The sequence below is a fragment of the Corvus moneduloides genome, chromosome 9 (genome assembly GCF_009650955.1).
Source record: "Corvus moneduloides isolate bCorMon1 chromosome 9, bCorMon1.pri, whole genome shotgun sequence".
NCBI lineage: Eukaryota > Metazoa > Chordata > Aves > Passeriformes > Corvidae > Corvus > Corvus moneduloides.
In genome coordinates this window covers 3991697-4228402 of record NC_045484.1, presented here as the reverse complement: position 1 = coordinate 4228402, position 236706 = coordinate 3991697, and the positions used below count along the sequence as shown (strand labels likewise).

Below are 236706 nucleotides of genomic sequence, written 5' to 3'. Positions count from 1 at the left end.
TTTCCCAGGCAAATGATTTTTCATCATAATGTCTTGAATTCTTCCATACCAACACAGTGATAAAATGGGCTGCATTAATTGTGTTAAGTACTGTGTTGAAATCAGTACTGAGACTTCCGACTTCAGTGAATGGGCACATTGAGGACATGTGCACTTCTGAATGATTCCAACATCCCGTGACATCCTTTGTCTTCCAGAATACACTGAAAAAGGAAACTAAAACTGGTTTTTGTGTTACATGAAGGAGCAAATTGTTCATTTAAACACAGAACAGGAGTTACATCTACCTATCAGGTTATCTATAATCTGAAAAACTACTTAAATAATCATGATCACAGAAACATGGTTCAGAGCTGGTTCTCTACCTGGAGGCAAATAAAAAATGGAGTACCACAGATATCTGTTCTGCTTAACATCTTTATCAGAGTCCTGGCGGAAGATATGAAGAAAAGCCTCATCATCTTTGCAAACGGCATTGAACTGAGGGCAGAGCTGCCATGGGAGCCAGCTACCCGGCCTGGAGGGGTGGGCTGAGGTGAAGCTTAAAGTGAGCTCAGGGCAAAGCCAAGCCCCTGGGAAAACCTGCCAGAGACCCAGCCTGAGTCTGCCTGCCTGGGCACAGCTCCAGAAAGGGACCAGGCTGGGGCACCAAGCGAGGGAGCCCACAGTGCCCTGGCAGCACCCTGGGCAGCACCAGTAGGGGCAGGGCCAGCACATCGGGGGTACCTGCTCTGCTCAGCACCCAGGAGATCACATCCCAAATCTGTGCCAGGCTTGGGGCTCCTGGTACAGGAAAGGCTAAACTGAAGGGAGTTCAGTGGAGAACACCAAGGTGCTCAGGGCTGGGACACTTGCTCTGTCAGAAGCTGAGGAGAGGGAGGTTGCTCAGCCTGGAGAAGAGTCCACTTTGGGGGGAAGGTCACAGCAGCCTCCAGTACCTGTGAGGGGGTTATTGGGAAGTTGGAGTTCCTCACTGTAGTGCAGAGTGGGAGGAGCAGAACTTACACCTGAGAGGATCAGGCTGGATACAAGGAGTGACTTTTCCTGCATGAGGAAGATCAAACCTTGGAGGTTGTGTAATCTCCCGCCTTTGACATTTCCAAGACCTGCATGGTTTAACCTCAGAGCTGACCTTGAATGGGAGCCTGGACCAGAGACATACTGAGATCCCTTCCAACCTGAATGCTCCTATGAAAATTACAAATTGGAAGGATCTCTGGAGGTCATCAGGAGATATGAGCTAAAATTCAGCTGAGTTCTTAGTACCTGCAAGCATGGAGACTCCACAACCTCTCCAGGTGACTTGTGCCACTGTTTGACTACTCTCAAGAGTGACAAGACACTGCAAGTAATTGGGATTTGACACTTTCTTCATGTCTTTAAACAAAAGTTATGGTAATAAAGGTCAAAGTGAGGTCAGTATGGATAGGTGGAATGATAGCATCAATATAGATAATGTGGCACAAAACTCCAAGATACTATTAAGAATTGAAATAAGATTAAAAAATTTGCATATTGTAATATTGTCTTTGATCTGATAAATTGTCCATCTCTCACATGTTATCATAGTACCTGATCTTGTTTTCTGTCTGTTCCTTTCCACTATCCCATGGTTATACAAAGCAGTCACAGGATGGATTCATGGTGGATCTGCAGCTCGGGGAGCAGCCAGGAGTGAGGAGAGTGCAAGGCTCGAGTGGTGCAGCTGCAGTGCTGGTACTTGAGCTGTGTTGGAGCTGATACTCATTTATTGGGGATGGGGGAGCTTAGATTGTCTGACAGTGCTACACCACTCGAGGACACTGTCTCTGAGTGCCAGCACTGTTTGGCTGCGCTTCAGAAGCATTTTACCTTGAAAGTGGTGTGTACATCTGGAATATTGCACTTCCCACTTGCATTGCACTGAACATTTCTCTCATGTGACTGACACATCGTTTAACAAATCATTATATGGTATCTGGGGAAAAGCAGGTCAGTGGAATCGCAGAGATTGATGATCATTTCCAAAATCTTCATTAATCCTTTCCTTTGAAGTAAAAATATTCCAAATGGCAGTAAATGTCCTTACAGCATTTTGGCACCAGCAGCCAGTCTGGGGTGTCTTGACATTCATTGCTGCATAGGAATAGACAGGGGTGGATAATCTGGAGCAGTGGGTTACAGTTCCACAGGGACTACAAATAAGAAAGCAAAACAATGGCTTTCCATGAGAGCCTGGTAGGACCCTGTTGGGAATTTTTCTATAAATAGTGCCTTATTTCTCTCAATCATCTCTACAAAAATATTGAATCCACCAGGGCTGGCATATAAAATCCTGATCTGGTGAGAACTATAAATGATGATGATAAATATAGATGCCCTGGAGCCAGGCTGAAAGAGCTGGGGGTGTTCACCCAGAGAAGAGAGGGCTTCAGGGAGACCTCAGAGCCCTTTGCAGTGCCTAAGAGGGCTCCAGGAGAGCTGGAGAGGGACTTGGGACAAGGGATGGAGGGACAGGACACAGGGAATGGCTTCCCACTGCCAGAGAGCAGGGATGAATGGGATATTGGGAAGGAATTGTTCCCCATGAGGGAGGTGAGGCCCTGGCACAGGTTGCCCAAGGAAGATGTGGCTGCCCCTGGATCCCTGGAAGTGTCCAAGGCCAGACTGGATGGGGTTTGGAGCAAGCTGGCCTAGTGGAAGGTGTCCCTGCCCATGGCAGGGGTGGAACAAGATGGGCTTTCAGGTTCCTTTCAACCCAAGCCAGTCTGGGATTCTGTGATAAATGCTGTTTCTTTCTAGCAAGGGACATAATCAGTAATTAGGGTTATTTAGGGTGGTCACTGCTCTGTGGGACTGAGAGGTGCTGTGTTGTGACAGTTCTGCACGTTTTGAGTAACTGTGAGAGTCCCAGCAGGAGGAAAGGGGAGCACCAGCCCTTTGGCAGTTGCTGTCTGTGTTCACGATTTAGCAGCAGTGCTGCCTGTTAGGAAAAGCAAGCAAGGTGTGAAGGGAGAGTCGATATCCTCTAGGAGACCAACTACTGTAACTGGAGAATAATAGCCAAAGGTTGGGTAAGCCGCACTCTTCTGGAGGTGTGATGAGGCAGCTCTGCTCATGGCTTTTAGCTCCCTAAAGGCATTAATTGGCAAGAGGTGCTCCAGATTGAGCAATTTTGATTCAGATTGGACAGTTTACACCTGTAAACAATACCTGGGTGATGCTAAAGGCCTGCAAAAGGCCGGGGAATAAGGGGGAGTGAGTCAATGGGTTGGTGTGTGCATCAGGGTTAGGAGTTGCTGCTGGAAGCTTCTCAGACAATGTGGGAATCCCTTGCTAACAGAGTCACCCTGAGGGAGCCTGGAGTTTGTATCTGTCTAGACTTTTGCCCACTAAACTTAATACCCAAATCTATGGAAATTGGCTGTTGAGACTCAATGGAAATTCAGGTGTTTTTTCCTTTTCTTTAAGAAGCTGGAGACAGTGAATTTTCCTTCACACTGTTATTGCAAATCATAATTAATAATGAATAATTAATGGGGAGTTGGAACCAGATGATCCCCAAGGTCCCCTTTTCATCCTTAGGTTCTATGAATTAGTCCATCTGTGTGTAACCGCAACTAAATTCTCAAGCTGCCTGCAGAAATCCTTGAACCGGGTGTGTTTACCAACCACTCTGAAAATACCTGTCCCTTTTATTCTCTTGAGTAATTTAACCAAACTAACAGGTTTTTGCCCATTGTAGCCCGGCAGGTTTTTTAACGCACTATGCTGAGCAGATTTCACAGTGAAGATGTTATGAAACAAATGGAGAAAGACCAGTTAAATGCAAGGCCTCCTTTCTTTTGGCTGATTAATATAGTTGAGATTTAGGACTCACCTTTGCAGGAACACTCAAGCAATAATCTAAATTAACTAAAAATGTGATTTTAACATGTATTAATCAAACTGTATTAAGCCTCTGGGTTATTAAGCATAATCAGAATTAATCTGGCTTTAATTTGATATAGCTGACTTAGTTTCCAGTCAAATTAAAGTTACTTGACCCCTGAATTTCTATAAGGAGGTGCTCAAAACATTTTCTCTGTTGTCTTGAAGATCCTGCTTTTCTAGGACAGTGAACAATTACCACTATTCTTGCTCTGAAGATACTTATAGTCTCTTGTGCTGGTTTTGGCCAGGGCAGAGTTAATTTTCTTCCCAGTGGCTGGTATAGGGCTGTGTTTTGGACAACTCTGATTTATTTCTCCTGAGCCACTTGGCAATGTCTCCAGCATCCCTTGGTTCACAGCTTCCTACCAACGTGATCTAATTAATGCTGCTGCAGTTGGCTTCCGACAAACAGCCTTATCAGGGCTGTCCTCAAGGTGCAGGATGCGCTCAAGGTACGGCTGACGGGTGAACCTCACAACTTCCACATTCCCAAAGAGTTTGGATAGTCATCACAAAGTCTGGATGTTTATCTGAACCGTATTCAAGCCATTTCAGCCCCCTTGGGTCTGCAGATTTAGGTTAGAAATCTTTGACGTAAGACTCTTGGTATTTCCTGCTCCTGACAGGGCCAGATATGCTCAAGTGTCCCTTTGAGGTGACATTTGTCTCCTGTTTTCACTGCTGCTGTGGGGTTATCAGGTCATCCATTCTTGGATTCGGGTGCAGGAAGAGACTTAAACATGTTCTTGGTCTCAAGTATAAAGCAAAACAACAAAGCCTAGAAAATGGGCTTTAAAGGGATGAGATGGACAATGGGAAAATTTATCAGAGACAGCGAGAGATTGTGACAGCAGGGGTGCAGGGGCTGCTGTGGGAGGACAGACATCTGCAGACCATGGGCCTTTGACTGCTTTGTGGGACAAAAGGAAAGTTGCTTATGAAAGGTAAGATAAATGAAAAGATGAATTAAGAACATAAATGAACAGGAGAAAGTGCCTTCATGTTCAATTTAGGGTTACATTAAGTTTTGCCAAGACAGAAGGAACACAATGTACATGAAGGAGTGGAAATATAAAAGAATCCATCCGGCTTTGTTGAAGATCAGGAAGAAAGAAATCCCAACTTACAGCACAAAACACAGGAGCTCTAAGGCTACTTATTACCCTCTTTTTCCTCTCAAAGAGTTTGTCACTTAATCAGGCCTCAGTATTCAGGCTTGGGGGTACTGGGAATATGTTTTCTGCAATTTCTGAAATCACAGACCTACATCTTACGGCAGGATTTATGTAGGAATCAGCCTAGGATCAAACTGCTGAGGAGCCACTAGGTCAAGCATGTCTAATCATCCCCCAAGGATCTAGGAAGAGCCTTGAGCAAGGACACTGGCAGGAATTCCTAGTGCAACCATCCTGCCTGAGGCTTGGGGAAAGAAAGATGCAGTTGTAGGGCAAAATCTTAATTTTAGCTCAATTGACAACAACAAGAAAAGACATTTCCTTTGTAAATCTAATAAAAATGTTAAAAACCAAGCTAACTATTGAAGAAGCAGCTGAAATTTGCCTTTGAACTAGAACAGCTTTCATGTAAAGGCAACTTAAGTCTTCTGTGTGATAAAGTAAATAACTTTTAACCAAATATATATTATTTTAATCTTAGTCCTTGAAGTTAAAAAGTTAACTTTCTCTGTGATTTCCCTATTTGTGACAGCCCCTGGCTGTGTTTTTACTGTCGTAGCAGCTTCTAGCAGACTGCATGTCTCTCACATTCACTACAAAGTAAACAGGATTTTTTTCCAAGGGTAGCTGGCTGGGCTGCAGTGGAAGAATGCAAGTTATTCATAAGTTCTGGTAGGCTCATTTCTGCTTAATGTGGTCTGTTTTTATTGTAGATTTTATGAAGAAAAAAAAAAAAGTTGTGAAATTCTTTTAATCCTCTGGGATTGTTTTCTTCAAATGTGTGGGAAATAGCCTCCACCCCAAGCCCCAGCACAGAGTTATGTTGCTGTTTGTCCTGAAAATGTTCACCTTTTCCCACCTTGAGGCCTGACAGGCTGCCAGAAGATTCCCAAGATGCAGCCAGCACATGCTGTGCTATTTTGAGGACAGAATTGCTGCTGCTGACAGGGACCCATCAGTGTTCTGGTGAAGGGCTGTGGGAGTGTGGACAGCATCAGCCACCCTGCACACCCCCCTTCCCAGGCACAGGTGGCAGCAGCAGTAGGAAGGGGCTTCCTTCTGCCTGGATAACCCTGGCAGGAAAGGGAGAAAAGGCCTTGAGGAGTTCAGGCAGATTCAGTACTGAGGAGACACAGCAGGGCCAAGTGAATTTTGCTCAGTGCCATGGCACTGGCAGGTCCCAGGTGCCCATCCAGCAAAACTGGGCTTTCCCTGCTCTTGCCTGGATTGGTCTGTGGGTTTCCTTTGTGGTACTTTCAGCTGGAGCAAGCTGGGACCTGTGGGAGTACATGGGATCACTCCTGTCTAAGGAGAGAGCTGGGGGCCTGTGCCAGCAGTGGAAAAGCTGGGAAGCTGGAGGTGAGGTTGTCACAAGGACAAAAGTATATGAATTGTCCAAGCGTAAGGTGGAAACTGCATGGAGGCTTCCAAGCAGTAATGAGGTTCTAAGAAGATTTCCTGGGAGGAGGAGGAGGGAACTTGGTGCATTATATCATAATGGTACAGAAACACTGATTGTGCCAGCTGGAGACTAAATTTGATGAACAGGGAGGTCCATTTCCAGCTTAACTTCCTCTTAATTTCCTTCTATAGTTGCAGGAACACAGCTATAGAACTAGAGTGTAACTGAGGAGGAGCAGCACTTCATTGACTCTGTGAAATGGGTGGGTTGTTAAGCCAAGTGAAAGTGTTATCATGCCTCTAACCTCCATCCAGGATAAATCAGCTGTTGTAACTGGAAACAGCACCACACTCAACGTGGTTTGCATGTTAATGGGTGAAAATTCAGGACAATATTTCATTAAATCAAATAATAAATTAAGTATTTCACTTTAAAATTGATAATGTTTCTGTAATACCTTTTAATTCAACATTTCAGGCTGCTTTACCATCCAAACTGACTTAAATATTGCAAGACTCAGAATGTAAATTGTATTTTATCTGGGTTTGTGTATGGGGAGTGCAGAAAAAGGGGTGATTTTTCCCAGATCACTCCAGGAGAGCTGTGTGAGACGCAGAACCTTGTAACACAGGATTTTTAGGTGGGAGACACCCTATGGAAGCTGCGTGCAGGGAATGAAGAGCATTGGACATGGCATGTGGTTGGTGAGGGCCTGCTGAGGAGCCTCTTGGGATGTATGTGGCTCATGTGACAGCAGCTGGGCAGAAAATGGTTTTATCTGCCCTCTGGTTAGAGTTGAGCAGACAGGTTAACTCAGCCCAATTTGTTCCAATCCCTCTCTCCCCAGTCTCTGTTTTTCCTTTGACTGTTCCGTGCCCACCTTTTGTTTCCACTCTGGTCAGAGAGGATGCTTTAATTTCACATGAAAGAGCAGATTGATGTGTGACGCCAGGGATTTACCCAACATTGCTGGCATACTCAGCTCTGCGTTTTGGCTGCCTGTATGTATTTGGAAATCAGAGTATTAAAAAGAAAGGGGAGACTATTCCTCATAACGCTGAACTTTATGTGGCTCTTCTGCATGTTTAGAGCACTGTCCAGATGTCATCTAAATAATCTCATGATCTCCAGGGAACGGGAACGTAAACAAGAGCTATCTCCTTCCCTGACACTGAAGTGAACTGCTCAAGGCCAGCTGTGGGAGAGGCTCCCCTTCCCTTCCCACTGCCTTCCTTCTGAAATCCTGGGTACAAATCCCTCTCTTCAGGTTTGGGATGGATGAGAAAGGAAGGGACGCTTGGGGAGAAGGCAGGGGGCAACAGCCCAGAGATGAGAGTTACCTGTGGGTCAGTGTATGAGATTAAATGTTATAATGCACAGCAACCACTGCTAATTCATGCCAAGCAAGCCTCATTTTTATGCCTTTCTTGATCAAGAGGTGAGTTGTAAAGAAATCCCTTTCCCTTTCACCATTCCCTGGAAGAGTTCAGGAAACGAGTAGATGTGGCACTTCATGATATGGTTTAGTGAGCACTGTGGGATTTGAAGGATGCACTTGATGATCTTGGGGGTCTTTTCCAACCTTTGTGGTTCTGTGAAACCAAGGCATTATTTTTCAATCTTACTGCAACTGCTGTATCCCACAGAACTGATAGGATTCCTCCTACCAGCAAACTTTGAGAAGGCTGTACTTACTGACTTCTCTTGTTTGCCCCTCAGTTTAACATCTGTGTGTGGAAATGGGAAATAGTGTACCTGGAGTGCAGAATTTGCCTGTGAGGAGGGTCCTGAGCCTGCCTTGGAAGTCACACTCCATCATTTCTGCTCCTAGGGCACTGACTCATCAGCTCCTGCGCCAGGGAACAGTGGAGATCCTGCCTTTGGCACCATGATTTTTGTGCCAGAAAGCTTTATCCAAAGGTGTTCACAGGTCAGGCAATTTTTTTATTCCTCCCTTTCACTTTACGAAGAACAGCAGGTGGGCAGAACTACTTCTACATGGAAGATGTTCCATTTATAATATCCTTGAGAACAAAATTATTGTTGAGGCAGGATATACCAAAGACATTTTAATTATGAATGGAATAGATTTCTTTCCTTCTTGTTAAAATGGAGATTTCTGATACTATATCTTGATAAAAACCATTTCTAATAAAGTCAGTAATGGAATACAATGTGGTAAGTGTGTGCCACCTGGTGAGAGCATAACTCAAGCAGCTTGGCTAGTAGAAATGTTTTTTTCCAACCTATGCATTTGATGTAGAATCAACCTGTTGAATTCTGAAGTTCAATCAGGCATGAACTTTCAGGTGAATTTGGACTGGAGTCCTGAAGCAGCTGGCTGGGAAGCTCACCAAGCATTACAGACAGCTCCACTGTCATAGTCTGCTTTTGGCCCTCTCCCTTTTGTGTGCCCCAGCCAGGACTCTTTGCTGATCCTGGCTTGTCTATAAGCCTTGGGAGGTGTTGATGTTTGTTCAGTGCTATGGTTTCTCTATGACGTTCTCTGAAAGGTTTGTACAGGTTTTTTTTCATTCTTTCTTGGCTTATTTGCCTTTTCCTCTCCCAGAGATGTTCACACTTTTTCCCTCCTACTAAAACTGAACTACTAGTCCAATACAGGGTATATTTAAGCCTTGCTGCTGCTTGGATAGAGCCCATCTCATTTTTCTTTGAGAAAGATTAAAAATTAATTTTAATTATTCAAAAGTCACTGGATTGCCTCTCTTTAAATCCACATTACTCTCCCTTTCTCTCTGCTTCTCTTCCTCTCCCCATGACTTTCTTTTCAAAGCACAATAAATACTTTTCCTGGGTGTTTTCATTCTCCTGTAAAATTCACTAATGAATCCTTTGTCTAAGTATTAGCCTGATCTTTCAAGCAATAAATGGGAACAGAAAAAACTGACAAAGCCAGAGCTCAGGTTTCTGTATTTCATATGAAATATGAAATAACATCATCTTTAAAGCAAGGTTTTCCTGCAGCTGCTTTGTCACTCCTTTAGGTGTTGCTTGTGAGCTCTTTGAAACCCCAGCCTTGCATTATGCTGTTGGCAGAGGTGGGTCTCTCCAGAGGGAGGTGTAATGTAATAAAAAAATGAGGTATTGGTTCATTTTTAATCATTTAAACCACCTCAAAACCTTAGTGGATGCTGATGGTCTGGTCATTTGGGCAGGGGAAATTTCCAGCTCTTCCGCTGCCTTGTGTCCCTCCCTTCACAGCGCCCAGGGTAAATACGTTGCCCACTCATGAGGATTTTAAACTGTAAGACTTGATGAAGTAATCCTTTCCTTACCAGATGGATACTCTAACAGGGTCCTGTTATACAGATGGCACACTGCTGTCATAGCTACAGAATTTCTAATCACAGCAAGAATTAAAGTAAGATTTTTAAAAAGTGGCTCCTTCCAGAAACCTCCAAAAGGGCCTCACACTCAGCACATTGGCTCTCAAAACCAGTGCCTGGCACTTGATCAGTTTTACAATAAAACAATAACCATGGAACCCACTTTCCCTTTAGGAAGTTTTTTAAAAGAAATTACTTATTTTCATCCCTAGAAAGCACATTTTTCCTGTATGAAGTAGGGGAAATGGAGCTTCTCTTAAATAAAAACATCATCTGTGTGCTTGATGTTCTGGTGTAAATGTTTGAGAAGGGAGGCCTTCCAGTGCCTGAGGGGAGCCTACAGGAATGATGGAGAGGGACTTTGGACAAAGGCCTGGAGGGACAGGACAAGGGGGAATGGCAGCTTTAGGCTACCAGAGGCAGGGTTAGATGGGATATTGGAAACAAATTCTTCCCTGTGAGACCTGGCACAGGTTGCCCAGAGAAGCTGTGGCTGCCCACAGCATGTAGAATTTAGTCACCTAAGCCTCCAACAATTATCCAAAGCAAATTACAAAACATTTCATGTGGCCTTCAATCATGTTAGAGTTTGCAATGACACAAAATAACACAAAACCCCACTTGAGAGTGGCATAAACACAGTTGTGGAGTTTCTCAGAGTGATTTTCCCCAAAAGATAGACACAATAGAAGATAGTGGTGTTTGTTTTCCAGCAGTTTTTGCACAGTTGCCGAATGTTTCATTCCCTGTTTCCCTGGGTATGCCATGGAGGAGCAGTTCCCAGAGAGAGTTCAGTTCCTGTTTGGCCTCTGTTTCATTAATATTTGTGTACACAAACACACTGACACACCAGACAATGCTCTCCCTGCAGAGCACTCACACACATCCCTGTTGCCAGGGCATTGTTTTCTACATGGCAGGAAACTATTCCATAAGTTACTTTGCAGTTATCCGGCAAGAAGTGAAGAGTTATAGATTCCTCTGCTTCCAACCTCATCCCTAGGTGGAGTCAGGGAGATATTTCTGACCTGTTTAGTTGGACAAATTCATCACTGGGCATGGGGATGGGGGGGGATTGGACTCTGGTGCAAACATTCTCTGTTAGGACTGAGGGCTGACCTGTTGCCATGTTTTGACAGCCTGCATTCCCTCCTCTTACCACCTCCTCACCTGGGGAAGAGCTGGAAGCACAGCAGCCAGGTTCCCCTCTGGCTTCCTCCCAGTGGTGGAAGTACAGCTTTTCACGGGCCAGTAAAGGGAAAGGTCCTACCTTTTAGCAGGAGCTCTGGAGCCATTAAAGCAGGGGAAAGAAATGGCACTAAATTGAGTCCATCTTCCTACAAGACTAAGCTAAATTATTCAAATATCATTGAACCTCAGGCAAAATAACTCCAACAGCAGTGTGAGTCTGAAAGGAAGGCAAGGCACAAACAGAAACTGGAGAGAGGAAATGTCTCTGTTAATCCCCCAACCATTTTGTGCTCACTGTTTCTTGTCTCGCATTTTAGTGACTTAGCACAAGTGGGGAGAAAATATATATGAGGCATGTTGATGCTCATGGAAAGCAGAGCTGTGTCTTCTCTGTATACAGAGCTCACGATGGAGATATGAATGAGAAATTTATCTCTTTCTGGAATGCAAAGGATTTAGTGAACTTTGGGAACATTCCCAGTTCTTTCTCTTCCTTAATACTTGTAATGCAGCTTTGAATATAGAAGTGCAGATAATCTGTATTAGCTGCTGGTGATGGGTTCTTTGTTTTCAAAATAATTTGAATTTCATTGACCTTCTCTTTGTTTAAGCAAGAACTATTTGCTACTTCACAACATTTCCCGATGTGCAGCATTTTTCAGTGGACAGAAAACTCTTTACTGCTGGAAAGAGATACCAACTAAATTCTGACCTTAGCAGCTTGAGTGATGTAGGCAGGCTGGGAAGGGAACATCCCCAGGGAGGGCTTGGGGAAACATTCTGCCTGCAGATGAGCAGAGATGGCAGGAACACTTCTAAGGAAGCAAAGCAGGAGCAAAGCTGCTCCGCTAATGGAATAACATTAACATTTCCTGGAAAGCTGCAGGACTCTCTGTGCCCTGGGAGGGTTTGTCCCTATCCCCCTTCTTGCCCTCCACATCAGCAGCCATCCCAAAGTTTTCCCGACTGTTGAGGCAGGTGCCTGTATAAGAGGAGGAGTGGGCCGAGGAGCAGGGAATTGGAGGTACAGGTTCTGTTTTAACAATGAACTGCAAATTGTGACTCCTGCAAGCCCTTTGGCTGCATTTTTTGTTCAGTATCTTCATGGAAAAAATTAGATCCCTAAATGAAAAATGTTCCATCATAGATAAAAGTTCTGGAAAGAGAGAGACAATGGAGACTATTTTAATCTAAAAGTACGATCTGAAAGCAGTGAAGCAATAAATTAAATGACCAGTGCACCTTAATCCAAGCCGATTAACAAGCCTATTTAATGAAGTGCCTATTATTCATTATTATTTTCATTATTATTTAACCACCTTTGAAAGGTAATTGGAACACCTCTGCTGGTAAATTACACCTGAACCCATACACTAAAAATGGACTTCTTGCTAGAAAGCAGCCTAATTCCAACGCAAGAACCCAAAACCACACAGCTCACAGAGCTTAGTGCTGTGTCTGGGGACTGGCAGAGTACAAACATCCTTGGGACTGGACTTTTGGGCTGTTTGCAAAAAGTCTGGATTTCCACAACGTAATATCCACTGGCAATATGAAGTGGGAAAACAAACTATGCTATTCAACAGGGAATGAATTAATCACAGCTAAAATAGAAAAGTTGAAGGTGTTCCCAGAGAAAGTTGAGTTTGGCATTGGGCAAAAATATAGGAAAAAGGCCTGGGAGCAGGAGAGAGGTGGGATTTTGCACAAATTACCTTTTTCTGTTCTGAGTACTGGAATAATCTAAGAATAAAGGAATAATTGTCATTGAATTCCAGAATAATTTAGACTGGAAGGGACCTCTGGAGACCATCGAGTTCCAACCTCCTGCTCAAGGAAGATTTAGTTAGGTCTGGTTCTTCCAGGCCTTGTCCAGTCTCAGTCTGATTATCTGAAGTGTCCACACTCTGGACATTTCTGACAAGCTTCATGGTGAAATAACAGTACAGAACTGGTACATAACTGGAATTTTCCATGTCCCACTTGTGTCTGTGCCTCTTGCCTATCACTGTGGACTTCCAAGAAAGTCTGGCTTGATCCTCTCTACACTTTCCCCTGAGGTGGTTGTAGATCTCCCCTTTGTCCTCTCCAAACAAATCTAATAGTTTCCACCTCTCCCTCCAGTGTCCTGGGTTCTGGCAGGGGAAGGTGCTGCCTGGAGACTCAGTGCTGAGTCACTTCATTGGCATTTGCTCAGAGATATAGGACTCTAGACTTTGGTTTTGAGGTACCTTGAAAATGCTGATTACATTTGAAGTGGTTTTGGTCATCTCCAGCAAAGCAACCTGGGTCACAAAGGAGTTAAACATCTTGCCCAGGGGCCAGGGCTGAGGCCAGGATGCAAAAATCCTGAATTTCAGCCTCTGCCCTGTAGTCTGTCCTAGGAAAATCAAAGTGGTGACTGGTTTTTACAGTGTGGACCAGTGTTTAGGTCTGTCCTTAACAAAAAGAAAACTCTGTAAATTGGTAAAGTTAACAGTAAATCACATGCTAATGCTTTGCAAAGAAAATAATCTTCCTTAAGCAAAGTTGCAAAGGTACCTTTGTAACTCCAACATGTCCTTTGGCTGGAGCAGCTGGATGCTCCTGCCTTGGCACAGCAGCAATGTGTCTGTCCTTGGCCAGTGGGCAGATCTGCCAGGGTGTGTGATGAACTTTTGTCACAAGATGAGAGACACAAAAATCAAAAGCTTTATAGGCTTAACAGCCTCTCTGGGTATTGAAATGGGAGGAGTGATAGAGCAGAGGAACAAAAGGCAGCTCTGATGGAATTACTAAGGTTGGATCTATGGCGTTACTCAGCACTGGGGTTAAAGCACAGCATATGGGTATGAACAGCTGCTTTCAGATGTGTGAGATTTGGGTTGCATTGGGGAGATATCTGTTACTAAAGAATGAAGTTCTACAGTTGTCATTATCCACACTGAATAGCTGGTCCCAGTGGTGTTTATGGCAGGCCTCTTGCCAGGTTATTTAACTCTTGCAGTGGGCAACTTCAAGGTAGCTCCTAAAAAAAATTGCTGTCTATTGTAATGGAGAATAAAAGCATTTCTTTGGCAAAGGGAAAGCTGTTTTACTCTGTGCCCCTTGTATTTAACCCGAGAAATTAATGATGAGAGACCAAGTGTTCCTGCTTCTTTCATGAAGCTGAAAATGCCTGACATGTTCTAACTGGCAGAACCTAGAAAGGGAGAATAGAGAACAAAAATTCAGTTATTTTTTGCTGGTTTTTGTGGCTTAGTGTCTGTGCCAGGGAAACTCCTACCTGGATGTAGTCTCCTGGCCTTGGTTCTGAAGGGGTGGGGGCTATCTTCTCCTGGCCTCTCATGTGCACTGGGTAAAGCCTCTGCTGTAGGAATTCTCCTCTTGCTGGAATGCCTGAAGTTCACAGGCTTCAGCTGTGTGTTTGTGCCTTGCCTTCCAGTCCAGCTGTCCAGAATATGGGACACTTGTCTTAGCAGGTTATATGGAATTGTTTTGAAAGGCATTTCACAGGGGATGAAACAAATCTGAAGCTTGGGTACTGTGCTAATATTCATAATCCATGAGTCAGAAAGGATTCAAATGTCCCTTTCTGTTTTAGTCATAAACATATCCATATCCACATCCATATCCATGCCAGCTCACTTTTAAGTGGATCCTTTCTTGACTGCCTTCATTATCCATCAGTATTCTTCATATCCTGTACCCTACAGAAGGATTTCTCTCCTTCAGTCCAGTACTTCTGCACCTGGCAGTATGTGAGAGCAAACGGTAGATTTTCTGTTGTTCAGATTCACCTGTTTCTTACAAGTTAGGGCATAAACTTCCCAAAATTATTCCAGAAATTACCTGCAGAGCTAAAAAGTCCATCTGCCCACTGAGTGACCAGCTCAGTCAAGTTCAGTACCTGTTTGTACTTAACTGGGACCAGCTGGTTGGCTTCCTGCATATTTAGGTTGGATCGTTCAGGTTTTTTTACTAATTTTTTACTAATTTTTTCAGTGTAAACAAGCTGACTTCTTTTATGATCTTTCTTGAGGCTTTTTCTGGTCTTCCTTTCATCTGGAAAATTTTAGAAGTTTATATGATCAAAATGATATACAAATAAAATCTCACATTGTCAGTTACTAATATTAATACTTCCACAGTCTTAATGGAAAGCTGCTACCAACATGCCAACGTTTGGATTTGCATGTGTATTTTTCAGAGCAGCACATTAGCAACTTACAGACATATTTTGTTTTTCCAAATTAACAGAAATAATTATATTTTTTTAGTTTTAAAATTTATTTATTATTTCCAGCTGGAAATTTTGTAACTGCCCCCCAAGAGTGTGTGCATGACTTTGTATTGGGAAATCTCATTTAATTTCTACTATAATATCCTGAGCAATCCAGTTCTTTCTGGAAATACTGTGATCCTCCCCAGTCCTAGAAATTTACTGCACCTTTGCTCTGCCTATGTCATCACTCTATTGCAAACTGAGGCAAAATCTGCATTTGTTCTTGGGGGCTATACCTATATATCTGTATGTCTGTATATCTGCATATCTATTTATATATGTGTTTATCACATTTAACCTCAGTTCTATCCTTGCAGAATGATAGAGATTCTCAATCTTTTAGAAAGAATTACTTAACCTGTTTGGGGAAACCCCAAACATATGAATGCACTTTATGCTGCATTTTTGCATTTACAACCAGCTAAAAATTAGCTTGAATGGTTCTGTTTTCTTTTCCTCTGCAATGCTTGTTAGTTTGCTTACAAGCGTGGGAGTGTACCTGTGAGTTTGTATTCCTGTGTAGTCATTTGGAGATTACTTGCTGGCATCCTGGGGACCACTAATGGACAGTGATAGAACAGGTCTGTGTTTCCTTTAGCCAATATTTTCACTGGTTGATTTTTATGCCTTTTAATTTAAAATCTTTCATTTTCACTTCACTTGTAAAGTGTGACTCAACCTCACGTAAGCAATTTGTATTTTGCCATGCCTCTGGCCTCTGAGGTGTTTATTATTCCCATTCCTTTTCTTTTCTGCTTCCAGCCAATATAATGCATTTTGCTCCTTTGATTAAATAAACCCTGAGTCTTGTACATATCAAAGCTCCTCACCTTATCAGTTCCTGATTTCAATATGTGCTGTGAACATGAACAAGATATTGAGCAAGATCCCTGTGTGCTTAGAATACCAAAGTATCTTGTACACAAAGCTGATGGTAAAGGGAGAGGAACTGGTTGTGTGCAAACCTCTGCCCTGCTGCTGGTGCAAGACAGGCTCTTCTGGGACAAGGCTGGTCTTTGGTTTATTAAATAACTACACCCAGCATGGTTTATTAAATATGTACACCTTGCTTAGCACAGACACCCACTGGCCTGCTGGCACAAGCAGCTTGTGGACACTTGTATTCCCTTATGAACACTTTACCTGTTCATTTCTGTTCATAAATGGATTTCATGGATTCCTTTTCTGCTTGTTCATGAAGGAGTCATGGAACAGTCCTTGCTCTCTATAGCAAGTAGGTCAGGATTTGTGCATTCAGGAATATGGGTGTAATGGAACTTCTGGGAAGAGCCTGATCCTTTGCAATGGTTATACTGATCACATAGCAATGTAGAACAGTTAAGTAGAAAAGTTAATGCAACAAATCTGGCCATGACTTGCTTTTCCTACTGACATCATGTTTTTGCGTTGAATTTTAAGTGAAAATACTATTTTCATATCCCTGTCTAGGCCTGCACTTCACTGAAGGTCAGTGAATACAAAGCTGACCCATAAGGATGAATATTTTTTGTTGGAAAACACTTAAACTAGTCATAAATCTAAACTAGTTTCTGTAAGGAGCTGAGTAACTGTTTCAAGCATATCTTCTTATCAGAATACTCAGCATTACAGAAAGGTTTGTGCCTCTAAATGACACAGGAGATTTTCTCTCAATTATATGTGTATTACTATAATACTAGGTCAAGGCTTTAAATATTAAACTGTACTCTCAAAACTGCTCTTCATCAGCATACTTGTATTGATTAAGAAATGGACATTCCAGGCTTTGACTTACCTGCTCAGGGAATCAAAGGCAGTGAAAGGAAATGAACTTTCTCTATTGCCCTCTGCTGCAGGTGCCTTCAGGAGGAGCTGGAAGGACCGTCTTGGAGAGCAAGTGGCTGCATTTGCATCCCATGATTTATCAGCTGGAAGTACACAGGAAACAAGTAAGTCATTGATACGTTAAAACTGTTTTAAATTTGCTTTTTTGCATTTCTTTCTTTTCTGTTGGCCTGGCTTTTTTTGGAAGCATATGAATGCTCCCAAGGTGGGAGGTCTTCACAGTTTGGACTCTTTTTTATTTATGAAAGTTTTTATTGTTATGTGATCAGCTAAATCTGAGATGTGGAACTAGTTATAAAACATAAAGAGACTTGGGAAGTCTGTAAGTGTTTGCCCAGCCATTGCCAGGGGGGTTAAATAGCAGCAGATGGTGGTGGGGGTTAGTCAGGAGGGCCAGTAGGTTGTTCCCAAAAGAATGGGGCACGGAGATTGACTTTATGGATGTGATGGCCCTGAAGAAGTCACAGCAGGATTTCTGGGGGTTGTAGCATAAATAATAATCTTTTGTGCATTACACATACCATATATTTTATAGCCTTTGGAGGAGTTGCCTATTTTGTTTGCCAATTTGTCAACCACTTTGTATTGAAAGAGATTATTCCTCCTGAAGGAGACTTTCTGTGTTTAATCAGATTATGGCACAAAGATCTTTAGTCCTTTCCAGCATTTGGGAAAAAAAACCTATTTGCCACTACATTTATATACTTAATTCTCAAGTCTGCATTAGATCCATGGCCTGTTATTTCCTATATATAGACTATTTATAATCCCAGTTAGGGATATTACAGCTGCTTCAATGCCAAAGCAAAAAAATCAAACACAAGAGTATTAAATCTAGTTTTCTGCCCTTCATGTAAAACTCTTCTGCTTAAGACAAAAATGCAATGTAATTCAAACTACAGGCAAAAATGTGGGGGAAGTTTGAAACAATTCAGGCTGGCTCAGCTGTTTCTAATTTAACCAATAACCTGAAATTCCTCAGAACTATAGGTTTTTACCTTTTAAAATGGGGAAAACACTAATGGTTTGAAGGTTTGCCATATACTTGAAATGTTTAAAAGGGTAAAAAGGTGACCCAGAACGTTTGTGGACTGTTTGCTTGGTGTCAGTTCTGGTAAGAGTCCCAGGGCAGGCAGCTCTAGACCAAGGGAGCGCAGAGCATCAGCAAAGTTACAGGCTAAAGATGGAGTTGATGCAGTCAGGGGTTTCATGGAATGTAGGCTTTTGTTAATGGCCTGAAGCTGAAGCAGGGCAGGTTTAAAGCAGCTATTAGGAAACAATTCTTGGCTGGTGAGGATAGTGGGACACTGGTGCAAGTTGCCCAGAGAAGCTGTGGCTGCCCCTGGATCCCTGGAAGTGTCCAAGGCCAGGTTGGATGGGGCGTGGAGCAACCTGCGCTAGTGGAAGGTGTCCCTGCCCATGGCAGGGGTTGGGACTGGATGGGCTTTGAAGTCACTTCCAACCCAAACCATTTTATCATTCTATGCCTTCATAAGTAAAGCTTTCAGCCCCAAGACATCAATCTCTGTCTAACAATCTCTGGAAAAAAGTGCAAATGTGTCCATCCACACAGCTGTGTTTGTGAGCACAAATGCACTGTTCTGCCCTGCCGGTGCGATGGTTGTGGCACCGTTCTGACCGGGGGTCACTGCCCGGCCCTGCGGGTCACGGTGTCCCCGCTGTGCCGCCGCCCGCGTGCTGTGTGCAGCCCCCGGGGCAACCGGGCCGTCTCCCCTGACACCGCCGGCCCGATGTCCCCCTCACACCGCCGGGCCAGCCCCAGGCTCTACGGGCAGGGGAATGGCCTTTTGGGGCTAATTGCTGTAATTGGACTAAGCGTTGTAAAGGCCTCCACCTCGTGGCTATGCAGTGCAATGAGCCGGCAGCACCAGATACGGCTGGAATTTAATTTAAAAGTCAGGCTGGACGCTTTGCACGTTTTGCTTACTTCCCTAAAGAACCTTTTGGAAATCTTAAAACCGTGTGAGAGGAATGTGAGGGATGGTGTTAAAGCAGCGGTGTCCTGGGCTGTCCTTTGACCCGGTCAAAGAGTCACAGAATATCCTGAGCAGGAAGGGACCCACAGGGACCATCCAGCCCAACCCCTGGCCCTGCACAGACACCCCAACAATCCCACCCTGTGCATCCCTGGGAGCGGTGTCCAAACGCTCCTGGAGCTCTGGCAGCCTCGGGGCTGTGCCCATTCCCTGGGGAGCCTGGGCAGTGCCCCAGCACCCTCTGGGGGAAGAACCTTTCCCTGATCTCCAGCCTGACCCTGCCTTGGCCGAGCTCCAGCCATTCCCTGGGTCCTGTCCCTGGTCACAGGGAGCAGAGATCGGAGCTGTCCCTGCGCTGTCCCTCGGGAAGAGCTGCAGCCGTCCCCTGGTGAGCTCTGCCCTCAGTCTCCTCCAGCTGAACAAGCCAAGTGCCCTCAGTTGCTCCTTGTATAGCCCCTCCAGACTCTTCACCATCTTCATGTCCCTCCTCTGGATGTTTCCCAAGGAAGTTGAAAAGAGAAAGAGGAGGATGCTGCTTGTATTCCTTTCCATGTTACATACACTCTGTTTAAGCTCTAGCAGACCTTAAGCAGACACCAGTCTGGGCGGGCCATGCCCATGTGCTGTGTGATGCTGTGTCTGTACCCCATAAGGCAACTCATAAGTGCAGATCAGGACTGGATCAGGCTGTGGAACAGGTGGCTCTCCGGTCGGGTAAGTGGAAAAGCAGCTGAAATACCTCAGATGGCAGCAACTTTTGACTAGATATGGCTGGCCAAGTTTAGAAGTTTTAGAATACAATAGAGTATTTCAGATGGAAGGGACCACAAGAATCATCAGCCCAACTGCCTGAGCACCTCAGGGCTGACCAGAAACTACAGCGTGTTGTGAAGGGCATTGTCCAACTATCTCTTGAACACTGACAGGCCTGGGGCATCCACCAGCTCTCTGGGAAGCCTGTTCCAGTGTCTGACTACCTGCTCAGTACAGAAATGCTTCCTAATATCCAGTCTGAACTGCCCCTGGCACAGCTTTGAACCATTCCTACCCATCCTGACCCTGGATCACAGGGAGAAGAGCTCAGCACCTCTCTTTCCACATTCCCCCTCAGGTTGCTCCTCAACCTCCTTCTCTCCAAACTAGACAAGCTCAGAGCTCTCAGCTGCCTCTCCCAGGACCTGCCCTCAGCCCTGTCACCCCCCTCTGGACACATCCAAGGACCTTCACATCCTTCCGCAGTGTTAGGGCCAGCTCTGCACACGGGGCTCCAGGTGAGCTCATGCTGAGCCCAGCAGGACCATCCCCTCTCTGGATCAGAGCTCCATGCTCTGTGTGATGCCCCCAGGATGGGATTTGCCCTCTGCTCTTCTCCTCAGTACTTTAGTGAGATTCTGGCCACCTCATGTGACACAGAGAGCAGCCTCAGGCAGAGAATGGTTGAATTCCTGCTTCCTTTCCCAACCCTGCTCAGCCCGACCTTCTGAGGCAGAGATGGTGGGCCCCAAATGTGCTGTTCCTAAGAGGGACAAACACAATGGTGCTGCACTAGGCTACCCCTTGTAAATGTAATTTGTTCTTTCCTTCTCACATCCTCCATCTCTGGCCCCTGCCTCCAAGGAAATATGAGCTGCTTCTCCAGGACTGTACACAGCTGTGGTTTAAACAGTGCTGTTTGATCCTGAAGGTTGGTATTCTGCAGAGATTAGAGATCTCTGTTTGATCATGAGAGCTGGGGTTCTGCTGAGGTTTGTACTAATCCTCATTCCCCACTTAATAAGGTCTTTGAATATATTCTGAAAAGAGAGTTTTGTTTAAAAAGTAAAATAAAATTGATCTTTGGAAGTCCCAGCTACCCATGTCACATGAATATTCTCCACTCGTATGCTTTTTCCTGCTCTCTGAAAGAAAAACCACAAGCTCCATCAAGACTCTAAGTGGATTTAACAAGATCAAACCCAAACAGATCCTCTTTCTTTTCCAGGTCAATTTTAAAAGAATGTGACAAATCTAAATTCTATAATTACTAATGTTAATTGAAAATAAACAGTGGACCACTTCTTGATTTTATCCATCCTTCAGCAGGTCGAAGTATTTGTTTCAATATTGCCTTTCTCCCAAATCCAGTGAGAATGTAAACAACTTAGATATTGAACTATTTTCATTTTTTTGTACAGATAACTCATTTTTCTTTCCAAATTCTTTCTCAATTGCCCTGGTCTGAAGACAGTAAAAGCCCATTCTTAACCCACCGTTCCCATTTCAAAGCTCAGGAGAATTCCCAGCAGTTTAATAACTGAGTTTTGCCTTTGGGTTTATGCAGACGCTGCTTTGTTCCAGCCCACAAGCTCTAGGAAATGTCTCTGCCCGAGATAGCAAATCTAATCTCTGCCTTTGTTACCATGGCCTGGCACCGGGAGATAAGCTTTCATCGAAAGCAGAGCTATGGGGGCAACAGTGGGGGCAGCAGCTTCTGCTTGATTAATAAAAATGAATAATTAAGAGAGCCAGTAATCATTACATTTGAAACTGGAATAGTGGGTAACAGGTTATTCTGAGCCCAGAAGGGGAACCAAGGGAGGTGGGATGGGGCCCTGAGCAAACCGGTTCAGTAAGTGGCATCCCTGCCCATGGCAGGGAGTGGAAAGAGATGATCTTTAAGGTCCCTTCCAATCCAAACCATTCTGGATACTGTGAAATAACACAAATACTTGTGAAGAGGGCAATTGTTTTACCTCTAGAGCTCTGTACATCCAAACTCCATTCAATATACAGAGAAACCAGCTCTAAGCACTAAACCAAAAGTTTTAGTGGTACCACTGCAGTTTCTATCTGATGTCTTGTCCTGAAAGCAAAATCTTACTGCCTGCCTTTTTCTGAAGGCTGTTTTGTTAGTTAAATAGTTAAAAATCATACAGTCCCAGAATGGTTTGGGTTGGAAGGGACTTCAAAGCCTATCCAGTCCCATCCCCTATCCCACCTTCCACTGTCCCAGGTTGCTCCAAGACCTGTCCAACCTGGCCTTGGACACTTCCAGGGATCCAGGGGCAGCCACAGCTTCTCTGGGCACCCTGTGCCAGGGCCCTCACCACCCTCCCAGGGAAGAGTTTCTGCTGAATATCCCATCTAAACCTACTCTCTTTCAGCTCAAAGCCATTTCCCCTTGTCCTGTCACTCCATGCCCTTGTACAGAGACATTCCCCAGCTTTCTTGTAGGCCCCTTCTGCAGAACAACTGTGGCATCAGTGAAATAAAACTCCTCTGTTTAAAACCAATTACTGAAACCTTATAATATTTTATTTTGCAAGAGGTTGCAAACCTTCTGCTTCCAGATGGGTTGTTTTTTTTTAATTGAATACCCTCAAGAACAGTCCCTTGATGAGACCATCTACAGTAGAGCTTCTAAAATACATTTGGGACATTGCTTACTAACACTTACTGATCTGCAAAGAAGGTCCATCCCCTGCTCCTTGGGTTCCTGAGCCTATGCTGGGAAAGTCACACTGATCATCATAGAGTGGCACTACCAGAAAAGGTTAGTTGGATGCTGAATATTGCAGTTCTCTCTGTTCATTCTGGTTTTGAGGAGAGGACTTAGAAATACTTTAACCAGAACAAAAAATACAACAATAAAAACTCTGTAACTGCAAGCAACAGCAACTAAATGACTGTAACAAGCATCCCAAGAAGTCTGCAGAGATGCTTTGATCACAAGAACATTCCCAAACCCTGCAATACTGCCACTGGTATTAGTAAGCAAGAATAAATTTCATCTTGGCATTCAAGAAGTGTAACAGAAAAAAAATGATGCATTACCTTCCTGTAAATGATTTTATTGTACACACTGAAGTTTGTATTTTAAGTTATTAAAGTGTGAGGATCTTAAAAATCTTTACAGCAGCTCAGGAAGGCTGGGCAAAGACAATATGTGTTTTTGCAGCCACTTGAGATCTTCCGTGCCTGACAGACATGGAAAGGGCACTTTCCCTCACCTTCTGCTCATCTACGAGCCATGGAAAGGAGAGGTCTCTCTATATTTTACTGACTATTCTAAAACTCATGAAAATTAGTTTATTGCTGTTGTTACATGTTAATTAGTGGGCACAGACAGGCGTAGAAAGGAGTAAATGCAGAGCTTTGCCACCAGACTCATGGGCTTCAGCAGCAGTCCTGCTAGTCTAGGCCCTGCATTTTTGGAATACATGCCAATATACATGACGCCCTAATCATTGGATTCAGAAAATCTCCCAATGGAAATGAAGTACACAGATAGGAGAAATGGGAAAGTTGATCAGGCTGCCTGTGTCTGGAGTGTGGCCTCTCATACTGCAGGAGCAGCTTATTCTGGGTCTGAGCACATTGCCTGGATAAACACAAATGGTCTGATCCAGAGATGGCTGGAAGTGAAGGAGCCCATTCACCTCAGAGAGCTGCAGTTCAGGCCGGGAATGTGTTATTGTTTGTATTTAACTGGAATCAACATTGTTTCTGACACCTTTCTGCATAACAGACAACCTTTTGCTTAGACCCAGGAGCCTGAAGGCAGGAGATATATCTACCCAAGACTGGAGCATTGAAATAGGAATCTGACTTCTTAAGTGTAGCTGTGATCATTCCTTACAGGAACTGTCCCTGTGCATAGGCCAGCCGCTGCAGTTGCAGGAACAATTCGTTTTCCCAGCTCAGCTTATGTCAGTTACTCGGGATGTGAATTTACCAAGATTCACTGTGGTTCTTCAGAAAGGGCTTGGCATTGAGTTACATGAAGTGAGGGAAATCACTTCATGCTCACTCTTTTGGAGCAGAGACAAACCACACGCAGTGACCAGAGGGTCACTTGATGCTCCACTGCGCTGGAGCAGAATGGGCTTGCTTGTCTCACATGCCGCTGTGGCTTGGCTCCAAACCAAGTTTCTCTCTTGCAAGTCAGGCTTTCTAAGAGAAGGTCAGGCTTTCTAAGAGAATTTCAGCCTTTCACCAGGGCACTGGAAAAGCTCACTTTAGACTGAGGTCTTAGAGCAGTGACAGGAACCAGCGCTGTGCTAGGAGTATGACCAAGGGATTTGGTGACCACAGGGGAATGACCTCTGTTGCTTACAGCTGGCTTTATCCCACACTGCTGTTGCATCAACCTCCTGAGGTCCATTCAGGACCTCATTTGACACTCACTAGAGCTGCAGACAAGCCGGTTGGCTTTGGTACGTGTGTTATAAGGTAAAGCTGAACAGCCTGCCAGGGCTGTGCAGACCAGCTGCAGCCATAGCTGTGGGTATTTGTGCAAACAATTAGAGGTTTTCAAGTCTCAGAAAATGAGCTTGAAATCCTGGCAGCATAGACCTGTGGCTCCTGGTCTCCAGTTTTCATAGCCGCAGCCTGGGTGTTGCCACCAGCACCAGGCTCAGAGCACCAGCACCTCACCCAGCCCCATCTCAGAGCCCTGCTCAGCGCTGGGTTCTCTATCTGTGACCAAAGAGCCGCCACAATCAGAGCAGTGTCGATTCACCCATGCTGACACAGGAGTTTGGTCCCAAGTAGTGCCAGGGGATGTTCAGGCTTGATATTAGGGAAAATTCTTTCATGTAAAGGGTAGTGAAGCACTGGCACGGGCTGCCCAGGGCAGTGCTGGAGTCACCATTCCGGCAGGTGTTCAAAAACTGAGCAGACATAGCACTTTGTGATATAGTTTATAGGGCATGGTGGGATTTGGTCAAAGGTTGGACTTGATGATCTTGGAAGTCTTTTCCAATATTCATGATTCTGTGATTCCTTCCATCTTCGATGCAGAGTTTCTGGTAGCGCTGGTTTCTACTTTGGGCGCCATTTGGCTCCCTGCATTGTGCTTTGCAAAACCAGTGCAGAGAAGGGTATGGATGGTCTTGTCTAGGGCAGTGAGTGCTCTTGGAAACAACAGAGTTCTTTTGGTGGAAACCAACAAAATCACCCCAGAGCAGATGTTTTATCTGGAAAATTTCAAATCTGACCACGAGTCTAACAAAAACATAAGGTCCTGAAAGCAGGTTTGGAATAGAAACTGCCAGGTAACCTGATGCCAAATAATGAATTAGCCATTTCTGTCTGTCATGTGGGTGTGCATTAACAACTATGTTTTGTAAAGGGAAACCTTTTTTATCGCCCTTCCCTCTAAAAGGCTTTTTATTCCTATTATGAATAAAGACTCAAGTCCACTCTTATTGAACTCATCCCTTTAATCCTATCAAAATGCTATGCCTGACAGAAGGTTTACATTTCACAATAGAAGGAGAAACAGACAATTATGAAAAAAATTATATGCAAAACATTCCAAGTTTTAAGAACACCCCTGTTATGCCAAGAAGAGTGTGACTGTGGAGAATACAGTCCATGCTGGTAGTAAAACTAGCTCTCCACTACCTAAAGGTCTTGGTAACTTGGTAACTTGGTAACTTGGTAACTACTGGGGAGGTGCTAACTTACAGTCTGGCAGGATTTTAAAGGATGCTTTGGTCTTTTTGGCTTGAATGTAAAAACTGAAACTGCAGACTAAAAAAATAACTCAAAAATTATGAACTCATAAATTGGGTGAACTTGGTTTCTTCAAATGCCGGGAAAACACACCTCACATGCCCGAAGATATTTAGTGCTCTGTGGCTGAAGAAATCGAAAGCAGGATTTTTAATGAGGTGAGAAATATTTAAATTAGCCAAGTTGACACACACACAAAAATATAATATTGAGATTGGAACTGTGAGCTAACACTTTAATGGGGATGAGGATAGGTGGGGAGAGAAGTGCCAAGCAATTTTCATCAGAGTCTCAGCCTGTACAGACAGGTGCCTGGAATCTGGACATATGTTTGTTTTAAAACAAAATACTTTTCTGACAGGCTTAAACAGAGCAAAGCTACAACTCTGGAGAGCTAAACATTTATTTTCTTCTTTGCTATGCAAATGGCACAAACACCAAAGTCATTCCCATTCCTGGAAGGGTTCAAGGCCAGGCTGGACAAGGCTTGGAGCAACCTGGGCTAGAGGAAGGTGTCCCAGCTCATGGCAGGGGGTGGAATGGGATGGGCTTTAAGATCCCTTCCAACCCAAACTTTTCTAGGATTCTATGGTTTGCTGTTCCATGAAGTAGTTTTATTTCATGATTTATGATGAAGGATGCCTAGATCTCTTTCACTTCAGCTTCATCAGAACACACCCACAGGACAGCTCTATCTAATTTCTGTCATGGGGTGTTGATTTGATGTTGAACCCTAACTCACTCCTCCTGAGAAATTAAAAGTAGAAGAGTTCATTCCATGGCATGAGGTGCAGTAATTAAGCTCATCTGTCAACTGCATTCCAGAGGATAGCTCCCAGTATGAGAGGAATGGGATGCTTTGTGATGTTATCTATGGTTTGAGTGTCTGTCATTGACTCCAAAACAAGCTTTAGTCTGTAGAGCCAAGCGGCAAAGCAGCTGTCCTTTGTAACAGGATTATGATACTTGAAGTAATTTCTTCTTCTGTCAGAACCGTTTCTGGGTGTCAGACAGGAAATATTGCTGCTTGCCTGGCAGATAAGGGATTGCAGAGCTATGTTCTGGACTAATTCTGTTAGCACTGCATCAAATATCTAACCTCCTTCTGCAGTGTATAGGGCTTGCTTTAGTAATAAAATAATTGAGAATAGTTCTGCAAATCCAAAGTTGTTGTTACATGTTATAGACTGTAATGTGATGGAACTTTTGTAGATTTTTCTGAATGTCAAAGTTCATTTTAAGTAATTCAGAACTATTAAGGGGACAACATAAAGGTATTACATGCTAGATTTTCTCTGGTCAAATTATTAAACAAATCTATCATTAGACCAGTTTTGAAAAAAAATACTCCAAGTAAATATATTTTCCCGCCAAATAAAAAGTACTCTTGCTTTTTGAATTCTCCTATCACTAGAATCTCTCTGTGCAACTTCATTTACTTCCCAGAAAACCTTCCCTGTAGAAAAGACTTGTGTAAATATTATGTACAAAACATTTGGACATAGGGATGGGTCTCTGTGTATCTGTGGTGTTCAGCTGCTATTTTAAGGTCTTTTTCAACCTCACGTGTAAAGAGCAATTTCATCTTATATTCTCTAACTTTATTAAAAATAAGGGTAAAAATCCATCCTTTCCGTAATCCCTTCTCACAACATTTCGTTGTGATGTACCAGCAGAGGGAGATCATGTCCTTGCTTTCCTAACACAGCCTGGTTGCCTAATTGTAAATGTATTGATAACCCTGTCATGGCCAATAGAATAATAGAAATTCTCCAGAATACAGTCCTTGTCAAGGATAAAATCTTAATACTCCTTTTTCTTATTTTTTTTTTTTTCAAAAGATTGCTATATGCAACAGGCAATTACTCCAGTGGTGAAAGCAGTTCACAATGTAGTAATTTAATCTGTTTTCATAGAATCATGCAATTGTTTAGGTTGGAAAAGCCATCCAAGACCACTGAGTCCAGTTCCCCACCACTGACCCATGTCCACAAGTGCCACATCCTCACATTATTTGAACACCTCCAGGGATGGGGACTCCACCACTGCCTGGGCAATCTGTTCCAATGCCTGAACACTCTTTCCATGAAGAAATTTTTCAAAATATCTCCAATCTAAATTTCCCCTGGTGCATCTTGAGGCCATTTCCTCTCATCCTTGTTTTGTTACATCTATACAATTAGTTCTCTATAAATATAATTTGATGTAAAGTCCACGCGTGCAATTTAATGCATATATATGGGGATTTCTTGGAGAAATCAAATGGGAGATCTTCATGGACTGGAAAAGGAGATTCAGGTGTTTAGGCTGGATGTGGACATCTATGGTCAGTGGAGATATCGACATTTTAGGGGCAATGAACCCCACACTGCCTCATGCACTGTATTTAATAAACAACCACAACTAAGGAGAGCATGGTGACAAGGCTGTAGGTAAAAATAGCTTGGAATCATGGATAATTACCATGAATTCCCCGTGTGCAGAATTAAAACATTTAAATACAGGATTTATTGGACCTGATCTTGAAAAATTACCTTTATGGCATGGTCCTTCTTTTGCTTTCAGTGTGTGATAATGTTGCCAGTGTTTTCATGAAGAAATACATTACTTTTCTCATTAGATATTTAATATCTTGAAATCTCCATCCACCAGTTTATCTTCTTTTTTGTTTTTCCAAGTAAGCAGCAGAGCAGGTCCTGGCTTGGTCCTGGTCTTGCACCATAATTGTATTAATGAAGGCAGCAAGTCTGCTTCTGAGCAGAAAACAAAACTTTTTTTTTCTGTTCAGAAACAAAACTTTTGACCCCTGACTTCTATGTCATGATCACAGGATGGCCTGTTTTATAAAACAAATGTTTTATAACCAAAAGCAAAGTGATTTCATCTTGCAGATGAGAGATGATTCAGTGCTGCAGCAGGGTGAAATGGTCTCTTGGCTCAGGCACAGGGTTTGCTAAACAAACTACTCCAGTTGCTACAGCTACTTACGCCTGTGTCTCACTCTTTCACTGGGATGTGAGAGTTTGAAATGTGTTGAACTGTGAATCAAACTGACATTAATATTTAAGCAAACTTCTGTGAAACAGAAAGAAGATTCAAAATGGCAGAAGTATCTCTGTAGGACTTCTAGATTCGTCACAATGTAGAAAACAGCATGTTAAAATGTCTCATTTTTACAACTTTTACATGAAAAGCTATCTGTCATCAGAAATGTTTGTAGAACACAGGGAATTGCTACCATTCACCTGTCTCCCCTAATTCTGCTGCAAAGCATTAATTGGCACAGCCATAAAATATTAGAGCAGACTGAGTCTAAAAAGGAAGCAGGAACCATAAAATACAGGATGGCCAGAATTCAGCCAGACACTATAGGTGTGAACATTTCAAAACAGATTTCAGTTCCCATCTTATCTCTTTATAGCTGTAGGGTAGGAGCAGGGAACATAGCCTGTAGCTTGGTTTCAGACTCGGACCTTTCGGGAAAGTGGAGATCAGAAACTTGCAGTTCTTCAGCATCTGGATTATGTAATAAAAATATTCATTCCTACACAGATAGTCATGCTAGAATCCAAGGGTTTGTGTCCTTAACTAGAGCAGTTTTTTTCTAGTCATGTGGATTCTGGAGAAAACTCACAATGTATGACCCTTCTGAAGAGTCAGAAGGCAGAAGTCGAACAAAAGTTACATACATCCCATTTTTATATTAAATCACAGTTTTTGTATTGTTGGCAAAGGTAAGGTACCTCACAGGGAACTGTGAATCCTCTGTGACTGAAAGGCCTTGAGATTGTTCAGTATGGAGGCTCTCTGGTTCTGTCTGCAGGACAGCTTTTAACCATCTCCATTGAAATGCCTTGGTCACAGAACGGAGAGTTGAGTACTAAAAACACACTGTCCACATGTGAAAGCAGCTGCACAGCTGAAAACCACAGGGCACAGGCTGGAAAAGGGTCAGGAGTTATTTGATCCCTTCAGAGTCTGAACCCTCATCATATCATGGCATTCACATTACAAAATCTCCCCCAGAAGTTGTGCAGGTCTTTTCATGGTCTCTGTAGATGAATATGAAGATTATAACAATATAACCACAGATTAATCTATCAGTCCTTTCTCTTTTCTGCACCTTGCTTATCTTTCCTTGCAGATCTGTTAGCAGCAGCTGCAGTGAGCTGCATTACCTGCTTCCAGGCTCCTCGGCATACCTGCTAATTCCTGTTGTAGCATTCCTGTCCTGGGATGGCACTTTAATCCTGTCCTTCCCAAAAGCAGCATAGGTTCTGCCTGCATGCAACAATTTGAGATAAAAAAGGTTATTTCTAATTTTAGAGCAATGAATTCGCACCTCTTAAATGCAGGACCAGAGTGTCTGCATACATAAAATACAAAGACAGGACTTAGCCTTTGCTGGCTAAGAAAACAGTGTTAGTGAACTGGAGAGAACTCACTCTGCAATACGCACACTTCTCACAGGGAGAGCCAAAGCCACCTACCCAAAACAAACAGCAACTGTTCCCTCCTTTTCCACAATTAATCAAGTTCAAACAAAGAAAAGAAGAAAAGGAGGGATGGGACTTTTAGGAGGAGTGGGAGTAAAAGCTTTAAATGCATATGGAGTTCCAGAGGAAACAAAATATTGTCAAATGTCTGTGACAAGAGGGCCCAGAGTATCTGGGATACGTGCAGAACTTGCTGGTCAGGAGAGAGGTGTCGTGAGAAAGAGCTCTGGTGGATGCAGCCTGCTGCGAGTGGTCCATGGGATCCCAGGAGGAGCATCTGTTTTGGGACCAGCAGTTGCTCTGTAATTAGAGAGTAGCATCAGCTTTAAAAACAATAATTTTGATGTTCTCCTTCAGATGGAAACTTGGGTTTTTGAAGTGGAGTCTTGTTTATTATAAATGAGGATGAAACAGGCAGCTCTTTCCTCATTAGCAGCCCCTGGACAGTAACAATTTTTAGCTGCAAATTACAAAATGGGGCAGATTCAGACAGAAGCACAAAGGGTGAAAAGTATTTCCTTCCCAATTTTCTAAACTAGTATACGAGTTTTATTCACTTTAACTGAGATGAGCTAGAAAAAGGAATTAAACAACTTAACTCTTTACTCCACCTCAGCTAATACTTTACAACTGTCCAGGATAAATACATAGGGAAAGACTCATGGACTGTTTGGGTTGGAAGGGACCTCCAAAGGTCAGCTGGCCCACACTTTGCCCACACTCGGTGTGACAGTACAGGAGTGTGGTGGGAAGGTCTTAACACCCTATTAAGACCACATCCGTTGGATTCTTCCATGCTACTAAATTGCATAAAGAAAATGTTAAATTCCAGCCCCAAAACAGGCACAAAAAGATGATCAAGGTGAAGTCAGAAACACTCAGAATTACGAAGTAAGAATACAACTGAAATATCTGTGTGTACAAAGGAGACTCCAGTGGACCTTGTGAGGGTGGCACCCGCTATGGTAGAGCCAGGGCTGCTCCCTCTGGGGTTCCTTGACCCTGCTCCCCTCCATGCCCTGCCCACAGCCCCCCACCCTGATAATCCCCAGGTGTTCCTGCCACGGAGCACTCCCACAGTGCCACGGCCTGACCTTGGAGTGCCTGTGCTTAGCTCTCATTCTGGCATCATGTCAAAACCTTACTGTAGAGCATGTCAGAAGGAACACAGGGATTTTTTTTCCAATAGATGAATCTTTGGCAAACTATGAAAATAATTTCATTGGAGAAGAAGAAAAAAAGTTGTTCCTCTAGCTACAGGGCTTTCTTTCTGCAAATTTCAAAGGCCTGCTGTGAATAATAGTGTCAGAGCTTCCAAGCTGCAAGGCTATTTTATAGTGGAAAGTGTGAGGCAACCAAAATAAATATCAGTTTCCACTGTTACAAAATAAAGATTTTATTTTATGTTGTACCTTAAAAGCCATATTCAAGGACATGTTTTTTGGGACACAGAAGTAGGTACCCCAGAGGGTTATTTTTTCATACAGGCACTGGGTTTTTTCTTTCTTGTTCACAGCAATTTGGGAAATAATTTGAGACAGAAAGAACATGACAGCTTTCTTTATGATGAAAAACATAACAGGAATTTGTCTTCCTAAAGGACTGAAGGCAATCCTTAAATCTAAATGCTGCCAGTCCTTAGGATGTTGGAAATACATATTCCTATGCAGTGGTGTGAGTGCATCTCTCCTTAGACGATTTGAGAGTATTTTTGACAAACCTGGTCCTAGTTTTCTGCTAGCAGAGTTACAGATGAGGCAAGTTTTCCATGGTTTGGTGTTTTATTGCGAATGCTTTGCACAGCTCTGGTTATGTGCTTCCTTCTCATGACATCAGTGCTGAGGGGAGAAAGAATGTAAACATCTGTTTTTTATAATTCAATTCCAGGCTTATAACTTGATTAGGATAAGCAATGTTTCTACATGATTTATTTTCCAGTCACAACAATGTGCAGTTTTAGCAGCAGTTTGAAAATTAGTAAAATAAGGATGGAAACTAATGAGGTAAATCCTGCTTCACAGTCTACCTTTCTGAACTGCACTGAACACTGTGCAAAGGCTTGGGATTTCCCTCCCACTTGGTGTTTAAAATGATGTCCTGTTGCTCCCCGCAGTGCAGGATGCAGCCCATGGAAAGGAGGCTTACATAGCAGCACTGAGGTGAACTGGAGCAAAGGGAATTTGGCTCCTGGCTCTGTACGGAGCCCTTCTGTGTGGCATTGGGTCAGGACTGAGTTTTCCACAGATGCCTGCTGGGACATTGCTGCATCCCTAAACAACTAAGAAGGAGTTTAGTATCTTCCATCGCCTGAGCAGGGTTAAAACTCCACTCTAGTAGCTTACTTTCCTTTGTTTTCCAGGCTTTTTCTTGCACCAGGAACTGCCAGTGCCTGGAGCCATGGTCCTGGTCACAGTCTGGAGTCTTTCCTACTCCCTTTAAACTATTGAATTTAAGGATATGTTCATGCGCACTGAGGAGGGCTTCAGTAGTAGTTGTGGATGTGTAACTGAAGCCAAAGGACAGCCAGGGCAGCAGTGCATGTCAGAGTGATTTCAGTCTTGTATCACGTTTCCAGTAATAAAACACTAAAAATTACAGAATCCCAGAATGGTTTGGGTTGGAAGAGACCATAAACCTCATCCAGTCCCATCCCCTGCCATGGGCAGGAACACCTTCCACTAGCCCAGCTTGCTCCAAGACCTGTCCAACCTGGCCTTGGACGCTTCCAGGGATCCAGGGGCAGCCACAGCTTCTCTGGCACCCTGTGCCAGGGCCTCACCACCCTCACAGGGAACAATTTCTTCCCAATATCCCACTCTTAACCCTGCTCTTTTGGGATGAGCTCGAGCCGGCACTGCCACCCTCACCTGCGGCATATGCGGGCACAGACCCCGGGCCGTGAGGGACAGGTCCTGCTGGGGGGGCTGGCCGGGCTGGGGCCGGGAGGACCTCCGGTGAGGGAGAGACCCGAAGTGAGGGCAGAGACCCCGAGGTGAGGGAGTGACCCCAAAGTGAGGGAGGGACCCCCAGGTGAAGGCATGGATGCTGAGGTGAGGGCGGGACCCCCGGGTGAGGGAGGGACGGACTCCAGGTGAGGGCGGGATCCCGGGCTGAGGTCGGCGAGTCCGAAGTGAGGGAGAGACCCTGAGGTGAGGGCGGAACCCCGGGGTGACGGAGGGACCCCCTGGTGAGGGCGGAGACCCTGAGGTAAGGACGGCGACCCGGAACTGCGGGGGGAACCCCAGGTGAGGGAGGGACCCCGACATGAGGGCAGGGGCCACAGCGGGCCACGGGAGGCGGGACCGAGGCGGGCGCCGCCTCAATCCGCAGCCGGTGCTCCTGGGGCGCCGGCCGCAACTCCATCCCCAGCGCTGGCCGGCAGCAGCAGCCCCGCAGCACGGCCGAGGCTCAGCCCTGTCCCTCGGGGCGGCGCTGCCCCAGCCCTGGAAAGGCGGAGCGGGGCCGCAGCCGCGCGCAGACAAAAGCGGCGGCGCTTCCTGCGCCGCGCCTGAGGGGAGCGGGCGGTGGGCGACGGGCTCCGCTCTCCCCGCTCGGTCTTTGCTCCCCTCGATCTGTCCCTGCTCTTCCCGGTTTATCCCCGCGCTCTCCCCGGTCCGTCCCGGTTTATCTCCGTGCTCTACCCGGTCCGACCCGGGTCTGTCCCCGCGCTCTCCGTGGTCCGTCCCGGTCTGTCCGCGCGTTTTCCGCCTTCTGTCCCTGGTCCCCCGGCCCGACTGTTCCCGGTGGCTTTCCCGGCCGCCGCGGGTGCCGGCGCGATGGCTGTCGGTGGGAGCCCCGGGGCGCTGGGCACGGTGCTGCTGCTGCTGCTGCTCGCCCTGAGCGCCCGCGCCGTGTCCGAGCCCGAGGCGGTGCCCGAGGGAGCCTCCACTCTGGCTTTCGTCTTCGATGTGACCGGCTCTATGTACGACGACCTGGTGCAAGTTATCGAGGGCGCATCCAAGATCCTGGAGACATCGCTGAAGAGACCCAAGCGGCCGCTGTACAACTTCGCGCTGGTGCCGTTCCACGACCCAGGTAGGGCATTCCCCCCGGGGAGCTGAGCGGGACCCGGGCCGGGGCGGGCAGGAGCTGGGAAAGGCCTCAGGGAGCTTCCGAGGGCTGGCAAAAGATAGGGTTTCCTGCGCTTGTAGAGACTGGAGCCTAAGTATTCCTGTCCCATCCTAGTCCTTCTTGCCGCACGCGTTTCTCTGCCAAGGGCGAGTAACACTTTGTGACCCCCCACCTCCCTATCTCTCTACAAAGCTTCCCAAAGCCTTCAGTATAGACTGGAGTGGGCTCTAAGTGCGCTATGTGCACCAAAGAGTAGTTTAGGGGATTAAATACTCCCCTTAGTTGTTCTGATACGAGCTGAAGGAGCTTCAGTGAACTGCACGTGGAGTAGTAACATTGCTACTGAGTTTTTTTTGAATGCCCTTCTATGGGAGCGCACTTAAGATCATGCATAATGCAGTTGCACTTTTCCTCCTGTCTTATTGTCTCGTGTTTACATTCAGAAACTTGCAGTAAATGATTCAGAAGCTTTACATGGTGTGTTTTTTTGGTTTGGGGTCTTACTTCTTTCCCTCATCTTACCTTTTTTCCCCCCTTCTGCTGTACATCGTGCATTCCTCTCTTTCAGCATCTGTTTTTTGTTCCCTTCCTATCAATTTTCTCTGGCTTTCTTCCTCTTTCCTTGTCAAATTCTTCTGTTGACTTGAAGAGGAAATAGGAACAGGATGCCCCAGGCTGGTGATGTGTGCTGTACTGTGCAGTAAAAACCTCTCTTTAAAAAAAAAAAAAAAAAAAAAGAATCAGAAAGTGGGAAAAAGTGCTTGAAAATTACCTTTTGGCTCTAGTTTCCATGGAGTATCTCAGAATATGATATTCCCAAACTCAATTCTTAAGAGTTCCATTTTTGCAGGGATGTCAGCAAAAAAAATGGACATCCTTTCTATTTCCCCCCAGATACTTCTGCTTACAAGATATGTGTTTGCTATTGGTATAAATACCTTAAACCAAAAGCTTAGAAAATTAGAGGGAAACTTTTCTTTGCAAATGTTTCTGCTTTGCCATCTCTAAGCTTGTATAGGTTCTCTTTTTTTTTTCTTACAAAGAGTTCTTCATTGTGATACCAGTGTGTTCTATCACAAAAAGGTCCTTACTGTTTCCATGTTTGGTGTCATTTTCCTTTTGTTTTCCCTTCCTTCCCGCCCCCCCCCCCCTTTTTTTTTTTGGTTATTTTGTGGAACAAGCTTATATGGGACTTAAAAAGCATCATGCCACAGAAATAAACAAGAAGGGAAAGATTTGGGTCAAGTGTAGAACCTAGAACTCTTTTATAGCCTTCTGGAAAATCAAGTGGATAGATCTCTTTGGAGCTCTTTTTCCACGAAGTGGCCAGAGGATCAAGAGGACTGGTTGGGAGTGTTTTGGTTTGATTTTCTCTCGATGATAGCACATCTTCACTTCAGTGAGAAGAAAGGGATTCAGTCTAGGAGTTGATAGTTCTCTTTTTCAGAACGATCGGGTAACTATTCCAACCACAAGAGCAAGAAGATCTTGTGTGATGCACTTTTAGTTTACAGGTTTGTGTGGTGGTCCTTTGTTCTTGTGCATCCTCAGTAGAAAGAAGTCCCAGCTTTCTCTCACGGGTAGTCCTGTGCTTAGTTTCCATCACAAACCACTTTCACGTCCTCTGTTTCAATAGCTCCTGTTTTCTTTCTTGTCGCTTACGTTTTCATTCAGTTTTTCTTCTGCACATTTTCACCTCTTCAGTCCTTTTTTCCATCCTGCTCATGTTCTTGCTTCCCCTGCCTCTCCAGATTCTTTGCTTGTGTTCCAGACTGACTCCTTTGACCACACTTTGGTGTACCACCCCTCTTTGCTCTGTACAAACCTCACCAGCAGCAAATCCACTTCCACCTTCCTGGGCTTGAGTCACATTTTCCCATTCACTGACTCCTTGCTTCCTTGCCTCCTCCCCCATTCCCTCTCTTTCCACAGGAGATCCCTTTCCTTGGCAAATGTTAGACTTCATTCAGTGGAGTGACTGTAACTTAAACCTGCAGAGAGCTGACCTGTACAGCACAGAGCTGCTGGCAAACGTGCCTCAGAGTATCCTGTTACACCTCTCTGTGTGGAAGTCCAACTTCCCTGAGGGGGCCTTACTTCTTAGCGTGATGGATAGATAACTTGTGAGGGCAGGGAGCTCTTTCAAAGTGGAGGATGGACAATTTTCAACTTCATTTTGTCCTAGTTTCTGAAAACTATTTCTTTGGTCTTTCTTAGGGTTAGAAAGACACACCACAGGCCAATGTCTTGAATTTTATGGATGTGTAAGGTCCAGATGACTGCTGGTCATCTGTATCTTACATCTGATGATGACCAAGCTGAGGCACTTGAAAAGAAAATGCAAGAAATGTTATTGTGACCACTTCAACCTCGTTTTTTTTTGTTGAATCTATAGAGAAGTAACTTTACTCAAAAATCTCATAAAAATATTGCTTGGCAAGTATTTCACGGCATCCAATTCATTTACCTAGTGTTTTTCTTTCTGAAGGTTGCTCAGCTGAATTAATGAATATGAAGCTATTTTTTTTTCACAAGTTGTGTTGTTATTCACTCAATTTTTTTTTCCAAAAAAAAAAAGCGTTTTATGTAGCTGCCTCACAGGCAAATTTTCTGGATGTTTTGGTGAGGTGCTGTGGTCCCTGGGGCAGATGGGACTCTACAAGGTGTACAAATACAGTTGGGGCTCAGGTCCAAGGAGCTTCTCTTTGTATAAAGGTGCCCTGATGCAGATACACTGTTAATAGGTAATTGCAATTTATATTGGGTGTGGATTTGGTTTCGAACTCCAGTGTTTTCCTAGTTTATGTTGCAGAGTGCACTTGACATCCCACAGGGTACAGCTGAATTATAAATAACTTGGTATAAATGTAGTCTAGCAGAATATGGGAGGATTTTTAAATAACTCAAAGTGCTGCATATTAGTGCTGCATTGAGGCACTGGTGCTTGTCCAGGGAACGGAATGGAGCTGGGCAAGGGGCTGGAGGACCAGGAGTGGCTGAGGGAGCTGGGAAAGGGGCTCAGCCTGGAGCAAAGGAGGCTCAGGGGGGACCTTGTGGCTCTGCACAACTCCCTGACAGGAGGGGGCAGCCGGGGGGGGTCGGCCTCTGCTCCCAGGGAACAGCGACAGGAGGAGAGGGAACGGCCTCAGGCTGGGCCAGGGGAGGCTCAGGTTGGACATTAGGGAAGTCTTTCCACAGAAGGGGCTCTAAAGCATTCACACAGACTTCCCCGGGCAGTGGTGGAGTCCCCATCCCTGGAGGTGTTCAAAAACCATGTGCGTGTGGCACTTGGGAACAAGGTTTAGTGGTGGTGGTGCAGGATTGATGGTTGGATTTGGTGATGTAAAAGATCTTTTCCAGCCGGAATGATTCTGTGATTCCTTGATTGTGATGTGCCAATGCACTGTGGTGTGTAATGGTAGATTTAAATGTAGTGTTTTCCCTACTGCAGTGGCATTTTGATAAAACAGGAATACTAGTATATTTTTAGTATCAAACCTGAGGCTTTTGGCCCAGAATTATGGCCTACAGAAAAATTTGTCATGGGTTTCACATTCCTATACCATGTACCATCTGGTGGGATGCAGAGAGTCCAATTTTGGAAAAACCTTTTGTTTTGGATTCTACTTTGTGAGTAAGTATGTGCAATGCTTTAACAGATTACAGGGAATTTTTTTGTTGTGGATTTTCAATGCCTAAATGTGATCACAGAAGTTTCGTAGATGGTGAAAAGGGCTGTTGACTAAGAAATCTCTTGCCAGACTTGTGTTCAATGGAAAAACTGGTGTGGGGGGTGGAAAATTGTCCCAAATTTAAGAAGAGTTGGCACAAGAAAATTTTGAACTGGAGCTAAAGCTGAAGATCAGCAAATGCTTTTGTAGTTGCGTGTTGTGGGTCCTGATGTCCTACGAACTCCCATTTTATCCTGTGGAAATGGGACTGGACTTGGAATGTCTTTATTTAACATCCGTGGCCAGCTTTGCTATTTTTTCTTTATGCCATTAAGGAATTTTGGAATGGAAAATAAGCCTGAGAGGACGAATTCATCCCTAGTATTTTTCTGTAAAGCTAATGGAATTATACAAGTCATAACTCACTCTGTGTGATTTAATCAAGCATTCCTTTAGTGTGAATGGCTATTCTATAGACCAAACTCCAGTAATTAATTAAGACAAAAATGAAGGGAATATGTAACCTCTGGACTTCTTAGGGCAGAGGATGCTGTTTGCCTGTTCATACTCTGCATGTCTACAGAAGTCTGAGCATCTTCTGACCCTTTCCTTATAAATCAAATAGAAAACACTGTGTGAGAAAAGGGGCAACATTATTAATGTGTAATTCAGATGGGAAAATAGTATTGAACTTAAGTCACATAGTAAGTGTGTAGGAGAACTAGGAATACAATTTTTTTTCCTTGATCCTACTCCTCTTTCTTGAGAGAGTAAAGCTCTTTTCTATCTTGAAGTGAAGTTATACACATAGTTAAGCACAAAGTTAGGTTTAACTGGAGTCTTCTTTCTTTAACAGACTGGCAGCGCTGTGTCTGTAACATGGTTAGGCTGCTGAGCCACATTCTAGCTTGGATCAAGTTCAGGAGGTCATATGAAAAGGCTGGGAACTTTGGGTTTTGCAGGTTTGATAGTTTTTTTTAGAAGTTATAATGAAGAAGTAATGTTTTTTCCAGAGGAGGAATTCTGTGAAATTAAAATTAGGCTATTAATGGAGTTAAAGTTTTTCATACTTCCTGACAGAAAAAGTACTGTGGTTATGCAGATGGATAATGATGGGAGAGGGGAAGGCACTCCTGTGTCCTTGCTGTACCCACAGCTGGATGGTATCACAGATGGTATAATGGATGGTGTCACTGCCTCTTCCTCTCACTTCCAACTCTCCTGATAGCCTTTCTCCCACGTGCTGCCCGTTGTTTTCAGCATTCCTTTGGGGGGGGGGAAGAAGTGCTTCAAGATTTGGTATTAGTTTTACTAAAGAACGGGAACATGGCTGTGGACAAACACTACTGTGGCAGTGGCTTTCAAAGCAGGGAGAACAAGTTTAAGGGACATGTGGTATTCTGTACTGGTATCTGAGTTTGCCCACACCATAGAAGTGGTGCTTGTACAGGGGATGGGGGCAGCATGAGAAAAGTTTGGTGTCAGAGAAGCTGTGACTGCCGCTGGATCCCTGGAGGTGTCCAAGGCCAGGTTGGATGGGGCTTGGAGCCACCTGTGGTAGTGGAAGGTGTCCCTACCCATGGCAGGGGTGAACCTGGATGGGCATTAAGATTCCTTCCAATACAAACCAGCCTGTGATTCTATGATTGTAATGAAAAGGGAGACAGCTGAAAGAGGGAAAGGAATACAACTCTGTGTTCCTGTCCACATTCCGGGGGTCTCCTTACTTTCCTTAGTAGGTAAAATTACTTAAAATGTTTGAAAACTGTCTATTGTTTGAGCTAGACAAATTATTAGGTTGCCCAGAAGAAATAAACTGCTTGCCAGTGAAGTTTCTGAGGGCAAATGTTTTGTGAAAACTGGGTACGTATCAAAATCCCATAGTTTTTACAGGATAGATAGAGAAGAATTGCCTCAATTCTCTTTGGTAAGAGTAAGGTCAGAGGCCAAGAACATTATGCTCTCCATTTAATTCAAGTAGTTGTCTTATTTGAGAGTTGAGTGGCTTTTATATTGCTACCAAAATCAAAAGTGGAAAAAAAGGTGCTAATTTAGGAAGTCTCATCTCCGTGTTCTTCTGATGGATCACAGAAAACCAGGTTAAAACTTTAACAGCCAATCTGTCAGAGCAGTGCTTTTTGGTGGCCTCAAATTTGTGAACATCCCATCTTAACAACTCAAGCATGTGTAAGGATTTGGGGTTTTTTGAGGCTGGTTTATTTTGGACTTAGATACATAGTGACAGCAATGATGAGTGCACGTCCAAATTTTTTCCTTGATGTTTTAGGAGACGGAGAGTAAGGATACAACTGTTCAGTGCTGTCTTGGTATGTCTGAGGGCAAATGAAAAGCAGACCTGGGCATAATAGACCTGGTGACAATTTCAATGGGAAATACTGCTTCCCTATAACTCAAAGCTCAGCTCTGTGTTGTTACTACTACTAAGTGTTATTGTTGCTGTCACCAGATGAGTGGCTGTCACCAACACTGTATAAGTGAACATGTCTGGGCTGGTAAGGAGGAAGTCTGAAGCACCTACAGACATTTTCCATCTCTGAGGCTTCTGGGATAACTGTACTGACCATATCGGAAATGAGTGTTTGAAACCTTATTGTCACCCTTAACAGAGACATTGTGATATCTATAAAATGAATTCCCTGTGATTGCATGGATGTTTTCTTGTTCCTCTAGAGGGATTTGTCTGGGGTCCCTCTAAAAGTAGCTGTTTGTACAGATTACAGAAGACAGTAAGTATTGCCAGTGCCAGAAGCTCCAAAATCTGTGAGGCAGCCAAAATGTTGTGACATGATCCAAAAGCCTGTTAGAGCATCACTTACAACTTATTTTTCTGCTGTCTTAACTCTGCATGTCCAGCCCAGAAGGTGTGCACAAGGGTAAATTTCTGCTCTGATTCTTGAATTCTTCTGGCAAGGAAAAGGATTATTCTCCCTGTTTTTGTTTGAAGATACAGTAGAGATTCTTTTCCATGGGAAAAAAATGATAATGCCTCAAATACATAATTCTTTTCTGCTTTGAATTACAAATTGTTTTTCATGTTACATTTGAAATTGTTGCCTACAGAACTTAGAAGCTACTTGTTCTATTTTGCTTTGTTCTCCTCAGCTCCAAGTGGTTGTAATTCCAAGGAAACCTCTGCAGCTCATTAGCAATGTATTGCAGTGTTATTCTGTCCCTATAATTACTACTGATGTCGTTTATCAGGTGAGCCTTGCTGTTAGCAGTGTGCATCTTTTCCCTAGAGCTTCTGGAGTTTGTATAGAGGATACTTCACCTGTTGTGTCCCAGGTAGAAGTCACAGTGCCCTTGCAAACTCAACTTTTAGGTACGTGACAATTCACAGAGAGATCTTCTCCCAGTTTCTTAACCACTTTCAAACAAAGAAACTTTCCCATTCCCCTTTGTCTCTTCTTTCCTGCACTCTGAATTTATTTCCCAGGAGTTAGAGCAGCTTGTGTTTCACACAATCACATGGAGAAGCCCAGTTAATCCTATTCACGGCAGTAATTGTTTAACACAAGGCTACACCAGCTACGGGTCTTGATGGGAGCTCTGTGGTATGGAAAGAAAAGAGCAATTTCTGCTGCCACATGCATCTCCTGGATTGGTTTAAATGCACACAAATCAAATTCCTACTGTTGTATAAAAAGCAGATATTTGATGCAGATCCTCAAGTGTTTTTAAGCTATGAATAAGCTGTCCCTCCCTGAGACTGATATAGTGTCCCTTTTTCATCTGGAGAAAACAATTGTTTTCTGAGAATGCATGGTAATGAAGTGAATAAAGAGCCATGAATATTGTATACATCTTTATCTCACTTTAACTGAGGCAATAGTGTTCATTGTAAATGGAATTGTCACAGAAATATGGGAGGAAAGTTGACAAGGAGGCCAGTCAGAGTATTTGCCTCTTGAAATGCCAAGCTTGCTCTTTTCAAGTGCCAGTCCTAGAGGAAAACTAGGAAAAAAATGTGTTTGTGGTGGGGAATTAGTATCACAGAAATGTTAAGAGAGGTTAATTGTTAAGAGGTCAGATGAGACCTCTAAGATCTTAGAGTCCAACCCTTAATCCAGCACTACCATTTTCACCACTGAAGCATGTCCCCAGGTGCCATATTGACATGTCTTTTGGACACCTGCTGGAATGGTGACTCCTCCACTGCCCTGGGAAGCCTGTTCCAGTGCCTCACCACCTGTTTGGTGAAGACATTTTTCCCAATATTCAATCTTAACCTCCCCAAGAGCAACTTGAGGCGTTTTCCTCTCATCCTGTCCCTTGATCTCTGGGAGCAGAGCCCAACTCCCCCTGGCTGCCCCCTCCTGTCAGGGAGTTGTGCAGAGTCACAAGGTCCCCCCTGAGCCTCCTTTTCTCCAGGCTGAGCCCCTTTCCCAGCTCCCTCAGCCACTCCTGGGGCTCCAGCCCCTTGCCCAGCTCCGTTCCCTTCTCTGGACGTGAATTAATAGTGAATGCCTTTGCTGAAGAGAGTGAAGTTGAGTTCTCAGGGGAGAATGAAGGAAAAGAACCACCCAAGACCTGAAAACTGGTGAAACTGAGACTCTGATCCTTAATCCTTGCTCTGTGTGCTGCACTGCTGTCCAGCAGTACTGACTTGATTAGCATCAGGCATGAGGCAATGCCCAGGTGCCTTTTGAAAGCTCAGTATTGTGGATGCAGAAGTGGGCTGTGTGTTACCTGCAGAGGGTGAACAGTACCTGTCCTGCAAAGGGGGCATGGAGTGATGGGATTCCCTGTGCTGGTACAAGTTGTGGTTGAGCTTCTCTTAAACAATGGGAAGCAAAAGGAGTCTGTATTTGGTTGGTGATTTCTTCAATGCCTCATGCAGTGTTCGTTCTGCATCCTGCTGGACCAACTTGTTAGAAACCTTAGAGCTATTTCCGCTGTACTGTGAAAACAGGGAACGGTCATGACCCAAAGGCTGCCAGAGCTCCAGGAGCTTTTGGACAATGCTCTCAGGCCCAGGATGGGATTGTTGGGGTGTCCTGTGTGGGGCCAGGAGTTGAACTGGATGATCTTTGTGGATCCCTACCAACTCAGGATATTCTGTGATTGTATGATTTGGGGTCTCTGTCATCTTTTTTCTGACTATCCATTGTGTATCAGAGGCTGCTTGGAATTTATACTAGTGTGGATTTCACTCAGTCAGTGGAGGATCTGGATAAACCAGATTAAGGACTATGGAAAAGCAGCAGATATTTCATTTAGTTAATGGACTTTGAATATGGCTTAAAGCATGACAGGAGGAACCCTTTAGTCAGAGAGCCCTCAGATGCCAGTTGGTATGTATTTTCCAGTCAGTGATTTGATTGTTGTCATATGCTGTGGCTTTGGTTTTGAAGGAGACGCATCAGAGGAGATATTGAGAACACATGTTTTTCAGTTTGCAAATGGCAAAACAGTTTCTCTGTTGAAAGAGAGTGATGGCATTGCTTGATCAGCTCACTATGCCTTGGTAATCAGCAGTTTTGTTAGAAGAAATAGGATTTAATGAAATGTGCTCTGGGCTGGCTGCTTTTTGTACGTCATTGCTCCAGCCAGGGAGAATGTTTTACCCCTCACTTAACACTGTTGAACATAATGTGTTTTTTATAACTGTTGCTGGTGTTTAGGATTTCCTTTTTGAGGTGTGCTGCTCTGAGATCAGATTTACGAGATCCTTCAGTAATGCCGGCAGTGAATTCATGCTGTGCAGTTGTTGTTGGGTGAACTCTGGGTCCAAGATTTGCATTTTGCAAAGGGGTAGTTCGCGGTGTTGCATTTTTAAGGGGGATCATAGTGGTTTAGGTCAGGCATATCCCCTTGTGGTCTATGGTTAAACTCCTTTTGTTGCCTTTTGAAGAACATGTGCAACCTAGTCTTTGGTAACTGGTTTTGCCAGAGGAGAAGCACAATGACTTCATGTTCCTGAAGCATTTGGATGGAGTCATGTTGTCAAGGTGCATGAAGCCATGGCACTGAGGACAGGATTAATCCCATTTCACTTCAGGCTTTTAAGTGAGGGAGGTGACCTGAGAGGCTGGTGGCCCAAAGGCTCTTTCTGTAAATCACAAAATGAAACTGGGACCCTTAAAGAGCATTAATCCCCTGCAAATTTTTAAATACTCTTTGGAGATCTCATTTGCTTTCACTGGATGTAGGGGAAGCAAAGGTTAGTTCAGTCAAAGCCCTGAATTTAGAATGTATGAAGTTAATTGAGAGGCTTTCTGACATTGTGCACTGGGCTGACTGTCCACATAATAGTCCCTGAAGTTTGTTTCACACCTAGGTTTTCATCCTACCACATGGATAAGCTCTCAGGGGTGAATAAGTTATTCCCACACAGTGATTCCCTGGCTCCCATCAGCAGCTGAAGAAGGTGCCTGGTTGGGCAGCCCCAGCACACCCTGAGGGCTCCTGTGAACCTGCTTTGCCAAGGGCCTTGGGGAATGTCTGATCATGGGGCTACTCAGCAGCTCGTGCACCTCCTTTGCCCTCTCCACAGATTATTGGCAGGGTTTGAACCTTGGGTGTTCAGAGACCCCTTCTGTGTCAGCTAAAGAAGTAACACTGGCAGCTCCAAGGCCAATAGTCCCGTGGGACAATCCTCAAGCCGGGGCTGGGATGTGCCTTGTGCTGTGTCCTGCGAATGTAAACAGGCTGTGTGTGTTCATGCAGCGACGTTAATGGACTGTTCTCTATCCCTGCGCTCCTCCATCTTGATTTGCTTTGGCACCTTTGGTACTCTTCACTCTGTGCACTTTGCCAAGTCATAGCCCTTCTCCTAAAACATTCCTAGCCACAGATTTCAGTCTGCAAGGCATTACGGGTAAGATACATGCATTTTTGCAAATGACATATTCCCAGACAGTGAGCCAGCACGCGGCAAACATTGCAAACAACCAGAGAGAACTGAAAGGGGTGAATTTATTTTCAGTGATGTGCCCCTATTAGCAGGCTCATCCATTCTCTCTGGAATAGTGGCTTCCTTACCATTTGCTCTTGGGAATACGCCAGTAAGGGTGTGATACAGATACAATGAATGAATATTATACAACTTTAAAAGCCAATTTCATGTAGCCTGATACATAGTAGAGCCAAATTCCCAATATCAACTTTATAAGATAAATTACAACCAGCAGAACTTGCTCAGCAATGAGAGGTAACCAAAGCAGAACGGGACCCCAGTTCTCAGCCTGGAAAAATGCTGCTGAAGTGGAGTGAGTGGGGGTGGGTTTGCAGCATGGAATGGAAATGAAGGAATGTCTTGTGTTGCTGTAGTCCCTGCTAAACGTCTGGGCTGTTTGCTTGGGATAGCAGCTCTGAGCTGTGACTGTAGGTTACTGCTGGACTCCTGCCAGCTTGTTTAAATTAGATTCCTACCCTGGGGGCTGGGGTGGTCAGCAGGAAGCCATTGTAATTTTCATGCCTTGGACACCAGTGTATTTTCATGAGCTGAAGTGAAGTGTCTCTGGGGATGCTGAATATCTCTGAAACATTTCCTGAGTTCTCTTAAGCTCTGCAATGGTATGTCCGAGTCTGTTTTCCAAAGGATGGAGCTTTTTGTTTAGTTAGTGAGGTCTTAGTTCACTGGAGTAGTATGCTTTTACTGTTGGAACTTACTGAGAAACAAGAAGAGGAGGAAAGCTGTGAAGAAAAAATGAAGGGCTCTGTCTTAGGACAGCCAGGAGAACTGTAATTTCTTTTATGCCCCCATATTAATTTGTATTCTGTTTACTAAAATCTTCATGAGATTGTGACTTCAAGCTACTGTGTCAGAGCCAGGTTTTTGGGCTGTGAATAGGGGAAATGTTTGGACAAGCACATGGTTGTAGGTAAAAGAGCAGTAGCTGAAGCACCCAGGCAGAGAACCTGTGATTCTGCCCATCTTTGGGCAGATCCTTCCCTGTATTCTGTTACTTACACCAACACAATAGTGGTGTAATTTTAATTAGAGATCTTTAGCATCCCTGTGCACACTAATGGCTGTCATGTACCAGAGTCTGAGTACCAGAAGTACAAAAAGAACCCAGAGTGTGGCATGGGCCAGGCCAAGTCCCTGGTGATGCCATGGTACTTTGTTGAAATAAGACATGGTGTGCAGTGGTTGGTGTAACATTCTGGCTGCTCTCCTACAGCATTTGGAGAACATTACAAGGTGCTTAGGCAGTGGTGCTTGGCCAGGATTGTTTACTCCTGATTTAACAACACACTGCTTAAACCCCTTACATCTTAGTGTATTAGGACATTTCAGAGGTCTCTGTGGTTGGCTTTTTTTTTTTTTTTTTTTTTTTTTTGTGTCTTGGGTTTATTGTTTGTTTTGTTCTGGTTATGTCTTTCCGTTTTTAAATTTTACGTAAGCTGAATCAAAGCACAGGGAATTCATGTGACCTACCCCTGAGTCACAGTTCTCTGTGTTAACCACAAACCCACAAATCACATTTTCTCCATGCAATGTTTATTCCTTCTTTTCATTTCTTTCCTAGTCTGTCTGACTCCTCATCTTTTTATCTTCTTTGTCTACGCATTTAGCCCATCCTTTCCTCAAAATTTCCATTGACCTTTTTCCCTCAGAGGTCCAGTGTCCCTTCTCAGCTTTCCCCTTCTATATCTCAAGATTTCTTGGCAGTCTGGAGTAGCTTTTGCATATACACACTGGACCCTGGTGGTGAAATGTGCTGGTGCTAAAGACAATATATTCTTGCTCTGAAAGAGATGCTGTGTTACCCACAAAAAGGTTTGTGCAAGAGAACACAGAATCATGAAATGGGTTGGGTTATAAGGGACTTCAAAGACCACCTAGTTCCAGCTCTCTGCCGTGAGCAGGGACACTCTGCACTAGTTCAGATTGCTCGAAGCCCCCCCTTATTCTGTCACTCCAAGCCCTTGTCCCAAGTCCCTCTCCAGCTCTCCTGGAGCCCCTTTAGGTCCTGGAAGGGGCTCTAAGGTCTCCCTGGAACCTCGTCTTCCCCAGGTGAACACCCCCAGTTCTCCCAGCCTGACTCCAGAGCAGAAGGGTTCCAGCCCTGGGAGCATCTCCATGGCCTCCTCTGGACTCTCTCCAGCAGGTCCATGTATTTCTGTGCTGAGGGTAGAGTCTCACCAGAGCAGAGTCGAGGGGAGAATCCCCTCTCTCGACCTGCTGGGTGATGTTTGCCTCAGCCTGAATGAGGCTGATAGCAAGGACACATCTTGTACCCACTTCCCATGTTGGCCATGGAAGTGAATATGTTTGTAGAGTTTGTTCTGGGTCGAAATTGGGCCATCTGATCTTGATACTTTGTTCTCTGAAATTGTGCTGAATCTGTTGAATTACACTTTCTTAAAGTTGTAACTGTAGTGAACAAAAGAGTTATTCTTCTGCACTTTGTTCTGCTTCCGTCTTCTTTAAAGTCATGGCTTTTTCTGATCCCCAGCCATGAGTGCTGCTTGGCAATCCCAGATTCATTCCCAAAGAGTCCAGGTTAGCAGAGGCTGCAGAAGTTCTTTAGTTTGGGAGCTTGGTTAGAGTGCATGAGCCACCCTGGGACTGAGCAGAGAAGGTGATGGCTTGGCTTGTGTTGTGGTGGTTCTGGCCTGCAGGGCTGGCAGTGGACTCAGCTGGCAGAGCTGCGGTGGGCAGGGAGAGAGCATCCCTAGTGGTAGTGAAGGAAAAATTGAGATACATGGGCTCTGTGTGTGAGGAGAATCTGGATAGTCTCTGTGAATGCTGACAGTGGGGGAAAAATGTGGCTGGTTTGTGTGTCAAGCTTTGTTCTCAATATTCCTGCTGTGGCTTATGCTTAGGGTGTGAAAAGTGGGGATCATGTCATTGCTGTATAATGTTGGCCCTTTCTCTGCCTTCTAAAGTTGATTTGAATGTCATTTTGTTACCCAAATGAGCCATGGTATAGGGAGATGAAAATAATGACTGTTGGCTAAATGGCATTTTGAAGAATTGGCAATTTTACCACATCAAGCAAATCTTTTAATGCCTTGGTGGTTCGGCACAGCCACTGATATTATGCATACCCATGGCTGGGACTTTGTTTAGAGGGAAGGGACAGAAATACTCCCCAGTCTAGAGGTTTAGGGTACGGTATGGGGCTGGAGCTGCAGCTTAGCAAATGGTTAGAGTCTGAATTCCTTTCTGGAAAGGACACAAGGGAAGCAACTGAAGAGATGCTGTTGCATTCCTGCTTTGTGGGGATGAGTCTTGGTTGATCTCAAACTGTCCTTTTTATAAAGCAAGCAATAAGAAAAGCCCTGAATAAGTGAAGCATGTTTTGAATTAACTCATTAATTTGCATAAATCTTGCTTAGAGGTAGATTTGAAGTACATAAAACCTTTCACTCTGTAGAGAATTTTGGCTGTGGGTATTTATGGGATGACTCAAGCCCATCTCACCTTGTGTTGTAGCTACGTAGCATTAAACACTTAGTTACTTGCAATGAAATGTCCCATTGTGTAGATATAAAAGCCTTTTTTCCCAGTTTGATATTCTGTCTCTGATCAGGTTTTGATCTCAGTTAACATGGAGTAAATCCAGAGTAATTCCATTACAGTCAGTGATGTTAGTTTGGATTTACACCAGTATAACTGAGCTCAGAGTCTGGCTTTGGTTGTCTGCCATCTTAATTTGCTAAATATTACATCCTTCCCAAATATCCTTTCTCATCTCGTCTTCAGACCTTGCTGGCTCCTCCTACTTTACCAAATTCCAAGAGTAACAACATAGGTGAAGTTTACTTGATGAAAGATTATTTAAGCAGGGTCTGGTTTTTATTAGCTCAGCTGGTTTTCATTTTTTCAGCCCTGTTTGAAGTCTGACTGTGCTCAGGCTGGGATCTAGATCCATCCTGCTTTTCCTACTTGACTCAATTTTGTCCATTAGAAGTGCGGTGTTTTAAATTACAGGGTGCTCCCCGACATTATCGTTCAGTAAGAATTATGTGTCTCAGTGATGTTTCAAAGCAATTTTTAACTCCAGAGATTGGAAAAAAGAGTGCCTTAAGGCATTACTGCTAATCAGCAACATAAAGTGTCTGGAAGGGCTCAGTAAATGTGAGATGTGACTTCGGAGAATGAAATGAATTATATTTTTCCTGGTTTTATTGATAGTTCCTTTGTAGACGTGTACACTGAACTTTCTTACAGAGTATTTTAATTTGCCATGTGTGAGAGACATCTGGAATTTCATCTAGGCTATTCGGTTAGTTAAATTTGGTTTATTATTCAGGTTTGCAGTTCGGACAGTTTTATCTGTGTTTATGTAGTTTAGCTGGACACTGGGGTCTTGGGCCTCATAATCATTCCAGAAATTAATCCGTAACATTTGTCTTAACGTTTTTACAGTTGGGCTTATGCTGGTACAGTATTGCTACATTCATGTGATGATAAATAATCCTGCCCAGGATATCCAGCCCCAGCTCTAGGGATAAAGAAGGGATAGGACACGGGAAATGTCACCTCCTTCAGGTCAGAGACCTCAGGCACAAACTCTGTAATTAAGCAAAATGCTTTGGAATGTTTTTATATATATTCTGTTGATTTTGATACCCTTTTCACATATCCTTGAGTGTTTTCCTGAGTGAGGCCTGAAGATTTGCCTCTGGCAGCAAAGGGGATGTTTGGCAGAACTGGTGATTTAAACCTGAGCCATCCTGCCTTAATCATTCAGATACCATTTTGTACTGCAGACACCTGGACAAGAGCTTCAAGAGAGGCTGGACCACTATCCATGTCTGTACCTGAATGGCTTCTGAATTCCATGAAATGGCAATCTTCACTGTGACTTTTCCAGTGGACAGCTGGTACAAAAAATGGTGCCTTGAATGGTGCCCAACAAGCTGTTGTGTAAAGAATTAGTGATGCCCTCACAATCTTTGTTCCTTGGCATTCATGTTCAGGAAAATTACCTTGACTCTCAATGTGTGCAGGAATTCCTTGTTGGTTTGTGACATATTTAAGGCCCCGGAGGCTGGGCCAGGGAGAGTGTGCAGCTGGAGCACTGAGCAGCACAGCAGGGCAAAGACAGGACCAGTCTCCAAGGGCAGGATTGAAGACCGGCTGGGAGAGCTGGGGGTGTTCACCTGGAGAAGAGAGGTTTCTGGAGAGACCTGAGAGCCCCTTCCAGTGCCTAAAGGGGTCCAAGAGAGCTGGAGAGGGAGTTGGGACAAGGGCCTGGAGGGACAGGACCCAAGGAATGGCTTCCCACTGCCAGAGGACAGGGTTAAATGGGATACTGGGGAGAAATTGTTCCCTGTGAGGGAGGTGAGGCCCTGGCACAGTTTCCCAGAGAAGCTGCGGCTGCCCCTGGATCCCTGGAAGTATCCAAGGCCAGGCTGGAGGGGCTTGGAACACCCTAGTGGAAGGTGTCCCTGCCCACGGCTGGGTGGAAGGAGATGAGCTTTAAGGTCCCTTCCAAGCCCAAACCATTCCATGATTCCATGCCATTCACTGGTGGCATCGTCAGTGACTGTACTTGGCTGCAGCAGCTCAGGAATTAGCGCTCGCCCTTCGCTCGTATTGACTCATGAGGGGAGTGGTGACCTGACCACTTCAAATATCCAGTGTGAGCTGTCAGACTGTATTTGCAAGGACCTGCACGTACATAGAGTGGGTTTTCTTCCAGACACAATGCAGACCCTGAGAAAATATGCTTTAGATTGACCTACACAAACAGTGCACATCAGGTGGTAACCCTGATTTTTGGAGCTTGATAGCTTTATGGTCACAAATCCAAATTCCCCAGAGAAGATATCTTTGTGCTCTGTGTTGCATAAACAGGCTGAACAGTTTAAAACAATCATCAGTTGAAAACAATCATCATGGTAAATGCTTCTGTTTTTAAACTGTAATCATTCTTTTAGAGTAACTATGGTAATTATTTAGCGATCGATTATTTCATTTCCATGTGAGACTTCCATGTTTTTCTAGTTTTCAGCTGAGTACATTTCAGTCTATTTGGACTAGGCCAGATGGAAGGTGAAACTGGGAAATACAAGGTTCAAGACAAATGAGTTAGTCTAAATTAATTTCTGTCTAAACATAAATAGTGGCATTATTTCAAACAAATTTTACAAGATGAGTGAACGGAAAACAAGGTTTTGCCTAATGTATTCCTGTTTAGCTGATTAGGGCAAAAAAGTTAATGTTTTCATCCTCTTTCCCTCCTCCCTCCCTGCTCACATCTGCTTTTTTAGTTAGTTTGGAGCGTGCTTGCATTTTTACACTAGTAAAACTCACTGGAATTTTATAACCCACAGATAGTATTTAATGTTTCCCTCTCTTCCACAGCTTCCTAAAAACTACTGAGCACTGAAACCTGCATCAAGAGCAGAAATATTCTCATGCCTTTTTTTTTTTTTTTTCTTCTTCCAAAGCCATGGAACAGCTTTCCTCTAGCTGCTGAGCTCCCGTTGTGCTGAGGCGTCCCGGCTCTCCCATGGGCTGTGCCGTGTCTGTGGGTCAGTGCCGGGGCACTGGGCCTGTGTGGGGAGGTGATAGAGATCTGCACGGCTGGGATTCAGTTGCTGGGCAGACAAGGCTGGGCAAAGCTGCTTGGATTAGCAGCTCCCCAGTTAAGCTTTTGTGGATCTTGCTGTAATGAGCTGCCCAGAGTTCTTGCTTGCATAGAAGAGTTGGCAAAAGGCATTGTGGTTGTAAGGGAGCTGCTGGTGCGCAGGGAACAAATGCCATTTGTGGGACTCACCAGTGGCATCTGGGCATGGCTGCGGGCCAAGTGCCAGGCCAGGCCCTGTGACACACATGTACCTGTGCTGTTTTTGTTAACTGGGCAGCCTGGTCTAGTGGAAGGTGTCTCTGCCCTGGGCAGGGGGTTGGAACGAGGTGATCTTTAAGGTCCTTTCCAAACCAAAGCATTCCACAATGTTCACTGGTGACATCCTCAGTTACTGTGCTTGGCTGCCAGCTGCAGCGACTCAAATTTGCCCTTGAAATTAGTTTTTTGTAAAACACTTCCAGAGGCTTAACTTTGAATTTGTCCTGAGCCAAACCCATAGGGAGTAAAGACATGGCACTGTGGTACTGGTGGTGGTCAGCGAAGGCTCTTGCCCTACCTGCTCACGGGGTGGGACGGGGTAACAGCTACAGCTGAAAGCCTGGCTGGTATTTTGCTGTGGAGTCCAAAGTGCTGATGGTCTCTTTGGCTTTAATCCATGCAATTTATCAAATCCTTCTGTTTGCATCTTTTCTATGCAGACATCAGAAATGTCGTAGAATTATAGGCTCATAGATTCCCAGAACAGTTAGTGTTGGAAGGGACCTTAAAGCCCATCTCATTCCACTCCCTGCCATGGGCAGGGACACCTTCCACTATCCCAAGTTGCTCCAGGCCTCATCCAGCCTGGCCTTGGACTTCCAGGAATGGGGCAGCCACAGCCTCTCAGGGCACGTCCTTCAGCTTGCTAGGGCAGCTCATCTGCTTTGAAAACTTCTCATACCCTTGAGGGTTTAGGTAGACTCTGAAGGATGATGAAAGGGCCTGATGAGCTTTTAGGATTCTGAGTCCTGCATGGATGCAGGTCATACTGAGACAGTGACGTGCTCTGAGTTCTGGCTGAGCTGCTGGTGATGAACCCCCAGAGCTGCTGTTTCACAGCTGGAAAAGCAACCTGAAACTCTTCCTGAACAAGTGCATGGCTCTTCCAGCTTTGGGCCTCTTTTGGTCTTTTCTCAGTTGACATTTAAAGCTATATTATTATATAGGACAGGAGGAAACAGCCTCAAGTTGCTTCAGGGGAGCTTTAAATTGATATTAAGAAAATTTCTTCCCTCAAAGGGTTGACAAGCATTGGAACAGGCTGCCCAGGGAAGTGTCACCATCCTTGGAGGGATTTAAGAGCCGTGTGGATGTGTCACTTGTGGATGTGGTTGGTGGTGGCCTTGGCAGTGCTGGGGAAATGGTTTGACTCAATGATCTTAGAGGGCTTTTCCATCCTAAATGATTCCATGATTCTCTATTATAAGGTGTTTTGCTATCTGACTGAGATGTCTATTTTATATGATGACAAATGACTGTGGGCAGAAATTATGCTTAGAAATGGATTGGGGGATTGTTTACATACCACAGAGTTTATGTAAGTCAGTGAATGTGCAGATTCCCTTTCCAAAGTGACAAGTAAACATGTGTGTCTTGTAGCCAGAGCCTCAGCAGCACTGAGTGGGAGACTTCTGTGCAACAGGATTCATTTAACAAATAGTCATTCTCAGGGGTTGTGTGACTACTGTGGGGACAAGTTCTGGTTTTTGGTTCTCCCAGCAGATTAAAACCATGAAGTGAGAACAGTGCTGCAGAGGGGGGAGAAGAGCCTCTGTGCTGCTGTGTAGATGGCTCCCAGCAGCCCAGCTTCGGGGGGCTGCAGCCTGTCTCAGGGAGGAGAGCTACCAGGGAGCCCTGTGTGCGCTGCTGGGCTGGGCTCAGAGCTGGGAAGAACCAGAGGCAAGGCATTCCCACTGCTGTGGCCCATGGAAGGCAAGGAGACACATGAGACCACTGTCACCACCGAGCTATTCTGGCAGTTTGGAGACACTGCTCAGCCTGGCCCGACTCCTTTCCCCTTCTCCCAGGTTGCGGTGAGCATTCCAGTTTCTCAGCCTTGGTTCTTTAGACTTCTGCAAGAAGTTTATCCCTTACTTGAATGATTTCTGCTTAAAAATGTTTTTCTTGGTGCCTTTTAGAAAATGACACAATTACAAATGATACAGGCAAAAGTGAAGTGATGGGAGAGAGCTGCTTCCAGCTGACTCACCAGTTACCAAAGTAAACAGTGCTCTAATGAAGCTTTTGAGAGGCTTATCTGGCCATGAAAAACTTGCTGTATCTTTCTTTTCAAATTGGCATTTCAATCCAAACCACATATTCTTAAAAATATAACTAAAATGTTTCAGTATCCTCTTCTGCCTGGGTTGGCTCTGTCAGATAAGCTATTTTGCAGTCTTATTTTCTACATCTCTTTCCCACTGCCTTCTTATACAATAGAGTCCTGCAACAGCCCCGGTTAGAAGGGACCTCGAAAAAATCATCTGGTCCAACTTCTCAAACAGAGCCTCATCAGGAGTAAGAAATATGTCTGATAGGTAGAAATAGAAAGCGAATTATTTAGTCTTCACTGTTTGAATTAGTAGTAGATTTTTAAAAGGACCAAAAAGTTCACCTTAACCTGGAACACCAGTAACAGCCCTTCTTTGAACATCCTTAAATGGATGTTTTAACTTCACCTAATCGATGCCTCTTTATTCATGGTGGTATTTGAGGCATCACTGGACCCTTGTTAGAGCCCTTGGGATAATATTCCCAACTGGATATTGTTGGAGTGAATAATTGGTGTATACAGACAGTGTTATCTGCTGTAACATTCCAAGTTCTGTCAGCTGCACATGGATTAGTTCTGTGAAGTGGAGACTTAGCTGGAATGATGCAGAGATTGAATTTACAGTTGTAATGCCTGAAAGGGCATGGTTGGGGTTTCTAACGGTTTTACACTGGTAATCCTTTAGCAATTCACATTATAGTGGGATACTTGGAGGGGAGCTGGAGCACATTCTAACTGAAATCAATAAAAACTCTGTCAATTACTTGAAAAGAAGGCAGGTGCATTTTTAGGAGTAAAAAGGAAAAAGTATTTTAGGTACAGAGTAACCTCATGCAGAATATCTGAATTTTGTACTGAATGTGACACTTCCTTCTCCCAGCAGCTGGCCTCAGATTACTTGATTTTTGTTATGTTTGGAAATCTGCATTCTCAAAGGATGGCAGCTGGATAGATCCTAAAGCCTTTTATAGTATTGAAATGATGATGTTCATGCACATGTATGTATGTGTGTAGGCACACACAGGTCATCTCCTAGAACCTTGGTTTTATTCTCCTGGAATTTTCAAAATGAAACTTTTTTCTTTCTTCCTTGTGTTCTATTGAGAGACAGGTAGCTTTGTATGAAAACTGAGGAGACTATTTAGTAGTGTTTGAATTATGCAAGTGTAGGTACGTCTGTGGTTAGTGTCTCACTATCTTTTCCCTCTGTTTAGTGCTAATTGAATAATTATGTGGTTTGCTGATACTTCACTGAACAAAATTTAATTCATGTTTCAAGGATTGTGTCTGGCATCGGAAGGAATTTTAGCTCAGTCTTTACTTTTTTGTGTTTCTTTTAGGGAAAAACACCTAAAACTTACCACGCTTGTTTGAGCTTCATATCCAACAGTGGTGTTTTGTCCCAGGCCATGTAACTCCCTCCAGCCAAAGAAACCTCCAGAGATCCATTTGAACCTAATACACCATAGTGCATCTATGATTAGACGGAGAGCTCCCGAGGGGATCAGAGGGGTGGAACACCTCTGCTATGGGGAAAGGCTGAGAGCATTGGGATTGGTCAGGCTGGAGATGAGAAGCTTTGGGGTGACCTAATTGTGGCCTTGCAGTACCTGAGGGGAGCCTACAGGAAAGATGGAGAGAGACTGTTTACAAGGGATGGAGGGACAGGACAAAAGGGAATGGCCCCTTCCCAGAGGGCAGGGTTGATTAAATGTTAGGAAGGAATTGTTCCCTGTGAGGGTGGGCAGGCCCTGGCACAGGGTGCCCAGAGAAGCTGTGGCTGCTCCTGGATCCCTGGAAGTGTCCAAGGCCAGGTTGGACAGGTCTTGGAGGAACCTGAGATAGTGGAAGGTGTCCCTGCCCAAGGGATGGAACTAGATGAACTTTAAGATCCCTTCCCACCTAAGCCTATGATTCTATGATGATTTAAAATAAAATTATCTTTTATCACATGAGAGCAAACCCACAACATAAGCTTGTTACAGAGCAGGATAGGGTTAATACAGGAACATACTGTGGGAAGTCCTTGTGTTCCCATGGTCTCTTGGAAGTTTTAAGCACTGATGGATTAGTGCCATGGTCTCCATAAAGCTTGTTAGGTGAATGGCTTCTTGAAGAAAACACTAGCTGCTGCTTTATTAATAACTGGGGGGTATTTATCCCTGGTAAGTACCATTCCTGCCTTGGGACTTCGGTGTGTGTTACATAATGGGGATGTAGAATGTTTCTCCTCATCCCAGACTGAGCAGTACTGGGTTATCCTGCTCCCAGGATGCTCAGGTTGCTGGTGGTGACTTTATTTGTGTACAGGGTCTGCTTTTGTGTAGCTGTGGGCGCTGAGTGCATTAGTAATTCCATATCCTTTGGGAAAGCAATGCAGCTGCACTTTCAGCAGGAAAGAGCCAGTTGCTTTTTCAGTTTGCTGATGTCTCAAGATCAAAAAGCTGACTTGGCTTCAGTAAGGTAGCTCTCTCTAAGTATCTCCCAAATCTCTTTGATTATAATCTTCCAAGCAGCAGAAGCTTTTAATTAGCCATTGTAATTGAATTCATCTATCCCAAAAATAAAAGAAGCTGTGACTTTTTTTGCCAGTCAGCCTCTGGACCCCTCTTATGGTGAGGTACATTTGGGGACATGGTGGGAGCCCGAGTTCCATGAAGAAGGAGAAGGAGCTTTACGGATGAGGCTGTGGTACCCTGCAGTGCAAGGAGGCTCCTGATGGTGGAGCTCAGATATTCCCGGCCAGCAGCGGTGTGGGCAGCAGCTCAAAATCAATCATGCTAGATGTCACAGTAAATAAGTTCGTTTTGTAATGCAATATTAAGTATAAATTGTGAATTAAAAATTGGGTTTTAAATCTTTCCTAATTTGACTTCAGCATGGTAATTAATCACAAAGCAGCACTGTGAAATGGGTAGTATTCATTCCTGCCCAATTCCTCAGTGCACGTTCCTTATCCAGTGCCGTTACAAGTGTAGAAGGAGCAGTGCCAAAATACACAGACCCAGAGATGAGACAGAAATAGACCTGGACTGAACTGGAGTTCAGTCTGGAGAAAGAATTTAAAGAGCATTATGAACTGAGTTTTACTCTGTTCAGCCTGTTGTTAACAAGGGGAAATAAACACAAACAGAAAGTGAGCTGATGACCTTCTCAGATGTTCAGTGGGAGCTGGGAGCGTGGGCCAGCCCCGGGATCCGGCGCTGCTCCCAGGCTGGACAGTAAGGAAGCTGTGGCTGCAGTCCTTATCAGCTGTTTGTCCTTTACTGTAGGCTGAGCAGAGCAAATTGCTCAAAGCCTTTTCCCCTTTTGTCTGCTGGTGCCTTTTGTTGTTGGAAAAGCAAAGCAGCCCCACGATGCCTGCAATAGTGGCAGTGCTGGACGGGCAAGCACAAACCCCAAAGCTCTGGGCCCACAGGAGATGCAGGAGAGCGTAGACTGCAGTCCTGGATGTACTCAGTGCTGGGATGGAGCTCAAGCTCAAGGCTTGGATGTCAGGGACCACCTAGTTGTAAGAGCTTCCCATAATCTCTGTGGCTCGCTCAGGCCTTGGCCTCTCTCAGGGCCTGTCAGCCAAGTTGCCAGCCATGGCTGTGTGTTGGGAGTTGGGCAATCATCCACGGAGGGCTGGCCAGAGGCAGCAGAGTCAGCTCAGACACAGTGCTGTGGCCCTACTGGGAACAGACCTCCGGTGCTATGCAAAAGACTGGGGCAGGGAGGAGGAAGGTGGGGCTGCTCCAGATTTCAGCATTCATTATGTTTGCTTGTCCCCAGAAAGGAAAAAAAACCTTGCTTTGTGCCTTCTTTCTGGGACATTTAATAGCCACTAAAGTCATTACTTTAAATTTGAACCACATGGACTCAAGTTTTCTGGTCTCTTTGCCCATAGTTGTGCACCAGCAATAGACAAAACCTTCTGGCCTTGCAATGGAGCTAGAGGAGATGTTCAGGTGGCTTACTTCCTCAGAACAATAATCAACCTGTGTTTCTAGTTAATTCAAGCTTGCTTTTTCTCATTTCCAGCCTAAGGGAGTAGTTTTTTTAATCAGGATTCCATGGTTAGTGTGATGTACCACCCATGCACAGGGCTTGAGGATCTCCAAGACTGTTTTGTGCATCACCCATTTAAGAGAGCATTTGTAGCAAACATGGGTTTATTTTAACTGTCTCTGGGTAGAGGAGGTTGCTCTGCACGCCCTGTGGTTTGTGAGTTCTCAGAAGGTGGAGTTAACAGTGTGCTGGCTGTTACTGTGCTGGGCAAATCTGTCCCTGATTTTTATTGTTTCTTACTGCGTGTGATTAGTAACTTTTAGACAACTGCACTTGAGGCCCATAAGCTAAACTTAGTGCTTGTTGCAACAGACAAAAGATGAGAATATTAGATTTTATCCACTGTGGGTCTCCAAGTGAGCTTTTCTTTTCCAAGAAATGAAGCATTTATAATGCTTCTTTTTTGTCATTGTTAGTTTCCTTTAAAAAAAAAAAAAAGTCATGAGCTCATAACTGTTACAACAATGGGAAATAGCAACACAAACGTGGCACTTACTGAGGCACATTGTTAGTAAAGCTTGTGTTAGATATTTGGTCACTGAATTTCAGCCAGGCTTTGGCCACTGTCCTGAGGTGAAGAGTTTGATGCATGAGGGTGGTGGCCCTTGCCATCTGTGAGGATGGAGCTTTATCAGCTCCACTGGCACTGGATTGGGCTGTGTAGCAGGGCTCTGCAATTCCCAGGATAATCTATCCGGTTTGTCTGTGAAGAGCCAACTCATGAAAAACTGGGTGAGAAACTGTGAGCAGTCTGACTCCTTCCTGTCTGCTGTTAGACTTAATAGTCATAAGTCATGAGGCTGAAAAACCATTTAAAAAATAAAAACAATGAGTGTGTTAAGGAAACGTGAGCTTGCTGGGCTGGTTTGGCTCCTTTCTCTCTGGTTAAGAATCTGGCAAAAGTTGCTAACTGCAGTTTTTGGGCTCTTCAAAAAATTAATTACAGCCAGGTTAGAATCTGAAAGCAGCTGACTCATGAGGGAATATCATTTAGGGAGAAACTTTAAATAACTTATTACATGTTCTAGTGCTAAGGATCTTGGCTTACTCAGCACTCCCTGAATCCACTGGGAGGGTCTTTCCAGTGGGACGTGTGTTAGCCACGGGGGGCTCATGACTGTAGGCAGCATCTCCAGTGCTGTCTGTGCTCCTGGAAGAATTCATCAAGGTGTTTATCCACACAGCTCCCATCATCTGAATGGGAGCTGAGGGTACCCTTCACTTCAGAGGATGAAGCACAAGGCTTTAAGTTTGGTCTTTCTTTACTAGGTGGGGGTTAGTGATATTTTTCTAGTTTATATTTTCATAGTCAGCTGCTTGGTTTGGTAGTCTACAGCAGAAATTTGCAATCCGTTAAAATGGAGCAGCATTTTTTTAGGTGCATTAAAACATAATGCTATAAAACAGCTTCTGATCCTGTGTGCATGTATTTGTCAGCTGTGTGAGGAACAAAACTATTGACTATCATTTGAGATGGCAGTTACAAGTGGTTTTCTTTTATGTAGTCTCACCTCTGTGTTGACCCTCCCTCAAGGGGAAGGAGACCTCTGTGAAGCACTTCCAGTGGCAGCTCGTGAGGGATCTGAGTGGGAAGAGCGTGCAGGACCCAATTTGCTGTTGGGAAATTGCAGGTTTCTGCTTCTGTGCCCTCAGGATGGACAGCTGGCTGGAGCCTGGCTGGGAGTAGCTCTACCAATGTTCTTATTCTCTTAACTCTTGGCGGTGGCTGCTTCTAAAGGCATTCAGAGGAACTGTAAGCAGAGCTTTGCAATGGATTGGATGCAGTTCTTGTCTTTCTCTGAGAAGAGCGTTAAATCAGATAAACCTCGGTATTCAGCACCCTTAGTAAATGGCTCTTAGGGGATAATTGTACACCAGCTTCTTTTGGCAGGGATCTTGCTTTAGGCATTTCAGCTGTCCTATCTGATTATTCCTAATCCTTCAGCATCTCTTCATTTGTGGTGAAAATTATTGGATATGCATGTACACACACACACATATATATAAATGAGTAGGTGAGGATTTATATATATGGATATGTGAAACTCATATTAGTCCTCTGATCTCAAAAACTGTCTGAATTGGCATAGCCCAGTGCTAGACTTGTCAGTCCACTCATAAATAAAAAAGAATGTGGAAGATAATTGTCACCCAGGCTTTTACTGTGTGTACTGTGTAATGAAGAGATAATTAAATATACTAATAACTATAATACTAGTTTTTATTAGTATATAATTAATGTAGTTGTATAATATAACATATAGTGTAATTATTATGGTATTATTATATATAATATAATAATAATTATTGTTGTTATTGGGATATTAGAGATTTGTCACTATTCTGTGGTAGGTTTGGGGTTTTTTCTTTTTCTATTTTTCTTTTTCATTTTTCACCTTTGCACAGCTCCCTCTGGGTGACCAGGAAAGTTTTGGAGTAGTGAGCAATGGAGAGACCCCCACAACAAACCAGTCCCAAATATTTCCACATGGGTCCCTAAGTCATAGTTTTGAAATCTATATTTCCTTGGAAGTATTCAGTGGTGTGGAGGCTTTTTGGGGGGATATCTTCGCTTTATTTATTTAGTAAGTTGGTTTTAATCCTGGATATGGCTTTGCATTAGCAAAACATCCTTGTTGTGAATTAGAAGAAGGAATTCTGTGGGTGAGAGCACTCCACAAGGTTTAGCATCTCTGCCAAAATTCCTTCAGCTACCAAGTATCATTTAGAGCTTTTTTATTCCTTCTGGAACAAACAAATCCAGTGTTCTGAGTTGATGAGAGGTAGGCAAATGGCTTCCATATTCCTTTGCTAGATCTCCTGAAGCACCCAGCTGTCCAAAGCAGACATTTGGTGCAGATATGTTCTGTGGTCAGGACTCTGTAGGGGAGTGCCAAATTTGCAATCACCATCAGCGGTAATTATGTGTGATTGTGTGTCATGGGGAAATCTGTGGTTTTCCCAATGTGCTTGCTGCTCAGCTTAATGCTCACATAAACACGTGGCCATTTGAGGTGTGGCAGAAAGCCATGGAAAAACAGCAGGGCCTTTTGGAATGGCCAGTTTCTCAGGTTGCTGTGGGCTTTTCTCCTTATTTACCAATGAGGTGGTTTTTACAAGACTTGCCCCAGAAAGGAAGTATCAAAATCCTTGATCTCTGTGTTATTCAGTTTTACGTTGTCGTAGTTGTTTAATTGCTTAGGTACAAGCTCAGATACCACGGTGGCTACATTGAGTTTTGTGATTTCAGTTTTGGAAGTCCAGGCTTTGCTCAGGGATGTGCAGCCATTCCTTTAAAACATTTCCTTTCCGCTGTTACTGGTTTGTGTGTCTGCAGCATTTGATTCTTGGATTCCTGAGTCAGTCTGGAAGAGCTGACATTTACGCTGTACTTGTGAGGCCTGAGGGTTGAGTTGGTGCCTCACAAAGACTCGCTGCCATTCTGGGGCTGTGTCAGCTTTTCCATGTTTGCACAGCTCCCTCTGGGTGACCAGGAAAGTTTTGGAGTAGTGAGCAGTGGAGAGACCCCTACAAGAAACCAGTCCCAAATATTCCCATATTGGTCCCTAAAAATCGATTCAGATTGCAGCACGAGAATGGAAAACCATACCTCCTCATCCCTGGAAGTGTCCAAGGCCAGGCTGGATGAGGCTTGGAGCAGCCTGGGCTAGTGGAAGGTGTTCCTGCCCATGGCAGAGGGTGGAACTGGATGGGCTTTTCCCTTCCAACCCAAACCACCCTGTGATTCTGTATTCTGTTAGAGTGTTCCATGTGTCAAGCTTTACCTAAAGAACTAATGAAGCTAAAAAATGTATGCTTTTCTTCTGCTTGGTGTGTTTACAGAGTGTAGTTTCTGAGTAAATATTCTGTGTTTGGAGTGATAGGTTTAAACTATGCTTGGTAAGTAAATTTAAAGCACTTCTCATAATGCCCTCTCACTTTTTAATATTCTGGACACTTTGAAGGCCTGTGTTTACCTGTGTTGGTGAAACAGCCTTACTTGGGCTGCACTTGGAGGTCACAGAATGAGGATGAAAGAAACTAAAGCTGGCTAAGGCTATTAAAGCTTTTCTGACAGGCAGGTCACATAAGCTGGTGACACAACAGCATGTGAAGGACAGCTGCTGAGTTTTTTTGGGACAAGCTGGTAAGTGTTCAGGTGGTGAGGAAGAGCCCCATCACCATTCAGACGTGGCCTTAGTTGTGGAATCAGCTGGGGACATCTGCCCCTGCACGGCTCCTGCGGGGTTCTCTGCTCTGTCCTGCCCACAGCACTTGATGCTGACTGTGCCACACTGTGTTTCTGACTCGTGGCCCGAGTGCCGTTTCCCAGCTGAGCTCTTTGTTGAGCTCTCAGCAGAGGGCGGCCGCAGCCGTGCTCCTGCAGGAAGCTGGCCGGGCTGCGCTTGGCATCGGCGCTGCTGGAGCCAGCCTGTGCTGCCTGCAGAGGAACGAGGCCAAGTTCTCTGCCCGTCTGACCTGATGGGCTGTTTTAGCTTAGCCGAAGGAGTGTTGCTTTTCAGATCTTTATTTTATAGGGTAAGAAAGCCTTTCCAAAGGATTTACTGCCCTAGACTGAAACACTGAATCCCTCAGTGGGATGGGAATAATGGAGCTAATGGGGTTACTGTATGGATAAACCCCAGTCAGTGCTTTAGAACAGTGCTTGGCAAGGGGGAGCTTGGAAGCAAAACAATTTGGAGGTAGCTTTATTGCAGGTGTTTGCTTTAAAGGACACCCAAAGGAGAATGGTGCCAGGTGGAGTGGGAGGAGTGGGAGCACAGCGGGATGAGGTATGTGAAGGAACAGTGAGTCCTTATAATGGCTCTTTTAATGATAGTGCAGCATTTTAGTACATGGCATTCACAGATAAATGACTCACAGCCATACAAAAAACCCCTAAGGACAGTTTAATAGTCTAGGAAAGATTTTGTGTGATCTCATGGGTGACTTTGAAACAAATTAAACCTAAAGACACTCATAAATAGAGCCTGCCCAGCAAATACTGGTGTGATTAGAGTAGACCTTAGCGATGGCTGTTGTAACTCCAGTGAAATAAAACTTTGGACTGTTTAAGAAAGAAAACTGTCTGTATTATATGGAAGATAAGTGCATATTAACTTTTATAGAGCTTGGAAAGTGTTGTGAGGTCTGCTGAGGCAGCATTTCCCTGTGAGCTGCAGCTGTATTAAATTGGCACTGCTGCAGTTTCATGCTTGGCTTTTACCCTGACAGCAGAATTGTGCCCCATTTGGTCTGTTGGGACTCAGCTGATCTCTTTGAGTGCTTTGGAGCACTCAACTGGTAGAAATCTCTTCATTTTTGTGTGTGAGTGTGTTTATTTATTGATTTTTGGCAGAGCATTCTGACTGCTCTCGCTGAGCTGGGCGAGTGCCCACGGCCAAGGCAGCAATGCCTGCCCGGGCCAGGCAAAGAATGAAGGGCACCGGTGCCAAGGCAGATTGAGGTGAGCAGGCAGGAAATCACGGCACAGGAACCAGCTGGCTGGAATCACATTTGATACCAATCAGGAAGGCAGCTGTGTGAGAGGCAGAGGGACAGCTCTGTGGGACTGAGAAATGCTCACATATGGGCTGCTGTTACATACCCCAGGCAATTTCACTTGGACATCCTGCCCTTCCTCAGTAGACAAAGACATGGCAAATGCCATGAATAAAGCTGTTTCTTTCTGCTTTCGTTCTTTCTGGCAGCTCCTGCTAGATGGGCTGGGATTGGGGATAGGGCTCACACTGGGATTTTTCCAGAGATATGGGGTTTTTTTCAGGGAAGAGTTCTGGCACATATCTTTTTTTCTCTTTCTTTTTTTTTACATGAGTAAAATTGCAAAGCCACATATGTGTGTTCTGTCCAGAGAGGCCTCTTCATGTTTACCTAGAAACACAAAATCATGGCATGCTTTGGGTTGGAAGGGACCTTAAAGCCCATCCAGTGCCTACCCCTGCCATGGGCAGGGACACCTTCCACTAGCGCAGGTTGCTCCAAGCCCCATCCAACCTGGCCTTGGACACTTCCAGGATCCAGCTTCTCTGGGCACCCTGTGCCAGGGCCTGCCCGCCCTCACAGGGAAGAATTGCTTCCCCAGTATCTGATCTCCTTAAGTTTGAAGCCGTTCCCCCTTGTCCTGTCTCTCCAGGCCCTTGTCCAATGTCCCTCTCCAACTCCCTTGGAGCCCCTTTAGGCTCTGGAAGGCTGCTATAAGGTTTTCCCAAAGTCTCTTTTTCTCCAGTCTGAAGAGCCTCTTTCTGGAAAAATACATTATTTCTTGGTCCAGCAACATTTGTTCTGGGAATTTTTGTTCGCTTTTTATTACTAAGAACAATTAAATGTTTGATCAAAATCAAAGGTGAAAGGCTTTATGTGCCTATAAATGTTTAAGACACAGAGATTGGTAATACTGGAATGATATTAAAGTTACCAGATTTGAAATCATAGGTTTCAGTACTGGGGATATCATTCCCTACTATTTCTTTCTGTTTGATGCTTTTAGTTTCATTTTTTTACTACCATATGTCTTTTGATAACTCTGTGTTTTCTTCATGTTTCATTCTAGAAATTGGTCCAGTGACAATAACCACAGATCCCAAGAAATTTCAGTTTGAACTTAGGGAACTTTATGTTCAGGTGAGTAACTTGTTTCTTACGTGGTTCTAGCAAAGACTGTTTCCTCATGCTAATCTTTCCTCTTGTGCTGATATTCCTGCTGCAAGCATTCATGAGGAGGTAGATCACTTACCTCTGTCATTTTGCCTGCACAAACTGTCATCTTCCTGCTCATTCTAATTTGGGATTATGCTTCATTCCATTGTTTTAGTTTACATCGTGTGGAGATACGGTTCGATGACACAAGAAGGAATAGTTAGGTAATGTTAACATTTAGTTGGCATTTTCATTAGTCCTGCCACTTGTCCACAGACACTTTTATGGACTTTTACTGTGTTCTGGAAATTATATTCCATGAACACCATTCAAACAAGAGGACTGTAAGACCCGTCAGGTTTTCCATAGGCACTGCCTTCCCTGCCGTGCATTACTTGGCACTTACTGATTCAAAGGCTTCTTAGAATCACAGAATATCCTGAGCTGGAAGGGACCCACAGGGACCATCCAGCCCAACCCCTGGCCCTGCACAAAAACCCCAACAATCCCAGCTTGTGCATCCCTGGGAGCGGTGTCCAAACGCTCCTGGAGCTCTGGCAGCCTTGGGGCCGTGCCCATTCCCTGGGGAGCCTGGGCAGTGCCCCAGCACCCTCTGGGGGAAGAACATTTCCCTGATCTCCAGCCTGACCCTCCCTGACACAGCTCCAGCTGCTCCCTCAGGTAATGTAAAGAAAGGCGGAGGTATGGGAATGGAGTTATCCTTACTGACAGAACATATGTTGCTATTGTCTTATCTTTAACCAAGGAAAATGCTTCTGACCTGTGGTGAACCTTGCTGGAGTCAGTAGTGCCAGACAGGCTCTCCCTCAGAAACTGGCACATGGTATAATCCATGTAAGAACAGATTGCTTGAAGATTACTTTAAAAGTTGGCAGAAGGTTTGAAATCAAGAGAAAACAATAGCTATTGCAGTTTTCTCCTTCATGGGGAAATTTAAACTTCAAAACTCCATCCAGTTTTCATGTTTTGTTTCCTCCATAGTTATACTGGACGGTAATTGCAGCTGTTTCTAAAAGGTGGGTGATTTAGGCGAAGCTTTTGGGAATTTCAAACTCTTCATTTCTAATCAAGTTGTTTAAAAGTTTCTGTCTAGTGAATTTTAGATTTCTTTCTTTAATGCTGGCTGATCGCATATTTCATAATTACTTTCAAGATGTGCTCATTCTGCTGTATGAAGGCTGACACTGACTTGTATTCATCCATTGTATTGGTGAAGGGCCAAAATAGAAATCAAAAAATGATTAGAACAGGACCAATAGGTCATCTTGCAGTAGAGAAAATGTGAACACTTTCTACAGGTTTGTTACCAGTATTTTTCCAAAAAGACTGAGAAAAGATGCAAGAGTGAATGTTGTGGAGGTAGAGGAACTTTTGAGCTGGGTTCATTTTGAGAAAGGGCATGGACTAAATATTCTCATTAATGAATAAAGCTAAAATGAAGGTGAAGAGAAATTATTTCAAAGCGTCTGACATATAAAACATATTATATCAAAATATGCTCAACTTGCCCTCCCTAAATGTCAGGGTAAGCCCAGCTCTTGTTTTCCATTCATGTCATAGAATAGTTGGAGGGTCACTTGGCTGGCATTTGACATCGGGTAGAAGTTGGACTGTGTACATTTCACTGCAGAAACTGGGCCCTGTTCTTTTTACATTCAGAGTGATAAAGGACATACTGCTTGGATATAGGATCAGCTTAGGAGGTATCACCTATATTTCATCAGTAATTAACTGTGAATCATTCTTGTGGACAGCGTGATAAGAACGTGAACTTGGGCAGCAATGACTCCTTAATGTCTTTTTTTTTTTTTTTTTTTTGGGTTTTTTTTTTTTTTTTTTTTAAGGAGATTTTTTTGTGTGTTTCTGTGGGCCTGTTTAAACTGGAGGGAAAATGAATCTTCCTGAGCTTGACTCACCTCAGCTTTTCCAGCTACCAACTAGGTAGCTGTATTTAATTTATTTAATTTCAATTTGGAGAGGAAGGTAGGAAATACTGAATGGAAATTTTTCTACTTTTTTTCTTTGAGTAAAGGCAATACTAAATGTTAAATGTTAGGAAGCAATTCTGCCTGTGAGGGGGGGGGAGGCCCTGGCACAGGGTGCCCAGAGAAGCTGTGGCTGCCCCTGGATCCCTGGAAGTGTCCAAGGCCAGGTTGGATGGGGCTTGGAGCAACCTGGGATAGTGGAAGGTGTCCCTGCCCATGGCAGAGGTTGGCACTGGATGAACTTTAAGGTCCTTCCAATCCAAACCATTTCATGATGATGATGTTTTGTTGTTCTACCAGCTGCCTTTTAAGAATATTATTCTACATTATGGGAATAAAAAAGTCCATGCTTGTTCTCAGAACAACCATTTAGATCAGTAGTGCTTTTCATGTTCTATGCAGAAAACAGATGCTGCCATATAGAATATTATGAGATGATAATCAAGTAGACTTGAAGTGGGAATAGAAATTTTCCTGTTCCAAGTAGGTGTCTGTAGAAATTAGCTATTATTTTGACTTTGCCCACAAGTTAAAGCTTTATGTGGAAGAGTCTTCTGCTGAAAGAACTTGGATATACTGATGTGTCCCACTGGACTGTATAGACATTGCCAAGATAAAGTTCTGTGTGTCAAAAATCTTCTTGGAGAGTTCTCTCTTGCATTTTAGGCTGTCTGGAGCCTACCACCTGCTTTTCCCATAAAAGTAAGGCTACATTTAGGAGAACTGACTTTGGAAAAGAACAATGGTTCTTATATGACTTACAGAAAGAACAGTGACCATGTGCTTGTTCTTTAGCATAGGTGAGAAACTTATTGATATTCTTGCTTTGAAATTGGATTAAGGATACTGATAGATTAAATTTGTTCCCAACATGAACATTTCACTGAGGACAAACATAATTCTTGAGTATGAAGGACTGCTCTCTTTTTGCCTTCTTCTTTCTCAGCATGTGTAGATTTGTATATACATATGTGTGAAGGCATGTTGATTGTAAAAATAAAAGAAATAAATTTTATATTTAACATTGAATGTGCAGAGATCTGTTGTAGATGATGGGGCAGGTTTTACAGTTTGTATCAGCTCTTTGGAAAGTTCTGTCTTCAATATGCCAAGTTAATTTTTATGTAAGTTAGTGAGCTTTTATTTAAACAGTATTTCTCCTGAATTCTTAATTTAGGGAGAGGAACTAATCCCTTCCTCTAAAGATAAAATCATACTTGGAAGCATTTTGATTGAACACAGGTTCTGAAAAACCTCCAGCTCTGCAGCTGCTGCAATGCAGAGCTGTGGGAGCACAGCACCTGTGCCCTCTGCTGAGCTCCCTATCCCAGGGTGGAGTCCAGGACAGGATTTTGCTGCTCTGGTGTCCAGAGATGCTCCTGGAGCTCGGCACTGCCTGCCTGGGATCATTTCCCATCTGTCTGTGCCCCTGACCTCCCGTGACTGCTGTGTGCTACCAGAGCAGAGGAGTTGTCAGCCAGGAACAGAGCATGTGAGTGTGGGAAACGGGGCTGTCACAAGAGCTGAGCACAACATGGATGAGAGTGAGCATGACACCAGCCAACGTCAGGGCTCTTCTTTTCACTTTATTTTCTCTTTGGAATTGTTGCAGTTGCTGCTTGTGAGTGTGTGACAATACTCTGCAGAAACCATAAAATCCTTAGGGTGGAAAAGGTGAATAAATGATCAGAGGCTGAGGAAGCATCTGTCTTGAAAGTCCCAAAAGAAAGTAACTTATTTGGTATGTTTTCTTCCGTAAAAAAAAAAAAAAAAAGTTATGTTTTCTTTCTACTTGTGAATAGGGTGGTGGAGACTGTCCAGAGATGAGCATTGGGGCAATAAAGATTGCTCTAGAAATTTCCCTGCCTGGCTCTTTCATCTATGTATTTACTGATGCCCGATCCAAGGATTACAGACTGACCCATGAAGTGCTTCAACTCATCCAACAGAAACAGTCACAGGTAACGAGGGGATTTGCATTTCCCAGCTGGGTTGTGTGTTTAATGCTCTGCTTTGCTCAATGACAAAGGATAGAATTCTCCTGTGTGACACTCGGTGAAGTCTTTTTACAGAAGGGACCATAATACTGCATTCTAAGGATTTTTAAAATTTTTGTAGAGTTAACTGATCTGGTTAAGGAAAAACTGAGTGGAATATTCCTTTTATTATTGTGAATTAAATAATGCAACTGAATCTTCTACCAGTAGATGTGGTTTTGGCCAGCTTATCACTTATGTGGATTTTTTAATGTTGTTCTAAAAGAAGTATTGTGTAAATAACAGGGCTGATTGATTTTTAAAGGGATTTTTGTCTGTTCCTTTTCTTCTGCTTTGATTTTTCCGTCAGTACTGAGTGCAATGACTCTATCCATGCAAAGTAACAAACCCATCCCAAGAGACGTATTCTTCTGTTGTCTTGCCTTAATGCTGCCTTGGCAATGCTTTCCTCACCTGTGCACATGTGCCCAATGATTTACTGATTTTTCTTTAATCCAGGTGGTATTTGTGCTGACTGGAGACTGTGATGACAGGGATCATATCGGTTACAAGGTCTATGAAGAAATTGCCTCAACAAGTTCTGGTCAAGTTTTTCACTTGGACAAAAAACAAGTTAATGAGGTAACTTTGCTTGAGTTTTGCAGTAGATAAAGAAAACAAGGCAAGAGTTATACTCTAAATCTTTAAAGGGACCTGATGGTGGGTTAGGGAGCAGAAGGGGGAACTTCTAAATGTTCTGCTTTTAGTATGTGGACTCTATTCCAGCTTTCCCTCCCTTCCTTTCTCCATCTTCTATATCAGGATGCAATTCTGTGACTTTTGTTGACATTAGGGAAGTGTGAAGGGCCGCATCTCACCAGAACCTCCCCAGCTTCCCTCTGCCTGTGCCAGAAGGCTTCCAGGAGAAGAGCTTTTAAAAAAAGAGCAGTTCTGGGCTCTGCGTAGCCCTGTGGCCTTTCTGCTCAGAACAAGAGCCCAGTATCAGCTTTAAATGAGCGTTTGGTGAGCTGCTACTTAGCCTGGACAAAAATGTTCCCCACATAGGATAGATAGTGTGAACTCTCAGGTTTCCATTGTTCACAGAGTCATGGAAGTAACTTTTTAATTGAGGTTATCATTGCAATACTTTTGCCACCTCTGCTGCCCTCCTGGTAGCTGTGGCTCCTCACTCACAGCCATGAACGACTATTTCCTTTGGGAATGCCGGTGAGTCTCAGACAGAAATGAAACTGCAGAAGCGCGTGAGAAAACAGTTTGGAGAGAGGTGAAATCACATGGTATTTATCTGGAGAGCTGGAGTTGTTTATAAATGTTGTAAACATTCCCCTTTGAATCCCCAGTATAGCAATAACTAGCTGAGGTTTTAAAATAAAAATTTACTCTAGTTTGTTCCTTCTTTCTGTCCTAAAATTTGGACAATGATAAATGTTGGACATAAATTGCATTTTTCTACAGCTGTTGCTTATAAAAATTGAAGTTCTCATTGGGAATGATAGAAGCTGTTGCCAGTGATGTGAAGGTGATCTTTTCAAAAGGAGCAACTTCCCAGAAGATTTATCCTCCAAAAGTTGGGTTAAAATTTGGAGGAAGAGAAATTACCTGCTTGTTCTGTGCAGATCCCGGCTTGCATTTTTCTATTATGTATGAAGGGTAAAACTTCTCTGTGACACTCCATGAAACCCCTTTGTACAGAAGGGATCATCATGAAATGAGATGGTCTTTAAGGGCCCTTCCAACCCAACCCATTCTGTGACCCTCTGATACTGCCAGTGGGAAATGCTCTTTGCCAGGAGGGAGTTTTAGGATAAAGTTTTGGTTTGATTGTTGTGATTTTGTTTTCTCCTGCCTTTGGGAGGTAGAAGTGAGCAAAGAAAACCGTTTGTAGGTTCTAGGCAGCACCATGTTCTGGAGTGGAGCTGGCACAAGCTGCTCTCCTGGCTGCCTGCTGCTGCTTTCTGAACTTGGCACTTCCCTGTTTCTAAGAACGCCATCTTCTGCCAGAAAGGATAGACTGTCTTGGAATTTTGGGTAAGGTTTTAAGCAGGGGGTTTCAGTAGCCACTTTCACCCCCTCCCAGCTTTATCTCAACATTTCTTTTGAGTAAATAATCCTAAAATTGTAGAGTCATAAAATGACTCCTGGGTTGCAAGATATCTTGAAGATCATCTCATTCCCCATCCCCTGCCATGGGCAGGGGCACATTCCACTATCCCAGGTTGCTCCAAGCCCCATCCAACCTGGCCTTGGACACTTCCAGGGATGGGGAAGCCACAGCCTCTCTGGTCAGCCTGTACCAGGGCCTCACCTCTGCACAAGAGCCAAGGGCGAAATCAGTAGGTGATATTTTTGCAGGGTTTTTCTGAGAGGGAGGGAAAAATACAGCCTGTGGCCACTGGAAAGAGATGCTTAAGCAGTGTGAGAGATTGCCTAAGGTGGAAAAAAACCAAACCCTAAATCACTTTCAGAAGTCTTCCACAATAACTGCTGAACAATTTGTGTTAAAACCGAGCCCAAAAGACTCTGCAATTTTAGTGATTATTGACCTTACATAAATCTGTGTCTGGGCCAAGTGACTATGAAAATGAGTTGACCAATTTGCTGCCATCCCCGATAAAACCTTCTCTGCGGTTTCAGTTCTGGATCAGCATTGATTCCAAGAAGCATTTCCACCAGTGGGTGGATGCCAACAAACAGGACATCTCGAAGAGATCTGATCAGCTGTTTATGGGATAGCCCTCAGGCAGGATTCAGCAGCAATCAAACAATCACACTTGCCCTCCTTTTTCTCTGAGGAGTCAATGATGTGTAAAGAATGCAGTTTATAAATGCTGAAGCACACTCACCCTTGTGGGCCCAGAGACAGCCAGTGCTGGATTGGGGATTAGGGAACAGCTACAAAGTCCCTGCCGAGTACCCTGCCAAATCAATGGCTTGTTTTGTTAAAACATTTTGATTATTCTACCCCCCAAAAACCCAAACAAAGCTATTTTTAGTGTATAAAGTTTCAAACTATACCTCTTGTTCTTGCCCTTTGAGCATTAAGTGCAGAATGAAGCAATATTCTAAGCTAGATATAAGGAAACACAGCAAGACAGTACTTGATACACATCCAGTGCTTGTGTACGGGCAACACTGAAAATTTCGTGCCTTTTTTTTACTTGTGAAAAACATCTTTTGATTTCAAATACTACAATTAACTTGCACAAAATTATTGGTGCTTGACAAAGTTGTGTTGGGTTCAGTCCAGCAAAGCATGAAATGCATAAGTATCTCCACTTACCTGCTGAAGGTAGCTCATCTAAGAGTCTGGGGTGAAGGTCCTATTTTTACAAACTCACTGTGATTACTGTGCATTAGATAAATGAGAGCATTTATGTAGTTAGGGTATCAAGTCCCCATCCCTGGGAGTGTTCAAGGCCTGTGTTGGGGCTCTGAACAACCTGGACTAGTGAAGGTGTTCCTGCCTATGGCAGGGGTGTGAGACAAGATGGGTTTTAATGTACCTTCCAACACAAACCATTATAAGGTTGTAATATTCTGAAACTTTGTCCCCAGTGTCTTGGAAAGCCTTTATCAAAGTGCTTTATCAAAGCACTGAAGTCCTGGTTTTGAAATGTGTTTCTTTAGGGTGAGATTTCTCTGGTTGCTTTTGTAGACTCAGGGCTTAATTTGCAACAATTGCTTGAAATTTAAATGAATCTCAGAATATCCTGAGCTGGAGGGGAGCTGCAAGGATTGAGTCCAACCCCTGGCCCTGCACAGGCACCCCAACAGTCCCACCCTGTGCATCCCTGGGAGCGGTGTCCAAACACTCCTGGAGCTCTGGCAGCCTTGGGGCTGTGCCCATTCCCTGGAGAGCCTGGTCAGTGCCCCAGCACCCTCTGGGGGAAGAACCTTTTCCTTGATCTCCAGCCTGACCCTCCCTGACCCAGCTCCAGCTGCTCCCTCAGGTTCTATTCTCACGGCATCGAGAATATGCATCAAACATGAGTTAAATTCCCTGTTAGGAGCAGATTCTCTATTTTCATAACTGTGTCCAATTTCCAGAAGGTACTAATTTTGACTTGAACTGAAGTTACATTACACCACACCTAATTACCCTACTGTAAGGAAATTCCTCTAAAGGGTTGTGATGCCCACAGGTTTGTACTGATGCCAGAGTGGGTGTTGAGATGAACTGTGATGATCAGCAGAGTGTGAATGTGGTGCTGTGGAAAATAGTGGAGATTTATTAGTCACTGGCAGTTCAGGTTATGTCTCCAGGTCATTTTGATTGATTGTGGCAAAAATGAGTCATTCCTGTGTCTGATGAACTGGACTGATCAGTGTGGATAGAGCTGGGAGTTCACGAGGACTGAGCTGGTGAGTGGTCTTTTTCCATTTCTTTTAGTGTTGGAGCACTTGATTTTTCTTATTCTGACCTTTCTGTAAGAAGGGAAAATTATCCTTAGACTCCTTAAAAATACATCTTTCTTCCTGATTTTTAAAATAAGTAGAATTGGATCTTCCGTATACAGAACATTGATGGGAGGAGAACTGAGAATGATGTAGAGGCACAGCTTTGACTTTGATGGAAGAAGGGGGTGTTGTTGAGTGACTTGAAAGCTGGATGAACCTATATGGGGAAAAAAAGAGAGTTTGGGATTGGGTGAGAAGCCTGTGGATGAACGTGATGCAGTGGATGAGACGACATTGAGGGGGGACTGAAGACAAGACTGGTGGCAGAACATTTAGAGGGGATGGTGCAAAAGGGGTTGTTGTGGGGAAGGTGCTGAAGGGTATTGTCTGTAAGATCACAGGGAAAGGGTCTGGTGGTGTTCACTCAAGAGTGCTCTGCTGTGAACAGAGGTCCCTAAAACCCACTGGAGAGCATCCCATTTCTGCTGGCTCTTAGTCCTCCCAGGGGATGGCAACCCAAGGGTTACGCCAGCACAGCTCAGGTTGGTGTTACAGGTCCCTGCTGTGTGTGACCAGTGTGTATTTGGATGATGCTGCAGAGAAAGCAATTTGAAATCTTGTTTCGCTCAGTTAAAGATGTAAAAGGCCCCTTCACGCCTTTTCAAGGATACAATGCAGGTGACAAAGTCAAAAGTTCAAAACTGCAGTTTAAAATGAAGGTTTCTTGCACATCCCTGTCTCTTGCCTTCTGTTCTCCCTCGTCCCAGGCAGTCATTATCCATTTTCATAGAAAAAGGAGGAGTGGTTTCATGGGAAAGGCAGCTGAATGCTTCTATTCTGAAGATACATAATGTATAGTGAATGCCAAACAAAGCAGGGAAAAACAAATAGTTACAGCTGGTCTTTCTCTGGTTTCTATGGAATTTGGAATCTCTGGAAAAAATAAACCATGATCATGTATCTAAGGTCTGTCATAAAGCAACTGCAGAACGGCTTTTGAAAGGCAGTTGAAAGCAGGCAGGCTTAGTTCTTGTGGTTCCTAACTTTGAAGAGCTTGAGATCCAACACCAGAACTTCAGTCGTGTGGTTTTCATACATGTTATAGTTACATATATAATTTATGTTTTATTTTTACAGTATTATTTTCTCATGCACTGTCTCAGTTACATTTTTTGATGTGCATTTAAAAACATTACTAGAATATTTTTCCTCTTTGGGTATAAGTATGAACCCAAATTTACTCAAGCAATGAAACAGTTAACCTGAAATCCTGTTGCTTTGACTGCTTGAGAAATGTTCTTGAGTCCCAGAATAAACAAATGGGAATAGAGACCATGCTCCACAGATTTTCCAGGTTTCAGTATGCATTCCAAGAAACGACCTGACAGCAGGGCAGGTTGCAAGAGCAAATTTTCCGGGGAAATGTTATAAATCATTGCTGTATTTGCCCTTCCCCCTCTAATAATATTCGTCACGTCACATTTTGGCAGAACAACAAAAGCTGCTGTTGTTTGGGGGGCTTTCTGTAAAGGTCCCAGAGGAGAAAAAACCTACTTCCAAACCAGTGTTACAGCAGTATTGCAAACCTCTTTGGAATGACAGGGTTGGGAAATGGATCTCCCAGAATTGCCTATTGAACTTATACAAGCAAGCTGCTGCCAGACTGCAGACAGCTGGGTCACTCTGTTCCTTCCATTTTCAGTTTTGATCTTGAAAAACTCAGAAACTGAAGTTCCTATGGGTTCATTGAATTTTACAATCCATTTAAAAACTTACCTGTGGAGGTGAGATCCTAGAATTAAATGGGAACTTTGCCATATACGTCATACAAAAAAGTGTCATGCTCATCTCACTCTGAGTAGAACATTGAAATTCCTTTGGAAGCATATTTGGACCCAGATGTGTAATTTGTAAAGTAGAACCTAAATGAGTTGGATCTTTTTGAAGCCTTGTGATTCCTGTTCCAGGCTTGTCTAAAGCAAACACAAGTTGCTCCCTAGCTGGTGTCACCAGCTGTTGCACAAACCCCAGTTCTCTCTTGGGCCACGTTACTGCAGGGCTTTGAGCAGCACAGGCAATTTTACTGTGATTTTTTGGGTATGTTCTTTTGCAAACATGCCCAAGCACCTCACTCATGCACACCCTTGGGGAGGGGACACCTGGTCAGTACGGTCTCACCCTGTGCTGGGAGCACTCAGCACGACTCAGGTGGGGCATTCCTTAGAGTGGAGGGGGAATCATTGATGAAAACCTGCCTCCACCATTTCAAATGTGTTTTCAATGACACCCTTCACTTATTTAAACTTATTTCATCTTAGCACAAAGGTTGCTGGGCATTAATACTGTAACGTATGAGAACAAGTACACTGGAATCTAGTTTCTATCACAAAGTCATCTCACACACAAACCTATAGCATATTTCCATTTTTTCATGGATAAAGTAGGTAAGTTATGCCCAATGAACCAGGGGAATGAGGTTCTTTTGAGCAGTGTGTTGAATTGGGTCCTAGGTTGAAGGACTTGCCCCAGAGACCCCCAGTACTGATGGGTAACACATCCAGGTTAGTTTATTGTTGGTTTCCAAGTTTTGAACTGACATAATCAGAAGATGGTTCTCCTTTACAAGATGTTTCTCAATGCCACTGTAGTCAACTGCAACTTAAGATCACGGTTCAGTATTACTGAGAGTCACATTCACAGTGTTATACAAAGCCAATATTGCTTCAGTAGGATTTTAAAAATATGCTGCAGCTCTGTGATGTACAGAGGTGATGCAAAATCATATAGTTTGACAAACCAGGTATGTTTCTGGGGAGGTTGGATTGGTTGTGATGGGTTTCTCTTGGCTGATTGTCGAGCTCCCTCTCAGCCACTTACCCCATGCAGAGGAGGAATGGGTTGAGGAAGCTTCTGGGTTGAGATAAAAACAGGGAAATCACCAGTTGTTGTTGAGGGCAAGACTAAGTTGACTTAAGGGAAATTAATTTGTTGCCAATTAAAATAGATATTTAATTATTCCTTCAGGCAGTGGGAAGCAAAGACAAATAGGAACACCTTTGCCTCCACTTGCCCACCTCAACTTCTCCCCCAGTTCCTCCTCCCTTCTCCAGTGCCACCAGGAATTGTGGTCAGTACACAAGGGTTTCTCTTGGCTGCTCTTCCTCCTCACACCTTTCCTCTCCTTCACTGTGGTCTCTCCCATGGGCTGCTGTCCTGTCCCTGGCGTGGGAGCCTCCATGTCCTGCAGGGACATACTTTCCAAAGCCGTGTTCCCCTCTAGTCCCACCTCTGTGCTGTGCCTAACAGTAATTTGTATTAGGTGTTTTAGGGGAAAAAAACCCTGGAAAAGTCCACAGATAGCAATTACTTGGTACATCTGGATGAGGAAATTTTCCTTGTTGCTTCATGCAACTCAAACTTGATGACTAGAAATGTCCATAGGTTTGTATCCCTAATTCCTTTTTAAAGGACCTGTGGTTGTTGTGTAGAGATGTATCCAGGTGTGCTAGTGTACTCCTTTAAACACCATGCTGACCATGGCTTTGCCAGTGTCTTCTGTCAAAATTTCATTTCCTTTAAGTATTCACATTTTAAAAATAAATTAATATGGAATCTCTACCGTAGAGACAAGCATTTTATCAGAAACTGTTTCAACAGCCAGTACTGCTGACAGTATAGTAACAACTGTTCTTTTCTCTTCTAGGTGTTAAAATGGGTTGAAGAAGCAGTTCAAGCCTCCAAAGTGCATCTCTTGTCTACAGACCATCTGTCCATGGCTGTAAATACTTGGCAGATCCCTTTTGATCCCAGTCTGAAGGAAGTTACCGTGTCCTTGAGTGGTCCTTCACCAGCAATTGAGATTCATAATCCTTTAGGTGAAGTACTTTATACTTTCTTTTGTGATAGTGAAAAACAAGAAGGAAAAATCTCTTCTGATATTTCATTTTTTCCCCCAATATTCTATGTTTTTTTTTCACTTGGAGGATGCTGGAAAACTTCCTTATTCTGTCCACTTCATCTCACCTCCATCTTCTTTGTTACTGTTTGTCCTTGCATTCCGAATTGCTGGGCACTTTTGCCTTTCATCTCTTTATGTATTCCCTGAACCATCATTTAAGGGTTGTACACGATGGTTTTATGTGAGGAGAGTTCAACCATGGTCTGGCTTTTTTGAGCTGTGAGAACATTCAGAACCAAACCTGTCTCCTCCGCCCATCTCCAGCTGAGCAGTGTGCGATGGGAAATGCCATGACAGGTTTGGAGCTAATTTGTAATTGAAGCTATTTTAAACAAATCTATTGTCTATTACTATGTTGATGCCTTAGGAACTTGGAACAGCACTCCAGAAATAAATTCAAATAATATTTTGTATTCTCTGAATGCCTTTTGCCTGAGGATGTAGCTTAAGTTTTAATATCTTGGAAATATTTTATGCCCAGGATGGGTTCCCTGCAATGTGGTCTGGTCTGTCCTGCACTGAGGCATTCTTGTTTACAGGAAAGAGATTTGCTCAGTGTCTGTATTCCGGCCATGCCAACACACAGTCCTGGGTGCAAGTGTCAGGCTTTGCTGAAGCTGTGACCCCTTTCTCATAGATCAGCTCCATGCATCTAAATCCACGGGGTTTCACTGCAATTACTCAAGGCACGTCTAATAGGTTTTGAAAATGGGCACTGGGACATCCCAGTCTCCACTTCCTCTTTCCCTTTAGTGCTGTGAAAGAGCCAGCTGAGTTTTAGGGCTGATGGTTCTTCAGGGTCAGCCTTGAGGACGCAAAATCCCTCTCTAGAGACCCAATTCCTGCACACAACCGCCCACATATAAATGAAAGTTTTCAGTATTCTGTCAAAGAATTATAGAGAATTTTGGCTGTTGTAAATGTCATTGACTGCTAAGTAGTAAGTCAAGTATCAGAAATACATTGGTACAAAACAACAACATTGTATTTACTCTCTGGTTTTTTTAAGCAATACTGTGTTTACTCCATCCTGTATTTACTTCCTGTTTCTGTTTTTTCAGGCAAGCAGCTCAGTAAGGGATCAGGACTGAACGAATTGCTAAATATCCACAACTCTGCGAAGGTAGTAAATGTCAAAGATCCAGAGCCTGGAACATGGACAATCAAGGTAAAGTTATTGCAGAACCCATGTATGATTGTCCTGTAGCATATAAGGGGGTTGTATAATGATTTACTATGTTATTTATCATAGATACTCACAGCTGTTTTACTGTGTTACAGTAAATGTCCTGTGATCTTGTATTTAATATTGTTGTATACCTCTTTATGTAGGTAAAGCTGTATGATCTCAGCTTTCCTAAATAGATGTGGAAACAAGCCTACTGGTGTGGATCCCTTCTGACTGAACTGTTCTATGGTAGCAGTGTAAATACTCTACAGTCATTTTTGGAGGGGAAGGCACCCGGGTGAGGCACTTTATAGGCAATGCTGAATGGATCCTGCTGTGCATTGTCCCTACCCTAAGCACAGAGGTGTTTTGAAAAGGATCATTAATTCACATACATCCCTGGGGGAAGCTGTTGATCCTGCTGCAGAACTGCAGCTACAAAAGCATGTTGAGCTCAGCAGCTCAGGGGAGAATTGTTTGAATGTCTGCCTAGGACGGGGGGCTTATCAAAAAGAGGGACAGGGACTTTTTATATGGGCAGATAGTGATGGGACAAGAGGGAAAGGTTTTAAACTGCCAGAGGGCAGGGCTGGATGGGGCTCGTGGGAAGGAATTGTTCCCTGTGAGGGTGGGGAGGCCCTGGCACAGGGTGCCAAGAGAAGCTGTGGCTGCCCCTGAAGTGTCCAAGGCCAGGCTGGACAGGGCTTGGAGCAACCTGGGATAGTGGAAGGTGTCCCTGCCCATGGCAGGGGTTGGCACTGGGTGACCTTTTAATGTTCCTTCCAATTCCATGATCCTATCACCAAAAGTGCTGAAAACTCCAGTACAGAGACAACCTGGTAGGCTGTTAAAAATGAAAAAGAAAAAGGTTTGGGTCCTGCTGGATATGGTAACATGAGCCCCACTGGGTCCTGAGACCTTTTCCTACAGTCAGTGCCTTAGGATTCACTTCTGTCACTTGTTGGAGACTTTTAGGGTGAGGGATCAGTGCAGCAAACATGCAGTGCCCTGCAGCCCAGAGGGACAGTGCAGGAAGAGCCCTGTGTGCTCCTGGCTGTGTGATGTGAGCTGAGCCACTGGTGTGGGCCAGCACCTGAGTGCTGGGCTGCAGGAACTGCTGGGGAGGAGAGCCAACAGTCCCCCATGCCCAGGCTGCCACTGGTGGCATGCACTCCTGGCAGCAGGACAGCAGCCCTGCCAAGCCATCAGGCTGCTCCTGCAGGCAGGGCCTGAGAGTTTTTGGGGGGTTGGGAGGGTTTTTTGGCTTTTTTTCTAAGCTCAGAATAATGCTGTCTTCAGCTCTATCGAGAGCATGAGTAACACATTCAAATTGATGTATTTAAAAATGAAGAGCATCTCTTGAATATGTAGTTGAAATATTTTAATCTAACTTTTATGAGCAAGCCAGGTCATGCATTTCTTCATGATACCTGTATTTTGGGCAGTTTTTTGATGTTGTTTGCAAGACAGGAAAGCATCTGTCACAAATCCGTATTTGCTCTTTTGATGATACTCATCCAGCCTGGGAGGGGAAACACTAATGTACAGTCTCTGTAATCCATGTTCAACTAGAAATAATGAGAAGAGACCTAAAGATAACAGTTGGAAAGCAGTCCTGTGTGATAAGGCTAATTCCTGGTGTTTGCCTAGAGACCCCCAGATCCTAGACACGACAGTGAGAGATGTATTTATTTATATTAGGAAATGGTAAAATTTTATAAGGTTATTTTGGCCTTAAAACTCACAAATATCCAAAGGTCTGAGTACTTCATAAAGAGAAATGATTTCCCGGTATATTTTTCTGTGGATTGTTTACTTGGCTTTAGTCACTGGCTTGGCTTATTTAACACAAAGATTTTATGACTTAAGCTTTGTGAAAATTTTATTCACACCATAAGCTCCTTATACAGATGCACCAAGCTATAAAAACAGAACTTTATCACTGAGTTTGTCTAATGAAATTTTAACTGCCAATTAAGGCTTGATACCTTGAGTTGTTTGACACAATTAAATATTTCTTTGTATTGTTAACAGCTGGCTTATGTAAAAAAGGCTTTAGTGGTGCTATTTCTGGAGTGAAAGGTTAACCAAATAGAAGGAAATATGTTGTTTTAATCAGATAGGCATCGATTTGTCATGGTGTCTAATGCCTGTCCCAAGGCTGTTAGTTATAAGAAACAACTGTTTAATTTGATACTCTCATGCAGCGGTGGCAGAGGGGTTCTCTGGAGTAACCTCTCTTCCAGAGGGCTGCAGGAATTTGAGAATGGACCAGGTAAAACTCCAGGGAAAGTTCAGTGGAACCTTCCAGACACTGGAAGAGTGTGGAAGTAGGTGAGGAGGAAAAGCCATGGGTTCCTCTGCACCTTTGGGAAGTAGCAGTTGACCTTTCTTTCTCTGCATAGAAACATAGGAAGTAACTTATAATTACTTTATCTTCTTTAAGATGAAAGACCAAAGCAGCTGTACTCTCCAGAACCTGAAGCTCAGGCTGTTCAAGGGTGATGGATGGGTGGGGGTGGTTCTGATTTGTTTTTTGGTGGTTGAAGCAGAATGACAAGGTGAGGGTACAAAGGTACAGACCAGAGGGGAGAGGTACCTGTGCACCCTCTGCTTTCCAGCTGTGCCTTTGGCTGGGGAAGAGAAGCACTTTTAATGCATAGATTTTTCTGTTGAGTTCTGATTCACTCACCATTTTCTAGTAGAATTTGTAACAGTAAGGTCCTAACTGCCAGATCACTGCCTTTGCAGGCACTAGCACGTGGCAAGGAGTTGTTGATTTGTTGGTGTTGTGATTTACTTCCAGGACAAACTGGCTCTCTTTGCTGACACGACAATTTTAGGGCCCAGGAGGTGTAAGCAAAGCTTTACTCAAGGTGCTTTTCCTTAGAACTTTAGCCATGAGGCTCCTCTATGTGCTGCTGTTAGCCATGCTGGAGTCTGTCCCTGAGCTCAGTGGCTGGCTCACACTCTGTGCGGTCCCTGCACTGCTGATTCCACGTGCTGGCTGTTTTGCAGACCTCGAGCAGCGGGAGGCACTCTGTGCGCATCACGGGGCTCAGCACCATCGACTTCCGAGCTAGCTTCTCCAGGAAGCCCACCTTAGACTTTAAAAAAGCATCCAGCAGGCCAGTGCAAGGTTTGTTTCCACTTTAGTCCATGTTAAATAGCTTCTAGCCTCCAAAATTGAGTAGAGCTCTATGATGAGCTTTGTGGTAACTCTGGGGATGCTGTGGGTTGGTTCCTGGGGGGGCTTTGTATCTGTGTGACATAAATATAAATATTTTTAACTATGCTTCAAAATTGCAGTGCTGTTTCTGTTATTTTTGGAGCATCAGAAAAAGGCCTTAGCCCTGGAGCATGGTGAGGAGTTAATAAGGAAGCTGCTATTTCAGAAACACCTTTTGGAAATCAGTAATTTAAACTCTCCCCAGCTGGGTCTACTCACAGCTAATAAGCAGAACACAGCTCAGCACAATTTAGCCTTTCCCTACTCAGTAGGTAAGGGCTGGAGCTGAATGCTGCATTCATGGGGTAGTGAGCCATGCAGATGGAATTTAATCTTTCATGTTTTAATTATCTGTTTTCTTTAGCACTTAAAATAGTGTGGTTTTGTTTTTCTAGGGATTCCTACCTTCGTGCTGCTGAATACCACAGGGATCCTGCTTCCAGCTAGAGTAGACCGACTGGAACTTCTGAGTATTACAGGGGAACTCCTTAAGACCTTGCCTGTGAAATACTATCCTGATAGAAAGCCCTATGGACTATGGAATATTTCTGACTTCATTCCACCAGATGAAGCTTTTTTTGTTAAAATAACAGGCTATGACAAGGATGGTTATCTTTTTCAGAGAGTTTCAAGTGTTTCGTTTTCCAGTATTATTCCTGGTAAGAGGCTTTAACTTGAATTGACTGTGCATTTGTCTCATCTGAATCAATTAAAATTGAGATCTTGTATGCTTTTGTAACTTATGCAAGTACTTCCTGTGCTGTTTCCTTCCAAAGTTCTGTCTCTAGTTCATGATGGTCAATACCTACTAAGTGGAGCTTTATCAGAAATTTAGCTTCCTTTTAATAAAAGGAAAGGATAAGATGTGTGTTAGTAGCTGTTAATATACTTTCTGGGGAATGTTTCCTTTCTTCAGATGCCCCCAAAGTTACAATGCCCATGAAGACTCCAGGATATTATTTACAGCCAGGCTCTGTTCCTTGCCATGTTGAAAGCCTTATACCTTTTACTCAGCGTTTTACTAAAGATGGCGTAAAACTGGGAGTAGATCAGTTCTTCAAGTAAGTAGTGACCTTTTTTCACAATGGTGCTTTATTTCCTGTTTATAGCTCATGATTTCTGTTATTATTTACTGCTATGTGCTGCCTACATCTTGCTACTTCCAGTCTGTTATTTTTGGTGCTATTCATAAGAGAGGCTGTATTTTATGGAGATATTGATAACATATATAGATATATCTATATGATATACTGAGGAGGGTGTACACTCTGTACATGTGATGGGATTTATAAGGTTCTGGCCAAAATTCCCCTCAGCTGTGTACTCTGAAATTATGATAAACTAAAAGTCTAGAAGGCAAATGGTTTTAATTTATGTTGTTAAAAATTACGCAAAATTGGTAACTAGCTTTGTTTATGAAATGCACCCCTCACTCTGGCCCCAGGGATACATAGAGGATGGGGCATACATTAATTTGTTTGATTTTTAATGCCTTTCCTGGATGCCCTAGAAGTATGTCCTATGACCTGCCCTAGAAACTTTCATCTTCAGAAAATCTCTCAAAATAGGAAAATTTATGTGGGATATACCAGAAGGCTCTTCACATTTCTGTATAGAAAAAGAATTGTGTGCCCTTTCTGTGTAGGGTGAGAAAAGAATAATTTAAAAAAAGGTAAATTAGTTAAAATACTCATAAAGTGCCCCTTTTAATTCTGTTTGTCAAAATCAAAAGGGAAGTGTATACTAGTAAACAGTGTCAGCAGCCTCCTGTGCAGCCCAAAGCACCCCAGGAGCAGACTGAAGACTGAACTCTGCATTCCCCAGCAGGTACAGCATACCCAAGTGACTGCATCCTGCAGCTCCCTTGTGCACTGCTGGCAGTGTGAAGTGCTGCAGCTTTGGTGTGGTTTGGTTTTTAATGAGGTGCCACTGAGACATTGTCAGCCCCAGCACAGCACCTACTTGGGCTGCTGTGTAATGTTTTCCATCCCTTAGGTATCAAACCCCACGCTTCTCCTTGTTCTTCACACATCCAGCACCGCTGATTTCGGCTGCATTTTTCTTTTTCCTGTTACAGAGCAGATGAATGAACTCATCATCCAAGTTAATTTAACAAAACATGTCTCAAGCCAGATATTGTTGGTCACTGTTAAATAGGATCTAATTCAGCTTGGCTTGTTTGCCTCTTATTTGTAGTGTAGTTCCAGGCAGGGTTTGTCCAGCTTAGTAGTTCAGTGCAGGTTTGAGGTCTAGTATTCCTCTGCACTGAATGAGTTTTGTTTTGGTGTTGAGATGTCTTTACTCAACTGTTTTAATATTTATTTCAAAACCTAAATGGTTTATGAGTTGAATATCATATTTCTATTGTGACAGTTGTCTATGTGAAAATACCCTTAGAATACTACAGGTTCGGGGTTCCTGAGGAGAAGAGACTTTGAAATTCAAATATTGTTTTTACTTTGGTTCCAGAGGTACTATCAGCTGCAATAATAATTCCTAATTTTAAAAGAGTAACATGTTAGGGAAAAGAAATTTTTGTAGAATGGTAACAGCTTTTTTCCTACCTTTCTGCATCCTATAGTAGTGTAGTAAGAAAATTTGGATTTTGCTTAATATCCCAGTGCATTTTTGACCAGTCTGATACAGCAGGACAAGAGAAGTAGTTGAGCACCTCATTCCAGTGGGGAATCAGTGGGAATGGAGCACTAAAGTGTCTTTACAATCCATTCTGTACTATAAATAGCTGATCCCACCAATCCTGCAGGGATTAGAATTAGCAAAAATAAGACATGAAATTCTGACAAGAAAGGCAATTCCTGTAGTTAATCAAAATAACAATCATGATAATTTAAAAAATCATTCATAATCCACTGATGTTTGTGGTTGGTATTCAAGTCCAGTAAACCATGCAGAATATATCCCTCCAAACCATGTGCTAAAAAGTGAAGTTATAGGTTTCATTTCTCCCTGTGAGCCACAGTGAGGTGCTGGTGAGTTCCCAGCTGGTTCTTGAGCGGGGTGGTGGGGAGTGTCCAGGAGGTGAGGTCAGATACAACCCGAGCACCACCGTGAGGTCTGCAGTGACTGAGAACCAGGGGGTCATCTGGGCTTTGGAGTTTCAATGATTATAGTTCCCCAGGTGCCCAGACAAAGAGCCCAATCAGCAGATTGCATGTGCAGTAGAATGAATTTGGTAGGTAATGGTGGTGCTGGAAGGTGCTGAGTTATCCCATGACACGTGCTGTGACTTGTGTGCAGTTACACCTCCTTACCCAGTGCCCACATGTGCAGCAGATGCCCCAAGCTGTGTGTTAGTCCTTGGTGCCAGTGTTGGTTTGATTTTTAAATTTTTTTTTTGATAGCCCACCACAGGTCTTTGTTTTGCCGAGCTGTTCCACCCCTGGACATGTTTCCCTTTGTGCTTCTGTTCTCAAGGCTTCCATGTTTGACATCTGGTGTATAGCACGAGTCAAGAAGGAAGCAGAACAGGATTCCCTAACCTCAGTTTTAACATACTTTCCATGAAATAGTGTGGCTGTTGTCAGGGCAGACATAAAAGCCACACTGGTCGTAATCCATAGTCGAAAGGTAGAAAGATTTTTTTATTTTCTCTACTGCTTTTCTTATACCTCTTCACAATAGCTGTGGCCTAATTTAAGATTGGCTGCTTAGCAAACAATGACAAGGCTGTCTAACAAACAGTGACCATTCAGACCATAAAACAGTCAGCTATACAAGCAAAAGTATAGTTGCTACATATTATCCACAAGTTCTTCCTTGTACACTCTTAATGTCCCATAACAAGAACATCCTCCTTTTGTGTCCAGAACATCTTCTCTTATTGATTATCTTCTTGGCCTTCTCTGTGGGTTTTACTGAAGCTGCAGAATTTCACTGTAATATTCTCACGGGTAAATTCTGACTGGTTTCAGGTCTGACTCTGTGAGACTGTCAGTCTGGCTGTCAATCTCCTCAGATCCCCCTCTTTGTTTTTGTATTACAAAGGCAGTGGTTATTGACTTTTGCAGGGCCCTTTGCAAAAAAGGCAAATAGACATGGCACCATGAGCAGGATGCAAAAAAATAACCAATAGGATCAGGTATCAGATTTTGAGCAGATTTTTTGACCCATCTTGCAATTTGCCAATTGCCAAACAAACTATTGAGCCAATCAGATTCTGATTCTTCACACAATTTTGACACACTTGTTTGTAATTCCTTAATGTGGGCATGAATAGATTTTGAATGATCAGACAAATTCATACAACACATTTCATCAAAATCTTCACATCTATGTCTATGTGCTAGCAACAGAGTATCAATAGCAGCTCTATTTTGCAGTGTAGCGTGCCTTACTGAACCAACATCTGTTAATAATCTGGCTAAAGCAAGCGAAGTGGCGTTAGCTTGCCAAGCTAACCAACATCCTAACTTGTTTAACAGTCCCAATGCTTTAGCAGCTGTTACATGTGGAGAAAAGAAGGAAACAGCCCATCGAGTACCTGATGGCCAAAATTTGGTGTTGTCATCGCAATCAGGGGCAAACGCATGGATTCTACATTTTCCCCTCCGTGGTTTATGCTGTAAAATCATAGATGTGTTAGGTGTTAACAGTGAGAATCATCCTAAGCTGCAAGGACCTCCCTTGATGTGTGATGGAATCACAGCCCATGTTCAGTCTCCGCAAATAAAAAGCACCCCTGGTGGCAAAGCTAGAGGAACAGTAGTAGAGTGTGAAATATGTGGTGAAGTATAATTGCACCAGGCACTTTCATTTGCGAATATGGGTTGGTTAGGAGAAACATCCCATACTTTGGACTGATCAGATCCCGAGTAATTAAACTTAACACAAAGGTCCATTTTCACGGATCCTAAAAGCTCTATCTCTTGCGGCTCAAGAGTTGCACGGGGAAGGTATGAAACCCATTGATCCCAAGCATCAGCGTGATTGCGTGATTGTAAAAGCTTGCTAACTGTCCTAGGCTTTGGCCAGTCATCTATCGGCAAGCCAACAAGGCAGGTAGGAGAAGGATTGTCAGGAGTAGCAGTGGCTAAGCACAGAGTATCTTGCCCCGTCGCATTGGCTAGGGTAACCCACACATTGGTTCTCGGCTGACTAACAGGCCAAGCAGAAATAGCAGGCACTAAGCTCAGCAAAACTGACAAGTACCATATTGGCACCTGCGTTTTTCTGTTATCATTGCCATTTGCGCTCCAGTACATCTCAATGCAAGCCAATACCCCTTGATCACAAGGATATACAGTGCGATTCAGTCCTCCTTGGTCACCTGTGCTAGACGCTTTCTCTGGTCAGAGGTAGCTCAAACTATGCTGCCAAGGTCATCCCTGTGTTGCTGTTATCCTCAGGATTTGGCCGAACAGGCGGTGGGATATTCTGCCGCAAATCAGGACGCACACACCTTGCTGGGACCCACCGTGGTCCAGTATCTGTGGAAACACAAGCGTATCCACGTCCCCAAGTGACAAGGTCCCAGGGGCCTTCCCACTCACTGGTAAGCAAATTCCTTACCCATACTTTAGCTCGAGGCAAATGTGTTTCACTGGTGCACTGCAAGGAATAAAACTGATTTAAAATTGAGGGATTGTTTGAATGAGCCAGTATGGTCAAGTGATTTATGGTATATACAGCTTTCAAAAGTCTGGACTGTGGGGTTTCCCCTTGCATTCTCCCTTTTTGTTTTTCTAAAACAGTTTTAAGTGTGTGATGAGCACGTTCAACGGCAGCCTGACCAGTGGGAGAATGAGGAATACCAAATTTGTGAGAGATGCCTCACAGACATAAAAAATTCCTAACTTTCTGAGAGGCGTAGGCTGGCCCATTGTCAGTTTTCACACAGGCAGGTATGCCTAAAGCAGCCAAGGCTTGCTGCCAGTGCAAAATTACATCATGGGCCTTTTCTCCAGCATGGGCAGAAGCCCATATAACAGAAGAAAGGGTGTCAATGGATACATGTACATATTTAAAACGACCAAAATCTGAAATGTGTGTAACAACAGTCTGCCAAAGCTGTAGGGCCAAAAGACCACGGGGATTTACTCCAAAGGGTAAAGGTCCATTAAAGTTATGACAATCTGGGCAAGCACTAACAATAGCGCGAGCTTCTGTAGGTGTTAGCGAAAACTGTTTATACAATGTGCGCGCATTTTGATGAAAAAAGGCATGAGATGCTTTAGCCTGGGCTAGTTTATCTGTCTGAGGAACTGCCCAAACAGGATTAGCTAATGCATCAGCATGAGCATTACCTTCTGCAAGAAATCCTGGTAGGTTTGTATGGCTTTTAATACGCAAAACATAAAAAGGATACATGCGTTGCAAAACAGCTGTCCATAAAGCCTTTAACAAAAGAAACAAATCAGCATTGTTAACTTCTTTTAAAAGGGAACAATTTACTCGTTGTACAGCATCTGCAACATAAGCTGAGTCAACAATTAGGTTAAAAGGGTCATTAAAAAGATGAAAGGCCACAGTAAGTGCTTTTAATTCAACCAATTTTGCGGATCCAGTACCCTGACCCTGCAAAGTCTGCCATCCCTCCTCATTTTTCCAGGTGACAGTTGCTGTTCCTGTTTTTCCTGACCCATCTGTAAATACTGTAGGCCCATCTACAGGAGTACGACTTAATTTAGGTTTTGCTGATAATGGGGTGGTATTCAGTGATTGTAGTAACTTATGACTGGGAAAATGGTAATCAATTTGTTCTGTGCAGCTCTGCAGCGCGCTCTGCAGTGCAGAACTATTGGCCAAGGACCACTCAAAATAATCTTGCTGAATAGGAATAGTAAATTCAGCAGGATCTTTGGCAGCAATTTGCAGGCATCAGTATCTACACTTAATAATTAACTGAGCAATAAATTAAAAAATTTTAGTGACTGTTTTTTTAGGTTTGTGAGATAAAAACATCCATTCTAGAATACGCAATGGGTCAGGGGACCAATGATCAGACCATCGTGCAATAATATCTGTTGGATGAAATTCTGGAATTACAACAAAAACAATGATATAAATGTCAGGGTCCACACGGTACACATGGTGATTGGAAATAGTTTGTTGCACCTTATCTAAGGCTTGTTGAGCTTCAGGGATAATCTTGGTGAGTTTAAATCTGAGTCTCCGGCTAATATATTAAACAAAGGAGAAAGTTGTGCAGTGGTGAGTCTTAAATAGGGACACAGCCAATTAATGGTTCCTAACAATTTCTGTGCATCATTTAGAGTGTGCACTGTAGTGTCAAATTGAGCAGTTTGAGGGCATATGGTACGTTCAGGTATTTTTAATCCCAAATATTTGCAGGGTGCTTCTGTTTGGATTTTTTTCAGGTGCAATCTGCAATCCATATTTGTGCAGAGCCTTTAAAAGCTCTGGCTGTATGTTTTGCAAATCCTGTTTGCAAGGAGATGCTATCAATATGTCATCCATATAGTGGTAGCAATAACTGTTAGGGAATTGTTCTCTAATAGGCGATAGAGCTTGGGCCACATACATTTGACAAATAGTTGGACTGTTTTTCATACCTTGTGGTAAAACTTTCCATTGATATCATTTTACAGGTGCAGCACTGTTAACAGCTGGTACTGAAAATGCAAATTTTGGTCTATCATCAGGATGTAAGGGAATTGTAAAGAAGCAATCTTTCAAATCAACAACTAAAATGTCCCATGTTGCAGGAATCATAGTAGGAGATGGCATGCCTGGTTGCAGTGCACCCATACTTTCCATGACTGCATTAATGCGTCTCAGATCATGCACCAATCTCCATTTGCCTGATTTCTTTTGAATCTCAAATACAGGAGTATTCCAAGGGCTGACAGATCGCTCTATGTGCCCTTGCGATACCTGCTCATCAACTAAATTTTTTGGGGTGGCGAGTTTCTGTTGTGTTAGAGGCCACTGTCCTTGCTGCACGTGATGGTCAGTTAACCATCGTAGAGGTGTTACTGGCTGGCAACCGCCCTTCTGCACAATGACCCCTATTAAAAATTGGTGCCAATTGCAACTCTCCAAGTGGCTAAAACATCACGTCCCCATAAATTTAGAGGCTCAGCAGTCGCATGTGGGCCAACTGTAGCAAACTGGTTGTCTGGACTTTTTATGAGCACAAAATATGTACTTAAATAACTTTGTGTCATTCCCCCAAGACCCACAATTGAATTTCCCACTGCAGTGACCGGCCAGGAGTTTGGCCAGTCGTGATGTGAAATCACTGTGACATCTGCTCCCATATCAATCAACCCTTTGCTCTTAACAGTCTGTGGCTGTGGCCCCTTCAGTGTTAGCTCGCAAATCAGTTGTGGTCTCTGCTCGGAAAGTTGTTGAGTCCAAAAAACCTGAGGCATGCCGGTAGAACCAAAGCCTTGGTCCCCTCTCTCTTTAAGTCTGGTCCTGGGAACACAAGACTTGAAAGGTACAAGTTGAGCAATTCGAGTATGAGCAGGTATGACTGCAGAAGGAGTGGGTGTAGAAACCATTGCACATATTTGTCCTGTAAAGTCTGCATCAATTACTCCTGGATGCACAAAAATCCCTTGCAAAGTAGCACTGGATCTTCCTATTAGCAAAGCACCTAAATTTTGTCTTACAGGGCCATGTGCATCTAAAGGCACTTCATGAACTGCAGGAGAGTCTATGATTACTGTGTCAGCGGTGCAACCATCCATCCCTGCTGAGCCTTTTGTTCCGCCAGCAAGCTTGTCACATAAACCTGTGCTGGGCTCAGCGGTTCTTGGGGAAGCATTTATGTTTGAACACGCTGTCCCCTCACATTCAGTCAGCAGTTTCCCTGATTTTTGAGAGGCTGTCCATTGGCTTGGAAACGGGATCTACATTGTTTCGCATAATGTCCTCGTTTAGCACATTGATTCCACAGAACTGCTCTCGGAGCTACTTTGTTATTGGCAACTTTGTTAGTTGCTCTGGAGGACAGAGTTCTGTGAGGGCACTGAGATTTAAAATGACCAGGCTGTCCACAGCTGTAGCAGTTATGTGCCATTTTAATAGCTTCAGCAACAGGTGTAGTAACAGACTCAGACAGCATAGCCATTTGATGTTGTGCAGCCCCTATTTTTGCACATGCATTAATCATATCATGCAATGAGGGCTTTTTCATAGGTACCAAATCAATAGCTTTCCTACATTCCTCATTTGCATTTTCTTGTGCCATTTGCAAAATTAAAGCTTCTTTTATGTCTGCATCTACTATTTGTTTTTCTATTGCATCCTGAAGGCAGTCTAAATGGCTATAAAAGTCTCATTAGGGCTCTGTTTGACAGTTGGGTAGCTTTTCCCAGGAGCTGACATGCTCGCTATTTTAAACAGAGCCTGCAAAGCATGATCATGGGATTGCGCTAGGATCAAAGGGTGCAGGCGAGCCTGCAGCTGAGGCTCGTCCAAGGGGTGCAACCCCATTAATTGAGGCAAACCTGCACCAAACCGAGGATCAGCCATTGGCAATCACGTATTATTTAGAGCAGTCTCCTTACAAAAAGCTCTCCACTCAGTCTCAAACACAGTATACTGAACTGGCATGCAAAGCAATCTAGCAGTCTGCTTTAAATCACAGGGAGTTAACTCTTCACTTGTTATGAATTTCAGCATTTTTGTCACAGCAGGGACAAAAATGCTGAAATTAGGAATTGGTAGCAAGTTGGCGTAGCTCAGATAATACTTGCCAGTTAAATGGAACATGCTGATCAGGAGCTTGACCCCTGCCTCTGATAACTGGGAAAGCAGAAATTACAGTCTTGTGGCTCTTTTGACTCTGGTGATTGCTTAATGATCTTAAGTTTTTTTGCGGCTTCAAAATTTTTATGAGACAAAGCTGTGAGCCTGATATCTCTCCAAACAGCAGCAGGATCTCACATGCCCTGAGTTTCAGATAAGGGTTGCAAAGTTAAGGTATCTCTATAAAGCAAGCTATCATTTTGAACCCCTGGCACAGATTCCTTTGCACCTTGTACAAAAGGATTAGTAGCAGCAGACAGTGGGGGTGCAGCAGCAGGCAGTGGGGGTGCTGATGGCACGCTCTCATTTTCACCTTTTTCATCACTGTCACCCCTGCTGGCTGGTGGTAAAGGTAGATCAAAGGGGTTTGTAGGGACAGGGGGGAGAAGTGGAGTGAGAAACAGGATCCGAAAAGGAGGAGGCAAAGCCCTCCACGGCTTGGGTATTGGAAACAATACAGGTCTTTCTTCACCAGCCTGTGCCCTGCCACCCCCTCCCACTGCAGTGTTTCCAGTCCCACCAGCATTATCTGTGTTTGTTCCCTCTGCCAGGGCAGCTGCAGTGTCTTGCTCTTTTTTCAGTTCTTTCAAAGTGTCTAAAACTAACCTCCATGTCGTCATAAATTCTTTAACAGTATCATCTCCTCTGGAAGCAAGGTCGAGAATATGCCATCCTACTGCTTCCCAAGTTCGGATACTAGAAGTGTTGACACGTCTCATCTCAATCCCTTGACTTTTGCACCAAAGTAGCAGTCTTTGCAATATCAGCTTATCATATTTTACGCCATGTTGTTTTAACATTGACATCCATATATTAATTATTGAATTTTCCTCCTGGGATGTATTTGCTCCCATTTTGTTATCAATGGGCTCACCTTTAAAAGGTTGCTCGCTCTCTCCTCGCTACTCTTCTTCCCGTCTCCCCTGTTCTCCGCACAGGCTACCTGCCCTCCAGGCAGGCTCTTTGAATCATGTCTTGGGGTCACCACATGTGGCTGTAGTCGAGGCAGACATAAAAGCCACACTGGTCGTAATCCATAGTCGAAAGGTAGAAAGATTTTTTTATTTTCTCTACTGCTATTCTTATACCTCTTCACAATGGCTGTGGCCTAATTTAAGATTGGCTGCTTAGCAAACAATGACAAGGCTGTCTAACAAACAGTGACCATTCAGCCCATAAAACAATCAGCTATACAAGCAAAAGTATAGTTGCTACATATTATCCACAAGTTCTTTCTTGTACGCTCTCAATGTCCCATAACAAGAACATCCTCCTTTTGTGTCCAGAACATCTTCTCTTATTGATTATCTTCTTGGCCTTCTCTGTGGGTTTTACTGAAGCTGCAGAATTTCACTGTAATATTCTCACGGGTAAATTCTGACTGGTTTCAGGTCTGACTCTGTGAGACTGTCAGTCTGGCTGTCAATCTCATCAATAGAGGAGTTTCTCACTCGTCGTTTGGAAGAAACACCACCTTATTCTTTAGTGCTGGCAGTTGCTGCCATGTTCGTGTGCCAGCATTGCACTGGGAAGTGTTATAGATTTGATGCATGAGATACTAGGTTATCTAGAGTAAGTATGAAGTAAGAGGGAACAAGTAGGAAGCCATTTAAGGTCACCGTACACTGTTTTCATTTGTTGTGGGGTTGGATTGTCTGTCTCATGGGTGCTACAGCATTGAACTGCCATGCATATTCCAAGTCTCTTTTTCCTTCTGTATTCTTTAAGGGCTGATAAATCAATCTATTCAGACAAACAAAGGGGTCATTAATGTAGTGTTTTCCTGTAATGTGGCAATGACTTGCCAAAGCTCTCACAGATATTTTGGTGCTTATCAGTTTTGTTTATGTGCCATAGCAACAGGCCATGGGGAGCGCTGGGACACTGCAGAACCACTGGTTTTCTCATTTATGTTGTCCTCTGTGTGTCTGTAGCACCAGGAATTTATAAAATGTGGTTTTGAATCACGAGAAACTGAGAATGTTTGTTTTGAAGCACGCGTAACCAGCCTATGTAGCTACACTTTTATTTCCTTCTTGCTTTCACATTGTGTGTGATACTAACATGGTGTCACTGCCCAGCAGCCTTGGCCTTGCTGGGATCTAGAGAAAACCTGTGGTGGTTCTCTGGATTCCTGTGAGTTTGGGAAGCTCAGGTGGGAGGACGAGCCCTTGTTGCCTTTGCTGCTAAGAGCCATGGGTTTGGTACCACATATTGGCTCTGCACAGAAACTTGCTGGTTTCAAGGAATGTGTCTTCCCAGGTGGTAAATACAACAGAGCACAAGCAGCTGAGGGAATGACAGCAAATACACTGCCTTTGGGTATTGTGTGACAACTGTTGGCTTGTTAAAGGTTTATTTTATGATGTGCAAGTGGGACATTCTGCAAAATCTTATGAGAAAGTATCATCCATATAGTGACATCCAGTTTGATTCAGCAGAGGGTTTGTCTTGCCTCTTAATGATTGTGATACTCTCCTGTGTCTGCAGTCAGGAAACGAAGCAGGTGTAGCTCTTGGTGCCTTGAGGGATTCAATGAGTGCCCTTTTCTCCTGCAGAGAATCATCCAGCATGAGCTGGGACATTGCCCAGGTGTCCGTGTCCGACGAGGGTTTTTACGAGTGCGTGGCCACCAGCACCGCGGGGACGGGACGCGCGCAGACATTCCTCGATGTGTCAGGTGGGTCCCAGCCGCCCTTCTGGGGCGAATTACTTGGGCTCAAACACTTGAGACAGCACTTGGGGCCAATAAAATACCTTCCCACTTTTAAGTGTATTTTTAATTACTGTGTTTTTTCCTCACTCATGTCCACAAGTGAGCTGAGGTTTATTCAACAAACCTGTTTTAAATATCAGTGTTGGTTTGGTTTTAGTTCCTGCTATCAGTTGGACGTGCAGAATAGGTCTGACCTGTAGAATCCGAAACGTAAATCTCAGATTTCAATTGTTCTCATTTTTATTTCAGTTGGTAGCAATTATATGTTGGCTTGATTGCATGTATGTGTTATCAGATGGACAAGGAAGTACAAAAATGGTACTCAAATTTCTGCTTTTTTACAATACAAAACTCAGTAAATTGTTAGAAATCTCATCTCTTACCTTGAATTTCTTAAAAGTAGTGACAAAGGTGAGGAAGTAAAATGAATGAGGTAAAAATAGGGCTAATCACAAAGATAATTTTGAGTAAACAGTAGGCTTATTTCTGTCTGTGGGTGGGTGGATGAAACCCCTGCCCATACTACAGCAAGTTTTGTCACTTAATTTTTCATAGTTGCAATGCAACCAGAGTGGGAGGGGAAAAATGATTTCTGGTTTGTAACAAAGATCCATTCTGTACAGCCTTGTGTTGGTGTTGATCAGATACGAGTCTCAGAGCAAGTGAAAGCTGTTGCTGGTGAGCTGGAGAAACACTGGAGCAGTTAATTTTCTGTGACAGGAAGGATGGGAGAACTCAAAACATTTTCAACTCAGGGTTTCATGTAAGGGCTTGAAATTGAAGTTGTCTTGCCTCTTATCTCCTGCAGTAGCTACTCCAGGTAAATTAACCTGAATTATGAATCACAGAATCACAAAACAATTTGGGCTGGAAGGACCTTTGGAAGTCATCTAGTCCAACTCACAGCTCAAAGAGAATTAGCTTCCAAGCTTGATTATGTTTTTCAGGAGCTTGTCCAATCAATTTTTGAATGTCCCCAAGGGTGGAGATTTCACAAGTTCATGGGCAGCCTTCAGTGCTTAACTACCCCCACTAGGAAAATATTTTGTATGTCTGGTCAGAATTTCCCCTGCTGCATGTTATGAACCAAGACTCTCATCCTTTTTTTTTTTTTCTTTCCTCTCCCGTGCCCTGAGAAGACTCTAATTGTGTATTCCCTAAAACAGCCCTCTCAGTAGCTGAAGAGAGTGGCTCAATAATCCTTCACCTTCCCTTTTCCAGGCAAAGATGTTCCTTTCATTGCACTATGAGCAAATTCAAAGAAACCAGTGTGAGATCATTGATTTTATGCAAGGCAAAGTTTGTAGAGAAAGAGCCCTCTTGGACCAAGGGGTGAATTTGAGGAGAGCAACATCCTTTTATTCACACAAAGTAGTGAGCAGAACTGAACAGTAGCATCTGGGTTTACCCAAGTCCTGGTTCTAGAGCACTGATTTATATTTTGGCCACAAAAATCTTTTAAGCAGAAAGGATATTCCCAGATGCTTGTTCCAAACCATGGCTTGGAGGGCAAGCAGTTGTGGGCATAAAGATTCTCAGTCTGGAAGTTGCAACCATTCTTCTCACCAAAGAGACACCTGAAAGAGAATCCTGACCTTTTTCTTGTGATGTTGGTAGCACTTGAAAGTCAAGAGTAATAAGGGGGAAAACTCCCATATCCTATCACTTACAGAGCATGAGAGATGGCCTGGGACTGAGTCACTGTGTAAACATGACAATTTGTTCTGTTCAGAGCCCTGCAGAGGATTAATGGGAAGGAGATGCTTTGAAGTCCTTGTGTACAAATATTTGCAAGAAAATTACTTGAAATGTCTTCTTGACGCAAAGTAAACAATCTTTTCAAGTGTTCTTGGTTTACCCAGCTGACAGACAGTATATCACAGATAATCCATTTTGGCAGCTGCTGTGTGAAAGATGTTGGAGCTGTGCCAACATTTTCTGATTTCACAGAAAGCAAACACTTGAGTTTGTCTTTGTTTTATTCCTATTAAATCTTTAAAATGTCAAATGGATCGTTAGCTTGTGCAGCACCCTAACTGAAGGGCCAGTAAAGTGCTGGGAGATGGCTGAGTGTGAACACTGCTATGGGCAGAGGCTGGGGTAGTCCAAAACTTGTGTTGTCCCACTAGACTGGCAGTCAAAAGATGGGGATTCCGGTCCTGTACTGGCCTCATCTCTGTCTTTCCTGAGTTTGGGTAACATATTTGGTGATAAGCCTGTGGAAAGCATTAGAATATTTGTTGTTTCTCCCAAACACCCCAAACCTAAAAGTACAGGGGAGAAACTCCATTCAGTAAGCAAGTGTAGCTTTCCCTGACTCCTCTGCATGGGTTAAAGTCCGTGGATTTGGCAAGGGGGGCGATTGCTGTTGGGACTGTGTTTGCAGGGAGGCAGAGCTGCACACCCAGCACACAGTGCTGTGCAGGGATCCAGCATGGAGCTTGTGAACCTCATCTGAGACCTCCCAGGAGACCTTGGGGAGGAGGATTTATGGCTGGTTCTGAGCTTAGGAGTAACTTTAACCCTTAATAAATACAGATTTTTCTATTTACTGTTATCCTTGCTTTTCTTAGGATAGCTGTGTTTTAGTGTGTACTGATGAAGATTTGGTCTTGCTCTTACAGCTGTCTCATTTCTGCACAATCATCCTTCTCAAAGTATTATGGAATTTCTTTGTTCAAGAACCAGTCTGGGGAAAACCAAATGGAATATGTATGATATTTTTAACAGGAATGCATAAAGTCATACATAATTTATTTTCTTTCTTGAAATGTTGCCTCCTTGATCTGTAATATCCCAAGGAGGAGCAGGATGATTGCTGCTATTTTAAGCATCTGTGGTTTCAAAGTTTAGTTTCAGTAGAAAATTGTTGCATCTGCTTTCTTCTGGGAGCATGGTAGAAGTGTACAGATGGGTCGGGTGGAAAGCAGATAACAACAGATACTGGGAGTTACAACATAAAATATGTACAGGAAAAGATAATGAAATTCTCAGAGATTTGAGTGGAAGTGAGAATTGAAGGATGTTGTACATAGCTGCTGTCTGGAGCAGCTCCAGCCTAGGAGTTCCTCCTGCCTGGCTGCCAGAGCTCATCCCATGTACCCAGGGACACCTGGTGTGCAGTAGCGCAGGAGTGCCCGAGGTCGCTGTGGGCTCCAGGGCTGGGACCCCAGGCCCCCCAGCAGCTGGGGCTACTGGGCTGGGGTTCCCAAACCCCTGGTCTGACTCCAGCAGCTGGCACCCAGTCCTCTCCCACCAGTCCCCCAGTAGCTGGCACTTAGTATTTGCAGGGATACAGAGAAGGGACAGGGGCTGAGGTTATCCAGAAAGACTTAAAGAAGGGATTTACTAATGAGAGAGGACAAACTCTGCTGATCGGGCCGGGGCTGAGGCAGACAAGGCACTTGACTGGTGGTGCTTTACAGGGGACAGGCCCCTTTTATGCCCCTTCCTGCCTATTCCTCTCTTGTCTCCTCTCTGATTCACTTCCCTGCATATTCCTTCATGAGTTTGCCAGCTGCCCCTCACCCCCACCAAGGTTTGTGTCCTTACCAGCTGCACAGTCCAGGTTAGCCCCTCTGTGCAGTGGTGCTGGTAACTTTTGGTGCCCTTCAGTCAGCATGAGGAGGAGTGGCTGTTGGCATTGTGTCTGCTGTCTGTCTGCCAGGGCTGTTTGCATACTGTGTTTATTACCTCCCCTTTTCTTATTCTATTTCATGAGGTCCTTAAATAAGAGCACAGATGCTTTCTCCTTCCACATTTTCTTTCAGAATCCATCATGAAAAGAACTCACTAATGGTGTTAACTTGGTTCCATTGTTGCTGCTAGAAGAAATTCCTACGAACATGTTTTTTTCCGTATACAACCTGTCAAAATCCAGTGCATAGCTCAGATGCCACCAGGTGGGGTCACACCTGGGGCAGAGATCATGCTCAGAGGTCTGTGACACTGATCCCTTGTTGGCTGTGCTCAAAGAACACAGAGCTGCCTCTTTTCATACAGGGTGTGATTTTTCATCCTACAGGATGTGGTAGTTTGGATCTAGACCAGGTGTGTCCATTTGATATCAGCTCCTGGCAGGTAGGTCAGCATCAGAGAATGAGGCTGCTGCCCTGGGTTCTGTTTATGGCTTCAGAAAGGGAAATGAAACCAAATATTAAACCTGAATTATTAAATAACTCAATTCATTAAATTTAATATTTAACCCCTAAACTATTAGATAAATAATTAAATATTAAAGTATTGCCAATGTTGTTGTTCTGTAGTGTGCCTAACGTTGTTTATCAGGAATGCACAGATGCTGCAAGGTTGCCAAATGTGTGTCTGACGCCTTTGTTCTCGGCTGCCGCAGAGCCCCCGCCCGTGCTGCAGGTGCCCGCTAACGTGACAGCGGTGCCCGGGGCCGGGGCGGTGCTGAGCTGCCTGGTGCTGAGCACGGGGCGCTACAACCTGTCCTGGCAGCGGCACGGGCACGACGCGCGCCTGCAGGACCCGCTGCGGCTCCAGCTCCTGGCCAACCTGTCCCTGGAGGTGAGGCCAGCCCGGCTGTCGGACGCGGGCAGCTACATCTGCACCGCCGCCAACGAGGGCGGATCTGCCACGGCTTCTGTCTTCCTCACCGTGCAAGGTAACGACCGGACACCGTGCCCGCGGCTCGTGTTGGGAACAGGCTGCCCACGGCCTTGGACAGGCCCATGCCTGAAAGTGTCCAAGCCTGGACGGGGTTTGGAGCAACCTGGGACAGTGGAAGGTGTCCCAGCCCATGGCAGGGGGTGGAACGAGAGGGGCTTTAGTGTCCGTTCCAACCAAAACCGTTGTGTGATTTCATGAAAAATCAGTCAGGACTAAAAAAGACAACAGGAGTGAGACCAAACAAATCTAGGTCTGGGCTGTTGCTGCATACCAGGAACAAATGAAAAAAAAAAAAAGTATAAATGCAGTAATTGGTATTGGAGCAAATACTTTCAAAATTTTGAAGTGCTGCAGGATTTTTTTTTCCTATTTGCCTTGATTGTATGTAGGTTTGAACCTTGGGTCTTTGCTGCCTGTCTATGGGTGAGGAGAGACAGAACTCAAAAAACCTGTAGAAAGAAAATTATTCTGTCACTTGTAGGTGATTCCAGCAGATTTCTGCTCGTGATGCTGCTGGGTTATGTTCTGTGCAGAGGGGGTACCTTCATTAATTCAGCAACTTTGCTGCTCTAATTCTAGTACTTTAGTTAGTTGATCAAAAACTTAGAATTATGGGAAAAAGAGATACTGAATGGAATAAGCTTGACCTAAAGTGCTCCAAAACAGAGGTTGAAAGTGGAGTTATAATGCTTATTAATGGGATGTAGTTTTGCCTGTATTGGTTACCAAGGTGGAACACATAGGTGTGGAAGCAGTTGTTTAGGACCTAGTACAAAATACAGCAGAAGGAAGTGGTTTTTCAAAATCTGTTTGAATTACCTTTAGATTGCTGCAGCAGAGTTATAACTTGATTTCTAATTAACTTAGATTTCTCCAACTTAAATTTTTAACAAAGCTGAAAGGAAAGAAGTAATGAAAAAACCTCAACCACCATGCATTTGGAAAACCTAGTTTTGAATTGTACAGAATTTTTCCATCAAGACACTCATTCAAGCATGTCAAGGGCATCAAGAGAAGTGCCTCTCTCCCTTGTTCATCTCTTCCCGGGATTTAGATTTTCTTCCCTAATGTCTGTAGCTCATCTGGGAGCTTTAACACAATGACCAAATTGCTTCTGGTGGTTTTTACCTAGTAAAGCTAAAGAAGTTTTACTGTTGCCACAGCAGAATATTGAGTTTCAAATCACTTATATATGTAGAGTGATTATATAAAATAGTTGGAAATTACATTTTGGCTGGTCCTGGTAGTGCTAACAGCTTTCAAACATGTCTGAGAGAACCCTCTTAGGCAGTTCAGACAGCCTTAGCTGAGAGTCTGATTTGAGTATTCTTTATTTCTTGTGAAGGATGCTTAGAACAGAATAAATAGGTGGGAAACACTAAGCTGCAGCTGATTTCAGCTTTCTGCAGTAGTGTCTGTCTCTTTTTGTTTGGAAAAAGTAACCTACTGCCAGCCTCCCCAATGGCTGCATGCAGGAGCTGAATGGTATCTGAAGGGTTTGCAAGCACTGTTACTTGTGATCATTTTAATTTACCCAGACAAAATGATTTCCATCAGATTTCTGGGAATACTCAGTGTGTGATTGTCATGTACAACTTGCAGTGCTTGTTAGGGCCTGGAGTAGTTTTCAAAAAACAGTTTTTATTTGACAGCAAAGAGTAAAGGGTGGCCAGATGAAAGAGCTAAAGCTTTATGGGCTTGTCATTATTAACATGCTGAAGAGGGAAATTTGAAGTCTTGTTAATTGATGGAGATGAGTCCGTGCTTTGTGTAGTTGTAAGTAATTCAGAACGTCAAGTTAAATTTGTCCTGAAGCCCTTTATTATTGTTGGACCAGCTCCATGTAGATCTCTGAATTTTGGATCGTAAGAGAATAAACACTGCTTTCATCCCCGTTTTCTCTTGGTGGGGGGAGTTAAGGCAGAGAACAAATGCTGGTGGCTCTAAAAATAACCCAGCATCTGCTTTCCCTGCTGAAGTGGGTTGTAGTAAACCCTTGTTTTGAAAGCGTTGGGTTTGATGCTGCTGTTTCTGAAAGGGAACATTCATGGGACTCCTGTGCCAGCAGCTGTGCAAATACAGCCTGGAACCTTTGTGGGGCTGACTTTGTGCCCCAGCTGTGTGCTCTGTGCTCAGGAGAATGCACTGTCCCCAGCCACTCACTGCTCCCCATGACAGGGACACAGGTGGGGCATGGCCCCGTGTGAAACCTGGGCCTCTCTATGGGCAGGGGTACTGCCCAGAGCACTCTGGAAGGTCCTGCAAAACTGTTTGATAAATCCCAAGGAGCATTGATGCTCATTGAGTGCTAGGACTAACTCAAAGTATGTGCTCAATTTGGAGTTGCGAAATAGTGGCTACGTAGTGTGAGTTGCTCAAGTTCATCCCATCAGATTGGTCTTTTATGGAAACATAAATGAATTTATGAGGGGATTCCTTGCTTTTTCAGGTGCCTAGAGGAGTATATTGCAGCTGTGTGAGGCTGGAGATGGGCCAGGAGTGTGAAACATTGGTGATCCTATGTATTTTTTGATATGTTTCTCACTGATGACTGAAATTCCATGAACATTGAAACCTTTTCTTTCTGGTTTTGTTACAGCCTTGTAGGTGGAATATGAGTTTTCTATTTGCATATTTGTTAGGTTCAATTAATATGGCATATTGTGGTAGCTTGATGTTTTGTTTGTGGTGTTTTCATTTAAATATATCAGTAATATTGATTTGGGGGGGAAATGTAGGAATTTGGGCTTTTTTTTTTTTAATTGAAACGGTGTGCATGCTGAGGAGATCAATTTGCGGTGGCTTTTTTTTGTTTCCTTCCCCTCCACGAATTTCAACTACACCATTAAACCCCAGAAATTTGGGTGATGCTAAATGTGGTTTTATGGTACTCGTGGTTTTTCATGTGTTCTGGTGTAAGAGCAGACAAGGAAGGGATTATCTTGATTATTGCAACTTTCTTTTCCCTCTACAACACAGCTGTGTAACGGGGGGAGACTTTCCAGCTGTGGCTTGTGTTTAGGTTGGGATTAGTAGAGATGTTTTGAGTTACTAATCTGGCCCCGTGATGAATTCCATTATTGGGTTAAGAAGCAGTGAAGTCAGCAACCTGCTCAGGTGTATCTCTTTAGCTGAATGTATAGATGGAATAAAGTCATACCTGCTGTAGTTACTGTTTTGTCCACACCATGGATGTGGTGGGTTTCCTTCACCTTATTATTTAAAAATGTTCAAGTGCCTGTCTGGTATCACCATCACAGCTGAAAGACATTCTCAGCACTTGCTCGCAGGGAGCACTGTTAAACAATGCAGTGTCCAGCCACACCTGCAGGAAATAAGCAGATTTATTATGTGTTCCACCTGGCCACGTGAGGAATCAAGTGTCTGTTTGCCTTTGGGCATTGAAGACTTGTCATTGCTGTAGTAAGAGTTGTGCAAGTGCTGTTTGGCCAAGCCAAGGGGTGACAGTAGTGCTGTCCTGCTCTCTGAACAGCTGCCTTAGGTGTGCAGTGGGGAAAAGTGGGTCCCTGTGCTGCCGGCGGGGGGGGGGGGGGGGGGGGGGGGGGCATTCACCTGAGGGACTGCTGGGGGCACTTCCCAGTGCCCAGAACTTGAATACACTTGAAAATAAAAAAATAGCCCAGGAGACAGCATGTGTGACTTGGCTCGACAAAGCAGTGCTGATACTCAGGTACCTCCCAGGCAGGAGCAGAAACCAGGTCTGTTTTCAGAAACAGTGGGGCTTTCAGCATCAATGTACTAATATCTGGAAGAATTCCAGGGAAGAGACTGCCCAGGTGGATGAATTACCTCCTTGGCATAATTCTGAATTTTTTCTGCTCTTTTCTCTGAAAAGATACAATACAGAAATAAATATCCTGGTCTTTCAGATCTCTCTCTAACTGATGGTGTGAATATTGTTCACTTAGATCTGTGGATGCACGCTGTGATAATGGACAGAGAGGAACTGATTATACTGCTCTGCAGTCTTTAAACACTGAGAAAATGGGGAAGGGAATAAAACTGAATATTATTGCTTCCGTTGCTACTTCAGATTTAAAGTTAATTAAATGCAAGGTGTCTATGCTAAAGAATGACAAGCAGTTCAGGGTCTTTTGTGCTTCTTTCTAGGCTGTTCTTTGGAGCTATCTGAGGCTTGGAGCAACCTGGTCTAGTGGAAGGTGTGCCTGCACATGGCAAGGGGTAGAGTAAACGATCTTTAAGGTCCCTTCCAACACAAACCATTCTGGGATTCTGTGATTCTGTTTCTTTACTTGCAGCATGTGGGTGCCCCTCTGCAGCGTACCAGGACAGGGGATGCTGCAGGACAGCACACCCTGCGCCTTGGCGGGGTTGAGAGGGGATTGGGAAGGGGATCACTGGGAATTTGGTAGCTAAGTAAGGCAACTGGCAAGTGAATAAGGCAAAATCATGTGTGAAGATGATATTACTTTTTAATTAGGTTCACTTAGTTGATGCCAAAAGAACAGATGAATGTGACTGGCTGATTGGTGCTGAAGGCTTCTTTCTGTTTATCCCTCTTGAATGTTTTTATCTGTCTTTATGCTGTACAGCTCTGGTCTCAGCTTGCTGTCTAAACAGGAACCTTTGTCACAGCTTTTCTGTTTGTGCAATTTTTCTTCTGCACTTCTTTCATTTGGCTTGTGAATAAAAGCATAAAATTGAATTGCGTATTAATTCATCGAATCCTAGAATGGACCATAAAGCCCATCTCATTCCACGGGCAGGGACACCTTCCACCATCCCAGGTTGCTCCAAGCCTGTCCAGCCTGGCTTTGGACACTTCTGGGGATCCAGGGGCAGCCACAGCTGCTCTGGGCACCCTGTGCCAGGGCCTTCCCACCCTCCCAGGGAACAATTCCTTCCCAATATCCCATCCATCCCTGCCCTCTTGCAGTGGGAAGCCACGCCCCTTGTCCTGTCCCTCCAAGCCCTTGTCCCAAGTCCCACTCCAGCTCTCCTGGGAGCCTCTTTAGGCTCTGGAAGGGGGTGTGAGGTCTCCCTGGACCCTTCTCTTGTCCAGGTGAACACCCCCAGCTCTCCCAGCCTGGCTCCAGAGCAGAGGGGATCCAGCCCTGGGAGCAGCTCTGGGGCCTCATCTGGGCCCTCTCCAGCAGCTCCACATCCTTCTGATGTTGGAGGCCCAGAGCAGGAGGCAGCTCTGCAGGTGGGGTCTCTTGAGAAGCTTTACACACAATCTGTGTTGTTTAACATGTTTCATTCTGCAGCCTTGAATGAGATGGGCACTGTAAGGAGCTTGTGCTTCTCCTTTCATCTACGAATCTTCACCTCTGAGATACAGAGAACAAGGCAAAGGAGATTAAATGAACCTAACATACAAGAAAGCCCCTCTGTGTGCCTGCCTGGTTCCTGGTGTTTGGGCGAGAAAACAAGATGATTAATTGGTGGCAAATGGGGCCTCACTGATTTTAGTCAATATCTTGATTATTACAGCTGTGTATATTGACTTTTTTCTAATAATTTTATTACAAATATAACACAAATTAAAATTTCTTTCATCTTCTGCTCGCCTGATAATATTGTACAAAATACTGTCATGGACGGTGGTGTGTTGCCAAAGCATGATGTGTAGTTGCCATCAGAGCCAGTTTCCTAATCCTAACAGGAGAGGAGAGCTTTCTGTGACCAGAGCATGCAGAATACCCCCAGCATCTCTTGGCAGGATTTCAAACGCAATAAAAACAGCTGAGCCAGGGACTTTTCAGGACCCTGCAGTTTTTATTAAATTTAGAAGTGAATAACTAATGACCTTGGGGAAGATTAATGGGCATAGATTTAAGAAATTAAATGATAAGGCATTATCTGTATTTGTGTTTATGATTTTGCAACTGTGTGCGAAGTGGCTGCAGTTCATTACTGAGTTTCTTCCTTCCTTGGCAGTGTAGCGTACACTGTTACTGGTCCAGAAACCCCTTATAAGCTCACATGTTTAGTTAATGCCGGAAAACAGAGGCCTCCCATCCTGGCAATCACCTTTCTGCTCCCCTGAGCTCCCCAGGTGCCACAATGCAGCAAAGAGTCCTCCAAACATTGTATTTCTTTGCAAAGTAGAGGGTTTATGTGCTTAATAGTGGCATGCAGGTAAGTTTGCATGAGACAGTACCAGCTGTGAATTAGTCACAAAGCTCTAACACAAAATGTGGTGCAGCTAAGTTCGGGACTTGTATTCTGATGGTACAACTGCATTTCAGGACTAATATTTTCCATTGGAGCCTCGGTCTCCTGTTGAGCAAGATGTACTGCGGAACAGATCCTTCCATAGTCACAGTGTTTGTGATTCCCTACCTTGCAGCTGCAATGTGGTGCAATTAGTCCCTATCAGCAAGTGAGGCTGGATCTGCAGAGGCACAGACATGTTGGGGCAGCAGAGTGGCTCAGCTGAAAATGCCCACAGACTTGCCAACCTGTATTTCACAAACTTGCGCTGCTTCTGATACACCTTTCCCTGTAAGAGGGGAAAAGATTTCCTGCTGTCCTTTTCTGTGGTCTTAATTTGGTGTTTGAACATTTGAAAAACCATTTAATAACTCATTATTTCACCTTCTATCAGTCACTAATCCTCCTCTCTGTGCTGAGCTCATGGGGAAGAAGGTTGTTTTCCAAGATTTGTGTTTTAATGCCATTTGCTTGAAACCTGCTGCCTGAACCCCACATTGTCTCTGCCCTGCAAGAAGGGAGAATTTCCCTTGGCTCTCTCCTAGGAGCAGCACAGTCTTCTGCAGGGAGATTCTCTTTCCAGGCCAGAACACTGTGGTTTTTATTGAGCAGCTTTTTAATCAAATGGTGTTACAACACAGGATTTGGACAGTGTTATCTTCCTCCCAGCAATGATAAGGAAAAGAGCATGGTATTAATTCTTCCAGAAAGGGCTGTGTGGTGGTGTTGTGTTCCCATATATGACACCCTGAACTGGAAAGGCTGATGCTGTTCACCTGGACACTGTGTAGCATGACCCTCACCTTGTCCTGGATGGGTTACACCACACATAAGTAGGTGCTGCGTGCTGGCTCTTACACTGCTCGTTAGCAGCCACTGAAACATGTCCAGTGTCACCTGGGCCAGTGGGATGGGGTAATTCCCACCGGAGCCAAGAAAAAAGGGCTGTGCAGAGCAGCCTGAGATGTGAGGTACCTCTGCGTTCCATGTGTTCAGTCTCTTGGACTCTCACGAATGGGAGAGCTGGGCTTAGGCTTTTGTCCTGTGGTTTCTCCAGGAATGAGTAGGCACAGAGGAATTCGTATCAATACAGAGAGTGGGGAGCAAAAGGCAAAGTTCCAAAGATGAAGATTGCTAGTGCTCATTTTGTAGCAGCTTGTTTCACATCTCAACTTTATCCGTGGGTGTGGATCTTCTTCTTGCCACTGTAAGACAAAAGTCATACATACCATAAAAAGTGTCTCTTGCCAAAGTGAACTGCTTTGGTGGTCATTTTTAATTGAGGGAATCTGTCTAAGGATTATGGAATCATGGAGTGGTTTATGCTGGAGACACCTTAAAGCCCATCCTGTCCCACCCCCTGCTATGGACAGGAACACCTTCCACTATCCCAGGTTACTCCAAGCCCCATCCAACCTGGCCTTGGACACTTCCAGGGATGGGGAGTCCATAGCCTTTCTGAGTTAAAAATGAATGGATTCTGTTGAGTTCACCATTTACTTTTCGAGTGAAAACACCCCTAAAATCCATAACATCCTTTGCAATTGTTAACACTGCACCACATCTGTCTGCACACAGAGTGTGACTTTCATTCTTATCCCTCAGGTTGCATTCTGACAATTGACCTACCTGAAGGTTTGCGGGCTTTAGTGTCCAGCGGTCTGAATAAATTTCATAGAATCACAGAGTGGTGTGTGTTGGAAGGGACCTTAAAGCTCATTTTGTTCTGCCCCCTGCCATGGGCAGGGACACTTTCCAGGTTGCTCATTGTCTAGTATTTATCAAAATTGGCTCTGTTGCTGCTTTTTTAACCCCATCTCAGGTAGGCCAATACCTGAATCCTGACCTAATGCCTGTTATAAAGGTGGTTTATGCTGAGATTTGGTTGACTGTGCCAGTGGAAACAAGCGGGCTCTGACCTTCATTGGGTTGCTTTCTCACCATGGAGCTATTTGAAAATGAGAATGAAGTGCTTGTTGTAAGCTCTGTTTTCTAGCAAGACATTTTAAATTGCTGTTTTTAATTTCTTTTGTTAGAACCCCCGAGGCTTGTCATTTCACCCGAGAACCAGACTTTTAGAGAAGGCTCTGAAGTGTCCATCAGGTGTTCTGCCACGGGGCACCCAAAGCCAACAGTTGTATGGACACACAATGATATGTTTATCACTGGCTCCAGCAGGTGGGACTTGGAGTTGTCTCCATTTATTTTAATGTCATATGTGAAAAATAAGGTTTGAATAGTGCTAAAATATTCTACTACTTCCACAGGAGTCTGTGAGTTTTGTAAACAGTACTTCAATCTTTACTTTCATAAGTCTTTAAGTGCAATTACCTCATCTCTAACAGAGAAACACTTTAGCTTTCTTCTCCAGGATTTTTTACAAGATTAATTTATGTACTTTTCACAAAATGTAGTGCTAGATAAAATAGTACTAATAGTGTTTATCGTGAGGAAAAAACCCCCAGAAACACCTATTTATAAACCATCTGCTTGTGCTGCTATGCGTGCTTGGAGTGTGGATACAACCATTGCTCTTTCTAATAATTTTGGATGATCCCCTGTGTGTTCCCAGGTACAGAATGACCCCAGAAGGCACCTTAATCATAAGAAAGGCAATTCCCAAAGATGCAGGAGTTTATGGCTGTTTGGCAAGTAACTCAGCTGGGACAGAGAAACAGACATCCATGCTCACATACATCGGTAAGTGAGAAAAACAATATACTGAAATTAAAAAAATAAACTAATTCATCATCAGGGAAGAGGAGCTGTTAAAATGAGTAGAACTCTGCAGAACATACTGGTAGAAATTTCAAAAACCTCAGAAGAGATGTTGAACAGCTCACAGATGTCCTTTTTGTTTTCTGTTCAAACCTGAGTAGTATTGTTAGATGCTCTCTGGAGCTTGATGTTCTTTCTGAAAAGATTTTTAGGTTAAAAAACCTTTTTAGGTTAAAAAAAAACCCCAAAATTGGGTCTTACTGTGGTGTAGACCACAGTAAAAGTGGGTCTTTGGAAAAGAAATTGTGTTTCTATATCAAAATACTATGTTAAAATATTGATAGAGAGTATTGAACTGTTTTATGACCAACATCTGGCTGGAGGAGGAGAATGACTCTTCATGTTTGTACTTCCTACATGGTGAAACCTTTCTGATTTTGTCCTTCTATTTCCTGTCCATTCTGCATATGATTCAGGTGCTCTGGACCGGACTTTACTTTTCCTTGTTTCCCAGTATTTATCTTTCACTTTTAAGTCTGTTTGACTTTTAATGCAAACATTCTTCCATATAACAAGAGAAAATTAGGGTCTTTCATGGTTTATATCTTAAAAGTGATCTATGCTTTGGGCGAAGAGCTCATTTTTTTCTGTCCTGTTTCTTTTTAGAGGGTCCAACATTGACCGTAGTTCAGAGTGAAATTCTGGTTGGTCTTGGAGACACGACTGTTATGGAGTGTAAAACAACTGGAATCCCAACCCCCCAAGTGACATGGTTTAAAGGTGTGCTCATTGCTTGGTGATTGAGTCGTTTATTTAGCAGCAATATTTAGAACAATGATCTGGAAGTGACTTCATTTCTCTCAAGAGCTTTATGTTGTATTCAACCAGTGACAGACCCGTGAAATTTTCTAAATCTAGAAGAAATGGCATTGACCTCTAGTGCATTCACTATTTAAAAATGGTGAATTAACACACTGTAGCATAATTAATAATAATAGTAAAAGCAAGCTGAGCCTCCTGCCTATGTAAATAAAGTTTGTTCTTCTGTCAGAAAAAGTTCACCTTTATGCTACAGAAATCACAAAACATTTTTCTCTAGCCTTTTTTGTCCTGTTTTCATGTAGCCTCTAATTAGGGAAGGAGAAATACAGCCTGACACACTGCCCTAATGCTGATCTCTGTCCAGAGGTACTTGGGTTTGTGTTTGCCCTGTGGAACCAATAAATAAAAAAGGATACATTTAATGCAGTAATGAATTTTTCCTTTCAGTTGAGTGGGAGTCAGAATTCTGATCTGCTGAATTCATAGAGCTATGTTGTGAACTAACTCAAACTTGGACACTGTTTTGTTGGGATAATTTTGATAAATATAGGTATTTATCATACTTGATGTAAACAGTTATATTGCCTTTTTCTATCTGGACTTAGGTGACTTAGAGTTGAGGGCATCAGCATTTCTCATTATTGATACTCACCGGGGTCTTTTGAAGATCCAGGAAACACAAGAGCTGGATGCTGGTGACTACACATGCGTGGCCACCAACGAGGCAGGGAGAGCTGCTGGCAAGATAACTCTGGATGTTGGCTGTAAGAGTTAAAACCTGCATGGGGCACACTCAGGTTACAGAGTTTCTGTACTGGTCAGGGGGTGGTGCCTTGGCTCCCCAACGTTTCTAACAAATCTCTGTGTGTGCTGGGAACACCTTTTGGTGCTGTTGGCTAAGCAGTTTCCTTGTCCCACTTGGACTCCAGCTTGGAATCACAAAATGGTTTGGGTTGGAAGGGACCTTAAAGCCCATTTGTTTCCAGCCCAGGCTTACTTCTTTTGCAAAGTGTAAAAGTTATGGGGAGGAAGAGAGAGGCACAGGAGGAGGAAGCTGTTCAAATCTCAACCTAAAAAAATTCTCAAATAGAGAATTAGTTACACAAACTTGAGTTACTATGTGAGGTTATTGTAATTTAGCCCTTCCTTTCCTCTTTTCCTAATTCTTTCCATCTGCCTGTGGCCTGACATATCACATCCTGTTAAATGTTCCTGTCAGGCACATCCACTTTCTGAACAAGTGGCGCTCTTTGCAGAAGACAAGGAATTTAGCAACGCTGATACTTAAGGTGTTTCTAGAGTTGGGAATGTTAGAAGAAAAACTGTGCACAGTGGGACATAAATTGAGGTCATCAGTGGTGTAAGAGAATGGGATGGCTGTGTTGCAATGCTCACTTTGGGTGTGTACTCTCTCCCCAGCTCCCCCCGTTTTCACGCAGGAGCCGGGTGACGAATCCGCGGATCTGGGCTCCAACGTGACACTGCCGTGCTACGTGCAGGGCTACCCTGAGCCCAGGGTCATGTGGAGGAGGCTGGATGGAGCTCCCCTCTTCTCCCGGCCCTTCACACTCAGCTCCAGCAGCCAGCTCAGGACAGGAGCACTGGCCATCCAGAGTAGGTAGACTCAACTTTAAAAGAACAGAATTCTGCAGGGAACTAATTTAAATGCCTTAAATTTACAAGGCATTTAAGTTACTACATGACTCTATTAAATTAGCTGTGTAAAAAGACTGGATTTTTATCACAGATTGGGTTTCTGATACTGACATCATTGCAGTTGACAATGCAGTTCAGTTTGCTATGAGCTTGTGAATTCAGTTGTGTTTGGTCATTGGCTTCACTCTTCTTCATGCAAATGATTGTATCTTTGTTGAAATACACGTGAGCTGTGGTCTCTGGTACTGAGGAGCCATGAATTTTCATTTTTCATTTTTGGTTTGGTTTTTTGTGGTTTTTATTTTTGGTTGGTTGGTTTGGTTTTGTTTGTTTTGGATTTTTTTTTGTTTTGGGTTTTGTTTGTTTGGTTGGTTTGGTTTTTGTAGCAAATTGGTTCTAAACTCACTATTTTAGATCTGTCCTAATTTGGGTAATAATTAAAAACTCTGCAAGTAGGTTTGTGATTCTGATTATTTTGGAGCATTTCAGTCACCCTTATGCTAAGCGATATTACTCTGTTTTCTTGATTAGTTTTTAATTCCTCTCTATACTGTCATTTTTTCTGTACTTGGTGACTGGTGGAAAGGAATGCTCTGTTTCAAACTGAGTGTTTGAAGGTGGCAGAGGCAAGGACACGGTGTCCATGTGGGGAGGGAGGGTCAGGCTGTCCAGGTATCATTTCAGATGCTACAGTCAGGTCTCTTTTCTCCCCCTGTAGATCTGTGGGTCAGTGATGAAGGGACTTATATCTGTGAAGCTGAGAACCAGTTTGGAAGGATTCAGTCCCGGCCAGCCACGGTCACAGTGACAGGACTGGGTAAGAGCAGTGCATGGCTGTGGGAGCTGCTGGTGTTTGGGCAGCAGGCAGGATGCCTGGGGGTTATGTCCATACATGCTGACCTATCTGTGTGCTGTAGTTAGGGGTCATCCATACAAACTGAATTAGAAAATGTTTACATGGAATATTGTAATTGATTTCAGTGGATTTTGCTTGTTAGAACGCTTTTTTGACTGGCTGCACTAACTGGAATTAGGTCCACCTGCACTTTAAACATGGACCTTAAAGAAGTGGTTTATCCTGTGGGGTTTTTTTATTCCTAAGTAAATCTGTTGAGGAATGAAAAATCACCATAATGATCAATGCTAATGATGGGGTTCCTGCCATTTAATTAATCTTACAAAAAAAAAAAGGCAGCAAGCAATGAACGTGGTTGTGTCAGTGTTCAGATAAGTGGGAAGGAATCAAGAAGACAATAAATGTCTGGCCTTGACCACAGAATCCCAGAAGGGTTTGGGTTTGAAAGGACCTTAAAGCCCATCTCATTCCACCCCCTGCCATGGGCAGGGACACCTTCCACTATCCCAGGTTGCTCCAAGTCCCTTGCAGCCTGGCCTTGGACACTTCCAGGGATCCAGGGGCAGCCACAGCTTCTCTGGGCACCCTGTGCCAGGAGCTCACCAACATCACAGGGAAGAATTTCTTCCCAATATCTCATCTAACCCTGCTCTCTTTCAAATATCCATGCTGTTAAGGGCTTGGTTGTTGTCTTAGTTGGACAACTGGCAATAAAAGGAAAAATAATGCAATGGAATATGTACATTTGCATGAGGATAAGAACAGAGTCTCTCTGCCATCAAAGAAACCATTTGTTAACTTCAGATATATTGCAAGGGCCAGTAATACTGATAGTGTTTGATAGACATGGTTTTACCTGTTTAAAAGTATTATTTAATGCCCAGTACTTAATTTAATTTCCCAGATGTGTGCCCAGGCGTGCTTGCTGTTGGCTTTTCACAGAATGTGCAGATTTTCTGCTGGGCTGTGACCTCTCTTCTGATCCTTCCCAATTTCATGCCCAGTGGAAATTACAGCTCACTTTTTGTCCTCTCCAAACCCACTACTACTGTTCTTCAGTATTTTGCCCAAGTAAGGAAAAATGACACATCAACTTGGTGCCAGGGGAACATGAGTTCCGAGGGAAACCCTTGATTGGATCCAGTTTCAGCTGGACAGCATCTGCCATTTGCTGCTATTCCTTAGGCTAAGGAGCACTGGTCATGTATTTCCCCAGCTCCCTATCTCTCCTGTGCTACCCCACCCTTACATGTGTTTCTCTTTTTTTCATGTCTTCAATTTAATACTAATTTAATTTAATACTTTACATGAATATATAAAAATTCCTAATAATCTCTTCTTGTTCTTCCTTTTGTTCAAGTCACTCCTCTGATTGGAGCAAGCCCGGCCACAGCCAATGTCATTGAGGGCCAGCAGCTCACTTTGCCTTGTGTTCTGCTTGCTGGGAACCCCATTCCAGAAAGGAGGTGGATTAAAAACAGTGTGGTGGTAAGACTGCTTTGTTTCCTGCGAGATTTATTGGCAGAGGAAAGCTATAACTGACATCTCAAGGCATGATAACAGCTTGGTTTAATTTACAAAAGTTAATGTGATCACTGTCCATGCCAGGGAATTTCTGACCCTGAAGCACAAATGAGGGAATATGAGATGGCAGTGGGGGATGTGGAGGTCTAGAAAAGAACTTGGAACCAAAATATTTGCGAATTATCATTTTATCTTCTATTTTGCTTGCTTTTGAAGGGGTTTTATGCATTTTTGTAGCTCATGAACTTCAGCTGTGGACTCTGAATATGGGAATGCTAGTGGAATGTACCTACTAGAATGACAGAAGAGGGTTTTTTTAAATAAAGGTACCAGAAAATTTCTGTAGATTTAGGATGTTTCAACATCTTGTCTTTTCCTGTTGCTGATGGGCTGAGGTGAATACCAGTATCCCTGTTCCGTATCTTCCTTTCCTGGTGGTGGTCTACTCAGAGGATGAAGGAGTGTGTTTTCTTTCCCGCCGGAAACATCCCATTGCCAGTTTATACCTCCTGCAGACACAACTAGGTGGCCTTTAAGGTCCCTTCCAACCCAAACCACTTGGAGATTCTGGAAGGGCACTGTAGACACCACACCTGGGTTGGTTGTGTGAATGAAACTTCAATTCTTTAATACTAAAATTTCTGACTTTACCCTATGAAGCTGCTTTTTATCTTTGTTGCTAATTTCTCCCTAAAGCCCTTTCTGCACAGCTGGAATGAAAATATTGTAGCAAAATGCCTAATTTATTGTCACAAAGTAGAACCTGGTACTACCTGACCCCTGTTCAGGTTTCCTGCTCAATTTAGGTGTTTCTGGGAACCACTGGCTTTTCCTTAGGCTGTGCAAGGAGCACAGGCTGTAAGCTCTAAGAGAAATACTGGCAGGATCCTCCTTGTTGAGTTGCTAATTCCTCTCTCTAGTAGTGCTGGTTTCCTGTCATTGTAAACTGCTGGGAAAATCTGCGCTCCAAGGAAAGTGTTGGAGTAAGTTATATTTAGAGAAGAATTCAGCTGCTTCTGAGTGTGACTGGAACAGATTTGCTTTCTAACAACCCTTTATGAGGGAGGGCTGTGCTGCCAAGCTCAGGGTGTTTGATGTTGCTGTAGGATATATAACTCTTCAAGGGTTACTCCTTGGTGAAAGTTACAATTCTCTTTCACAATGGTTTGCTTCAGAGCTGATCTATTTGATGGATATGGAAGTTAGAAGGTTTTGATAACTGTAAAGGAAAATAGTCTACTTGTGGAAGAAGAACAAGTCATTGCACTCATCAATTACTGGAATAACCAATAAAAATGCAGTGAAATAATTGAGCTAAATTTGGGTTTGCTTCATTAAAAGCAGGAGTGGCAGCACAGAATGTGCTGTGGCAGAGCAGAGTGGCTCTTGCAGATTTTAATCTCACTCCAGCAGTAAATATGAGGTGCTACTAAAACTCTGAAGTAAAATTAGCTTTGCATGAAAGATGGAAAGTAGGAAAAGCTCTAGTAAGATTCTCCAGGAACACATAATTTTTAACAATGTGACATAGTCAAGTAAAGCCACACCGCATCCCAAAGTGAACACTGTCAGGGAGTATTTTCCCAGTGAAAGGTTCCGTCTCTCCTTTGGCAGCTGGTTCCCAGTCCCTACGTGAGCGTGCGCAGCGACGGGAGCCTGCACCTGGAGCGGGTTCGGCTGCAGGATGGGGGGGATTACACCTGCATGGCCAGCAGCGTGGCGGGCACCAGCAACAGCACCACCACTGTCCACGTGTTTGGTGAGCAACAGGCCTGGCCCTCGTGCTCGGGGGCGAGCGAGGGGCAGCACTGACCACGGCAGCTTTCACTGCTTTGCTGCACTTACACCAACTTCCCACATTTCCTCTTTTGTCATGATGCTCCTTGGTAAAGTAACACGGGGGGAGATTGGATCCACTGCGCAGGGAGGAGCTGAGTGATCAAGACTGCTTTTCAAGTAAAATCAAATAAAACTATTTCGTGTTCACAAAAGATCCTCATTCAAAGGCTGGGCTGTGCAGTCTTCATCTGGCTTAATTAACAAACAGATGCAAGTGGGAGTTTGCTGGGAAACCATGAGAAGTGCTGTCTGAATGTTTCATAACTGGGGTAAGGAAGCACAGCTCATGGAAGAATTAGAATGAAAGAAAATGAATTACGAGTTTGGTAGAAGTCATAATTTGTTTGTTGTTTTTGGTGTCATCCCCATTCTCCTTCCCCTTATTTTTTCTTTTTAATTAAAGCATACCAAAAACTGCACTGACAGCAAGACAAATTGTTAGCACTCTGGTGACCCATCTGTGTTTCAGCTGAACATATTTGTGTTAACTCTGTGAGGCCACAATCACTTCATGGTTTCTCACGTGTTGAATTTTCTCACGTGTTAAATTCATAATGGGAGATTTATTTTAAGCTTCATCGAAGATGCTGAAACCTCCTTTTATATAAAGAATGACTGTAAATTTTCAATACAGGCAAGTACTCATAAGATCTTCCATATCAACACTAGTTTTTTGAATGTTTCAGAGCGTGAGAACAAAAAAGGAGTGTCTTTGTGTATGTTTAGAAATATCTAGGTTTTGGTATTGAAGCCTTAAATCTTACCTTATTTTTCTATTAATTCAAAGGTGGCTCAGATGAGTGAGGGAATTGGGGTCTTTGTTGTCTCCTGTTACTGATTTTGAGAAGCAAAGCCGAGGATAATGTGACAAAGCCTTTCTGAAATAATTTCAGTCGGTGAAATACCTGCAGTTAGTTTAAAACCATATGTACATAATGCAGGGAGGAGCTTATGGATGGCAAGCTCTGTAGTGAACAGGGATTTATTCTGTCCTGAAAGGCTGGAAAGTGGCTCCTTTTCCATGTTAGGGTTGGAGAAGAGGCTGAAAGGTCCCAAACCCTGCTTGCCTGTAGGAAATAGTAATTGAATATAAGGATTTTATCATAATAGTTGTGCCATGTTAAAATGTGTTCTGCCTGTCTTTAATATTTGCATGTATTTGTAGTCCTGCCTGTCATTCAGCACGGACAGCAGATATTCAGCACCATTGAAGGAATCCCAGTGACACTGCCCTGCAAAGCGAGTGGAGTTCCCAAGCCGTCCATTGTCTGGTCCAAGGTAATCCCTCACCTTTGAGCTGGTCATGCTGAAAGATGGGCTGAACACATAATTTAGTTGTTATAAAAACTGTATTCGGAGAACATGGCCCAAAGCTCCAGTTATGAGGGACCTGGAAATCTCTGTCTGTTCAGAGCTGCTTTTGTTTGTTAGAGCAGAACTTCTGGCTGTGGTCCTGCCACAGCTCAATGTTCTATTCTTTGGCAGGGTTTAGGTTATCGCTGTATCTTTATGGGTTTTACACTTTAGAAATTGTTTCTGTTCCTGTTGTGAGTTGATAATTTGAGTTTAGGCAGCCTGCCACAGACTGAGAGTTCATTGTTCTTGTGGAGCTCTGACTTTTTTCTCTGAGGAAAGTGTATTAAATAATGGCACTGTGGGGTTAATCCATGACTTTTCAGTCATGGCCATGAAAAGATGTTCACTGAGGAGAACCTCAGCCTTTGAGGGAATTTGTCTTAAAGTCAGGGCTTTTTTTTCCTCCTTGAACAGGATAATTTCTGCTAGTAACAGTTATTTGGGGTATGTTACAGCTCACATGACGTGGTGTGAAGGCACTTCTGGGCCTCAGAAGTTGTGCAGATGTAACTGATTGGGACGTTGGGAACAGCTTTGTTTCAAAGAAGGAATAGAACATGGTTAACTGTTGGTTTGGTAGGGAAGAGAACATGGGAGGATTTCTTTTTCTTAATTATCACTTATTCAATACAGACAAGGGGGAGTCAGCTGACTAAGAACAAGTTTGTGTAATATATATAAGATTCATTTTGACATCGGAAATCAATGTCAAAATTAACTCAGTTGAAATCTTGATTATTATTCTTGACTATTATTTTTAAAATTTTTTTAAGACTTTGGGTCTGTAAAATGTAGCAAATTTTCTGTGTAAGAATCCCTGTGCTTGTTACTGCTTAGAAAGTGATACTCAAGGACTGTGAAAAGTTAATTGTAGTTAATTAGTTTGTATAAACGGAATTTTAGGGCCAAGTTTCTAAGCTAATATAAAATATTCTGTCGATCTCAGCCTCAAAAAGAATAAAAGCAGCTTTTATTGAATGAAATAATTGTAATTTGGTTTATTTTGGAAAACCCAGGCACTGTGGACTTTTATTATTTTTCTTTTCACAGAAAGGAGAGATAATCCTTCCCAGCAATGTGAGATTCTCAGCAGGGTCGGATGGAAGCCTGCATGTGGTGTCCCCAGGGGGAGAAGAGAGCGGGGAATACGTGTGCACTGCCACCAATGCTGCTGGCTATGCCACCAGGAAGGTGCAGCTGACTGTCTATGGTGGGTGTCACCTCATCTCAGCTGCAGTGTCCCTGCCATCCATCCAGTCCATTGGGAACTAGACACACCCAGAGCACATGGGATGGGAACTCCTCTTCTAATTAGTGCTTTTGGATCCCCAAACCAGGCAGTTTTGTACATGGCTGATCCCAAAGGCCTGTCATTCAGCCATTATAATTCCCTTAAAGCCTCCTGATCCCTCTTACCTTGAGTTCATGGACCTTGGGCTGAGCATAATTTCAGCTGTGTGGAAGTGGATAGGAAGCATCTGTACAGGAGTAGAATTTCCTGCTGATAAAAGACTGAAGATCCATTAACCCCACCAGTCCCAAGCCTTCCTGTCATCATCAGTCCAATGTTATTAAAATTTGGTTTAGGTTTAGGTGTAGGTGTGCTTTGCAAGGCTTTTATGGCTTGGAGTTACTGGGGCTGTAGTGTAACAGTTCAGGGAGTGGTTGCAAGCTACCTGTGCCATACAGAGCTCCGAACATGCAGGAATTACAGCCATCTGTTCTGTCCATCTTTTTGAATGGGTAGTCCAGGCTTTCTGGTATTTGTGGTGTTCCATGTGGGCCTGTGTCTGAGCTACAGGCATCACTACATCAGCACGGCAGTGATTTATCTCTATTGCAGAGAGGTCATTAAAATAGGATTGTGATGTTTTATACCTGATGAAAAAAGAGATGTTGTCTGGTGTTATGTTTGTACAAATATGTATATTCATTGCAGCTTCTTAACGTGTTCCATGTTACAGTGAAACCTAGAGTGTCCAGGCCTGGAGACCAGCAAGGAAATGCACATGATAAACCCATAGAGGTCTCAGTAATTGCAGGGGAAGATGTCACACTTCCATGTGAAGTGAGGAGCTTGCCACCCCCCATAATTACCTGGGCCAAAGAAATGCAGCTCATATCTCCATTCTCTCCAAGGTAACAGTGTTTGATGAAAATAAAAGAAGTGAAATTGCCTCTTAAGCTTTCAAGATTTTGGAAGGATATGTGATTTCTGATTACCACAGGATTGTTCAGAAGGTGTTACTTTGTCCTGCCTGACCTGTTGTACTGGCTGGTGAAACTCTCTTTCCCAAGACTGCTAAGCCTGTGCATGGTTGCACAGCTCCAGTTCCAGCATGTGCTTATATCCAATCTCAGGAGGCTAGGAGGAAAGAGATCCTGGCTATTTGTACTGTGGTGGTGCCCAGAGACCCTCATAATCTGTGCATGATTATAATTGTTTAAAAACTGTGCTTCTTTTCTTATGTACTTCACATTTATGCTCAGGGGAGTACTGTCTGTGATTTGCACAAAGCCTGGACTGCCAGTAGGATACAGATGATGGTGATAAATGTTTGGGTGTGCTGACAAGGGCGCGTTGCTTGCTGTGTTTTGGATGCAAAAACTCACCAGAGACTCTTGAACATGTGAAAGCAGAGTTAAATACTTGTAAAATGTTGAGCTGACAGCCTTAGAGAGCGAAGAGCTGGGGACTGTGTGGGACAGGGAGTTCTCCCTTTTTATTTAATGTGCCACAGAACAATAGGAGAGATGAGCTGGTGACTATTCCCTGGATGTTCCCCACTGGAGTACCAGGTACGGTCACAGGTTCTGCTGCTGCTTTCTGCTCCTCGGGGTCCCTCAGAAAGGCCAGCTATGTCCATGAAACAGAGGATGGCAAGGCTGGCCACAGGCACACTGTGCTTGCTGGTGTCTCCCAGTGATGCCATGGACAGAATCAGCCAGTGTCTGAGCTGAGTTAAGGAATTGTACTGGAGATACTCTTTCCCCTGTGGCCAAACCTGCACCTTGGAGCCGTTCCAGGGAGCTTGTGACAGCCTCAGCAGCTCTTTGGCCACCATGTCTGCTGAAGGAGGCTCGTGTGCAGGGAGTTGGCTTGTTCTCAGTAATCCATGTGGAATTTTCTGCTGTTTCCTGTGAGCATGTTGCATGCACTAACAAATCTGCATTCTTGGTCTCTTACTTGTCCTCGTTTTACCTCAGGAGACACTGATAAATTAGGGTACTTGCTCATGGCTGTTGTGGTGAGATCCAAGTTGTCCAGAGGAATAGAAGTCCAGCTCAGCCCTTTCCATAAAATTGTTTACAGATGTCAGCAAAAGTTACAGATTAGTCCAAACAGAATTGTTTGAGACCACCCAAAGATCTTGTTAGAAATGTGAACAGTAAACAAAGGGAGAGGGAAATCAGATATGAGGGAACTTTTATCAGAAAGCAAACATAATTACTGGACAAAATCAAGGAGGAGAAGTTGCCTCAGAAATTTTGTCTTTTGAGCTTATAAAAAAAGTACCAAGAAGTTTGGAAAGATACAGGCAGCAGAGGAGGAATTGTAGTATCAGACAGATTTTACACTGAAGAAAATACATTTCACTTTCCTTCCCTTCATCTCTCCAGCCATTGCAATCCCCAGATTCACCATTTATGTCCTTATGATAATGTTGTCCTAATTAGTGCCAGAGAAAGGAAGACAGATGTTCCCACCGATTCCCACCAATTCTGGGTGTTACTTTGAGTGCCAGGCTTGAATTTCTTCTTGTCAGTCCTTAGCTGTCATTTTTTCTTCCCTCCTCACTTATTTTCTCTCTCTATTACCTTTGACTCCTACAGAAGATTTTGGCTTATCTGGCCAGTGTAGCTTCTGGTGTTAGAGATCTGTGACCAGAACTGTGGGAGAACTTAATGCTGTGTAGTTAATTATTTACTGGGGAATAATGACAATTCCTATAAATACCAGAACTGGCAGTTTTGAACCAAAATCCTGTCTTCCATCTTGGATCAATGTAACATCATTTTTTGGCAGGATGAAGCAGTATTAAAAGTTTTAACTTTTTGACCCTACTGACCTGAGTTGAGCAAAAATTTTTAACAGGAGGATGAAGAGCTCCATTTCTCTGCCGCTATGACATTTTAATAAGTCCTATAAATAGCTAGAACCAAATTTTGTAATTTGGATCTTAAATTTTAGATATTTGCTGTGTATTCTGAATATAGGGGCTCCATAAAGTGTTAGGAAAAAAAAGAGTAAATATAAGTCATAGTTGAGTAATATGGTCAGAGTGGTGTTATTTTAGCTCATAGCAATCATTAGCAGCGTGTAAGGAGAGGTCATTCATCTTTCCATACGTGTTTATACAGTTTATCTGCTTCTTCTTTTTCCAGACACACTTTCCTCCCCTCAGGGTCAATGAAGATCACTGAGACCCAAGTCTCAGACAGTGGAATGTATATCTGTGTCGCCACAAACATTGCTGGGAACGTGACTCAGTCAGTGAAGCTCAGTGTACATGGTGAGTTGGAACTCCAGGGTTCATCATCTGCAAGTTTCCACATGGAACTGAGCATCTTGAAGAGGTTTTCAAATGTTTTTCCTGACTGACAATAAATCGTCTCAGCTGTGGTTCTTTCAGGTCATATTCTCTTCATATGTGAGTTACTGATTTTGTGGAACAGAAATGCTGTAAAAACACACACTAATACATAGATATGTGTAAAGGTGCCTAGTGGCTCCAGCCACTCCAGGACCTGTGTCCCCCTCCTTACCTTTATCCCATGTCACTCCCTTGTCTCTCTCCTGCTCTCCCCATACTGGGGCTCAACCACTGTTTCTTAACCACTCACACAATATCACGTCTGGAAAAATATCACTTGTTAATGTTTCAGGCATTTTTTTAAAGTCTTTTTATTGCCAATGATCCTTAGGAAAAAAATATTGTGGCAAAAGACTTATGGTGGATTTATATTATTCTTTAGGACCAGCAAAATCACCTCCAGTCATATTTTATCTTCCTGTCTGAACTTGTGTTTGGAAGTCTACAAAGATCAGGGATTAGGGAAAGGAAATTAAAATGCCAAAAGGAAAATGTGATTAACTTTATCATAAAAGCTTTTGAATTGTTTTGTGTTATGAGGAGCCAGTACCCACAGCTCTTCCAGTGTGCTCAGAATATGACAGTGCTCATGGGAGTTGTGCAGTAGAGTTTGAAATGTGGCTTGTTCAAATAAATTCAGCACCAGGGTATTTCCCATCCTATTTTGTGCAGAGAACATGCAGGGCTGCTTTTTTAGTCACCTGAGTGATACCTTCCATACCTGAGGGTGTTTGGTTTCAGTGAATAAGGAACATTTTCTAAAATTATAAAATTAGAAAAGAATTTCATAGGATCATAAAATGATTTCAGTGGAAAGAGACTTTTAAATGCCACCCAGTGCCACCCCCTGCCATGGGCAGGGACACCTTCCACTAGCCCAGGGTGCCACACAGGCCCCGTCCAACCTGGCCTTGAACACTTCCAGGGATCCAGGGGCAGCCACAGCTTCTCTGGGCACCCTGTGCCAGGGCTTCCCCACCCTCACCATAAAAAATTTCTTCCTTGTATCTGGTCTGTGTCTCCCCTCTCTTAGTTTAAAATACTTCCCCCTTGTCCTGTCCCTCCAGGCCGTTGTTCCCTCTCCAGCTCTCCTGGAGCCCCTTTGGGCACTGGAAGGTGCTCTGTGGTCTCCCTGGAGCCTTCTCTTCTCCAGGCTGAACATCGCCAGCTCTCCCAGCCTTAGGAATGGTCCTGTACATTGTTTCTTCCACATTTCTGTAGACTAAACTTGTCTTCTTCAGTTCCTCCAAGGATCCAGCGTGGGCCTCGAGTTCTGAAAGTGCAGGCTGGGCAGCGAGTGGAGCTTCCCTGCAGTGCTCAGGGCGTCCCTGCCCCGTTGGTCTCTTGGTTCCGAGGCAGAAGCGTGGTGCCCACAGACGGGGGGCAGTTCCTGCAGAGCCCGGACGGAGCTCTGGGCATCAGCAGCGTCCAGCTCCCTGATGCTGGCGTCTACACCTGTGTGGCCACCAATGATGTGGGCAGTGACACGGCGGAGGTCACAGTACAAGTGCAAGGTAGCTGCTTGGGGCCACGCTCCTGCCCTGGCCCGGGCTGGCAGGGACTCCCTGCCAGTGCCGTGGGGCTGGGGCTTTGCAGGGCAGGGCTCTCTGCCACCCACTGTTACGTGATGCAAAAGCCACATCTGGTTTAGATGTTATGTTCTGATGGTAATTGAGGAGAATTAGAATGAGAAAATAGTCTTTGGAGAGGTTGCAGAAATAAAAAAAAAGCACATGCTCTTGCGCTCTCTCTCTATATGTATATTTAAATTAAAAAATGATGTTGGAATGGTGAAAGGGTAAGTGGTCAACGTGCCAATTTAAATATGTAGTGTAACTCCTCACCTGAGGGGCTGACAGATGTCAATGGAGCATGACTGACTTAAGCTAAGCAGGAACTATTTCTTCTTTGCAAAAGTCTAAAGGCAACATTCTGATCCCTGTGGATTAGAGGTGCTGAGAAACACTTCTTACAGACAACAAAGAACTCTCAGTAACTTTATGTAATTGTAGAGAGTATTCTTTGTATAGTCTCAGGCTGCACACAAGTTTAAAATGAGACTTGAGAACAAAGGATGGCAGTAGCACTAAAATATGTGGTGTGGGGAAAAAATAGTTAAAATAGTATTTTTCAGATTATGCAGAAACATTGCCTTCAAAATAAATATAGCAAGATTTAAAGAGAACTATTTTCTGTCAAGTTTGAAAGCCTCTTTGTGCTGCTTACTTCCTAAATATTCCCGCTGAAATGGAGACTCCTTGTATAGTACCCATTCCAGTCAATGTAAAGAGGGTTATTGGAATGTGACCTTGTGTAAATGAGAGACATAGTATTATGTGTTGTCAAACTGTATTTTTACATTTGGAGCAGAGATCAAGCAGTTTTTTGGGTCTAATTTTCTTTCAGAGTCTCCCACTATCGAGGACCCGGACCCTCCATTCAACAGCCCCTTCCAAGAAAGAGTGGCCAACCAGCGCATTGTGTTCCCGTGCCCTGCAAAAGGTGAGTGTCTTGGTTACCCCTTGTAGTGACAAAAGGATCTTTTTCTGCTGACCATTGCAAATTACAGAGCTGCTGTTAAACTGTCCAATCCACACTGTATTTTCCATGTCTGCTTTATATGGAAAAAATCAAGCTAACAGCGATTTAAATAACCACTGTGTGTGGAAGTCCTGTGGAAAGTCATTGCTAGCCAACAAGGATTTTACAATGTATAGGATGAAGATTTTTAATGTTAAAATCATCCTGTAATAGCTGGGGCTTCCTCTTGGAAGCTCCTGGCCTCCCATGTGTTGTCCTTCCAGCAAGACTTCCAACAAGCTGCAGGTGTTGTTTGAATCAATCTTGTTCTGAGCTGAGCGAAGCGTTTGTGGCCATTTCCCCTTTTCCTTGCAGGTATTCCCAAGCCAGCCATCAAATGGCTGCGGAACGGGCGGGAGCTGACCGGGGCTGAGCCAGGGCTCTCGGTGCTGGAGGATGGGACCCTGCTGGTCATAGCTGCCCTCACACCCTTGGACAATGGGGACTATGTCTGCGTGGCAGCCAACGAGGCTGGGAGCACACAGAGGAGATACAGCCTGAAAGTCCATGGTAAATAATACAGCATAGCCCTTGGGGAGCTGGCTTGGAGAAGTGTCTTCTATTTTCTTGTTGGAAATGGCGTGGCCCAAATCTGCCCTTGTGCTGTTAAATTATAAAATTTCATCTGAGAACTTTCTATTTTTCTGACACTCTCTATAGTTTTTCTTTTCCCCTGTTGTTTCTGTTCTCCATGACTTTATCATCTTTGTTTTGCTCAAGGATCCAGCTACATCTTATTGGTAGAAACTCCAGTTACACTTGAAAATTTTAATGCAAATAACAAGTGAAGCTTTGTACTGTAGAAATTACAGATGGAGGGCTAGATCTGCATTTCAAATAAGAGAAGAGTTATCAGAATAAACACAGACTAGGAGATTTCTGGTTGCTAGTACTCTTTTTCTTTCAGAATCCTAGTTAGAAAATAGAAACCCTACAAGCTACTTTTGTTTCAGCCTTGTTCACTTCCCATGATAGTTAGTTCTAATGCCTTAGCAGGATTGTTTTGAGAAAAGCAGGAATCCCATCTCATGCCAGCAGGGCTTATCAGTGGGGTTGGAACTTTCTAATCCACCACTTAAGGCCATTCTCTTTGCATTCATAGTGGGACAAATGATAGATGGGGTTCTTGGGCATGACTGGACCAGTGAAGAGGAAGGATGAATCTGGAATATGCTTCCTTCATATGCTAAGCAAATAACATGAGATTTCAAGTTTAAATTTCAGATTAATTTAAAGATTATTCTCTTAAAATGTTGATGGTGCTTGTGTTTGAGTGAGTTTCCCTGGGAGTCTGTTATTGGACAAGAGAAGACTGTTTTTTGGCAAAGAGAAGAAAGGATGCAGGGACACATGTCCAGAGCTGAAAGAAATGGAAATGTTGGGAAGGGAATGAGAAGGGTTTGAGAAATTTTGATCTGTAGTGGTCCTTGACTGGGATGGAAAGGAGGAAGGGGGAAGTCACTGGAATGGAAGACTTAGATCCTGATGTTGAGCTTTCTTGCAGTTCCTCCTGAAATTAGGGATCAAGATAAGGTGACAAATACATCTGTGGTTGTTCATCACCCTGTAAGTCTCTTCTGTGAAGTAACTGGTAACCCCTTCCCAGTCATCTCCTGGTATAAGGATGATATCCAGGTATGTGGGATTAATCTAACTGCGGACTTTTGAGGACTTGACATGAGAACTCATTCAAAATAAATACATGTACATGCCTTTATGTATATTTAAGTGCTCTAAGAACACCCCCACAGGAAGGCAGCTAAATATGGCTCATCCATTAATTCTGTAAGTCAAATGTAAAGTCTTTATTTTCAATATTCCCTTACGAATTTGCCTTAGAAATCTCCCTGTCTTGTAGGTGCCAGTCCGTGCAGAGGGGACCAATATTGCCATTTTTTTCATTCTATGGGTGGCAAAATAAGAACCTTCAGAGGTGAATGGACTTCCTCAGGATTATCCTTGAGTCCTCTGTTTTCTACATGTGGCTGATTAAGTCACAGTTTAAGATGAGGAGAGGTCCCTTTATGCACTCATGAGACTGCCCATTGCTGCTGGATGGAGTTTCCCCACTCCCTGCCCTAGGCTGAGCTACAAACCATATTGAATAAATTGCAGCAGGGCAGGAGATTAGTGCTGAAACTGAAAGGGGAAACAGATTATCCTTCCACTAAAACTACCATTTTCTTATAAAAATCCAGCTGTGATACTTGGCTGCTGTAGCTTGGATCACATAAGGCTAATGTCTCGGGTTCCTCTAAGGTTGTGGAAAGCAGTGCTCTCCAGATTTTGCACAACGGGAAGATACTGAAGCTCCTGAAAGCTACTACTGAGGACGCTGGACAATATTCATGCAAAGCCATAAATGTAGCAGGAAGTTCTGAGAAGCTGTTTAACCTCCATATACTCGGTTAGTTCCATGGCTTTGGGGTTGATTTTTGTTTGGTTTGGGTTTTAGTTGGTGACTGGAAAAACGGTTGACATTTAAGAAGCCAATAAATTTCAAGTCATTATGAATAGATTCTTCCACTCACTGATGATGAACTATTTGCTGCTGAAGCACTGAGTGCTTAAACTTTGCCATTCTTGTAGCAACCCAGACAAAATGCTGCTTTTGATTTCTGGGCTGTGGTGCCTTGTTTTGTATTTGGGGTGTGCAGTGTGACATAGAGGTGTTCCCCGGTACAGTTCACCAGTACAGGTGTGGAGGTGCTTGTCACGATAGACAGGCTGTTGTGATCTGCGGAATTCCCTCTGCAGTGAACATGAAAGGTGTTTCAAGGGAACAGTCAGATCCACTGCTGCATTCCCTTCAGTCACAGGGCACAGCTTCCCTGGCTAAATACCAGTCCTTCCTTAATGTTTGTCTTTTTAAAGTTCCACCAAGCATAATAGGTGGCAATACCGCTGGTGAAGTGGCAGTCATCCTCAACCAGGAAATCCGTCTGGAATGCAGAGCCAAAGGCTTCCCTGTTCCTGACATTCACTGGTTCAAGGATGGCAAGTGAGTATATTGCAGCTTTTGTGGTTTGTGTCAGGCTCATCCTCCCCTAGAACAAAGAGGGAGGAGGTTCAGTGTTCAACTACGTAGTGTTAATTCAGTGCCATCAGCATTTGGGGTGGTGTGAGGTGGTAAATTCTTTAATCAAAACTTAACATCCCATTTTTCTTTCTGAACTCACCCATTATTGGCACTTGCAGAGCAGATATTGGGTTTTTGGTGCAAGGTGATGGTGAAGCAAGATAAGCAGAACCATTTCTTTGGGTTTATTCTGTGAGTTATTCTACCTGAATTATTTTAAACACATCATTAGTTAAAATGCAGTTGTTTAGCTGAGATGATTTTTTCACTGGTAGACAGAACTCGTATCAAACATTTTGCTGGCTAGTGCCTTGTGCAGTTCTGCATATATACATTAAAGGTTTGAAATACCTATAGGTGTATACAAAGGTTTGTATACATACATACAGTAAAGATTTGAAAACATTTATAGCCTGCATGTTTCCATTCCTCATCTCATCTTCCAGGAAAGCACACCAGAAGAAGAATTCTTGATGGCTTAAATATTAGCTGAAAACCCAGCTGGGCTGGGTGTTTTTGGTGTTTTAACAATGTAGTTCAGTGTAGGCATTGGTCAGGACTCACAGGTATCCTGCTGTGGCAATTCCTTACTCTTTGCTATGGATATGTAGTTCCTGTGTAATAGTTGACATTTTGTTATCGGCAAAGGCCTGGCATGTCTAAATAAATTAGGAAAAGGAGCTGAGGTAAGACATGTGACTCTGGCTCTGATGCTGGCATCCTGGAGGTCTGAGAAAAGTACTTTCTGTGGTTAGGTTTCTTTTAGAAGCTAAGAGTAGAGTTAATCATAATAGCTTGTCACTGCATGGTGGTTCTTGTGATTAAAGCCATTAATTTAGTGCTAAATGGCACTCTTGAATGGTACAATTACTGCCACCAAAGGGCCTCTTCTTCTTACTGGCAGTTTAAATTAATGCTGAAAGGGTGGGGGCAGAGTTCTGTGAAGCAAAATGGTCTCTGTTTCAGGCCCTTGTTTTTGGGTGATCCCAGTGTTGAGCTCCTGTACAGGAACCAAGTTCTCCACATCAGGAGTGCTCGCAGGGTTGACAAGGGTCGCTACCAGTGCAGCGCCACCAACACTGCTGGCAAACAGGTGAAGGAGGTCAGGCTCATTGTCCACGGTAAGTTTATGGAATGCCTGGTCCCAGAAGATCCTCTTGTTCTACTCATCAGGTTTCTTTTATACTCAGGCAAATACAAATTAAGTCTCTGATGCTACAAAATTTGTGTGTAAACTTAATTTAATAGTCATGTGTTCACAAAATTACCTTTTAGAGTATTTGTATGTATGAAGTTAAGTATGGATGTAGTCTTTGCAGGCTTGGAAAAACACCTTGAAGTGTTGTTTATATGATTTTTTTTTTCTAATTAGTGAAAGCCAGAAATCTTGAATGGCATTCTCAAATTCTGCTATTAGTTTCAACTGAATTATTTTATTATCACATTGGCTTTATTGCTTTGATCTGTCTTAAGGAGGAGAAAATTAGTAAGATTTTGATTTTAACATGCATTTGGTCTTATTTTACTTAACCTGGTCCTAGGACACACCCTGTGCTTTATGGGACTCAGAAATTCTTGTGCCTGGAGTGTGAGGGGTAGGGATTTGAGTCTCCGAGCTCTCAAGTCCTCACTTGCTATAGATTTGTTCCTGAATGTTGTGTGTGATTCTGTGAACTTAATGTGCATTATTTCTCTCATCTGGGACATTTCTGAAGCACAGAGCACCCACAGGCACAGGAATGTGGCTGTACACCAGTCATGGTGAAACTTTTTTCTATCATGAACAAAGAATGCTGGGAAGACTTGCAGGGGGTTGTGACTGTTCTGAGATTAGAGGAATAAAATGGCTCCCCTCCTCCCCCACCAGATAAAATCCTCGTAGATGAGTCGATTTATTTCAGATTCTTCAGGAAAGATGAATTTATGACAGCAGAATGGAACTTCTCTTTATTTTTGTATTTCTCATTAGTCCTGTCTGGACAAACAGAAGCCCACAGAGTAAGTGAGGAACCTCAATGCTAATTCCTGCTAGTTCTTACTTTGTTTCAGCTGTTTAGCCCTGCTTTTGGCTGTGATAGTTTTCCAAAACACCGTATTAAAACCATTCCTCATCTCTGATAGAGAAATGCATTTGCCTTTGAACTGGGTGTGTTTTGGCAGATTCGGTGGACTTGGGATTTTTGATACAAAATAATGTTTAATTAGTAAATATTTCATTGTAGTTTGATAATTGCAGGACCTGTCTCAGGTGGGGATTCATCCATTCACAGACACTTTGCTTTACATTTCTGCAGTGGTGTTTTCAATGACTACTATGGAAGTTAGAGGAATCCGTGGATGTACTGAGCATGTTTGGCAGCAGAGGAGTCAATGTGTCTGCCAGATGTGTCTGGTACTTCCAGCAGCCATAAATTTAGTCGTTGCCAATTGCACTGTGTTTTTATTGCTTCTATAGAGATTTACGGACTCTTTATATTGGCTGATTTACACAAGAGCTTGCTTGCTAGAAAAATCCGAGTCCTGCTGCCTAGAGAGCGAGGGAAATGACTATGGGCCAAAAAGCTTCAAAAATAGGAGTATAAAGCAAGACTGTTAAGCTCATACTTAGTCTCAAAGTAAGTGACTTCACCCTCAGAAGTTTGGAGCATGGAGCAGTTCCCACTGCCATTGTGGAGGCTCTTGGGTGTGTTTGGTATTTTCAATAGAAGGATGCTTCCTGGGAGGATGCACCTCCCTAGGTATCCAGGGATTGCTCTTTCTTTGGAGATAGGGAAGAGGGCTGCCCAAATGCATTGCAGGAGGCACGGAGGCCCAGCTGTCCTAACCTGGCACACGTTGGAACCTGGTGGCCTTTTTGTTCTGTTCTCTTCATGCTTTCAACGCTGTGTGCCTTGGAGAACTGTACAGGTGATAGATCAGTGCTGCTGGGCAAAGAACTAAACAAAACACAGCAGGAAGGGTTGGAAGGCTGATGAAGATATTTTATTCTTACAGCATTTTAATGTTTTGTTTAAATCTGCACGTACTTGTAGCCTAAGGCTTTAATGTTGTTGTTTTGTCTTTTGAACTAGTCCCCCCTAGTATTAAGGGAGGAAACACTACCACAGAGGTATCGGTGCTCCTCAACAACCTGATAAATCTGGAATGTGAAACCAAGGGAATCCCTGTGCCCACCATCGCCTGGTACAAGGATGGGCAGCATGTGATTTCCAGCCCCCAGGCTCTGTATGTGGATAGAGGGCAGTTCCTGCAGATCCCGCGGGCGCAGGTGTCAGACTCTGCGCAGTACTCGTGTCGTGTGAGCAGCGCTGCGGGGACTGCAGAGAAGCTGTTCCACGTGGATGTCTATGGTGAGGGACAGCTCCTGGACTGCTTAATTGCTCCTGCAGAACAGCTGTGGGACACATTTTCAGCCTCTGCAGCCTGGCAGTGGCTGTGATTAAACTCTGGCCTCTGTTGGCAGGGCTGTGTAGAGGGAGATTTAGACCCTCTGCTTTATGGGACTCTCCAACAGCTCATGACTTCATGGAATCATAGAATGGTGTGGGTTGAAAGGGATCTTAAAGCCCATCCAGTGCCGCCCCCCACCCCATGCCCCCCCTCTTCCACCATCCCAGATTTGCTTTAAGCTTCGTCCAACCTGGCCTTGGACACTCCCAGGGATCCAGGGGCAGCCACAGCTTCTCTGGGCACCCTGTGCCAGGGCCTCCCCACCCTCACAGGGAACCATTGCTTCCTGATACCCCATCTAACCCTGCCCTCCCTTCACCAGCCTTGGTACCATGCTTTCTTCTACTCAACTATTTCTTTTCCATGTATATCATTCTCTATCTCACATCTCCATGCTAAACAATACTTACTTGAAAGACCCACTCTGGGTGGGATCTTTAGTGTACTCTTTTAAGTCCTTCTTGTCTAGTTCTTCCCTCTCAGAGTCCTGCATATCCTCTGTTTTATACAGCTGGTCAGTTCTGAACTACATCATTTGACTTCTCTGCCTTGCCTTGCCCCAGCAGCAAATTCTCACATGAAATTGTGCGTGACGTGATGGCAGATGGAGCCAGAGTGGGTGGAACGAACCCATTTTCTATTAATACATTTTCTGGCTACAGAATTAATGGCTTGCAATATATTTTTTCCTTCCTGCAGTTCCTCCAGTAATCGAAGGCAATGCTGACGCAGCCCAGAGCAGGAAGGTGGTTGCTGGTAATTCCCTGATGTTGGAGTGTAAGGCTGCTGGCAACCCTCCCCCTCTCCTGACCTGGTTAAAAGATAGGGTTCCAGTGAAAGCAAGTGACAAGCTCCGTATCCTGGCTGGGGGGAAGCAGCTGGAGATCCTGAACACCGTTGAGGCTGACCGGGGCCAGTACTGGTGTGTGGCCACAAGCATAGCTGGAGAACAAGAAATCAAGTATGATGTTGAAATCTTAGGTGTGTGAGCTGCGGATTTATCAGATTCCTTTAAACCTAAGATGGAAAAGTTCCATAAAACCTATGGTTTTATTTCTGTTGGTATCAATATATTAAGATCAGTTAGTCACGCTCTGTATCTAGCTGGACCTGGGCACTGCACAACTTTTCTGTCCAGGGCTACAGGACAGTTGAAGACTTGTACTTTCAGGTTAGTTCTTGAAGGTTTTTTGTGTGTGTGGTAGGTAAATACTATTCTCAGTAACCTCTAAAATTCTTCTTACTTGTCTTCAGAGAAGAAAATCACAGAAATCCATTAAAAATATTGCTGAGTAGTTGCCTCTGGGAGAGGACATCTTTCTCTGAATTTGAGTTGTGCAAGTTTTGAATCTTATACTGAAAAAAAACCTTTTTCTTCTATACCCCTTGAATCCATTACCACAGTCTGTATCTCAGCAGTCCCTTCTGAATGTCTTGAGGTAAATGAATGTGAATGTGAATTCACATTGTGAAAAAAATGTGAATCACCTTCTCCTGACATGGAAGAGAACTGTAAAGAACTGATTTTTAGGTTTTGCTCACTTGAACATAATACTGAATGCAGATGTAGAGCATCCCTTCTGCTTCTGCAGGTAAATGTCACTGATCTTGATAATGGACGAGCAGTGTGGCAGTGCTTCCTTCCCAGAGAGGATGAGACAGGGTGAAGAGGACCTGGAAGAGTATCCTCTGCACCTTTGTTTTCTCCTTCTGCTGGCAGAGGGTGCTAAAAGGCCCCTCCTTCCCACCCATTCACAAGGTTCTTCTGACAGAATCTGGAAAACACAACCAAATGAGAAATAGTAAAAAAGTGTGAACAGTGATTTGAAGCCACAAAATGTCACTGGGCAGATGTTTCCCTTCAAAAAGGAACAGTGGTTCATAATGAATCAGGGTATGTTTAACAGTGCTATTTGAGAGAGACTTGTTTGATATTTGTGATGTGTAAATGTTTCTGTTGGTGGATTTTTCTCTCTTACAGTGCCACCATTTGTGGAAGGTGGGGATGAGCTCTTGGGCTACATTGTGATCCTCCATAACCCTTTAGAGCTGGATTGTTCAGCAAGAGGGACACCCTCACCAACTATCACGTAAGGGCACTGATACGACAGTAGAAAAAATACAAATAAATCTGCTGGTTCGTTAAGTGAGCTTTATGAGCCACCTGTGTTAATCAGTTGGTGGTTAATGAGTAGAGGACAAACTCCTGGCTCTGCTGATAACACCATCAGGCACTCACTTGGCAACATCAGGATTTTATTTTAAAGTAGTTTTGTTTGTTGTGCCAATGTCCATGTCCTGGAGATTAGGATAGAAAACAAGAGCAGACAAAACTAAGTTCTTTGCTAACACAACTTAATGTGCCCTTTTCTTCTGCCACCCATGACTGCTTTTGCTTTGGAGGTTCCTCTCTGCCTCTGGTGGTATGTGTTGTCACCTTTCTGACATTGTCTTCAGTGGCTGTTCCCCAATACTCCCTTTCTGATAGACCCTGCAATCCATGGCACTCAGACAAGGGGAATACAACCTGGCACCTGCAGACTTCCCTAGAAATGCAGAGTTACTGAGGAATTCTGTTTAATAGAATTGTGCACATTTTAGGAGTGTCATTGATCTTACTTTCACAGACATCTGAGATGGAACTTTCTTTTTGGTAGGTGGTTCAAAGATGGTCAACCAGCTGGAGAGGAGGCTGGACACAAGGTCTTATTAAACGGACAGAAACTTGTAATCTCTCAAGCTCAAGTGTCAGACAGCGGCCGCTATAAGTGTGTGGCTGCAAACAAGGCGGGAGAACATGAAAAGGAATTTGATGTTACAGTGCACGGTAGGTTACTCAAGGTGGACAGGAAGCAGCAGACTTCTTTTATTTCAAATCTGTGGCAAGAAGGTGCTCAAACTTTCTATAAATGTTTGTTTGCATTAGCAGGTTGAAAAACTGGAGAGGGGATTAGATGAAATAGAATCATAGAATGGTTTGGGTTGGACACCAGCTGTGGCAGGGGCACCTTCCACTAGATCTGGAAGTAGAAGTAAAGCTGCACTTACCTCTGGATTATGGCTTCTATATATTTAAATGTACATGTTTAAATGATGCATAATTTTTGTTTCTGGTGCTATTTGCAGTTCCTCCAACCATTAAATCAGCTGGGCCTTCTGAGAGAGCAGTTGTGCTCCACAAGCCTGTGACGCTGCAGTGCACAGCCAGTGGCATCCCCAGCCCTTCCATAACCTGGTTAAAAGATGGACAGCCAGTAAACACAGCCAGGGGAAATATCAGAGTAAGCATGATTCTTTTATGGGGTCCAAACCATGGAAGATAATTGCAGTAAGTTATACATGTTAGTGCTTCTTTTCCTTTTGCTTCCCTCACCCTGTAATACGAAGGTGCTTAAGATCCATCTTGCAGAGTGAGGGGCTTTTTACCTGCCTAGGGTGGTGTCTCAGGTAATAGCAGTGTTTAGCCGACCGAATCCCACTGGACACCTCGTATCAGCAGAGTCCATGACTGGAAATTCAGAATCTGTCTCCTTCCAGTGGTATTTTGCCCTTCAAGGTCAAGTGGTTATCTGCTGATTGTGAGGTGGCTCTAGCCAGTCGTCCCTGTGAGGCGGGATTAGCTGAGCTGTTCTGTAATCACTGCAGCATCTACCTGTAATTCCCTTCTCCTGGTGAGATCCTGCCTTTCCATGAAGAGCCCTCCCGAGGGCTTGCATGTTCCTAGGGTGAGTGCTTGCAATGACTTTCATTTCCCATGGCTGGAGCAGTTTTTGGCATCTTGCCTGCAGTCTCCTCTGACTGCCTGCACCTCGTCAGCTGGATCTCCTCACACCTGTACAGCTCCTGATGCTGCTGTCCCAGGGCCACTGGCATCTCTGACCCAGCTGTATCCTCTTTCCATGAGCCGGGTTGGGAGGGGATGAGCCTGGCTGTGTCCATTTGCCCTCTTGCCGAGTGGCTGTGCTGGGGACAGTGGTGTCACACGGGGACAGTGGTGTCACACGGCTCCTCTCTGTGTTTGGGAACAGCTGGAGGCCTCGGGCCGTGTCCTGCAGCTTGGCAAGGCCCTGCCCGGAGACGCCGCCCGCTACACCTGCGTGGCCACCAATGCCGCGGGGGAGGCCCAGCAGCACACCCGGCTCCACGTGCACGGTAATGCAGCCCAACGGGGCTGTCCCACAGCTCTTGCAGCTGGGCTCACTTTGCTCTGGCTTTTCTCCTGGCTCTGCACATCCACCTCTTGGTTCTCCTTCTCTGTCCCACTCCATTAGTAAGGCAAAACTGGCTTTTGTAGAGTTCAGCCTCTTGCCTGTGATACCAGAGGACACAGAAAGGAGCAGGTACCTCTGCTGCTCAGAGGTATCCCAGAAAGTCAAACACATTCCTACTAACCCACCCCTCAGTAGGGTACTCTTTGAATCAATGTGTGATATACCACCACTGGCATTACTAATTCCATCCAAGGTTTTTGTGGATATTGGTATTCCCCGTGACCCTGCAATGGGAAATTTTTACAGGAATAACTTTACTGAGAAAGGAACATTTTCTTGCGAGGGGATTTTTTATCCTGCTTAAAAGGAATTTTCTTTTGCAGCTAAAAACAGTGTAAAAAGAATCAGGGAAACTTGAGAAGTTGTTCTTTGCATGTGAATTTAAAAAACGCTCTCACCAGGATTTATGTATATTTGGCTCAGAAATGGTCACGAAGTGTTGTGCATTGCTGATGTGAGCCAGTCCTCAAAGGAGGTATGGGAATCCTCAGGAGGTGCAGGAATAGTCTGTGGCAATATTCTCACAGAGTATGGCTATGTTGACTTTTATTGCCAAACCAAGCCAGTAACTGGAAAATGTTAAACTGAAGCGAGGAGAGGTTGCAGAGTCTCCGTGGATGAGACCTAGAGAAGCCACACTCAGACTGTGATAGTTGCATCACAACTAATTTCAGTGTTAGTCCCTTGCTCATAAAGCTCTCCTTTGCTGTCAGTCTTCATGTTCAAAGTGTCATTCTCTGGTGTTTCTGTCATGTTTCAGATTTCTGAACTTCAGGAAGGTTAAAGCTGTCTACACCACTCAGTTTACTCTCACCAGGTGAAGTGAGAGGAGCTTGCCACAAGAAAGAATTGCTGTTCTGTGTTGTGTACCCATTACTTGCAAATATACTTTAAGTTCCATTCTTCCTGAAAAAAATTAACATTAACAAAAATAATGTTTTATTCTTCTTACAACTAATGAGATTATATAATTAGAGAGTATTCCCATTTCAGAGATGAACTTTCTGAAGAAATTCCTTGGTCATCCAGCAGTTGAAACTTGTGCAACTCACTGCCCAAAGTTTCTCCAAGGGTAGATGACTTTGTGATTGGATGCTCTGCTAGCTGGGTGGCTGAATTAATGAAAACCTGCTGCCTTTGTCTTTTCCCAGAACCACCCAGTCTGGAAGATGCAGGAAAAACATTAAATGAAACCGTGGTGGTGAATAATCCAATCCATCTTGAATGCAAAGCGTCTGGGAACCCTCTGCCAGGTATCCATGTGCACCTCAGGGAACATCTCATAAAGGGTTTCACTTTCATTTGTCTTTGGAAAGTAATGGATGTGCTGAACGTGGAGCTAATTGTGTGGTTTTAAACCAGCTAGAAACTGTGTGATGGGAAATGTCAATGTATGGGCTGACATGGAGGAAGGACTGAGGAATTCAGTGATCCCCACTGATACATGAGTGAAAACACATCACAAGGATAATCTATTCCCTTGTGATGCCCTGTCCACAGGCAGGAGCACTGTTGGATTTCTACTGAATGAGCTTTAAAGACATCCACTTTTATCTCCTGTCAGGTCAGTATTTGTTAGTGTAAGGCAGATCTAAAATACTTCATGGATTGAGTGTGCCTGTCAAGTGTGCCCATGTCTGGGATTTTTCTAATGTGTGGTTTTTGTTACCTGATAAGATATAAAAAGGCATGTTATTATGAGAGCAATTTGCTGTATCAATTATTGTAGAGCAAAAGAGGGGGAATAGTTACTAAGAGCTTACATCTAATATAGCAAATTATTCTTGCGCTGATTATAGCAACACTTTCAGAAGAAGGATGTTACTAATTTCAGATGTGCATCCAGCTTCTCCTTTTCTGCCTTTTCAATAATTAATTCACAGCAAAGTATTATTTTCTAGAATAATTTATACTTACATTAAAAAATTAAAATATTGAGGAACTAAAATGTTACAAAAGCATAAGAATTTTATATCTTTTTTACACTCATTTAAATTTTTTTTTCTCCCTTTTTCCTCCAAATTTTCAGTTATTTTAGAACAAACAGTTAAAATGATGGATTTTAGATCATTTTATGCAATAAGAACAGTTTGGTCACCCCTGGTATGATGTGATGGCCCATCCTATTGTCAAGATATAACATTAGTCAGGAAAGTGAGAGCACAGCATCCCACTGGAAAAGAGAGAAGCTGTGTGCAAGTCTTGTCTGTCAGTCAGGCCAGAGCACTTTGTGGGTGTGAGTCTTTCCCCAAAACCCCTTGTGTATTACAGGTAATCATTCCATGAGTAGTAATTTCATCTGAGTAGTGAAGTGGTGCCAGCAAAGCCTCAGTGACCCATTCTCCTGATGGATGGTGCCATCTTTTGGCTGAGATGCAAAATCCACAGATTTTCTTGGTTGTCAACTTCTATAAAATTTTCTTCTGCAGTAACACCAGTTTTCTGCTCTTTATTTTCATTTTGTAACCTGCCAGTTGCACTTTGATTTGGTTGCTTACGTTTTGATTCTTTGTCCCAGGTAGTTCAGTTTCATGTAGTGACAATTTAGGGTAAAAGGTAAAAAAATTTGATACATATTATAGAATCCCTGGATGGTTTGGGTTGGAAGGGACCTCAAAGCTCATCTCCTTCCATCTCCCTGCCATGGGCAGGGACACCTTCATATTTTTGTGTGGTTTTAAACAGCTGCTCTTTACCTTGGTGTAAGATAAGTAAATTTCCTATAATTTGCTTTGCGTGATAATTTTTCAATTTCAGAACACTTTTCCATAAATATCTAGGGAGGGTGTGGATGATAGTGTCCAATTTGCTGTTGAATTCTGGAGCATAGTCAGTATTTTGTACAAATCTTCCAATTTCCTAATTTTCTGTTGCATTTTATTATTCTTAATCACGATTAACACTGCCATTGACTGTTAAAGGTGGGCATTGTGTGTGAAAGCTGAGGTGGCCGGGGTGATGGCTCCATGCTGCTGTGTTTGTCGGGGTTGTTGGTGACTTGTCCCTGTTCCTCCCCCGCAGCCATCTCATGGTCCAAGGACGGGCGAGCGCTGGGTGACAGGGGGCAGGTGCTGCACATCGAGGGCGCACAGGTGGCCGACTCCGGCCTCTACAGGTGCCTGGCTGCCAACGCCGCGGGCACCGCCGAGCTGCTCTACGGCCTCCAGGTCCATGGTGAGTGCTGAACTGTAGGAAGCCAGAGTGCTGAGAATATTTCTCTGCCTGTTTTTAAGGGTTTTTACCCCCCTGAACAACACTGTTTTAGCCTCAAACCTTGGAAAAAATTACCAACGGTCAGACAAGAACTAGAAAATACAGTGGTGTGAATTAGGGGATAGACTACTATGTAAGATTGTCACAGGGTGAAAAATTTAGAGATTTTGGGCTTCTCTTTGTAGTAAGTAAATAAGAGTAAAAAATATCAAAATGGAGGATTGTTGTTGTTCTCTAAAGCTTCTTCTCCTTCTTCTCCTACTCCATATTCTGCAGTAAAAGTAGTTTGGAATGATTGGATAGAGAATTCCACAGTTCCTAGTTGTGTTACTGAATAATTGGTAGGAAAGTGAAAATAATGTACATTTTTAGTAACTATTGGTTAAAATATCTTTAAAAGGCTGTGTAAATCTTGATAGAGAGGGCTCACTCCTGCTTTTCTGTGCTCTATGCTGTACCTGGGTCACGCTAGTGGCTCTGTTCCTCTGATAAGACTTAATAAACAACTATCTGGAAGCATTGAAACTCAAGGAAAAGTCTCAGTTTATCTTTGAAACTCCTTGCAAGGACTTTCAGCAAATTCTCTCCCATCCGGAGGGACTTGATTTATGGCACAGTTCAGTGTCACTGAACCACGGAACTGTCACTCCTGGAGCTTGGGAAAACACCTCTGAGAGCATCGAGTCCAACCGTTCCCCCAGTGCCACCAAGGCCACCACTGACCCATGTCCCCAAGTGCCACGTCCACATGGCTTTTAAATCCCTCCAGGGATGGGGACTCCACCACTGCCCTGGGCAGCTGTGCCAGTGTCTGACTACCCTATCCATGAAGAAATTTGTCCTAATATCCAAATTAACCTCCCCACCCCCAGCACGACTTGAGGCTGTTTCCTTTTGCCCTGTATTGTGACACTTAGGAATAACACTTGCAAGCTCCACCTTTGCTTTCCTCCTTTTCCAGTCTGCTAAACAGACTTGGTGTCACTTGTCACATGATCACAGAATCCCAGGATGGTTTGGGTTGGAAGGGACCTTAAACCCCATCCAGTGCCACCCTCTGCCATGGGCAGGGACACCTTCTGCTATCCCAGGTTGCTCCAAACCCCATCCAGCCTGGCCTTGGACACTTCCAGGGATCACGGGGCAATCACAGCTTCTCTGGGAATTCCATTTCAGGGCCTTCACCACCCTCACAGCCAGGAATTCCTTTCCAATATCCCATGTAACCCTGCCCTCTGGCAGTGGGAAGCCATTCCCCCTTGTCCTGGCACTCCATGCTCTTCACTCTTTTGTTTTCTCAGTGACACTAGAATAGGTGTTCTGAATGCAGAAAATGTGCCAAGGGAAGGCATTTCTAGGAAGAATGAATTTGTGGAAGAGATATTTTGTTTAAGGGATCATTGGAGCAATTTGGAGGGCCCTGGCAGTTGCTGGGGTTTGTTTTAGGTGACTTTGAAGCTCACAGTAGACAAAGAACACAGGTCAAATTCTCTTTCATAATTCAGGAGTTTTAAAGAAAAATGTGCTGTGCCTAGTAAGGTGAAGTGGAAGTGTGGGTGTTTGCTGACATGAGACACCTAAGCAAAAGCCAAATCAGAGCTTTTCCAGTGATTTCAGTGGCTTTTGGATGTGGCCATAATCTAAATTCTTATCTTTGATTCATGCATGTGCATGTAGCTGGTTTTCTGTGGGAGTCTTCCATGCAAAAGTGTGGCCCAAATTTGGCACAGTGTCCCCAGCTGAGATGCACACAGAGTATATAGTTCCTATTAATGTTAATTAATGACTTGGGCGGTGCGTTTCCATGGGTTTAATGACCATCGTGGGAAAAACTGATGGCACAAGACACAGTCAAAGGCAATTAACCCCACCCAGTGATGAATTCCCAGGAAATCCTCAGAGCAAAGGTCATTATTCTAGTTAAATGAAACATAACCCCTCAGTACATGTGCGTCTTTTTAGGGGTGGTGGAATTTCAGTGAACACGTCCAAAGTTTTCGAGGGAGCTAAAACTTTATTACTAAAACACAGAGCTTCCCCTTCTAGACCAGAGTACGTGCAGTTGCAGCCACAGCTAATTGCATCAAAGGAACTAATTGCATCAAACCTCCTGTCCACGAACCTGCTTCATTCAGCTCGTGTCTCTCCAGGCTGACAGTGGAGAGCTGCTGGAATTCATCATCCACAGGTTTATCATCCACTGTCCTTAGAGTTTATGAGCTTGAGAAGACAAAACTTGAGGGTTTTGCCCTCTTTACCAGTGGAAGCAATGACTCCTTAATAGAGAGCAGGCTCAAATGCCAAGTATTGAAAGTTGTGCTGCGTTTATGGAACGGCTGCTCTAGATTTCCATGAGCACCTGCCTTGGCCAGCTACTGGTCTTATTCACCAGTTTCTGTTGTTAATAGTGTTATCAGATCTTTTTGGCATTAAAAACAATCTTTGATACTGCAGGCTTAACACTGAATGGAACGAGGGAGGCCAACTGAAGGAAGCAGGTGGAATTCCAGTTTAGTATATTCACAGGATTTCATTGCATACTCATTTTTTTCACTTCTTTCTCCCCACTGTAGCTTTCTCAGGCATTTGAGAACAATGAATGCCATTGCATTGCAATAGGAGGAACTCTGTGTGTAGGGAAAAAATTATAAAATTATAAAATCCTGTGCCTTTTTTCTGCCCTTACTGCTATTACTGAAATAGATGTAAGAGTGAGGAGAATCACAGAATCATGGAATGGTTTGGGTTGGAAGGGACCTTAAAGCCCATCCGGTTCCACCCCCTGCCGTGGGCAGGGACACCTTCCACTATGCCAGGATGGTCCAAGCCCCGTCCAGCCTGGCCTTGGACACTTTCAGAGGTGGGGCAGCCACAGCCTGAGTTACAGGCTCTTAGAGGTTGCTAAATTCATTAATGAATCTTATTTTGAGTGCAGAATTTATGCAAGTTTTCTCCCCTCACACAGGGGCATATGTATGAGTAGCTCACACCATTCTCATCTCTTTGCAGGAGTGACTTCAAGCATTACATTTTCATCTGATACTGACTTCCAAACTTAGTGATAAAGTTATTAGTGGTAGGAGCAAATAGAATAGTTTTGATTCTCCTAGTACATGAAACATCTTCCTTTTTTAATGATTCTTGTCTCCCTTTCTATCTGAGCCCTACAACATTTGCTAGACTGTGTGCCTAGAGTAAGTGTTTTAGACGTTCCATTACAATGTTTTTTGTCATCACACAGGCAGATGTTTTCCAGTCTAATCTGATAAACGTTTCTGTATGCTGTGCCAGGCCAATTTATCACTCTGTGTATGGATTTGCTTTATGTGGTTTATATGGTAAACTCCTTTAATCCCCACCACTCCTAAAGCCTTTAACAAAGTCTAAATGGAATAGTAGAAAAGTTTGAGGGGGTATTTTCTGGTTTTATGGTGTGGTTCCTGGGTTTCACAGCTGTCCTCTGGGCTGTGGGCCCAGTCCCACATACATTGCTCATAGTAGTTTCACTGCAGTTATCTGCCTGCTCGTGCAAGGGAAGAGCAGGATCGGGCAGAGAGCAAAGATGTGACAAGAGTTCAGTAGGAGTAACATGAGAAAAGAGAAATAACATCCAAAACTAGGCAGCCTATTTAATTTTGTTGTGATTAATACTCTTATGTAGCTGTTACAGCCCTTTTACTGTGCGTTTATTTTCAGTCCCCCCATCCATCTCTGGCAGCAGTGACATGGTGACAGTGGTGGTCAATAATCCAGTGAGGCTGGAGTGTGAAGCCAGAGGCATCCCTGCCCCTATCCTGACGTGGCTGAAGGATGGGAGCCCTGTGTACAGCATCAACAACGGACTCCAGGTACCAGGGTCAGATCTGCTCTATCTGTGGTGTTCCCTGTTGTGGGAGGAGGCTTTTAAGTCAGTACAGTTTAATGGAAGAGAGTAAGTCGGAGGATTTATAATAAAAATATAAGGCCTTTTGCTCTGGGTTATTTGTGTGAGTTTAGCTCCAGTAATTGCTGTGTGAAGTGGAAGATAGAGATGCATTGAAATAAAGTGGTCCTTTCAGCTGATGTCATACTGAGTAAGTTTGCATCAACATGTTTTCCACTTGCTGGGAAGAAGAGGAAATTGGACCAAATTCCTCTGCTGAAGAGATCTGGAGAGCTCATTACATACAACAGTAATTCAGAAAAGAAAACCAACCTCTGATGTAAGGAGATATTTCAGAGGTAAAATGAGAGGCCATGGTTGGTTTTCGTAAGCTGATTTTACTATCTGAAAGGAAAGAGAGGAAATCTGTGTTCTGTAGGGACAGCTCAGGGCACAGATGAAAGGTGTGACAGCATGTTTGAAGCTGGTGGGAGGGAGGGGCGTCCAGATCCTGCGAAGTCTTGAGAATGCCAGGAGTTCCCTATGGACTGGCATGAAGTTAGAGTTCTGCTTTTGCAAGTCTGGACTAGAAGAGAACACGGGGAGCAGGGGGACGGTGGAAAGCAGTGGCGAAACAAGCGTTTCACTTTGAAATGAACCCTAAGAGCTCCCCCTGCCTGTGTTTGACACCGGGGTGTGTCCGAAGGTGCTGTGCTCCCGTTGCAGGTCCTGTCCGGGGGCCGGGTGCTGGCACTGCCCAGTGCCCAGCTCAGTGACACGGGGACATACACGTGTGTGGCAGTCAACGCTGCGGGGGAGAGCCAGAGGGACATCGACCTCCGCGTTTATGGTGAGTGACAGATGTTTTTGTTTGGGTCCTGAGAGCTGTTCTTGGAGCTTTAATTTAACACACTGGGCCCAGACCCTGAGCAGCACTGAGTAAAACCAGTCCCAACCTGTAACGGAAGGCCAGGTGAGGAGGAGGGCTTTGTGTATGGAAGTTAAAATACATATATATATATATATATATATATGTATATATATGCATATCTACCCTCATTTACTAAAGCATGTAGGTGTGTCCTTCTGTGTATCCTTGAAGAAGTGTAACTGCAACAACTGAAATGTAACTGTAACTGAATTCACAAGTTTAATGCATAAATGCTCATTTATAAATGATAAAAGAAAATATGAGTTTGTGTAAAACCACGTAGATCTGCCAGGTGAGAGATATTCTTGGGGCCAGCGCTCTGTTGTCTTTACTGCACTGGAAGAAGTCACTGGGAGTTCCCCATCCAGCTCTGCTGAGGATGAACAGTATGTGAAATGAGGATGAAAAATAATCTGTCGTTTGTTTTAGAAATGTTACGGTACCAGATGTGTAGAGAGGCATTTGGAATTGAGGCACCTTTGGGTTTTGCTTCTGCTTTCAGTAGGTCAGTGGTTGGACTCTGCCAGTTTCCAGCATTATGGCAATCCCAAGTGGAAAACCTTGCACGAAAAGTTAGGAGTCGGGATGAGTTCTGAGCAGGGACAGCTGGCCAGGTTATTTGTTCCTGAGTTTGACTTTCAGAATTGCCTCCCTTGGTTAGGGTACCCCTGACTGAAGTCCTGGTGTCTTTTGCATCTGAAAGGGGCAGTTCAGAAATCTACTCTGCTGTGGCAAGCGAGCCTGGGTTAACATAAGCTGGAATATTTTATTTCTAGAGCAAGGAATGTCAGGGTCTCCTTTGGAGTTTGGGGACGGGTGTGTATGTCTGTATAATGTGACATAGATACATTTATTATTCCTCTTTTATTTTTTGTAATCTCTGTCCATTTTAGCTGAAGGAAATGAAGAGAGTTAGTTAGGAGTTGTGTATGTTTAAAATTAGTGTTGTACTAGAAGCTGGCCAGGGTTGAGCTCAGCTGCAGGACCAGCTTGAGTGAGATTGTCACCACAAAGTAATACTGCTCTTCAGACTTGCCTCATAAGGGCAATCTAATTAAGAAGCCACAGTAGAAAAATAACTTGGAGTACAGTTGGACCTGGGTTCGTTGGAAATCTGCACTGAGCCAGGAGTTGGAACAAGCTTGGTTACTTACAGTTATTATGAGCATAATTAGATTAATTTTAAACCCAGTTCCTTCAGAAATAAATGCTTTAATGTCCGTCTCTGTGTCGTAAACTCAGTTTCCTTTTGAGCACGTTTCAATTCATTTAGCTGAGAGGAAAAGTAATTGGTGGAAAAGTCTTTGGAAATAAGTTTGCCTTCTGCAGGAATGGATCAGCTTCCAATTTTCAGTTCCACAATACTCATAAAGAATCTGGGCCTTTGTGAGTTCTAGAAAGAAAAAAAGATAAACAAATTTTTTTTTTTTCCACTTACTATATTTCTTATCCACAGGGACCAGGCTTTTCCCTAAATTATTTCCAAACTGTGAAATCAGCAGCTCTGCTCTGTACTTCCTGGGCAAGAAACACAAAGCTTGATTGTTCCTGGTCTTTTCAAGCCACCTCAAGAGCTGTCTTGCTGTCCCCTGAGTGCCACTTTGGGACGTGTTCTGGTCTCCCATATGTGATTAACCCAATGTCCCTTTTCTCACAGACAGTCCCACTGCCTCCCTTCTCACCCCAAGGTTCTGTGCACTCAGACCCTCAGTGTCTGGGGTAATGGTTTCCAAAACTAAAGGGCAAAGGAAATGTGACAACAAAGGTTCTTATATTTGGTCCTGGTCAACTTCTTGGGGGGCAGTATTTCCTCCATGTTCTTTTTGACTCCAGCCATGAACACTTCCCCCATGGAAAATTGCTGACTTGCTGTGTTCCAAGGTTTGGTTCTCAGTTGCCTTTTCAGTTACTTTTGTTTTTCTGATTGTGGAAACACAAAATTTAAAAACAGGCGGAAAAAATGTGTCTCCTTAAATCCTGACACTGTTCAAGAACAGCTAATAGGTTTCAATTGAAGTGTCCAGTCTTTTGGGTTTTTTTATTTCGACACAGAAAACTTTCCTTCCAAGAGCAGATTTTTCTACTGTCTGATTTGGAAGTAATAGTGTATAATGAGGTTATCACTGAACTGCAGGACAAATGTAAATATAGTGCTCAGTGCCAACAACTGCAGTAATTAGTAGGTCCCACACAAGCCTGATACATGAGCTAATTGTAGATTATGATTTGTTGATTAAGTCATTAACCCATTGACTCGCTTGCCAACTGTGTAAGTTCTCATTCTCTCAGCTGTATTTGGCCATCTCTGGACAAATTCTTTGTAAGTCAGAGTTTTTCTTAAAGCCAAGTATCCTTCTTGGCACTGTCTGGAACAGCTTAAGACATTTTCGGCTTCTAGGGCTGATTATTATCTCGTGAGCTTTTTGACTCAGCAGCTCTTTTTCTTTTTAGCAGGAATGCATTCCCCCATTTTTATATACTGGGTATTTACCTTTCTAGCTACATTTCAAGGGAGTTTTTTGCTCGTCTTGGCTTATCCTTATGACTTCTCTGTAGCTGATACCTCACTAGGGTGTATTTTGTGTGGAAGATAAGTAACAAAAATTATTATTGTGGTTTTTGTGGTATAAAGAAGACTGAAGTTGTGTGTCAGAAAGATGTAAAGTGTCATTTTATCTTTGCTAAGTGAAGTCCCTTAACTCCACATTATGTTTGCTCTGGGAAGTCTTCAGTGCCCAAAGGTCCCTTAGTTTGAGCAATAGGACAAGAGGAAACAGCCTCAGGTTGTTCTGGGGGAGGTTCAGGTTGGATATTAGGAAAAATTTCTCCGTAGGAAGGGTGGTCAGGCACTGGCACAGCTGCCCAGGGCAGAGGTGGAGTCCCCATCCCCGGAGGGATTTAAGACCTGTGGGTGTTGCCCCTGGGGACAGTGCTGGGGAATGGTTGGACTCGACGGTCTCAGAGGCTTTTCCAAGGTAACCCAAGTGTGTGATTGCGTTGGTGCAGTTCCCCCTGACATCGTGGGTGAGGAGCAGAACGTGTCGGTGCTGCTGGGCCAGGCGCTGGAGCTGCGGTGCCACGGCAGCGCTGTGCCCCCGCCCCGCCTCGCCTGGCTCAGGGACGGGCGGCCCTTGCTGGAGAAGCCAGGCCTGAGCATCTCTGGAGATGGGAGCGTGCTGAAGGTAAACTGGGCAGGCAGGGCATGCTGGGGTTCCTTCCTGGGGAGTTACCCCCTCCGTGGAGGTGGGACAGCATTGGGCTCTCTGGGGCTGATGCCTTAGGTTTTAACTTCTATATTTTTCAAATCATATATTGCTTAGTGTGTAACTCTGAAACTCCATACAGCCTGTTAGCTACTGTTCTCTCATCCTGGTTCGACATACCAAACCCTCTCTGGGCCTGAACTCAAGGACACCTTGTTGTCCCAGGCCCCAAAATATGTGAACTAAAGCCTCTGACAGGAGGAGCAAACTTGGGGTAATTACATCACTACCTGAAATTATAATTGGAGAATTAACCCTGATATGCAAATGGACCAAACTTATAAAAGTGTGAAAAACCTATGACCCAGCATCCATCTTGGGTGGAGCCCCTTGGAGGCTTTTGACTGCCCAGGGTGCACCTTTGAAGGCCCTTAAAATAAATACCTGCTTTCATTCTCTAATCTTGTCTAGCTTCTGTTTTCAGGTAGCCACTTCAAGGTATCAGGGCAGCAGAGAGTAGTGGGTGAGGAGGGAGGAATGTCGGAGAACCCCAGCTGTATGGGTACAGAGCTTGCTGGGTGCATGCTCTATTATTAATACTCAGAGAGACATATGTAAAAATTAAATTGAAAGCTGAGCCCCCTCTCCCTGCATGTTTCATGAATAATTATGTAGGAAGAAGAAACCCAGGTTTTCCTTTTGTCCCCAGATTGAAGGAGCTCAAGTGCAGGACACTGGACGCTACACTTGTGAAGCAACAAATGTTGCTGGGAAAACTGAGAAGAACTATAATGTCAATATTTGGGGTAAGATTTATTAAGCTTATTCCAGGAAGGGGAACGAAGCTCAGAGCTGAATTATGATGTGAGACACTGAAATACTCTGTAGTTCATCAACACTTGGTTGCTGAGGTATTCGTGCAGGGAGATGTTGTTGTATTTGCTGTACTTGAACAGGCCCAAGACAGTGCACACATTTTTCAAATTGTTTTAATTTAGTTCTAAATTAACACCAGTTATTCCACAGGCCTATGTTGGGCTTGCAGGAATGAGAGTAATTAGAGCCATAACTACAGAGTGGCATCCCTGCTCGTGGCAGAGGGTTGGAATGAGATGGTCTTTAAGGTCCCTTCCAGCCCACACCATTCTGTGATGTATGAATCTGTGATAAATAACTGGGTTTGGATCCATAGCTTTAATGCCATTTAAAGTAGCATTCCAACTTTCCACTTACTTAAATGCTGAAGCATTGAAAATTAAGATTTAAAAAAGCTGCCTTACCTAGCTTTATTTGCTCTACAAACTTGTTGTTGCTGAATCATAAAAACAGCTTTAATAATTTTTTTCTGTGGCTCTGTAATGAACGTGGCTTAGGACATTATTTTAATAATTGCTTTTAAGGGGTTTTCTGCACCATCATTTTCTTCCCATATACAAATTGAAATGTCCTTGTTTTGCTATTATAAATCCATTTCCTGCTTTGGAGTCTCAAGACTAGAATTACCTACCAGGGTTTGTAACACTGAAATTACATTTTTTTAGTACACGTTTCAAGTCTGTCATTATTAAAAGACCCGTTCATGGCATTTAAGTCAGAGGTGGGTGTTGCAGTACCATGCCATTTTCCCGTGCTGAGGCAAATACTGTGCAGGTCAGCCTCTGCTCTCCTCTCTCCCTCCCAGATATTTGCACAGGACCTTTGCTGGAGGGATTTGGATTTGTTCCTTTGTGCAGTAAGACCATTCCAGTAGGATTTGAGTGAAGGCATAATTCTTTGCTAGTTAGCAGCTTTGATGGGATAAGCTTGATAGAAACCACAGGCTGCCTGTGAAAGCCATCTGTGGATAATTGTTTGGAATTACAGTTTTCATTTACGCCCCAGCACCCAAAGTCCTCCTTGCCATATTTCAAAGTTTTAAATCCAGGAAATGTATCCTTCTGAGGGTTGGTGAGATCCTGAGAGCTAAGTGTGGATCCAGGAGCCAGCCCATGAGCTAAATGAAGAGAATGGCACAGGCTTGTCCTGACTGGAAGCAGGGCAAATCAAGAGTAAATCAGACAGTACCGTAAGGCTCTTGGCATTGTTGTTTCAAACCCCACACATCTGGTTGCTGCTGTAGAGCTGGAGGCGTCAGAAGGAGAAGCTGGCTACTGTCACATGCATTAAAAATGTGCTGTGTAAGTTGTCCACCAGGGAGGTTTTATTTGCCAGGTTCAACCTACATTCTCCTCTGCTTTTTTTTGCTCCCTACCTATGCTATTTTCATCTGATGGAAATGGTTCCCTGATTCCTAATAGGCAATTAGCCCTTCCCTAGGGATTGAACCAAAGTGCTTTAAGACTTTAAGAATCAGAGTAAAATACTGGTCCCTTTTGTCTGCAGCTGGTGTAGAGTCACAGAGCTGTAAAACAAAGATCCCTCTGTTGTGGGAGGGTGATCAGAGGGGTGGGATCCATAGCCTTGGATATGGCAGCCAGTGTGCTGATGCCGGAAAAATTCAAAGGAAAAATGTAGGCTGAATTTTTAAAGTCACTGATGATGATGATCTCTGTGGGTTTATTAGCTGAGGCCATGAATGAGGCAGGCTCTTAGAGTTGGAGTCAGTTGACGAAGTTCCCCAAACCAGCTTTGTGCGGTGAAGTCCATTCAAAGGCAGCCCAAAATAAAGCCTGTGCATGCAGCAGCCCTCCAAGCCCAGAAGGATGGATGCAGTTATTCCCAAGTGTATTGTTTCCTACCCAGGGCCTGGTTAGCATTGAGGAAACAATCCTTGCAAGTGCTTCAGAGCTGTATGGGGGAGATTTTGCGTGAGGGTCATTTGGGGTTTACTGCTGGCTGATAATGTGTTGTTTCAAAGGCCGCACTTATTTGGCTTTTCTTTGCAGTGTCACCAAGTATTTCTGGCTTGGATGGCAGCTCTCAGCTGACAGTCACCGAAGGGAGTTTGATTAGTCTGATCTGTGAGTCCAGTGGCATCCCACCACCCAGTCTCACCTGGAAAAAGAATGGTGGGTAACTGCCCATTGTCTGTTTTATAAAGCAAATGGGATAATTCTGACCTGCTGGGTTTTCTTTTCATCTTGTTTACATTTTGGATGGTGTGTTCTGAGGAGCTCAAGCATGCAGATATCTGCATGCAGCCCTGACATTGAGTAAAATGAACTCCAGGAGCAGATTATTCCCTTCTCTCTGTCTCACCTCTGCTTGGATTAGGTGTCACTGTTCCTAAAGGTGCAGGAGAAGTGCAGTGCTGAGATTGCTCAGCTGACAAAAATGAACTGTGGAGCACATAATATGTTTATTTACCACGGGGCAGCAGGACAGCGGCACAGTGCCGCATCCCTGGAAGTGTTCCAGACCAGGGTAGATGTATTATAGCAAGTGGAAGTGATGCCTCCTAAGGCATCAGAAGAGGTCCCTGCCCATGGTAGGGGGTTGGAATGAGATGGTCTTTGAGGTCCCTTCCAACCCAAACCATTCTGGGATTGTAAGACTTGTTTGTGGATCCCAGTTATCAGGGCTAGGGTCACTGAGAGTCCCGTGGTGTGGAGTTGAGTCTCTGCCCTGTGATCCATTGCATAACACAGATTCTCTGAGCTGGTTCTAAATCTGCATCCTGCCAAGTGGTGAAGATTCATGTAGTTGTAGTAATTGCTTTTGGGATTCACCAAACCCTTTCTCTCATCCCATCTTATTCAAGAGTAGTCTGCACACCTTTTGCTTTAGGGGTTAAAGTTACATTGCCAAACACCTTTTTAGGAATTGGCAGACAAAGCCAGCTATTTTCACCACCTTCTTTTAAGCATTGACGCTGTTGGAGACAGAATATAAGACAAAATAAGATAATTTACTCCTCCAGTGTGGTAATTCTTGTGTTATTAATCAATCTTACCTATAATTGTGTTTTTCTAGGCAGCACAATTCAATATGGTATGTACTTGCGTTAATTAATTTTGGCTCATGGAAAGAGCAGGTTTTAATTACAAAACACTTTTTCTAATGCATCACATTTTCAGAGAACAGGAAATTTATCAAGTTGTTTTTAAACCCTGTCTCTTGGAAGCTAAAAAGGCCTTGTGTGACATGTAAGTGCACTGCAAGGCTAATGTGTGTACACTTAATGGCAGGAAGGAAGGAAAGTCTAGAAAAGCAGTTAGAAAGGGAGAGGAGTAGATTCTGCAGCATGTTTGACATTTGGTGCACTTTATAGAGAGGACTTTAAATGCACAAGAGGGAAACCTGCCATGGCAGCTGCATTCCTTCTTTCACAAAGCCTCCCAGCAGTTTGGAAAGATGAAGATGGATAATCTGAGGTCTCCAAGACTGAAGAATCTGGTCAGAGAATGCAGTGGGAGTTTGCTGTCATGTTTCTGCTGAGGATTTCCTGAGCAGAAGCCTGTGACACACAAATGTATGATTTAGCTTTCACATGGTGTGAAAGCTAAATCATACATTTCTAAGCACTGGCTGTGCTGGGTGAGACAATTATACACTGAAAAATGAGTCACATTTTACTGAAAGTGCTGAGCTTTCTGCTCAGCAGAGGTGTCCCAAACTCTGGATGGATGTGAGGGAGAGTCAGTGTGCTTTAGCTCAGGGTATCCCATGAAGTCAGTGGTTAATACAGAAAGTCCTCAGGATCTGCTTGTGCCAAGTTCCTGCTTTCTGGGAAGACTGACAGAGCACTTCTAAAATGGGCAATTGTGCAACTCAGTCCTTTGGAATGAGCCAGTGGACTTCAGACCACGTGATTTTCATTTGCTCCTGGCCACTTGTGTGGTTTTATCTGACAGAAGGTCTCTTGCAGGCTCTCCTGTGGTGCCGGAGCCATCGGGAAGGGTGCGGGTGCTGTCTGGAGGCAGACAGCTCCAGGTTGCAGTTGCTGACAGGTCTGATGCTGCATCTTACACCTGTATTGCTTCAAACGTGGCTGGGAGTGCCACCAAAGAGTACAGCCTGCAAGTGTACAGTAAGTGCCAGGAAAACTCTGATCACAGTTCACCAGTTCTTCAGTAATGTTATGGGAGTGTGAGCAGGGCAGTGACATTGAGCTCCAGGATCTCCAGAGATGGAGTGATGGCTGGAGGACAATTTAGAGGTAGTTCAAGGAGAGTGTTAAGTCATTAAAATTCTGGCAGTTTGGACTTGTAGCTGACCAAGACATTGCATATCCCTGTTGAAAGTGCACAATCCAGGGATGTAACCCCTTTAGTCTTGTCCCCAAACTGCAGTAGTGATGACAACAGACTGAACCCAGATTTCCCTTCATTCCCTTAGACTTTACTGTATTTTTGTCAGGAATAAACGGAGATATTTTTAAACAATCCCACAGAGAAGAAAATCTTCCAAAATCTGTAGGGATTGACAGTGTTGGGGCAGTCTTCTTTAATTTTTTCTCTTGTGTGCATTTTAAAAATTGCATGTAAGTTCACATTTTAAAAAACATTTTTACTTTATGCAGTGGGGGAGGGGGAAAGGAGTTGCTTGGTCTTTTGCTGGCCCTGCTGCTCTGGAAAGTTGACTGTTACTCTGCTCAGCAGCAGGTGAAGATTCTGAAGTGCAGCTTCCAGTTGACTCCTACACTGTGTCCCTTGTTCTTCCCTAGCTCGACCAACTATATCCAACAGCGGTCCCCACCCGTCAGAGGTCGTTGTCACTCAGGGAAGCGAAATGTCCCTGGAGTGCGAGGCTCAGGGCATTCCCGAGCCGGCAGTGACGTGGCTGAAGGACGGGCGGGCGCTGGGCAGTGGCAGGGACGTGGCGGTGCTGGCCGGGGGCCGTGTCCTGCGGCTGGAGCGTGTCCAGGTGTCTGACACTGGCCGCTACGTCTGCGTGGCCACCAACACCGCCGGGCTGGCTGACAGGAAATACGACCTCAGCGTCCACGGTGAGTGGGGACCGCCTGGGGCATGTGGAAGTTCACCCCTGGGTGGCCAAGCAATGGTGTGGAGCTCAGTCCACCTCCTGGGTCTCCTGCAGGGGATGCAGCTGCAGTTGCAAAGTTAGGAAAGCTCAAGTCCAAGTTTATAACTCCTGAATATTTTAAAATCATACCTCTCTGTTAATATCAACCCACTCGCAGTTGCTTCATCGCCCGAGATAACCGGAATATGGTACAATTTTACATGATATTGGGGTGAGTGTCATGGTGGGAAATACTGTGTTGTTGGAGAGAGAAATTAAGGTTTAACCAAGACACCCGCTACTCGCCCTCAGTAAACTAATATTTGGGTGACTCAGTGTTTTGTGAGCAAAATGCATTTGTATTTGCCCTGAAGTATGGCTTTTCCTTACTCTTTGCTGTAGTTCCCCCAAGTATTGGTGGTTACCTGCAGCTGCCTGAAAACATCAGCATTGTGGAGAAGAATCCCATCTCCCTGGTTTGTGAAGCCTCAGGAATCCCCTTGCCAGCAATAACGTGGCTCAAGAATGGGTTGCCCATCAGCTTGAACAGCTCGGTGCGAATCCTCTCAGGTACAGAAGCTGGAGGGCAGATGGCAACATCTCATTTTGTCATGCCCAGAAATACACTCTGTTAGCTCTCCTATTTATTTTTCTCCACCTCTTCCTATTCACAGTTGTTTTACCATTTAAAGAGGAAAAATCTTTGAAAGAACAAATGACAAAAACCAAAGCATATCTTCAATTTCTATGGGTCTGTATATGAAACCAAAGGGAGCCTCAGAGATGAGTGCATGTAAAGCATTTCTGGCTGTGTTGTTTCTTTGACCTTGGGTTTGCCACTAGCAAGTAGAAATCTCGTGACATTAAGTTTTTATGGAGTTTCTAATACTCTGTGATAGCCACCGTGCAAAGCCTGCATCATGAACTTAGGAAAACTATCAGACAGGTATGATAGTTTGTGGTGTTTGCTGCCTAACAAGCATAAAACGGTGACACAGGTAAAGAGCTGGAAGATGTTTAAGAGCTCAGCTAAGACTGCATTTGAAGCTGATAAGCTTCAGGATATTTTAATCAGTGCATCTTTTAACGTTACAGATAGTCCTGTCCTCTGCTTTCCCATTTTTGCGTATAGCACGTGGAAAAAGGAGTGGGTGTGTGATTATTTCCCAATATGAACCTGGCTCTTGGAGCTGCTGTGCGTTCCTTTCTGTGTCAAGCTGCCATCAACAAAAATAACATCTTCTGGGCTTGATGGTTTCTGTCCTGTCTATTTCTTTCTACACCCACACTAATCTCACCTCCCGGATCGCTGAGTTGGGAAGGAAGAGACAAAAAGATGTTTATTGTCTCTGGATGTTGGCTGTGTGGGAGGAGAAACATGCCTGGACTTGGGGCTTTGTTTTCCCCCAAACTTTGTGCTTCAGAAAGCTACACATTGTGGTAGTGAACTGTAACCAACATGGCACTTGGACCTTTATTTGTGCTTGTACAGCTGTAAAAAACAACAACAACAACAATCCTCCTCTAATTTTGGAGTTTAATACTTTGCCAAAGCAAAATTTTGGTTCTGTTGATTGAAAACATACTTGGCATTGCAGATAATTTCAGTGTGTGGACACACTGCTGGCAGCTTTTAGTCAGTTAATTCAGGTCATGGAATCACAGAATGTCCTGAGCTGGAAGGGACCCACAAGGACCATCCAGTCCAACTCCTAGCCCTGCACAGGACACCCCAACAACCCCACCCAGTGCCTGAGAGCATTGTCCAGATACTGATGTTTGCTTTTGATGATCCTTCCTGCATATCTTCTAGGAAAAATAAAAAAAATCCAGTGTACCCCACCTGCTTCCCATGCAACCTGTGCCCAAAGCTGCACATTGGCTTTAGGAAGGAGAATAGCTTTTGTTTAGCCAAATGTAGAAGATCTGTCCTGCCTCAGCACTGGAGGCCTGGGTGTGCTCTGGTATGTGATGCCAGGGAAGGTCACAGTGTTCGGCAGGCAGGTTTCTGCTTCTGTTTTGGCCTTGTGCAGGGGTGGATGGGAGAAGGGATCAGGGAGACACGAGGCTGGAAGACCTGAGCCTCCCTCAGTCTCCCAGTGCTCCCTCCAGCAGGCAGGATTCCGTGGGCAGAGGCACATCCAGTAACCAGCTCAGCACTTTGTTCCTCCAAGTGCATGACCAGGATCATCACTTTCTGGGCTATGTCCCAACAGCGATAGCCACAGGCAGGAGCTGCCCAGGGCAGATGTGGTGTGGGTTAGGGAATGGTTACTGATGGGAGAGCTGCTAACCAGAAACTAGGAAAAGCTGCAGGCTGGCTGCCTGGTTTCACATTCAAATGCTCCCTGATGTCATTTCTGCTGTTCCTCTGCCAAACAGCAAGGAAAGAGAAGTTACTCTGCTATGGCACAGCAGGGACATTCCTGGTCTTTGGTCACACATACTTGCAAATCTTCCTTTTAAATGAACGTGTCTGTGCAAAGGTGACCTGACAACTACAGAGTTTAGAGGAATCTGTTCTTTGAAACCATTGCATGTAAACCAGTGCTGTTATCAGCTGTTACTATTATTGATGGCACAATTAATGCAAATGCTAGAAGGGAGAAGTGGAATTTTATTCCTTATCTATACATGTGAAAATACCTTAAGGGTACTTATAAACAGCATGTTTATAAAACTAAGCTTATTTTTGTGTGTAGATGTGTACACACATAAAAAGCACTGATGAGGCATTATTAATTTTCCTGAATATTCATCTAGAATCTCAGTATAGCAAAGCACTCTTTGTGAGTGAAAACCCTGCTGTCTGAGGCACTGCGTGCTGTCCCAATTTCCTGCCCAGAAGTGTGCGTTGCAAGCACAATGTTTCTGCCACATCCCAAGTGCTGATGCATGAATCCCATGCAGGGGAGCAGGGGGTGTGTGCCCTGCCCAGCCCTGGGATAGTGCTGGTCAGAGCAGGACTCTGATGCTGTTTTGGCTGTCTCAGGGGGCCGGACGCTGCGGCTCAGCCCCGCGGGTGCGGCACACGAGGGACATTACACATGTGTGGTGACCAACGCCGCAGGGGAGGCCAGGAAGGACTTCCACCTCTCTGTCCTGGGTGAGTACCTGCTCGGGTTTGGGGCAGCACAAGAGAGGGGTTTGGACAGTAAGGGGGAGGGCATTCTGTATACTTTGCTGGTATTTAAAAAAAATATTATGCTGAAACATATGTCCTTAGGGAAAAAAATAAGTGAATTTGATACCACAAAAAATCAGGTTGTAAAGAGAAGCTTCTTCTACATGGAATCATAGAAACCTGGAAGGGCTTAATTTGGAAGGGACCTTAAAGCCTGTCTCATTCTACCCCCCACCATGGGCACCACTATGCCAGGTTGGTCCAAGCCCTGTCCAGCTTGGCCTTGGGCGCTTTCAGTGATGGCACCCTGTGCCAGGGCCTCCCCACCCTCACAGGGAAGGATTCCTTCCCAATATCCCATCTATCTCTGGCCTCTGGCAGTAGGAAGCGATTCCCCCTTGTTCTGTCCCTCCAGGCCCTTGTCCAAAGTCCCTCCCAGCTCTCTTGGAGCCTGTTTAGGTGCTGGAAGGGGCTTCAAAGTCTCCTCAGAGCTTTCTCTTCTCCAGGATCAGCAATCCAAACTTCAATACAGTGGAAACCTTCAGTCAGCAGAGCCTTTGGTATGATAAAGGATATAAACCAGTGTGGAAGGGGGTGATCCTGCTGATGTACTTACACCAGAAGTTGTCCAGCAGGCTCTTTAGATGCTACTTGGAACCATTAATGTATTTTTTTATTACATTGCTTAGTTTTGCAAACTGGTATTCTCCCCAGAAAACACTACTTTTCAGTTTAGTAACTGTCATTTTTATCAATAACTGTCAGGCCTGGCACAGTGCAGGATTTCTCACAGCATTTCTGTGTAGAATTTTGTTCTAAGTTTCCTTTCTCTGAGGTGCTGAGCACCCTCATCCTCCCTTGTCTTCAGCTGACTTGGGCATATTCAGCCTGTAAGTGATAACTCCCATTCAAGTCAGTTCATGTTTATTTGATGAGCTCATGGAAGTGTGAGTGTGGTAGGATGGAAGAGATGGATAAACACTGGAAAGCATTCATTGTCTGACTGTTTTCTTTGGAGGGCTTTAGTAGCAGGGTGTTCTTGAGAGTTCTGGGAATCTCTATTGCATAGGCTTTGTTTGCCTTGAAGAAAAATGCTCAATGAAGCTGATTTCAAGTGAAAAATTCCATTGTTCAGTCTTCTCTTCCCTCCCCCCAGTAATTTCTTTGTCTTTCTAGAGGAAAGTTGCTGGAATGGGGCCTGACAGTGGCACAGAATCCTCACCAGTCACTGTCAGTGGGAACTGTACACAGACATGCCAGGGTTTCTCTGGGTTATTGTAGGAGGCACAGCAGTTTGCAGGCAGAGCTTGGTGTAATAAGCACAATATTTATGTATTTATATATTTGAAAAGGGTTTGGTGTGGCTTTGCCATATTTTTGAAATTAAGATGTGTTGACAACTTACTGTACTATTTTGGGGTCAAAGCGATGAGTTGCTGTCTTTGTTTATGAATAGTAGTAACGTTTGGCCTGACTTAAGTCCTGAACTTTATGATTTTAAGTTTTGTTTCCCCCCATCTGTTTCCTTCACTCCAGTTTGAACCCTTCATTAGTTACCACAAATCTGATGTAACATTCTTGTCACTGTTGACAATGAATTCTGCCTATTTCTGTGATTCTTACTTTTATAAAACGTTTGCTTCCAGCAGTGAGCTAGATTGCAAATAAGCTGCTAAATATATTTTAATTCCTTTCTTCTGAGGTCTTTTATCTAGGCTGAAAGTTTGCATTTTGCAGGATTATTAAAGCATAAATCTGGCTCCTTACTCTGACATTTTTGTTAAAAAACTTCCTGTATCTCCTGGAGATGGAGCTGCTTTCTGATAACTACAGGTCTCCTTTTCAGCCTGTTGCACTCCATGCCTGCTTTGACTTGTAGTGCCAGTTTCTTTTGGCCTGATCTACAAATGCCTCTACTTTGAAAGAAATAATGGATCACAGCTCTTAACCACCACAGCTACTCTCCAGCACCCTCATAACCTGCCCTCCTCATCCAAAAGCACAAGTTGACCAGGATTATTTGGAAACATGTCAGCCATGTCAGCCATACAGTAGAGTTTCCTTGCGTTGGGTTGGCTGTCTGGGGCATGAGATAGGTATTTTAGGGGTTTTATCTTGTATTTCCCTAGAGAAATGTAGTTTGTACCACAGCAAGGTGCCTTTAAACCTGTGTGGTGTGTTCATTCCCATATGGAATTAGCTGTATTTGCAGAGAACACTGACAGACCATGGCACAGCATCCACTTGTTGGGAATCGGTTGTATTGCTCTTGGTTTTTTATGGCAGTTACTGTGTAACCAAACACAAACAATGGCGAGTTTGTTTTCCTAATCCTGTGTTCCTGGGCTCATCCCTCCTAGCAGGATCATCAAGCAGCCTGTTGTATTTCAGTGTTGCAAGGAATCCATGCTGATGTTTTCTCCTTGCCTGTTGCAGTGCCTCCAGGGATTGTGGGAGAAAATACACTGGAAGATGTGAAGGTGAAAGAGAAGCATGGAGTTACCCTGACATGTGAGGTGACAGGTAAAAGAACAGTTTATGATTTACTTTTGCTCATCAAAGCCATGGTGAGATCACTACTTGTGCTGCACAGAGTGTTTTTAATGGGATTTCAGTTCAGTGGGATTTTTAAATCTAAGATTTAACTGTGGTGCTTAGAGCAGGACTGAGCACTCCTTGTAAAGGTTGGATGAGATGAACCAAGAGGGATGTTGCTGTGATATTTCTTCTCCAAAGGCCTGTGGAATTTCAGAGGAGGTGTACATCACTTCAGGAGGTTCAGAGACTTCAGAATGCATATTCCAAAATCTCCTCCCACAGGATGTGCTTGAAAAGCACACCTGAAGCTGTATTTTCCTGTTTCTCAGAAATCTTGATATATCCTAGAGGTTATGCACCAGCTCATGTTTGCCATTTTCCCGACTCCATCAAGGGAACCCTGTGCCGCAGGTCACGTGGCTGAAGGATGGGCAGGCTCTGGCTGAGGCTGAGGATCCCAGGATCGTGTCCAGCGGGCGATCCCTGCAGATCTCCGAGGCGCAGCTCCCAGACACGGGCCGGTACACGTGTCTGGCGTCCAATGCTGCTGGGGACAGGAGCAAAACCTACAGCCTCAACGTGCTTGGTGAGCAGCTGGGCTGCCTCTGCCAGAGGAACAGGCAGTTTGGGGAGAAAGGGAGTCTCGCTGGAATTCTGTAGGGCTTTATTGACAGCAAGGCACAAGTTGCCTATGATTAGAATGTTACCTCTTAGTAATTGATAAGTGATAGTGGTTCAAGAGAAACACCAGTGCTGTGCTTTAGACAACAGAGCTGGAACACAGGGAACCATAATGGGATGTTGTCCTTATGGAATGGGTGGGACAGCACTTTATTTTATTGTGATTCAAGGAGGGAGCATCTGAAGAGCATTTCAGATTGTGATCTCTTCAGAAAAGCTGAAACCATCTGCACTTCTCATTTTGTTTTGTTTAATTTTCCATGAGGGTTATTGCACAATGAAGTGCAAACAATGGCGAGTTTGTTTTCCACAGCCTTGTTTCCTAGGCTCATCCCTCCTTCCAGGACCATCAAGCAGCAGCTCTGCTCAAGGAGTGGTGGCTGGATTCCTGGGAACCTGTGCTTGACAAAGGCATGGGTGGGAGTGAATTCCACTGATTTGGGATCACTGCTGACTTCAGAACAAGACATGAGACCAGCTGAATGTTGTCTGGGTCTGGGTTTGGGTGCTCCTTGTAGGAATGCCTCCCAGCTAGCTGACGCTGCAGCCAGATTCCTAGACTGAACAGGGACCAGAAAATAGGCTTTTCAGAGAGGGACTTTCCTCCCTGTGGTTACTGATTTTGTTGTTCCCAGTGGCTCCAAGCATTGTGGGAGCAGACAGCCAAGGGAATGCAGAGGATGTCACCGTTATCCTCAACAGCCCCACCTCGCTGGTCTGTGAAGCTTATTCCTACCCCCCAGCCACCATCACCTGGCTGAAAGATGGGATTCCCTTAGAGTCCAGCAGAAACATCCGCATTCTGCCAGGTAAACTCTGCTCTTATTGAGATATAACACCTAATTCTTTCATTGCGTATTTTTCTGTTACAGACTTCTTTAAAAAAATCAAAGGATATATTTCTGTTAAGTGCAATGCACTGGCACAGGGTGCCTAGAGAAGCTGTGGCTGCCCCTGGATCCCTGGAAGTGTCCAAGGCTGGGCTGGACAGGGCTTGGAGCAAGCTGGGCTAGTGGAAGGTGTCCCTGCCCATGGCAGGGGGTTGGGCCTTCATGGGCTTTAAGTTCCTTTCAACCCAAACCATCCTGGCATTCTCTGTACTTCTCTAGCACTTCCCATTCCAATATTTTTAAGTGCTTCACAGTTAACTGATTGTTGATTTATGTTTTATTATGTATTTATCCTTTTGTACCATCAAGCGATGTGATGGGAAAATTCATGTGAGTTAATGATGAATATAAATTACTTGCAATTAATTGTGGAAATTACATGGAGAGAGAGATAAATTAGGAGAGAGAATGACGTGGGATTTTTCTAGGTCATTAGAAGTTTGCCGTTTTTAGTTAGTAGAATAACTTTTTCCACCTCCACAGGTACTAGGGAAATGGGAACAAGCTTCAGAGCGAACACTGGAGTACTGTAGATGTACAAGTACCTTGCCTTGTTAACTGCAAGTGTTCAGAGAAAAAATAAATCCTGGCTAAATATGTTCAAGAAACTCCCTGCACAAATTTCTTGATGAAATTTCTTAACAAATTTCCCAAGAATCCATAAGCAACAGGAGTTGTGATCCACAGCACCGCCATGAATCATGCACTCATTTGTTACATGTGGTAGTAAGCAGTCAGGTTTTCTGCTCTTCTCAGGGCAGATTTTGGACCAAAGAGTTGGAAATATGCTGCAGGAAGTATTTAAATAACTGGGAAGCAAGAGTATGGTGTGGGTGCTATTAAAGGTTGGTGTCTTTGGCAGGTGGGCGGACCCTGCAGATCCTGAATGCCCAGCAGGACAGCGCTGGAAGATACACCTGCATAGCCACAAACGAGGCTGGGAGGGCTCTGAGGCACTATGAAGTGAAAGTCTACAGTATGGCAATGCTTTCAGTCTTTGAAATTTGTTTTTATTTTGCGTTCTTCCATTTCCCCATTGCAGTGTTGTCTGTCCTGGTGAATACAAGGTTTCCTGTTAATGGCTTTGCTGAGCAAACAGCTGCATTAGCTCCTGGCATTGGTGGAGGAAAGACACCAGGAAAGTTGATTGTTGCATCCTTTGCAATGCTACAGTTGTGCTAAAAGTCTTCCTATCACCCAGGGGAGGACATTTTAGAAACACTGAAGTCCAGTTTCCTCTGAAATCCTTCTTTTGGTGCTGATTTTCAAGTCAAATGAATGCAGCATTTGACTGACAAGGGGAGATGTGAGCAGAGAATCTCTTGAGCACAGAAACCACTTTAGAAAAACAGGAGGGGGCCTCTAACATCTAGCGGGACACTTTCTTGAGGAAGGTAAAACAGGAGGATACTATTTTTATATCCTTCCATAAAATTCCATATGCACAAATGTTTTCCCATTCAAGTCTTCCCAACAGCACATTGTCATTTGAGCATCTGTACCTAAATACTCAATTTTAATGCTCAAACTCTTCATTATGGGCTCAATCAAGCATGATTTTTACCTTTTTTTTTAATTTCCCAGTCTGATTTGGAATTGGTTTGCTCCCTTACAGCAATCACACTGTTATTTAATTACACTAAATCCCTAAATAAGGTCCCACTGGATTTGGAATAACGAGAAGATATCTAAAGAGTTCATTACTGATGTGTGGCTATGTGGGAACCTAACGTCCTCCACCCCCCAGTGCCATTGCAACTGTCAGTTATTAGGATACCATTAGTATTAGGGGAGAATTTAAAAATTCCCAGTGGAAAAAAAGCATGGAAAATGCTCTGAAAGCATTTTACATAATTTCAAAAATATTGTGAGACCAAGCAGGGGGGTAGCTGAAGGATTTTGAAACATTCTATTTTCCTTCTGATTCAGAAAGAAACAGGATTTTGCAACACTGGGATTTCAGTGGGGTGGAAATGTTGAGTTTTGACCAGCTACTCTGAGTGTGGACTTGGGATCAAACATATGTTTCTGGGAATATTGGTTTCCATTAAAAAGTTCTTTAATGACTACAATACCCTGAACTTTATAGAATTGAAGCCAGGCATGTAATAATGAAGTGCTGTAGTTAGGTAGGGCTGTAGTCCGGTTTGCATGTTTAAAAGTGTTGAACACAGTTTTGTATATTTTTGTACATAATAACTGTACTAGAAATGGCTAAAAATACACATACATATAAAAAGGTAATAATTTGGCTGTGGGCAAGAGGCAGTTTATTGGGGGAATGCACTTGCTTTCCCTGACATCATCATCCAGGATCTCCTTTTTTCCAGGTAAGGTTGAAATGCTGCAGCAGGCAGTAAGCCATGACAGTCTCTCCCCTCTCTGCCTTTGTCTGTGTGCAGTTCCACCCACCATTGCCAAAGGGGATGTCTCAGGGACGGGGCTGTCCCCCAAGGAGGTGAAGATCAAAGTGAACCACAGCCTGACCCTGGAGTGTGAAGCTCACGCCATTCCTGCCGCTGCCATCAGCTGGTACAAGGATGGACAGGCCAGTCACAAACTCAGTTCCTTCCTCTTAGGGGATGTGGGACAGGGACAGCTCTGTGTTCCCTGTTCCTGGAAATAGCATCTGTGCAGGGCAGCAGGAGTCACCCTCACTCCCTGCTGCTGGCAGCATCACCCGCCAGCCACTTGGGGTGTTTGCTGGCACCCAGACCTCTGCAAATCGACATCCTGGCTTTTGGTGGGTGCTTGGCAGTGCGTGAGAGGCCAGAGCTGGAGCTTCCAAGCCTGGCACTGGCCTGTGCTGTGAGAGGGTGTGCGCTTCCTGGCAGGAGCATCCCATGGTGTGACCACAGGGCCTGTGGCTGTTGTGTAAAGCCCTCAAAGGCCCTGTTACAGATGGTCCCCTCAAGTGCTTCCCTTGCAGAAGTTGCAGAGCCTCCCCCTCGGTCCTGGCAGAGCTCACAAAGCCACAAGAGCATCTGGCCGCTCCGGGGGGATGAGGCGTGAGTCCCGCCACACACAGCGCTCCATGGATCTGTCTGGAGAGCTCGGGAAAGGCAGGGCCACGGGGACACACAGCACAAGGAATGAATAAAAAAGGAGCTGTGGTACTCTTCTGTAAGAAAGGAGATCTGTTATCTCTTGCTTGAGCTGTTCCTGGTAGGGCACTCATCATGGAACAGCTCTTCCTGGATTTAATGAGCGTGCGGGAATAACCTGGATGATCAGCCTCTGGCTGTTTCAAGTGTGCCCTGCTGCTCTGGGATCCCTGGGAGTCCTGGTTCTATTGCCAAAGAAAAGCTCAATTTGGGGAGTTAAAGAGGTCCCCAAAGGCAGTGGTTGTGCACAGCTGGCTGCCACTGGCACAACAGCTGCTGCACCTTAGGCTGCCCTGGGTGAAAGGCTCTAATTCCTGTCCATGGACTAAATTAATTGTCCCCTGCAGGCCAGGAGTTCAGTGCTGACTCCCAAATCATGGAAGCATGGGCTCATGGCATGGTTTGGGTTATCAAAGCCCATCCAGTTCCACCCCTGCCATGGGCAGGGACACCTCCCACTAGACCAGGCTGCTGATGTAGATGAGCACATCTAATGTGTTCTGGATTTCTGGATTCACTGCTGACACACAGGCTGTGTCACTGCAGCCTCTGCTGTCACATGTGAGCCACATTCTGGCACAGGAACGTCTAATCCTGTGCTGCTGCTCTGTCCATTCTGTGTTCACACTATGTCCTTGCTGGGCAGCAGATCTGTAGGTTGGGTTAGATACATTTGTTCACCTCACGGAAAGCTGGTAGTTTTCCGTGTACTGGAAGCTTGGCCAGTGAGTTCAAGGATTGGATCAGCCTGAGTGGATCCAATGTCACAAGAGCCCTGGCCCGATGGGGATGGCATTGCTCCCCTCAGCAGCATCCTGGGGCTAGGAGTGATGGAAAATCACATCCTTGAGGAGACCAGCCACCATGATCAGAAGGATGAAGATGCAGAGTTTCTGACAACCGTGAAAAGAAAATTGTCTCCAGGAACTTGGAGCTTGATTGAGTTTACTCATATTACTCCCACGAATCTGGCTATTTCTAGTGTGTGTTTTGCTGAGTATTAATTTTCATTTGAATTGACATTGCAGCCACTGCAGGGAGATGAGCATGTCCTGATCCAGGGCAGCGGCCACACCCTGCACATCAAGGAGGCCCAGGTGTCAGACACAGGGCGCTACACTTGTCTGGCCTCCAACATTGCTGGAGAGGATGAGCTGGAGTTTGATGTAAATATACAAGGTAAAAGGGTAACAAAACTCTCTTGGTAGCCTGCTTTTCTAGTATTCTGGGATGTTGGAATTAGTAATTTTATGCCCTTTATGCTTGTGTGGTCAAACCCAATGCTTTTGTGTTTTGTGTGGCTTTGATTTCAGGGTTATTTTGCTTGTCACTGACATGCAGTATTTGATTATTCTTTTATATGTTGTGTTTCTGAAGTCAGTGCTATGACGTAGCAACTCTGATCTTCCTCTAAATGCCATGAAAAATTTGAATTTATTTTAAACTAAGATATATTTTATTTTTCTGTTTTGAGTAGTATTTAGAGGCCCCAGACATAAATATCTTGTTGGCCTACTGTGTGTAAATACAAGAAAACAATCATGAGTAATTTCTGAAAATTTAGACAAAATGAGAGCTTGAGTGAAACCAGATACCTCATTGTTTAAGTATTTTTGTTGATGAATACCCTCTGTGTTTGTTACCAGGTCATCTTACACTGTTATTTATTACTCTTCAAAAAATACTCAGTAAATTGCTCAATTGTTCATTCTAGAAGAACTAGATTTTTCCTGGGTAACTTAAAGTGGGGGGAGGGATTGACTGAATACACTTTATTTTTATTGTTGCTATTGAACATTACAATACCTTCTCATTTCTTGACTTTAAAACCAGCTATTTCTTCTGCAAAATGCTAACATTTTTCCTCTTCTTTGTTGTAGTTCCTCCTAGCTTCCAAAAGCCTTACAGGGAATGGGAAGCTGGGAACATGGTGGATGCAGAAGGAGGTGGAGAAAGTAAAGATGTGATTGTCAACAACCCCCTCTCACTGTACTGTGAGACCAACGCTGTTCCTCCTCCTGTGCTCACGTGGTTTAAGGATGGGCATCCTCTCAGCTCCAGTGACAGAGTGCTCATCCTGCCAGGTGGGTGTTCAGCTGGCACTCTCTGGCCCTACATCGAGGTGATCAGAGGGATGGAGCTCCTCTCCTCTCCTGGGAGGAAAGGCTGGGAGAGTTGGAATTGTTCGGCCTGGAGAAGAGAAGCTTCAGGGTGACCTCATTGTGGCCTTCCAGTGCCTGAAGGGGCCGACAGGAAAGATGGAGAGAGACAATTTACAAGGGGTGGAGGGACAGGACAAGGGGGAATGGATTCAAAAGAGAGTGGGTTTATATTGGATATTGGGAAGCAATTTTTGGCTATGAGGGTGGGGAGGCCCTGCCCAGAGAAGCTGTGGCTGCCCCTGGATCCCTGGAAGCGTCCAAGACCAGGCTGGACAGGGCTTGGAGCAAGCTGGGCTAGTGGAAGGTGTCCCTGCCATGGCAGGGGGTGGCACTGGATGGTCTATAAGGTCCCTTCCAACCCAAACCATTCTATGATTCTGTGACTAAGAAATGGCCTTAGTGCTGGTATTTGTGTAGTAATGACACACTCCTCCCCTTCAGAACCCTTCTTTAATGTTCTTCTCAGACTTTGTTGGCTGGTTTCTCTCCAGTCCTTAGGCTTAAATTGTTTTCTTTAATTTAAGAAATAGTTGCTAAAATGGTGTGAATATTACCACTGAACTCCCACAGTGAATCATGGAATTGCAGAAGGATTTGGTTTGAAGGAATCACAAGGCCCATCTCATTCCACCCCCTGCCACAGGCAGGGACATGTTCCACTATCCCAGGTTGCTCCAAGCCTTGTCCAGCCTGGCCTTGGACACTTCCATGTGTTGCAAAATGAAATACAATGATACCTTCTCTCTGATGTGTTCCTGATTTATTTCCTCACTAAATTTGCTTTGACAAAAAGATAATTGGAGTAGAAAAGCCTCTTAACCAAGGAGTGAGGCATGGAAAACATGTTTGCAGCAGAAAAATGGCCATGATCTTAAGCTCATGTGGGGAAGGGAAAGAGCTGCCTACAGTCATGAGTGTTGCTATGCAGAGGTGGTTTGGGATGGAGTGTTTAAAGGGCAGTGGTAAAAGCATAACACCTGCTTGTCCATCTTGTTCATCTCTTGAGAGAGCAATGACAAACACTCCCAAAGTGTATTCCTAAGATGTCCTCTCCTTCTGAAGGTGTTTATATGGCTATGCTTTAATGAGGAATAGAGTGAAAAGTACCTCTAAAAGCCTCAGAAGTGAATCTTTTCAGTTTGGAACAGAATATTCTGTGCTTATATTTCCTTTTGCCTGTTAGTTCTGTGCCATCTTACTGAGAAATGTTTTTATTTTTGATAGAAGAATAATGCCTGGCTGCATATTGCTGCAGCATGTTCTTCCTTTATGTGGAATTAATTGCTCTTTTCTAGAATTTCAGTATGAGCATGGCTGCACTCCCAACTATCTGCTGGTGAAAAAAGTAGCTAGGAAATGAAACCCTTTAGTTACTTATGATTCAGACCAAATGCTGACCATTCATAAATTCGCTTGCTCAGGTCTCTGGTGGGATGTGGTGTGGAGATGATGGAGAGTGCTTGATGCTGTCTTGGACTTTTGCTTGCAGGAGGCCGGGTGCTGCAGATCGCGCGGGCACGGGCGGGGGATGCTGGCAGATACGCGTGTGTGGCAGTCAACGAGGCGGGGCAGGACTCCATCCACTACATCGTCCGAGTGCTCTGTGAGCTTCCCTTCTCCTCTGAGTGCTAAAAAAGGCTTCTGTAAAGTAACCAACCATTACTGCAGGAGTCCTTAGTGTTTTTAATGTTTATTTGTAAACTAGGCGTTAATGTGTTTAGGATGCTAGAGCTGTACAGCTGTACAGAGCTGTGTGATCCGAGTGTTGCTGTTGTAAGTTCAATGTGTGTAGGTTATTATTACAGGAACTCAGTTGTGTTACACCTCTCACCATTCACCAGAAGGAAAAGCATATGTAAAAATCCAGCTTTTATCTTGGTATCTCTTGTTCTCTCTCCAGCTTTCCATTGAGACTTTCCTCTCTCTTTCCTTATTTTGGCCATCATTTTCCACAATACCTGCAGAACTCCCAAAGCCTGAAGGGAATTGAGGATTTAGATTAATGAATGCCTGCCCAACCATTTTGATGACTTTTTGTGTCTGTGGATGTACTCAATGTTTTAGCCTTGGGAAATACTTACTTCTTTACCTATATGACTGTGTTATACCACTGAAATACTGATTTATTGTTGCAAAGGGGTCCTGCCTTGGAAATCATCTTTTATTTTGATGGCAAAGAACACGGTAGAATAACTGGAAGATGGGTTTTCACCTCTCCTTCTCTCTGTGTGCTGTGAATAAGTGTAGTTCTGCTGCAGTCCTTGGAGTTATACTGAGTTGTTCCAGCTGAACTACTCATGGGATGGCCTTATCTTTCACTGGATTCACTGGAGATTTCACTCCTTCCTCCTGCAAACCCAGTCTAATCTCACAACCACCTGAGAGGTGCTGAGAGGTGCTGAGGGAGTGTTCTCCTCACCTTTGCTCCCTGCAGTTCCCCCATCCATCAGTGGGGCCGACGGGGACCTGCCTGAAGAGGTGACTGTGCTGGTGAGCAAGGAGGCAGCCATGGACTGCATTCCCAGCGGGAGCCCTTCCCCAAGGATCACCTGGCAGAAGGATGGCCAGCTCCTGGCAGAGGATGACAAACACATGTTTCTGTCCAATGGAAGGAAGTTACAGGTAGCTCATAGTGAAAAACTGGTTTTTGGCAGGAAAAAACTGTCTGGTTCTGCTGAGTAGGAGGTATTTTCTTTCTCCTACAAGGTGCTGCAAACATAAGGAGTTTTGTCCCTTGTTCCTGTCCCTCACCTGCTGCTTCTCACTCCCATGTAGTTTCCTCAGATCCAGCCATTTGTGGGATGATGCTGTGAACCACATCAGTGAAATCACTTGCTTTAAAATATGATTGACTTTTTTTGAGAAAATAGTGAAAATAGTTCTGAAGAACTTCCCTTCCCACTGATGAATGAAATTGAATAAAACTATGAAAGCAGAGAGCTGGACTTAATCCTCTCCACTTGCTTCTTTGGCAGTGAGTTGTCTATATATTAGCTCCACAGCCATATTTTGTCTTTTTTTGCCTTAGATTTTGAATTCCCAAATAACAGATACTGGCAGGTATATCTGCATCGCAGAAAACATAGCTGGAAGTGCCAAGAAGTATTTTAACCTCAATGTTCACAGTAAGTACAGTCATCGATAACTTCTGTCTTTGTCAAATGCTGGTTTAGCTTGGCTGTGTTATTTTTAGCAGAGTGCTGAGACCCGCTCAGCTTCATTCATGTGAATCCTACTGGATGTGATGGAGATTCTGACAGACCAGAACTCAAATACCAGTTTAAAGTACCTTGACAACACATGGCTCTTGATAACACGTGGCTTTAGCTCCTCAGGCGTGTTCCAGGAAGGTGGGAATTGTTATTGAGGCAGTCTGGTGTGGTGGCTGCGTTCTCCCTGGTAAGGGTTGCTGAGCCCTGGAATCATGAATTATAAGCAGGTTGGATTATAGTCTGTTTTGATACATTCAGAAAATGCATTTTTCAAAGAAATTAAAGATAGAAAATGTTAAACGAAGATACACAGCTTGTAAAAGCTTGGCTTTTAGAAATGTGCCCTTTGAGGTTCCCGTCTGTTCTCTATTTTTGGTTTTCTTGTGGGGTTACAATAGGTTTAAAACAAATGTTGGCCTTAAGCATCAGAAGTCTAAACCAAATACAATCAAGACATTTTTCATAGAACAGTCTCCACCACCTTCCCTTCCCTCTCGTGATAATTTCAGAAAATCAGGACATTTCTAAGTAACATTTCAGAGTAAACCCAAACTTCCCCTTCTATTTCTGCCCACTTCCAGCTTTCCATCCTGAAGAGCAAAGAAGCGTCATTCCCACCAATTCCTCTGCACCATTCCATGTTTCAGCCTGCCAAGGAATACTGGCAGCTACATCTTTATCTGCTTTATCTGACAGAAAACAAGGGCTGTCCTTTGTCCCACCTAAAGACAGTACCAGGAATGTGAGGAATCAGCTTATTGCACACAGAATAATTGCATTTTTCCTCTATCACACGCGCAGCAAATTTACCTACTACGCGGCACAGATTTATAGCACTTTTTGCCACTCAGCAATGCATTTAGCCAAAAATAGTGTTGTCATGGGAAGCATTTGCCCTGGAGTTGTTCTCGGAGAAGTTATTTTCTTTCAGTGGAGTCTGTCCAGATTTTCTGATGTGTGAGTTTTGCTTTTAAATCAAAATATTTCACTTTTCCTGACATTTGTGTTTAAATTTAAACTTCTGTCTTCAAAATATTTGGTTTTAGTGACTATGGCTTAATACTGTCCCCCTAAAAGAAATATTTGCATGAAACTTCAGTTCTAACTCAACGGTATTACCAACTTAGGTCTATTTTTCTTAATGCAGTTTAATTTGAAAAATTAGAGTGTAGCTGTTCAGGAAAAGACCACACAGGGTGAAGCACTAAGGAAAATGCATTATCAGTAAGCAGCAGGATCTGTGTTTTGTCAGTGTCCAAAAAAAGGCTATTTCCCAGCATTTTTATGTGTTTCTAATAGAAGTGCTCTCATAAATTTAAATAAAATATTGAAGATGATGCTCTTTATTAAGTTGAAAAATAAACTTCTGGTCTCCAAGGTGAGTAAATAAAACTAATATAACACCTTTTAAAGCATAGGAAATAAGCACCCAGATTTAAATAGGGAAATAATAGGTAATTTTCATGCTGAGTGCTATATTTGAACCCATGATGGTGTCCTTATGCACATACAGATACATTTGCATGTGCAGATTGTCTGTGGTGCATTTGTGGGTGTCTTTTGCTGCAGAAATTGAAATCCACCACTGACACAGTTTAAGCAGATTTCATTTAAGACAGCTGAAATTTGGCCCTGTACATTAAATTACCCACTGCCAATAATCACATCTGTGGGAAAGGAACTGTAAAAGTAAATAAATATAAAAAGCTATCAAATGTCATCAGATGAGAATCCTCCACTTGCTCTAGTGAACCATTTTATCCTCTTTATCAGGGAAATATCCTTCAGTTATTCCAAGCTGAAAAATATGGACCAAATTCCCCATTTACGTGGACTCCCGTTGTTTGTGCAGTGCCCAGAGGAGCCATAAACTTGCCTTTATGACTGGTTTGTGTCACTCAAGTGACAGCAAACAGCTGGAGCCTTTCGGGAGGAGATGGGCCAAAATACTTCAACATTTCTGTCTTTGAAGAGGAGGATTCCATGTGTTCTTTGAAATGATTTTTCCACCCAATAGAGCCAAGAACATGCTTTTGCTTTTCTCTTAAGTGTTTTATATATCCCCACTGCAAAAACATGGCAGCTAAAGCTTGGGGGTTATTAAAAGGAAGAGATTTACAGTTCTTTCATTCTAAATCGTTCTTGTAGAAAGGTCACATGTCAAACTATTCTTGATTTAAAAATCCTGGGACTTGTAAGCTTAAGGAATGCACCCCCTGGAGCAATGATGTGTGCCAGGATTTTCCAGTGCTTAGCTCACTGCTAAGCAACAGGTTTGTCTGGTTGACAGAACAACTCTGAACTGTGTCAGAAGGAATCAGTTTGGGGTCTCTGTGGGCAGAAAATGGACTGTTCCAGAGAGAAATGGAGCAGCAAGAAATCAGGAAGAAGTGATAGTCATCCTACATATCCTGCCAATGGGAATTTGCTCTGTCCTGCCTCACACAGCAAATGTCCAATGACCAGTGTTACAAAATTGGCAGTGCATCCTCAGGATCTTGGGTAGGTTCATTAGCCCTCCCAAACCTCCAGCACAGAAGGACTGCAATTGAAATAATTGAAAAGTTGTGAAGTATAGGAGCAGGAATGACCATTAGATTGGTTTGTCATATTTCCAGATAGATCCAAAAAGCAGTTGGTCCATTCATAGGATGTGAAAGATTTTTGCAACCTATCCCTTTGGCAAAATGCAGCAACTCAGCTTTATTGTAGTAAATCAGGGTCTTGTGGGGTATCCTTTGCTGATGCAGTGATAGATGCTATTAATGTATTTTTCTCTCCACAGTTCCTCCAAGTGTTGTTGGGACTAACCCTGAGAATCTGACCGTGGTGGTGAATAATTTCATCTCTCTGACTTGTGAGGTCATGGGCTTTCCTCCTCCTGATCTCAGCTGGCTCAAGAATGGAAAGCCTGTCAATTCAAATTCCAACACTTTCATTGTGCCTGGTGAGGAATCTCAGCTATTCTGCAGCCTTCAGGCTCAGCTTCTGTCTGATTTGTCTTGATAGGGCCCATTGCCACTCTTCATGGGACACAGTGTCTGTGCTTAGCCTGCAGTTCTAAACCAGCCTTTGGGATTGACACAATCACCACAGAACAAATCTCCAGCCTTCTCTCCTCACTCCAGGTGCTCGGACACTGCAGATTCCCCGAGCCAAGCTGTCAGATGCTGGAGAATACACTTGTACTGCCAGGAACCAAGCTGGGGAAAGTCAGAAGAAGAGCTTCCTAACTGTCCTTGGTTTGTGTATTACCATTTTCTGAAATAATATCTATGGCTTGGAAAATATGGGGAGGTTTATCTGCTTTATTGGGTTGTTTCAACAAAACAAATGCAGAACTAACTGAGCTCCTTCCCCAGTGCCCCCGAGCATCAAAGCCCGGGGGGGAGCGTCAGTGACAGTGCTGAACGTGCGAGTGGGCACCCCAGTGACGCTGGACTGCGAGTCCAATGCCATCCCAGCCCCGGTCATCACCTGGTACAAGAACAGCCACATCATTCCCAACTCTTCCGCCATGGAGGTCCTGGCAGACGGGCAGACCCTGCGGATCAAGGCTGCAGAGGTGGGCCAGGCTGCAGGGAGGCTGCATCTGCCAGTGCCAAGCAATTCTTTCAGTCTGTAGTGGTGTATTTTACTTGCTGCACACAGGAGATGTGTTTGCTGGAGGCTTCTCGTCCTGTGAGAAACAACTTGAGTCAGCAGAGGCACAGGCTGTTAATGTCTCTAAACTGTAGCTTTAAAGTAAGACTCCATGATGATTTCTCTTAAAACTTGCTTTTATTTTAGGTTTCTGACACGGGCCAGTATGTGTGCAAAGCCATAAATATTGCAGGACGAGATGATAAAAATTTCCATCTCAATGTTTATGGTGAGCACCTTCTGTATCATCTTCAATAATTACTGTAATAACATAGACTTTGCAGGTTAGGCAATTCAAAATCAGTTTACATAACATTCTTCCTGCTTCAATTCAATTCACAGTGCCTCCAAGTATAGACGGCCCTGAGCAAGAGTTGGTCAGTGAATCCATCAGTAATCCTGTCACTTTTGTGTGTGATGCTACTGGAATTCCTCCACCCACATTAGTGTGGCTTAAGAATGGAAAAACAATAGGTAACATTCTCTCGTGCTTTTCACTCCCCTTTTTCCCCTCTTTGAGGCCCCACTTTGCTGTTTGCTGTCTGGTTTGTGTTTCTTCTTCATCTGTCTCTAGACAGACTCCTATGAGAACTGATTGGAATTTTTGTTTTGAAACTTTGATGGAACAGTTTCTCCCAAAAGAGATGTTTGCTCCCTGTGGTCTGGTTTGGAATGATGACTTGTTTATGTCTTTCAGAAAACTTGGATTCTCTTGAAGTTCATATTTTATCTGGTGGAAGCAAGCTTCAGATAGCTCGCTCTCAGCTCCTGGACAGTGGCACCTACACGTGTATTGCCTCCAATCCAGAGGGAAAAGCTCAGAAAACCTATGTGCTTTCCATCCAAGGTAAGGAATGGGGAGGATGCAGGGAGCAGAACTGGTGAACATCGGGTGAATGTGACACTGTGCTGGAGACACTGAGATCACATAACCACGTAGAAAAGTGGAGAATTTGGACTGTTGTTTTTGTAACCAGAGGTGAGAGTGGTTGGAGAATTCAGTACTTCTGGTCCAAAATTTGCATGGAAAAGAATATCCTTAAGCCCGGACTGTGGAGCTTGAACAGAGTTGTGCAAGTTGTGTGTGTCTGTTGCTGGTCACATCCTTTCTCCTGCTGAGCACTGGAGCTGCCTTGGTTGGCTGTGGAGCAGCACACAGAGATGGATTTGGGAGCAGTGGTACCTGTTGTGCCACGGGAGGAGTTAGCAAAGACCTACTGCCAGAATTTCCTTAGGAACACTGCACCTCAAATGACAAATCCTTATTTGTTATGGAATTGTCTCCTGCCTTGCTGTGCATCACCCTTGGTCTGCAACTGTTGTGTTTTCCTCTGTTCCTAATGACCCATCCCCACTAATTGCACTGGTGTACCCCTGCCTGCCAGTTTTTCCCGGAGTCTGGGAATGGAATGTCAAGGTGGTTGTTTGATCAAATGTGTCTGAAATTGCTTGAAATGCTCAAAACTTCTTAGTGGGACTGACAGTCTTGACTTCATGGATATCAGGACTGTCAGCCTTGTTCCTTGGGAATACAGGCTGGAAATGACTTTGATTAGGATGTAATTAGTGTGGCCATTCACAGGGCTATGATGATGTTGGTCACAGAATCGCAGACTGGTTTGGGCTGGAAGGGACCTTAAAGCCCATCCAGTGCCACCCCTTCCCATGGGCAGGGACACCTTCCACTAGGCCAGGGTGCTCCAAGCCCCATCCAACGTGGCTTTGGATACTTCCAGGGATCCAGGGGCAGCCACAGCTGCTGAGAACCTGCCCCAGGTGCTGCACTAATGCTGGTGCTCACAAGCTACTGCAGTGTGGCTGTTTCTAGTTCAGGTTACGTTTCTTGCTGCTGAATCTCTTCCCTCCATGGTGCATTTCCAGTTCCTCCCAGCATTGCTGGCTCTGAGATGCCGAGTGAGGTCAGTGTCCTCCTGGGACAGAGTGTCCAGCTGCTCTGCAGTGCCAGTGGAGCGCCCACCCCAGACGTGCAGTGGCTGAAGGATGGAAAAACAATTGCCAGCGATGATTTGCAAAGAATAAGGCAAGAAAAATAAGCAGACACTGCATTCTCTTTTATAATTTTAAAGCTCAGAGGGCCCTAAGGAGGGAGTGTGAGGAGAGTTGAACTGGAGCTTAGCCAGGTTAAGAACATCTCCCTCCTTAGCTTCTATAAATCAGGTATAATTTGTTAGTACTTCAATTTTTTAAAATTTTGTTTTCTTAACAGAGATAAGTATATGATATTGATATCTTTCTCAGTTAATAAATTCCATAAAAGTTCATCAGCTTCATCAAAGTTTGTTAAGGTCATTAAGTTCCTTTGGAGGGGAAAGATCTGAGCCATGGAAACATTTTACTTGATGCTTTTCATTATGGGCCCTTCAAAAGCCTGGCTGGAGTTGAATTTTAAAACAAAGTTAAACAGGACATCTCTAGGAAAAACTTCCTAGCCTATCTCTAACAATAACATTTTGCAAAACACAATGGTTCTCTCACCAAGCTCCCAGGAGCATAGAGGCAGTTACTGAAATGTCCAGACCAGACTGTTGATTTGCCAGGTCAGAGGAACACTAAACAAACTCCCTGTGCTTTGTGATGCTCCTCGTAGAGTGAGTCCAGATGGCAGCACATTAAACATCTCCAGAGCTCTCACCTCAGACACAGGGAAATACACTTGTGTGGCTACTAATCCTGCAGGAGAGGAGGACAGGATTTTCAACCTGAATGTATATGGTGAGTTCTGCCAGATGTGAAACCCAAGATCTGCTCCATAATCCCATCCTTGGGAGCATTCCCAAGGGAGAGCCCAAAGAGGAGTGCCTGTCTGCAGTGGAATCCTGCATGCACGTGTTTCCAATTGCCTGTGCTGCAGATATTACACAGGATGCTCTGTCAATGACAAAAGGGTTGAAATTGCTAGTAAATGTGTTTTGGGATAAACAGGAATTAATTCCTTTGGTGGATTTCATAATAGAGGGATTCTGCTTGTAGTGAATTTTTATTTCTTGTGGGAAAAAAATATATTGGGGCTGATTTCCTATGACACTGCTGTTTTGTTGTATTGTCTTCCCTAATTCCAATCAAAGCACATCAGCTCAGAGCAGAGAACTGATAGTTAAAGGTCCCGAGGGTTTAAAAATGAGGGAGTGTTGGAGGAAATTGCACAGTTTGACACCCAGCAGATAGTGAGTGTAACCCTTTAGCAGCACAGAGAGTGGGTATTTTATGTGAAAAATGTGCTCATTAAGTACAGTGGAGGGGAGAGGGGAGAGTTCTGCCCAGGCAGGATCTCACAGCAGGGTGGCTGTCTGTCCCACTTACACAGACTCAGAGTCAGTGGGAACACAGGCATGAGTAGAGCAACAAGGGATGACCTTTGGTATCATAAATAACAAGCCTGAATGACCACAGCACATCTTTTAGGGACAGAATGGCTCTGCACAACAACAGGGAGTTTGTGCTCAGTTTGTAATGGTTGAAGTTCAAGCAATAACCAACTTAAAGATCTTGTTGGTGTCACTGTGACAGTGAGTGATGGGATCCTAACTGAGCCAGAGCCCGGAGCTGCACCTGGCTGGGCTTCTTTGTGTAGTGAGCCCCCAAGGGCATGGCTTTCAAACTAACCTGTGACCCCAAGGAGCCCCAAGGCAGCAGTGAGTGTAATCAGCCAGAATACTTACCTAGGCATTTTGAACTTCCTCTGTTTAAGAATGAAGTCAGAAGATGCATCCAGACATCAATAAACTAACTTTCCTCCTCTGTGATTACTCTGTATTTAAGATTTATTTAAGGATGTGAGTTTGAGTGGTCCCGTCTGGCTCTGGGTTCAGCCCATCCCTTCCTGCACTGTCCTCTCCCCAGGAGCTTCAGGCCCTGAGCTCTGCCTTTTTTGCCACAGGCTGGCAAATCAAAGATCATTCTACTGTCATTGTATAGTGCCTCTGATTTGAAATACGTAAATGGATGGCTTTTAGTGCTCAATGTTATTGTCTGAGGATTTACTGTACAAAAAATGGGATCTTCTCATTGAATTACCAGTGGGGCATTAGGGGCAGGATTTCCTGCAAGGTGGAATGGTTTCAAGAGCCTGTTTTAATACATTCCTTTCCGTCATTTACAAAATGCAGTTCCTCCAACGATAGCCAATAGTAAAGACGAAGCAGAGGAGCTCACTGCCCTTTTGGACACCTCCCTAAATATTGAATGTGCTGCTGCTGGGACCCCCCCACCACAGCTCCACTGGCTGAAGAACGGCCTCCCTCTGTCTGTCTCCTCCCAGATAAGGCTGCTCTCAGCTGGGCAGATCCTCAGGTTGGTTCTCATTTCTTTTAACTAGCTCACTTTCTGTTCTCTTTTGCGGTATCAGCATAATTCTGCTCTATTTTTGGAAGCAAGAGTAAAATTTGATCCAAACCATGCCATAATAAAGGTAACGTGTTCCATGTATTCCATTTACAGCTTGTTTAAATTGCTTTTTTCCTTAGGCTTGCCCGAGTGCAGATATCTGATACTGGAGTGTACACTTGTGTAGCATCTAACAGGGCTGGAGTGCACAACAAACACTACAACCTGAGAGTTTTGGGTGAGTGTCTCTGAAATGCCTTATGTAAATAGTCTTAGTTCTTAATTTCTTAAGCCTGCTCTTCAGCTTTCTTTCTCACCAACACCTTGTCACAGCCACCCACAAGTATATCTTGGAGGTAATCACTGGGGAAATACTAACCTTTTTAAGTGTTGGGGATTTTTTTAAAGTGGAAAGTATTTTAACCCTAGAAAGTCCTTACCAGAATTACCACCCATAATCATAAAATCATGGAGTGGTTTGGGCTGGATGGAACCTTAAAGCTCATCTAGTTACAACTCCCATAATGTGTCACAGGTTTTTTAGAAAGAATAATATTTAATTTCTAAGTGAAGTTTAGCACAGGAATTTAAGTGGGGAAGTGTGGAAGGGCACCTGTTCCTGCTGTTCTGTGCCCAGAATACCCCTGAGCTGTGTGTGACAGAACTCTGTCCCTGTGTCCCTGAGCTGTGTGTGACAGAGCTCTGTCCCCCTGTCCCTGTGCTGTGTGTGACAGAGCTCTGTCCCTGTGTCCCTGAGCTGTGTGTGACAGAGCTCTGTCCCTGTGTCCCTGTGCTGTGTGTGACAGAGCTCTGTCCCCCTGTCCCTGAGCTGTGTGTGACAGAGCTCTGTCCCCCTGTCCCTGAGCTGTGTGTGACAGAGCTCTGTCCCTGTGTCCCTGAGCTGTGTGTGACAGAGCTCTGTCCCTGTGTCCCTGTGCTGTGTGTGACAGAGCTCTGTCCCCCTGTCCCTGAGCTGTGACAGCTCTGTCCCCGTGTCCCTGAGCTGTGTGTGACAGAGCTCTGTCCCCCTGTCCCTGAGCTGTGTGTGACAGAGCTCTGTCCCTGTGTCCCTGAGCTGTGTGTGACAGAGCTCTGTCCCCCTGTCCCTGAGCTGTGTGTGACAGAGCTCTGTCCCTGTGTCCCTGAGCTGTGACAGCTCTGTCCCCCTGTCCCTGAGCTGTGTGTGACAGAGCTCTGTCCCTGTGTCCCTGTGCTGTGTGTGACAGAGCTCTGTCCCCATGTCCCTGTGCTGTGTGTGACAGAGCTCTGTCCCTGTGTCCCTGTGCTGTGTGTGACAGAGCTCTGTCCCCCTGTCCCTGAGCTGTGTGTGACAGAGCTCTGTCCCCCTGTCCCTGAGCTGTGTGTGACAGAGCTCTGTCCCTGTGTCCCTGTGCTGTGTGTGACAGAGCTCTGTCCCCATGTCCCTGAGCTGTGTGTGACAGAGCTCTGTCCCCGCAGTGCCGCCCAGCCTGGACAACGCGGAGGGCACGGAGGAGGTGTTGGTGCTGCGGGGCGGCGTGGCCACCCTGGGCTGTGTGAGCGATGGCTCCCCTGTCCCCAGCGTGTCGTGGCTCAAGGACGGGCTGGCCCTGCGCCTCGGGGCTCGCCTGAGCTCCAGCAGGCACGGGATGGTGCTGCAGGTGCTGAGGGCGGAGCCTGCGGACACGGGCGGATACACCTGCGTGGCCTCCAACGCTGCCGGACAGAGCAGCAAGCACTTCGTCCTGAAGGTGCTGGGTGAGTGGTCACCTCACAGCGTGAGCAGTGACATGACACTTAAAACAGCTTCAGGGATAAGGAGTATTTCATAGGCTCACAGTATCCCAGCATGATTTGGGTTGGGAGGCACCTTAAAGCCTATCCAGTTTCACCCCCTGCCATGGGCAGGGACACTTTCCACTATCCCAGGTTGCTCCAAGCCCTGTCCAGCCTGGTCGTTTCAATAAATGATAAATGAGAGAAATAAGGAAATGAAAGATACCTAAAGATGTGTGAATGTGCAATGCAGTATGTATTTCCCAAGTACTGAAATGTGCTATAATTAATATAACCATATGCTATAAATTAGTATCTTTGCTTAGCAGAAATTCAGTTTGACAGGAAGATGCGCAGCTGAAAGCACAACAGTTAAAAGGCTGATAAATATATTTGCTGAAATTATATATGTTTTACCTGTGTTTTTGAAAACATTTTCCAACTAGTAGTACTAAATCATAAAATTAATAGGCAGATTCAGATAGAAATTACCTGACTTCCTCAGTGAGTTCATGATACACAGAAATAATTTAATGTAGACTAATTCTACAGACTCTACCCACAAGATCATGTTTTCAGTTGGTTTTTACAGGTGTTTTGAGTCCATAAAGAACTAGAATGTTTTTCCTTCCACAGAGCCGCCTCGTATTAATGGTTCAGATGAACCAGAAGAGCTCTCTGTCATTGTTAACAACGCACTTGAGCTTCTCTGCATCTCCTCTGGCATCCCAGTGCCCAAAATCTCATGGATGAAGGATGGGCGCCCACTGCTGCAGACTGACAATATTCACGTGCTAGGAGAAGCCCTCCGAATAACCAATGCTCAGGTAGTGTTTGTTTCAAAACAGGCTCAGTTCTGCAATCTCTAAAATGGTTCCTGCCTTAGGACCATCCTCAGAGGTGTCCTAAAAACCCCTAAAATTCACCCACCTGCATTGGTGGTTAGAGAAGGGTCCAGGGCAAACAAGCTTTGAAAACCTGAATCAATAAACTAAGGTTGGATCCAGCTGTGGATGCCCAGGTGAAGTTCCCCAGACAGAAGTGGGATAGGGCTTGGGATTGATTGCTGCTTGTTTTGTTTGTAAGACCAACACTTCTGGGCTGTAGAACGAGGAGTTTATAGGAAGGAGAAACCATCAAGATGTTAATGACACTGTGCACAAAAGGATTTCCCCAGTGCCCAAACCTGAGCCTTCCTTAGATGGATCGCTACAGCCAGTTCCATCTTTAGTGCTGGAGACACATTATCCAGAGAGATCTTATGGAGTCCTGCAGCTCCTGAGCCATCTCTGAGTAACCCCATCACAGTAAAATAAAGAAGTATTCAAGAACTTCATCACTTTCTTTCCAGGAATTCTGTATCGCCTGTGCTTGTGTTCAGGTGCTGCCTGTTGTATGTTGTTACTGTGTTTGTATTTCTTGGTTTTGCTGAATTTTTCCCATAATCTGAGGTTTCTGCTGAAGTTGTCCCTGTGTTTCCAGGTGGAGGACACAGGAAGATACATGTGTTTGGCATCTAGCCTGGCAGGGGATGATGATAAGGAATATTTGGTACGAGTGCATGGTAAGTTTAACTTGGGGGAAAAAAAAAAATTCTTCAAAGTGTAAACTGCTAAGGTACATGTCAGCATCTCATTTAACAAACACATATTCCTAAAGATGAAATACTCTGTGATATTATACCATATGGTCATAATTAATGTTTCTGGTTAAGGATGGTTATTCTGAATGTGATATACAATTAGCAGGGAAGTTCCACCTGATTTCTGTTACAATTCCAAGTCTTATTTTGAATATCCAGGAAGCTCACAGATGTCAGTATTTGGCTGGATCAAGTTTCTTGTGCTCACTCTATAGAGATGTGAAATATACTGATGTATTTAACACAGGTATTGAGAGGAAGAACTAATTAATGATACCACAGCTTTGCATATATTTTAAACTTGAGATAAATTGGAAGTTTTCAATAAGTAGTCCTCCTGATGGTTCATATGTGTGGTGTTGATTTTGTTCTCTGTCTTTGTGCCAGTCCCCCCCAACATCGCTGGTGCCGGAGGGCCCCAGGAGGTGGCAGTGCTGCAGAACAGCCAGGTCATTCTGGAGTGCAGGTCGGACGCTGTGCCTCCTCCCACCATCTCCTGGCTGAAGGACGGAGAGCTGCTGGAGGTACCGAGGCTCCAGCCTTCGTGCTGGCCTTTTGCTCCCTGCACTTGTCACAGCAGTGCTCGAGGTCTCTTGCTCCGCTCACTCTCCCCTCAGCCCGAGTTACGTGCCTGGAACTCACAGCAGCTGGGTAGCCCCAGTGCCACTGCAGTCAGCCCCAACTGAGCCCCCAGAGCCAGCAGGCATGTGAAGTGGCCATCCCGCTGTTACCTGTTCTTTTTTCCTTTAGGGGGATCCCTTGCTCCTCCTGGATCCTCTGAGCAATGCTAGAAGCCTTCGGTAAACTCCTGAATGGCTTCCCAGGAAAGGTAGCTGAGACAAGACTGCACTCTGTGTTTCCTTTGGCTATATTATGCATCCTCCTACTCTAGTAGCATTTAGAAAGGAATTGAAATTCTTTAAAAGAAAATGGGTTGCTAATCACCAGATTTTGTACCAAGTGCATTCTTCCCACTCAGAATTCCATAGTGCCAAGACGCTGGCAAGGCAGAGAGTCTTTGCTGGTTGAGAGACAATTAGCAAGATGAGGATGGTTTATACAGAAAGAATTTTTTTCCTTCCCATCCTTGGGATCACTCACAGGTGCTTTTCAACTAAATATTGAAGTTCAGTTATTAATTGAACTTCATTAAAATTTTCTCTCAACCTTTATTCATTAATAAAGAGGAAACAAATACAGATTATGAATCGTCTCCCTTAACTGTGATTCATCACTAAACCTTCACCCAAGTTTCCGCTTGTTTCCTTTCCTCTGACATGCCATTCCTCAGGCTCTTTCTCTGTGGTAGATTTAGAAGAATTAAATATTACTGGAAGAAGGATGTGGTGGGTGAACATGTCTTACAAAGTGCTGCTAGGGACCATGATCTTAATGTAGCCCAGGAACCAGCTGGAAACAAATTTAACAGGAACATTCTACTCCTGGACAGTTAATTCTTTAATTGGGTAGTGGGGTTTTTTAATGAAAACAAGGATGAACAAGGCATGGAAATAAAGTATATGAATGCTTTTTGCCTTAGCCTTCATTGGAGAGCTTGTGTTTTAAAAGCAATGCTTAGTGAACATAAACCATGAAAAGCAGCTGCTGTTAAAAACATTCACCAGGAAACGAAAGTAGAGGAAATACTGAGGTGCTCAGCCAGTAACCTGGAAATTATCTTTGCACTGCTGGTTCTCCTCCTGCCTTGTGAATTCTTGTCAGAATGTGAGGACTGAGGCTTCTTGGGACCTTAAAGCCCATCCAGTTCCACCCCCTGCCATGGGCAGGGACACCTTCCACTAGCCCAGGATGCTCCAAGCCCCGTCCAACTTTCCAGGGATCCAGGGGCAGCCACAGCTTCTCTGAGCACCCTGTGCCAGGGCCTCCCCACCCATGAGCTGATATTCTAGACATCAGGAGAAATCAGTGTCCTCCCCAATGCCTGGTTGCTTTCTCAACCCCAAAGAAATGTAACAGCTGACTAATCCTGAGCATCTGGAAATGGGTGTCCTTGGGTGTGGGAAGAGAGGTGAGGAGCTCCTTGGCAAATCATCCCCCTTGCCTGGAAAAGTGAAGGCGTCACAGTGACGAGAGGGCTGGAGAAAGGCAGGTTCTTGGCCTGCAGTGTTATTTCAATTTAAGTATCACTGGTTTTGTGAAGCAGCCTTGTTGTGAGGGGTGTCATTCCTCCTGCTTTTGTTGTCTTCCAGTGAGCAGATTTTGAGGTGTCAGGCCTGCCCTAGTCCATCTCTGTATCCTGAGTGATGGAATTGTGCAGCACCACCTTCTCTGGCAGCAGAACTATGGAAAGATCTGGCCTCCAGCAGCTTTGGAGTTCTGGCACTCTTCAGGGATTTTGGAAATGCACTTTGAGGGTTAAGAAAAGAAGTAGATAGGAGCCTCCTGGCCTAACCTGTCTTTTTTCAAACACTTCAAGACTTGCTGAATTTGTATTTTTTTTCCGAAGTCGGTTTTCTGGATTACTTTGAGTAGAGCCTAAGGATTAAGTTACAGCTTCATCCCCTGTCTTATGTCATCTCTAGGTTTCTGTATTTAGAAACCATCACACAGGTTGTGTTCTCAACAGGAAAGGCCAGTGATTGCCCAAAATCTGTCAATAACCCACCCTGCTAGTGAATTGGGTCACCTGAGAGCTCCAGCCCTGCACTGCAGCCTTGGAGCTGGTGCCTGGTGTGAAGCAGGCTACCAGCGTGCTACTGCAGAACCAGAGGAGTTTCACTTCTCTGGGATGCCCTTCTCAGACCCTCTAACCAGAAGAGTAGATGGGAATGTCAGCTTTCAATTCCATCCAGAGGGTGGCACATACTGGAAAAGCTGAGTTTGTGCTCTTTTTCCTGCTGGTTTTTATCCAGTCAGGTCTCTGAGCACTCGTAGCTGATGTTGCTGTCAGTGATTGATGCAGGCACGACCCAGGCTGGGTATGGTAACAGTGCTCTCACTGAACTGGCTCCTGGCAGGGGCGGTGGAGTCACTGTAGCGCTGGGAAGAGGGGCAGCCTGTGCCCAGAACTGCTGGCTGGTGAACTCCCGGCTGGTAAACTGAGCTGGCTAAGCCTGTGCTGCCTCCCACCTGAGCCAGTCTGTGATGCTGGAAGAACAGTGTAGAGAAACTTCTATTCCTTCTGCCTGTGGAGTGCATAGATCATAAAGATATTAAATTAATCATGTGCTATTAGCTTCCCCTTCCATTAAAACTCCAGAGCCCTTTGGCTCTGTAACAGCTGCCTCCTTCAGGCACAAGCCCCAGCAGGGGTTTCAATGGAGAGCCAGTAAGCAGTGATAAGTTTTGAAAACTACCCTCTTCTCTTCAGGGATGTAAAGGCAGCAATGAGTTTGGTCCCTGGTTTATCGGTGCCCTTCTCTCCTGGCTTTTATTGCTGTGCAGCGGAAGGATGTTCAGTGCTCACGAGAGGCCAGCAGTGAAGCTCTAAACCCCTGCCTGTGTCTGTGTGCCCACAGGGAGGCCCCCGGCTGCGGATCCTGTCCAGCGGGAGGTACCTGCAGATCAACAACGCCGAGCTGGGTGACAGTGCCAGATACACCTGTGTGGCCAGGAACGTGGCAGGGGAAACCACCAGGGAGTTCCTGCTGGCAGTGCACGGTAACGTCATGGAGCAGCCTCAGGCAGCTTGGGCTTTGCATGGCGTTTCTGCAGGAGCTCAGGCAGCAGGGACTGAGCATTTCTGGTTGCTTTCCAGGCACGTGTTGGCCACTCAGGCCATGCCCAAACTGTGGGGCCATGTGCACGGCCTCGTGTCCCACTGCCAAGTCCACAGCTGGCCCCCAGACTAAGGGACCTGCTGGGCACTCCCCATGGCTCACTCTCCATCCATCTGTGCTTCTGTGAGCAGGGGCTGCATCCAGCCATCATCTGACATGGAGTCAGGATACATCCAGAGCGAACACCCATGTCCAGGACTGACAAACACTCTTGGACAAACCCAGAGCAATTGTTAGAAGCATTTGACTGGCACCTTGGGAACAAGGTTTCACAGCTGGCTTGGCCACCACTTTGGCAGGTTACTTGAGAGCTGTGGCAGCTTCTCTGCACCTGGAGAGGACAGGGCTTGAGAGGCCTTATGCTCGATACTTGTCTTGTGCTACCATAGCCCTGAGCTCCATTTTAAACCTTTTTATTTTCTCACCTCTAGTCTGATGAGAAGCTGTTCTACTCTCACAGTCAGGTGACTGGAGGGAACTTTTTCCCTTTTTCTGTTCTGTTCCCAGCCCAGTCACGTGGGCCCTGCCTTACACTGTGCTCCCAATGATTTGCCTTACCTGGTCCAGCTGAAGTCCTTTTTTGTCAGAGAGTAATCAGGAAGCAAGGGTATCCCCACTAACTTAGCTTGCTGAATTCCATGTGCTGAACTCCCACTGTTTTAGCTCAGTGATGCCCTTTGCACTAACTTGCAGAGCTGACCTTTGCAGTGCACTTCAGCCAAACTTTCTTCTCCTTCCCTGCTGCACCTTGGCAATTACCATCGCCCAGAATGGTAAGAAATTTGTTCCTGTCTTTCCAGTGACCCCAAACCTGCTGCTGCACCTCTTTTCATGTGTTCAGTTTCAATCATGGCAATGTAGAATTACTTCCTTTGTATTATCAGCAATTCTCCCTTGCAGTGGCTCCCACGATCTGGAGCAGCCCCCAGACTGCTGTGGTGCACATCAATGCCTCTGCCCTGCTGGAGTGTGCTGCAGAAGGAGTCCCAGCCCCCAGGATCACCTGGAGGAAGGATGGGGCTGTTTTTACTGGAAACAGTTCCAGGTATTGTCCAGAAGTCAGCATAAATATTCTTCATTGCTATTTAAGAACATATTTATTACAGAAACTTAATTAGACATGAAATTGTTCTACAGAAAAGTAGCAGCACCAAAGGTTTCACCCTTTTGCTGTTAAGAAGGATAAAAAAACTCCTTTGGCAACCAAATATAATAATAATTATTCTGACATTAGAGATTTTGAGCAGTAAATGTGAAAGATCTTTAGATTTTTATATATACACAGACTTTTAGGATGAAGCCAAGCAATTCACGCAGACCAAAAGCTATTCTGTACTTTCTAATACATGAAACTTTTTATACATGTTCTAGTACCAACTTTTATTATAGTGAATGGTTTCTGTCTTCTGACTGTTTTATAGGGAAGTAGTTTGGTATTTTCTAGAACTGAGCAAATGCTAAGGAATTCTGTTATATTGCAAAGAAAAAGTACAGGCATTAATTAGGGTTTTTAAGGTTAAATGAGAAACCATAAAAAAGAAGGTTGGCTGTTTTCTGTAAATCCAGTATAATTTATGTGAAATCACCATGTCAGCCAGATTTCATCATTTCTTTGGGAAATGGATGTGCTGGGAAAGAGTAAAATATGTGAGAAAACTCTGCGCCCCGATGAACGCATGGCACATTTAGGCCGTTGGTTGTGTCTCCTGAGTCATCTCTTGCTCTGCGCTGCCAGGGCAGCCCGTGGCCCTGTGGATGGATGGTGGGCAGCACCATTTGCTCTGTTGCAGGTATTCCGTGTTGGAGGATGGGTCCCTGCACATCCCCTGGGCACAGGTGGCTGACTCGGGCAGATACGTGTGCATGGCCACCAACGCCGTGGGCAGCGAGCGCCGGCGCGTCGACCTGCACGTCCTTGGTAAAGCTTGGGGCTAAAGCCGCTGACAGCAGGTTTCTTCTGCCAGAGGCAGTTTCAGTTTAGCCCCTTCTTAGCTGCTCTGGTAAAAAAAAAGGGAGAAATGTACAGTCTTAGGAATACATCCCAAGTATTCCTGAGAATGAACTATTTATTCCTTATCCTGAACTAGGAAGACTTGACGCACCCCGTGCTCTGTGTTAATCGGTTTACTGCTGTCAAATCAGTCTTTATAAAAATTAAGTCAATGTGTTCAGACAGTTCAGCTCAACATATTTAGGTGTGAGAGAAATGTGTGGGTGTGCATATATATATGTGTGTGTGTGTGTGTAATTGTTCTAAATAATTAGGCTTTGTTTGTCCTTAGTTCCTCCAGCTATTGCTCCTGGGCAGACGAATATCACAGTTACTGTAAATGTGCAAACCACTTTGCCTTGTGAAGCCACTGGAATTCCCAGACCAGTAATTAGCTGGAAAAAGAATGGGCATCTGCTTAGTGTTGACCAGAACCAGAATACATACAGGTGAGAGGTGTTTTCTGTTTCACTCTGGGTTTTAAGTTTTCAGGGATGATTTTGGCACTTGAAAAATCTAGCTGTGCTTAAACACTACCTTGTCTAGCCAGCAAATTCAGTGGGCTGATTACCTGAGAAGGAAAGAAGTATTTTAATGGCTTTTACTTTCTTTTTCCTTTGTTCAGACTTCTGTCTTCAGGTTCCTTAGTAATCATTTCTCCCACTGTGGATGACACTGCTGTCTATGAGTGCTCTGTGTCAAATGATGCAGGAGAAGATCAAAGAGCAGTTGAGCTCACTGTTCAAGGTACAGGGGATATTGCTATTACATGTGTGTGGCACCCAGAACTTCCTTGAGGTGTTCCAATGTTGAGATGAGATTTTTATTTCATTCCTCTTTGATACTGATATCCATAAGTCTCTGGTGTTTCCAAGGATTTGTAACAAGTGAACATGGGCAAATAACCTTTGCCCTGCTCTTCATTTTCAGTGCCCCCATCCATAGCAGATGAAGCCACAGAGCTCCTGGTAACAAAGCTGTCTCCAGTTGTGGTTTCCTGCACCGCCTCTGGAGTTCCCATCCCCTCAGTTCATTGGACCAAAAATGGCATCAAGTTGCTTCCTAGAGGAGATGGCTACAGAATTCTCTCTTCAGGTAATGTGCTGCAGGAAATCAGTGCAGTCAGGCACATCTGTAAGTAATGAATTACAGAAATGCAAACAATCCCCCAAAGATCCCCTCTCCAATGGCTTGGAATGAAATGAGGGATGCTGCAAGGGAGCACCTGTGTCTCGAGGATACTCTGCATGTTGTGGTGCTCTCTCTGCCCCAGGAGCTGTGGAGATCCCCTCTGCCCAGCTGGCCCACGGGGGCAGGTACACCTGCGTGGCCCGGAACGCCGCGGGCTCTGCCCACAGGCATGTCACTCTGCATGTGCATGGTAAGATGGAGGCTGAAGAGCAAGGCTGTTCTGGCAGCCAGCATTGCTACTTCAGCCTGCTCAGGTTGTGCAATTTTAGTGCTCTTCTGTATTTTCCTAGCCTTGAATGTTCTGCTTTTCCTTTTTCTTTCATTCCACAGAGGCGCCCGTTATACAGGCCCAGCCGGGGGCGTTGGATGTCATTGTGAACAATCCCATTGTGCTGCCCTGTGAGGCCACAGGCACTCCTCAGCCTGTGATCACATGGCAGAAGGAGGGCATCAACATCATCACCACAGGTATCCTCCCAAAGCCTGGGACCCCGCCTGCTCCCATGACACAGACACCCATTTTCTTTTCTGAAACTTGGGTTCCTCCTCTCCGTTCATTTAAAACCAAACATCAAACCAGAAGTGGCATACTTCAATTATATTTGCTTTAGGGAACAGTTACATCATCCAGCCAAGTGGCAGTTTGCAGATTGCCAGAGCAGCTGTGGAAGATGGTGGCACATACATGTGTGTTGCTCAGAATCCAGCTGGCACTGCTCTGGGGAAGATCAAGCTGAAAGTTCAAGGTAAATCACCTTTTCAATGCCTTCTCTTGGTCCAAACACAATTCTGAGCAATAGAAAGGGACCTAAGTGCTTTCCTGTTTGATGTGATGCTGAACAGAGCCCAGCAGGTTTATTTTAGTTTGATGTCTGCTTTAGGATATGCTTTTAGAATTATTTTCACTAAGATATAAAGTGTTCCATGCTTCTTACAGCATCTACTTCTTTTAATAATTGTCTTTGTTCCTTCCAGTTCCTCCGGTTATCAAGTCCCACGTGAAGGAATACGTCATTGCTGTTGATCAGTCTGTCACTCTGCAGTGTGAGGCTGAAGGCTACCCTGGGCCAGAGATCAGCTGGCATAAGGATGGGCAGCAGATAACAGAGTCCATGCGAAGGAGGATCCTGAGCACAGGAGCTCTGCAGATCCTGTTTGTGCAGCCCGGGGACGGCGGCCGCTACACCTGCACAGCGGCAAATCCCGCGGGATCCAGCACCTCCAGCACGGAGCTCACCGTGCACAGTGAGGAACTCTTCTGGGAGGGTGGGGGGCACTGCAACGGCTGGTCCAGACAGGCTGAGGACTCCCCACCCCTGGAAGTGTCCAAGGCCAGGTTGGACGGGGCTTGGAGCAACCTGGCTAGTGGAAGGTGTCTCTGTGCATGGCAGGAGGTTGGAATGAGATGGGCTCTAAGGTCCCTTCCAGCCTGTCACGATCCGCTAATGCAAGCGGGGGTCGTGATGGTTCGTTTATCGATCTCAGAGTGTAAAAGGACACAAGAGATTTCAGTTTTAATCAAAACAGTGCACCTTTATTAAGTGCCCACAACACAGTAATGCAATAGAAGAGAGTAAGAGAGAGAGAGAGAGAGAAACAAAGTAGAGAGGGGGAAAAAGAGAGGCAATAGCTACCAACGGATGAGACGAAGTCCTCGTGGTCTTCCGCCAATAGATTCGTCTTCTTTCCGTGGGGAGATCTCCGACTTGGTTATTTCAGAAGGTCCCTTTATAGTCCTTTTCAGAAGCGAGGGGCAACTGGCCAAGAGGTTGGGAAATCTACAGCCATTGTTATGGGGTCCGTTGCTTTGGGAAGCAGGTACAAGACAGACGTACAAGACAGGTGTACCGGAGAGGTGTACAGGACAGGTCATTCCTTTCCACTTTGGCGCAGTCCTTCCCGCCTGGGCAGCAAGAACGGTACAGTCCATTGTGACCTGCACTAATTTTCCTCAGGAATGTGTACCAGTTCCCAGTGGGCACACCCGTAGGCCACACTTGGCAGACAATCCCACCTCAGCCAGGCCAGGACTCCTGTGTTCAGTCTCTATCCTTGGCGATGATCGTGAGGCAGATGAGGGATCTTCGGACCGTCTCTTACACAGCCCAAACCATCCTGTTATTCTGTGATAAGTGGGACTGTAGGGAAACAATGTGTATCAGCGTGACCCCACAGAGAGTACGGAGCTAGGGATGTCCAGGGAGGAGTTCAGAAAAAACTGTGCTACTTAATATAGGGGAATGTTACTGAGTTGTAATATTGGCCAGTTGCTTGAATTTCAGCACATGGTCACTGATGGACATGGACAATCCAGAAGGTCCAGACAGGGGTTTTTTCAGTCCAGTGTTGTGCTTGGATAATACCCAGAAAAAATGTTTCTAATGTCCTCCCCACAGTTCCACCCAGGATCCACAGCACGGATACACAGTACACGGTCACGGAGAGCTCCCAGGCTGTTCTGTCCTGTGTGGCTGAGGGGATCCCAACACCAACAATTAACTGGAGGAAGGACAACATGCTGTTAAGAGAGACAGTGGGAAAATACCAGACTGTGCCTGGTGGAGACCTCATTTTGGACAACGTTGTTGTAAGTTCCCTAAAGCTAAGCTATTACTGGACACATTTGGCAGTGATAAGATCCGCTTCTGGGTTAGTCATTGTTTTATTTTGATTTCTTGTTCTTAGTGTTCCAAAATAATTTTAAAAGTTTCATTTTCCACTGGGGAGTAAACTCTATGAAGAATTTGTAGCGGTAAATCCCCAGAAAGGGTAAAAAGAAGTGTTGGTCATCCTTCAAATTTAGGGAAGTGGAAGAGCTCAGCTGAGCATTTCTGCTGAATGCTTGTTCCAAACCTTTCAGGATTCTCTTACTGATACAAGTGGTGTGTGCTGAAGGATATATCCGAGCTGTAGGATATATCCCAGCTGAAATTTCCCCATCATGTTTCCTTCCAGCCTGAAGACTCTGGCAGTTACACCTGCATTGCCACCAACACTGCTGGGGAGGACACGCACACGGTCACCCTGACAGTCCACGTGCTCCCAGCTTTCACTGAACTGCCTGGAGATGTAGCCTTGACCAAAGGAGAACAGCTCAGGTTAACCTGCAAAGCAACTGGGATACCTGTCCCCAGAATAACGTGGACCTTTAACAATAACATCATTCCAGGTGGGTCCCTGATGGTCATTTGGCTGCAGAGTTGTTTTCCCCTGTGCAGCATTGCAGCTTAGGGCAGGGAATAAGAAAACTCTAGCTGGAATAAACTGTTAGTGATTGTGTGAGGAGTATCTTTAGTGTTATGCAATCATGTACTTAAACTGCCTCTGAGACAAAGCTATAAGGAAGGTAATTAAGAAATCATCCCTCTTCTGTTGCCAGTAATGGAACACATTAAAAACATTCATATCTGATGGTATTTACTCAGCATCCAGCCACTAATGCTCAAAATTAAGGGGCAGCTGAAGTGAATGGGTGCTTGTGGGCACGTGTCACTGCAGGGGCTTTCTGTGCATTCCTGGAGGGCCTCTGAGCTGTGCTGCTGAGCAGTGCACAGATTCAAATGCTCCTGTGAGCTGTGTCTGTTTCAATCCCTGGAATGACCCTTTCCCTGCTCTGCCTGCAGCGCAGTACGACGATGTCAATGGGCACAGTGAGCTGCTCATCGAGAGGGTGTCCAAGGAGGACTCCGGGACCTACGTGTGCTCTGCAGAGAACACAGTGGGCTCCATCAAGGCCATTGGCTTCGTGTACGTCAAAGGTAGGTGAAATTCAGCAGCTGTGGTCATTGCTGGGCAATGTAACCATTGGGTTTGGATGGTGGAGTCAGAATGGGATGAGTGGGAAGGGACCTTAAAACTCATCCAGTGCCACCTCCTGCCATGGGCAGGGACACCTTCCACTAGCCCAGGCTGCTCCAAGCCCCACCCAACCTGAGCTTGGACACTTCCAGGGATCCAGGGGCAGCCACAGCTTCTCTGGGCAACCTGTGCCAGGGCCTCCCCACCCTCCCTGGGAACAATTTCTCCCTAATATCCAATTTGAACCTTCCTGCTGTCAGTTTAAAGCCATCCCCCCTAGTATTTAATACCTTGCTGATGGCTAAATGGGAAAAATCCAAACAGGTTGAAATTCCCCCTTCAGAAAGTCAGAGGTGAGTGATCCCTGCCAGCGGTTATCATTAAGGACATTTTATTTTGGCTCTACTATTTCTCTGCCATCCCTTGTTTTTTCAGAGCCTCCAGTCTTCAAAGGGGATTACCACTCCAGCCGAATCGAGCCCTTGGGTGGCAATGCCATGTTGAATTGTGAAGTCAGGGGAGATCCCCCTCCAACCATCCAGTGGAGCAAAAAAGGAGTGGGAGTTCAGATTAGCAACAGAATCCGACAGCTTGTGAATGGTTCCCTCGCTATCTACGGCACCGTGGTGAGTCCTGCCCTGATACTGAGTGTCTGCCTTGAACTTGATACTGATATTGCTGATCACGTTGGTTTGAAAGAGTCAGGCTAGCCATTTATCCTTTTTTGCTTTTACCTTTAACAAATGTTTTCATTCAGACTAGAATTAGATTCAAATTATTGAGGCAAAAACCCCCAGGGGGTCAGAGTTCTCCCTGCTTGTCAGAAGGACTGAATTTACATACTAATTGTTGGTGTGTGAGATCCTGGTCATGACCATTTAAATGGGACCTTTGCTCTTGACCTTAAGAGAGCTGTGTTCTACGGGTCAGCTGAAAAGCAGTTGCATTCTCCACGTGCAAATCTCTTATTCCAAATCTAGTTTCCTAATCTGAACAACAAGATCCCTGTTTTTCCCCATGAACTCGTGTCTGCATTTCGAATTGGGGTTAAGATTCCCTGCCAGGTGGGGTCCTGTGAACTGAGCCCCTGTTTTGTTCCTCAGAATGAAGATGCTGGTGACTACAAGTGTGTGGCAACCAACGAGGCGGGCGTGGTGGAGCGCAGCCTGACACTGACCCTACAGAGTAAGGCTCAAAGGGAGACTTAATGCCCCTTATGGGAGTGAAAACCTGCCTGTGGGGAGGTGCAGGCAGCTCCTGGGAGAGTGTTGCAGGTTGGGCACTGCCCTGGAGGTTTGGACTCATCTCCTCTTCCATGGGATCGTAGAACAGCTTGGGTTGGAAGGGCCCTTAAAGATCACCTGCTGTGGGCAGGGACACCCTGCACTAGAGCTGGTTGCTCCTTGAACACTTCCAGGGCTGGGGCAGCCAGAGCTTCTCTGGGCATCTTTCATCATGAATATTTGAGAGTCTGGTCTAAGCTGTAATTGAGGTCAAAGAAGAGAGGAATGTAAAGGGCGGTTGAGCCTTAGAAACCAGTGTGGAATGGGCTGAATCACTCTCTGAAAGGGCCTGTTTCTCTTAGTTCACTCAATACAGCTGGAATAAACTAGACTCCCAACCTATCAATTAAGCAGGTTATATGAGGTGAATCCTAATTCTCACTGACAATATTTTATTTTTCGCAAAAATAATGTTAGAATTTTTCTTTGCTAGTAGGAGAATTTCTAAACATGCCCTTCCTACTATAGCCTCAAGCAGTGTGGGTCTGTCCTTTACCCCTCTGTTGTCTCTTGACATGATTAATAACATTTTCCTGTGGGTTTTATGAAAAACAACCCATTTTGGCAATAAAGAAGAGCATGTGCTCATGTAGCTGGGCCTTAATCTCCACTTCAGTGCTCAGATTGCTGCATATTCAAACCAGCCTATTGCTGGTGTTGTAACGTGTGTCTGTTTGGCGGCACTTGGGAATGTGGTTTCGTGGTGAACATCAATGGTGGTGCTGGGTTGATGGTTGGACTTGGTGATCTGAAAGGTCTTTTCTATCCTTAAGGATTCTGTGTTTCTGTTTTGCCAGTGGGGGGTCAGCAATAATAATTTTAGTCAAAGTAAACCGATTTAGGATTTCTCTGCGCTCGCTTTAATACTAAATCAATCAAACCTGTGCCCATGTGCTGTTGCCCAAAGAACCCTTTATCTTCCAGGCCCCCCAGTGATCACTGTTGAACCGGTGGGGACCGTGCTGGAAGCCGGTGCCACGGCACTGCTGGACTGCCAGGCCAGAGGAGAGCCCCCTCCCACCATCAGCTGGTCCCGCCAGGGACAGCCTGTGCTGGGTGATGACAGAGTGACCCTGCTGCCCAACGGCTCCCTGCGCATCGCCGCGCTGCAGAGGGAGGACACCTCGGAGTACGAGTGTGTAGCCAGGAATCTCCTGGGATCTGTCCTCGTCACAGCCCCCCTGACCGTGCAGGGTAGGTGCACAAAACATCAAAGAGTGACTTTGAAGCTGGTAGATGACAGCATTAATCTGGATCAAATGTGGTCAAGGTACATCTCGCCCACATTTACAGTTGAGATGTTTGATCTTACCTTCTTTATAAGCATTATAAGCTAAGGTAAGCCTAGTGTGAAGTGTCAGTGGGATCTCTTTCATTAAATTTTATTCCATTATGCTCATTCAGCTGGGAGAGACAGAGGCTGTGAAGGGTAAGAGACAAAAATAATAATGAAAGGGTTTTGAACAAGATCCCATCCTCAGAACACGTCATAACTGAACTGTGCCTCTAAAGAAAAGCACTTAGGAGCATACGCAGTAATTGTCTTTGAAGTACGGTAAGAGATTTTTGCACAGAAATGACATGAAGTGAGTTGGATTTCCAAGGGTCAGGAAGTTCAGTTTTCACTTGTCTCTGTCAGCCTAAGAGAGCTGTAGGCACCAGCAGTGCCAGCAGCATCCCTGCTCCCCTTGCAGTGCACGGCGGGTTCTCCAGCTGGCTGGAATGGCGGGCGTGCAGCGTCACCTGTGGCCAGGGTGTGCAGGAGCGCGTCCGGCAGTGCGACAGCCCCGTGCCAGCCAACGGGGGCCGCGGCTGCCAGGGGCCCCACACCGACCTGCGCAGCTGCCAGCGCCAGCCCTGCCCAGGTACCGCTGCATCGCACAATCCCACACGGGTCTGGGTGGGAGGGACCTCAAAGCTCATCCAGTGCCATCCCCTGCCATGGGCAGGGACACCTTCCCCTAGCCCAGGGTGCTCCAAGCCCTGTCCAGCCTGGTCTTGGACACTTCCAGGGATCCAGGGGCAGCCACAGCTTCTCTGGGCACCCTGTGCCAGGGCCTCACCACCCTCACAGGGAACAATTCCTTCCAAATACCTGATCGAAATCTCTCATCTTTTAGTTTAAAACTTTTCCCCGTGTCCTATCACTGTCTGCCCACCTAAGTCTTTCTCCCTCTATTTTGTAAACCCTGTTTTAAGTACTGAAAAGCCACAATGAACCAATGCTTTTAATGTGCCTTGTATTAAGTGCCCAAACAATGAACTTTTATCACTATGGATCTTCATGGCAGATTAATTTTTCAAAGTAGTTGTAATTAATTTTGGATTTTGTGGAAAGAGGACATTTCAGTAAATACTGCAGAAATACTGTTGAATGAAAACTGGGCTTTTCTGGTCCTTAGTGGATGGGAGCTGGTCGGAGTGGGGGCTGTGGGAAGAGTGTTCAAGGAGCTGTGGCCAAGGGAACAGGACAAGGAGCAGGACCTGCAGTAACCCCCTGGCTCAGCACGGAGGGAAGCCCTGTGAGGGCAGTGCTCTGGAGTCAGTCATGTGCAATCTCAGGCCTTGCCCAGGTAAGAGAAGAGTAATTTAACCTTATTTGCATGAGGGGTTTCACATACTGGTCTCTTTGTTTCTCCAAACCCAAATTATCTGAGCTTATTTTTAGTTGTTCATTACTTTTTTTCTAATTGAATGGCTCTAGTTCTTAGAAACAGGAATCACAAATGTAAGTGTAAGAAATCTCAACAATTTCTTTTTTTTTCTTTTTTTGCACCAGTAAAAATATTAATTTTGTATTTTAATATTTTCCAGTACTTGTTACCCACATCCTCACAGTGTAAATTCTCTCTACTCTAAACCTGTCCTGCAAAGCCAGTTAAAATAAGTAAAGAACCAAACCCAAACCACCAATTATTTAAAAGCTATGTTAAAGTGATTGTTAATAATTTAAGACTTTATCTGTATGTTTTCCTCTGTTGTTACAATTTTTAGCCACATTTTGCTCCCAACTACCTGAATGTTCAGGTTTCCTTCCTGTCACATGAGTCTTTCCCACATTTGACAGGTTGTTGTTTATTCAGAGCCTTCACCACTGACGTGTTCCCTTCTGTACAATTGCAATGTTTGATTTTTTCCATTTTTCCCTGGTTCTGCTCCCACCGTGACGCAAAATGCTCATCCATGGGCCTGAGACTCACTTCTCTAGGTTTTGGCAGGAAAATCAGCTCTTGTTGCTGTTCTTTGGCAGCTTTTAGCCAGGCTGCCTCAGCCCCGCTGAGGCCCCCATCCTACCCAGGGGATTGGGAAAATGCAGATTTGATAAAGCGTTCAGTTCTGATGTTCCATGATGGTGGTGAGGTGATGTAGTCAGAAAACAGAAAGGAAAGAGTCAATCTCTGCTTGGCAAAGTGCTGATTGTTTGGGCCACTGCTCACGGCATTTCATGGGGGATCCGGGATATGCCGGGTGTGTGTCTGTCCTGGGCAGTGTGGGGGGATCCGGGATATGCGGGGTGTGTGTCTGTCCTGGGGGCAGTGTGGGGGGATCCGGGATATGCCGGGTGTGTGTCCTTGGGAGCAGTGTGGGGGGATCCGGGATATGCGGGGTGTGTGTCTGTGCTGGGGGCAGTGTGGGGGGATCCGGGATATGCGGGGTGTGTGTCTGTCCTGGGGGCAGTGTGGGGGGATCCGGGATATGCCGGGTGTGTGTCTGTGCTGGGGGCAGTGTGGGGGGATCCGGGATATGCGGGGTGTGTGTCTGTGCTGGGGGCAGTGTGGGGGGATCCGGGATATGCCGGGTGTGTGTCTGTCCTGGGGGCAGTGTGGGGGGATCCGGGATATGCCGGGTGTGTGTCTGTGCTGGGGGCAGTGTGGGGGATCCGGGATATGCCGGGTGTGTGTCTGTCCTGGGCAGTGTGGGGGATCCGGGATATGCCGGGTGTGTGTCTGTGCTGGGGGCAGTGTGGGGGATCCGGGATATGCCGGGTGTGTGTCTGTGCTGGGGGCAGTGTGGGGGGATCCGGGATATGCCGGATGTGTGTCTGTGCTGGGGGCAGTGTGGGGGGATCCGGGATATGCCGGGTGTGTGTCTGTGCTGGGGGCAGTGTGGGGGATCCGGGATATGCCGGGTGTGTGTCTGTGCTGGGCAGTGTGGGGGATCCGGGATATGCCGGGTGTGTGTCTGTCCTGGGCAGTGTGGGGGATCCGGGATATGCCGGGTGTGTGTCTGTCCTGGGCAGTGTGGGGGGATCCGGGATATGCCGGATGTGTGTCTGTCCTGGGGGCAGTGTGGGGGATCCGGGATATGCCGGGTGTGTGTCTGTGCTGGGGGCAGTGTGGGGGATCCGGGATATGCCGGGTGTGTGTCTGTGCTGGGGGCAGTGTGGGGGATCCGGGATATGCCGGGTGTGTGTCTGTGCTGGGGGCAGTGTGGGGGATCCGGGATATGCCGGGTGTGTGTCTGTGCTGGGGGCAGTGTGGGGGGATCCGGGATATGCCGGATGTGTGTCTGTGCTGGGGGCAGTGTGGGGGATCCGGGATATGCCGGGTGTGTGTCTGTGCTGGGGGCAGTGTGGGGGATCCGGGATATGCCGGGTGTGTGTCTGTGCTGGGGGCAGTGTGGGGAATCCGGGATATGCCGGGTGTGTGTCTGTGCTGGGGGCAGTGTGGGGGATCCGGGATATGCCGGGTGTGTGTCTGTGCTGGGGGCAGTGTGGGGGATCCGGGATATGCCGGGTGTGTGTCTGTGCTGGGGGCAGTGTGGGGGATCCGGGATATGCCGGGTGTGTGTCTGTGCTGGGGGCAGTGTGGGGGGATCCGGGATATGCCGGGTGTGTGTCTGTGCTGGGGGCAGTGTGGGGGATCCGGGATATGCCGGGTGTGTGTCTGTGCTGGGGGCAGTGTGGGGGATCCGGGATATGCCGGGTGTGTGTCTGTGCTGGGGGCAGTGTGGGGGATCCGGGATATGCCGGGTGTGTGTCTGTGCTGGGGGCAGTGTGGGGGATCCGGGATATGCCGGGTGTGTGTCTGTGCTGGGGGCAGTGTGGGGGATCCGGGATATGCCGGGTGTGTGTCTGTGCTGGGGGCAGTGTGGGGGGATCCGGGATATGCCGGGTGTGTGTCTGTGCTGGGGGCAGTGTGGGGGGATCCGGGATATGCGGGGTGTGTGTCTGTGCTGGGGGCAGTGTGGGGGATCCGGGATATGCCGGGTGTGTGTCTGTGCTGGGGGCAGTGTGGGGGGATCCGGGATATGCCGGGTGTGTGTCTGTGCTGGGGGCAGTGTGGGGGGATCCGGGATATGCGGGGTGTGTGTCTGTGCTGGGGGCAGTGTGGGGGATCCGGGATATGCCGGGTGTGTGTCTGTGCTGGGGGCAGTGTGGGGGATCCGGGATATGCCGGGTGTGTGTCTGTCCTGTTGGCAGTGTGGGGGGATCCGGGATATGCCGGGTGTGTGTCTGTGCTGGGGGCAGTGTGGGGGGATCCGGGATATGCCGGGTGTGTGTCTGTCCTGGGCAGTGTGGGGGATCCGGGATATGCGGGGTGTGTGTCTGTGCTGGGGGCAGTGTGGGGGGATCCGGGATATGCCGGGTGTGTGTCTGTCCTGGGCAGTGTGGGGGGATCCGGGATATGCCGGGTGTGTGTCTGTCCTGGGGGCAGTGTGGGGGGATCCGGGATATGCCGGGTGTGTGTCTGTCCTGGGCAGTGTGGGGGGATCCGGGATATGCCGGGTGTGTGTCTGTCCTGGGCAGTGTGGGGGATCCGGGATATGCCGGGTGTGTGTCTGTGCTGGGGGCAGTGTGGGGAATCCGGGATATGCCGGGTGTGTGTCTGTCCTGGGCAGTGTGGGGGGATCCGGGATATGCCGGGTGTGTGTCTGTCCTGGGCAGTGTGGGGGGATCCGGGATATGCCGGGTGTGTGTCTGTGCTGGGGGCAGTGTGGGGGGATCCGGGATATGCCGGGTGTGTGTCTGTCCTGGGCAGTGTGGGGGATCCGGGATATGCCGGGTGTGTGTCTGTCCTGGGCAGTGTGGGGGGATCCGGGATATGCCGGGTGTGTGTCTGTGCTGGGGGCAGTGTGGCGGATCCGGGATATGCCGGGTGTGTGTCTGTGCTGGGGGCAGTGTGGGGGGATCCGGGATATGCCGGGTGTGTGTCTGTCCTGGGGGCAGTGTGGGGGGATCCGGGATATGCCGGGTGTGTGTCTGTGCTGGGGGCAGTGTGGGGGGATCCGGGATATGCCGGGTGTGTGTCTGTCCTGGGGGCAGTGTGGGGGATCCGGGATATGCCGGGTGTGTGTCTGTCCTGGGGGCAGTGTGGGGGGATCCGGGATATGCCGGGTGTGTGTCTGTCCTGGGCGGTGTGGGGGATCCGGGATATGCCGGGTGTGTGTCTGTCCTGGGCAGTGTGGGGGATCCGGGATATGCCGGGTGTGTGTCCTGGGCCGTGCCGAGCTGCGGTGCCGTTGCAGTGCCGGGCGAGTGGAGCCCCTGGGCGCCGTGGGGGCCGTGCAGCGCCACGTGCGGGAAGGGCACCCAGACGCGGCTGCGGCTCTGCGCCAGCCCGGCCCCGGCGCACGGCGGCCCCGCCTGCCGGGGCCCCGACACGCAGCTCCAGCTCTGCCACCGCCGGCGCTGCCCAGGTGAGACCAAACTTCTTCCCTTCCCATCCCCGCGTCTGCTTCGGGTGTGGTTAACACTTTCTGGTTCTAAAAGTCTAATTCCTGAAAAAACTCCCCTTCAAGCTTTTTATTGTCACTGACTCTGTCACTACTTAGCATCTGCTACAGACCCTACAAATGGGATTTCTTTCCCTATCCTTGTTGCTTTACTTTGCAGAAGCTGCGTTTTCAATTATTGACAGTTAAATGATAGGTTTCCTAGATACTTGTTTTAAAAATTTTCTGTGTTCTGTTATTCATTTATCCTTTTCTTCCACATTTCAATGAGTGGATAGGAAAAATCACAATCCTGAAATAGGACTTTTATATTTGGCTGAGTGCAGGGATAATGGAGGGAAATTCCATGGATTTGGAACATGTCAGAGTGAGCCTTCTGGCTTCATGCTCCATCCTGCCAGATCTTACACTGAGTCCTTACCGTGACCAGGAAGTGGTAGAAGGGAGAATGACCTTGTGATGGTGGACCTCAAAGCCCATCCAGTGCCACCACTGCCATGGGCAGGGACACTTTCCACTAGCCCGGGGTGCTCCAAGTCCCTTGCAGCCTGGCCTTGGACACTTCCAGGGATGCAGGGGCAGCCACAGCTTCTCTGGGCACGCTGTGCCAGGACCTCACCACCCTCACAGGGAACAATTTCTTCCCAATATCTCATCTAACCCTGCACTCTGGCAGTGGGAAGCCATTCCCTTGTCCTATCCCTCCAGGTCCTTGTCCCAAGTCTCTCTCCAGCTCTCTTGGGGCCCTTTTAGTTACTGGAAGGGGCTCTAAGGTATCCCTGGAGCCTTCTCTTGTCCAGGTGAACCCCCCCAGCTCTCCCAGCCTGTCTCCAGAGCAGAGGGGCTCCAGTCTTGGGAGCAGCTCCGGGGCCTTCTCTGGACTCTCTCCAGCAGCTCCAGGTCCTCCCTGTGCTGGGCCCCAGGGCTGGGGCAGCTCTGCAGGTGGGGTCTCACCTGAGCAGGGCAGAGGGGCAGAATCCCTCCTCCCCTGCTGCCCACACTGGGGGATCAGCCCAGGGCATGGGGAGTTCTGGTCCCACCTCACATGGCCAGGGCTGGTCCAGCTCTCACCCATCAGCAGCCCCAGGTCCCCGGGGAGAAATCCCTGAGTAGCCAAGATGCTGTAGAGAGCCAGTGACATCCATGTTCAGTTTTCCCTGATGCAGCACTGCTGTGCTGTGTTACTCCTGGAGTCAGAGGCTGTAGCTGCCATGCCTCTCTCCGCAGTGGATGGGAAGTGGTCCCCGTGGAGCAGCTGGAGCGCCTGCAGCGTGTCCTGTGGGGGAGGCAGCAGGCAGAGGACGCGCCACTGCTCCGACCCAGCCCCGCAGTTTGGGGGACGCAAGTGTGAGGGAAGTGACATACAAATGGATTTTTGCAACAGTGATCCTTGCCCAGGTAAGTGCTTTGGGTTGGGCTTTTTGCCTACTCGCTGGGTTTGGTTCTTTCCTTTTGGGAAAAAAAAATAAGAAGGCACTCTCCAACAGAAGTATTTTCCTAGCTTGACTGTCTGGTTTTAAATCGCAGAGGAAGATCAAATCTGACTTATTCTTGCAGTTCATGGCAACTGGGGCCCCTGGAGCAGTTGGGGAACTTGCAGTCGGACGTGCAATGGGGGCCAGGCGAGGCGGTACCGGAGCTGCGACAACCCACGCCCAGCCAGCGGTGGCAGGGCCTGTGCTGGGGCTGATGTGCAGATCCAGAGGTGCAGCACGGACCTGTGCCCAGGTCAGTGCTCACAACAGCAGTGGGAATGCAGCTTTCTCTGCAAGGCAGCAGGGTATATGTCACATAAGGAATGTTGACCATCTGTGGAAGTGTCCAAGGCCAGGTTGGACAGGGCTTGGAGCAACCTGGGACAGTGGAAGGTGTCCCTGCCTGTGGCAGGGTGTGGGACCAGATGAGCTTTGAGGTCCCTTGCAACCCAAACCATTCTGGGATTCTGTGTTTCTGAGGGCAGGAGTGTTCACACCTGCCCATTAAGATGGTTTAGTCGCCCTTTGAGCTATTCCTTTAGAACCTTGGTTCCTCCATGAAGGAATTGACTTCAGTATAACCGATGCAGCCTGAAACATTTAAACTGAAAAATTGCTTTCTTCATTCTTTATTCTGCAGTGGATGGAAACTGGGGGCAGTGGCAATCATGGAGCCAGTGCTCTGCTTCCTGTGGAGGAGGAGAGCAGACCCGGGTGCGCCTGTGCAGCAGCCCAGCACCATTAAATCATGGCCGTCCTTGCCCTGGGGACTCCTCCCAGATATCCAGGTGCAACACCCAAGCATGTCCTGGTGAGTATTTACAGCCTGCTCGCAGTGACAGTGTGGTGAAAGCCTGTGGCACTTCTGATTTCGCTGGTGCTCTCTCTCATCTTGGCAAGTTGACTGGGTAACTTAATATTTTGGGCTTAAATGTGCTCTGCAACTTAAGCTCAACTCTCTCTCCCCTAAAATACCCAACAGCACGTATCACATGGGGTTGTGTTTTGCCTCTCCCTGCTCCCCTGCACAGGTGGGCCTGCACGTGCCAAGGGCAGCATCATTGGCAATATCAATGATGTGGAATTTGGGATTGCTTTCCTGAACGCCACGGTAATGGACAGCCCAGACTCTGACACCAGAGTGATACAGGCAAAGATCACCAACGTCCCTCGGACCCTTGGTAGGCCTCTTTGACTTTTACCAGTTTTTTCTCTAAATACACCAACACCTGTGGTCTTCTGGTTTAAATCTGAAGGGTTACACTAGTTCTAGGTCTTCATATTTAGCTCCTGTGCATATGGGTCCGTGTTGAGATCAAAGCTCCCTGATGTTCTGTGGTGTTTTCTTCAGGCCCAGCGATGAGAAAGCTCATTTCCATACTCAGCCCGGTTTATTGGACAACTGCCAAAGAAATTGGGGAAGCAATGAATGGGTTTACACTCACTGATGCTGTCTTCAAGAGAGAAACTCAGGTGGAGTTCGCAACTGGTGAGTTCCCTGGGATATACCAGCTCTTTCTGTGTCCAGTAAGCCAGATAGATGTTGCATTTCTGAAAAGACAGCAGGGGACCATTGCTGAAATTTGGGTCTTGTGCTTACACCAATATTTTCAGACTGACTGTGGCCTTCTGAGGCTTTATTCCAGCTTTTGGAGCTGTAGTTTGAAATGTGTTGTGTTTTTTCTCATGGTCATGGTACACCTTACAAAATGTAAGTATAAATAACTAGTCAAGGGACTCCAGATCCTGTGTGGTTATTGGGAGTCTGTGTTTGGGATGTTTGATAAATCAGCGTGCTGTTAAACTGCCAGGTGAGATCCTGCGCATGACGCACGTTGCCCGCGGCCTGGACGCGGACGGGGCCCTGCTGCTGGATGTTGTTGTGAGTGGCCACGTGCTGCAGCTCCAGTCGGTGGCTGATGTCAGTGTCAAGGTAAAGCTGCTCCAGGTACCACCCCTGCTTTTGTGCATCTGTACTCCTCTCACCCAGAGGAAAGCAGGAAACACTGAGTCCTGAAACCTGCTGTACTGTACTTGACTTCTTTTGTGCCTGGTTTAACTGATGCTGCTGATGTTGCCTTTGAAAGCAGAAAGTTCTCATGAGGTGTTGGTCTCTCAAGAGTGTGAGATGTTGGCAGGTAGTGTTGAGGAGGGTGTTCAGGGCAATTATTGATGGCTGGCATGTCAGTGTTGCTTTGGGCAGAGCCAGAAGGGTGCATCTTTAACCTCTCTGACTTAGTGATTAGTAGGAGGTAACCAGTATTTTACTATATTAATCCCACCATGCAATAAATACACCTGAAGTTGTTGATACTTTGGTAAACTGCAACATGTTGTATGTCCAATATTTATACCCAGAATTCGTCTCTACCGATTTTTTATTTAGCACATTTGTCAGCATCTGACTTAGAATAAAAGCCAAATATTTAGACCTCAAAAGATTGTTATTGAGGAGTAAGATATTTTTTAGAAATGCTCTGCTGTGGCCTCCATCATCAGGATCCTCGGTACATCAGTCTGTATCTTTTTTAAAGTAATAGACCCGGCAGTGTTAAGATTCAACAGCTAAAATAGGAGTGAAAAGGACCCGTGTGTGCAGTACCCTGTGCTCCGTGGTTAAGATAAGCCCCTTTTCTCTGAACACATCTCACAGCTCTGAAGTACAGGCCCAGGTGGTGCTGGTGTGGAAGCAGCTGAAGGCCAGGGTTCTGTTGCAGGATTACACAGAGGACTACATCCAGACGGGCCCTGGGCAGCTGCACGCGCACTCCACGCGCCTCTTCACAGCAGACGGAGTCAGTGTTCCCTACACGTGGAACCACACCATCACCTACGACTCCACCAAGGGCAAGATGCCCTTCCTGGTGCAAACACTGCGCGCTGCCTCCATCACAACTGAGTACAACCCGCTGGAGGAGGCCGTGGCTTTCAAAATCCAGGCTTCCATTGCAAAAGGTATTGTTCTGGTCTTTCCCAGAAATCAAACAATGTAAAAAGAGTATCTTCTCTTCTTAGAATTCTTTGAGTCACCTGTAGTCTCAAAAAGAAATTCTGTGAAACTTGGGTAGCTTTAGTGTAGATCCCAGGACCTACAAATCTTGTTGATGTACCCATAAATTAATTACTAGTTAGCATTGCTAACTGCTGGCTTTTATGAACCTGAGTGACCAAAGGGGATGGGCATGGATTTGTGTGAGCAGATTTTCCTTTGAGAAGCCCTAATTAATGAGCAAACTGGCTTGGTACTTTTTTTTAACACTCTTTGGGCTTTTTTTTTTTTTTACATTGCAGGGAAATTACTCTGGTTTGGAAGTAAATGAAACAGTGGGGTTGCCTGCCTGCCTCAGTCTTTCTTTTCAGTAACAACATTCTAAATTAAGTAAAATAAGGTTATTCCCACTTGCCAGATTAGGGACTCATTGTACAATTTGAAAACCAAGTACATTTTTTTTTTAATTTAAAAAGAGATCTGATAAAAGGAAGTCTCCAGGTCAAGATATGCTTGTGATTAGATCTGGCTAAGCCTTTACTGAACTTGGATTTATTTCCTCCAACAATTAAGATACTGGTGTTTGGGATTTTTTTTAATTTAATTTTTTCAATTTCAGTTTTCAAGCAGCCAAAGCCCTCTGGCCTTTGAGGAGTCTCTCCCTCAGTTTTCCATTGCAGTTCATAGTACACACTTGTGTTCTTCTACAGTGACCTCCTAAGATTTGTGACGTGCTGGTTTGGGTTTGTTTGGTTTGGGTCTGTTGTCCTCCTTTTATGTGAAGTCAAACTGAATGGTCTTTATTCTTTCAATAAGAAACTTTGCAGGATGCATTAGGCTGGGATGGAACTTGCAGCTCACTCTGAGGGAGCCCCCAATCTGTTCAATGTTATTCAAACCGGCTCAAGCCATGTAATACTGGCTTTTACTGACCAAGTAGAAAAACCACTAAAGGCTGGATTTAAAAGTTTCTGTTTTGTGGTGAAATATAATAAATATTGTCAAATTGCTGGGCTGCAATTCTTAATGTTAAAGTAATGAACTGGCCATATTTATATCCACAAGTGACATGTGCTTCCTTTATCGTACAGGGGACCGGAGCAACCAGTGCCCTGCAGGGTTTGCTTTGGACTCGTCTGGGCCTTATTGCTCAGGTACTGACTGACATGGGTGGGTGTAACCATGGAGTCCTGGAGTGGTTTGGGTGGGAAAGGGCCTTAAAGACCCCCTATTTCCACCCCCTGCCATGGGCAGGGACACCTTCCACTAGCCCAGGTTGCTCCAAGCCCCATCCAACCTGGCCTTTGGACACTTCCAGGGATCCAGGGGCAGCCACAGCTTCTCTGGGCACCCTTTGCTAGGGCCTCCTGTTGCAGTGGGGATACTGTAACACGCATAGATCAAACCAGGAGTCCCGTGGAAAGGAAATATATATGGACGGATTCTTGGTAGATGTTTCAGAGAGATGTTTATTTATCCATCCACATGGCCGGAGCTCTGCTGAGGAACTGTTCCAGTCACGGGACCAAGGGTCCTTCTGCCCGCGCAGGGAACACAAACCAACCAACGGGAACGAGGCTGAGCAGGGGCAGGGAAACCCCGTGTCTGTGCCCTCAGGGCCCCTCTCCCAGGGCTACACGGCGGGGGAGGGACCCCAACACCTCACCCGTTTTATTTTAATAAAAGGAGAATGAAAACAACTGGATAAACATAACAAGAACAGTTTCAAAACAAAACAAGCAACCCTCCTGAGTCTTTAGATGTCCAAACAGATTCTGTGGAACATCTTAGGGCTGACAGAAGGGAGACAGAACTCTCTGAGCATGCTTTGTGGGGAAACTGAGGCAGGAGAGGGTTTAACTTCTTCCCCTCCCCCTTTTCATCCCCCACTCGGCATTGGAAAGGGATTTTTGGGAAAACAATTGGCAAAAGCATGGTTTTGTGAGGGAAACCATGGGTGAAAAAACGGATTGGGAATACACTGGGGGTAATAGGACATAGGGTAAAAGGGAAAGGTGGGATTAGGAAAGGGAAACTGTAGGGGGGGCTTACAATGGAGATATTGTCTAACATGACTACGATTTTTTGCATATATACTGCCTTTTACAGAAACACCATCAGGCCCAGTGACCTGCGATGCTTGTAACCCTTTTCTACCTCGTATAATTTTGAATTCCACTACCTCTCCATCTCCCAAGCTTGGGATGCATTTTTCAGGGTTATTCTTTTTAATAGCAGTTCTATGCACGAATATGTCTTGCTGGTTGTCACACCTTGTTATAAAACCATAATTTTGCTTAACATTATACCATTTTACTAGCCATAAGATCTTAGTTACTATGATCTTTTCCTTTTTCCGAGTGGCTGCTGTTTTCTGTCTCGCTGTGTCTTTGCTCTCTCCTTCGGTCGCTCCCGTGTTGGAATTGTCGGGGCTTCTCGTGCCTGCGCGCTCTTCCCGGGGTCGCGTTCGGGGCTGCGCGGGCCGGGCCGGGCCGCACCGCTCAGTTCTCCGTGCGTCGCCTCCTCTGGTCGCAGCTTCGCTGCCGATGCCGGGCGCTGCATCCACGTCTCGGCCGGGCCCCCGAGCGACGACTCCCCCGCGCCCTGCTCCAGCGCGCGTCTCGGCTGGGCGCGGCTCCGCTCCACTGCCACCGCCGCCCGCCACCGCCCGCATGCCGCCCCTCTCGGCCGGGCGTTCACGGGGCTCGCTCCACCACGTGCTGCGTGCGGCCGGGCGGGCACCGCCGGGTCCCGCCGCTCCCGCCGCGCCTCGCTCCGCCACCGACACTGCGGCTCGCTTGGCTCCGCCCGCACACGGGAACTGCCTTGCTGCTGCTCGCAGAGCGCTCGGTGCACGTGGCCTGGGCCACACCTGAGGCAGGCTTCCCTTCGCCGGGACACAGCTGACATTGCTCAACAGTCTCGGAAATTAAATAATATTCATGAAAATATTCTTCCATCGGCATGTATTTTGACTCAAATATTAACTGTGTCCAAACGGCCTTCCAAAACTCCTTGGTAAGAATTAAATCCCAAGAAACATAGAAAAAGTTCTTAAACAACCATGCCAGGAAGTGTTTCAGTTCTTTTTGAGCTTTAATCAAGCTAAAATTTACAAATTGTTGTTCAAGAATCATTTTAAGATAAATATCCATATGCGGCTCTGAGAGCCAAGAGTCTTCCCACGGTTCTTCCATAGTTTAGATATGGAATTGCAAACAAAACCAAGAAGAGGAATCCAGAGTTACTCACACAAATCAGTCGCTTAGGGATCGGGGATCGTTCTGCTCACAATTCTCCACCATTATGTTACAGTGGGGATACTGTAACACGCATATCAAACGAGGAGTCCTGTGGAAAAGAAATATATATGGACGGATTCTTGGTAGATGTTTCAGAGAGATGTTTATTTCTCCATCCACATGGCCGGAGCTCTGCTGAGGAACTGTTCCAGTCACCGGACCAAGGCTCCTTTGCCCACGCAGGGGAACACAAACCAACCAACGGGAACGAGGCTGAGCAGGGGCAGGGAAGCCCCGTGTCTGTGCCCTCAGGGCCCCTCTCCCAGGGCTACACGGCGGGGGAGGAGACCCCAACAGCCTCCATACCCTCACAGGGAACAATTCCTTCCCAATATCCCATCTATCCCTGCACTCTGGCAGTGGGAGGACATTTCCTGTGTCCTATCCCTCCAGGTCCTTGTGACAAGTCCCTCTCCAACTCTCTTGGAACCCCTTTAGGCACTGGAAGGGGCTCTAAAGTATCCATTAAGCCTTCCCTTCTCCAGGTGAACACCCCCAGCTCTCCCAGGCTGGCTCCAGAGCAGAGGGGCTCCAGCTCTTGGAGCATCTCCATAGCTTCCTCTGGACCTGCTCTAAGAGGTCCATGTCCACCTTGTGCTTGTGGCTCCAGAGCTAGACACATTATTAAACCACCAGAACCTACATCCCTTTTATTTAGAGTTCAAAGTATGTACTTCAAAAAGTGTGAGTTATCCTTGCTAAAAGGGTGTGGATCCAAGGGTAGTTGAAGACTTTACTTCTGTCCTCACCTACAATATGAGTAGTGCCCAGACAGCTTTTACATCAGTACCTCAGGTACACTTAGAGGACACAAAGCATCAGGCTCTGCTGAGCCTGCAGAGCAACAAAGGACTTGGGTGACCGGTGTGGAGGAAAGGATGAGTGTTGGCACTTCAGATAAGAGCCCACATGTTCCCGCTCGGGGGATGGAGGTGGAGAGAAGTACACGAGCTGGCTGTCTCTCTAGAGTCAGGGTTATTTTAGGGAGAAATCATCTGAAATGATTTTGTGGACTTACTTCATTACCTCTTGAAAGGTTGCAATTGAAGGGAATTGCTGGATCTGGTTTTGTCCTGTAGGCTTTCCCAGTCGCACCCCTCTGAGGAAGGATCAGATTGGAGTAGTTTCTTCTGAAGTCTCACTGGTTTTTCAAATATTTTCTTGTTCCAGATGAAGACGAATGTGCTGTGGGAAATCCTTGTTCCCACACCTGTCACAATGCCGTGGGATCCTACTACTGCTCCTGTCCCAAAGGCCTCACCATCTCTGCTGATGGCAGAACATGTCAGGGTAAGAGAGGTGCTGCTGGGGACGGCTTGGATACAAATGCCCCTTAGATAATTTTAGGCTTTAAAATGCCTTAAAAGGCACTTAAATTGCTAAGGAGAGGTTTTATTTGGGCCATTTTCTCATTATAAGAATACAATTTATTGGTGGTATTCTAATTATTTCACAGCTGAATGTATTCGCAGTCAGGTGTTTCTAGTTGCTGGTGCTGAAGGCACTGGTGAGTGTGTGTCCGCTGTGCGGGGTGTGCAGCTCGTTTCCATTGCAGACATCGACGAGTGTGCGCTGGAGGGCCACAGCTGCCACGCGGGGCAGGACTGCGAGAACCTGCCTGGCTCCTTCCGCTGCGTGCCGCGCTGCGGGAGCGGCTTCCGCAGGGCGCCCGACGGCTCCAGCTGCCGAGGTACGCGCGGGCTGCGCTTGCGGCCATCAGCTGGAAATGCTGCTCTCCAGCAACTGAAACTCACTTCAGAGGGCGTCTCCAAGCATCTGTCTATCAATTTTGATTCTTAAGGTTGTGGATTTTTGGGGCGTGGGTTTTTCTATAGGTTTGTTTTGGTTTTTAATCTTCTGCTTCTTCCATCTTTAGAAGTAAATTTAAAATCCCATCAGAGAAGAGCTTAGCATTCTTGGGTTTGTGTCCTGTGTGCATTTTCTTGTACAAAGATGGGAGAGCAGCAAACACTGCTGAGCAGAACTCAGCCAAACCCTGCTCAGGTAATGCCCATGTGGCAATTCCGAGCCCTGGTGTCAAGGATTTGTGTTGTTCCACAGACATTAACGAGTGTCAAGAGTCCAACTCCTGCCATCAGCGTTGCTTCAATACCATAGGAAGTTTCCACTGTGGCTGTGACGCAGGATTCCAGCTGAAGGGCAGAAAATGTGTGGGTAGGGATGAAGTTCTGAATGTCCATTCCCCCCTTCCAACAGACAGAGTTCAACATGTATTTGTTGCTCTATTTATTTATGAAAGAAAATCCTGCTATGGATGATACACTTGATGTATATTTTGGAATTTGTCAAGCAGTACTAAAGCCAGAGGCAGCAAGAATTGGGCTGACTGATCCACGTGCATGAAATTATTCAGTGTGTAGACACAGGGTAATTTCATTACATAATTGAGTGCAATCCTGCTTTTCTTTTGGCTTTTGTTTGAATAAGATGTCAATGAGTGCCGGCAGAATGTGTGCAGGCCTGATCAGCTCTGCAAGAACACCCGTGGTGGCTATAAGTGCATTGATCTGTGTCCCAGTGGAATGACCAAAGCAGAGAATGGGACTTGCATTGGTGAGTAGAAGCATTAATACACTGTGTGCTGATGGGAAACACGGGGACAATGATGAGGTTTAGTTTTTTAAATAATCCTGAAGATTGTCCATCTCCACTTATTAATATCTGCACATATTAAAGCACCAACTTGTTTTTGCTTATGGGAACATCTGTATTTACCTTTTTTTTTAATTAAAAAGCAGTGTATCCTTGCCACCTCTAGTTTTCCATTGTTCTCAAGCAAGAACAGTAAGATTTTCCTTGGTGTCTTTTCTGTGTTGGCACCTTGATTTCTCTCAGTTATTCATTGACTGAAATGTTTTGCCCTGTGTCTGCATGATTTCTTAAGAGCTGGGCTCAGGAGCTCTCAATCAAGATCACAGGTCCCTGCTGCTTATCAGGGAGGGTTTTAAGCACAGTGGATGTTGTAGATGGTACCAAAGCTTTTGTTCCAGCGGGGTCATGGAATGATTTGGGCTGGAAGGAACCTTAAAAATCACCTATTTCTCCCCCTTGCCACGGGCAGGGACACCTTCCACTAGCCCGGGTTGCTCCAAGCCCCATCCAGCCTGTCCTTGGACACTTGCAGGGATGGAGCAGCCACAGCTTCCTCCCCCAGTAAGGATTGTGCAGAGCTGTGACCGTTCCCTTGCCGTGTGCTGCAGATGTTGACGAGTGCCGGTCGGGGTCGCACCAGTGCCGCTACAACCAGCTGTGTGAGAACACCCGCGGCAGCTACCGCTGTGTGTGCCCGCGAGGATTCCGCGCCCAGGGCACGGCCAGGCCCTGCGTGGGTAAGCTGCCACTCAGTCCTCTCACACCTTTGCTGCTGCTTTTGCCTGGCTTTCTGCTGCAACACACCATCAGTGCTATCCCTGTGGAAGACCATGCTGTAGAGACAAGTTTGCTCTGCAGTTCCAAACTGCCCATCCAAAACAAAGTGTTCCATTCTAAACAAACAGTCAGAGCTAAATGGTTCCAAACAGAGATTGGTTTGGGGCCGTACTTTGAAAACAAATTGTAAGAGGGTCTCAGAGCACTGGTGGATGGATGTGGCAAGTGACCACTCCACAGGAGCCTTCAGTTATAAAAATGAGGTGGGGTTTGTTGATGTTTCTAGCTGTGCCTCGGCCTGCCCTGGCTCTCCCTGGAAGGCAATCACACAGAGAGTCATGTGGGTGCCCTTAGGGAGCACACCCCAAGGAGCTGCAAGAGGCCCGACAGACCCAGAACTGAGTTTGGCTCCTGAACATCCCAAACACACCTATTCCCCCACCAGGACTGCCAGGGGGGTTCCTCAGCAGGCAGAGCACAGTGCTCCCTTCCTGGCATGAGTGACTCCCAGCAGGGAAGAAATAGGACTCCTGACAGTCACAGGAATGCCAGCCACGCAGTCAGTCCCTGTGCCATCTTGGCATAAAGCCACACAGGGTTTTCTCCCATGTCATGGGAGGCTCTGGAGCTCAGACATGGGGAGCAAGAGAGTTTAATGTGTGGGGCCAGTGCAAGTGGATAAGCAAATTCACTTGGCATTTAAGAGACTTCAGGAAGGCAGTAGGATCATTTAGAATCATCTTTACTACATTTATGTCAAATATTCAGAGTATAAGAGCTGACCTACCCTGATAATGAGGATTTCTGAATGTGGGTATGTGACACTTCCGTGAGGTTGGTTTCGGTTGCTGTAAGGTATCATGTCAGAAAAGCATTCCTCCCTGTTGACTTCTTCAAGGTTAGCTCTCCTAAGTGATAAATAGTTATTTTCTTTTTTTTTTTTTTTAACAGCCTAAGATTTTGGACTGTCAAAAGTCAGGAATGTTTGGGATTTTTTTAAGAGAGATTAAATTGCACTAAGTGGTGTTTGGCTGTAGACCAAGATATTACTTCTGCCATCTGCCTCTGTGCTGAAATAAAACCAATCCCAGACTCTTAACTTATATTTAAGCCATTTAAACTTCTGACAGGAAAAAGCCAGATAAAGTCTGGGACTGTAGGTTTTCACAAAACACCAGCAGCCTTAAAGCTGCCTTCTGACCAAGGGCCACTGAAACCTCTCTCCTAAAGTGTTTTTATCCTTTGAATTTTTACGTTCCTAAAAATATATTTAAAATATAGATTCATCCAAAGTATTAGTTTTGTTAATAAAATCCAGTTTTTATTGTCACTGTTGACAGTGAGCACAGGGAGGAGTTGAAAAGTAAGTAGGGCCCAGACTGAAATAGAAGAAGTGAACTTTGCTCCTGCCAGTCCCATTTTTACCCCGGGTAAAGTCCCTTGTGCCACCATTCCCTGTTTTGTTTGTTGGACGGGGATAAGATGCTCCTTTGTGACCCCCACAGATCTCTGTGTGCCCATTTACCTGAATTACAGCATTTCTGGGAGCTGTGTTGTTTTCTCTCCTTTCCATATAGGTGGAAGGGCTTTGCTAAAAGCTGCTATAATGCAAATAACACATGCAAGGCTATCTAGAATATACAATCAGGTATTGTTTTTCAAATTAAAGAAAGTCTGAAAATGTAGCTATTTCAATTTCAAAGCAATTTAGCCCGTTCTTGTAAATATTAGGGTTCCCATGCCTCAGTGGCCTCTTCTCACAGGGGCAGCCCTGGAACCGACGCTGGTGACTCCGTGCAGTCAGTTCTGCTTGTATTGCACAGGCTGCTCTTGCAAAAGAAATTGTTCAAATTTTCACCTGTTGTCTTTCATAATTTATATGCTAATCTTCTGTTGCTTATCCACAACTTGTTCCAAGAACATTGGTTGTCATAAAGACATCAGTGTTAATTTATTTTAGGCACGTAAATGATGTAAAAGTCAGCACTTGAGTGCTAAGGAAATGATGAGTTTGTTTTCTTTTACATGTATATGAAGAATAAATTTTTCATCTTAAGCACATCCTGAGATTAATGCACTTAAAATTCAAATTAGTTGTTGCCATACTTAAAGTGAAATTCTTGTTTGTAACACCTGAAAATTGCACCCTAAGGATAATTCCACGAATACTTGAAGTTTTAGTTGTGTGTTTGCCAAATAACAGTTGGAAAATATTTAAACACTCTGCAATTTCTACTTCTGGATTTCCAGCTCTTAAAGCATTTAATTATTAATATCCCCTTAAACATATCAAATATTAACAACTTCATAAAAATGCAGTCTAATGTTCTACTATGTTTCTGACAATATTGACTATTCTCGTGAATTTGTGGCTTGGAGAATAGAAACTGTGCTCAAAAGCCTCTGTTCAGAGGGGATCCAAATGAAACTGTAACAACACTGGATTAATGGCATTTTAACAACAGTAATTAAAAGAATACACACTACTACAAAATAATTAAACTGTTGTTGAGTCGCCATTAAGATCATCTTTAATTTCTAGTAGGAAAATGTTTATAATATATGTCAATTTTAGATATGTTGTGATGTATGTTATTAGCAAGTTTTTCATTTCTGGTCATTGCAGAGTTGTTTGGAATTAGCAGATTTTTGTCTTTTTCTGGTGAAGAAATATTAAGTTTGAGAAGAAATACAGTGTGTGTCAAATTTCCAGCTGAGCCTGAAGTAACTTGATAAAAACTATAGAAAATTTCTTTCTGGTAGTATCAGAGAGACTGTGGGAGAAGGTCCTGCAGTCCCAAGAGCACTCATAGTTACTTGGAGGGAAGGACACTCAGCATGTTGTACCCTCAAGGCCTATGCTCAGCACTCAGATTTGATTTAAGGATGGATATTTACTGCTGGGGTGGCTCAAATAACTTTGGATTGCAATTTAAACAACTATAAAGAAAAAAGCATTGCTTAGGAAAACAAAAATAATTCTATTTTTTAATTGTCCAAAAGTGAATTAATATGTAAAGTCTCCAACCTATCACAGCTGGAATGACCAGTAACAACATGAAAAGTTAGAACGTGCCCAACCCCCTGGATCCCTGGAAATGTCCAAGGCCAGGCTGGGCGGGGCTGAGAGCCATCTGGGATAGTGGGAAGTGTCCCTGCCCATGGCAGGGGGTGTGACTGGCTGAGCTGTAAGGTCCCTCCGACCCAAAGCATTGCATGATTTTATGAACTGCCCAACATGAGGCACAATAACCACATTGGAGCCTGTTGTGCTTCCATTGGTGTGGGGTGTAGGGAATTTCTAGCACTGAACTTCTCTGGAATGCTCTGTGTTAAGCATCCTCTTTTAAAGAAGGGCCCAGCAGCTTCTCCCACTCATCTGTGGAGCACTTAAGGAAAAACCCCAATTTCTAAGAGAGTATGGAGCAGCTGAGGCTGAAACAAGGCTTCAGCAGGGCTCCTGTCCTGGTGAGCACAGTGGCATCAGCCTGTGGGAGAATGAAGGTCTCTTACAGTCCAGGGCAGTGGATCCTGCCTGCTTGGCATAGTGTTCTCCATGTTTTACTGCCTCCAAATCTCACTTTTATGTCTTCATCTTGTTCCTGAGACTGAGATATGTATCTGCGTGTATATAAATGTATAGTTATGTGTTGTTGTTTGTTTGTTTTCTCTCCTTTCCACATGGTTTGGGGCTCTGGATCATGTCACATGAGCAGACATTAATGAATGTGAACAAGTGCCTAAACCCTGTGCACTTCACTGCACCAACACCCCTGGCAGCTTCAAGTGTTTCTGTCCACCTGGGCAACAGTTACTGGGTGATGGGAAATCTTGCGCCGGATTGGAGAGGGTGCCAAATTCGGGTGCCTATTACAGTAGCTATAACTATGCTCAATTCTCCCCTGGGAGAGACAACCAGCAACTGCAGCACTATTACAGGCACTCCTCAAATCTCTACAGCTCCTTCTCAGAGTATAGGAACAGCAGAATACCTTTCTCCAGGACTAGAAGGAACCTTAGAGAAACTTGTCCTGAAGGCTATGAGGCAAGAAATGCCAGATGTGTAGGTAAATGTCAGTCCTATCTTTGCAACTCTGTTTTGGGCCTTACTCTTAGGTTACTGTATGATACATACCAAGGGCTGAGGGTTTGTGGTGCTGGGGTTGTGTTTTCTATTACCCTGGTCAATATTCAGAGGGTTCTGCATGTTCTGGTCTCTGCTGTCTTGACTCACATTGCAGCAAAAATGTTCTCAAACCTCCTTGTAACCTCTGGTTTTAATTGTGTGGTTTATTACCTGTTTGCAAAGTATTTCCCTGTGTTACTCTCTTTCTCCTGGTCACACTAGCTCACCTTGGTGAATCTTCTCACACTCCAAAAACCACCAGCAGCCCCAGTCTAGTCACAGTGCTTCTGTCAGACTCCCACTGGCAGCAGTAATCTGTGTCAGAAAGGTTTGCAATAAACATTTTAGAAGCGAGCACACTGGGCCCCGTGCCAGCAGTGCCATAGGACGGTCAGTCACTGTCACACGGGCAACAGGCACAGAAGCTTTTAAATTATTATTAAGTAAGAAAAGGGGTTGCAATGTAATTTGGTCCCTCAAACAAACGGGTTCATCACGGGTTTGGCAGTGACAGCACAGGCACTTCTCCCTTGAGGAGGAGATGGGCAGTTATGGGAACTGGGAAGCTCCGCCCCTGGTTTTTGGAGGGATGTTAAAAATGAATTAATTATTGGAAATATGCTTTTCTTAAGGCAGACTTTGCCAAGTTAACTCGTGTTTTGAGTATCTCAAGCAAATGACACTTCCCAGTAGGCATGACATCTTTTCAGGTAAATAGTGATCTACAGCAAGGTTCTAGCAACCAGTACTGCTGGGATGACGCAGCAAGGTGTAATGGTGAAAAACATGGATAGGCTTTTAATTAATAAAAATTAAGGATGGGCAGACATTAAAGCGTGTATTTAAGCTACGAAGAGGTTTCAGTAGTCATATCCATCTGGATTGTTATGGTACAGGAGTTTAATTGAGAGGCCCAGGAATACACTGTCACTGAGGGAAGGAAGGGTTAGGCTTAATTTTGTATCTTCATTCCAGCTTCCAGTTGGAATTAGTTAATATTCCATGAATGTTAATAATATTATTATTCCATGAAACTTTTATTTCATTGACTAAATATCTAAATTTTAAAATTACTGTTTAATATGAAAAATACCTCCAAATTATGCTTTTGTTAAAGAAATTTTTTTCAATAGACAACCATCAGGATTCGCTAACAGCACAGGGCTTTGTAGTCACATCTGTTTCTCTTTTCTGTTTGCATTTTGATCTAATGCAACCCCTGTCAGTCAGAGGGGAAGCAAAGACCTTACTTCCACTGATTTAACCATGCAAATCTGAACTACTTTACTGCTGTCCTGAACTAGGCAGATGTTTCAAAAAGCTATTATAAGTATAAATTATCTGTGTCTAAATCACACTAATGTGCTTTGAAAACTTTACATAATGTGGTCTGGTACTGGTACTTCTGTATTTGAGAGGGAGATTTAAAAAAAAAAAAAGAAAAAAAGAAGAGCATTTACTGACAGTCATCGCAGCTACCGAGCCTAATTCATCCCTCTGGCATGGGCGAGGTCAGTTTAAAAGGGAAACAGCTTTGGCTGAGGAGGGAGTGGCTGTAAGGAAGACTCCCCCAGTGACAAGGCTTCTTCTGGCGAGGTAGCGAGTCTGGGTGTTCCCTAAGCATGTTGCTTAACACCTGATGATCAGACAGCTCAAATGGCTTTGGGGGCAGGACTGTGTTTGTGTGACCGCGGCAGTGGACACAGGTGGCACATCCCCCTTTCTCCCAGAGCTCTGTCTCGGTACTGCTCTCCTCAGCTGGGATCTGTCACAGCTGCTCTTCACCGAGGGGAGAAGCCCCTCAAAGCTGACTTTAGTGCCTGCAGAGTTACATGGAATGGCACAGGTAGGGGGAGAGGACACTCTAGTCTTAGATGTTCAACCCCATCAGAAAAAAAGATCTGGACAACTCCCACCAGCTCTGTCCATACACTTGCAGTACAGAAATAGGGGAAAAGTACCTGTGTTCATGGCAGGCTCAGGGAATGCTGAGGTGTTGGTGCTTCTCTCTGCAGACATCGATGAGTGTGAGAGCAGAGACACGTGTCAGCACGAGTGCAGGAACAGCCTGGGCAGCTTCCAGTGTGCCTGTCCCTCGGGATACCGCCTCATGCCCAACGGCAAAACCTGCCAAGGTACGGAGAGCCATCCCTGCAGTGCTCAGGGGGAGGGCTGCAAAGAAACCAGACACAAACCAGGCCCGGGACATGGCTAAGCCACCTACCTCTCTGAATTGGTTATGTGAGAGTCAGCATTCAAAATGTCAAGTTTCAGAAGTTTTTATATTTCACACTTCAATGCTTCATAAAACATCAGCAAACTAGACAGTTGCAACTTCTAATTCTGTGACCTATTACACATTGAGCTCCAAGCTCTAGGGTCAAACAGAGGCACATTCTGGGCTCTGCTCAGACTTTACCCGCTTCAGTTTTCACCCTTTAATTCTTCTACCAGCAGCTGATCCCTTGCATGTTTTTCCATCCAGATATTGATGAGTGTCTTGACGAGAACATAAATTGTGGAGCAAATCAGATGTGTTTCAACATGAGAGGAAGCTACGAGTGCATAGACACTCCTTGTCCACCCAACTACCAGCGAGAGCCACATTCTGGGTATGTTTTTTTCTCAGCCCCTTCTCACCTGCCCCAAGCTCAGCTCCTTAACCTGTGCTTGTTAAAGAAGAAAACTTACGTTTGCCTGACACCAGTAGAGCTCACAGTAGCTAAAGGTTAGGCATTGACATAGGAGATCATAGAGTCAACAGAGTCTTGGGATGGTTTGAGTTGGAAGGGACCTTAGCAGAACATCCAGTTCCACCCTCTGCCATGGGTAGGGACACCTTCCACTACCCAGGGTGCTCCAAGCCCTGTCCTTGGACACTTCCAGGGATGGGGCAGCCACAGCTGCCCTGGGTAACCTGTGCCAGGGCCTCAACTGCCAGGGAAGAATTCCTTCCTAACATTTAATCTAAATCTCGGTAATGGCCTGACTTGCCATCAGCTTCAAAGCATCTTTGAAGCATCTTTTTAGTCATGAAAATAATGCTACAGTTTCTGTTAAGCTTTGTTATTTCCCTGTTCTGGGAAAAAAAACCATATTGATTTCTTTTAATCTTTCAAATACTCAAAGGAAAAATAGGTTGTTTCATAGTCAGAAACCATGTTCTGGGATCAAACTCAACTGCAATGATGTTTACGCTGACATGGGTCATGTCCTTTGACCTCCATTAGCACTGGCAAACTGCACTAGCAAAGATTTCCTGTTTTAACTTTTGATTAATAAAAGTAAATTTTATTCTGTCCTTCATTCCAAATTCTTTATGACCTAACAGACAGATACCTCAAATGGAGCTGCCCAGAACATTTTAAACTAGGTCTTCCTATTTTAGTGTTTAAGAGCACGGTCAGTAAAACTTACCCAACGTGCTAATTACATCAGTGTAGCCAACATCTTTCTGAGATGATCCTGTGAGGCAAAAAGGGACATTAAATGGGCTGCAGCCCTAAAGGAGAAACGAATGGAAGAGTGCATAAGCACTTGTAGAGAAGTTTTAATCTGCAACAGGGTAAACAGGAAGAATTTCTCCTCCAAAACCTATCCCAGCACTTAAGATACTGTGCCTTCTCCCTGGGCTAAAGTCTTCTGCTTCTTCCTAGGTTCTGTCTCAAAAGCTGCCCGGCCAACGACCTGGAGTGTGACCTGAGCACCTACGCCCTGGAGTACAAGCTGCTGTCGCTGCCCTTCGGCATTGCTGCGGGGCAGGACCTGATCCGGCTGGTGGCCTACACTCACGACCAAGTCATGCACCCCAGGACCACCTTCCTGATGGCAGACGAGGACCCTGCCGTGCCGTTTGCCCTGAGGGACGAGAACTGGAAGGGGGTGGTGTTCACCACGCGGGCGCTGCGCGAGCCCCGGACGTACCGCATGGGCGTGCGGGCTCTGTCCTACAGCGCCGACGGCAGCGTCGAGTACCGCACCACCTTCATTGTCTACATCGCCGTGTCCGCCTTCCCCTACTGAGCGCCGGCCCCGACAGCGAGCCCGCGGCCGAACCACGTTCCCCAGGGCCAGGGGGTGCTACCACTTCAGCCTGACTGCTGCCTGCCCCACAGGGGGAACCACGGCACTTCCAAGGGTGCTATGCTCTTCTTTCTTCCTCTCCTTCCCCGAGGCTGCCTCTCCAGTTCTATTGATCCAATTCAAGAGAAAGATCCATGGCTTTGAGGACCTGTTACCACTTGCTTTATTTATTACACTGGAATAGTAATTTTCCACGCTATGTTCTGAAAACTAGCAGAGAAATCCATGTAGTCAAAGCAGTAAGCAAGGAGCAGCCTCCACTGAAAGTAACTGAAGAAAATAAACCCATAATTTCAAGCGGTCTACATATTAAGGTTGCTAAGTGTTTTAAATTTTGTATCTATTAGATTTTTTTTCCTTATCAATTATCCAATAGAATTAAGTATTATATAATAGAATTAGCACATTAATTAATGTGCTATACTATGTTGTGTGCTCAAACCCACCAAATGCCACCATGCCAAAGGGTTGCAAATGCTGAAACAAATGACATTAAAGTTTGTTTGCAGCTAACAAATCTACAGGAGAATTTGGAACTGGTACCTTTGGTTTCCATGCAAGTGTAGAGATGTTGCTATTTTTTGGAAGAAAAAACCAACATGGCTACTTCTACTTTATAGAGCAGATATTTTATAAGTTTGTTTTTACTCTGCCATTCTGGTATAGCCATTTATTTAACCCAAACCCATATCCACTGCCATACTCCCAGCTCAGTAAATGGTCTGGGCTTTTACGCACATGGAACATTTTTCTCCAAAGGTGATGTAAGTTTGGTTCAATAATGTCAATACACTGTACACAAGTAATTTTGCCAAGATGTATTCTATTTTTATGGACGTGTATATATGTGGTTTTTCCTATGTGCATTTTCTATGCAATATCTCAAGAGTGTTTTACAGTTAAGTTTGCATAAAAGGACAGTGTCAATACAATGAAAATAATCAAAAATAAAGATTCCCATCACCTTTGAGACTGCGGGGAGTTTTATCTTTAAAAAAATTATTTTCCATTTCTAAAGCTCTTGCCCTAAGTGTGAGGGGACAATGCAGAACCAGGGAGCAACTCCAGCTTTTTTCTCTCTTCCTGGCACTCTGGGGTAGTAAGAGATTATCACCAGCTTTAAAGTATATTTTTAGCCACAGGGACAAATTGCCCAATGGTATTTTGTCTCTATTCTTGTATATTGTTAAGTAACTTTAGACATCCCCACTTGCTGTGCCTTTTTCTTCCCTTTCCAGTGCACCAAGTGAAATAGTCCTGCAAAACAAGGATGACTTAAAATTACTTTGCACTTTATACAGATTTATGAGTGACAAACTTCAAACTGAACAGGTTTGCTTCTCAGAAACATAACTTGAAAAATAAAAGCTCAAAGAAGATAAATTCCATTAAAAAGATATGAGGGAAGGAGAAATGAGAGGTACATGTAATTCCCTCAATGTCTTTTAAGGATGAGAATCAGATTGAAAGTGATGTCCTTAAGGGAATCTTAACTCCACTCCCAGAACACAAATTTCCACTCTGATATATTTTGTGAGAAGGGAAAAAACTCAACAGAGTTGACAGCCTTTAAAGGCAAATCTGACCCTAAAAGAAGTAATAGTCACCAGATGGAAGCCACTTGATCACTGCCACAGCCATGGCTCCAAGTTTGCTTTCTCATCCAGGCTTTCCAGGAGCCAGCTCAAGGAGGAGCTGCTTGTCCGTGTGGAAGGTGTTCCTTACCCTGAGATGGTGCCACAGGACTGAGGGACCAGTGAGGTCCCTCCCATGCTCACAGGACAGGGTCACTGTGAGCATGGTGGTTTTCACTCAGGGACTGGTTGAAGGGAGGTGCTGAATAAAGGAGAACTTGTGCCATGGCCTTCTCTTATTTGGACATCTTGAGCTGTGTTACAAATTTCTCCTCCGTTCTATTAAAAAGATTGCAAATATGTTAAATCAGATCTCAGAGCAACTGCACCTACTGCAGCTCTACCTCCACGAGCTCCCTGGCCCTGTTGCTGACAGGCTGGAAAAGCTGCTGGGTTATCATTAGTTTTCCTGGTCTAACTTGAGAAGTGAGGGGCAGGTTAGTACATGTTTATGTGCCCACATGAACTTGGGTGTTTCCTAAAGATTAAAAACCCTGCTTTCATAAATCTGCATTTTAAATACAACAAATATTCTGCTGTGTTTATTACCACTTTGGATAAGGCTGCCCAAACCTTAGATGCAATTTCCAGTGTCTGAGGGCTGTACAGTCACTTGGTCCAAGCCCCTCCATTAGTCTGCAGCAATATTTGCACTGTTAAAAGTTCACTGCTATCCCATAAAAGGCTGATACAATCACCACATCGTCACAAAACAGTTTGCAAATGCCCTCCTGTCACAAACAACTAACTTTCTAATAACAGCATCCTAAGAGCAAAATGTGAGAATGTTACGTTCTTATTAAAAGACACCACACCACCGGAAAAATAATGTTTAAAAAATAAAGGTAGGTCTTAGGGAGAGCAATTAGTGAACAATAGTTAATGCTCCACTGCTACCTCGGGGCTGTGCTACCTTCCTTCTGCATGAGCTTGCTTTTCCCACTGCTTCCTGGATTTTCTGGAGCAGCATTTTCTCCTGGCCCAGTTATCCTTGAAACACTGTCCTGTGCCACGGGCTCCTCCTCTGTTCCTGGGCCTCAACTCTGTGTAAACATAGCAACATTTCATTAACTATGCTACCAGGATCAAACACACCCCATGAAAGGTGGCAAAAGAGGATTTATCTCCTATAGGGATGAATTTGTACACAGGGGTGGCTTCAGGGTGACATCTGGTGGCATCCCAGCAGCTGGGCACACAAGTTTCCTAGGCTCACCTCCCGTTGGGCACACCTTGGATCCCAGCCACCTGCTTGCTGCAGCAGTACCCAGAGCACTCAGCCCATGTCTGTATTCCAGGAAAACATCTGCTACATCTCAGCCTTTGCCAGAGCACAACCAGACTTACTCTTCCTCCCAAAAATAGTCCTTTCTTGGTAAAGCCTAAGGGAAACTACATGTTAAATACAGCCCTTCGCAAAACCCCTGTGTGATTCCTTTCAAATCTAAATTCTAGGAGAGGATTAAGGCAGGAAAAGGAGTTTAGGGATGAAAACAGGGCCAACTGGGGCCAGAAAGGATGGAAAATTCACAACCACCACCTTTAAAAGGTGACTGATGCCCTACTACCAACCCCACCACAGCATCAGGTTTCTGTACCTCATACCCACCATACAAGGCAGGTGTTCAGGAACCAGAGGCAGATAAGGAATGCCCGTCACACCTTCCACAGAGATCCAGCTTGCCAGCCCCTGGAGAGAGGAAATCAATCCACTGGGGTTTTGTTTTCCTTCACACACTGGCTGAAGTAAAATACTAGTGCATGGGTACCCTAATGAGCCTGTGCTGGATGCACAGCACTGTGGGCTAAAGGGAAAACATGTCATCAGGTGAGATGGATACTCAGCAAAGACCAGAGCAGCAATGCCTGGCTGGGAAATGTCCACTTCCAAGTCAGATTTCGCACCAGACAGTGGGTGTGAAACCAAGCCAGATGCTGAGTAACGCAGCCGTCATCGCTCACATCGGCGGGGCACTTTACAGGCAGGACTCTGCTCTGGGGTCCAAGGGGGAGTTCCGGTGCCCTTTGACTTCAGAGGTATTTCTAGTTCTGGCAGCTCAAATCCAAGGCTGCTGCCAATAAAAACTTGGCACAGTGCAACAGTTGAAATCCATGGATTATCTTATGAGGCAGGAATCCCAGCGCCCGCCCCACTGTTGCATACGGGTGGGAGCAGGACACAGAACACCGGCTGTGGAATCCCCCCAGCACGGGTGCAGAGAAGGCACCTGGCACATTTCCAGTTACCCCTGTCAGGATATGGGATGTACAAATGTATGGGTGGGTGAGGGTTGCTGGGCAGTGCCACGCTTTGTTTCTGCAGAGAATCCTGCGGGTGGATAAGACTCTTCCGGCCCTGTGGGCTTTGGCTTCTCTGCTCCAGCGGAGGGCTTTGATTCAGCCCAAAACCAGATGGATCTCATTGCCATCACTCAGCACCACCCTGAAGTCTGGACACTTAAAGCACCTTCTTCACCAACATCCAGTAATGCTGGAGAGTCTGAATGGCTTAAGTGCAACTGTATTTCCTGAGGGGAAATTGGAGACGTTTTCAGCTCTTTCACATGCAGAAGTTCCCCAGTCATGCAGAGCTGCTGCTCCACAGGGACTACAAGAACTCTTAGTGAATGACTTTATTTGCCCCTTATAACCCTGGGCAGACTGAGAGGCACAGGCCTCTGGGTATGAGCTGGAATAGCAGGGAAACACCAGAGAGTGCCAGCTGATGGGACCTTAGGCATCACACTTCAGCAGCACTGCACTAATCATCTCAACATCCCAGCAGTGCATCCAGCCAGGCCCTCTGAATAAGGTTAAATGTGATCCCAGCTGGCTGCAGATTTTTATAAACACGTTTGCATGTCGGGACGCACTTAACACCAGTCACTTCTCAGATCACTGGGTTCAATGTTCACATCTTCAGTGCACAGCTGGTGCCAGATTCTTCTGCTTTGGTAAGTTTAGTGTTAGAAAGGAAGCAAAGGAGACTTGCTTCCAGATAAAGGCATATGGACAAAAAACGTGCTCTTTAGCACTAACATAGATTCAAATTACAGTTTATGAATAGCTAAATGATGGGGGCATCACAAACATCACCAAGCCAAGGGGCTGTTCAGAATACAGAGCAAAGGTTAAGAGGTATGCTGAAGTAATGCTGTGCAAGGACAATAGAACCTATTTTTCACTGTATGTAAGCACTGCACATCTCCTGTGGTTCTTGATAGCTTAAGTGGTCTTGCAAGGCAGTGAGATGCAGCTGGCTTCCTTATTATTAACTTCCCATTGCTAAGGCCTGAGACAAGCTCCCCTCCACACCTTTTAACAGCTTACTGCACAGCAGTCACACAAATCAAGTCCTGCCCTCCTGCTTGATCACAACAAGTGTTTCAAGGACCCCTTTCACAGAGAACACCTGAGAGGTATCAAGAGATCTGCACTGCACAGCCCATAATTCAAGCAAGGCCAAACTTGCTATGCAAAACTGTAACAGAGCCACTGGCAAACACGAAGTTGTATGTAAAAGCTTCAGAAAAGGAATGTATCTAATTTGGGGTCTCCAGCTTCAGAGGCAAAACCCACCAGCATCCCTGAAGAAAAGAATCTCATGACTGTTCCCCATTACCACTGTCCCTGATAAACACAGTGGTGCATAAAAAAGCCCAGTTCCAAACAACATTAAGGTTCCTTCACAGGATTTTAGCTGCATTGTCTCTGGAATCTGCTGCTGTAGATTAAAAAATGAGGTTTGCAAATCTGGGAGAAGAATGAGTTCCCAAATACCATAGGAAAAACTGGAGTGTGCCAGTTCTTCACATAAAGCAGGCAAATAAATAGTCCGGAGAAGAGAATGCAGAGTTCTTGGGTGCCACTGCATGACTGACTGAAATGGAAGAAGCAAAAATAACACCTGAAAATGACATCAAAACACACACTGAAGGGATGACAGAAGCCCCAGTGATAAGCAGCGGAAGACAAAGCTTCCTTGCACCAGAACCAGAGAGTTTCTGTTGAGATGTCCTAGCAGCTCCCATACTCGAGAGCTTATGGGACAGAGATGGGCTGAAAAAATCTGCAACATAACCATCACTTCAATTTCTCTTCTACTTAAAAGAACTGGACTTTGAATATAAGCCTTGTAAATAACTCTGATTGCATCAAATTTATTCATCCTTCCCCATCTGTCTCATCCTTCCTCATCTGTCTGCGAGCAGAATTAGCTCACCAGTATTCACTATTTACCAACCCTTCAGACCAGTCTGCTTTTCTCAGCTGCTGTGGCCTTGTTGAAAAGGGAATATTGGTGGTTTTCCTACTGGTTGCTCTGCAATGCTCTCAGTGATGCAGAGACTGATAGAGAACCTCAAGTTGGGTGTAACCCTGCAAAGCCTTTGCCAAAATATTACCGCTAACATTTCACAGCTCGTGTTTTGAAAATTTTTTGGATGCATAAACAATGTTGTCCTTTAATAGACAAGGCTCTAACACAGAAGTGGTTTGTGTTCACCAGCCCAAATGCACAGCAAGGTCATATCATGGTGTTTTTACCACCTGTAGTAGCTTTACTACAGACAAGCAAAGAGCCATCAGCAATTACCAATGTGCCACATCCAATGAAAGCCAGTCACAGCCTTGCTAAAAACCCCAACTGCCTTCAAATTGTACACCTCAGCTAATCAAAATCTCTCTTAATCATAGAAAAGTTCTCAGCAGATACTACAAGTAATAGCAAAAGCTAGGTTTTACTTAGAGCTGATGTAACTCGAATGGTCCTGATATAGATCTGAAAATTACAAACAGGACAGAAGGGCCATTGCAGAACGAATTACCACAGCATGTAAAAATGCACCTGCAGAGCAGCGAATGGAAACAGGCTGAATTTAGCTGAGAAACAGCTTTTTGGAGAAGTAAAGCTGTTTTTGGGCAGTCAGGTCCAGCAGTGAAGCTCAGCACTGCAAGATTAGCCTGTTTATTTACAAAGCCCTGCTGGTTATCTAAATAAATCACACAGCACTGATTTTGCTCAGACCTTGTGCACTAGAAAGGAATTAATACAAAATAACAATCACTGAATCTCCAGCCTGAAACTGGAATTTAAACAAGTCATGCTAAAGTCTGTGACATTTTCATAATTTAGAGCCACGTGAGTAAATTGCCCATTTTCACAAGTTTTTGCAGTAAAGTCCTTTGACCACCTAAAGCTGAGCTTAGAGAAACACGATGGATGTTTGTTCCACCTGGCAAACTCCAAACTCGCCCACTTTTCTGTGATCATTTGTGTCTTTCAACAAATGCTTCTGATACTCGGATACACATCCAGACAACATCTTCAAATTAGATATTTGGTCCCAGGTAGACTGAAGTCAAAGTCTGAGCTTTATGTACCTGAGCATCAGCTTCTCAGCCACCTCTCAATGACAGCAATAACCTTTCCTCTGACCACAGCAAATCCTTTCCCCCACACTCACAATAACTCTGAGTACTGCTATGAAGATCTTGATCTTAGTCTACTAACAAGCATCTACTTCTTTCCCTTCAAGTCCTCTACAGCCCTTCTTTACTGCCAGGAATCAGCCTCACTAGACTTCCAGATCTGTTTGCTCTTCCTCTCAAATTGGCCTTTTTTTCACTTGGCAGGAGTTTGCTCCTTGCACAGAACCACTTCATTTTATTCTTTCAACTTTTTCTCCAGAGTACTCCTCTGCTGGGGTGTCATTAGAGATAAATACAATGAAGATAGTGAAATGCCTTGGAGTTGAAATGAAATGTTGAAATGAAATGTTGAAAGGAGTCCAGCACCATTTTCTGTACAAGTTATCTAAAAAATTCATTTTGGAAGCTATTAAACACCTCCCAGTGTAACACCATGTTGGTAAACATGATTTCCCTTACAAGAGGGTTGGTTATTGGGCTGTTTTTCCCAGCTTTACAAACTCTGTATCTACAGTCCAGATAAACTCCATTCCATTACAGACAAAGGTGTGTGTGCATGGATTTTAGGACCTGTTCCGCAATGTGCTCCTGGGGGAGGGGCAGGGGGTTCCTCTGGCTCACAGTCTTATAAAGTATCTTACGAGTGCTGCACTGATGTTTGCCCACTGATACCACACCAAAACCCGTGATGGAGAAGTATTCTTGAACATGAACACTGCTACCAACAAGCTGGAGTTTTATCTGACAGGATTGACTGGAGGAGGCCTTGTTGCTCCACGGGAAGGGACAGTGACAGATCAGTGGTGCCGAAGGAAGGACCCACTGACATCAGAAATCTTGGGCTGCAGGTGGCCCAATGAGACTTTGCCATCAAATATCAGATGCTGCCACTTGCACTTGCAGGTCTCAAATGCTGGTCACAGAGACAAAAATTCCATAGGTCAGAGATATCCATGAACATGAGGGACTCAGCAATACCAAACCCCCAGGAATCACAGACAGACGTGTGGTACATTTAAATCAGAAAGGGCATCAGGGCATCCAAAAACACTGGGTCATGTTTACTTTACACCATGGATTTATGGATTTACTTCAAGTGGGAGTTGTCACTAATTCCTGAACATCCTGAGCAGCTACTTAAGAGTACCATGAGCACTTATCAGTGCGCCCACAAGCCCACAGCACACTGGGACAACTTCAAATCAGAAACTAGAATTTAAGTCCATATTTGCTGATACGGTGGACAGGTATTTCTTGTAAATATAATTGGGATTTCATTATTTTGTTTTGATTTTTCTTAAGATATCAGAACACAGAGCATGAAAAAGCTCTGCTACTTAGCAAGCAAGCCTGCAGTTACAAGTTTGAGCTTAGTTCTGAACTTCTGGGATGAAATTCTATTTTTTTCAGAATTTTGTTCAGCACAAAAGGAATATGTACTTCTTGTGTTTATAAGACTGTCAGCAGAAGTCAGGTTATATTAATTACATATATCAAATGAGAGTTCATGTTCTCACACGGAGATGGAAAAAGCTCCCTATGGATACCTGAACAAAGCATTGCATACATGCCATGCATTCTTATTTTTTTATTAGTTATTATACAATTTCACCTGGAGTATTGTATCCCGTGTCCCTATGTTCCAAGTGAGCTGTAGATGCCCTTTGAGAGAGACTGACATGAAAAACAGCCATTGCTGTTGTCTGAATGGTCACAGGTTAGATAGCCCTCTTCTATTGATGGATGTTCTCAGAAGACTGAGATTTTAGATTAAGTCTGTTTTGTTTTAACAACAAAAAAATCAAATATTTTAAGAATTATAATTTCTGTGTCTGTAGCAGCACTGATATGTTAGTTATTCAGTCAATTTTCTACTCCAGTTTTCCACAGACATATTTTGTAAATAAAGACAACCTTTGTTTGCATTTACCTATTATGCAGTGGTTGTTTATTTTTAAGCTGTTTTGGTCCTGCATTAGATACATTTACTTTAATAAGATGAGCAACAGTACTTGGAAATCAGAACATCTGGAAATGCCTGCAATCTGCCAGACAGTCTTGTGCAAGAGTATCGCTCCAAATAAATGTTATTTGCAATGCTCTTTAATATTATGCCAGATAAAGTGATTATAAAAATGTAAAAAGCCTGAAAGGATGGGAATAGCATCAAATCCCTGAAATCATCACCAATTGTCTGTATTTTCTGAAGTTCACATATGAATCACAAAGCAAACTACTGTCCTGGCAGGACCCAAAGGTCCCAGAAGGGGAACATGCATGATGTTCACAAGGGAAGAAAAGGAAAGAGAAAAATTGAGCAAAACCTACAGATTATCATGTTCTACGGACAACTTCATTGTCCAGGGGAAGTGTTCATAGATTAACTGAGACTGTTAAGGGTGACACTTTTGAATTAAACTGCTTTCATTAACAAATGCAAGGTTGGAATGGACTTCAAAAGAACATCAGCGTGATCTTATTTATCATTAGGCAAACATCAATATTTCCTTTCACTAGGACATAAATTATAAGGAGGAACTAATGGCAAATATCTATACTTTCTCACTCTTCACTATTTAATTATGTGATTTTGCTATAAACTAGGCAAGTTGCTTTTAAATTATGTTGTATTAACCTCAAGTAGTGTTTCAGAGAGATCATCTTTGTCATTGAGATATAGGTTTAAATTTTAGCTTTGGTTTCAAAACTGGGTTAAAAGGCAAACTAGTACTGTGATCGAAATGCTCTAACAGCAACTACAATTACCTACTTAAACATTGCTTCTGAAACTAAAACCACCCAAAACAACAAAGCACTGGTTGGTTTTTTGGTTGGGAAACTGTTGAGCAGCAGGAATAAATATTTTTTACAGTTTTGTACACAGAAAGCTGCAGATGCTACACACCTTATCTTTTACAACTACTGGGGTGGTTTTTCTGACTCTTATTCTCATCAAAATTTGCTTAAATTTCACAGTTAGCAAGAGAAACCAATAACTGAATGACAGAGCTCAGAAGTGGGAGGACAAATTTCAAGGGGGTGACTGAGGCATTCTCCCCTCTCACTCCAAGCCACTGAGAAAGCTGAAATTACCCCTACAGAAGAGGGACTGAAGTAAAATATTGGGGCCATTGGCAGTTGCTCTGCAGCACCAGGAAGCTGGGAAATGAGTGGTTTTGCCTCTCCATTAATTATGAAGTGGCAAGGTTTTACTGGCTGCCCAAAGAAGACTCCAACAGACAGCTGTGATACACGACTTAGTAAATGGAAATACATCAGATCCGTTTACAGTGAAGTAACGTCTCCAAAATAACTGTCCCTGCTCTACTGTCTTACAGCAAGAGCCTTCCAAAATCACCTCAGGTTCCTGCTACGACCTCAGCTTCACTGTGCTCTTACAGCAATGCAGACTGAGAGGGCAGCCAGGGAGGGACACAGGGGAGGAACTCCTGCCACCGAGATCCGTCTCCCACCTCGTTCAAAAATGCATCCAACTCCCTCTTAAAACTCATTTGGTCAGAAGGCTGTTCCCATGCCTTGGTGATATAATGCTTAAGAACCTTCTAATTTCCTGCAAACTTTCTTACAAACTGCTTAAAATGATTGGATTTGGCTGCTGTTGCTAAAGGTTTTATTAAACTAAAGGCTCAAATAATTCTCTTCCTCTTAGTCCCTCAGATTGTTATTGCCTGGAGGTATTTACGCACAGAAATCAAAGACCTTCTTTGCTAGAATTAACAAACTCCTCTGTGCTTTCCTCTTGCATCTTTCCATTACTTTATTTATTATTGCAGCCTCTTCTCATTTGTCTTACTTTCAGTACCTTGTGCTCAGGCAACCAAAGCTGCTCACAGCATCCCGTATCAGTCTAAAAGTATTAACCAAGCCCCATGGTCTGCTTTCACTGAATCCAGGCCCCTAATTTCTGATCTGTGCTGGTCGAAATGTCACCAGAAGAGTTTCAACAGCCTGTCACAATAACGGGACAGTTTTATCTGGCCACACAGTGAAGTTCACTGAGTAACCCGAGCCCTCAGGAGCAGAGCACCAGGGCGTTGCCATGAGGTAAAACAGAGTCATCAGCCCCAGCCGGAGCCCTGGAACAGGATGTTATGGATATAACATCACCCCGAAAATGGTGCCAAACTTCTGCAATCCTTGCAAATTCCACAGCAATCTCCCCCACCCCCCAGGATTCCCAAAGACAAAAACACTTAAGCCTATCTGCTGGTAGGGAGGGCTGTTCCCGGCCCCTCCATGAGTGAGTATTCCAGGCAGTGCCTGCTGCCCACGGCCTGGTAGCTGCTCACTGATGCCAAATCCTCCTTCTGCTCTCATGTCCTGTGTCTACAGCCCAGCCCATTCCCATCAATGCCCCGCTTGCCAAACAAACCAGCACATCATCTCCACCAGCACTGAGGGAGTCATTGAGCGCCCAGGGCCTCTCAGTCTCTGCTTACGCCTTCCAGCATCTCCTTGACCTTCACTGCCCAGGTTGAACTTGACTCCTGCTAAGTTCTTGTTAATGCCATATTTAAAATTCACCTGAACTGGCCCCATTTCTCACTGGATCTAGTAATGCAGCTGGTTAAAACACAAGGCCACCCCCAGCACAGTGCACCCTCTAGTCACTTGTATTTCAGTAAACCTGAGCTGCAACAGAAGGGCTCGGCCCACATGGACACCAGCTACAAACCAGGATAGTCTGATAACAGTGCCAGTCTGTCCTTCATGTTTTCCACATCAGGAATACTGCAAAGAAACACCACAACCATCTCAGCAAAGCCTCAAGACAATATTCCGGATTTGTACATATTCTGAAACCACTGTGAAACTCCTGGGAATTTAAAAGCATCCTAAGGTTTAAAATTTGTTATACACAGATGGAAAAAAAAATGCTTGGATGTTTTGTGGCTTTTAACTTAGAGGTAATAGGCTGGAATACATTCCAATAACATCTATTATTTTATGTATATATTTTACTGACATAAATAACTAATTTAGGAAATTTTCCTAGTTAAATGATCCTTTCTTAGGAACTACTTGTTGCAAGGTCCTAAAGGAGATATTTATCATCGCATTTATAAAGTACTACAAATAACTGAGTTTTCCTCTTTGGTCTTCACTCTGGGCAAATAGGCACAATTAATATTCAAGCTTCATCAGAGCTTCATATAAGCGTGGAAAAATATCCTATATTATTTCTGTTCTATTTCAGAAATAAACCCCTTTAACCTAGCCTATGCTCACAGCTCTAGTATTTGTATTTAAAAATCACTGTAATGCATGAAAAGTAAGCATCAAATGGATTTGGAATTTAAATACTTATGTCTGATATCTGAAACACTTTGCTTAAAAAACTAATTTTACTCAAGCCAAAGTCACAAATTTATCTTTCTCTAGGCTAAAGGGAGCTAAAAAATATTCATAGAAACAGATGAGAGTATGTAGCACATTAACCCAACTAAAAAGCCCAAAACACAAGGAGAAGCACCTTGTCTCTATTTATATAAATTTAGATCTTTCTAGTTCATGCTCATCTCATACTTTCACACGAGAACAGGTTTATTAAGATACAGTGCCTTCGCAGGAACTCTTTATCTGCAAATAAAAGCTGCATCTTTTTGGGCATTCTGAAATTAATTTCCTAGAATTTAACAGACAGCCTGCAGTCCCACTGCTTTAGCTTCTCCATCCTTACACCTTTTCCAGCAATTCTTCCTCGAGCAGATGTCAACTTTATGGATTCTAAGGATCATTTTGAAAATGTGGTGTTCATATCACTGTTACATCAAATTACTTTAATTTGAAAGTTAAGCTAAACACTTAGAAGGACTTGCCGTTCTCCTGAACACACTGGTGAGTTTGGAGCATATCCTTAGTTGAAATGTATGCTATATTCTTAGATACTCTTGAAGAATTAAGGAAAAAAAGATTAATTAAAACATCGAGAGATCTGAATTTCCACTGAGCTTGGCATGAAAGGCTCAGCAAGACGCTTCCCTTTCCAGCTCCTTTTCCTTTCAGTGTATTCAGGACAACCAAGAACCCATGATCAGGTACCAGGAGCGGACCATTGTAGGATCTTTCTTTGGGCTGTTCTTCCTCACGTGGCCCCCACACTCATCTGAGAGTTCATTTTCACTGCTATTTCACATCGCTGTGTAGTCACTAAGCTCCTGTGGGATTGGCTTTGGCATACTGTTACACTGAGCTTTCCCATAAATTGTGTCTGTCCATCCTGCTCATTTCTCACATCCTGCATTTAACAGCAGCAAGAATCGGGCTGAATCATTTACTGAAGCACAGGCAGAGCAGGGGCTCTAATGTTCATTGTATTTTGGCACATGCACCTCCACTCCATGCTCAAGGTTTTCACTCCTCAGCAGAAAAGGAAGTAATTAGCAATGTCATTTTGTTACTGACAGGATTTCTGGAAGGCCATGATTTTAAGCAGCAGTTATTGTATATTATTATAGTTATGCAAATTCTTTTCTTTCCAGTCTGATTGAGCCTTTATGACATTTGTTTCTCAGGCACAGCACTCATAAACACAGGATAAGTGATGTTTTCTTGTAAGAATATGCCTATGTCAACCCATATTCTTTACCAGCATCCCTAGGATTTTCTCTTATTTTCTGAAAACTAACTTTGAGCAAAGGATGTTGCCAATTCCCTGAGCTCAATCTTTCAGGAATAGAATTGTCTTAAGGGTGGTGCATTATTTATAATTTTCATCTTCAAACCAACTGCTTTGGTCACAAAAACATATGACTCATTTTGAAGTGAATAAAAGAAGGCTGCCTGTAAGAAGTCCCTGATGATGTATTGAAGATTGTTAGGTGCAGAGGGAAAGGACTTTTTGTTGTTTGGTCTGAAAAACACCTTCCTTTTCCTTTGGAAGAAGAGAAGCTTATAAGGATGACCTGCTACTTCCCTTAAACACCTTCTCCTGGCACGTCCCTTACAAATGCACCTGCACCTCCCTCCTCAAGTCAGAATCTAGCATCCAAAGCCTGCTCTAATCTTTTGGGATAAGAAAAAGAGGAAGAAGAAAAAAAAAAAAAAAAAAAAAAAAAAGAGAGATTCCTTCCCACTGTCTATGCTAGAAAGGGAATCTTCACAGTCCAGCCAAGGGAAATAGTCTTTCTTCAAACTAGGCTTTTATTGCAGGCAGGTGTTACCTATAAACCTGTCAGACCATCAGAGAGTGATGCAAACTGCTCGATTCTCTACTGGAGAGATTTTCTTTTCCTCACAGTCCTCATTACAGCTCAGAGTCCCTCAAAAAGTTGAGTTAAAGAGCCATCAGAACAGAGAGCACTGTGGCAGAAACAGAGCAGACCATGTTTGGTGACACCGATTCATTCTCAGGTGTCAGTTACAGAAAATACAGGAAAATGTTGCCAGACTTTGGTGTTCCTTTTCCCTTGACAGTGATGCCAACCAAGGTGCAAAAGCCTGTCAGATGCACCTGCACTCCCATGCCGTGCCTTGTTGCTGACTGTTAATTAAACAGGTCCCAGAGCACAGCAGTTGATAGCCCACATTCTTCTCCTAGACATGAATCATGTCCATATATTCTATAAGGGCATGAGTGAGCTGTGATGGAGAGATGCTTCTGTTTTCTCTTTCTGGGAACATTACAAAGGTTTTCTCCCTGGCTGTTACTAAGGCTACAGCTTGTGATGGGTTTAGTCTAAGCCCTGGTAGGATAAGTAATACCAATAACAGCAGTCAATAAAATGGGTTTCTGACACTGAAGTTTCCTAATGTTAAACCACAATATAACATACCCACCTATGCAGTAAAAAATACTATTACGTATTTAAATATCACATATTTACAGCCAAAGATTGACATCAGTATAAATTAGAGCTCTGTAAAGTACACCAGAAAACCAGTCCTGGGACTTCAGACTCTAAACACAAAGGCAATCCCCAGTTAAAACCGAGACACGTCAACTGCCAAAAACCTATACCACAGAGGTCTCCAAACTTCATAATCCTTATTTATAGCCTCTCACCCTGATTTTAAGTACCAGATTAGATTTCTCCTAACTCTAATCCTATCTCTGCAATCCCCAGATAATGTATATATTACTGTGCTGAATTGTTAAATCCAATCTTCCTTATAGGCAGAGATTAGTCCCTCTATAAAAGTAAAAAACATGGCTGTGGGTCATGTCTGCTGACATTTTTTGGGCTGTAGAAGACTAAATATTGACTCCAGCCCACACCCTTAGGCTAACCTCAATAATAAGGCCAATCCCTACAGTAACATGCAAAGCAACTGAAACACACAAATCTCTGTTAGACTGAAACTGAAATATATAAATTGAACTTTAATAAAATACACTGAAAGGCTATTGCTAAGCATATGCTGAATGTTAGACATAAATCTTAATATCGTGAAGACCCCAGCTGAGTTTTACCGTGGAGATCAATTGATCAATTCCTGTGATAATGCAGAAGGTAAGACCTTTGTCAATCCTCAGCCCTCCTTTTTAACCTCTTAGTGCCAGTGCTCCAACACCAGAAACCCTGACTTTGAGCCCAAATAAATGCTTAGTAATATCAGTATATTGATCAATCCCTACAGTAAATGAAGGCAGAAGGGCCATGCCAGGTACCTCCCTAAAACTGAACACAACAGAGTTGAATCACTGATTTATAATCTAATTCAAACCATAAAATTAATTTGAAGTCTAGAAGGGGGATGAGTCATTTAAACAGAAAAGCTGCCAGCACCTCTTCTAAGTCCTTGGGCTTTTAAAATCCACAGAGGCTCATCTTTCCAAAGCTTGACCTTGACCCCAGCCTCCAACATAGTCAGCCCTCCCTATGTGGACTAGTTCAGATCCCCAGCCCTAATAGCTGTGAGTGCTGGCAGTCCATGCTGTGAAGGAGAACTGTTTAGGAGAGGTAAGAAACTCCCTGCCAGAAGGGAGCTCTTACCACCCATGCTGGTGCCCTTGAGGAACAGGTAATTACATGGACTTTCAGTTTCAGATTTCTAAAATATAATACTCAGTTCTAACCCCAGACTTAATTATAGGCAAACAGAAGCCAATGCCTAGAAATTTCCTGATATATCAGAAAGATATTTGGATAACAACTACAGCTTGGGGTTTTTTTTAAATTTTCTTTTCCCTCATAAAATCAGGTCAAGGATTTTGCCTTTGCTGCAGATTATTCCCGCTTCAGCTCAGCACTGCACAACCTCTGATATAACATAGCCTTGCTGAATAATTTACATATTTGCCATCGTTTCATTTGTAGACAGAAAATTCCTGTTATATTTGAAGTACAAACTCAGAGCTGCTGAGCCTCAGTGCCCTGCTTGGAGCTGCTGCAATTATGCTGTGCTTGTGCAACTCTCACAGGAGGTCTGAGAAGAAAACTGATTTTTTAGAGGCAGAATTCATGTTGAAAGCATTTACAATGAATACAGCAATTTCAGAGGTCATTGAAACTGAAGGGGAAATGAACATTTTCTCGTGTTTTAAATACCTTTACCTCTGCCAAAGAAAAGGGGATTTATCATGCTGAGACAATTCACTCTGCCAAACACCCAGGCAACATTTGTTCACTGTAGGTGTCTTTAAACAACAGAATCTGAATAGACAGAAGGACTTAACGTTTCAGAGGAATAATTCAGATTCTTTTAAAACAATGTTTGCAGTAAGAAAGAAAGCAGGTTCCACAAGCCTCTGGCAGTTTTAACCAAAGCTTTCTCCACTACCATTAATATACAGTATTCAATACTGCCAGGAGAGTTTTTTGTACAGGAGCTTGTTGTTTGACCTTTGAGACCTTCCTGTTGAATGTACATCAGAAGTTACTATTCAGTTCTCACTCTGAAGCCAAGCAACAGCAGAAAAGTTCTGAAAAAGAAAAAAAACCTCTTCTCAGAGCAGTATACATTAAAGTCTACTCGTCACTCTTCTGTACTATTATGCTGATCCAGGAAGATTTCCCCCCTTGCATATACACATTCAAACAGATCTTTTTTGCTTGAGTACATAAGAAGTGAAAGCTTTGAAAATGTGTTAAAAGAATTATTTATGGTAGCCTGAGTGTGATGTCTAAGAAAGATGATTCTTCGTGTTACAAGAAAATTACTTCATACCAAGTCTGAAAAACCCGGTCTGATGCCTTTTCATTGCTCTTTTGCTAAACTGAGGGTGTTATTTGTCAGCCATATGAAAAGTGGTGGCTATTTCTGGGAGCCTCTATTAACTGTCCTAAAGGGGTAATGACATAACTAAAATGAAAGAATTGTCTGCATCCTTCATTCCCAAGATCCCCAGGAGCCAGTGCTAATTCAGCTCCTACTGTTGAACTGAGAATTCCAGTTTAACTGATAAACATAATTTCTTACATTACAGGCAGACATATATAACTTCTTGCTCTCCTACATTTACCTTTCTCATGTTAATTTTCTTCATTCTTCTTATCCTGGGCCATTCTTTACATCAATCAAATGTTGCTTGACTTTTTTTTCTTCCTATAGTTAAATCTCTTGTTTTCTTGTGCCTATGATTCAGTAGAATTAGTCCATACACTATATGAATAAAAAAGAACAAACAATATGAAATATATTTCATTTTGTGAGACATTTTTTATGAAACAGTACTCACTTTTATCAGTTGTTGGTATTCAAAGCTATAAGCATTTCACTAGGCCCAGGTTCAGAGAGGAATAATTCCTAGGGGGGAAGAAAGAGAAGTTGAGTATTTCTTATTTAATGAGATCCTGTTCTGCCAGACATTCCCCGAAAGATTTTTCCCAGTAATTTTCTGCCACTAAAATCTGACCTGTTGTATGAATCAGAGCACAGATTCCACATAAAATGAGATTCCAGTCTAGCTCAAATAATTCCATGCTCTAGCTTCGGGATAAAAATCTTTATTTCAGGGAAACTTGTGAGGACCCACTGCGAAATATTATGACAGCTATAAAGTGGTGTTTTTACAGCCAAGGCTCCAGAGAAGTCCAGTTACATCCATAGATGTAACCAGCCAGCAAATCTGCTTCTCTTCCTCCTGCTCTTCAAGATGTTCAGTAATGTCTGCAGCTATACTGAGTTTAAAGGCTCTTCTGGAATAAAAAGATTTCTGCTACTGATATTGGTAGTATTATAAAAATAACACAAACCTGCAGATTCTGTCCCTATTCCACCTATCATTATGGGCTCAGCTGAGATCTCTGTGAGGACAAATATAATTTCTAAGTCATATTTTCCTCTCTACTTCTTACTTTTAAAAAAAATATTCTCACCTTTTTCAGAATTGGAAATACAATAAATCTATATTTACATCAGCTGGATGATGTATGTGAGCATTTTGAGCCTTGGTACAGAAGAATTCATTGTAGTACTACTGCTACTCATAAACCACAGAAAAGCAAGGGTGTTAATATTCCTCTGTCTTAAAAGCCAGAGGTGCTCTTTCAAATTAACTTTTTCTTTTTTTTTTTTTTCTTCACAATCAGCTAAAATATGCCAGTGAAAGGTAGCCAGTTGTGCATGGAAGAAAGAATTGTAATCCCAGACCCTTCCCACATGAAGGCTTCTGCCTCCTCTATACCATTCTCCTTCCTTGCCCCTCCAAGACCACAACCCAGAAAGTCTGTCAGTCCTTCCTGCAAGACCAAAAGTTTTCTGTGATTCTTCATAATTTTTCTTAGTAACTTTAGTGAGACATCCAGCACTCTCAATTAACTTGCAATTACATTCCTTCTATGATTCCTTTTATATTAAAAGGGAAATAAGGGTTCATTAATCAGTGAATATTTAACAGGCCAACACTCCTCCAAATACCTTTTCACTTTCCTCTTGCTCAGTTCAGTTTCTCTGTATCACTTCTGCTGGGATCCCCCAGCAGCTCTTCCTGAGTCCTCACAGGGACTCAGAGCACCCAAGGTAACTTATTGTTCATCTGAAAATCACAGCATATTTTGAGGATCCTGATGGGTTTACGAAGGGGATCAATGATGCAACTGAAAAAGCAGTAAGGCTTCTGTCAGACCAGGCCCAGATCATCTCAACAACTCTTGTCTGGGATTTCACTGTCTTATATTTTCCATGTGATCCCAGTGGATATGATCACATCCCCAAACCACTATCATAAATGTGTCTGATTGAGGAGCTTGTGGAAAAGCCAAGGCCTGAAAAGGTACTGCTGGGTCATAGGCATCAGCATAAGGAATCTGTTCATCCAGAAATAAAAAAATAACAGCAATAGTGCTGTAACTGGGATCATCTCAGTATATAGGCAAAGCAGGGTTTGTAAGGAAAGGCTTTTTTTTTTAACCTCTTTTTTTAAAAAATGCAATCTACTAGTGAAGTTGGAAGTACGGATAAGATTTTGGATACACATGCCAAGGTTTGATGAAGGGTTTACGCTACCTGAAAGCCTTGCCAAATGAAATGACTGCCCAGTTGTTAACTAAGTGAAGCTATGAAAATCAGATAAAAAATAAGGTTCTCTCTTTTTGATTGGGGTGACTAACCGCAATATTAAGTCCCATGGGCTGCTTTAAGACAAATTAAAATGCTGGTGAAGCCATGGATCCTCATTTACTCATCAGGAGTGTAATGAGTTGTTTCCCTAAAGGCAGCTGAAATCAAAAGAAGGAAATAGAACATTTTGTACTTTCTGTATGTTATATCTGTTTGGGACGCACCTCCCCCTCCTCTCCAGGCCTTTCTCCCTGACACTCCAAGCGCAGCACAGCAGCAGGAACACACTCTGCCCAGCATGTGTGCCCTGAGCACTTTTCTTGCCACCTCCCAGAATTCATAACAATAATTAAAGCAGGATTTCAAAATCCATGCCCAAAAACAAAGGGAAAACCAGCAAAAGCTGGTCAGGATCAGCCCCCACCTAAGTGTTGTCTGACCACCCATCTCAATGCCACAGTGACACTACAACTTAAAGGTGTCTTAAGTGCTCTTCACAGCCTGTTGATCCACTTACAAAATTCTTTTCACTCAAACTTTGCAACCCCAAGTGACTTCTAACAACCCAAAACTTTAATTCAGAAGAGAAACGAAGCAGTGCAATCCTACCAAAAGGAACATCCATAACACCATGTAGCAGCCAGTCATGACTACCCATATTTCAAGTGTGTATGTACCTAATTGTCCTTGTATGACTCAGTTGAGCCCTGGCATGTTAACAGAAAAATTATAATAATTTTGATCTTCTGTTTCTTTTTATTGAGTCATATATATATATATAGAGAGAGAGAGAGAGAGAGAGAGAGAGAGAGACACACACATACAAACATATATTCACCTCAGGTAGCCAGCCAGTATTAACTGGGACTCACAGCTGCACCAGCTGTGAACTGATGGAAAAGAAAACAAATCTCCTCCATATCATGGATCTCAAAGTAAGGATACACTCAATAATTTAGCCTTAAGTGTTTTGCTTGATCAAATTATAAATTAATTAAGGTATAAGGATGTCAGTACTTTTCGAGGAAACCTCTCATCATGTTGATCCTATTTGTCTACTCTAACAAGTACTTCTTCCTCAGGCTTTAAATAATCATAGAAAGGCACCATTCTACCCAAGACAGGGTTACTTTATCAAGCTTATAGTCCACTAAAGACAGCCCTGAAACTCTTATTAAAAGGCATGTAATACACATTTCCTTCTGTGTATGACCTTGAATAAACTCCATAACAACTCAGTCTCCCCTTTTCCACAAATTAGAGTAATAGTTACTCCATTTAATTAAATAGCTATTCCATCTGCACACAATGCAGAAAGACTGAATGAAGATCTCTCTATTGTGATAATACAGAAATTAGAAATTCTAGCATAAAAATACTAAAGCTGTACAATCAATGAACCAAGTGAGGGCAACATTCAAACACATGTTTAAACCCACTCCTGTTCTGCATTATTTTCTTTAAGAGACTCATTCTCATTTGAAGTCCTTTCCTCAACTGGGATCAATGTGTACTATACCATATTTATTATTTTGGGTTAACAGAACTACTTTGGGACTCAAGTAATATCATAAAAGAGAAGTATTGAAGTTCCCTGGCCTTTAGGATAATTTCTGAATAAAAAATCCCTCCCAAACCCCAAGAGTCAGGATTATTAAAAGTTTCAGTTAAAACCCCCTTTAGCTCTGAGAGTTACCAATGACCATTTCCAGTATCCTGAATCTGGAACCAATGAACACCAAGACCATTAAAACAATTA

General features: G+C 44.5%; 1 protein-coding gene across 6 annotated transcripts; it reads left to right on the top strand.

Moving 5' to 3' along the window:
• Positions 1-33221: 33221 nt before the first annotated feature.
• On the top strand, positions 33222-216388 carry HMCN1 (hemicentin 1). Of its 6 annotated transcripts, XM_032117452.1 has the most exons (107): positions 33883-34141; positions 64298-64368; positions 68192-68350; positions 68885-69007; positions 76488-76659; positions 77804-77910; positions 80929-81049; positions 81535-81798; positions 82056-82200; positions 93436-93557; positions 97945-98220; positions 106460-106601; positions 106996-107123; positions 107808-107921; positions 108569-108727; positions 109383-109577; positions 110338-110436; positions 111836-111963; positions 113614-113758; positions 115004-115116; positions 116245-116404; positions 117159-117333; positions 119581-119708; positions 121031-121303; positions 122196-122291; positions 122685-122879; positions 123874-124004; positions 124629-124776; positions 125244-125370; positions 126415-126569; positions 128520-128798; positions 129598-129879; positions 130880-130988; positions 131556-131725; positions 132025-132179; positions 132927-133050; positions 134321-134422; positions 136191-136343; positions 140079-140230; positions 140971-141094; positions 144182-144357; positions 145088-145184; positions 147264-147386; positions 149186-149347; positions 149984-150265; positions 150685-150852; positions 153275-153388; positions 155843-155929; positions 156339-156530; positions 157261-157434; positions 158378-158491; positions 159918-160063; positions 161648-161798; positions 162500-162703; positions 164271-164384; positions 165216-165403; positions 165810-165906; positions 168779-168940; positions 169122-169235; positions 169356-169558; positions 169783-169864; positions 169978-170109; positions 170333-170482; positions 171517-171676; positions 172244-172368; positions 173763-173946; positions 174120-174217; positions 175438-175716; positions 176371-176561; positions 177217-177298; positions 177764-177900; positions 180856-180997; positions 182017-182161; positions 182907-183034; positions 183399-183555; positions 183732-183853; positions 184037-184201; positions 184380-184487; positions 184628-184765; positions 184909-185043; positions 185273-185542; positions 186694-186884; positions 187253-187466; positions 187921-188055; positions 188531-188721; positions 189199-189280; positions 190303-190572; positions 191073-191243; positions 191781-191951; positions 195847-196017; positions 197281-197451; positions 197611-197781; positions 198169-198339; positions 198560-198709; positions 198880-199017; positions 199340-199461; positions 200246-200483; positions 201609-201671; positions 204990-205109; positions 205375-205509; positions 205881-205994; positions 206268-206393; positions 207041-207169; positions 210926-211276; positions 213351-213470; positions 213821-213947; positions 214992-216388. In XM_032117452.1, exons 1-107 carry the CDS (start codon positions 33883-33885, stop codon positions 215356-215358), a joined length of 16887 nt encoding a protein of 5628 aa, XP_031973343.1. In that variant the 3' UTR covers positions 215359-216388. The 6 variants fall into 6 exon arrangements, with proteins under 6 accessions (XP_031973348.1, XP_031973347.1, XP_031973344.1 ...); XM_032117453.1 differs by lacking the exon at positions 128520-128798 and having other exon boundaries at positions 33230-34141; positions 214992-215358; XM_032117454.1 differs by lacking the exon at positions 210926-211276 and having other exon boundaries at positions 33231-34141; positions 214992-215358.
• Positions 216389-236706: the final 20318 nt, after the last annotated feature.

Coding starts and splice junctions, on each gene's coding strand:
- HMCN1 (XM_032117452.1), top strand. CDS start 33,883: ATGGCTGTCGGTGGGAGCCCCGGGGCGCTGGGCACGGTGCTGCTGCTG. Junction 115,117..116,244: donor CGTCCATTGTCTGGTCCAAG/GTAATCCCTCAC, acceptor TTCTTTTCACAG/AAAGGAGAGATAATCCTTCC. Junction 183,035..183,398: donor CGTCGACCTGCACGTCCTTG/GTAAAGCTTGGG, acceptor GTTTGTCCTTAG/TTCCTCCAGCTATTGCTCCT.